This window comes from Polyodon spathula, chromosome 12 (genome assembly GCF_017654505.1).
Source record: "Polyodon spathula isolate WHYD16114869_AA chromosome 12, ASM1765450v1, whole genome shotgun sequence".
In the NCBI taxonomy this organism is placed as follows: Eukaryota; Metazoa; Chordata; class Actinopteri; order Acipenseriformes; family Polyodontidae; genus Polyodon; species Polyodon spathula.
In genome coordinates this window covers 38278388-38564988 of record NC_054545.1, presented here as the reverse complement: position 1 = coordinate 38564988, position 286601 = coordinate 38278388, and the positions used below count along the sequence as shown (strand labels likewise).

Genomic DNA, 286601 nt, shown 5'->3' with positions numbered 1-286601 from the left:
GTACAGCTGACCCAGTCTCTTATATTACAGAAGTGTCTTTTCGTGAGCACTGGGTGGGTGGGCAGGAGGACCAGGAAGCTTCATTTTTATCTGGTTGTACTCTACAGTGCGACATATTTTGCAAAATAAGATGCACTTGAATGTTCTGTAATCTGGTGGTGTGATTGTCTGAGAGTGGCTTCTTCATATATAATACACCTTAAAAATGTTCAGTCCCTTTGCAGCAAGTATTAGTAACATACACCCCCCGCCAGGGGAAGAATAACAGCTGTCAGCATCATGAGAAAGATCCCCACGACCCATTGCTCTTACACACTGCGTACGTGCAAACATTAGAGCAGGCAACTTCCATTGTATACTGATACCTGCCTCAATGATTTGTGGTAAGGAATGTACAACAGAGATAAAGGCATGTTCGTTACAGATATCTTTAAATATCTGTGCTATCTTTTAATATTTCAAGGTATCTTCATACTGTGCTCTGCTACAGTGTGCCATTCTTCCCAACTCCATAGCTGGAGGCGTCAATAAATACGGGTCTGTCAGGTCTCTCAGACAGACAGACAGACAGACGAACCGTAGAGATGAACAGAGAGATGGAAACAAAAAACTCCCATACCTTTACAGTGAGAACTACAGCTCTCCATTCTCCAGCAATGCCACGCCGCCTCTTTATAACAGCAAGCACCAAATAAAACATAAAACCACAGTTTCAATAAAGTGAGAGCGCCTGTCTTTTAGATGACTACTCCTCTTGGTAGAGCTGGTTTCGCAGGAGGCTTTCACAGGCAAAGAGGCGATGCAATTTAACATTAGGAAATGGCGCCTTGTTCATTGTGGAAGATCTCTGACCTACCTCTTGCAGAGCTCTAGGAGCACCCTATTTGTTTAGATGCAGATGTAAGTTCAGCTTTCAGGGGCAATGCAGCAGTGACCTTGGGTACACTTTCCCAAACCGCATGAACCTGGCATTAACACAGAGGTCCCACTGTAGCACTCTGTGACTCGATGGAGGAAAGGGATTCCTGGCTCTCCAGGAGACTTTTAATGAGCTTCTGCTTCAGTGCATAACACCTTCCATGAGGAATAAAGAAACAAGCAACTAGACACCAGCCCAGGAACCAGTGCTCAAGTTATGCAAGTATTGCCAAAGCATTTACAGAACAAAAAGAAATATATATAGGAAAATAGAACATAGATATTTACAAAAAGAGAACAAAAAATTACAATATTATGAGACATGGTTATTTACATTTTAAATTTATGTTTTGTCCCTCATTTTGTGGCAATTAGTTATAAATTTTAACTGTTTCTCTATTCTCTCCCCGGATTTTTTTAATTGGGATTCCAGGTCTAAGTGGTGGAAGCCAGGAACCCTGCTGATGAATTTGGGGTAGTAAATATTTCTGGCTTTGTTGTATTTGCTGCAGTCTAGAGTGAAGTGTTTCTCTGTCTCTACCTCTCCACAATCGCACTGGTCACTGTATTTTGTAATGTGGTGCTTAGCCTGTATTTTGTATTGTGGTGCTCAGCCTGTATTTTGTATTGTGGTGCTCAGCCTGTATTTTGTATTGTGGTACTCAGCCTGTATTTTGTAATGTGGTGCTCAGCCTGTATTTTGTATTGTGGTGCTCAGCCTGTATTTTGTATTGTGGTGCTTAGCCTGTATTTTGTATTCAGCTAGGAAATAACTTCTGTTTAGCATTCTGTAGTATTCTAGTTTATTTATTTATTGTTTTTATTTGGTCTGTCCAATAGTTTAATATAATTTAGTTTTTGGGAAGAGACTTTTCCTGAGCCGAGCTAGGTGTGTTTTGTCCTGGCTGGTGCGAAGATCTGTGGCATCAGTATGGTTCTGTTTACAGAGCTTCAGGACCAGCTGGATGGAGAGGTCTCTCTCTGGGCACTGCTCTTGTTGTTTCAGCTGGATGGAGGGGTCTCTCTCTGGGCACTGCTCTTGTTGTTTCAGCTGGATGGAGAGGTCTCTCTCTGGGTACTGCTCTTGTTGTTTCAGCTGGATGGAGGGGTCTCTCTCTGGGCACTGCTCTTGTTGTTTCAGCTGGATGGAGGGGTCTCTCTCTGGGCACTGCTCTTGTTGTTTCAGCTGGATGGAGAGGTCTCTCTCTGGGCACTGCTCTTGTTGTTTCAGCTGGATGGAGGGGTCTCTCTCTGGGCACTGCTCTTGTTGTTTCAGCTGGATGGGGGGTCTCTCTCTGGGCACTGCTCTTGGCTGGATGGGGGGTCTCTCTCTGGGCACTGCTCTTGTTGTTTCAGCTGGATGGAGGGGTCTCTCTCTGGGCACTGCTCTTGTTGTTTCAGCTGGATGGAGGGGTCTCTCTCTGGGCACTGCTCTTGTTGTTTCAGCTGGATGGAGGGGTCTCTCTCTGGGCACTGCTCTTGTTGTTTCAGCTGGATGGAGGGGTCTCTCTCTGGGCACTGCTCTTGTTGTTTCAGCTGGATGGAGGGGTCTCTCTCTGGGCACTGCTCTTGTTGTTTCAGCTGGATGGAGGGGTCTCTCTCTGGGCACTGCTCTTGTTGTTTCAGCTGGATGGAGGGGTCTCTCTCTGGGCACTGCTCTTGTTGTTTCAGCTGGATGGAGGGGTCTCTCTGGGCACTGCTCTTGTTGTTTCAGCTGGATGGAGGGGTCTCTCTCTGGGCACTGCTCTTGTTTTAGGGATTTGTGGTGGTAGCTGTCAGGGTCACTCTGTTTTAAATGCACCCAGTAGCAGAGGGCTCATTTCTGAATTTTAAGGAATAGTAGGAATCACCCAAGCTCTGCTCGGCAGCCATTGTTTAATGCATTTCTGTGGAGGTTCAGTATACTTTTACAAAATTCCAGGTGGAGGTTTTGAACTGGACCCTTTTCACTTTGTGAGCTGTATGCTGGACAGGATTCAGCACCACAGTCAGTGGACAGCTCCCGAATCCACTGATCTGCAGTGATACACTGGGCTCCATACACAGTGTTTAGCTTATTTAAAGAATGCATTTAAAGAAAGTCTGTTTAATGGTTGGATCACCCCATGTGATGTCTGCTACACTGCTATCAGACTACAAGAGAGTCAGCAGGTGTATTAGGACAGACACATCAACACAAAAATCTTGGGTCTGATATTGATGACTTATAAGTGAAACATGTCATCTGAATAGAATAACCTGGTTACACAGCTCAAACAAGCATTACCTCTGAATAGAATAACCTGGTTACACAGCTCAAACAAGCATTACCTCTGAATAGAATAACCTGGTTACACAGCTCAAACAAGCATTACCTTTGAATAGAATAACCTGGTTACACAGCTCAAACAAGCATTACCTTTGAATAGAATAACCTGGTTACACAGCTCAAACAAGCATTACCTCTGAATAGAATAACCTGGTTACACAGCTCAAACAAGTTTGGTACATTAAGGTATTGCTTACAAGTACCAAGACCTGTGAATATTTATTCAAATTGATGTTGGCCTTATTTATTAGGACTTTAGGACTATTGAACATGATTAGTTATTGCATTTAAAATCTAAAGATACTCGTTTTGAAACATGAACAGATTTATTTTCCTTTCACAAAACAAATTGCTCTAAAGTCTTGCATGCTGTGCAGGAAAGAAATAGCAAGTGAAATACCAAATGACAGGAAGCCAATTCCCTTGGCACCTCCTCGCACTTTGGGATGGACAAGCTGGCTAAGGAATTAATATGTTTCATTTTTTTATTACTAAAATGCAAATTGAAAATCAACACCTGCAGGTTGCAATCTAGTCCAAGAAGAGCCCCCAAAACAGCCACTGATTTCAAATGCCTGCAAATACTCCAGCTGCTCCTGTTACAGGTACACTCCCTCTGGATTTCATTATCAGCATAAACAGTGTTGTATTGCTTGCTCATAATATCTTCCTATTAGATATTCAACTTTAATGTTATTTGCATACATTCCCTTACAGCAGTAAATCTCTATGGTATTTCTGCAGTTTCCCATGCTTTTCCCATGGTTACACTTTGCATTTTCTATAGTTTACTATGGTTTGTCATGTTTTTAATATGCTTTACCAAATGTCTCTGGCGTTTACAATACTTACCCATGCTTTGCCATGCTTTCACTGTGCTTTATTACACTTTGCTGTGTTTTGACTATGGTAAAGCATTTTTGACTCTTTGGGGGGGTGGATTAGGGTTAGGGTTAGGGTTAGATTGGAGGGTTGGGGGGGGGGGGGGGGGGGGGGGGGTTAGAAGATGGTTTTATTTTCCAGCTCTGTGAAAGCTTGCTCTTATATAATGGCTGTCTGTGATGACTCTCTTGTTGCACGTAGTTTGTATCTGGATAAGCCCTGCTGCTGCTGTTGCTGTTGCTGCTGCTGCTGCAAAAAAGTCTTCTGTAACATCTCTGCAATGCAAAACAATCTCTTTTGGAAACAAACAAATGAGCGCAACTCAGTGAAGCAATATGTCATTTACAGAATACATGCAGCATACCTTCTCAAGGGAGCGTGTGCTAGTGGAGGGATGGTAGCTCTTTGTTAGATTAGAATTTATAACTCATGGGGGTCTAGTTTAATGATCTAAACAGTGGTAGACCGAAATGCAGACTCCTGTAGACTCAATATTAATATGAATCCCATAAGGATGATTTACTGACCCCTTTCTTAACACCAGTAAAGACAATACAAATCCAGTGGAACAAGGTCCTCAGAAGAGATTTGCACACCTCAGAGCAACAGTATTAAGAGCAGTCTGCTCTACAGATAACTAAAATAGATCCCAGTTATGACATATAGTTCTGTAGCTCACAATGTCATGTCAACTCACGGCATAAGATTTTGCAGGAGTATTCAAATTAATTCAGTAGTTGCTTCTTTTCTAACAGTTAGCGGTTTCCTTTAGGAAACATATTTTTTAAATCCAACCATAAACCCAATCAGATCTCAGGAGCTGCTTGGCAGGGCACTGCATGAGAGCAGTGCTGTGGAGCAGAGGCCAGAGGGATGACAGCCGAAGCTGCCATCAGGGTCAAGTTCAGAACATTCTTGTCACATCCAGCTGCTGTAATATTCTACAAGGCTCCCATCCACCCAGACATGGAGAACAATACCCCTGCCTGGCATGCTTCTCAAAATATCCATCCATCATCGTGCATTTCATTACAATATGCAGTTAGAAGATAAAACCTCAAGTGAGGTACAAATCAATTGCTTGTTTTAGTGCTTACTCAGGCAAAAGCATTGTATTGTTTTGAAATACATGAGTACTAATCTTAACCATACTTCGATTTAAATTTAAGTTGATATTCATGACCTCTACTCTATACAATATGTGATGGACTACACAAAAAAATATATTTCCATGCCATCAGAAATTTATACATACCTGAACTGTGTTTAGTGTGAAAGATATAAACCTCACACTAAAATACTGTTTCTTCTGATCAGAGATGAGACAGTAAAATAATTATTAGAGCAGCTTTAACACGCCACAGGTAAGCTGACACAATGTAACAGATGATGTCACCTTGTCCAATGATTTGTTAAAATGAAAGGCATAGGCTACTCTGCTCAGCACACAATGCAGTGCTGTGTCTAGTGCCTTCTCAAAACACACATTGCAGTGCTGTGTCTAGTGCCTGCTTAACACACACAATGCAGTGCTGTGTCTAGTGCCTGCTCAACACACACAATGCAGTGCTGTGCCTAGTGCCTGCTCAACACACACAATGCAGTGCTGTGTCTAGTGCCTGCTCAACACACACAATGCAGTGCTGTGTCTAGTGCCTGCTCAACACACACAATGCAGTGCTGTGTCTAGTGCCTACTCAACACACACAATGCAGTGCTGTGTCTAGTGCCTGCTCAACACACACAATGCAGTGCTGTGCCTAGTGCCTGCTCAACACACACAATGCAGTGCTGTGTCTAGTGCCTGCTCAACACACACAATGCAGTGCTGTGTCTAGTGCCTGCTCAACACACACAATGCAGTGCTGTGTCTAGTGCCTGCTCAACACACACAATGCAGTGCTGTGTCTAGTGCCTGCTCAACACACACAATGCAGTGCTGTGTCTAGTGCCTGCTCAACACACACAATGCAGTGCTGTGTCTAGTGCCTTCTCAACAGACAAAATGCATTCTTTTGAAATTCCTGGATTCCTCTGAGAATCAAAGAAGGATTGTTTCACACAATCCGTTAATTTAGCAAAATAGCACTAATACTTCAGAAAGGCAAAAGTGTTAAATTCTTCTGTTTTATAAATGCATATTTTATAACGTTCATTCAAGCTAATGTACATATATGGCTTCCATGGCATGCATTTTGAATGGCATATCTCTCTCTCTATATATATACACACACACACACACATAGTGCCTATAGAAAGTCTACACCCCCTTGAACTGTGTTCACATTTTGTTGTGTCAGTGTCTCAGAGTTTCATACATTTAAATGAGGATTTTTTTCCACTTATCTACACACCATACTCCACACTGGTAAGTGGAAAAAAGTTTTTATTGAGAATATATATATATATATATATATATATATATATATATATATATATATATATATATATATATATATATATATATATATTAAAAATACAAAACTGAAAGATCATATTTGGTTAAGTCTCCACCCCCCTGAGTTAATACTTGGTGGAAGCAGCTTTGGCAGCAATTATAGCTGTGAGTCTGTTGGGATAGGTCTCTACCAACTTTGCACACCTAGATTTGACAATATTTGACCCTTCTTCTTTACAAAACTGTTCAAGCTCTGTCAAGTTCATTGGGGAGGATTGATGGATAGCGATCTTCAAGTCATGCCACAAATTTTCGATTGGATTTAGGTCGGGGCTCTGACTGGGCCACTCAAGGACATTTACCTTTTTGTTCCTTAGCCACTCCAGTGTGGCTTTGGCTGTGTGTTTTGGGTCATTGTCATGCTGAAAGGTGAACTTCCGTCCCAGTTTCAGCTTTCTTGCAGAGGCAGCAGGTTTTCCTCAAGGACTTCTCTATACTTTGCTCCATTCATTTTCCCTTCTATCCTGACAAGTGCCACAGTTTATATCTTTGTAAACAATTGCTGACTCCACTCCCATTTGTCTTACTTCTGTTCAATGATAGGGGTTTCCAGTCTATCAACCACTAGAAAACACATTCATACATAATTTAAACATAATGATTAAAAACAACTTAACTATAAGACACACACACATAATGTAAAAATTACAATTAATAACAATATATAATACTTTTTTAGTCAAACAATGTTGACAATTTGTTAATTAGAGAGTTAAGAGATTTAGTTTCAGCGCCAACCCCAGATCTCAATGGAATAGTCTGTTTTCATGCAGTCTCTGGATTTGATGTTGAGAAGCTGGGAGACGCTGTTTCTTGTCAACCAGACATCTGACAGTGTTGACAACCTCCTCCTGTCTCACATGGTAAATAGTCTTAAAGGGAGGCGTGATTCAGCACATCCCAGCTCCTGCTTCACGGCACTCATAACCCTCTCCAGCCCCTCACGTCGCTCTTTCTCCAGGCTTCCCAGACACCATTCCTATTTGTTTTAACTGTGGAAACAAAGTAGTCATACAGTTGCAACAGTACTGCACCCTCCACCCGGCTCCTCTTCGACGGCGCTCTGCAGGTGCGGATACGGCGTTTTCCTATCGCCTAGGCAACCTGGATTCAGCTGATCCTCATTAAACACTCTCTCTGGAGCATTTCGCTTGTTTTTTTTTTTTTTTTTTTTTTTCTTATCTTTCACACTAGACAGACTACAGAACGCGAAAGCAAAGGCTAAGGTGAATCCTGGAAAAAACGAAACGTGTCTAATTTCAATATGCCAGTGAGACGGGGCCACGTAGCGCCGCAGAATACTTACCTGGACACCATCATCCGGAAATTTGAGGGGCAAAGTAAGCACTTTTTATTAGTTTCGAGATGTTGCGCTCTTTACTTTACCTGCATACAGCATAAAACTGGTCATTTCCAGCTAGCAGGTGCACCGCCGTTGAGTAAGTGAGAGTGTGTTTATCAGGTTAACAGTCAATAGAAATTAATCGATCTGCAAGGTGGTATTATTATTATTATTATTATTATTATTATTATTATTAACAACAACAATAATAGTATCAGTAATATTAATAACCATTATAAGAATAAGGATTAGAATTAGAAACTTGCATTTAATGTGCTTTGATGTGTTATTTTGTGTTGATAGTTTTATCAATCAGTCAATCAATATTTATTTTTTATAGCACTTTTCATAGTGGACCACCATCACAAAGCACTGTACAAGATAACAAAGAACAATGCATAATACATTGTGTTTTTTATGAAGTTCATAACTAAAGTTCGGGAGGTGGGTCAGACACCAATCTCTGTGTCACCAAATTGAATCATTCAATTTACACATTAGATAATTAAGGTTGTTAGCACTATAAACGCCCTCTTCACTTACCTCTTAGTTGCGTTCCGATTTCATCATCTAATTTTTTTTTTCACCATTTTTGAAACTGTGGTTAAATATAGCAGCCTAGGCACTGGTGAGGTTATGTTCGGTCTAGACCCCGCTGTCAGCCAGATTGATGCACAGCAGAGCATTGAGCCGGCAGATCAGCGACACGAGGAAACACATATACAGCTCACCTCGACCCGTATGTAACATTGGGGTGCTTGTGCTTTCTTTGCAGAATGTGTGTGCACATTAATCAAGTATTTTCTTATTGTGCTAGCAGTGCAGTTGTTTTAACGCCTCTTTGAAGCCCTCTACTGGTTGTTAACAACTTTAAACATAAAATTGAAAAGCCCCTTGATAGAGGTGCCTTCCCTGCTAAACCAGCCTCTAAAGAACCCTGACAGCTTGTACAGTTCAAGCATTTAGCAGGAATCAGGGCCCCTTGCACTGCCATTCCCACTCAGCAGAAACATGCAGGGAAGAGAGAGCTTTAAAAACGTACTTGTCTTATGAAGATTTAAGAGCAGGATTAAAAGCAGATTTAAATGCAGTCCTAAATTCCGGTAGTGCTATTCACACCAGCTGGTCTGCTTGCACGGTGTGGCTGTCGTAGAAATCTTATGACAAAGCAGAGAATGTGGATGTAGAGCGTCTATTCCTTTAATAACCCTAAGTAATAATAATAAAGGAGCTGAATCTGGTGTTTAAACAGACAGTGACCTGCTGTTCTATAATCCTCCTATAAACAGCGGGTTTGGACATTCTATATTGGAATCCACCACTGCGTGGGTCATTAAACAGATTAACACACACACACACACACACACACACACACACACATACACATACACATATATATATATATATATATATATATATATATATATATATATATATATATATATATATATATATATTTATACACACACACACAGAGGGGTGAAATTCTGCCAGTACTCAGTACCGGGACTTATTTTGATGCCGGTACTCACCGGGTACCAGGACTTATTTTATCTGCTTTTCATCCAACGTGGATGCATTCCATCCACTCATGCAGTCTACTAGCGCAGCGTTTCTCAAATGCACTTTCATTCAGCACAGGTCATGCTGCTTACATTCTGTTTCCTCCTACTGCTTCTGTTTCTGTTAGCTGCTATTGGCCACCGTTAACATCAATATAATCACTGCATGTTGATTGGCCGAGCTTTCATTCTGATTAGATTTCATTTTGGCATCAGTCACAAATCCTGCCCATTTCGCTTTGTGTCAGTGCTCATTGGTTGTTCAACGAGAGAAGACTTGAAAGTGAGACGTGAAAACAGCGGTATGGAGTAATTTTGATTATTATGAAGTAATAATTATTTTCTTTGTTGCGGTGGAGAAACTGTCTGACATATTCAAACACAACATTGCTGCACATGAATTTGAAGGCAAAAAGCCACATCGGTGTTCTCCACAAATTACATACTTGATAAATATTAAAAATAATTATCATAACATGTTTTGCCTTGCACTGATTTACCACATTGCCAGAATTTGCATAAAAGTTTCTAAAATGGAAAGTGATGTGTGGGAGAGCAGGGATTAACATTAAAAAAACAGGATCAAGAAAGTGCAGCTTCAGATTTTGGTGAGCGAGTCAGAATCGGGACACAGATGGAGGTGTGCTTCACGCTTTTCAAACACAGGCCCAACTTGAAATATATATATACAGGTATATACATACATATATACAGGTAGTGGACAAAATAATGGAAACACCAATTTTAAAGTCACTTAATAAGGTGTTGGGCTACCATGTACGACCAGTATGGCCTGTATGCGCCATGGCATAGAGTCTACCAGCCTCTGGAATTCTGCAGGAGGGATGCGGCACCATTTTTCCACAAGAAAGTCAATCAACTCACGCCTGGTTGATGGAGGTGGAAAACGCTGTCTCAAGTGTCGTTCCAGAATATCCCATAAATGTTTCATTGGGTCTGGTGACTGAGAAGTCCGTGACATATGGATAACATCAGTGTCCTGCTCATCAAACCATTGGGTGACCACACGTGCTCTGTGGATGGGGGTATTGTCATCCTGGAAGAATATGGTTGAACAGCCCGGTCTGCTCGAGGAGCAGGTCCACACAGTGAACATGGTGGAGCAGCACGGTCTGTTCGAGGAGCAGGTCCACGCGGTGAACATGGTGGAACAGCCCGGTCTGTTTGAGGAGCAGGTTCACGCGATGAACATGGTGGAACAGCCCGGTCTGCTTGAGGAGCAAGTCCACACGGTGAACATGGTGGAACAGCCCAGTCTGCTTGAGGAGCAGGTCCACGCGGTGATCATGGTGGAACAGCCCGGTCTGCTTGAGGAGCAGGTCCACGCGGTGAAGAATTTTCAAGTTTTGGTAGACAGTTCAGTGTTGGTGCACTCACAGGTGCTCAAAAGAATAATGAAAATAAAAGGTGAAAGAAAAAGTGAAAATAAAACACAGTTATAAAACTACAAAATAAAAGTGCTGCTTATGCAGTGCCCCCACTGCCGCTATACCAGTCAGCTCGGGTCTCCGTCCTACGCTTAGCTATTCTCTATACACTGGGGTGGCCAGAGTTCCCTATATCTCTACACATGTCCCCTCGGGTACGTACTTTATTTTCTATGGTCTTCTTTCTGTAGGCTGGCTGTCTTCCTCAGCCGTGCTTGCCTATTTTGGTCGCTCACTCCAATGACTGGCATTCCTGCCTGGTCTGTGTTTACACTGGCCTTCTCCGCCAGCGTCTCTGTGTATTCTCAATCTTGGCCACCCGAATACATAACCAAGCACGGTACTTATGGGCCAAACAATCCCCCAAGGGCCGCCTCTCAGCCACTCAGAGAGTGGGAAAGCCAACACACCCTCTTCCTCACCTCTCCGTGTCTTCGCCACGAATGTCAGGTGGATTTTACGAGGCTGCTGCCCTCGTCCTGCAGTACCACGCATGTGCCAGACAGACCTCCCCTGTTACAATCCCATACACAGTGAAAGAAAGAAAGGTACAGCTACTGATCTTTACCAAATGTTTCACATACAGGATGACACTCTGGAAGACGGGGGGGGGAAAGCTAGACCTACTGTGTTTCCCAGACTTGTACACTCATGGAATTCATGGGGTGCGTGCTGAACGGACGCCTCGTTTGAATCCAACAGAGATTGTCAAAACTCGGCTTCAGTCATGCCATGCGCAACTTAGACTGAATCAGCAATATATCTTTCACCTGCAGCGTCTGGCCAATCTGTGCCAGATTAATAGAGGACCTGGACTGACCTGGGACAATACATAAAGGAGGTGAACGGACCAGGGTTTGCAAACATGTCCATCAGTGAACTTGTTCTTTCTGATGTCACACGCAGCTTTTAGAGAAAGGCCTTCTCCAAAACATGCAGCACAGGTTTAGTACATTATGTTTGTTTAAATAATTGATTTATTTAATATAGTGTTGACAAGGCAGTTCACAGCTTCACTGTGTAATGATAAAATGTTGTTTGCCTCCACTAACAAGGTGGCAGCAGTAACTTTAGTGGTTATTTGCATTATGATTAACAGGTCACTTATGATCTTTGCATCATCCTTTCGGTTCACAGCCACAGCCAGCCTCCCGCAAGTCACATTTGCTAAAATGTGGAAAAGTCCAAGGGGGCTGAATACTTTTGAGAGCCACTGTATATTAGGGCTGTCTAATGATTAAAAACATGAATTGCGATTAATCTCGCAATTAAAAATTGTAATTTTAGTTAACCTTGGTGTAACAGGGAGAGATCTGTGCTGACTCTGCTGGCGTGTTCACGGGCTGCAGGAAGAGGGCAGCAGTCGTCCAACAACCGCCTGTGAGTCATGGCAGTGACACGGGGAGGTGGGAAAGTGGGTGTGTGGACTTTCCCCCTCTCTGAATGGCTGAGAGGCGCGTCCTGGGAGATTGTTAGCCCTATAAATTAACGCTCCGTTGTTTCCTCAGGTCTGCCCACTTAGACGCAACGAGAGTGCGGAAGCTCTGATCCAGGACCGGGAATCAGGCGAAACAAAGAGTTTCATAGGGAGACAGAGAGAGCGGGGAACCCTTGGGCAGACCCCGGTGTATTGTGAAAGAACAGGCTAGTTAGCCTACAGAGTAGAACGGTGATCCGGGTCGTGCGGGTAGCGGCGACCGGGATAACGCTGCCGAGTGCAGCACCTTTTATTTGTAGTTTTATTACTGTTTTATTTTCCCTTGTTCTTTTCGCCTTCTGTTTTCATTATTATTTCTTTGAGCACCTGCGAGTGCACTTGCTGTTCACGTACCAGCTGTGGTATTTCCGTGGTGCTGTCTATCATCGTTGATAGGCAGCCCACGGTCAACAGTGCCCTCTGCTGGAAAAAGCAAGAACTGTTTGCAAATAAAACTGGGCACCTGTGTGGTGTTTTCAAGTACACCTGTCTGTCTCCTAGTCAGTGAATAACCACACCCCTTCCACACTTGGTTTTAATTGCATATTTTATTCAATTACTACATCCATCTCATTCAAGTTTGTTTTATTGCTGATTCTATTATTATTTGTATTGTTTTAAAATTCTTATTATTACCTATAAGGCCGTACATGGTCTTGGACCTTTTTATCTTCAAGATCTGTGACCTAGAAGATCTAGTTATAATGCCTCTCATCTTTGAAACTTGCTCCTGATTCATATCAGGGATGCTAGCACAACTGAGTCTTTCAAATCCTGTTTGAAAACGTATTTGTTTGGGTCTGTTTATTTGTAGCTGGACTATATATTAGATACAGGCATTTTTATATTTCTTCTGCATGAAGAGCGCTATATAAGTGTAAATATTATTATTATTATTATTATTATTATTATTATTATTATTATTATTATTATTATTATTATTATCCAAAAAAACAACCCAGCATAAAATAACCTGTTATCCTGTTTCTGGATTAATAGTGTTTATTTATTTACACAGAGTTATATACAGAAAAACTCCAGCATTTGCTGTTAAATTGTCTGAATCAGCTACTAAATGGAGTTTATTACTCACTTTATTTCATTTCATATTATATTGTATATTTTCTTATCTGTTTCCTTTAAAAAGGTAACCTTTACAGATGTTCTTCATTGCCGTTTAAAAAAAAAAGTATTCTCTTTCATTAATAACTTAAAATTGCCAAATAAAATAAAGAATTCATTGAGTAATGGTTATATTGTCCTTAATTGTAAATACTATTATAGTGTTATACTTGTAGTACTTTGCTCCATAATGCAGTTCCGTGACTAACTTTCTGTTCAAACTCTGACTACACTGATTGTGTTACATGCAATCCAGTATATTAAAATGATGCTGCAGAGAATGAATTATGGTATGTGAAGATATACATATACAATGGTTTGCAGAAATATTCATCTCCCTGCAAAGTTTTCACATTTTGTTGGCACCTGAGCGTTCTCCACGACGCTTTCAAATTAGACTTTACATGTAGAATCTACACAAACTACTATAGAATATAAATAAGTAAGATTTACAGAGAAAAACAGATTAATCTCAGTTGCACAAGTATTCAACCCCTTTGCTACTGCAGCCCTAAATCAGCTCAGGTGCACATGATTTGTTTGTAAGGTCACACAATTAGTGAAATGGTTGGCCTGTGTTTACTCAAAGTGGTTTAACGTGTAGATAATTTCCCTCAGGTATATAAAGATTTTCAAGCTGCAGCTCACAAAGTGATCCAATAAAGCAACCATGAAGACCAAGGAGCTTTCGAAACAAGTCAGGGATAAAGTGGTAGAGAGGCACAGAGCACACGATCTGAAGCTGCACCATTCACTTTTCACTGCGGAACTGTCTTTGCACTACGAGCACGTAATTCATGCACTGTAGGAATTGTGTCTGTGTTTGTGATTTGTGTGTGTACCACTTCCATCCGTATTGTTTACAGGTTTTGCCATAAGGCTGTGGACATTACAATCATTAATAAACACCCTTGCACCTGTGAATCATTGTCCGTGTGATTAATCCGCTCTGCACTGCACTCACCTGCACGTATTCACCACCTTGCCACAGTGCTGCAGTTATTTTAGCTCAAGTTTTCTTATCTCACTATTACAGGTACAGGGGACACAGTTATTATGGGCTGTCACAGATTCAGTTCGAGAGCATGGAAGAGCTATGATGTACTGATTGCATGAAGGAGCCAGCTGTCCCACATGAACTGTACTAATGAATGAAGCTGTATCCCTTTAAGCTGTCTGCTCCTTCTCGATTGGGTCGATTGTTAACAGTGACCTGCAGGCACATTTCCCTATGCAGGTAGCCGGGTACTAGAGAAAGGATCATTACAAATTCAAATGCACTGCAGTCTGTTCACTAAATGCTCTCTACTGAGTCTTTTCAATGTCCTGTAGAACAATGAAATCACTTAATTTGCAGTGCTTTTCAATGGCGTTGTTTTATTCTGATCCTTGCTCTGTGCTGTAATTACACAGCTCGGTGAATGAGGGCCCCATACATTATACAGTATTGCTGGTGTCTCGATTTGGACTGTACTCTCGCAGCCAGCAGTAAGCCATAGCATGGAGTTAGGGAGCACTGTGCTTTGAGAACCACTACTGCAGTAAACCAGAAGGGCAGACTAGTACAGGCATGTGAAATCACATCTGAATATGGTGAAGCACGTATAACCTGTGGTGCATCACATTCTCAGGGCCAGAGAATCGCAATCTACTCCTTCACTTGGTTTGTGAAATTGAACTTGAAGGACCGTGAGAGACGCAGTAACCACTGTTGAATAAACCTGTGTATAAAGAATATTCGTGAGTTTTGTTTGTTTATGTCTGTTAGTAATTGTCTGTTTTTGTAAACCACCAGACGGCTAACATGACCCCGGAGCTGGATCAACACTTCACCATAGTCACTATAATAAATTGTTATCAGTCACCACGAGCACTGCTGCACGCACCCGGACTGGTGACCGTGGCTAGTATTACTGTGGGGTAGATAACATATGTTTATTATTTGGGCAGCAATCCCTGTCTTTTGTTCTTCGTGCTTTACACATTGGTGTGTATAGCTGGAGCCTATTGTTTGGTCACCAGACTGGGATTTACAAAAATCAAACGGCCCTTTTCTAAACTGGATTACAATTGTCTGCCTGTGATTATTCCTGCACTGCATCACCTCTGCACCAGTTCACAATCAGCAACCACTTTGCTTTCTGATAAGCCACAAGTCTGCTTTCTGATAAAGTAACACAATCCACAAAAACAGAGTACAAGAAGAGAATCTTCCAGAATATTAGAACTCAATTGAAAGTGATTGTAGAACTTGTCAAATAGAGATCCATTCTGTGAGTAATCTTCATCACCAGTATGGTCCTTTCTATTCAGCACAGTGTACTTATCGCTGTTTCATTAAGGTTGTATATTTCTGAATGCGGGCTTGATTGAATTAAATTAAGTGTACTGTAGAAACTTGCCATACAGTGTACTACAGATAAACGCGGGAGGACTGATTGCTGATCAGGTGACCCGTGCAGGGAAGGGGAGTGGGTATCTGTATCTTTCTTTCCTAACTGCCTGTCTCTCGCTCCCTCGACAGACCGCAAGTTCCTGATTGCCAATGCCCAGATGAAGAACTGCGCTATAATCTACTGCAATGACGGCTTCTGCGAGATGTTCGAGTACTCGCGGGCAGAGATCATGCAGCAGTCCTGCACCTGCAAGTTCCTGGCGGGGCCGGGCACACTGAAGACTGCGATGGCAGAGCTGGCACAGGCCCTCCTGGGATCCGAGGAGAGGAGGGTAGAGGTGCTCTACTACACCAAGGGAGGTATGAGAGAACAGAGACACAGGCACAGAGACATAAAGATACTTAAAGATACAGGGACAGAGATATGGGACAGAGACACAGGCACAGAGACACAGGCACAGTGACATGGGACAGAGATGCAAGCACAGAGGTACAGGCACAGAGACACAGAGACACACAGACACACACACACAGAGACACACAGACACAGATACACACAGGCACAGAGATACACAAGCACAGACACATAGATACACAAGCATACACCCAAGCACAGAGACACACAGGCTTAGAGATACACAGGGACAGAGACAATGTTCCCTTGCTGCTATAACATTGGAAAAACATTTTGGAATTGGTTTTAGCCCCCTTAGCAATGTTCATTTCTATCTCTCTCTTGGCCTTTCTAACTTCCTTTTTGACTTGCGTTTGCAGTTCCAAGTACACTTTCTGTGTACTTTGTTTTTGGTCCCTTTTAAATGCTCTGTAAAGTGCCTTTTTTCACTGAATATTTTTTAAAATTGATCTATTAAACCATTTTGGCAATTTTGTTTTAGATTTAGATTTGTCTAGTTTTGGGATCTAATTATTTTGCACCTCTAGTGCTACTTTTTTTAAATACAGCCATCCTTTTTCTGTGGGTGTTTTCTCTATTTTACTCCAATCTACTTCTGTTAGTCTCTGTTTCACACCTTCATAGTTTGCCTTTCTAAAATTGTAAACCTTAGCTTTAGTCATTACTTTGTGGGTTTTAAAAATCACTTCAAATGAGATCATGTTGTGGTCTGAGTTTGCCAATGGTTCTCTGACCTCTGTTTTAGTTATTCTGTCTTAGTTATTTGAAAAGACTAAATCAAGGCATGCCTCCCATCTAGTTGGTGCCTTGACAAATTGCATTAGGAAGCATCATTTGTCATTTCCACCATTTCAATTTCATCCGTCGTGCTCCCCACCGGGTTTTCTCGTACAAGCACAGAGACACAAGCACAGAGACACAAAAACAGATAAAGAGACACACTAGCAGACACACAGGCAAAGAGACACACAGGCACACAGGCACAGAGATACAAGACCAGTGCTTTACAAAAGAGAACAATGAAACATTCTAATCAGGCAATAAGAGAAGGCAAAGATAGATACCCATGAGCTACTGTGCTGAAAGAATTAGAGTAGTGCAGGATGCAGCAATAATATTGTTAGGTAAACAAATGGTTCACTAGTTCCATCTCATTCAGTGATGTCTCACTGAAACAATAAGCTGTCCATCAGGTCTGAGCTTTTTTTAGAAAGGAAAATGAAAGCTGCCCATGCTGTGCTGTGCCCTGTCCACGGCTGAGCTGTGTGAGCTGGTATCATGTTTCCAGTGTGGGGAGGTGATGGATTAGCTGAAGGCACCTTCCCTCTCCCTCTCATGCTCACTCACAGCCTGACTACCCCCCCCCCAGAGCCCTGGAGAAAGCACTGGTGCACATCGGGGTCCTGGGATCCAGCCCTACAGTGCTGCCAGTCAGTCAGGCACAGCAGGAGCAGCCCTGTGGAGAGCGGGCTATTTGGTTTCACCCCTTGTCATGTCTGAGTGGCACATGTCTCTCCCTGGGCAGTCTTACAGTCTGTGCTCAAAGTGTTTTACACAAGGTAACACATTGAGCCTTTATTCAGGCGTTTCTGCCACTGAAAGACACTTTACAGTACAGGTATAACAAGCTTGTTGGTTCATTGATGAACTAGACATCATGGCAATAGGGACCTGTCTCTTGGCTGACACTAACAGATTATTGGAAATTGTTTATCCCAGGCTCTTCTCAGCTTTCAGTCTAGTGAAGAACACACACTGCTCCATGAATTACTCACAGTATTAGCCCTCATATTTAGCTGCAGTGTTGGAACATTAGCTGCAGTACAATTATGTTAGATTCATTTGTTTAACATATTTCAGCAGAAAATGCTTGGAGAGAAAGCAAAGAACTTTTAAGCTGCAGTTTGAACTGAACCTCCATATCCCAGAAAAAAAAAAAAAAAACGCTTCTGAAAAAAAAACTATAAATGCCATTTACAATCATGTCTTTTGGGAATGAAAGCTTGACACGGGTGTAAGACAGTGTGGTCCAATAGTTAAAATCCAGGGCTTGTAACCAGAAGATCACTGGTTCAAATCCCTGACTCGTTGTGTGACCCTGAGCAAGTCACTTAACCTCCTTGTGCTCCCTCCTGTGGATGAGATGTTAAATCAATGTCCTATTGTAAGTGACTCTGCATATAATGCACAGTTCACAGTCTACCTCTGTTAAGCACTTTTGTGATGGTGGTCCACTATGAAAGGTGCTACTGTATATAGAGATTATTATAGACAGATTGGTATTCATAGGGATCACATGCCATGCTGTGGCAGTGTGGCCGGACGAGAGCCATGCCAAGGCACTTGGTTGTATATGTGGGGAGTATTGGGTGGCAGGGACGGAGTTCAGATCCTTCCTGCAAACACACATCGGAATGTGGCTGGAGCCATGAATTGAATAAATGTTTAAATAATTAATTAAGGCTCCAGCCACAGGTGTATAAATAAGGTAATCATGTGATTAATTTAAGTGATTTTACATTAGTCTTTCTATTTTTAAGCATTCCTTTGATAACTTGCATGATGTACTGTATACAGTGATATTAAGGTTACCACGGTATTTTTTTTAACGGTTGTTATACCGTGCAAATTTTATGCCGTCCCATCCCTATGTTTGCGTGAGTGGAGGGGGGGGGGGGGGGGGGGGTCTTGGGGGGGGGGGGGTCTCATCCTAACCATGTTGTGTGTGCGTGAGTGCTAGTGTGTCTGTGTGTGTGTCTGTCTTGTGTGTGTGTGACTCTCTTGTGTGTGTGTGTGTGTGTGTGTGACTCTCTTGTGTGTGTGTGTTCATTTCTCTCTGCTGTCCTAACCGTACTGTCTGTGCTCCTCTGTGTGCGTCTCCTATGTGTGTGTGTGTTCATTTCTCTCTGCTGTCCTAACCGTACTGTCTGTGCTCCTCTGTGTGCGTCTCCTGTGTGTGTGTGTGTGTTCATTTCTCTCTGCTGTCCTAACTGTACTGTCTGTGTTTCAGGAGCCTGCCTGCCCTGCTTGGTCGATGTGGTTCCTGTGAAGAACGAGGAGGGGGCCGTCATCATGTTCATCCTGAACTTTGAGGTGCTGCGAGGGAGATCTGCCAGTAAGGGGCGCCTGAAGCACAAACTGGATCAGAGCTGGACCCGAGCAGGTCAGTACAGGGAGGAGCTGGGAGGAGATCCCTGGATCCCAGCAGGTCAGTACAGGGAGGAGCTGGGAGGAGATCCCTGGATCCCAGCAGGTCAGTACAGGGAGGAGCTGGGAGGAGATCCCTGGATCCCAGCAGGTCAGTACTGGGAGGTACCGGGAGGAGATCCCTGGATCCCAGCAGGTCAGTACAGGGAGGAGTCAGGAGGAGATCCCTGGATCCCAGCAGCTCAGTACAGGGAGGAGCCGGGAGGAGATCCCTGGATCCCAGCAGGTCAGTACAGGGAGGAGCTGGGAGGAGATCCCTGGATTCCAGCAGGTCAGTACAGGGAGGTGCTGGGAGGAGATCCCTGGATCCCAGCAGGTCAGTACTGGGAGGTACCGGGAGGAGATCCCTGGATCCCAGCAGGTCAATACAGGGAGGAGTCGGGAGGAGATCCCTGGATCCCATCAGCTCAGTACAGGGAGGTACCGGGAGGAGATCCCTGGATCCCAGCTGCTCAGTACAGGGAGGAGCCAGGAGGAGATCCCTGGATCCCAGCAGTTCAGTAGAGGGAGGAGCCGGGAGGAGCTCCTTGAATCCCAGCAGGTCAGTACAGGGAGGAGCCGGGTAAAAATAACATTAAGTGGATAGATTGGAGAAACTGGGGGAAAGCCAGTGGCACATTGATGTTGATGATGACAAAAGCACTGCAATGAAGATATTTTTTAAGTAATTGTATGTCACGTCATCACAGGATCCTATCAATAGCAACTACACTTATAAACTGTTAAGAGCATTGTCCTATGCACAAAGATGTCATTCAAATTCAAAGCATTCAGTTCATTAATGTACTCTACCCCTCACCCCTCCTCTTCCCTCCACTATCTCCCCTCGCCTCTCCCCCCTGCCTCTCCCCTCCTCAGGACAGAACAGACGTCTGAGGCTGAAGCTGCCGTCTCTGAGAGCCATCGCTCTGCAGCGCACCTCCCTCTCCACGGAGCAGTTTGATGGAGTCATGGTCGACTATTTAGAGGTGAGCTCTCAACCCCCCTGCCTCCTCAACGCCACAGCCCCAGGCTTTCTGAACGGTTAGCTCAGTGCCTGTCAGTACATACAGAGGAGCAGCTGTGCTGTGTGAAGAGGTGGGGGTGATGCAGTCATGGGCTCTTCCCGAAATCTTAGTGTCCAGGCATAATGCTGTCCAGTCTTTCTTGTGAAATTTAGAGTGATCATATAGCTCTAGGTTCACCAGGACAGTTTGGGACACTGTTGCCTTTCACCTGTCTCCCCTAACCCACAGCATTCTCTTCACACCTCCCCCTTACAGCATCTCTGCTCTCCCCTAACCCCAACCCTCAGCATTCTCTTTACACCTCCCCCTTACAGCATCTCTGCTCTCCCCTAACCCCAACCCTCAGCATTCTCTTCACACCTCCCCCTTACAGCATCTCTGCTCTCCCCTAACCCCAACCCTCAGCATTCTCTTCACACCTCCCTCTCACAGTGTCTCTGCTCTCCCCTAACCCTAACTCCCACCATTCTCTTCACACCTCCCCCTTACAGCATCTCTGCTCTCCCCTAACCCTAACCCTAGCATTCTCTTCACACCTCCCTCTCACAGTGTCTCTGCTCTCCCCTAACCCTAACCCCACCATTCTCTTCACACCTCCCCCTACAGCATCTCTGCTCTCCCCTAACCCCAACCCCCACCATTCTCTTCACACCTCCCCCTTACAGCATCTCTGCTCTCCCCTAACCCCAACCCTCAGCATTCTTTTCACACCTCCCCCTCACAGCATCTCTGCTCTCCCCTAACCCCAACCCTCAGCATTCTTTTCACACCTCCCCTTACAGCATCTCTGCTCTCCCCTAACCCCAACCCTCAGCATTCTCTTCACACCTCCCCCTTACAGCATCTCTGCTCTCCCCTAACCCTAACCCCCACCATTCTCTTCACACCTCCCCTTACAGCATCTCTGCTCTCCCCTAACCCCAACCCCCAGCATTCTCTTCACACCTCCCCCTTACAGCATCTCTGCTCTCCCCTAACCCCAACCCTCAGCATTCTCTTCACACCTCCCCCTTACAGCATCTCTGCTCTCCCCTAACCCCAACCCCCACCATTCTCTTCACACCTCCCCCTTACAGCATCTCTGCTCTCCCCTAACCCTAACCCCCACCATTCTCTTCACACCTCCCCCTTACAGCATCTCTGCTCTCCCCTAACCCCAACCCTCAGCATTCTTTTCACACCTCCCCCTCACAGCATCTCTGCTCTCCCCTAACCCCAACCCTCAGCATTCTTTTCACACCTCCCCTCACAGCATCTCTGTTCTCCCCTAACCCTAACTCTCAGCATTCTCTTCACACCTCCCCCTCACACCACCTCTGCTATTCCCTAATCCTAACCATTCCTCCCCCAGCCCTGCAATGAGGAGGTGCCCTTGAAGGAGTTCCGGATCCCCTCGAAGGAGAGCTGCACTGAGACGGAGGCTCTGATTGAACAGGACCGGCAGCCGGATCCAGCGAGCCACTCCTCCCCCAAGTGCTCACACAATCGCCTGGACCCAGCCACACCCTTCAACACGGGCAGCCTGTCCCGAACACGCTCCCGGGACAGCGTGCGGCGCCTGCGCCGGGCCTCCTCGCTCGACAACATTGATGCCATGAGGGGAGACTGTGTCCCAAACACAGGTGAGGGGCAGACTGACACCCAGGAACACAGAGAGAGACTGAGAGACTGACATAGACACTAACACAGAGCCACAGAGAGACTGACACCCAGGAACACAAAGAGAGACTGAGAGACTGACATAGACACTGACACAGAGCCACAGAGAGACTGACACCCAGGAACACAGAGAGAGACTGAGAGACTGACATAGACACTGACACAGAACCACAGAGAGACTGACACCTAGGTACACAGAGAGAGACAGAGACAAATAGAGACACTGACACAGACACACTGACAACCAGGGACACAGAGGGAAACTGAGAGACACATACAGACACTGACACTCAGAGACAGAGAGACAGAGAGACTGACACAAAGACACTGACACACGGGCACAGAGAGAGACACAGGACTGATACCCAGGGATACAGAGACACACAGAGGAAGACAGAGGCAGAGGCACACAGGCACACAGAGGCAGACAGAGGCACACAGGCACACAGAGGAAGACAGAGGCAGACAGAGGAAGACAGAAGCACACAGAGGCAGACAGAGGCACATAGGAACACAGGCATCATCCTTTACACTGCCAGACTGCCATCCTCTAATTCAGTGGTGCCCAATTAGGTTTTGGAGGGCAATTACACTCTAAGGGTTAAGAGGTAAAATAAACTAATTGCTTGCTCTGAACTTAAATGAACATTACATTGGTCAATTAAACAATTTAAACCATGGCCCTCCTATGCTGGAGAGCTAGTGAGTGAGCCAGGTTTCAAAGTCAATAATCCGCTCCCCCTTCTGGTTTTGCCCCTCCCAGGCGCTCCGAATGACTTCAGGCCCAGCTTGCTGAACTCCACCTCGGACTCTGACCTCATGCGCTACCGCACCATCCACAAGATCCCCCATATCACTTTGAACTTCAGGGACCCGGGCACGGAGAAGCTGCGCCCAGCCTCGGCGGCAGAGATCGAGATCATCGCTGCCAGCAAGCTGAAAGACCGAACGCAGAACGTCACAGAGAAGGTCACACAGGTGAGCTCTGCAGAGTACTGCTGTATTTCACTGAAATGTCACTGTATGCTGTGAGACCACCACTACAAAGCACCCAAATTGGAAGCCAGCAGGTTACAAACACAGAGCCATTCCATTTCAGATGACACTGTCATCGTTTCCCTGTATAGTCCATGTGCATGGCTGTTGTGACTGTTGTGTTGTGAATCTTTTCACAATTAATCCCTCTGGAAAAGTCGATTGCCAGTGCTTCTGTTGTGTGACTCTGCCACTCTGTCTAGTAAGTTCAGTTCTATGGACAGTATGAAATGACCAAGCACTGAAGTAATGGTACGAGATTGAGCCAACTGTCAGTGAGTGTTGTACTGTATGAGAGACGAGTGCACAGTGGACTGAGAGAGCCTGTGAGCTTCCTTGGATAGGACATCTCTCAGCTAGGTCTTTTGACAATAGAGCCCAGCTTTGCTAATGGTAACGGGAAGCACCTTGGTTATGCATTCTTTTAAGAGGCTGGTCATTTCAAATAGTGCGCAAGACCTTGCCTTATCTAAGCTGCAGTGTGCTGTGTGAGGTGCTATAGCTGCTGGCATGTTGGCTGCTGTACCCTCCAAATGGAAAAAAACAACTAATCAATGGAGGCCAATCGAACTGTTTTGAGCTGTAATTAAACTCCACTTGATCTGCTGATCTGTCACAGGCTCACGTCAGCAGCATAAACACACGCCTCCTTTTCCATTGACAGCATGTTTAATATGCACAGAGAAGTGTCTGGATTAACCCTGCATACCCTGTCATAGAGAAGTGCCTGGATTAACCCTGCATACCCTGTCATAGAGAAGTGCCTGGATTAACCCTGCATACCCTGTCATAGAGAAGTGCCTGGATTAACCCTGCATACTCTGTCATAGAGAAGTGCCTGGATTAACCCTGTGTATCCTGTCATAGAGAAGTGCCTGGATTAACCCTGCATACCCTGTCATAGAGAAGTGCCTGGATTAACCCTGCATACCCTGTCATAGAGAAGTGCCTGGATTAACCCTGCATACCCTGTCATAGAGAAGTGCCTGGATTAACCCTGCGTACCCTGTCATAGAGAAGTGCCTGGATTAACCCTGCATACCCTGTCATAGAGAAGTGTCTGGATTAACCCTGCGTACCCTGTCATAGAGAAGTGCCTGGATTAACCCTGCGTACCCTGTCATAGAGAAGTGCCTGGATTAACCCTGCATACCCTGTCATAGAGAAGTGCCTGGATTAACCCTGCATACCCTGTCATAGAGAAGTGCCTGGATTAACCCTGCGTACCCTGTCATAGAGAAGTGTCTGGATTAACCCTGCGTACCCTACTACAGTAGATGCCTCTTGAATAAAAGGCAATACAATGAGTGCGTTAGATTTATTTCAGATGTTATTTCTCTATTAGTTTCCTTTGTCTCATTTAACTAATATGAACATGACCATTCATGCCACCCAGTATATTTCAAGCAGTGTTTGCGGCAACATTTCAATATATGTCCTAGAGCTATTTCTTTGTAAACTGTTTGTAAATCGATATGGGTGGGACACTCTGCCTTTGACACAAGCTCTGTGATTAGGCACAGTTTGCATTCGGCAGCAATCCTTATCCTCAATCAAACGCTGGTTAATGCAGCCGTAGCACAGACTGACGTTATAACAAAGCATGCACCAGTCACACCAAAGCCATGCTTTTACTGTCTCACATGACCTTGCAAACCTCGATGATTTAGCTATAAAAAAAATGAAGAATTAAGAATTCTGCTTAGTTCAATTTCGACGAGATGGTCGGGACTCTTGATGGACGACGCAGTCTTTTGTTATTTTGTTTCTTGTGTCAATGGCAAAGCAGATCTCAGAAGATTAAAACTAGCCAAATATGACTCCTGGAGCTGTGTTTTTTATACTGTTTTAGACAAAGGAATCTGTTGGTTTACCCATGGCACGTCCTTATTGGTTAGGCTGTGTCTGGGGCAGGCATTCTGTTCCCGCCCCCTTTTCCTATGGCATTAGAAAAAAAAAAAAAACTCTACTGCTTCACCCTGGTGGACTTCATGCATTGAAGCTGTTCTCTCAATTAAGTTGCTCAGTCCCCTAGGAAATCAAATTGGATTCAATCATATTATTTATTTTCCTTTGTCCCTGCATCGCCTGTCGTGTCGCCTGGGGTGTGAAAGATACTTACTAGAAGTATAGGTTCTATTCATTTTGTCACATCTTTATTAGTTAAAAAGGAAATTAGAGATCTGAAATAAATGTCTGCTAAGTAAGGCTGCATGACTTCCATCCTGAATCCATGGAGACTCTCAGCAGTCGGGATGTGAAGACTTTCACCTGGGGTCAGGACTCCCGTTCTAGACCGATCTGCCAAGTGAGTGAAAGTAATTTGCAGCCGGTAGCCGGAGGTGATCTCTGTGAAATGAGTTCTGTGGAATCTAAGTCTTTTCAAATAGAGAGCTGGCCGCGTTGATCACATTAATGACAACAACGTCTGGAGTGGGGGCTGAGCTCAGAGATCCTGCCCACTGATATAAGACTGTAGTGAAGGCACTGCTACACTAGTAACCTTCCCAAGCAATGTTTAATAACAGTGCGGTGGCACCCCGATAGCAAATCAATGCTAGCGCTGGGGCAGCTGCATTGGTAGGAGTGTGCAGAGCTGGGGCAGCTGCATTGGTAGGAGTGTGCAGAGCTGGGGCAGCTGCATTGGTAGGCTTGTGCAGCGCTGGGGCAGCTGCATTGGTAGGAGTGTGCAGCGCTGAGGCTCTGTCGCTGCATCATGGCATCATGTCAGTACTGCTGCAGTCCTGTGTGGAACACATTTCAAATCCATTGTGAGGTTCACATTGCTGATACTGCTGTGCTTTGCTAATGTGACTGTTTTATAATAGGATCACAATAGCCCTGTTCAAACCTTCACTGGAGAGGGATATGCTAAAGACACAACAGCTGATGCATTCCCAAGCCGTGCGTCTCAAACTGGTTTCACATACAGGAGTGACGGGACAAGCCTGCGCCCCAGGCAGACGGCAAATTCATTTACAGGAGCACTGCTCTGAGAGGCTCGAATGTAGCTCTCAGTACCTCGACATCATCACAGTCAAACATTTATAATCTTCATTTCTAGCAGTAGCAGAGTGCACCGTTACACAATCAGCATTCCTCTGGGGTCACTGGGTTGGCGGCTCAGGCAGGATGCCTGCTTTGTGTCATGGCGGGGGGTGGTCTGTGAGCTCCCAAAGTTTAGGACTGAAGATACATTCAGTGGCATGTATGAAGTTCCAGTGCTGTCCACTAGATGTCAGCCTTTCCTTGGTGTGGTTGATCTGCTCCACCACCCCCTTGCTGCGGACAGGCTTCTCAGAGGCTTACACTATTCCCAGTCACATTCATTGAAGTGAACAGCAACAGTGAACTGCCTCCCGCTGGACCTTTGTGACTCATACATGTCTACTGGGGCAGACGCACTCCACATTGCCGCTGCCTGCAGACCCATGTCCCATTTAGAAGCCGCTGTATTTGGAATCTGCGCAGTACAGTTTTATCGTGAGGCCTTTATTCTTTGTTGAAATAAAAATAAAAAAGAAATCTCCAAATGAATTTATATTTTCCTGATATTTTTTTTTTTCCAAGCTAAAAGGGAATTGAATTTATCTGTGATTTTTTTTCTTTGTTTTTATTAAAGGTTAGAGACTCACATGTTGGTTTTCATAATTTGAATAGATCACTGGTGTTCTCATGTATCAGGTTATTTATTAGGCTGGAGGTAGTTCCAGATGTTAAGCTGTGGTTAGTAATGGATCTCAGGCTGTCACAGTTTCTTACCGATTCTTTGGGGTGTGTCTCCTCTGGTGGTCTCTGTGAGCAAGCGGGCAAGATCCCACCTCACAGTTCACTTTTTGCTTTCTGTCTTGAAAGCGAGTAGTGAGTGAGAATGCAATGCTAGGTCCTTCATAGCTTGCTGCTCAGTATTGATTATTCAGCAGTGAGAGGAGCTCTGGCTGGTGGAAGGTCAGGCAGGCAGTCAGCGAGTCCTGGTTAGTCCTGATACGCGTGCTGCTGTCAAGCGTGTCCCACCCCTTGTGCTCACACTGACCTTGGCAGGGCTGGCTAATGGGGCTAGAGGACAGAGTAAATGGAGTACGCTTCCTCATAGACTCTGTGAATCACACAAACAGGCAGAACTTCATTTCACACCTCGATCAGGGAGCATGCTCTAAATTAGGAGACTGACTTTTTCTTTCTGAAATGACATTAACGATTAGAGACACACACAATTTCAAATAGATCCAGACAGGACACAGATAGGAATCTCTTAGAGGCTCAGTTTTCTCTCATTTTGTCTCCCTTCTCCATCTGTCTCCCTCCCCTATCCCTCTCCCTCCTTCCCCACTCCCTCTCCTCTATATCCCCTCTCCCACCCCTTTCCCTGTGCCTCTCCATCCCTACCCCCTTCCTCCCCTCTCTCTCCCTCTCCTTGTGTCCCTCTCCCTCTGTCTGTCTGCTATGCTCAGAACTGGAGAGGACAGGCCCTTCTCTGTAATCACATGATCACACCCTGTTTTTAATAGAATTGAAATCCACCAGAATATTCTGCTTTGTTTACACATTCCTCCTTGTTGACACATCCTGATAGCATTGTATATTGCTTTCTTTGGCAGTCCCAGTGGTATTCTGCAACACACTCTCTACTGTATAATACATAGATAGCAGACGGCATTGCAAGTCAGAGGTTGACTGCAGACTCATCTTCTCTCTTTTAAAATCATTCCTGTTGATCCTATTGATTTAGCGCCCACGTAAGGATTCCTCATAATAGGTCAATAAAATAGGTCAGAAGATGGCTGGCTTTTTTAATGTTAGTTTAATGCTACTCATCTGCAGAGCTGAATACCCTACAGAAGATTATTGTCTATGCTGTCACTCACAGGACACACATAATACCGAACGGTGTGCCCTCCCTCGCACCACACACATACTGGACAGGCTTGGTTCTGTCCTTCCCTGCAGAGTCCACATACTGTACATCCCATATTAATAGAGACAACATTACATCAGCACAATGGATGCCTGGCTGTGTGCAGGCTTTATATAATAATCTGCTGGCTGTGCCAGTGTGGCCCCAGTTCTTATTTTTATGCTGCTGATGCTGATGCTGGGGTGGTATCCTCTTGTTCGCAGTGTATCTGGATGAGGGAATGCAATAACAGCAGCAGTGGACAGGGACTTCACTGTCACGCTGTATAATTCCTTGGTTCCTTTCTCAGCTTGCTTCAGTCGCTGTCTCTGTGGTTTGATCTCAGATAGGTGCTGTCTAAATGTAGACACTTTTTTCAGTCACAGATTTGTCTTTCAGACTGATCGTTATGCTCACTGCGGCTCTCTATAGAACTGCTGCAACTGGAACCCTACTGTAGGAAGCCTTCAATCCCTGTGCATTATAACCATGGTTAGAAAACGGGAGTCTTCTGAATGTATTGTCACTAATGTTGCCAGTGCCTACCGTACCATCTGAAGGGTAAGACCGGAGACAGGGGCAGTGCCACTGCCCCCATGCGTCATACCACTTATTCATTTTAGGAAAGGTACACGCATATAAAATGTGTAATCTGTGTATCTGCTTCTAATGTATAATTTCCCAGCCTGTGCTACTAATCCCACAATCCAGCAGCTCAAGATTCCACATATTAGGAGCAGGAAAAGGTCACGCACTTCAGGAAGTATTTCTTCAGGACAGTGAAGGACGAGCAACTCACAGATACGTGTGTCATTGGTACACAATTGTCTTGTTTTAATCTCTTTTCATGTCATGCATTTTGATTTTTCAGTGATATTTGTTTGGTGCTAGTGCTCCTGGTGGCAGTGGGATCTCAGGGGGAGTCTGCAGTCTAAATCCCTTATCCTCTCCGGACTGACTGATCTGCAGCTGTTTTTGTTGCTCGGCTGCTTCTTCTAGTTTTTGTGCTTTAGAAATTACATTCACACTGTTCAGATCAGTCTGACAGCTCTGAAGGATAGCATGTGCAATGTATTCCTCAGTACAGATCCTTCCCAATCTCCAGTGCAGACGACACTGGAACCGCTGTTGCTCGACTGGGTTCAGACTAACTGGGTGTCTCTGTGTCTGTCTCTGGATCAAGGTCTTGCTGGCTTCAAGATTATATCTGATGGCATTATCGTGGCTCATTAATTGAAAAATGCACATGCATGCAGTCATTGTTCAGTGATGTATAACTATGTTTAAAATACAGTCATGTATAACTATGTTTAAAAACGAATCTTGATAGAATGTGTGTGCGTGTGCACGTGTTTGTCAGTGTATGTGTGTGTCGGAGCGCGTGTGTGAGTTTGTCAGTGTATGCATGTGTTGGTGTGTGTTTGTCAGTGTGTGGGTGTGTGTGTATGTGTTTGTCAGTGTATGCATGTGTTGGTGTGTGTTTGTCAGTGTGTATGTGTGTCCTGGTGTGTCTACTTGTGTTTGTCAGTGTGTGGGTGTGTGTGTATGTGTTTGTCAGTGCGTGCGTGTGTTGGTGTGTGTGTTTTGGAATTTTCACATCCTAGACTTGTATTTCATGTATTATGCATTGTTTTTTTACTGTATCTTGTAAAGCACTTTGTGATGGTGGTCCACTATGAAAAGAGCTATATAAAACAAAGATGGATTGATTGATTGTGTGTGTGTGTCACTGTGTGTGTGTGTGCTTGTCAGTTTGTTCAGGGGGAGCAGAGTGGGCAGTCTGTGTTGGTCAGTTTGTTCAGGGGGAGCAGAGTGGGCGGTCTGTGTTGGTCAGTTTGTTCAGGGGGGAGCAGAAAGTGGGCGGTCTGTGTTGGCTGCTCCCTCTTCTCCCTCTCTTACTGTTCTCTAACTCTCTCACACAATACCACACCACCATGAGCCTCAAACTAAAGCTCAAACCTGTGAGTATTCCAAATCTTCCTCTTTCACTGTTTATTTTTTATTGTATTGTTTTGCTTTCATGAAAACCTGTTTCTGTATTAGTTTTGATTATCTTGAAGAATGATGTTGTGTTACAGTAGCTGATGTTGCTAACTCTCTCTTGTCGATGCAGTTTTGTAAAAAGTTCTGGCAAGTGTATGAGTTTATAATTTCTAACTTCTGCCTGGAATGCATTTTATTTCCAAACACTGATGGTCAGGTATGATTGGTTTCCATTGGGTAAATATGTAGGGAACTCGGGATTGTCATCCCTGTAATTCCAGAGTAGCATGGCTGTGTTACGGGGACCCCCCCCCCCCCACATTCCTCTCTGAAACGAGGGGCTCTCTGGAATGTTTAACTGCTTCACCTCCAGACTGTGCAGGCCAGACTCTCCTTGTGAAGCAGTCGGCTCTCTGTCTCTCTGCTCTCTCTCTGTGCTGTGTCTCTCTGTTTTTCTGCTATCTGTCTGTCTGTCTCTGCCTCTTCTCTGTCTGTCTGTCTGTCTCTGTCACTCTGCTCTGTCTCTTTCTCTGTCTTTCTGTCCGTCGCTCTGCTCTGTCTCTTCTCTTTGTCTCTCTTCTCTCTGTCTCTGTGTCTGTCTGTCTCTCTTTTCTCTGCTCTCCTGTCTCTCTGCTGTGTTTCTTGTCTGAAGTCGCTGTTGGGGACTGATCTGAAATCTGTCAAGGGACAGTCTATTACATGATGACATCACAAGCTGTCAGTAATGGCAAGGAAGTTCAGGCACACTTGGAGCTGTGCTGGGTAGGGCTGGGTTGTGGACAGAGTGTTTGTGAAGAGACATGAGAATATAAGGGATTACCTGCCATTAAAGTCATCTCTAAGGAATTGGCTTGCTGTCTTCCATCAGACTGTGTCTTGTTTTATGATTGACAGGAAGGTACATGGTATTTTTGCACGTTAACTTTACAGGCTTCCCCTGTACTTTTACTGCAGATTTACTGTGGATAATCACGTTTTTACCATGTTTTACAATGTTTACTGCATATTTACTGTGGTTAATCATGTTTTACCATGTTTTACAATTTGTATCTGTCCTTTGCCATGCTGTCACCTTGCTTTGGGTCTGCTATTGTACACCACAGTACATTTCTAAAATGAAATGATTGACTGTGTCTGTCTCGGGCTTAATAGCTAGTGTCGCAGAATATTTACATTTCATTAAATGGCAACCTGTCATTACAAGCCAGTGCTCATTCTCAGAGTGTCGTTAATTAAAGGATGCTAGTTGGGTTCGAAATCCAATTAAATCAATGGCATCACTCTTAGCAACAACTGTTACTATGGACTGCTACATGAGAGCTGACTGGATGGGCATGCACTGCAGTCAGGACAGGAGGGGAGGGGCTTCATAGAGAGGAGGGGCTTCATAGAGAGGAGGGGATTCATAGAGAGGAGGGATTCATAGAGAGGAGGGATTCACAGAGAGGTGCTTCATAGAGAGGAGGGGCTTCATAGAGAGGAGGGGATTCATAGAGAGGAGGGGATTCATAGAGAGAAGGGGATTCGAGAGGTTGAGGTGGTGGGGTGCACTCTGGATGGGGAGAGGCTGAGGTGGTGAGGTGCAGTCTGGATGGGGAGAGGCTGAGGTGGGGTGCATTCTGGATGAGGAGATGCGGAGGTGGTGGGGTGCAGTCTGGACAGGGAGGCTGAGGTGGTGGGGTGCAGTATGGACAGGGAGGCTGAGGTGATGGGGTGCAGTATGGACAGGGAGTCTGAGGTGTTAGGGTGCAGTCTGGACTGAGGTGGTGGGGTGCAGTCTGGACAGGGAGGCTGAGGTGGTGGGGTGCAGTCTGGACGGGGAGGCTGAGGTGGTGGGGTGCAGTCTGGATGGGGAGAGGCTGAGGTGGGGTGCATTCTGGATGAGGAGATGCGGAGGTGGTGAGGTGCAGTGTGGATGGGGAGAGGCTGAGGTGGTGGGGTGCTGTGTGGATGGGGAGAGGCTGAGGTGGGGTGCATTCTGGATGGGGAGAGGCGGAGGTGGTGGGGTGCAGTGTGGATGGGGAGAGGCTGAGGTGGTGGGGTGCAGTGTGGATGGGGAGAGGCTGAGGTGGTGGGGTGCAGTGTGGATGGGGAGAGGCGGAGGTGGTGAGGTGCAGTGTGGATGGGGAGAGGCTGAGGTGGTGGGGTGCAGTGTGGATGGGGAGAGGCTGAGGTGGTGGGGTGCAGTGTGGATGGGGAGAGGCTGAGGTGGTGGGGTGCAGTGTGGATGGGGAGAGGCTGAGGTGGTGGGGTGCTGTGTGGATGGGGAGAGGCTGAGGTGGGGTGCATTCTGGATGAGGAGAGGCGGAGGTGGTGAGGTGCAGTGTGGATGGGGAGAGGCTGAGGTGGTGGGGTGCTGTGTGGATGGGGAGAGGCTGAGGTGGGGGGTGCATAGAAAGATGGGGAGAGGCTGAGGTGGTGGGGTGCTGTGTGGATGGGGAGAGGCTGAGGTGGGGTGCATTCTGGAGGAACTGATTTAATGGGGAGAGCGCTGTCATTACAGTGTGGATGGGGAGAGGCTGAGATGGGGAGCATAGAAAGTTACACACATGTGGGGAGAATATTTTACCAATCAGAACTGATTTAATAATGCGCTGTCATTAACCCGTTCCAGCCCAGAACCTAATTTTTATCACCAAAAAACTCCCGGAACACTGTGTTCCGAAGCTGCACATAGTATGGAAAGTATATACATAATACAACTAAGTGGGAACAACATAACACTGCTGAAAAAAATAACCGAACCGACCTTTAACTGCCCATTCCATGCATAAACAGCCGCAATAAACAGCTTGATTAATAAAGCTATCTAGAAGATGCACAGGTGACGAACAATACAGCTGACACACAATACAGTGAGCCACATACTTACAAAAACTGACCAAATTTTAACCGACCTTTCCCATTCCATGCAAATTCAAGAATGGGTATTCAGCCAAGGGGATATTCGCTGATTTTTACTGTCTCTATACAAATTACACTTTTGAGCCTTGATAGAAACACCTGCAGACAGCCACTGATTATTACTTTAATACTGTAGTGGATCGGAACACTGCATTTGCCTACAAATTCAGTGACCATAGAGAATATCATGTTATTGACCAGATCTTGTTTTTACTGATTAAGCACTGGAAGCAAATTTCATCTATGTCTTATACTCTTAGGAAAACAAAATTGAGCAAAAAGGGTTCTATGTCTTAGATGTGGAACCGTCTATCTGGTGCTGTTTGAAACCACTTGTAAGATTCTGTATTTATACTTTCTAATAACCAGTTTAGTAGTTCATGCAGTATGCTGAGAATTCTGTATTCATGTCTCCAAAATGTCATGACTTCTGTAAACTGCTGAATGTGCTTAGCGTTGACAGCCATTGAAGCTTGTGTTGATACGTTTGTAGTACACTGGATGTTGTTGTAGACTGAATTATGAGAAGATAGGGGTTAGAGAACATCAGCTTGCTCCTGGGATCAACCAACAATAGCCCACAACTTGCCCAAAACATCTCCTCTTGTTAAATTAGTAAATGTGCCGAATTGTCATGGACTCGGCTAAGAAAGGTGGCTCAGTGGTTAAAGACAAAGGCTTCATGCTATGTGGTTCCCGGTTCAAATCCCAACTCAACTTTATTTTTTTGTGCTCCATCCTTGAGACGTAAAACTGAGGTCCTATTGTAAGTGACTGTGATGCATAATTCACCCCTTATAGTCTCTGTAAGTCGCTTTGGATAAAAGTGTCTGCTAAAATGACAAATTAATAATAATGAAAAATGTACAGACAAAACTGCTTGACACAGAGACTGCTATGGCTTAGTATTGTTTGATACTGAACTGGAAGTTAAATAATAAAGGTTTTGTTGATTGATGGGCTACACCTGCGTTAAGTGTCTGATTATTACTAATACCTTCCGGGAATATTCTAAAACATATTCGTGAAGTTTAAAAATCTTATTCAAAATTCCAAACAAATGTGCATACAAATACAAACAAATCCACCCTGTTCCAATACCAGGCAATACTGAGAAGTAGCTGCCCTAGCTTAAAGGAAGGGTTAGTTAGGGTTAGTTGTGAAACTATAATGCAAAATAATTCATTTATAATAATAATAATAATAATAATAATAATAATAATAATAATAATAATAAAAAAGCCCACAGCCAGTTGTACCATAAAAGTGAGTGCCTCTTTCAATGACGTATCCACGATGAGGCTTGTTTCACGCATACCTTGGAGAACATTGTGTAAAACCTGCATGTGCACAGTTATAATAAAGCAGACTGATTAGACATTATTGTATCCAGTATGTGTGGTTTACTTACATGGATAAATTGGAACCACTTTCACCACAAGAAGCACTGGATATTTAAAGAAATCCTAGAAAAGAAAAACATCTCGACTGTCCCAGCTTCTAAACCAAAAAACGGACAGCTGTTTGTCTACAGTTATGAAGGCCAAAAGGATAGGAAAGATGATGGAGGTGAGACCAGTACAAATGGGTCCACAAAGGAAGACATATATTGTCAAGGGGGCATCCTCTGGTGAGACCTATTTTCAAAGACTGATTGATTCAGATCAAGTAATATTTCACAGATATGGATATGAAGTTATTGATGGAAGTGTCGACAAAGTGACTGTTCATTATTTGGGACAAGACGAAACACCTGAACCATGTGTGCCCCATGGGAATATGAGGAAATAGCCCCTGAGATCTCATGCTCGTACAATGCCAGCAGTGCTGTCCGAAGCTGCAGAAAGGAAACATTTGTGCCCGACTAGAATTTACCAGCGAAAAATAGCAGCATCTGATGCTTCCTCTACCCATATGAGAGTGATGCTGTCCAAAAATATGCAGCAGATAAAAAATAAATTAAAGCATGAAAAACAGAAAGGGAGTATCAGTCACGATGATTTATATAGTGTGTATGTGCTTCACTATGCCCTGGAAGGATTTGTCTGTCAGTGTCCCCTAGTCCCTGAAATCGCTGTAACTTTGGCTCTTTCAGAAGTTATCAGTATTTCTGAGGAGGTGACAAAGTTGAATCCAAGTACACTTCTTTCATGTGACACAGCGTTTCAGCTTGGTGACTTTTACGTGTTCCCCTTAATATTTCAATGCGCCTTTTTTGTGGAAAATCCCTGTGGCAGTTATGATTCATGACAAGCGCACAACACATGCCCATGAGACGTTCTTTTCATTTCTAGCAAAACTTGTGCCCCAGATCAGCAACAGGTCCACAGTAATAGTAACCGACAGAGAAGCAGCTGTTGTAAAAGCGATTGAAAATGCTATTCCGAGTTGTACACAAGTGGTTTGCTGGACCCATATTATAAGACGTTGAATTCTGGGTTTCAGCTCATGAAGGAGGGACATATGACAGGAAAGTTTACAGCAACAATGTTCTGTGGTTGCTAGACTGTGAGAGTGAAGAGGAATTTCTGGAGTTGTTGGAAAAACTAAAGGTAGAACGGAGTGCATCCTTTCTCAATTACTTTGATCAGAAACTCAGAAAGGACATCCTGACAAAGACCGGCAGTTGGAAGAAAAAGGGACAAAAATAAAACCAGCTGAATTACAACAAGCGTATTGGAAAGCATGAATGCCGTGCTAAAGAGGCTAAGCTGAAGGAAGTGAACATGGATGAAATGGTGTTGGCTTTCTACTTCCTACAAACATTTTACCTGAAAGATGTTTTGGGAGGATGGTGTGACAAAGGAAATTATCATCTCTCACCCGAGCATGCCGACAGAAAACTAAATCCTGATTCTATAGAATTCCCAGCTGATTGCGTGCCTGTAGAGGAGATTGTGGGCTTCATAAAACAGGGGCAGTGTAATGCAAAACATGCACTTGGATGAAAAGGAGATGATCACAAATCAAAGACCATGGAAGGTCTAGCTGATTTATTGTGAAACAAAACAAGCACACCCAGCTGCTTCCTAATCAGAGGATTGCACGAAAAAGAGTATGTGGTGAAATTATTCCCATTTAAAACGTGTTCTTGCAACTGTTCTCGAACGTACGTTCTACCACACACTGGCAGCACAGAAGTCAATAGGTAAAAAGCAACCTGCGAAAAAGGTTGTGTACTCTCTAAAAAAACTCAAGATGAATGAAAGATCAGGCAAATCCGGGAGAAAAAAAATACAACAAAAGGATAAACTGCAGACATCAGCAGCCTTTGATTCCCTTCTGATGTGTGACCCCAAAATTGATGCTGCACAGAAAGACATCAAATCAGTGGAAACGCATGATAAGTGGTCGAGTCCACATAAACTTCTTCCTGAAGAAACAAGTGCATCCTCCTTTGCACTGGACGAGTTTGATCCAGGAGCACCGCAGTTATCAAGCTCTCCTAAAACTGCAAACATAGTAATACAAGTTCCATGGGAATCCCTAACAGATTATCCACGCATGAAGAGTACGCGAGTACAGAACATTTATATTAATGTTGAAGACATGAAGTCTCTCTTGGACAACAACTGGCTAGTGACACTGTCATTGAGAGCTTCTTGCTTACTAGGGCTTCCCTAAAGAACGTCACTGAAACAGACGTTGATATAAGTGTTAATAATTTGCTCGATTGAGGATACACTTCAAGTGTCCACGAGTTTGGCATAAAATAAGACATTACGGAAAAAGACCTCTGGATCATCCCCACAAATGTACACAATTGTCTTTGGATACTGATCCTTGTTTTTATGAAGTGGAAGATGATTCTCTACATTCACACACTGCAAACATTAATAGATGGCTTCAAAGATTGATTGGCCTGAGTGGATCATTCATGTGCCACATGACATACCAGCTCAGCTTGATTTGTCCAACTGTGGAATTTTTGTATGCCTGTTTGCACATATTTTGTGTAGCAGATCGCTGGTGCCATTCCCTGTCAACATGGTTCCTGTACGGCAGTCGATCGCTACAGAATTAATCAGAGAAAGAAAGTTTCTCCCACAATCTAGTTTTTAATGCAGAAAAAACATCGCAGGTGAAAGAGGGAAGTGAAGCAGCAAGTCAGGAGTGATTTCAATACGCCCATTTCCAGAAACGCCCCCAAGGGGACATTGTCCCCTGTGGAATTCTTATGTACAGCATTATATTACACTTCAATATGGTCTTTATGATTCATGGGAAACCTGTGTAAAAAACCCAAGGAGGTCACCATGACTGTGCCAGGGAGTATGTCAGGACTGGTACCATCTGTCTTGCCTTGAGCTGACTCTTCCCCCTGGTGGTCAATACAAATGTCCAAAGTGTTGTCAATAATATACCAGAATAGCCCAATTCCAAGCATGCCCTTTTTCTGCATGCATAACATTGAATTGAATTGAATTATTCATGGATTGTATTATAGTTATGCATGTGTTTGTTTGTTTGTTTATTCATATATTCTGTTAATTGTATTTATTTATTTATGCATATGACACAATGTAAAAACAAATTTCTTTTTTTGAAGAAGGGGTAAAGCATCAAGGTTTCTGTAATTGAAGTCATCTCGTGTAATATCAAAATTTAAACTGTTTTGGTTTGTATGTTCATTTTTTGTTACATATTGTAAACTACATAATTGTGTGTTTGCTTGCTTGTACATTGTAATTGCATTGTATCCATTTTATATCAAATATATGTACATATATGAATATGTTAAATACAGATAAAGACATTTTTCTCATTGTAGGAAGAACCAAAAAGTTGTGCAAACTTTTACTTTATTACCTCCTTCCCTGCAAAGTAGAAAGGCGGCCTCACTATATTCCACTATAAAGAAAACAGAAAAACAATGTAAAAAATATGGTTCTACTAAAATAAAATAAATGTATATATATATAGTGAAAATCATATAAAAATTAAATAAATACAGTTTTATTACCAGGAATGGGAACTTAAAGGTGGGTTCGGTTGTTTTTTTCATCAGTGTTATGTTGTTCCCTCCTAGTTGTATTGTGTGTATCGTTTTCATACTCTGTGCAGGTTTGGAACCCAGTGCTCTGGCCGGTTTTGTTTTTACAGCTGTTTATTGCAGGAAAAAAAGAACATGCCCACTCCTTATATTTGGCAGAAATACTGTAGCAAAGCAGGGCAGTTCGGTGCAGTTTCAATGATAAACATAAATAATACATGTTACAAAAATTTAGTTATTTAATCGATTATCCAGTATTTATCTTGATGTGTATAACGAGGAATGGAATCGATTGAAAAATCGATTTTCAATTTAATCGTAGCAGTCCTACTCTGAATGTGTGAGTGCCCTCTGGTGGAGGCTGACTGTCTCTTCTCTCCCAGGTGCTGTCGCTAGGTGCTGATGTGCTCCCGGAGTACAAGCTGCAGGCTCCCCGGATCCACAAGTGGACCATCCTGCACTACAGCCCCTTCAAAGCGGTGTGGGACTGGCTGATCCTGCTGCTGGTGATCTACACAGCGGTGTTCACGCCCTACTCGGCAGCCTTCCTTCTGAACGAGCAGGAGGAGGAGCTGCGCCGGCGCTGTGGCTACACCTGCAACCCGCTCAACGTGGTGGACCTCATCGTGGACATCATGTTCATCATCGACATCCTCATCAACTTCCGCACCACCTACGTGAATATCCACGACGAGGTGGTGAGCCAGCCCGGCCGCATCGCCGTGCACTACTTCAAGGGCTGGTTCCTGATCGACATCGTGGCAGCCATCCCCTTCGACCTGCTCATCTTCCGTTCCGGCTCTGACGAGGTGCACTGCTGTCTGCCTGCCTGTCTGCTTGCCTGCCTGCCTGCCTGCCTGCCTGCCTGCCTGCCTGCCTGCCTGTCTACCTGTCTGCCTGTTTGCCTGCCTGTCTATCTGTCTACCTGTCTGCCTGTCTGACTATCTGCCTGCCAGCCTGTCTGCCTTCCCGTCTATCTGTCTGCCTGTCTGCCTGTGATGTGGGTTACCCAATTCTAACAAAGGGTAACAATAAGACAGGTTCTGCACACAAAACCTACAGCAGATATATATATATATATATATATATATATATATATATATATATATATATATATATATATATATATATAGCACTTTGAATACAAAGAATAGAGACAGTGTATTGGGAAGGTACAGGACAGGGCAGATTTAGGAGAGTTGCATTCCAGGTTGATATGCCTGTTCTGTGAATGTAGCAGTACATGCACTATAAAGCAGGGATGGATAAACTGCAAAACTGAGGGAGAAAAGTAACAAAAAACATTTTTTGAGGATTTTTTTTTTGTTTTTTTTTTAGAAGTAGAGAAAAAGATGAATAATAACACCTGCTTTGAGTGTAGTGCTTGAGAAGCCCTATTTATTTAGGAAACGTAGGACATGAAAGCCCCAGAAGTGATGCAGTAAGAGGGAGTGCGGGCTGGGATGAGTGGGAAAGGGATTGAGATCAGGATTGAGATCAGGAGTCAGACCCTCATTCTGAAAGGGTTGAAAGGGTTCCTGCCGGGTTACACCTACTGAAGCGCTACTGCTGTGCAGCTACAAATACACCAAGATACTGAGCTCAGCGCTGTGTAATCCATGTGGGCACCACTATCTCCAATCTGCTAACCTTGTGTTCACCATCTATTGATATTCCTTCTTGCAGAGATTCCTTTGAAAAGATGAGTTGAGGATAGGATCAGATGAGAAGCTAGCTGGTTTCATTTTGTGCAGATCAATGGAATGTGGATTTGCCTGTTTTGTATCAGCTGTGATATACAGAGACAAGGGCACACAGGCAGTCAGGGAGGCAGATAAGAGCCTCTCCTCTCAGAGCTGCCTCAATGTTATCAGCCTCCCCTGACTGACAGAACCCCACACAGCACATAACGTTCAGCTCAGGACTCAGACTCTGTTGTCATAAACAAAAAGGATTTCTGAGAACAAGCATGCAAACACACCTTCCCACTGCATAGCACCCTTTCTGTCTTTACATTGTCAGTTAGCTACACATGAGCACATGGCCTCTAAGAGAGGCATAATGATTGCAATTATAACTCCTTTATTAACACTTACACGTTCTCAATATACTTTAAAAACCTGCCCCTTCTGTCCCCCAAGACCACCACTCTGATTGGCCTTCTGAAGACGGCTCGGCTGCTGCGATTGGTGCGTGTGGCGCGGAAGCTGGACCGCTACTCCGAGTACGGTGCGGCAGTGCTCTTCCTCCTCATGTGCACCTTCGCCCTCATCGCGCACTGGCTGGCCTGCATCTGGTACGCCATCGGCAACGTGGAGCGCCCTTACATGGTGCACAAGATTGGCTGGCTGGACGGGCTGGCCGATCAGATCGGCAAACCTTACAACGACAGCAACGCCTCCTCCGGCCCCTCCATCAAGGACAAGTACGTGACGGCGCTCTACTTCACCTTCAGCAGCCTGACCAGCGTGGGCTTCGGGAACGTCTCACCCAACACCAACTCTGAGAAGATCTTCTCCATCTGCGTCATGCTTATCGGCTGTAAGTTTGGGATTCATTATGAGCGGCATGGAGAAGATATGCTGGGGGTGGCAGTCTTAAGCATACCACATTGTTTAGATCTATCTAGAGATGCAGTCATCTACAATCTCTCAGAGTATCAGAATCTAAGTTGTGTATTACATGGTAAAATCATACTGAAAGTGATCATGTGTCTTTGTGTGCTGTCAGCGTCTCTGTGTGCTGTTGGTGTCTTTGCATACTGTAGTGTGTCACTATAAATTGTCAGTGTTAATTGACAGTGCAAACCCCCTGACAGACTGCTTCTCCCCCCAGCCCTGATGTACGCCAGCATCTTTGGTAATGTCTCTGCCATTATCCAGCGGCTATACTCGGGCACGGCGCGCTACCACACTCAGATGCTGCGGGTGAAGGAGTTCATCCGCTTCCACCAGATCCCCAGCTCCCTGCGGCAAAGACTGGAGGAGTACTTCCAGCATGCCTGGTCCTATACCAACGGCATCGACATGAACGCGGTGAGTCCCGGGTTCAGCGAGGACACAGCATTGGCACAGCATGGTGTCATGAAACAGAGGTCACAGCTCAAGGTCACAGCCCAGACAGGCAGGTACCAAGAGCACAGAATGCTGGCATGGAGGTGATCAGCCACAGCAGAAACACAAACCTCACATGTTAAAAACCCAGAAGAACCAGACTAGCGGCTGGGTGTGAGTGAGAGAGCCAGGACTAGCAGCTGGGTGTGACTGTGAGAGAGCCAGGAATAGCGGCTGGTTGTGAAGGTGAGAGAGTCAGGACTAGCGGCTGGGTGTGACTATGAGAGAGTCAGGACTAGCGTCTGGGTGTGACTGTGAGAGAGCCAGGACTAGCGGCTGGGTGTGACTGTGAGAGAGTCAGGACTAGCGGCTGGGTGTGACTGTGAGAGAGTCAGGACTAGCGGCTGGGTGTGACTGTGAGAGAGCCAGGACTAGCGGCTGGGTGTGACTGTGAGAGAGTCAGGACTAGCGTCTGGGTGTGACTATGAGAGAGTCAGGACTAGCGTCTGGGTGTGACTGTGAGAGAGCCAGGACTAGCGGTTGGGTGTGACTGTGAGAGAGTCAGGACTAGCGGCTGGGTGTGACTGTGAGAGAGTCAGGACTAGCGTCTGGGTGTGACTGTGAGAGAGTCAGGACTAGCGGTTGGGTGTGACTGTGAGAGAGCCTGGACTAGCGTCTGGGTGTGACTGTGAGAGAGTCAGGACTAGCGGTTGGGTGTGACTGTGAGAGAGCCTGGACTAGCGGCTGGGTGTGACTGTGAGAGAGTCAGGACTAGTGGCTGGGTGACTGTGAGAGAGCCTGGAACAAGGAGGATGAACAGCAGAAGAGCAGCACAGGCGCAGCAGCAGGGTTCCTGGGTCTGGTTTAGAATCTGGTTTTCAACAGCGTGGAGGTGAAATTTTGTCCCAGGTCGATAGATCACATGACTCAGGAGGGCAGATGTGTGTGTGTGTGTGTGTGTGTGTTTGTGACATACAGAGAGTGTTAATAATATAAACAGAGGCAGATCTCTGCACCACTTCCCTTTCACTTGATTTCAATCCTGCAGTTGTTTTTTCCCTGAGGGGTGATTTATTGACACTTTTATCACAGAATACAAAAACAAAAACGATGGAAAGGCCTGTGTTACAGCAGGTCTGTCAGGGTTATGACCTGGAATATGAAAACTATTAGCCAGCATTTCTTACATCTGTATGTTTATTGTTTAATATTTTTGCAATATATTTTTTTATTATTATTTTGTACTAATGTACTGCAATTGTTGAATTGACTGGGGTGTATCTGAGTCCATGTCAGTGTTGGGACAGAACCACATGTCTCACAGCTCTCAGGTCCAAACACAGGATACTTTCCAATACAGTCCACAAAATAGCCACAACACTGCCAGGGCACTTATTCTTGTGTGCGGACCTTGGCGTGAGACATTGTGCTGGGTAATATATAGCTCTGACCAAAAGTTTAGCATTATCCTATAGAGTTAACTAGAATCGTGCTTCATAAAGTCAAATGAAACCTGCTGAATAATGTTATGTTAAACTACAAAGCAGCATGTAATTCAATAAGTTGCTTATGCTTAATGAAAAAACAGAAAAAAAAAAAAAAAAAGTGACATTTCGATATCTAACATGAAATACTGTGCTACTATTATGGCTTCCAGTAGACTAATTTAGTAGTTTCTTTGATTATACGATGTTAAATAAAAAATTCTAAATTATGTTCATATAGGTTTTTTAAATTATGTCTCGATATTAAAATTCTAGGTGATGCAACACTTTTGGCCATCGCTGTAACGTGAAATGCTGGTTTTATGGACATGAAATACACAATTAAAAAACAACAGCAACAATACAGTTCAGTCCATAAACAATGCAGTTACTCGCCTGATGGTGGAAAACACTGTGTTCAAGAGCTCTGGATCATTACAATCGATGCAGCAGCCAGGCTGGATGCAATGTTAAGATAATGTGTAAAAGTGTGATAGCACAAAAGACATTGACAGAGACTTGTCTCTGATTATATTTTAATACTGTTGTGTATTGAGCTGAGGTCTTTGAACCAGCCCAGTAATGCTTCTCTATTAGCCGGCTAGCAGGCAGTGAAGTGGACAGAGGGCTCTGGAGCTAACCAGTGATGGTCTGGAAGATTAGACCTGTCTCAATGCATTTATACAATTTCATTATTTGCCTAGTCGTGCAGCAGATTGCCAATATCAAATAAAAACAGAATCATGGAAAGACTGCTTCCTAGAAACAATTTTTAACCACTAGACCACACTGCCTCCCTCCTAGTCCCTCATCTCTAACCCCTAGACCACGCTGCCTCCCTCCCAACTTCTTAGCTCTAACCACTAGACCACACTGCCTCCCTCCCAGTTCCTCAGCTCTAACCACTAGACCACACTGCCTCCTTCCCAGTCCCTCAGATCTAACCCCTAGACCACACTCTCATCTTTTTCAGCATTTAATTTCACCAAAGTAGTGAAGAATTGTACCCTTTCTGCAACCTTGCTTGCCTCCAGAAGTTACAGCTGACTGCTATGTCTGTGAAGCAGCACACAGAGACAGGATTTGGGGTCTCTTTGCTTCTTGGCTGCTTGGCAGTCAAGAGGAGCCTGTTTTGGTTACATATCATTTTACAGGAAAGTAAAATGTAAGTGTGCTTGTTCAAATTTAAAGATGTAAATACTGACCTTCTCAACACCATGTATCTGATCTCCAATCTTACAGTGAAATAAAAATACTGTTAAAAGTACAGCTAATGGAAAACCAAATAGCCCAGGCTGTCAATTCCATGTGAAGGAGTCTCATCACAGCTGCAGGGGCACAGCGTCCAACAGCAATCAGCCCGCTCAATATCATGGGTAACTGATGTGCAAATGGAGCAGGGGCAGGAATTTCAATATGATATACCTCGGGACAAATCAGAACCCCAAACACATCTCCCTGAGGTTTGTGCAGCATGTGTTTGCAGACAGGTGCTGTGAAGCAGTGAGTGGGGCTCCCCCAGTGTACCCTCCCATACAGAACAAAAATATATATTTTTAATATATAATAAGAAATGCATGAATCTTATATTTGCAGTGTTTCATTCAATGCCATGCTTGGCTAGTTAATTATATTGATATTTTGTTTTGAACAGTTTAGTTGCTTTTTTCTGTCTCTTTGTCCGTGTGTCTTCCTGTCTGACCCAATGGGTCTGCCTGTCTCTGTCTGTCCCACTATCCCAGTGATTGGACTCTCTGTGCCTCTCCATCCCAGTGGCTGACGGTCTGTCTGTCCCTCTTTGTGTCCGCAGGTGTTGAAGGGTTTCCCTGAGTGTCTGCAGGCTGATATCTGTCTGCATCTGAACCGCACGCTGCTGCAGAACTGCAAGGTGTTCCGTGGGGCGAGTAAGGGCTGCCTGCGGGCGCTGGCCATGCGCTTCAAAACCACCCACGCCCCGCCAGGGGACACATTGGTACACTACGGAGACGTGCTGACGGCCCTGTACTTCATTTCGCGCGGGTCCATCGAGATCCTGAGAGACAAAGTGGTGGTGGCCATCCTGGGTGAGGGGCGGGACCATTCTTCTCTACCACCAATGAGAACAAGGCTTTCCTCTTCCTCGAAACTATAACTGACAGTGTGAACAGATAGCAATACAAGTGCATTTCACTGCAGTAACAATCAGACAGGTGGGATATAAACCCCCCATTCTCCCCCCTTCCCTCCAGGAAAGAACGACACCTTTGGGGAGCCCATCAGCCTGTACGCACGCCCTGGCAAGTCGAACTCAGACGTGCACGCGCTCACCTACTGTGACCTGCACAAGATCCACAGAGACGACCTGCTGGAGGTGCTGGACATGTACCCTGACTTCTCAGACAACTTCTGGAGCAGCCTGGAGATCACCTTCAACCTGAGAGATGTGAGTGGGGATCAGGGGGGGAGGGGCTGATTGAGAGTTTTCATTGCCATTGTTATATTTACAAAAGACAATGGGTGCGAAAAATTGGGCAGGTTACATTCACAGAAGAAATGTGAAAGCACTTTGTAATGGACAAGTTCGAGAGTTTTTCAGGCCATTAATACATGAGAGAAGTCCCAGGTGCACATCACTAGATGGTGCTGCAAGCTAGAAAATAGCACAGCAGCACCTCATAGAAAGTAAAGTGAATCTTGTGCTGCGTCTGCATTGCGGTTTGCAAGACGTGGTCTGGATGGAGCAGGAATGACATGGACAGAGACGGCTGTGTTACTGAAGTTCTCTTGTATCAGGCAGATCGAGTTACCCACTCACTGCCCAGTGAAGATTCGGACTGCGGGGACCGCCGGCCGCGACGCAGGAGAAACTCTCTGCACAGGCGCAACCAGCCCGGTGAGTGAGCTGCTAGTCTGCCAGGACTGAGGGATCTGTATGCATGCCCAGAGAATGTCTTGGGCAGCGGTGGCACCAGGTTCTCCACGGTGAGAGAGATGAGGGGGATAGGCAAACATTTGAGGGGGCTACACTCCACTTTTTGTGGGCACGTATAGTGTCAGTGTTTGGCTGTGTCTTGCAAAACTTCAGTATTAGGATGGTGGATTAATCTGATGCAGATTAATGCCTGATGATAATAATAATAATAATAATAATAATAATAATAATAATAATAATAATAATAATAATAATAATAGACATCTTTATCCAACACAATTAACAAGGGTTACAGTGCAGTATAAAGTAAGAGCTGTTGTAACAGGGCAGAGGCTGGGCGCAAACCGACAACCCCACACACCTCAAGCGAGCGTCTAAACCACAATGCCAAAGAGCTTGGCAGGATCTGTAACATCAGTGTATCACACAAAATTGCTTGTTACACTGTAATAAGTCATGAAGTGGATAGCATCTGTAACATATATAGGTTACATTTAAATGTTTAAGCAAGGGGTAGAAGTTGAAATGATTAGAAACATTAATTAACATTGTTAACAACTGAAAATTAAACTAAATATAACGTTTAAAAGTAAACCAATAAGAGCTGCTAAATGTGTTTTTTAATAGAAACTAGTAGGAACTTTTGAACGTACTGAAATGGAATCAACACAAGCGTTTGTGAGACAGCATTTCCTGGAGGGAATGTTTAGTAGCAATGCAGTTCCCCTTTCAGCACGGAAGTGAGTAGCTTGTTGTTGGTGCTCACACAGCAAACACCAAGTCTGTGAGTTCACATTGAATATCTACTGCATTGTAAGGTCCCTGATTAAACTCATGTTGTTCAAGATGATACCTGGAACGGTTTTCGATTGTTGAAACCCACATGAAGTCTCTGAAAAGTCTTACACAACTTTAAGTCACGTCAATAATTCAGAAATTTGAGATCTCCCTTTTAAATTTTTCAGTGGCGGGGGTGCTCAGGTAAAGTTTGGGGTGGCTTCCGCTGGTCTTAGGGGACAAGTAACGTGCTATCAACACGCAACTGACACTTTCTGATATTGTGCATGACACAAAATACAGAGAGTCTGCTCTCTCTTCCCTTGACTGCTTAGTGGAAGAGCTCAGTGTCTCAGTTAAAGGTTTACTCTCAGGAGTCATGACATACAATGCTAATCAAATATTCCCCTTTATTTTATTTCTAATTTTTGTGTTGTCCTTTTTATACAGATGTTTTAAACTGCTCTGTGTATGGCACTCAATGGATGTAACTCTGTTGTTCTTTAGGCCACCTATCAGAAGAGCAGTTTTCTTTCTCCCTGTGCTATCGTTGTGATGTGCACCTGGGCTACAGTGATGACATCCTCTGCTGTAGATTTCCAGAGGCTAAGGACTGTTTTTCGAATTTCCAAGCTATTGTTCATTTATTATCCTCCTTCCAGATGGGATGGACAGGGAGGACTCACACTTGGACCAGTCCTGCCCTCAGCTGCCCAACCACCGGGGGGCAGTGCCAAGGCAGCCCTGGGACGAGCTGTGCAGCAGCCCTTACTCCGCGTCCAGCGAGGATGAAATAAAGCTGCTAGGGCAGAGCAAAGGGGAGCTGTACCCACCAAGGGGAGATAATCAAGACTACCACCCCACTATGGCCAACTTGCTGACCCCCAGCAGCAACCTTGCACTGGGGCAGGGGCCCCCATACACAGGTATGAGGGATGGGACAGGGGGACACCTCTACACAGGTATGAGGAACGGGACAGGGGGCCACCTCTACACAGGTATGAGGAACGGGACAGGGGGACACCACTACACAGGTATGAGGGACGGGACAGGGGGACACCACTACACAGGTATGTGGGATGGTACAGAGGGACAGGGGACACCTCTATACAGATACAGATTGACAGGGGATACCTCTACACAGATAGAGGGACAGGGGACACCTTTACACAGATACAGAGGGACAGGGAAAGAAGCCTGTACTTCTTTCCAGAACTTGAAGAAAATGTTTAATTGATCTCATTGTAGATTTCAGTTCTGAATCTCTCTGCCCCCAGCAGCCCCCCTCAACATGCCCAGCCTCTTCACCTACTGGCCAGAGAGGCAGCCCAGTCAGTACTCAGAGAGCCAGCGGCGCTCCTCCTCGGTCCAGGCTGCGTACCGGCCGCTGACCTGCGCAGAGAACCATCTCAGCAAGCTGGAGTCCTGCCTGGAGCTGCTCCAAACACAGCTCAACAGGTGAGTGGAGCAGGAAAGAAGACAGTGAAGTAGCACACACCCTAGAGTATAGAGGACTATAGGGGACCTGTGAACTAGGACACACCCTAGAGAATAGAGGACCTGTGAACCAGCACACACCCTACAGTATAGAGGACTATAGGGGACCTGTGAACCAGCAAACACCCTACAGTATAGAGGACTATAGGGGACCTGTGAACTAGCACACACCCTACAGTATAGAGGACTATAGGGGACCTGTGAACTAGCACACACCCTACAGTATAGAGGACCTGTGAACTAGCACACACCCTAGAGAATAGAGGACCTGTGAACCAGCACACACCCTACAGTATAGAGGACTATAGGGGACCTGTGAACCAGCAAACACCCTACAGTATAGAGGACTATAGGGGACCTGTGAACTAGCACACACCCTACAGTATAGAGGACTATAGGGGACCTGTGAACTAGCACACACCCTACAGTATAGAGGACCTGTGAACTAGCACACACCCTACAGTATAGAGGACCTGTGAACTAGTACACACCCTACAGTATAGAGGACTATGGATCTGAGAAACAGCAGATTCAGTGCAGATAAAATAGATGTGAGAGTCCGTAGTATCTGCACAGAAGGTGGATCCTGTTGTTGGCTGTGAGTCAGCAGTAACAGTCCTCCCTCTCTCCTCCCTCTCTCTCGTCCCGTCCCCAGGCTGGAGTCTCGGATGACGACCGATATCAACGTGATCCTGCAGCTGCTCCAGAGGCAGATGGCTCTGGTCCCTCCTGCCTACAGCGATGTCTCCCCCAACACCCACCCACCTGCTCTGTACTGCCCCGGGGCCAAATTCATGCACACCACACAGCCTGTTGCACCTGTGCAGGTGGACAGCCTCGCCTCCCCCTTACAGGTAGCCTAAAGGATAATTACATTTTAACATCCTATTGTGTTTGTTCTGCATAACTCTCTGCTGTAGTTTCTGGGTTGATTATTATTTGACAGGCTCACTAACTATAAACATTCTGTAAAGACTCTTCAGGACTGGGAAGCATACCCTTGTTACACAGGCTTCAGTGCACAATGCTTCATCTAGGAGTTTTAAAGCACAGTGACGCACAAATAGTGATCAAGAATATAGAATTCTACAGAATACAGAAAAAAAGATACTAAATAAAAATATTAGGAATATGCACATGGTACAGCTCTGCACCCACAAGTGAGCTGATGTTACATGTCGTCAGTTGTGTCAAAACCCTGTTGAATGTGTATTGAGTATGTGGCTTCCAGGACGCTCTTGTAATATCACAGCTTATTGTTATCCAGCAGTGTCTCTTTGCACCTCACAGAGCCCCGACTCGGACAAGTTCAGCCTCAAGTCTCGGGACTCCCTGACCAGCGGGATCCAGCTGACCACCGTGGCCTCTGACGAGATGATGCCCACCTACCCTGAGCCGGAACAGGCAGCCCCTGGGCTGGGCTCCTCAAGGCCCCTGGTGATGATGGGCCCCTCCAGACTCTACAGCAGCTTCCGCTTCCCCTCCCTCCCAGAGCACCTAGAAACCTCCGCAGGGCTGGCTGAGATCCAGAGGCACGTATCTGACCCCCTCCTGCCAGGCAGTTAGAGCCAAACCACCCCCACCCACCTCTCTCACTGCCCACCCCAGGAACTTCACTTTGAGAGACCCAGCAGATCATGGGACTGGTGCCTCAGAGCTGCTTCCCCAAGGAGGACATCACCATGCTTCCCAAGACTGCTGCTGGAAGGGAGCGACCCCACCTAACTGGCTAGTTACCCTGCTGTAGACCTCCTATGGGGCCGTGCTGTTGATCCTCCTCACTCCCAGGGGGCGCTGTTGATGCACAGTAGAGATTTAGGGGGTCCCCAGGTGGTATGTGAAACTGCCCTGACCCACAGGAAGTGCCCTGTTTCTACAGACCCCTCCAAGCATTTATACATGTGCAGGATACAGACTGTTTCACTTTTTTGTTTTCTTTTCATGATCATCAACAATGTTCTCTTGAACTGTAAACCATTCTGCCTCAGCATATTGTCTGTCTATGAATATGATCATGTAAAGGATAATCTGCTAGTGGTTTGAAAGCTGTTTCCATAGATTACAATGGCTTTAGTACTGACGTGAGTCCTCTGCTAACTGACTTGAGGATGTTATGGTTCCACCCCTTTTTAAAGTATGCAGTTGTAGTGTGCCGTCTGCAGTGCAGACACTCAGGAGCACAGGGGGCTCTTTTCACCTGCTGTTCTGTGCAGCAAACAATCTTCCTGCAGCACAGAGCTCGGGGGGGTGGGGGGGGTTGGAGTGACACCTCACTGCTGATGCAAAGCTGTGCCCCGATTCTGAGGTCTTGGAATTGTCCTGATCCACTGTGGCACCGCAAGTCCAAAACAGCAACAACTGTGAGTTAGTCAAAACCCAACAAGATGTCCAGTGTACTGTATTACCAATGTATACGGGGAAAACAAATCTGAATAATTTAAGCACATGTCACTGTGGACACCTTAATAACCTCTACAGAGTTCAGAAGTGAACAATCACCCAGCACTTTTAGACCCTTTGAGTGTCATCTTAAAAGCTTTGCTGGCAGATTATTATTAAATTCATAGGGATTAATGAACCTGGAGAATACTGGAAATTTGCTGAACCCATGTTGAAGTGGCTACCAAGTTTTTAAATTCTGAAGCTTGCAATAAAAGTGCCCTCTTGTAAGAAGTTTAATCGTGAGCTGCAGCGTGAGATGCTGTGTAATGGGAGTGAGATGGTGTTTAACAGGAGTGAGACAGTGTTTAATCAGGATCTGCAGAGTGAGACAGTGTTTAATCAGGAGCTTCAGAGTGAGGCAGTGTTTAATCAGGATCTGCAGAGTGAGATGCTGTTTAATCAGGAGCTGAAGAGTGCAATGCTGTTTAATGAGGAGCTGCAGAGTGAGACAGTGTTTAATCAGGAGCTGCAGAGTGAGACAGTGTTTATTCAGGAGCTGCAGAGTGAGATGCTGTTTAATCATGAGCTGCAGTGAGGTGCTGTTTAATGAGGAGCTGAAGAGAGAGACAGTGTTTAGTCAGGAGCTGCAGAATGAGATGGTGTTTAACAGGAGTGAGATGGTGTTTAATCGTGAGCTGCAGTGTGAGATGCTGTTTAATCAGGAGCTGCAGAGTGTGATGCTGTTTAATCAGGAGCTGCAGAGTGAGATGCTGTTTAATCAGGAGCTGCAGAGTGAGACAGTGTTTAATCAGGAGCTGCAGAGTGAGATGCTGTTTAATCAGGAGCTGCAGAGTGAGATGGTGTTTAATCAGGAGCTGCAGAGTGAAATGCTGTTTAATCAGGAACTGTAGAGTGAGACAGTGTTTAATCAGGAGCTGCAGAGTGAGATGCTGTTTAATCAGGAGCTGCAGAGTGAGATGCTGTTTAATCAGGAGCTGCAGAGTGAGACAGTGTTTAATCAGGAGCTGCAGAGTGAGATGCTGTTTAATCAGGAGCTGCAGAGTGAGATGCTGTTTAATCAGGAGCTGCAGAGTGAGATGCTGTTTAATCAGGAGCTGCAGAGTGAGACAGTGTTTAATCAGGAGCTGCAGAGTGTGATGCTGTTTAAGCAGGAGCTGCAGAGTGAGACAGTGTTTAATCAGGAGCTGCAGAGTGAGATGCTGTTTAATCTGCAGAGTGAGCTGCAGAGTGAGATGCTGTTTAATCAGGAGCTGCAGAGTGAGATGCTGTTTAATCAGGAGCTGCAGAGTGAATCAGGAGCTGCAGAGTGAGACAGTTTAGTAGGAGCTGCAGAATGATCAGGAGCTGCAGAGTGAGATGCTGTTTAATCAGGAGCTGCAGAGTGAGATGCTGTTTAATCAGGAGCTGCAGAGTGAGATGCTGTTTAATCAGGAGCTGCAGAGTGAGATGCTGTTTAATCAGGAGCTGCAGAGTGAGATGCTGTTTAATCAGGAGCTGCAGAGTGAGATGCTGTTTAATCAGGAGCTGCAGAGTGAGATGTTTAATCAGGAGCTGAGAGTGAGATGCTGTTTAATCAGGAGCTGCAGAGTGTGATGCTGTTTAATCGTGAGCTGCAGAGTGAGTTGCTGTTGGAGCTCTTCGTTCCGGTCAGAGCTCAAGCAGTGGAGGCAGCTCTGTGGTGTAGATGAAGCCCTCCTTCAGATGAGAGCGAGATGCTGTCCACCCTGTTCTCAGTAAAGTATTACGTTGTTCAGAGGTATTTATAATTTTATAACATGCGAGCCCATTTAAAAAAAAAAAAAAAGTGCGAGCCCACTTTAATCGTGAGCTGCAGAGTGAGGTGCTGTTTAATGGGAGTGAGATGCTGTTTAATCAGGAGCTGCAGAGTGAGATGCTGTTTAATCAGGAGCTGAGAGTGTGATGCTGTTTAATCGTGAGCTGCAGAGTGAGTTGCTGTTGGAGCTCTTCGTTCCGGTCAAAAAAAAAAAAAAAAAAAGTGATTAAAGTTGCCATGGCACTATTATCACATCATAGGGAGCCCTTCACTCTAAGCCTGTCCCCCCTATGCACTCATTTGACTGTATGAGACAGCAACAGGTCAAGGCCAGACAGCCATACACACACATTGTGTGCCTGTTGTATGCATGTTCTGCATGTCTTTGTGTCATTATATGGATTCAGTAAACACCATTGACTGAGGCGTCATCCTGTTGTCACAGCACTGCAAACAGAGTCCTGTCTTTGCAAGGTTTCAGTCAGTAGAGCCGGGGCACGTCTGTCTGTAGTACCACTGCGTGTGTCGGATCTGTTACCTATAATCATGAGCCAAAGAGAGCGTTCGACACAAAGACAAGCAGCGTTCCTACACAGTATCTTCAGACTGGCGCTCACCCCTACGCTGGTCTGCTGTCACACTGTTCCACTGAAGAGTTCCGAACTGGGAATTATTTTTACTCAGAAAGTGTTATTGAAAGGCAAAGCGGCAGTTTCGTGTTGTATCGGGATGTTTTTTGTTGTTTCACTGCAGTTTTGTGTTGTATCGGGATGTTTTGTGTTGTTTCACTGCAGTTTTGTGCTGTATCGGGATGTTTTGTGTTGTTTCACTGCAGTATCGTGTTGTATCGGGATGTTTTGTGTTGTTTCACTGCAGTTTCGTGTTGTATCGGGATGTTTTGTGTTGTTTCACTGCAGTTTTGTGTTGTATCGGGATGTTTTGTTGTTTTTTTGTTTCTGCTGTCAGCTCTTTGCAGTGTGCTGTGTTAGATGGTGTATCAATGAAGTGTAGAATGTAGCCCTATTTACTGTAAAGTGTCCTTCATGTGAACCAGCTGTTTCAAAGTGAATACATTTTCAGGGGGACCTCAATATTTGCCTTCTCTATGAAGAAGTTACTGTAACGTAAAGATGTGGCTGAAGTCACTTCCCCTTGAAAGAGCAGGGTGGTGCAGGGCTGAGGTATTGCAGTTAGTTCTCCTTGTTTTTTAGAATCACTTGTTACATCCTGTATGGCTTTAGAATCATGTCTCTTCGCTGGTACACAAGAATGCACTCATTAATGTTATTCTGATTGTACACTCTCAATGTTATACTACAACAGTAAGATCTGTTATTTTCTCAAAATGACGTGGTGCTGTAGTTTGTTAAAACATTTAACGTATGAAATTAAATAAATACAAAATAAATAAATACTTTGTTTAGCTGATAGTAAATAGAATTGGGACATGATCGGTCTTATTGCTTAAAACACAAACATGTACCACAGGATATTATTTAAGAGCAGAGATGAGTTGTCTATTTTTTCAACCGGATAAATAAAATATGTGTAGCAAAAAAAAAAAAAAAAAGTGTTTTAATACCAAAACGTGTTATTGGATTTATAGCTACACGTCACGACATTGCACAAGTAAGCTTCCAATGATTATTACACATGTGGAGTTTGTTATAGAAAAAAAAAAAAAGATTTCTTCACTTACCTAAGAAAATTTAATTTAATTTAAACAAAACTACACTGATAATAAGTAGGCTATCCTGCTGCAGTTGCGGGTCTGTGCTAATTTGAATTGAGACATCGGTCGTGTTCTTACAGCGCATATTTCCACAGTTCGGCACAGAATAGGAGATGCACTGTAGACATCACTCACACATAAATCTGTGCAGATTCTGCATAGCCCAGCACAGATTTGAAATGTTACTGCCGGAGGCTGGCTGCAGCTGTGAACCAAAGGGACGATGCAAAGATCACGAGTGACCTGCTAATCGGAATGCAGATAACCACTAAAACGTTAGTTTACCTACCGTAAACCTGGTTCCCTGAAAGAGAAGATGGCCACCAAACATTGTTTATGGGATATACTTCTGCCTATTGGTAGGGGTCACTGAGCTCTTACTATCAAAGCTGCCGATAGGCCCCCTTCCCTCGATGACCTCCTCGGTCCCACCTACTGAGGGGATATAATCATCACACAGGGAAGAATCTTTCTCTTCACGATGAAACCGTAAGGACGATCAATGGACCTCGCGGTTGGTGGTCATCTTCTCTTTCAGGGAACCAGGTTTAGGGTAGGTGAACTAACGTTCCCTTTCAATTCGAAGATGGCCACCAAAACATTGTTTATGGGAAAACGAATAGCACAGCCGTCACGAGGGAGAGAAGAACGGCAGCAGACGAGGGATGCCTTAGCCCTGCCTGACCAAAGGTCAGCGGTGCGAACGTGCAACCTCAAGGACCCTTGTGCCCACTGAAGGCAATGAGACATCTATCACATTAAGGTGATAGAACATGGAAAAAGTATGCGGGGTAGCCCAGCTAGCCGAATCACAAATCTGTGAGGCAACTCTAAAGAGGGCCCATGGCGTAGCCACACCTCTCGTGGGATGTGCAGCTTTCTGCCCAGGTGGGGGTAAGCCAGTACCATCATACACAGCTGAGACTGTGTCCGCAATCCAATGCGACAGTTGCTGCTTCGAAAGGGGCTGTCCCAGGGTCCGTGTCCCGTGGCAGACGAATGACGCAGAGCTCTCGTCCTATCCACATAACATCTCAATGCCCGAACCGGGCAGAAGAAATTCAACTTCTTCTCCTCCTCTGAAGCAAACAGTGAATGAAAGGACTCCAGTTCCACAGACTGATTCATGTGGAAGGCTGTAACAACCTTGGGGAGGAAAGCAGGGTTTGCACGCAGTGACACTCTGCTATCATCATCCTAAATACACAAGCAGGAGAGAGCACAGACAGCGCCTGCAGCTCAAGACTCCATTCTAGGAGAGTAGCCATCCTAGGAGGGTGCAACCGCCGATCGCCTTGGAGAAACCGGGTAGCCAGAAATGGGGGCATGGCAAGGAAAAATAACCACTAGGTAAACCTTCAGTGTGGAAGGTGATCTACCAGCCTCAAGCAGATCTTGCAGACTGCAAGATGACAGGCATGGGACAAAAGATTGGGTCATGACCGTTAGTACGGCACCAATCCTGGAGATATTTCCACTGATAGGCATACAGCGACCTAGTGGAATGCACCTTGGCATTCTGCACGGTACCCACAACCACGTGCAACAGCCCTAAGACTGACCATCGGTCCCTTTCAGGGGCCAGACCCATAGCTGGAGCCTGCCCGGCTCCGGGTGCCAAAGCGTGCCTCTCGCCTGACTGAGGAGATCCAGGCGAAGCGGGATCTCCCATGGCTGGCCGTTCAATAGCTGGCACAGGGTCGAGAACCCACCTGGGGGCCACTAGGAGAACTGATGCCTTCTCTGACTGGTTCTTTTCGAGAAAGACCAGAAGTAATGGCAGAGGCGGGAACGCGTAAAGGAGCGCTCTGGGCCATACGTGGGCTAGGGCGTCGACGCCAACTGGACCACCTAAGCGGTGGAGGGAGTACCACAGGGGGCAATGTGTCGTCTCCACCGAGGCGAAGAGATTGACCTGCGCCCTACGGAATTATTCCCAAATGCGCTCCACCACCTGAGGGTAGAGCCTCCACTCCGACGGATGTGGACCCTCCCTCGAGAGGAGGTCTGCCGCCACCAGATCGTCCACTCCCAAGACATGCGTCGCCCGAAGGGACAACCCACGAGGACCGCAGGCCACCCTGGTAGTTTACATACGCCAGCACTGATGTATTGTCCGTGAGGATCAACACATGTTTGTTGTGCACCACAGGTAGGAAGCGCTGGAGAGCAAGGAAAAGCGCCTGCAGCTCCAGCATATTGATATGCAGGGACGTCCAGCGGCCCAACCAGGACCCGCTGACTCCTCTGCCTTCACCCCAACCTGAGTTTTAGGCATCCGTTGTCACTACCCAGCAAATCAGGAGTGTGTATTGGTTGCTATGGGGCGGGACAAGAAGAGGAGAGAGAACGGTAGTTGAGTGTGATGCAATTGTTTTTTCTTAACTAAAAATATTACTGTACCTCTGAATATCAGTTTGATTCTGTTAAAACTAAAATATCTCCTACTCGGTTATATATATATATATATAATGTAATACAAATTTTGTTTGTAATACAAATATATCATTTGTATTGGATCCCCAACTCCAGAAATGTGAAGTTTCTATATTATTGTAGCATTTTTGGTTCTTTTTGTGACAGAAATGACACTGCAACCGTGAGTAGATTAAGGCTGAAACTGTTTATTTATGTACAATTATTAATTAAATAAAGCAGGGAACCTGGGAGTTGAAAATGAAAATAAATGATTACAATAGCTGTTTCCTTTTCCTCTACACATTCCTGCTCTATCTCTCCATCTGTCCACAAACAACCTTCTCTCTCACTCTTATTCTCCTGAATTTTTCTGGTCTTTTCCCGGCACTCCCTTATATGCCCTTGCTTCCCCCTCCCACTCTCCACGTCCTTCGGGTCAAACGGGCACCTCAATTCCCCTACACACACATCCACGCAACCCCTGCAGGCACACGCACACACACGTTGCGACCATCCAGGTTAAAAACACATACCTAGTACACGTATTCATTTGGACCAATCAGGATACATAAAATACTACGCGTTCTAAATAAATGTAAATTACCCATTTTCTACATAGCAGCTGGTCAACTTACAGGCATGTAGCGTAATTACAAGAGTAGCCAATTAATAATTATGCCCAGAACACACTGCCCGATGCGACCGGCGCATCTCATTGTAGGAGGTTGCGTCTCAAAAAAGTCTTTGTGAGCGGGCATCACACACTCCCCGATGAAATCGCAGCAAGGGACGCACAATTTATGATTTTTTCTGATGTTTGACCTGCTCTGGGTGCATTAAGCACATCAACAATGGGGCAAATCATCAACAATATGCATAAAATAAGGCAATGTGATCATGAAAACGACATGACTGGAGACATGCATACGTTATCTCTCTCTCTCGCTGTTAAAGTACATGTAATGGAGTGTCCATTGTTTTCAATCTGTGCTGAAATGGCTATATAAAGGGTTACTAACTGCAACCTGGCATTTAAAACGGTTACGTTCTGCAGCGGCATCCATTTTGTGTTTCATTTCTGTTTTTTTCTGAGAATCAGCAGCAGTTTACTGGAGACTTGCTGCTGTTAGGACACACCTTATTCTGCTCGTCTGTAAAATGGTTAAATAATATGTAAAATTTGATTTATTAAACTGATAAAGAGTTTAAAATGATGTATTAATTTAACATACACGTTCGTAATTATATAGAATGCACAAAATAGAGTTTCAAGTTTATTTTAAGTTTTCTTATTTAGTCGGCTCACGAGGTGTATTAAAAACGTGGACTTGGAAGATCTCCTGGATCAAGTTTGCAACATCTTCAGCTGGAGTATCCGTGGATACACCTGCAGTCTTGATATCTTGTCTTTCTAGATCTTATCTCCTTTCAGTACAGTTCTGTATTTTTTGTGGAATTTAACTTTTGATGGGGAAAACCAACATGAGTCAAAGCAATGATAAGCAATTGATTTTGGGAAATGATATAAATGGGATGCAAGGGCTTGCTGATTCAAGGTTCTACAGCCCTGGAGTTGGGCTGGGCCGAGGTGTACTTGGGTTGCCGAGTACAGTTTGAGGATGAGAGTCCCAGTATACAGACAGAGCCTAGAGATGTAGGCAGGTTGAGGGGACTACTGCACACTCCCAGAGCCAATAGAGGAAAAGTATGTACAGGGAGTCTCCAGGAGGAAGTTTCTCCCAGTTGTAGTATTGCCACATCCACTCCCAACCCCAGAGAGGGAAGTCCTTCCAATTTAATGGGGCAGATTAGTATTTTAGTGCAACAAATGGCCCAACAACTAGCTGAAACATCTCCCAGTTGAACCCCAGTAGTACTGATAAACATTCAGGTGTACTTAAGCAAGACACCACAGATAGTTCCAATGATAAGTCAAAAGACCACCTAATTGATCTCAAACAACTCAGGTTAGTCACCCATTCAGATGTGAAGGAGCCACCCAGGTTCAGAGGGGATGGTTCAGATAAGCTTACTGTTAGAGAATGGAAAGAAACTATGAAAAATTACATCAAAAAGAGGAAATACAGTGTTGAAGAGCAGGCTGAGGAAACTTTGCTCAAATTGATGAGCAGACCTAAAGATGTTGCGAAGATTGGCATTCGCAGTTACAGTGTTGACATAAAGCAAGACCCAGATGCCATCTACAATCTGCTGAGACAGCACTTTAGCACATCACCTTGCTCTCCAATCTCCCTAGCTGATTTTTACACTACTCTACCGAGGGACCAGGAAAGTGCATGTGAATATTGGCTCAGGTTAAACAAGGCTGCAGAGGGCAGCCACTGAGTGTTTAGAGGAGCAGGATAAGAAACTGGAAGATCCAAATTCACAGGCAGCAGCAATGTCAGTGGAGACCCAGCAACCCAGAATTTCAAACTTGTTAGCACTGGAAAGGGTCATTGATATATTGGTGAAGGCACTGTTACAATTCTCTCGACAAGCCCAACGGAGCTGGCCAAACAGGTAGAGTGCAAGACAGCCTAACAGGATTATGGGAGGTGCTATGTTACTGTGTGAAGTATGTAAAGATGGAACTCACTCCACGTATTCACACTGCATGAGAAACAGGTTGTGTTTTCAGTGTCACTCAGCAGACTATGTCAGGCATGATTGCACTGAGCAAAGGCCGTCAACGTCCCAAAACGCAGCTCAGTCGGGAAACTAATGGATCTGTGCTTGGAGGCGGGCAGTACAGATCTGGGAAGTGTTCCTCCTGATAAAATTGTAGCAGATCGTGAGTCTTTGTACACAATATTCCAAAGTAAAGTATCCTCACACAAAACTGTGGTTTTTCAACAGACACAAAGAGTAATGACTAGCGACAATTTATTTTACACAACCGTTCTAGTTGAAAATCAAGTGCATCTAAAGGGCCATGATTGATAGTGGATCAATAGCATGCACCTTGAGGAAGCAGCAGAAGCACTTTTATTGAAAAGCACTCCGTATGTGAGAAAGGCTACAGCTGAAGATGTTCTTGTGGGTGGTGGGGGCCATGAGGTTTCTCCCAAGGGCATGTATAAACAAAGTGGAAATTTAAGGATGTAAAATGCTAATTCCAGCCCTTATTGTATCAGGCCAGGTAGACAACTTCATCCTAGGGAGTAATGCTATCAAGAATCTGTTGCACCAGTTTAAGACAACTGCAGGTTATTGGAGGCTAGTGACATCAGCTGCGAGTGGTACAGATAATGAACATAATCATTTCCTCTCCTTGCTCTCTTGCCTAGAGAGATGGAGAGGAGATCTGCTCCCAGACATAGTAGGCACAGTTAAGCTCAAAAGTTATGTTACCCTGCAGCCCCACTGGGAGCACTTAGTTTGGGGAAAATTGCTTGGTTCAGCATCCATCTCAGTAGGCAGCACTGTCATCATTCAGCCTACACTGTCCAAGTCCAAACCATGGAATGTTATGGTAGGTAGAATTACTACTCCACTGTGGGGTGATGGGTGGGTCCCTATGAAGGTAGTTAACCCCAGCAACAAACCAATTGTGCTTAAGAGGAATGCTAAACTTGCCGATGTGTCACTTTGCATTACAGTTGAGGATTTTGATGTGAGTAACCCATGTGACCCCAGTATCTGTCAGAATGGAAGGTGCATTAGCACAGAGGGTAAATGCTCTACCCCTCTCCAGGTGGATGGTCAATGTGTCACAAGTGCTAGGTCAAATACCGAAATAAAGAGGGCTTTAGACATCGTGGGTCTAGAAGACATAGACTTAGATTCAGATCTAAATCACTGAACCCTCAGGTAAGGAAAAAAACCCTACTCACCAGAAATAGGGGGAAACCTTAGGGAATCTATGGCATAGTGTTACCCTTCCTCTGGGTTCAAAAATAATGATTCCAATAATCCAGTTAGCCACATAACATTTTTTGTGCCGATAAGTCTGAGACATTCTTTCGAATGTAGAGTTCGTATGCACCGGAAGTCCATCTCCTCCTAGCCTTGATTAGGTGAGGAGCGATGTTCCTGGAAGCAGCAGAAGTTGCGGTGCCGATCCTGAATGAATGTCCGGAGTAGTCATTGGGAGAAAACCCAGCCCGAAGGAGACACTGACGAAGGTGGTCACAGAACCAGTTCCTGGACAAGACTATCCCCTCTGGGGTGAAAAACAAGGGATCCTGGTTGCTGGCCATCGGATGCAGTGACAGATAGCTGAAAAGAGCAGAAACAGGACAACAATGTGTTTTTGATAAATAAACATGCACACCTTTCTTTTCTCGGTCTGATTTTGAATGTTTTAAAATGTAAGGAGTACGTGACCTGGGATTGACAATGGAGATCTCCTATGCAGAGGTCCGAGGATGGGTCGTGATTGTGCCACGTCGTAGGAATTCACCGAAGGCTGAAGTGAACATTGCTTCCAGGAGGGCATCTTTGTATGGAGAAAAGCAGCCTGAACATAGAGTGTTGATCATGGATTCCAGGACTTCTTTTGTGATAGGCAACTTGGAATATGAAGGTTTGGAAGCAGTTTGTTGAATCCCATGGAGCAGCATTTGTATCCGAGGAAGAGGAGATGTGGGAGAGATAGTGATTCCGAGCAAGCGAGAGTGAAACTCTAGTCCTGACAAGTATCTGTGTATGGTGGAAAGGGAGAGATTGTGATTTAAAAAACAATAAGTAATGAATTCTATGATGGACGATTCGGAAGTAAGGCATGAGTGTGACATGGAGCAATATTTGGTGTAAGACTCACTCTGTGTTATAAGTAGCTCTGGTTTTTTGTGAGACTGATTGTTTCATGAGATTGACTGCGGATTTATATACCTGGATGTTGGGAGACGCTTGATTTTGTACAGTATGAGGTCCTTGAACTCTGGACATGGATGCGGTAGGGGGTCTCCTGAAAACAGTGCGTGGAATTTCTGGAAATTAAAAGAGAGGGAGTCAGCAATTATATTTTTTGAACCCAGGACATGATTTGTTTGGATTCTAAAGTTCCCCAGCACTGAAGCCCAGGTGTGTTCTCATAAGTTTCATGATTGTAGGGGAAGATGATGATGATTAATGATGATGGCTACTGTAGAGAGGTTGTCGCAATTAGATGTTTTTACCTTTTTTGATGCTAGTTTTAAAAGAAACAAAGGAACATCCTTATGGAATGATCCTTGAAGCAAAATTAAGATGAACCTGTAGAGAGAGGAGTTCGCGTTTAGTATAGGATTTTCTGCCCTGAAAGGATTTTAAGACATCTGAAATTTAATTTAACTTGTCTTGGGGGAGATGTGCTTCCGTTTTCTTGGAGTCCAGTTCAGTCCTGAGGAATTCCAGGCAGGTGGTAGGTCCCAAGGTTTTCTCCTCTGATAGAGGAACTCTGAGTTTGGAAAATGCATTTCTTAAAATACTAATAGAACAAGCTGATCCTTAAAGTCCACTAATAGAAAGTCGTCTAGTAAATTGAGCACGAATAGCAATTTGAAATTATTTAGTAGAATCCAACACAATGCTTCAGACAGTGAATTGAAGATGTGAGGACTGCAAGACCTTATTGTGGGCTCCCCTCCCCAAACGTTAATTTAACCGTTATTTATAAACAATAAAGCACATCAAATCAAGTGTTCAATTCTGAACTATATTTAATTGTCAGAATGTTAGAATGTATGAAACAGTACGTAATAATGTTTTCTACTCATCTGATTTATTTTGTGTACATATTTACATCCAACACTACACTATTTTTTAATCATAAACAAACCGGTTTAATCACTAACCCTACCAACATTCCCCAATTCTACGATCACAGAAATGATTATAGAATTCATCATTCTGCAAAGACATTTGCAGAAATTGCCTCACATAGGAAACCGTTGTTTTATTATTATTATTTTTAAATGAGAAGTACATGTTGATTTGCTGTAGTTTATTTTGGTGCCAGCAGCACCACCCAACAGCTACTGACTAAACTACAGGATGAATCGAGTACACAGAATATAACTGCAGGTGTCTGTGCTGAATAGTACCCCCAAAACCTTCCATGAAGACGTGCCTCATACCAGCCTCCGGGGGGAAAAAAGTTATGATAATTAAGACAATAGCGATACCTGTTGAAATGAGGGAGGATACAATCCGAATTACTGGCACCGCACGCTGGCAGCTACACTGATACAAATGTGTAACATCTGCAAATATAAATGCGAAGGATATTATCACTGTTAAAAAAAAAAAACCACAACAAACAAACACACACCACCACAAATAGCTGGGCTCTCAGGAACTGAAACTCGGCTTCCAGAGAGTCGTCGAATCCATAGTGCCAAGTGAACATACCAAACAAAGAAACGACAGGGGTTTGTGGGCAGATAGATCTATTTAACTGGTTAAATTGGCAATGTATGAGATTGATGGATGGACTCTCCTTTTTGGAAAGACAACAAGTTTCCAAAGACTCTGAAACTAGGGAGGAAATTCACATTTCAGCAGGAAAATAACCCAAAGTACAAAGCGAAAGCCACACTGGAGTGGGGTAGAACAGTTTTTACACAAACACATCATGTGTAAATTTTTTAAGCGATGTACATTCGCCTAGCAAATTGGTCAAAAATTAGTCTGTACGTCTTCCAAAAAAAAAAAAAAAAATTACACAAGCTACTTATTTCCTACGTTGGTGGACAGTCATTTTACATTGTTGGCTTGTCATGACTATGTATTTGCTTTTTTTCATAATGGAAATTGGCACAGTAGCCAATAATTTTCGGTGTATAATTTAGACTAAAATACAAATTTAAAATAACGAATACTTCAAATATGGCGGCAAGAGATTTTCTTCTGCAAAGCTACTTTATTAAAAACATTAAGATTTTCAGGTATTATCATTGTCAATTTTTTGTCATTGTACTGTAAGGTGATCGTGCATAACAGCTACACATCTGCACAAAAAAAGCTATTCCTTTTGTTGTGATATCGCAAAAATATGTATCCAGGTGCTTGTGAGAAATATTGGGGGTTCATGTATAGAGGCTGTACAACTATTAAGTGCTCCCGGCTGTAATATTTTCTGCCTGGTTGTACAGAATTCCTGGGGAGAATCCTGAGCACTATTCCCATTAGACCGGCTGTGCTTCTCACAGCAATAGCCCCGGTGTCCTTAGAGGTCAGGCTCTCAATTCTAATGGAGAGCTCTGTAGCTGGGAATCTCTTTATTACCCAGAGGTACGTTTCCTGACACAGTGGCTTGCGAAAGTATTGACCCCCCTTGGCATTTTTCCTATTTTGTTGCCTTACAACCTGGAATTAAAATTGATTTTTGGGGGGTTTGTATCATTTGATTTACAGAACATGACTACCACGTTGAAAATGCAAAATATTTTTTACTGTGAAACAAACAAGAAATAAGACAAAAAAACAGAAAACTTGAGCGTGCATAAGTATTCACCCCCCCAAAGTCAATACTTTGTAGAGTCACCTTTTGCAGCAATTACAGCTGCAAGTCTCTTGGGGTATGTATCTATAAGCTTGGCACATCTAGCTACTGGGATTTTTGCCCATTCTTCAAGGCAAAACTGCTCCAGCTCCTTCAAGTTGGATGGGTTCCGCTGGTGTACAGCAATCTTTAAGTCATACCACAGATTCTCAATTGGATTGAGGTCTGGGTTTTGACTAGGCCGTTCCAAGACATTTAAATGTTTCCTCTTAAACCACTCGAGTGTTGCTTTAGCAGTATGCTTAGGGTCGTTGTCCTGCTGGAAGGTGAACCTCCGTCCCAGTCTCAAATCTCTGGAAGACTGAAACAGGTTTCCCTCAAGAATTTCCCTGTAATTAGCGCCATTCATCATTCCTTCAATTCTGACCAGTTTCCCAGTCCCTGCCGATGAAAAACATCCCCACAGCATGATGCTGCCACCACCATGCTTCACTGTGGGGATGGTGTTCTCGGGGTGATGAGAGGTGTTGGGTTTGCGCCAGACATAGCGTTTTCCTTGATGGCCAAAAAGCTCAATTTTAGTCTCATCTGACCAGAGTACCTTCTTCCATATGTTTGGGGAGTCTCCCACATGCCTTTTGGTGAACACCAAACGTGTTTGCTTATTTTTTTCTTTAAACAGTGGCTTTTTTCTGGCCACTCTTCCGTAAAGCCTAGCTCTGTGGAGTGTACGGCTTAAAGTGGTCCTATGGACAGATACCCCAATCTCCGCTGTGGAGCTTTGCAGCTCCTTCAGGGTTATCTTTGGTCTCTTTGTTGCCTCTCTGATTAATGCCCTCCTTGCCTGGTCCGTGAGTTTTGGTGGGCGGCCCTCTCTTGCTAGGTTTGTTGTGGTGCCATATTCTTTCCATTTTTTAATAATAGCTTTAATGGTGCTCTGTGGGATGTTCGAAGTTTCTGATATTTTTTTATAACCCAACCCTGATCTGTACTTCTCCACAACTTTGTCCCTGACCTGTTTGGAGAGCTCCTTGGTCTTCATGGTGCCGCTTGCTTGGTGGTGCCCCTTGCTTAGTGGTGTTGCAGACTCTGGGGCCTTTCAGAACAGGTGTATATATACTGAGATCATGTGACAGATCATGTGACACTTAGATTGCACACAGGTGGACTTTATTTAACTAATTATGTGACTTCTGAAGGTAATTGGTTGCACCAGATCTTATTTATCCTATATATTATAACAGCAAGAGAACATTCAAGGAGGTGGTAAAATGTCTAAGATACAAATGGCAAAATCATAGACGGAGAAAAAAATAGCAAATATATTAAAGGATTACTTTTCAAGTTTTTACAAAGGAGAATACAGACATGCCCCACATGTCGACCTGCTCCCATCCAGTATTAAATAACTTTAGCAAAACCGAGGCAGAAGTGTTAAAGGGACTAGGAGCTCTTAAAATAAACAAATCCCCTGGGCCGGATGAGATCCTCCCAATAGTACTCAAAGAAATGAAAGAAGTTATTTACAAACCGCCAACCAAGACCATGCAACAGTCTCTTGAGACAGGGGTTGTACAGACAGACTGAGGAATCGCAAACGTAATACCGATCCACAAAAAGGGAGACAAAAGTGAACTAGGTAACTTCAAACCAATAAGCCTGACTTCTACTGTATATAAACTATAATAAGATCCAAAATACAAAATTACCTATATGGTAACAGTATCCTGGGAGACAGTCATCATGGTTTTAGGAAAGGGAGATAGTGTCTAACTAACCTGCTTTATTTTTGAGGATTCAACATTGACAATGGATAATTGCAAAGCATGAGACATGGTGCATTTTGATTACCAGAAAGCTTTTGACAAAGTCTTGCATAAAAGATTAATTCTCAAACTGAACACAGTAGGGATTCAAGGAAATGCATGGACATGGATTTGGGAGTGGTTAACATCTAGAAAACAAAGTACTGATTAGAGGAGAAACCTCAAAATGGAGCAAGGTAACTAGTGGAGTACCACAGGGATCAGTATTAGTTCCTCTAATCTACATTAATGACTTAGATTCTAGTATATTTAGCAAACTTGTTAAATTTGCAGACAACATAAGAATAAAAGAGGAGTGGCAAACACTGTTGCAGCAGCAAAGGTCATTCAAAATGATCAAGACAGCATTCAGAACCGGGCAGACACATGGCAAATGACATTTAATAGATAAAAGTGTAAGATACGCAGGCAATAAAAAATATGTGCATTACAAATATTATATGGGGCATACTGAAATTGGGAAGAAGGAGGAAGGCCTAGGAGTTTATGTTGACTCAGAAATGTCTTCATCTAGACAATTTGGGGAAGCTATAAAAAAAGCCAATGCTCTGATATATTATGAAAAGTGTTTAATTTAAATCAAGGGAAGTAATGTTAAAACTTTGCAATGCATTAGTAAGTGCGGTTTAAAAGGCATGGCATATGCAGACAGGCTAAAAGAATTGAATCTATTCAGTCTTGAACACAGACTATGCAGCGATTGGATTCAAAATTCTAAAATGTATTGACCAAAAGGACTTTTTTGACCTGAGAAAAGAAACAAGGATCAGGGGTCACAAATGGAGACTACATAAAGGGGAATTCAGAACAGAAAATAGGAGACACTTTATTTACTCAGAGATTGTGGGAGTCTGGAACCAACTCCCCAGTAATGTTGTTGAGACACCCTGGGATCCTTCAAGAAGCTTCTTGATGAGATTCTGGGAACAATAAGCTACTAACAACCAAACAAGCAAGATGGGCTGAATGGCCTCCTCACGTTTGTAAACTTTATGTTCTTATTAATGCACAGAAATAAAAGAAAAAATCTAAATAAAACTCCCACGTGGACTACTATTTCTTCAGTTAAAAATCAGATGGCTAAAAAAAACAAAACACACTTTAGAACACCGTGTAACAATTTTTTTTTATTTTTGTTCCTGGGTAGTAAGTGTTATTTCCTAATTGATTATGCCTTAAAAGTACAGAAAATGGCTATTATTCCCCACAAACTTTGCTTTTGTGACCAGGACAGTGATATTTCAAAATACCACTATTTCCAATACTGTAAATACAGTATAATCGTAAATCTCGAAAAACTACTCACTTCTAAATCTTTTGTAGTCATTTTTGTATTACTTTAGTATAAATACATGTTAATTTGGATTCATATGTTGTTTTTTTCTGACTTTATGTGAACGAAAGACACACATTTGCCCGTTTTCCCATTGGAAATGGTGATATTTTGAAATATCACTGTCATGGTCACAAAAGCAAAGTTCGTGGGGAATAATACCATTCTCTATACTTTTGAGGCATAAGCAGTTAGGAAATAACACTACCCAGGAACAAAAATTGTGTTACATAGTGTAATTACACACAACAAAAAAGGGTTGCACATTACCTCTTTCTATGAACCACACAGGTCTCTCCACACTGGCAGCCTATTGCTTTCACAGACTGCAGTTTAGTGGTTTGGCTAGTTTGCTGACCACTAATGACTGACAGTTACTGAAACGCATTTCCTTTTAGAAACGTGGACAATCATAATGAAACACACACAAGTATAGTTGTAAGAAAAAGTTTATTGGTTGTTGTAAATAGACAGCTACTGTATTACAATGTTTGAAACACACTGCTTCAGAAAAAAACACAATAGACAATAGAAATAAAGGAGAGTCAGTAGTGCAGAAGCAGGTGAGAAACCAGAATTTGGAACAATGTACCCACATAAAGGTCCACAGAGGAACAGCAATGTACCCAGAGAGCAGGTCCATAGTGGAACAGCAATGTACCCAGAGAGCAGGTCCACAATGGAACAGCAATGTACCCAGAGAGCAGGTCCACAGTGGAACAGCAGTATACCCACATAGCAGGTCTACAGTGGAACAACAATGTACCAGAGAGCACGTCCACAGTGGAACAGCAATGTATCCACAGAGCAGGTCCACAGTGGAACAGCAATGTATCCAGACAATAGATCCACAGTGGAACTCAAAACTGTTGAAGGCAGTTTCTCCATTGTGACACCACAAATTGCTATGGTGTCTGGCTATGGTTACAGCTGTGAAGAATTCCTAATAAAGGAATACACATTTTTCTTGGACAATCAGATGTCACTACAGGGAAGCTTGAACTTGCATTTCATTGAAGGAGGACAAAAAAAGCTATTTCTTATGATCTTTAACACTACGTCTCCTCACAAGATAACGAGATGCTCCTTGTAAAAACTGTCTGTAGGCCACGGTTTTCTGAGCAGATGTAAAACATGACCTTTTTAATTTACAATTTTGGGGGGGTATTTTCTGTTTTGTTTTTGTCTAATTCTAAATACATGCTGTATAAGATTTAGAATGCTCATGAATAAAACAAATAATAATGAATAAATCAATTCAAACCCTTCTTCTGTTCAGTACCTGGTACTGTCCTTGACCGCCTGGCAACACACACACATACACTAACAACGAACCCCCTAAAATAGAGACGGCTTACTAGTGCTTTAATAAAAGGATTCAGTAATATGCACAACTCTACTCTATCTACTATAATGTAGTCTAGATAAAAAGGTAGATGTGAGAGGTTAAATATGAAAACAAAAACAAAGTAAAATGACTATTAATATTGCTATCAAGATATCATCAAAATATAGAAAGATGCATAATAAGTTTCTACTACAAACATGCTAAAAAAAAGCAACATTTCATATGCAGCACAAGGAAAGGAGAAACAGAAGCAGGAACACATACAATGAGTCCCAGTTATAAACACAGGTGTGGCTCAAAAAGGAATTCCTCGACTTGAGCACCAAGATGGAATCAATTGGGGTCTGCCCCCAGTCTCACCCAGTATAGAATGTATCATGTTCTGCAGTCTAGCTTTCATTTAATTGTCATCACTCTTTTGGGACTACATTAAGTCAATAGCTGTTGCTCATTGGTGCTTGCTACTCATCCAGAGTGCACTTGGATCAGTTCAACCTCCCCCTGAATAAGGTCAACCCAAAACCAGGGCAAGTGACCTTGACAACTCCTGCATTCCAATCAGATGACTGGGCCAGTTTGTGTGACTGCAGCGGAAAGGGTCGACGAACCTTCAGTCCTGGTGCAAACCTGCATGCTAGCACACTCAAAAAATAAGTAAAGGGAAGTGGCTTGATAAAAAAAAAAAAAAAGTGTTATCTGCCCAGCCAATAAATATAAACTTTAAAGAATCTGTTTTTTTGTTAACAATTCTCTCAGCAACAATGAAAAAAAAAGGTATTACTGAATAAATGTGTTAAACTCAAAAACTATAGCCCTTCAAATGCTTGAGTTATCAGGTCAATCATAAAACGGCAAAAAGAGTGATGAACACTAGAGAAGGCTTGTTTGACTGAGCCGAACCTGGTACAGTGCAGGGACAGCTCAGATTGCAGCCACGGCCGTCTTAGACAACATCTCCATACAGAACAAGGATCTTTACATGGAGTCCCACAACAACTTCATACATCACAGATAAAATGATCGTCAACTTTAAAAGTTACATCGCCTTATATTATAACCTTTAACAACCTTTGTTCTGATAATTTAAGTTTAAACAGAGATTTTGTTTAAGTAAAACGCTGTTTAAAAGTGTTTGTTTCCATTTGTGATACTTCACAGGCAATCAGCATGTTAGCTGCTTTTACCGAAATCCTCTAACGTCATAATCAAAGTCCCTGGGATTAAATGGACAGAACTTAATAACAGGACCCACTGCAAAGCAAGCCTCTGGATTTGCCTTAGATCCAAAACGTCTGTCCCACAGGTTCTCCACTAACATACATACAGCCAATAACTAGTCAGCCAATGTCAGTTAAAGCAGTCAAAGGCAGCGTTACACAACACAACAGCTGCATTGCTCCAATATCAGCAGTAAGGCTACGCAGGGATCTTCAAAAGAACGGATCCCCTCCACTCTTACCATGGAATTTATAGAAAACCTAAAGTTTTGCCTTTAATATATGCAGATAAACATTATTTAAAATACATATACACTGCTTCAGCACTACTTAAAAGGAGTCATATTCCTAGCTGAAGGTACTTATTTAAATCTACTGTGTCTCCTTGATCTTCATAACCACACCCCTTCACTCATTCTCTAGTATGTCTGGACTTAACCCTCCTTTTTGCTTATTTGACCCCCCCCCCCCAAAAAAAAAAAAGATATACGGTTCTTTATTCTACCGACACAGAGGGCTTTAATATTTCTTTTTATTTACCAATTGTGAAAGAGAAGAGTATAGTGCAAGAACCCGTGAGAAGCAGCGATGTGGATTGTGACATTTGAACACCCCCTCTCCAACCCCTCTTCTCTCACCTTGCTCCCCTCTCCCTCAAACCCTCTCCCACCTTCCTCAACCTCCCTCTCCCTCAACCCCCTCTCCCTCCTCCCTGGTGCCAGTCACTAGCATCAGACGCGGAGGATCTCCAAGCAGCTGTTGTAGCAGATTGATATCCAGTCTGGCTGTGTGGAGGCCCACTGCACGTTGTTGATCTCTCCCTCTGCTGTGTATGCCAGGATTGGATCCTCGATGGCACGGGGCATCTGCTGGATATCCCAGATCAGGGCTTGGTGGTCATCCGCTGCAATGAGGGAAACCCTCAACAACCGTGTTCTGGGAGCTTCTTTTGAGCTCTTCTATCATTGTCTAACTGACCTCAAAATGTATGGTCTTCCATTAGTAATCTCATACAGTCTCAATATAATATTGAATTCAATCTGACTCAAAGACCAACACACTGTTAAGATATTATTGAGCTCCCTACAGACTCACAGATCCTATTGTGAAGTATATCATTGTGTTACCTGCAGTACAGATGTGACAGGAGGAGTGAGGAGCCCAGGCGATGCCATTGACACATGCTCGGTGATTGTTTAACCTGGCGACAGGTGTGCAGGGGACCCGCACGTCCAGTATCACCACCTGCAACACAAACAGGACCAGTCACACCCAGCACAGAGGCAAAATCTCCAGCAGAAACAACTACAGCATGGAAGCAAGCCACAAGCCTGCAGCATTCAGCCTGTTTAGTTACAGGTTAAATTTCTTATTAACTATATAAATTGTGTAGGTAGTTACCAGATAAGTTAAACATGGTACAGTAATAACTGGTTTTGTGGGTGCCTTTTAATTTGTTTAGCTTCTTTACCTATAATAGTATGAACAGTCATTTCTAGACATTTTATAGTAGGTATATGCTTATTTCTATGAAGTTCTACTTTCTAAAGTATCCATGGCTAACGTACGAAAGAACACAGTAAACACTGCATTGTTAAAGAAGAAAGTGGAACACTGTAGCTTCAGCCAGGTTAGATGCAACAGTCTGTGTCCACATCATTAAAGCCAGTCACCTCCATGCCATCCATGGCCATTGTGGCCAGATAGTTGGGGTCCTGCTTGTTCCAGCAGAGCCGTAGCAAGGGGTGGTGCTGGGGGTCCTCGTAGATAATGGTACTGTGCTCCAGGTGCCGCAGGTCAAACATCCTCACTGAGCCATCAGCCCCCACTGAGGCAAACATGTCCCGGCCGCCACCTGCCCGGCTGAACGCAATATCATACACCTGGCGAGAAAGTGGGGAATGAGAGTACAGGGGGATGAGGAGAATCACGAAGAGATCTGAAGTCTACTCACAAAGCACGTGAGCATAACCATTGTGTAACTTATAGAACAGAGAGACGCTGAATGCTGGCCAATGCTACAGGGGCCACATACACCAATACTGCAGGAATCCACACGCTCCGAACACACACTGCGGGTGCATTGAGACTACTGTAATGAGAAAACAGTGAACCACATAAACAATGTTTGTCTTTTTATGGTTAACTGTATGAGCCACATCCATGCACTGTAGCAGTAGTGCTGTGAATTGTTCTACAGAGCCAATGGCTTCGAGGCCAAGGTGTGGAGCAGTGTGCTGGGCAGCGTGAGCCCTACCTCCTTGTCATGAGCGATCAGCTGTGTCTTGACGTGCCCCGATACCAGATTGACTCTCCCCAGCACCTGCCCAGTCTCCAGGCCCCAGATAGTGCAGGTTGTATCTATGCTGGAAGTGCCTGCAGCAATGGAAAAGAAAAGCACTGAAATGGAATACATAGATAACTAGAACTGAAGCAACACATACATTTATTGCAGACAGTTGTGGTACTGTTCAGAATAAGATTTGCCAAACTACAAAATTATAAAATATCAGTGGCAGATGTTCAAAACTGAGTTCCGCAGCAGAAGATGCACAAATACAGCAAATCAAAAACATTTTCAAAAAGTTAAGATTTGTTCACCCCCATTCCCTGAAAGGTGTCTGTCACAGTTCCACTTATTACCAACCTGCACTACATCAGGGGAATGAGAATGGGTAAATGATCATGCTAGAGCAAAAGGCTCATCAATCTGAATAAATGTTTTCATTACAAAAGAAAGCAGGAGTAGTCCATCTGCTTACCCAGTAGGTTGGGGTCCACCTCATTCCAGTCAAAGGAGGTGAGTGGGGCACAGAAATCAGAGTTCTTGTTGTTGTTTAACAGGCACTCGAGGCGGGTCTCTGTGTCACTCACCTGGGGGGGGGGGGGGGGAAGTCATTGAGGAACCAGAGAACAAGCAATGGGCAATGTTAGGGAAACTTAAGAAAAAAAAAAAAAAGCTGTCATGTCAGTAAAAAAAAATGAACAATGAGCTGTATTTAGTTGAGACTAAATCATGTGAATTATGAGAAATGTGTTTCTGTAGATAAATGTTTTCACCTTCTTCATTGCAGTGATCAGTGATCAGGACTACAAGCAGCTCAAAGTCCAGCCTACTTACCCAGGGAAGGAACTGTCAGATCCAGTAACAGACAGACAGTGAGTGTATGTGCTTTATCCACTCTGCCAACCTCTCACTCCCCTCAGTGCTTCTCTACTCACCCTCCAGATGCGGAGGTAGTCTCCACTGGTGGCCAGCAGGTCTGGGTAGACCCCCTTGGTGTCAGGAATCCACATGAGTTTGGTGGTGGGGTAGGGGTGGTCAAAGGTGTTCTTGCAGATAAACTCAGAGCTCTCCTCCTCCAGGCCGACCAGCTGCACCTGAAAGTAGAGAAAAACAAATACATGCCGATCAAAGAGCCAGTGGAACAGCAATCAATACAAGCAGCTCACCGAGCCAGTGGAACAGCAATCAATACAAGCAGCTCACCGAGCCAGTGGAACAGCAATCAATACAAGCAGCTCACCGAGCCAGTGGAACAGCAATCAATACAAGCAGCTCACCGAGCCAGTGGAACAGCAATCAATACAAACAGCTCACCGAGCCAGTGGAACAGCAATCAATACAAAGAGCTCACCGAGCCAGTGGAACAGCAATCAATACAAAGAGCTCACCGAGCCAGTGGAACAGCAATCAATACAAAGAGCTCACCGAGCCAGTGGAACAGCAATCAATACAAAGAGCTCACCGAGCCAGTGGAACAGCAATCAATACAAAGAGCTCACCGAGCCAGTGGAACAGCAATCAATACAAAGAGCTCACCGAGCCAGTGGAACAGCAATCAATACAAAGAGCTCACCGAGCCAGTGGAACAGCAATCAATACAAACAGCTCACCGAGCCAGTGGAACAGCAATCAATACAAACAGCTCACCGAGCCAGTGGAACAGCAATCAATACAAGCAGCTCAGTGGAACAGCAATCAATACAAACAGCTCACCGAGCCAGTGGAACAGCAATCAATACAAGCAGGTCACTGAGCCAGTGGAACAGAACCATCTCAATGGAAGCTGTAGTTCTAAACTCTTTTGTAACACTGAGCCACAGATATTCTACCATGGAGTGTTTTTATTGACAAAATGTTGAGAAAAAAGAAAATCTCAAAGCAGACATTTAAATTTTGGTATAAAAAATAATTTTACTATGTTTTTGTATTGGTACACACATCAAACTTTTGTTTAATGATAAACAGACATAATACATTTTCTGACATCCACATGGGTAAAACTTTTTTTAAACTTTTTTTTACCAAATTGTCATTTTGACTTGATTTCCACCTCCTACACAATATTTTTACACTCTAAACGCAAGCCGCTTTTAGATGGACCTTATCTCAATTGAATCCATATTGAGAACAGTATGAAATATTGTATCTATGGGGTAAAGATTTTGACAGATTACTACTTTTGAGTCCTGTGGGTATAGGGGTGTGCAGAAACTCACAATTGCATTTAAGTACTTATTGTCAGGTATCCAATAAATATATTCATGAATGTGTTGTTCTCAAAACAAGAAAAGCTGTCGATGACATCTGTCCTGCAGTATGACTTTTCATTGTCAGTTTACAGCCTCAGTACATCAGTAAGAACGTGAGGAAATGTAATATTCTAAGCAGCTGTGTGACAGGGATGGCTGTAGTGGTGATGTCAGGCCAGAATGCAGGAACAATAACAAAGGCAGTACTGAGGCGCAATGGTGCTTGCACCGTTTATTTAAAACAACAAAAATAAAATAAAAGGTTTAACAAAAAAAACACACTTGCTCACAGAGAAAAAATAAAGCAGTTATACAAAACGAAATCTCCAACACAAAGTAAACTAACCAATACAGATCAAGCTGGGCAAACGCTGTCACTGTTCCTAGAATGGTTGGTTTTAAATTTCCTTTCTCCTCTCGCTCTCCCGTACTTTCCTGTGTACTCCCACCCAGACTGCAGACAGCTGCTGGCTTTTATGCAGGTGACCATCTCCCAAATAGCAACAAATTAATCACTTAATTCGGGAGAGGGCCATCTTCTACACAAGGTTTTTAAATTGTGGATGGGGCTTCCCATCCACGCTGCCAAACAAAACACCCACAGCTCTTTGCCATCACATCTAATAAAACATTAACAAAACTCACAGCTTTCGCCATCATTTAAAAACACAAATCCAATAAATAATAATAATAATAACAACAACAACATTTGGTGCCGTTTACATGTATTCCCTTTGTGCGTTTCTGACTGTAATCTGTATTATTCTTGGTGCAAGTAAGAAGTCATATCTGTATATATCTTTCAGTGCTTTTCTCGATACCCAATAGCACACTTTATTAAAATGAGGATCTATGCTGGTACCTGTGATTCCTTTTCATTGTTCATAATATTGACAAGCTCATTTTGCAAACCTAAATCTCAGCCACACCTTAATCTCTGCTGCACTTAGATCTGAAACTTATTTGCTTTCTGTTGCAGATAATACTTTGCATTTCTGCCATGAAAATAAGCAGATAAGTAAATGAATAAATACAACTACCGATGTGTGTTTCTATATGAAGCAGCAGGATGTCTCGTTTCAGGGAGTTGCTCGGGTATGGTACAGTGGTTTGATGTGTGTTTCTATATGAAGCAGCAGGATTCCTCGTTTCAGGGAGTTGCTCGGGTATGGTACAGTGGTTTGATGTGTGTTTCTATATGAAGCAGCAGGATGTCTCGTTTCAGGGAGTTGCTCGGGTATGGTACAGTGGTTTGATGTGTGTTTCTATATGAAGCAGCAGGATGCCTCGTTTCAGGGAGTTGCTCGGGTATGGTACAGTGGTATGATGTGTGTTTCTATATGAAGCAGCAGGATGTCTCGTCTCTGGGAGTTGCTCGGGTATGGTACAGTGGTATGATGTGTGTTTCTATATGAAGCGGCAGGGTGCCTCGTTTCAGGGAGTTGCTCGGGTATGGTACAGTGGTTTGATGTGTGTTTCTATATGAAGCAGCAGGATGTCCTCGTTCTGGGGAGTTGCTGGGGTATGGTAGTGGTATTTGATGTGTGTTTCTATATGAAGCAGCAGGATGTCTCGTCTCTGGGAGTTGCTCGGGTATGGTACAGTGGTATGATGTGTGTTTCTATATGAAGCAGCAGGATGCCTCGTTTCAGGGAGTTGCTCGGGTATGGTACAGTGGTTTGATGTGTGTTTCTATATGAAGCAGCAGGATGCCTCGTTTCAGGGAGTTGCTCGGGTATGGTACAGTGGTTTGATGTGTGTTTCTATATGAAGCAGCAGGATGCCTCGTTTCAGGGAGTTGCTCGGGTATGGTACAGTGGTATGATGTGTGTTTCTATATGAAGCAGCAGGATGCCTCGTTTCAGGGAGTTGCTCGGGTATGGTACAGTGGTTTGATGTGTGTTTCTATATGAAGCAGCAGGATGCCTCGTTTCAGGGAGTTGCTCGGGTATGGTACAGTGGTTTGATGTGTGTTTCTATATGAAGCAGCAGGATGCCTCGTTTCAGGGAGTTGCTCGGGTATGGTACAGTGGTTTGATGTGTGTTTCTATATGAAGCAGCAGGATGTCTCGTTTCAGGGAGTTGCTCGGGTATGGTACAGTGGTATGATGTGTGTTTCTATATGAAGCAGCAGGATGTCTCGTCTCTGGGAGTTGCTCGGGTATGGTACAGTGGTATGATGTGTGTTTCTATATGAAGCAGCAGGATGCCTCGTTTCAGGGAGTTGCTCGGGTATGGTACAGTGGTTTGATGTGTGTTTCTATATGAAGCAGCAGGATGCCTCGTTTCAGGGAGTTGCTCGGGTATGGTACAGTGGTTTGATGTGTGTTTCTATATGAAGCAGCAGGATGTCTCGTTTCAGGGAGTTGCTCGGGTATGGTACAGTGGTTTGATGTGTGTTTCTATATGAAGCGGCAGGGTGCCTCGTTTCAGGGAGTTGCTCGGGTATGGTACAGTGGTTTGATGTGTGTTTCTATATGAAGCAGCAGGGTGCCTCGTTTCAGGGAGTTGCTGTGTGTTTCTATATGTATGGTACAGTGGTTTGATGTGTGTTTCTATATGAAGCGGCAGCAGGTGCCTCGTTTCAGGGAGTTGCTCGGGTATGGTACAGTGGTATGATGTGTGTTTCTATATGAAGCGGCAGGGTGCCTCGTTTCAGGGAGTTGCTCGGGTATGGTACAGTGGTATGATGTGTGTTTCTATATGAAGCAGCAGGGTGCCTCGTTTCAGGGAGTTGCTCGGGTATGGTACAGTGGTATGATGTGTGTTTCTATATGAAGCAGCAGGATGCCTCGTTTCAGGGAGTTGCTCGGGTATGGTACAGTGGTTTGATGTGTGTTTCTATATGAAGCAGCAGGATGCCTCGTTTCAGGGAGTTGCTCGGGTATGGTACAGTGGTTTGATGTGTGTTTCTATATGAAGCAGCAGGATGCCTCGTCTCAGGGAGTTGCTCGGGTATGGTACAGTGGTTTGATGTGTGTTTCTATATGAAGCAGCAGGATGCCTCGTTTCAGGGAGTTGCTCGGATATGGTACAGTGGTATGATGTGTGTTTCTATATGAAGCGGCAGGGTGCCTCGTTTCAGGGAGTTGCTCGGGTACAGCATGTTTTTTACGATCCACCCACCTTGTTGTTATATTCCTCCACGAAGCTTCCCAGGGCTAGTCGAAAACGTTTATCCGGCCGTACGCTCCAGTTCATTGCGTACACCGTCCATGGAGCCTCGTATTTATAGATCTCCTTTCGCTTGCCGTGGAGAGACATGTTGATGTATTGCAGTAGCTAAATGTATCCGAAGAACTGCAAAGAAAACGGTCAAAAGCCACTCGATCCCCCTGCCACACAGTACCGCCGTGTCTGTGTGTGCCCCCCTTTCTCTGAACCGGGACACGAAAACAGAACAAGCACGGTCGAGCTAGCTTCCTATCGACGCAAACAAAATAAAAATGGACCGGTCTGTTTCCCGGCAGGACTACGAGAATGCCCCTATGCTATTGTAATAATACTATATTGACGATGAAAGACAGTCTGATCGCGGTTCCCCGGTAAGGTAGCCACGACTCCCCTTGAAGAGAAACACTTCACAAAGAAACGCAACGACGAGACTCCTCGGTCTCGACTGGGTTTTCCTGAGCGTTAAGTTTCTGTTAAATTCCGCTTTTGGTTTTGGAATTTAAGGTAAAATCTGTTTTAATTAAATTAAAAATAAAAAAAAAACATAATCTCGAAGACCCATTCGGTACAAAACAACACCGAACTCTACATGGACTGTAGAAACCCAAACCGTAGTCTGTGTCGAGCTTAAGCATTGGAAGAGGCAAGTGTCAATCAGAAAAGAGGGCGGGGTATAATAAAATAAAACGAATGTGCACACGCGATTTGGCAGAAGGCGGGTCAATGACTACCAAGACAGACAAGCCTCACGCCAAACAAAGGTAATTGATTCGTTGAGACGCTCAGTTAAAAATATTCTGATACCAGAGAAAGGGCGGTACATGGGGGGGTCAAGTATTATTAGGGAAACTGGTTGGGTGTAGACTTTGTCACTCAGATGACGGAACTGGTCTAACAGAGACGAAGGCAATCTTTGAAGACAGTGAAGAGGGTCTAAATGCAATATCTTTCTCTTCCACCAATATTAATTTTAAAATGAATTGGATTAAAAAAAAAAATAATAATTAAAAAGTTGTGTGACAAGGGTTCCATCTGGTTTATGATCCCCACCTTAATTTTTTTTAAAAATGTGGTGGTTTAGAATTTCTGTTAAAGTTAGATTTTGATATTATAAAACTTCCCCTGAACTTATCTGATTTTCATGCACAGGCACTGGTTTCATGGAAAATCTTTAACAAACATAACTTTTCACCCCGCAAATACATTCCTTCATTACTTACAAACGTCATTCCTTGTATCTTGAAAATTCGGCTAATAAAGGCATTATATTTTAAATATATTTATTCAATAGAGATGGCATTGTTAAGTTATACTCAGTTTTTAAAAACATATAACTATCCCTTTACAACTAAATATTATGAAAATGTTTTTGATGCCATACCTTCAACCTTACGGACTTTATTACGACACAATTTACTTTATAATTCTATAAGCTATAATGCCTTACCTTCTTTAATTTTTGATGGTAAGGATTTTCTAGGTAATTGTAATAATACAGTTATCTGTAATCGTTGCTTGCCACAATATCACATTTCGAAATCTAAAATGTATTGGGAAGACTTTGGGACCTCTAAACCGATACTTTATAGATTTGCTATTAATAATAAAGTAAATAAAAAAAAAAAATCATTTTTAAATAGTCCTTAGATATTATCCCTGTAATAAATATATCTTTAAATGTAATCCTTGGTTTCCAGTACCTGTGCATTCTATGGTCAAGAAGAGGGAGGTATATGTCATTTATTTGTAATCTGTGATTACACGAAGTCTTTTTGGACTCTTGTTTCATTGTTTATTTTAAGGAAAACCATTTTGACTCTTTTGACATACAGAATATTATCTTTGGTTATGGAGAAACTATCAGTAAGCTATCCAGTTTTGTTAACTGTATTATTCTATTGGGAAAGTTTCATATTCATAAATCAAAATTCACAAACAATAACCCTTCCTTCAGACTTTTCAAACAAGACCTAGACAACTTTGTTCTTTAAATCCGAAAATTACTTACACCCGATCTTTGTTATAATTTAAACACGTTTGCATGTTCTGTTGCTCTTGTTCTGTTTAATTGTTGTATATTGGAACAAATGTTTGTTTGTTTTTTCTCTTGCAATAAAAGAAAAATATATCTTTGATGACATTGATTGATCGTAACAAAAGAACAAAAACAAGCAAAAAATGATAAAACTTATCACAATGGATAGGGGTTGAATTACATATTGAAAGAAAGTCTGTTGTTCTGTACAAATATCCAGCAGATGGCAGTAAACAGAGAACGTGTACGTCATGAATAGTTAACCAACGTCCTAATCTGACGCAACCTCCGCTGTGTGATTCTGTACCCGTGCGAAGGGCAGCGTAGTAATTCCTAATTCGGTTAAACCTTTCAGCTCCCAAACAAAACCAAAAGCAAGGTCCACAGAAAACAGGTAAGAGGCGTTTTTATAACTGCTAACTCTCATCTAAAATACCGGTTTGCATTCAAACAAGCCAGTCAGAGAGTAACTGACGTAGAACTGGACAGGTCAGCCAGAAAGGGGAAATTAATCACACTGCGCCTCTGTAACTTCTGGCAATGTAACCGGCTATTGTTATTGCATGAGTAATTTGGCTTTGTAAATTTTATTTGTACACCATGTTTCGTAAAGTTTATGTATGTTTATGTAAGTAATATACAATGTACAGTGTGTTTTGTAATATTAATGACACGATAATGCGATTAGAGAGTAAATCGGGTCCTTGTGTTTGTGCATTTATATGAGATATTAGCACTAGTATGATATTTTTAGTTATAAATATATACTATATTGAAGGAGAGCTGCTGTTTTCTTTCCAGTTCATCAAAGACACGATGTGTACGCCTGATTTGCACATTGCATTTGTTCAATGATGTACTTGGGAAAAATGTAATTATCTGAGGGTTGGATTTTGCTGAGGGAAGCTTGACTCAGCGTGTAGGAGTCCTTTACTGCGCAAGCGCAATGTTTGTGTGCGCATGCGTGTGTCGCTTAACTCCCCAACCCCCAAACTGTATCGGAGCAGGCGTGTCTCGGTGCTCAGCATGTCAAAGTATAACCCTATAGGGACAGGTTTACTCCACATTGCTGGAATTAAAGTTCGTGTCTAACCCACAAGGTGGGCAGGGGTAGTATGATGTATTTAATATTAAGGCTACATTTATAAGAAACTACGTTTTTGCTTCTGCCCGTATATATTGTGAGAGATTTAAAAGGTAATTTCAAACATAGCTTAGATTGCACAAGGTAGTAAAATGAGACGAGTTCATTTTAAAAAGAGAATCTGTAGATCATTCAATCAATATTTTATATAGTGTCTTTCATAGTGGACCACAATCAGAAAGCACAAAGATCTTCACAACCTGTTACAGGTTTGACAAAGGCAGCCATGAGATCACAAATGGACAGAGCCTCAGAGGTGCACTTGGTGTCGTGTCTCCCAGTCAGTCCCAGCACAGCTCCCCAGTCTGAGTAGGATTGAAGGCTTGGTCTTGATAAGAGAGACAGATTTGAGGATTAGGTCAATTAAATCAGCGTTACATCTGCCAGGGGGAGTGCTGATAGAAATGTACACTCTTAAAAGATGACCCACCCCCTTCCATACCATTTATAGGTAGCCCCCCACCCACCCCCCCCATTCACTGTTTAAAAGTGGACCCTCCTATAGGTAGTTTTCCTCAGGTGTGTTCACTGAATGGGACTGCACTGTTTCACATTGTGAGGAGGCACCACCATTTTTTTGTCAACCAGGACAAGCAGGATTAAGAAAGATTGCACAATCCGAAATGCATTGGAAATAACTGTAATGTAGATTCACTAACAATGCACAATCTGGATGCGTTGGAATTAACTATAATGCAGATTCACTAGCATTGCACAATCTAGATGTGGGGGAAATAACTAAGGAACAATGGACTAAATTCAAATGGGAGAACAAGCACTTAGCAAATTTTAATTATAAATCAAGCATGTGTTCAAATAATAATTCTACTCTGCATGGACTTTATATTGTGCTAAGAACTCTAGTCTGTGATGACTTTGTACAGTGTAGCTTCTGCCTTATGCCCTGACAGATTCAATAACTGGCTCATTTAGTATTTTCCTATGTTGCTGTGTCCTATAACTTGTCATCAAGAGGGTGCATCACTTGTGGTAACCTCAGAATTCCCCTGCAGTCAAAAATATGTGGCAGTGCAGGTCTAAATTGAAAATCTAACCCTCTCTCTAATGCAAGTGTCTCTCAGTAAATGAATGTTGCTCGGTATGAATCTTCTCATTTTACTGAGTTCTCGTGCAGCTTCAGGGAGATGCATGTTCTAATTCAGTCCAGTCTCACCAGTCTATTTCAATTAATTGCAGGTGAAGTTCCTTCACGTCTATCATTGTTTTCATTGATGTCTAAGGAATTGCGTAGCAGTGGGACAGGCTGACTCTTTCTCTTTCTCTATCAGCTGCCATGCGGAGCTTGTTCATGTTCCCCCTGCTCCTGCTCCTGCTCTCTGGCGCCTCTGCGCGCTTCGATGACTTTGACGAAGGTGACGATCTGGTGGAGTTTGACGATAACGACTTTGCCGAGTTCGAGGATGTGAGCGAGGACCTGCCCACCGAGCCTCCAGCACGAACCGTCACCACAGAGGACGATGAGGACGAGGCCACTGTGGAGGTGGAGGACAACCAGGAGGACTTTGAGGACTCTGAGACACCGGTAAGGGGGACAGGGAGAGAGGGGGGAGGCTGAAGGGGGACCATCCGTAGCAGTCGATGGTGAGAATGATTTATAAACGTTTTTGATGATTAATTTTTTTTACAATGATTTTTACCTCTGTCTCTTCTACTTTCCAGGATGAAGACATCTATAAGTACGATGCAGAGGAGTTTGAAGGTTTTGAGAAATCAAACCCTTCATTCAATGACCCCATCAACATCCTCACGGTGGGTACTCCCAGCACTCCTCCAAATATTCAAAAGCCTGTTTGACCAAATATTTTAAACGAATGTTCCTGCTTTAATTTTACTACACACCTTGTCATGTTTTAAATCAACTTTACAAGGGATGTCCTCATTAGAACTCTTCTTCATGTTGGTTCTTCAGAGCTGTCTTTGTTGGACAGCCTCCATTTCAAAGGAAACCCTTAACTCTGCCCTTCCTGCCCCACAAGACAAGCCCACCATGTGTTTGCAGAGTTTGGGGCTGTACAGAGAGGTAGAGATGGACAGTCTGATTATTCAAATTGAGCTCTCCTCAGCAAACCAATGAGGGTCAGTAGTGTTTATTGCACTTATTTACTATTTCAGTTGAAACAATTGAAGAAACAACCGTACAAAGACACTGAGATGTACTGACCTATCCAGAGGTGTGGCAGAAACCCTTTGGATGACACTGTTTCTCTGTGTTCCAGGTGGATGACGCTGTGTGTCTGTGTTTCAGGTGGATGACGCTGTGTGTCTGTGTTCCAGGTGGATGACGCTGTGTGTCTGTGTTCCAGGTGGATGACGCTGTGTGTCTGTGTTCCAGGTGGATGACGCTGTGTGTCTGTGTTTCAGGTGGATGACGCTGTGTCTCTGTGTTTCAGGTGGATGACGCTGTGTCTCTGTGTTTCAGGTGGATGACGCTGTGTCTCTGTGTTTCAGGTGGATGACGCTGTGTCTCTGTGTTTCAGGTGGATGACGCTGTGTCTCTGTGTTTCAGGTGGACGACGCTGTGTGTTTGACTGGCTGTGTGTCTGTATTCTAGGTGGATGACGCTGTGTTCCAGGTGGATGTTGTTGTGTGTCTGTGTTCCGGGTGGGTGACACTGTGTGTTTGACTGGCTGTTTGTCTGTATTCCAGGTGCCCTCTCATCTGCAGAACAGCTGGGAGAGCTACTACATGGAGATCCTGATGGTGACCGGGCTGCTGGCTTACATCATGAACTACATCATTGGCAAGAACAAGAACAGCCGGCTGGCCCAGGCCTGGTACAACTCGCACAAGGAGCTGCTGGAGAGCAACTTCGCTCTCGTGGGTGAGGAAGAGCTGCTTCTACATGGGGCAGGGCTAACACTGTAGGGGCTGGGCAGGGCAATGAAGCAGGGCAATGAAGCAGGGCAGGGCATGTGTGGAGTGAAATACCTGTCAAAAATGCTTGTGTGTGTATAAAAAAAATTGTGTACATGTAAAATGCATTTGTACACTTGCAAAAGATTGTGTAGTCGTAAAATAAATTAGTTTAAATTTTGTGAAGCTGTGCTCAGCTGTAGCTACACTAACAGGCAAAGCTGTAAGCTGGAGTTTATCTGTTATCGGTAGAAAACTTAATAAAAATGGAAACGCTGCTGATGTTTCTAACAATGTGGTAATAGATTATATGCACACATACAGCTTGACTTTTAAAAGGGGCAAAATAAGAGGAAGGCCTGGATCTACAAGTGATTTAAAACATGATTTGGTCACTGAAGAAGTAGTAAATATAATTTATATAAAACACATTGTGTATCCACTTTTACAGCCTTTCAAATATTGAAATAGTTATTAGGTTTCATTAATCTGGTTTTAAAAATCATTAAAAAAACTAGTAGTTCTTACTTTGCCCCTGTTGAAAATCATGCTAATACTGTACACATGTAAGCACCCAGAGACACACATACCTGATTTAATACAAGCAATTCATAGAGCGCAGGTTGCATGAAGATATAGATCATATGTGATGATCCTAACACACTTAATAACTTAAATACAATAATTACAGTTTGAGACACTGAAACTGTCTCTAAGTTTAAATCACAAAATAAATATGCTGTATGTGTATGATTTAATATAAAATAATACCTTTTTTGTTGCATATTTCAAAATATATGGTCTGCTGCATGTCAATATATAAAACAAAAAAAATGTAAATAATATTTTTAAATTAATAATTGTAATACATTGCACGGTATTGTACAGTACTGCAAATACGATTCAAGTAGTCTGTTGACAAATAGTCTTGCTGTTCCTCGGTTATTTATGTCTGTTTTATGTACGTTACTCCTAGCCATTTACTTTATCAAATATAAGCAGTTAATAGACAAAGAGAAAAAAGAATGCACAGACTGAATTAGAGGCTACAGTTGTCTTTCTTTTTTTTTATTAGGTATTTCCAGATGACTTAAAACGTTAGTATGTGATTACACTGTTGAATAAGTCTGTTTCATTAGTGTCCTCCTCACTCGCTGTATCTAACCCTATAGATCCAATGTTCGCGGAAGAAAATTGGAACTCGGGGAGCTAATGAAATACCGGAATTAATAATAACCCTTTTTTTTAATAGGCTATTCAGGTCAAGTTTTTAAATAAGGTTCATACCTTCTGTAGATCCTATTTCCATCAGCGTTCAACAAAACACATCAACGTTCGCAAAGTACCAGCTAGCTTGGGAAAATGTGGCTTCCACTTGCAAGATTTTGTTTCATCAAACATGCCACGGACATTGTTAATCAGAAACCAGAACTGCTACACATCATATTCCACATGTAAAGTGTGTATATTGAGATTTCTTTCCTCCGATTTTTTTATCGATGTTTCAATTAAAAACAATTTTGTACCGATTTTATCCTTCTTTAATATGTGTAAAATAAACTCTGGAAATTGTTTTTAAAGATAAAAACCGAAAACGCAGAACGCTACTCAAAATAATGCAACTTTTTAAACAACAGTAAATAATTAGCACTTTACAAAAACGATGTCAGCTTGATCAATGCACCAGTTCAAATGCAATGTGCACGCTAGTGATGTGTGTTTAGCTGCCGTTATTTTCCTTATTTGTTTTCCTTTGTAACACATATTCGAGTAATACGTGTTGCATGCACAGTTACTTAAAAACAACAGAGATACATATAAACTAGTAATGTACATTTATAATAAAAGATGGAACAGTACATATCCAGCTGAGAATGTGCAGTGCAACTGAAATACAGCTCTTCTGCACTTACTGTAAGTGACAGCCAGCGCATGTGTTTAAATACTCGTAGATCGCTGCTTGAGCTTTGCATACAAGTTTTTTTGAGAGTGTGAAATAACTGTCAAATGAGTTGTACATTTGGATCCAATTTTATATTTTACGAACTTAATATTTCTACAATTATATGGAATGCTTTTTGTAGGGACACGTCCCACCATGGAGCCCCCTGTTTAGAGATGTTCTGAAGCCAGGCTGCGGGGGCGGAGGTGCTCTGGGGACCTGTTTCGCTCTACAGTAACAGTGTGTGCATCTGTGTTGCAGGGGATGATGGAACGAGCAAGGAAGCGCTGAGCACTGGGAAGCTGAACCAGGAGAATGAACACATTTACAACCTGTGGTGCTCTGGGCGGGTGTGCTGTGAGGGCATGCTCCTCCAGCTCAAGGTATTACATCTACAACCTGTGCTGTGAGGCATGCTCCTCCAGCTCAAGGTATTGTATCTAAAACCTGTGCTGTGAGGCATGCTCCTCCAGCTCAAGGTATCACATCTAAAACCTGTGCTGTGAGGCGTGCTCCTCCAGCTCAAGGTATCACATATACAACCTGTGCTGTGAGGCATGCTCCTCCAGCTCAAGGTATTGCATCTAAAACCTGTGCTGTGAGGCATGCTCCTCCAGCTCAAGGTATCACATCTAAAACCTGTGCTGTGAGGCATGCTCCTCCAGCTCAAGGTATCACATCTACAACCTGTGCTGTGAGGCACGCTCCTCCAGCTCAAGGTATCACATCTAAAACCTGTGCTGTGAGGCATGCTCCTCCAGCTCAAGGTATCACATCTAAAACCTGTGCTGTGAGGCATGCTCCTCCAGCTCAAGGTATCACATCTACAACCTGTGCTGTGAGGCATGCTCCTCCAGCTCAAGGTATCACATCTACAACCTGTGCTGTGAGGCATGCTCCTCCAGCTCAAGGGATCACATCTAAAACCTGTGCTGTGAGGGCATGCTCCTCCAGCTCAAGGTATCACATCTAAAACCTGTGCTGTGAGGCATGCTCCTCCAGCTCAAGGTATCACATATACAACCTGTGCTGTGAGGCATGCTCCTCCAGCTCAAGGTATCACATCTACAACCTGTGCTGTGAGGCATGCTCCTCCAGCTCAAGGTATCGCATCTAAAACCTGTGCTGTGAGGCACGCTCCTCCAGCTCAAGGTATCACATCTAAAACCTGTGCTGTGAGGGCATGCTCCTCCAGCTCAAGGTATCACATCTAAAACCTGTGCTGTGAGGCATGCTCCTCCAGCTCAAGGTATCACATCTACAACCTGTGCTGTGAGGCATGCTCCTCCAGCTCAAGGTATCACATATACAACCTGTGCTGTGAGGCATGCTCCTCCAGCTCAAGGTATCACATCTAAAACCTGTGCTGTGAGGCATGCTCCTCCAGCTCAAGGTATCACATCTAAAACCTGTGCTGTGAGGCATGCTCCTCCAGCTCAAGGTATCACATATACAACCTGTGCTGTGAGGCATGCTCCTCCAGCTCAAGGTGTCACATCTACAACCTGTGCTGTGAGGCATGCTCCTCCAGCTCAAGGGATCACATCTAAAACCTGTGCTGTGAGGGCATGCTCCTCCAGCTCAAGGTATCACATCTAAAACCTGTGCTGTGAGGGCATGCTCCTCCAGCTCAAGGTATCACATCTAAAACCTGTGCTGTGAGGCATGCTCCTCCAGCTCAAGGTATCACATATACAACCTGTGATGTGAGGCATGCTCCTCCAGCTCAAGGTATCACATATACAACCTGTGCTGTGAGGCATGCTCCTCCAGCTCAAGGTATCACATCTACAAGCTGTGGTGCTGTGAGATGCTCCTCCATCTCACTGCTTTGCCAGGGCAGGACCCTCAAATCTCACAGCAGACCTGGCTGGTTAAGAATCCATTTGCTGGAATCTAGAGAATTGAAAGCCCAGAGGAGATGAAGTGGAGGATTAAAAATGAAGCAGTAACTCGGAGAAAAGAAACTCAAACTGTGATATTGGCATGCATGATAAATGAAGTACATTCAGAGTTGGGTCAGGAAAGCATTAGGTGTGTGTTCAGTGTACAGTAGTACCACATTGAATTACCTCTCTGAACTGTGTGTTGCAGTTTCTGAAGCGCCAGGACTTGCTGAATGTACTTGCCAGAATGATGAAGCCAGCATGTGATCAAGTGGTACGTACCTCTGACTGGAATTGATGATCTATTATTGATATTGATTGGTTTCTCAGACCCTGGTGTAAGAACAATTGCTAAAGTATGGCTGGCTTAATTAGGAAAGGAAAGGGGTTAAATGAATTAGATGAAAAAAAGGAGATAATAACAACAAAGCAAGTTTATTTTACAGAAAGTCCACAACTGTACTGTAGATCCTGTTCCTTTTATAGGCAGATTTCCAGTAGTTTTCCACAGAATCATGATCAGAACCCCAGCTCACTAGGCATCACACCATGGGTCTTGTTACCTCACATGTCCCATACATTGTTATTTATTAGGACTTCGTACCATTACATTCTGTGTATTCTACTGAGAAGCTTTGTAACCTCAAGGCCATACATCCTTAGCACATAAACTCCCTAAAAGTTCTCAGATTTCAGTTTCACATACAGATGCAATATTTCTGGTTAGCTTGTCTTAAATGACAAGTTGGTTCCATAAGGTAATGTTAATTTGTCAATGAGATGTTGCTACACTGGTGAGGACTAATCTTGGAATAGACAGTGTGATTTTAGGTAAATATCCCAAAAATAGTGTTGATCGTGGTCATTGAAACAAGACATGGGGAAGGTTGCAGAATGCGGTTCCAATTAACTGTAATTTTTCCTTCTTTTCCTAGCAAATCAAAGTAACACTGAATGATGAAGATATGGACACGTTTGTGTTCGCTGTTGGTACGAAGAAGGCAATGGCCCGGATGCAGAAGGAGATGCAGGACCTGGTAGGTGGAGTGAGGGAGGGACAGAAAACACTTTCCCAGAAACCTGTGTGTGTGTCTGTGTCTGTGTCTGTTATAAATGTACATATCCTCTGTATCAGCCAGTCTTCACCTGGAATGCTGCACTTAAACTCATAAAGTCAAATATTACATACACACAGTTGTAGTCAAAATATAATTTCTAGAAATTTCGCAAAAACAAAGAATTGTAGGAAAAATCTTTTGTAGCAAAAGTTTGGCCTTTGTGGATGAGGAAAAAGTTACAAGAATGTCTACAATTGTTTATTTCAGCAGTTTGTTTGCAAAACTCCAAAATGTTAATTCAAAAGTATTCATACCCTTTGATACTATGATAATAGTATCTACAAGGTGCTAGAAATTTCAATATGATAATGCAGAACCTAATTCTAGAAAATGCTGGATTGTAGGTGCAGAAAATGATTTATTGTGAAAAAAGGTCATTAAAAACAATTCATTTAATTTCTAAAACATATTGTGAAATTTTTAACTCATAGAAAAACAGACATATTTCACCCGTAGGTTTCCTCAGTGTTTTCAGTTGACAAAAGGCAGCATTTCCATATTTTTGTCATTTTAATATCAACCCTAACTGATGCAATAACAAAGCATTTTGCAAAGAAATTCCTTCCTGTTTGAGAATATATTTATAGCTAGAAAGCCTGTCTATTCTAGTGTAGAGCACAAAAAGCAAAACTGGCTATATTTGTAAAGTTGATTATATATAATACACATGATTAGTTTTTCTTCACCTAGTCACACAGTGTTTGTGTTTAGAAAATAAACATCAAGACTTGTGTATTATCTGTTGCCTGTAGGCATTTCATTTGATGTTTCATTAAGTTTTTTACAATGCAGGTAGTTCTGTAGGTAGTTTATACATGTGTAATTGTGATATTCATAAGAGTAGGTAAAGATAAACCCCTATATTCTGATGCTTAAAGAATATTGCAACCAGGTTTCATCACAATCAGAGTAGTTGTTCTCTGGATTCAGTTCCCGGTGTTTTACAATCAAGTCCTGAGGACACATTAACAGTCCAGTTTTTTTATCCAACCAGCACATAATAATTTATTTTAAAATCTGCACTGCTTTGAGTCCCATTTAAAACACTTGCATGTTCTTGGACCTAAACAGGGAATTCTTCATTGTACTGCGTGCACCACCAGTCTATTTACAGAACTCATTTATCTGTTGACATTCCATCACAGTTAGGTTTTTAGAAATTTTAAATTTACTGCTTTGTTTTATATCTTGAGCTAATAATATGTATTGTCTGTGTACCTGCTGTATGGGTATGTATTGAACTTTGCTGTGTTTTTGTTACTGTGTTTTGTATTGTACAGTGCTTTGAGATGCTCTGCATTTAGGTGTGATATAAATTAAAGGATGTTGTTGTTGTTATTATTACTGTACAGTATTTCATGATTCATACTAATGATTACCTACATCTTTAAAGTGTCTGAAATGAACATCAGAAATTGTGAAACTTCAAAGGATGTGACAGAGCCACAGATCGGATGTATAGGAAAACAGTATTTTTAAATGGAGAAAAGTTGCAAAATGTTTTTATATTTTATATTATTTCTTTTTATATTATTTCTCTATTATTTATTTAGCCAACAAAAAGGCTGTCGTTAATCACAACTATTGTTCGCCTCTTCAAAAAAAAAAAAAAATTAAGTTTTTTACAAATTTTTGACAAAAATTCACTGTTCAACTAGTAAATGTATTCTGAAATTATGAATTAATTTTCTATTAAACAAGCATGTGGCCACTCTGCCACTACACTATATGTTTTTATTATTAGCAATTAAATAGTAAGAGAGGTACCTCACACTGCTGCCCCAGGAAGTGCTGTCCTGTCTTGGGCAAACCTCTCCTGAGGACTCGGCGGTAGCTGTCCACATTCCTTTTTCATCAGATTATTTATTTTTTCGCAAGAATGAAAGAACCTCACGAAAGTAGATCCCCCCTCATAACAAAATAAATTCAATTCTAAATTATTTTTCGCCAGAGTACTTCTATTTTTACCAGAACAGATTCTTTTTTCGTGAGATTTTTTTTATTTTTCATGAGTCGAGTGGTGAAAAAATATTTAAAAAGATAAAATAACACATTTCCCACTCACAAAATGAAAAGACAATGTTATGGTCAATCTTATGGAGTCCCAATGACATATACTAGAGATATAGGATTTTCAGGCAGTTTCAGGTTTTCTTTTTTTAAAACTGAAAACAAAATGCCCGCCTCACGAACAAAGATTTTTTTCTGATGAAAGATGATTAGACCCTCGCAAAAAATATTTTGTCGTGACACAGTCCTCTTTTGAGATCAAACCTCTAACTGCAAGAGCTCTACTGAGCATACTCGGAACCAAAATTTAAAACCCATATAACTCAGGAACAGATTTTGTTTTTCACCAATCCAGAAAAAGGCACTATTCTAGGCCAATCCCCTGGTACCCTACAATTGTCGAACAAAAATTCCAAACCGTTTTGGAGCTGCAGCGTGTAAAATGTGTAAATAGTATGTTTGATATGATTTGCCTATGAAATTTAAACATGAAATGGAATGAAGCAAGGTGAGAGTGGTCTCCTGTAACAGCCACCCCTAATCCATCTGAGCATGTCCCTGTCTGGCTGTTCTCTCCCCAGAGTGAGTTCTGCAGTGACAAGCCCAAATCAGGGGCGAAGTATGGGCTTCCAGAGTCTCTGGCGATCTTGTCTGAGTTGGGAGAGGCAACTGAGGGAGTTATGGACAACAAGGTGAGGCTAAAACACAGTAAAGGCAGGGGGGGGTGGTACAAACAGCTAATATAATACAATTACAGTTTATCTGTTTTTTTTAACAGCTACCAAATTCATTGTTATCTTTCAGATGGTGCATTTCCTCATCAACCATGCCGACAAAATCGAGTCTATCCATTTCTCGGACCAGTTCTCCGGTCCAAAAATTATGCAAGAGTACGTGAGTTTGCTCTCTGTCCTCAGCTCAGTATAGCCAGACCTGCTTCAGACTGTGGCACCTGCAGAGATTGTGGGTGCTGCATCTCAGGGTCTAGAACTTTCACCTTTGGGACTGCACATTTCTGACAGTGGAGGCATTTGCTCCTAATGTCACACTTGCACACTTATCTAGTGCACTGGCCACCCGACTGCAGCGCTCTTGATATCACACTGGTGCACAATACAGTCCTTTCCACACACTGAAGGGAGGTGTTTGATATGGTGCACAATACAGTCCTCTCCACACACTGAAGGGAGGTGTTTGATATGGTGCACAATACAGTCCTGTCCACACACTGAAGGGAGGTGTTTGATATGGTGCACAATACAGTCCTCTCCACACACTGAAGGGAGGTGTTTGATATGGTGCACAATACAGTCCTCTCCACACACTGAAGGGAGGTGTTTGATATGGTGCACAATACAGTCCTCTCCACACACTGAAGGGAGGTGTTTGATATGGTGCACAATACAGTCCTGTCCACACACTGAAGGGAGGTGTTTGATATGGTGCACAATACAGTCCTCTCCACACACTGAAGGGAGGTGTTTGATATGGTGCACAATACAGTCCTCTCCACACACTGAAGGGAGGTGTTTGATATGGTGCACAATACAGTCCTCTCCACACACTGAAGGGAGGTGTTTGATATGGTGCACAATACAGTCCTCGCTACACAGTGAAAGGGAGGTGATTTGATCTTGTGAACAATACAGTTCTCTTTACACACTGAAGGGGAGGTGTTTGATCTGGTGCACAATGCAGTCCTCTCTACACACTGAAGGGGAGATGTTGCTCTTGTGCTCAATGCAGTCCTCTCTACACACTGAAGGGGAGATGTTTAATCTCTAAAGGATGGTGTGCCAACTGTCTTTGTACTTGATTTTCTTTTTCCTTTTCAAAGGGAGGGTCAGCCTTTAAAGCTGCCAGAAACTAAGAAGACTCTTTTGTTTACATTTAACGGTAAGACATTGATTAGTGAAGCTCATATTTCAGATCTGTGGGATCAGTGTATACAGGCTGTGCATTTTACACAACATTTTTACAGATATGTAGTTACTGTTTGTGTTTCACAATCTGGGGAAGAACTATACGTCTCTCTGTGTCACACATATCATGAAGTGCTGATTCCATTGTGATGAAACTTGGTTCAGACATTCTTAAGCATAAGTGATAAGGAGGGGGGGGGGGGGGGTGTAGTCACCTGGATTAAATCATCTGGTTATTTGCATTAGATTTTTATTCAGATATGATGGACGTCAAATGTTTGTGTAAAATGTGTATTGCTTTTCAACAGTATAGTATTTACTAGGCTTTTATATAAATATGTCTGTTGGAGGCCCTGACTCCATCCAGCTGCTTACCCGTGTGTGTGTGTGTGTGTGTGTTTGCTGCTCCAGTGCCTGGGATGGGTAACACTTCCCCCAAGGACATGGAAGCCTTGCTGCCCCTGATGAACATGGTCATCTTCAGCATCGACAAGGTCAAGAAGCTGCACCTCAACAGAGAGGTAAGACTCGCAGGCTCAGACACACTGCAGTAAACAGCCTTGTAGGTAAGACTCGCAGGCTCAGACACACTGCAGTAAACAGACTCCTTACAGAGAGGTGAGACTCGCAGGCTCAGACACACTGCAGTAAACAGACTCCTTACAGAGAGGTAAGACTCGCAGGCTCAGACACACTGCAGTAAACAGACTCCTTACAGAGAGGTAAGACTCGCAGGCTCAGACACACTGCAGTAAACAGACTCCTTACAGAGAGGTGGGCTCGCAGGCTCAGACACACTGCAGTAAACAGCCTTGTAGGTAAGACTCGCAGGCTCAGACACACTGCAGTAAACAGACTCCTTACAGAGAGGTGGGCTCGCAGGCTCAGACACACTGCAGTAAACAGACTCCTTACAGAGAGGTGGGCTCGCAGGCTCAGACACACTGCAGTAAACAGACTCCTTACAGAGAGGTGGGCTCGCAGGCTCAGACACACTGCAGTAAACAGACTCCTTACAGAGAGGTAAGACTCGCAGGCTCAGACACACTGCAGTAAACAGACTCCTTACAGAGAGGTAAGACTCGCAGGCTCAGACACACTGCAGTAAACAGACTCCTTACAGAGAGGTGGGCTCGCAGGCTCAGACACACTGCAGTAAACAGACTCCTTACAGAGAGGTAAGACTCGCAGGCTCAGACACACTGCAGTAAACAGACTCCTTACAGAGAGGTAAGACTCGCAGGCTCAGACACACTGCAGTAAACAGACTCCTTACAGAGAGGTAAGACTCGCAGGCTCAGACACACTGCAGTAAACAGACTCCTTACAGAGAGGTAAGACTCGCAGGCTCAGACACACTGCAGTAAACAGACTCCTTACAGAGAGGTGGGCTCGCAGGCTCAGACACACTGCAGTAAACGGCTTGCTTGCTACCTGCCTTGATTTGTACGCCACACTTTAGCCTCTAACCAAGCATTCTGTTGGTCTTTTAAAACTGATTTCACTAGAGACTCAGGCAGCGTTTTAAATAGTGTGTAGTGGATGGTAGATGAAAGTGTGTCTGGGGTGTTGTCACATCTGGCTGTGGGCTGGTTGGGACCTGGGAGAATGCTCTGTGGTGGAAGAGCTGGCCAGTCTAGGCTGACTGTCCCTCTTAATTTGGTCCAGGGAAAGCAGAAGGCTGAGAAGAACAGGGCTCGAGTGGAGGAGAACTTCCTGAAGCAAACCCACGGTCAGAGACAAGAGGCAGCACAGTCCCGCCGCGAAGAGAAGAAGAGAGCTGAGAAAGAGAGGATCATGAGCGAGGAGGACCCTGAGAGACAGCGCCGCCTAGAGGTAGGGTAAAATGCTTCAGTGGAAAGGAGCAGGACCATGACTTTCTATGAAAGCTGGAGTGTACATGAGCTGTGATCAATCCTGTGCTTACTTCCTTCTGTCAGTAGGGGCACTGTGCTGTCCTGAGACCTGATATCTTTTTTTATTCTCACGGCGGGGGCATGACGACATTGTCTTAAAAAAATAAAAAAAATGTACAAGACAAAACACAATCAGTAACTTTTTGTAATAATCAACTATTGATTCTTCATAGCAGATGTTACTAAGTGTATCTGAACGTGCAGGAACATAGAGACATCTGTCTGTACTTACAACTTACATTTGTCCATCTGCATGTCTTTCTGTCCTGCAGGAGGCAGCACAGCGCAGGGAACAGAAGAAGATTGAAAAGAAACAGATGAAGATGAAGCAGATTAAAGTGAAGGCCATGTAGCCCGAGCCAGCTGCACGTCGCTGGGACTGCCTCCACTTCCATTGAAAACGGTGGAGCCTCTGCAACTGGCCTCACTAACCCTGCTCCCCATGAGCCTTTCCAGTTAACCATGCCTGATGACTTGCTCTGTGCACAATGCTTCAGTTCAGTGTGAAGATTTACATTTTGAACCCAATATGAACAAGACTAGATTTAGTAGTACATGAGTGTGATACTTCTATGGGCTCTCTCTATAGTTCCTGTAATATCAATGTGTGCTTTCATCTACACAAGCTCCTATTATCCACTCTGTTTCGTGCAGCTCCTGCTGTTGACAGCTGTCATGTGGGAGTGGGGTGGAATACTTTACTGTTTCAGAAGTTTGGAATGGAGTCCTGGGACAACTCCACTATAGGGTATCTCTCTCTCTCTCTCTCTTGCGCTCTCTCTCCACTCTGTATCACACTTCAGTGTCTGTACATTGCAGGTAATGTTTCACAGGTAAGAGTGGGGATTACTTTGATAAACTGGGGAGGGTTGGTATAAGATTTCCAAAGCTGTATTTCCATTTTGTTTTTAATTTGTTATGCATTCTGGACAGGATGTGTATATAGAACTATGTTGGTTCTCAAGCAATAGTGACCTTTGGTTTTATGGAACCCACATGTTAAGCTATTTGTGTACCTGCTTAAAACTTAAATAAAACACTTGTATGTTTGTACATGTGTGCATGTATATTGATTTCAGGGGAGGTGTGTGCTAATAATAACATTGGAAGCTGCTGTTTATGCATTGTGATTTAGCTGCCTGTTCATTTCTATCTTGGTTGGATTGACTCTGTGCATTTTAAATACTCAAGCTTACTTAATTCCTGGATGATGGATAGTTGCAGTCTGTGTAGACAGTACAAAGGGCAGTGAAGAATGTAAGCCATTTCAAAACCTGTGATTTTTGCTGTCTAATTTATACAGAAGTTAATGAACATGAGTCTGTGTGTAGAAGTGTAAGCGCTGTGTGGGATTCCTAGGGTTCTCTTCCAGAGGGGCAGACTCTCGGCTTCATGCGCTCTTTCTATGATTCAGCCAAAAAGATGATTTGTAGTCCTTGTAATAAAGTAATGTTAATGAATCTGTAGGCACATTGGAAATGCAAAAGCTGTAACTAATGTAAAGTAATTGTAATAGTTGGAATTTGAATTAAAGTTTTTTTTTTTTTTTCTTTTCTGAATAGATTGCTGTTTGTTATGATTTTAAGTAGACACTACAAATATAACCCTCACTATACTCGGCACATTGCACATGGATTCTCCAGAACAAAAAAAAAACAGTCCAAAACATACTTCCATTGCACAAAGTATCCAGAATCCGAAAAGTTCTGACCAGATTGCAGGGATTGCAGGGCACCTTCGTCTTGAACAGCCTTCTGCCAGCCAGTCCCAGGCCTACCTGGACTGTTTTAGGTTTGATCACTTTGTAAGTGAGGAGGAAGGAGAGTCTTGTAGGTGATTGTTTGAAGCACAGGAACTGGTCACATTACACTAAACCTGTAGTACATATCTCTCCACAGTGGAAATGGCTGATAGTCTATACTTTGCAGCTCTGTACAGTCCCCACTCTTCACAAGCTGCAACTGCAAAAAACACAAGTTAGAGAGAGACTCAGGGATGCTCAGACAAGGGGATACAATTCACAATAAATCGCAAAAGCAAGAGCATTACACCTGCCAGTGGAATAAGCAAGACAGGTGCAATTCAAAAACCCTATTTGCTCTGCACAAACAGCATCTGCAAAAGCATAACAGAGAACAGTGAGTAAGGGATGCTGAGAGACAAGGAGGTGATAAACAGTAAATGGGAGTCAAAAAGAGTTATATTAAGAAATAAAGCTTAAGAATAAATGCAATACTTGATTCTGGGGCCGCTGCCAGACCAGTATACAATATTTGAAACAATTCCAAGGTGTAGAATAACAGTAATTTGTGGTTATAAGAATAAACAGCTCTATTTGGTGTATGAAAGCTTTTGTGGCAACTGCATCTGGTTATTTTGAGTAAATGGACAAACAACTGATTTTAAACTGACTCAAGAATGTTTACTTATTGCAGCTTCCAACTCACTTTAAAGCACAGTGTCTATTACAAATCTCTGCCTCTCCCCGACCTTGAACCTTAGCAATAATAAGCATGGTAATAACTCTACACTACCTGATAACTGGCAAGCACAAGCACATTGATTGCACTATTTGTGTAATGGCTATGCATACAACATAACAGCATCCATATAAGACATGCGTTTCTGCTTATAAAATACACTACAAAATCTTCCATGTCATCACATATAATTTATTATTATTATTATTATTATTATTATTATTATTATTATTATTATTATTATTAATAATATATATATATATATATATATTATATATAATAATAATCTTGTTGACTACTGAGTTTAGGTAGGGGATAATAATGCATAATTATGTCTACGTTGTCACTGGGACAAAAGCAAGCTTAATCACAGGGTAGATGGTTGGGTGTTTGTGTGGAAAGTCACATACACTCAACCTATTCTACTTTCACAGCTACAGTTCCCTAAAACTGCAACATTTGGCAGTTTGCGGTTACTTCTCCTTTTTACTAGACAGCTAGACAATTCTTTATATAGTAATTGTTTTGCTAAAGCCTATATGGTAGAAAAAACAACAGGTCTTGGAAAAGTAACTTGTACTTTTTCATTATGCAAGTAGCTAATACTCTGCCATGTGCCATTTTCTACTACACACCCTTGTCCCGGTCTTATTCAGTTCCTCCTGTATGTGGTGCAAAGCTGTCATTAATTGTTTGTGGTGTACTGTCTCCAGCCAGGCAAGATCCTGGTTGATGAGGATACTTGCATTCATGTTGGGGGTAGGGTAGATTGTTAGATGGCCAATTTGTACAATGCCTTTGTCTTTAGAACACATACTCAACAGCATTTTGCAAGTTTCTACCCTATTCCCGATTATCATGCTACCGGCAGAGGTCGCCACACACTAAGTACCATTTCTAGTTTGTGCACATTTTCACATACATTTAAATAGAATACTTTTGCAGTAAACATAATATTAGAGGAGTTAGTACTACCTAAGTGATCACACACAATATTTACACCAAATTCAATACATTCTGCATTTCGAAGATGTACAGTGTTACCACATACGGTGTTCCCCACCCATGCTACATCTGGAACATAAAAACTCCAACACTTTCGACCCTAATGGCCTTGCCTGCCGGCTCTATCCCCACCATGTATGATACAGTTATTGTAAAACATAGTCCTTTACATCATTCAGTATTAGTTACAATGTTATCCTTCAGAAGGGTTACCACTGGGTATCCGTTCTTCTCTCCAAGCAATGTGTCCCAGCTTGCCACACCCATGGCAATTGCCTGCAAAGCGCACAGCACACACAGAGGCTTTGTCTGGTCCCCCCCCCCCCCCCCCCCCCCCCCCCCCCCCCCTTTCTCATTTAGCCTGTTTTATTTTGTCCCTGCCCAATTCATAATATCGTCATATATCTCCCCTGGATTAACTCCAACCTCTAATGCTTTTTGCAAATGCGGACCGAGACAGCTCAAAACTGTCTACACAAATACCTGGTCCTCCTCTTTTGGCCCCGGGAGTCCAGAATAATCCTTGTATGCTTCCTATTTACGTATCTCATATTCCTGTGCTGATTCTCCCTCTTTCTGTCTAACCCCCGTTATTCAAGGCCAGTCAATACGAGTGTTTCTTTTATCATTTGTGACCGAGTTGTCGGTCCAGGATTCAGGTAAGAGTTGGCCCAGCTCCCCCACTACACCCTCCTTTACCAGCCTCCCCCCTGGCTCTGCTGCCCGCTCTACCTACTTTACCACCTTCATTATCACCATCACTTTCTTGGTTCTTATCCCAATCATCCCAATCATCCCAATCTGTGTATCTGGCTGCTTCTGCCTCTAATAGATCCCAATCAACATCATCATCTTTCAAAGCCTTCCTACTTCCAATGCCTGCTACTCTATACACTTTCCTTGCCATTTTTTTTAGCTTTAGACAAAAACTCCAGTTGCTCTCTCAACAACGTATTTTCATGCTTTAAAAATGTTCATCCAATGCACTCTCCAGTGCCCCTTGGACATGCAGCAATATGCTACATAAAATTACAATTCCCTTGTCACTCCTATCTTTATTCTGTTTATTCCACCATTCACACTGTTGACTTGGGACCCACTTCAGATCCCAGCCACCTTTGGTCATTTTTTCATACAATTTAGCATTTTTTTCACTCACATACTCAGTTATTCCACTTATACCTTTTCCATTTTGCCACGGACGCACAGGATTAAGGGGGGAGGTAGCCTTTAAGGCCACAAAGGGGGGGGGGGTGGTGACTGGGTACACCCCGTCCCTGTATTATTATTTGTATTTATGACGGCGGAAAAGCTGTGTTTTTATTGTTTGTTTTTTAATTAAGGCTCCAGCCACAGCTTAAAAGAACCTGCTCCAGGCTGATCGAGGCTTTTTTGGAGCCAGAGATATATATTACATACAGTGCTTTATATTATTGTTTTGTTTTATTATTATTTTTACTTGTTTAGTTGTAATTTATATAGTTTTCAGCGAAAGCTAAACATGGTACGTGGAGAGAGACAGCGGGAGTGATGAAGATTTCAAAGTTGGTTCGGAGGATTTCAATACCAGCGACAGTGATGCTGACTGATCACTCGGCGATGATGATGAAGCGGATGTGGAGCCAAGAACAGCAAGGGACTGGATGTTTATTACTGATCCCTACGATGATGCCAGTCCTCAATCATTTGATTTTGCACCTGTTTACACAGATGTGCACCCCGGCATGGAACTTGAGAGTTTGCGTTCTCCATTGGACTGCTTTTTGGCTTTTGTTCCTGAAAAGCTAATCACTTACCTTTGTGACTGTACAAACAAAAGAGCATGCAGCTACTTTACAGGTAAGCCAGCTGCAAACAGGAAATACTATCAAAACACAGTACTGGGTACGGCAATAAAGCAGGCGTCTGCGGCAGCCAGATCCATCACAATGCCTGCGCAAAGTAGCTGTGTACACGCATTTGTGACTATCCCTCCAACACAAGGGAAGCAGAGACTGCAAAAAAGGTGCAGGGTCTGCTACGAAAATGAAAACAAAAGACACAAGAAAAATGTGCAGTGGTTGCAAAGGCAACCCCAGGTTCTGTTGTATTGAACATTTCAATAAATGTATTCTGTGTTGCATGTGGAGTGTGGAGGGTGGAGGGTGGATAGATATTGCTGTTTCTCTATTATTTTAACTTTTTGTAGTGTTGTGACAGGACCGCATCAGAGCCAAAACTGCACTTCAAAATTACATATAAGAAAATAAATTTAAAAAATGTTTAAAAAAATAAAAAAAGGTGCAATAACACAAGTTTGTTTTATTTACATAAATATTTATTAGTTCATAAATGCATCGTTATATATGAAACTGTACATATGATATAGCAAATATCCATTATTAATATCAGCAGAACTGATTTGAATCCAACTGCTCCACAGTGTTTGAAAAAAGTCCCACCTACCAATGCACAGATAAAGATAATCAGATAAATTCTAACATTACATTGCATACTCATGAAAAAAAGCCTGAGAAAACTACAAGATGAATGCTTAATATAGGAAGTATTCAATTTCCCCTATTAGATATCAATTATGCTGCAGTTATGCTTAAGCAATAAATTGCTTCAGATACATTTATGAAACCGTTCCCTTTTCCAGGTATATCAACACTGGACTGTGCTGGATGTTTAGTTAAACACAAACCCTAGAGCTAGGGAAGCAGCTCCAGCTATCATGAGCATGTTTACTCCTAGGGGAATAAATCCATTTCCAGGAGCTGCTTCACAAACTACTTGTAAATTATTCAAAAAAGGCCAGATCGTCAACAAAGTCTTTATCACACGCAGTTTTGGTGGCACATCCCTTCAGCGTTACCATAGGACTAGCTGAAAGAATACAAAAGCACTGAATTATTGACTAACAAAACACTCAATTCCAATGAGCAATGGCAAGCCACAAGCATGAAGTGATTCGCACGACAGCACCCACAAATACACCAGTGATGTTTATTGCACAAAAACATCCAGAATCCTAGCACCTAAAAGCATTATAAAGCAGGCCAGGGTTGTTGTGAGCTAATGGTGAAGACACAAATCTTTATCTGCTTGCCTTGTGGGTGAATCAGTTATACAGGAACGCACAGTGGCATGTGTAATGACACACAACAAAAACACATCACTGTAGTTCAGCAAATTCATCTTGAATGAAAGTGAAATGAGTTTTGTAGTTCAGCCAAAGCATCTTTACAAAAGCAAGTTTCTGTCTTCCCCTTTTCTGTCTATGAAGATTTTTTATTGTAAAGTACAGCATTAGTGAAGCACGATATTTTCTGGACCGTTCGTGACCTTTTGTGTTTCCAAACATGTAGTTGTAACATTTGGTAAAAAACATTTAGTCTATCAGATAAGCTTTTCGTACCCTTTTTGACGGTTTACTGACTAGGAAAATTTCACGAGGGTTAAAGTTTCCCGTTTGGCAAGCAACGCAAACCGTCGTCGACCACTTGAGGTCAGTTTTTTTGCGAAAACCCCTATTTTCCTTTTGGTAACAAAATTTAGAAGTGTTATTTTTCGAGTCGAGTAAAATTAACTTCATGAGAGTTGTGTCTTCTCTTTCTGTGCTAATGGACCACGATTATAGCGTCTTGTGACACTAAGGACTAGACACAAGTCTGTCAACTGGTACCACAGGGGCACATGGTGATGACCGTGTACTTCTGTCCCAGAAGGGTAAGGTCAGTTACCCCCTGAGTTGAACTTTTTTGTTGTGTCCTTTAAAGTCCTTAATTTCTCCGGTCCTAAATGTTAGTCCAGGAATAGGAACAGAGAATTATCCTCACTCTTAAAGGAGGAAAAAACCTCCCCGTTTTGGAGGATGCTATATCCTACACTAATTGTGTGAAAAACGTTCTTTTTGCAAAGAAGAGGTGTAAATTACACAATTTTCTATTTCCATAAGAGTAACACCTCTATTGTGTGTGTGTGTCGAGTCATCCACAGGAGAATAGGAGTACTCTTATCTCATGAAGGAGAAAATTCTGGTTACCCCAAAGGGGGTCCTTGAACCCAGGCTACACTCGAGAAGCGACGGTCGGGGACCTCCTGGCTCGGGTTTGGTGAGCCGCAAACGGGGGCGTCCGTGCGTCGCCAGGCACGTCTCGCTACTGCTCTTCATCAGGGATGCCGAAAGGGAGTCCCTTTTACGGCTTTCCCTCATTTAAAATGTGCATAATTAAGTGTGTGATCAGGTCAAAATTCACAATAGACCAGTCATCTACGACGAATAATCTTTAAGACTATTAGAAATTTGTTATAAACAATAATAGTTGCTAAAACAACGATTGGTGGGAACCAATTCTGAAATTACGTTTAATGCAAAACCTTTTAACTGTGACCGTACGGCGAAACACTGTGAAAAACGTTTTGCAAAGGTACCAATGTCTTACTCATCCTTACGTGTTACCAATGCGTAAAGTCAGAGGGACATCTCCAGTATATGTCATAACATAAGTGAATACCCCTATGTTATAACGATTGCAGATCTAATTTATCTAGATTATCTGCGAGACGCTCTAAATATAGACTGATTGAATACACATTGTACCGTGGTTTGACAATATTATACAGATTGAATTAGTCAAGTGTTTTCTTGAAAGAACACTCACCTGGAAGTGGACACTATACAGGATATGCACAGAAAATTTTACTTTTACTTGGCAAGCGTTTTAAGCTGCTCGCTAAAATGTCGACCTTTACCGCTGGACCGAATTTTAAAAAATTAGACAGCGATTTTTAAAAATTTGCCTGGTTATTAAACGTAAGGTACCAGCAGTTTACTTTTCTCCAAGGACATTCCAGTAGTCGTAAGTATGAAAAGAGTAGGTTACTGATAACCATATCCTACTGTCATAAAAAAACAAAAAACTCATGTCATCGAATGACTATAATGATATATGAAATTTTTTTTTGTATTTTGTGTAATAATGATCAAATAAAGTAAATAAGTCTACATCAACGCTGATTAAAACGCTTTTCATTGATGGCTTTCGAGAATTTGGTGCGCAACAAGTCACTACACAAAAGAGCTTTCATTCACATATTGAAACAAGTGGCTTTCGAACTTTAAGTGGACAACATTGGTTATTAAAGTCGAATAATTTTGGCTGGGAATAATTGGTTGAAAACCGACCCTTGATTACCCAATATTATTTAGCTGTAGATGACATAAATGAATCGACAACTAAGACATTGATACATGATTGAATTTGTGTCTTGTTTTTTACCATTAAAGAACGCCGGTTGTAAATGGTAATTCGTCTCACGGCACACAACGTGGGACTACAATTTGAGTTCAGAGTGAACTTTGCAGTTAGTACCCTTATGTTAAAGCTTGGGAGTCATTTGAAACGTGAGTTATCGACCGGCGTCCAAACTTCGAACCCTGTAAACAAATGTTTAAATATGCCGTTTTTTGGACATTTGTTTACAATTTTATACGACATAAAAAAAATGAGAAGTTAAAAAAAAAAAAAATGTACGTGTCAATTATTTGACATTGTACTATCTTTACTGTAATAATTTATGCAGTCATTTAAAACTTCTTGAAAAAATATATATTATAAAAATGTAAACAAGTGTACGTTTTTCACTTTACTGGAAAAAGGAACACTGAATACCGTTGGTACTTTATTTATTATATTTTCGTGATATTTAATTTTACGTCTGGTCACTTTGTTATTAAATAAGAAATGCAGAGTGTAAAACACGACTTTCGGTCATGAATCTACTCTCACACAATTGCTGAAGACTTGTACTTGCTGTTCGGGAGTGTAAAGACTGTGAACAGGTCTCCGTCAATTGACAGTCCAGAGTTTTGTTTGTCGAAAAAAAAACAGGTTTTATTTACAGCGTGTTAAATGACTGTCTTGGTCATGACAGAATATTAGTAACGTCCTGGTCATCGTCGAACAAACGTTTACCAAACCGTCGAGCGGCTTGTTTGCAAATGGTTTGCATGCTATGCCCTTTTACACCCACAATAATAGACTGAAGGTTTTTAAACTATTAGTTTAAAAGCATAACCCTAATCGTATTTGTTAATTAAATGAATAATCAATAATATTTTAACCGAACAAAAATTGGCTCAAATTTTCTGTTTGAGTTTAAGACTTTTTCTAAAACTTCGTACGAAACCGTTTACGTGCTTGTTTGGCAAATGCTCGAACTTTGTACGAGACAATTTTGGTGTTTCAAAAGTTTATAGATAAATCCTGAACGTGCGTATCTTTGGAATTTCATTCTTCAATGTCTTTTTTTTTTTGTGAAACCTTTTATTCGTTTTCTTTTCGTGCAGGAATAAAGCACAAGAGATCTTTACAAATCTATAGGCGTCAGTAAAAAGAACTTGACTGAGGTGATATATAATTTATAAATAATAATAATAATAATTAATTAAAGAATCGTCTCCAGGGAATAGGTCCATTGAATGTTGACAATGTACATGTAGTGTCTAACATTTTCAAACTAACGACCTGTCAATTTTGTAAACACTAGCTAAAACATTTGGTGCTATAAGTCATGTCAAGTAACAGACAGTGATCCAGATTTTATATCTGTCGATAGGTAGAAATTGTTTGAGCTTTTCAAGCGGAGAAACTCGAACTTTTGAAACCCGAGTTTTCATGTTTTGTTGAGGGTCAAAAAAGTACAAAACAAGGTTTTTATAAAATTTCGATCCCAATAGATGGAAAAGGTCGCCCTATAGAAAGCTAGGTCATTTTATCAGTGCTTCTGTCAGCTGAAATCTAGCCAAGTCTCTAACTTCGCCAGCTTTGGTCTGAGCAGTGAACAAACTTGAAACAGTAACTTGCTTTTTCCCAGTCTCACCAGAATCGCTCTGCACTAACTACAGCCGTTTTCTTTTCAGGTGTTTCTCCCTTTTAAGATGTCTTGACACAAGTGTCCTTTCTATTGTGGTCTACTGCTTCGTTACACACTGAACAAAATAATATATCATCTGATGAGTGAAATGTGGGATGTTGATGCACGTCTACAGCCATATGGCAGTTTAAAAAGGTGGGTTTTTTTTGTTTTGTTTGTTTTTTTCAGTGTTTCACTTCCCTTTAACCAGAGCTTAGCGGCAGGAAGCATATAGTAAAAATGAAGTGCACCCAGAAATAATATTTCATAACAAGTAAGCATTCTTTTATAGGACTAAATGTTTAAAAATGTGTAATTATTACATTATGTAGGGTTTTCGCACAAACCCTCCCTAAAAATAAAAAATGTCGTGTTTTGTCGTGATTTATCGTGCCGGGTACGAATCACGGCCCTGCTAATAGTAAAGTGTCCCGCTTCGATCCGGTGGACGACGTTACAAATCTTGTATTGGAATCATTGTTTATCTTGTATATTCCGTCTCCGAGGCAGGACGCATTCCGGGATGCGTTCATATTGAGAAGACCCCCAAAAGCATAGTAACTCTTCTGGACTGTTTGTCGTACCCCTCAGTGGGGAGACTCTACTGGGAGTATGTTTCTCCCCAGTAGCAGACACTCTACTGGGCTGAAGCTTCTTCGAGGGCTTGGTCTTTCTTTTGTGACTCACAGAGAACCCTCTCTATGAGGTAAATGAAGCAACGCTTAACAACGGGTTGGAGAAAGTGGAAATCACTAACTCCCCCAATGGATGGACCCCCGGCTCCCCCTACCTGGGGGCGAGGGGTGACTTCTACAAATGACTCTAAGAGAACCGCCAATGCATATAGAAAAGAAAAAAAAGAAAAACATTTAACACAAAAAGAAAGAAAACGCTTAACGTGACACAGGGGTTAGTAACTGTACCCTACTGACTATGTGAAGAATGTGAAGGTGAAGGAAGCAGGAGTGTCCTCACATATAACTATACACGTAACATATTGTACCATAGGATCGCTAACAGCACAATCGTGTTAGACAAATGAGAACTGTGTTACTCTACTGAAACACAATTTGGATTACTGTGGCGCAAATGAGAACTTTAACGCGTTGAACACTTGAAATTGTTAACTTGTGGTGAACACCTTTGCACCAATTGGGAAACGTGAGTTATATCAGGTCGCAAAACAGTCCAATGCGCAGCCACAGGCTGTTTTAAAAGTTGTTTTTTTTTCCAACAAAAAAAAAGGGGCGTCATTTTGTCAAATTTTTCGTGACGTATAGTTTTCTATGAGTCAGTACGTAGCAAGTCGGTTCGGGGTGGGGGGAACTAGTGATACTTTTTCACATACCTCTTCATAGTTGTGCATACTGATAAATCCTCTCCTGATCACTTGTTTTATCACCAAACTCCTCAATAATGCGATCCAAGTCATTATTTTATTACTATAACATCTCAAAAAGCTCTGCAAATATCTGTGATATTCTTTGAGCGCTGGATGCGGAAGCAGCTATCTTCTTTGTTTATGTCTGTGTTATCTCTGTGGTGCAAGGGACTATGTGTATTGCTCAGATCCGCCCCTTTTTTTTTTTTTCGGCTTCATCGGCTCCTATCGGTCTCACTCGGCCATTGAAAGGTTTTCTCGGCTTTTTCTGGAGAAAAAACGACTAGAGACCTGTGCTTTACGTCTTTTTGATGATGTCGGACAGGGTCCAACATCGGACTGGAAAGGGAAAATTGTTGATTGTGGAATCGCCTGCTTCACCTAATTAGTCTTATAAAATAGGTCGTTATTTTGACGCTGAGTGCTGCCGTACTGAACACCCACATTACGTGGTTAAAAACGTCAGCCAAAAAAGGTGAAATATTCCACCCGTAAATTTGGAGAATCTGTCTATCAAAGGGATAACTTGTCCGTGGGGTTGGATGAGTCTTAACAGTGACGCGGTGATTTTGCACACGAGACCCAAAAAATAAAACGTGAAAACCTGAAACGTGAAAATTCGGGTTTTATTTTGCACTTTGGTAAACTGAAATTTTGACGTAGACGTTAACCCCTATAGTCCAGACGTTTGACGTTAACTGCATCGCAATTTGGCTAAAATTTGTGGTATGCATGACATTGTTACGTGGTTCTCAACAGTTATAGGTGCCATAACCTAATCTTGGTTTGCACCAAGGAGTGGTTTCTCTTGTCATTCTTAAAATGTACAAATTTCAAAACGATAACGTGTAAAAAAGAGACCATATGGCTTCCTGTATCCTTTATGCACTCCCATTTTAGATGTAGACTGGAGGAAAAAGGAAAATATCTTGTAACAAGGAAATACATTTGTATTTTTCTTTAATAAAACATTACAAGTAAAAATATAAGTTTTACAAAATTTGTAAATTTCATTGACACACATAATGTTTACAAATTTAATAAAATGTGTACAAAAAAAAAAGGTTTTAGAATGGAATCATAGCATCGAGCTAATGCAGTCAGTAACCTTAAACATTGTAAATAAGTTTTCAAAACTTCTTTTTTTGAAAAACAAGTCAAGTTTTGTTGTCATTATTATAATATTTATTTTAAATATAAAACTTTATATTTTTATTAAAAGTAAAAATAATTGTAACAAAAATGCATTTACTAAAAACAAAAAAAAATTTACGTAAATAGTGACTAAATTTCTTAGACACAGTGAAAGCACTGATTTAAAGAGAATGGTCGAGCACTTTCGTCATGTTCCGATTCTGTTACGGTAAACTGTGAACAGAGTAAATACTGTTTTATCACGTGAAGTATGACATGATTTTGATGGGCTATGATTTGAAATAGTGTTCATACGTAAATAAATACTTCCCGATAATTCCTTTAACAAGATAGTTTATTTTACAACCGATGTAAGTTAGGAAGGCGGGGCTTGAACGTTCAATTGTCAAAAGATGAGTTTCATTTTCCATCGACACGAACTCAAAACAAAAGACTATTTTGTTTTGAATGAAAATTCTCCTTTAAGTTTCATTAAATTTTGATCAGTTTGTTCCAATTCAAAGGTCGTAATTTAACAAGCATTAAGATTGTTCACGTCGACATGTGTTATACACGCATGTATTTTCTTTTACGATGCAGTACCCAGTGTGAAACACTGGCTCGAGGTCACAAAACCCGTAAAGCTGAAGGTGAATGTCATTTTTCCACTTTGTCTTTTTGAAAAAGAAACTATCAAATCTTTGATAGGTCAGAGACACTAATAAACTTGGCACTTTTACTTATTGACCTCTCTTAAAGAAAGGAGTTGGGTGTCAATGAACCCACAGTAACTTGGGTCCAGTAATACTCCTGGTCATTATGCAAATGACATAAGTTAAATTTACTGTATATTTTAAGTGATAAAATAAATAAACAACATTTGGCCGCACCGGCGTTAACTTCGCAATTTTTTATGGGGGGGTGTTTATTATTATTTAATAATAAATTCCAAAATCGAAAGGAATAGCTTCCCTTAAAAATGTGTTTATATCAGTACATTAGAAATGAAAGTCTTTACTTTCACCCGTTTGGCAGTCGTCCGAGTCAGTTCTGTTGCGAATGTAACCAATGGTTACTCCGTGTGTGAGCTGACACTCGACTTGGTGATAATGAGGATAAAGAGGTACCACGATTACTGCTAATATCTGAAATATTTGCTATTCACGGGTATATCTTTTTTGTTCATAGTAGCCATGATGAGGTATAACAGGGTTGGGATCGGTACTATACCAATGTTAGACGTCGACCAAAAATAAGCCAGAACGTTGAGGATAGGGAGGAGTTCGGTACCAGATGAACTCTTTTGAGACGGTTTCCTTAGCTAAACTGGCAAAAACTCCTAAAAGTAATTAAGGGGAAACGTTTTCAGGAGTTTTACCCGAAATTCAACTCTGAGAGAAAAAAGTGTCGAGGACTTCTCTACTGGGTAATGACTGTCAGGAGGCGACCCATTAAGAGACTGGAAATCCTACCCGTGAAAAGTCTGACCTTTAATATGTTTTCTTTTCACCTCTTTTTATGGAAAAAGTTACTTTGTCTTTATACCTTTTTGGTGTATAGAAATTGGTGAATTAGAGGATACCTGTATGTTGCATGTAGTACTTGCAAGGTACCCTGAGGTGAAAGATCCATGGGACCTTTTTTTCACCATTTCATGGAAAGCCTGCAAAAGTGGTAAAGTACCTTGTCGGACGTTTCCTTACCCCTTACCTCACGAAAGTCGAACCCGCTGTCTCACAATCACTGTTTCAGCTTGTCTGTCTGTCCAGGGGATGACGAACTTCTAGGAGATTGACGAACTCGCCAACAAACACCGCTCGGATAGTAGGGGACGACATGGATAGAGGAAATCCCCCCCCCCCCCCACCCTCCCTCTGTGGAGGACCCGTCCCGGCAGCTTGCCTGGGGGTAGGGAGACCCGGCTACCCCGGGGGGACAGAAAGGTACCCGGACCTGGAAAGGAAAAAGATCTAGACAGGTCCTCTCCGTAGAACCGCTGGATGCCCGCGGGACCTGGAGGAAAATGAGAGAGGGTTAAGAGAAAGGCATATAGATTAGAGCCTCGCTGAGGCTAAAGCGCACAAGCTGCGAAAGAATAGGTGTGGCCGGGGGTCCCCTCTGACCTACGAGGAACCTGGGCGGCGGAGCCAGGCCCGGCCGGGGGAGTGAGACTCACTTCCCCCCCAGAGGGAGCCCTGTGCGGACAATGCGGTGAAGGAAGAAAAGAAGAGGAGGAGGAGGGAGGAGGAGGACCAACACAAAATGAAAGACAAGAGCAGGAAATAGTGCACAACTTAAATAGGGAAGAAAGAGAGATTGACAGATGGTACAGCCAGAGGGGATCCCTGGCGCTGCACAAACCCCGCCCAGAAACCGGCGAGAGCACAATGCCAGTTATTGGGAGCAGCTGGGGGGACAGCTGCCGAGTCATCCCCCGCCCGAAAGCGGATATACCGAAAATGCGTCCGCTTCCCCTCCCCCAGCCGAATATCATCAGTAAGGACAGGACGGCGTGGTTTCGGGTTAACTGGCTGAGAAAGAGAGAGAGGAAAGCAGGTGAGTGCCTTTTACGGTCTCCCCTGAACTACGCCATAAAGCTACATTAATAAAAAAAGCTTGCAGTGACCAGGACCCTTTCCTGCAACAAACAAGCCATGGCATGGGAGCTACAACATTTTATGATCGTTGTATAGGTTCAAAATGTATGATGAAATTGCTCAAAAATTGTGTATTGTACAAACAGTACAGAGCGTGCAGTGAGTAAAACATACTATAGATCGCATATGGTTTTACCAAAACATACGCCTCCAGTCACTGCAGGTAGAACACATATCATTTTCTTTTTACTTTCAATTTGTTCTTTGTATATTTTGGTTATAGAACAACGTGGTTGTTAAAGTAGAAACCTATTTTGAAGCGAAATTCAACAATCTATATAGTTTTCAACCTTCCTTGTAAGTTAAAAAGAAACAATGTGGGGGAAATAGTTTGTTTACAACAATTATCTTTGGATAACTTCGATTTAAGTTAATTAATCAAAAGTTGGAGGAACATGAGCATGGAGGCAGGGCCCTCTTTCGCTGGGCCTGTGATTGGCCAGAAGGTGGGGGCAAGCCAAATAAAACCCTACTAATTCTAGTACACTCTGGTTGGCGACTCGTCCCTCCAGGTCCCGGAGAAAGCACCCGGAAGGACTGACCAGTTGTGTGAAGGTCGGATGTGGCAACAAGACATGGAGACCAACCGAACTAAAAACATCCAGGTATCGTCTTCGGGACTGGTCAACACACTTCGCCTACACCGTTGTCTGTCCCTTTCCTTGATTTGTGATTCTTTTCCCTTAATTTTTAGACTTCTGTAAGTTCGACCTACCGTGCAGGGTCTGCTGTGAACCTTAGACACGCCCAAAGGACAATAAGTCCAGAGCGTCAGGTCTCGAATTATGCCAATACCGCTCTACCTGCTGCGTTGGACGACGCAAACTTTGTTTGAAACAAAATAAAAATAGATCAGTAGTCATCCCTAGGGGCCCTATCGATAGCATTAAGTCTTTCTAATTCAGAAAAACCACCCTAGGGAAGAAAAATCCTCCCACTCCTGGACCGGGGACTGTCTTTTGAGGAGGGTGAGGACATGGACCCTGACAGACCAATTACACCTAAACAGTTTTGTTGGACACTGACAAAATGGGTTGTTAATGTGGATTGTGTCTATTTCGGTCTGTGACTATTTCGCACAAGTGGGAATTAAGTCACATAAAGCCAGAAGCAGATAAAGCGTGTCACCTTATTCTCGGTGGGGGAAAATGTAAGTATATTCAGGTATATACCTTACATCTAAATACATTATAATTTTTTTATATGGAAATGTAGATGTACACATGTTTTAAAAAATATCTTAATTAATTTTTTGTGTACAAAAATATAAGTTATGTCATGTCAAAATTCAAAAAAATGAGATAAATACAGTACCTCGAAGAAAAATATGTCTATTTACACATGGAGCATACAGAAACTTCCCTGTTTTGTGAAGTGTTGTTTTTCACAATTTCTTAGAATAAAAGTATTGATAACTATTTTTAAAGGTTGGGTACATTTTGTGTAACCCATGTACAAACACATACAATACATTCTGTCTGTTAATGTAAAGTCATACATGAATGAATCCGATGATTGAAAATCACTAACTTTAGTGTGACAAACAAAGTATTTCAAATAAGTATTTCTGCTGACGACGGTCTTCTCTCGTGTCAAATCTGCTGCTGATAATCTGCTGCTGATAATCTGCTGCTGATAATCTGCTGCTGATAATCTGCTGCTGATAATCTGCTGCTGATAATCTGCTGCTGATAATCTGCTGCTGATAATCTGCTGCTGATAATCTGCTGCTGATAATCTGCTGCTGATAATCTGCTGCTGACAATCTGCTGCTGATAATCTGCTGCTGACAATCTGCTGCTGACAATCTGCTGCTGATAATCTGCTGCTGACAATCTGCTGCTGACAATCTGCTGCTGATAATCTGCTGCTGATAATCTGCTGCTGACAATCTGCTGACTCTGCTGCTGATAATCTGCTGCTGACAATCTCCTGCTGACAATCTGCTGCTGATAATCTGCTGCTGACAATCTCCTGCTGACAATCTGCTGCTGATAATCTGCTGCTGACAATCTCCTGCTGACAATCTGCTGCTGATAATCTGCTGCTGATAATCTGCTGCTGATAATCTGCTGCTGACAATCTCCTGCTGACAATCTGCTGCTGATAATCTGCTGCTGATAATCTGCTGAAATTAAAATGCTGAATGTCAGGCTGCATCCATTTGTTTTATTTTTACATTGCCGCTAATTAACATTATCTTGTTTTTTTTTTTAACTTTATTTCCTATAATTTAAATACAGAACTGCTGTATATAAAACACATATTTAATATATTATAATACATGTGTGATATTAAATCTAAAAATGTATTTAATATTATTAAAATATGGATCGGAGATTTTCTGTAACCTGACCTTGGTTTAAATCACAGCAATGCCTACCCGAAATGTTTGTATTCAAACTTAATCACCAATCCAAATCAATCGGTCTGAAAAAAATGCAGTATGTATTTGCTTGTGTAATTTCTTCATCCAGCAGGAAGAGGTATAGTAAAAGTGTTCAAAACGTATTGTTCGGGTTACTGTTTAATTCTTTCATATTTTGTTTAAACAGTGAAGAGGTGCTGTGACGGTGTGCGTGTGTGTGTGTGTGTGTGTTGTTTTCCCGTGTGAATGTTGGTGTTGATTGTTCACGCTTGGAATATAGGGGTGTGTATTAATTTGGGGGTGTTTATTAATATGGGGGTGGTTTATTGTATTGTTGTTTTGTTGTGCCAAATAAAAGCCTAAAACCTCCCGTTTTGCCACCAGGTCTGTCACAGGTGCATTTACAGTTTACCTGTGCATATGATGACAAATGAATGAGGACACCTGTAGAAGCAGTTTAAAACAGGACTACAGTAGCCTGAAAGAATAAAACGTTTAGGTGATGCTGTATCATCGCTGCAGTTAAAATAAGCAGCAGCAAAATCGGTCAGTACTGAGTACAAAAACAGAGCTGTAAAACATTGTCCACATTAAAGCAGATGCTGTAGTTCAGAGTGTTTCTCTGCTGTTGAAAAAATAAATATGGGAACAGAGACGGATGTGAACCAGCTTACCACGTAAGATTTATTTTATTTTTTTATTATTTTTTTTTTTTAGTGTAGGCTATTCAGGCCATCAAACAACTCGCTGAAATTCAGGATAGGCTAGACCCTCGATATCATAACTGCCGTTCTGAAGGTGTGCATTTTTAGATTTTAAGCTGGCATAGGGCAGGGTGCAAAGATAATTGCCAGGCCGCAAGGCAAGTTTGATTTACAGCCGCATTTTCTGGCACTGCACCGATGTAGTGGAATGTGATATATTATTTATTTTTCTTTTGTGTGTAATTTTGTTTCAATTTTTATTCCTTTTTTATTTTGCTGATTTTATTTGGTTTATTTTTAAATCTCTGATAATGTGGTAAGGCTCCATTTTAAACCTTACAAAAACGTTTGGATCTCCACAGCAACGGCAGTGCTAACAGATTTTCACTTGCATTGACCATTTTGTCTCTTTAAAGCAGCAACTGTGAGACTTGACATGTTTTTCGTAGAAAGAGGCCAGCCATGTCAAACAGGATTTTCCATCTTTCAACTTTCTCCGTATCTCCTGACCCCTGTCCGCCCTGCAATAAGAGAATTTATTATTCTAAATTTTAATAATAATAATAATAATAATATAATAATAATAATAATAATAATAATAATAATAATAATAATATTGTGCAGCTTGTTCTACTCGCAGAAGAAAAGACAAGAATTAATTAAATATATACAGTATATTATCCAGAACAGTTGAAATACAAATAGAGAAACCAGAAAAAATCTTGGCTTCAGTTTATCATTGACTGGAAACTGTCTACTCCCATATAATAAATCTGAAGAACTTGTTCCGCAAGTTGCCACCTGTTTTGGTTTTGCCTGCATTGTTCCCTTTTTAACACTTTCCGGTACATTAAAAGTCACTGTACTTCCTGGACTTGCAGTTTCTCAACCGGATCCTGAAACATAGAAGGTTCCAAATGCTGACTCAATGTCTCATACTCCATTCTGTCCAGCCGAGCGACTGGTTCACCACGGTGGAGTTGCGAGATGTGTATTTTCACATCCCCATATGTCCACAGCACAGGAAGTATCTCTGCTTCGCCTTTCAAGGCAGCGTTTACGAGTTTTCCATGCTGCCATTCGGCCTCTCCCTAGCTCCCCGGCTGCAAGGGGTCAGAGTGATGAACTACCTTGATGACTGCATGATCTGTTCCCAGTTGCAGGAGGGAGCGGTGGCTCACACGACGCTGGTGATGGAGCATCTAGTGAGACTTTCCAGAAAATGATAGAAAATGTCAGGTTGCTGTTTTGCTTTGTATTGCAAACGAGCAGAAATTGCTTTTTCAATCACTGAAGAATTGAGCCAATTTCCAGGCTGTAATGCTTGCATGTCATTACTTTGCGGAATTCCCTGATAGTTAATTTCGATTTCAGGCAGGTCCCATGGAAAGCGATTCACTTTGTTGCTTGGCTTTGGTGTGGAATGTTTAACAACTGGATTTTCATCTTCATCACTGAAGTCAAAGTGCCCAGTTTCTTCTCCAAAGAAGCTTGTATGTGATGCACGTTCAGCTATTTCACTGAAATGTAGTGTTTCACATTGTACTTGCTTAATTTCCTGTGATGGAGTTAAGCAAGCAGAATGTAATGCATTTCCTATGCTGTGCTTTGAGTTTAGGATTATGCATTGTGTCGTCACATTGTTTTCTCTTCATTTCACACTTTGAAGAGTCTGGCGCTGGTTCCACATCATAATTATAGTCATCTTTCCTGGACTTCTTTTCCCAGACTGGTTTGCTCTTCCACGTTTTCTTTTGCACAGCACTGAGAGTGAATATGTGCACTTATCTTCAGCTTCTCTGTAACCAATTGCCATCTGAGCAGCAAAAATGTGGTAGCATTTATCAGTACTTGGACAAGAGCACGTAGAAAAGCTTTACTGCATGAAAATGTGTTGAAAATGTGTGCTTTTTACTATGAAAGTGCTACTTTGTGCACAGAGTGAAACATTTCCAGAATCTACACAGTATCTGGCCACAAGCGTTTGTGACATTCGGTACTGTTGTCTTTTCTCCACTCATGCCACTTGTGTTGCAGTACTACCTTTAATCAGTTTAATGATTGTTTCCAGAGGATAAAACACTATCCTCTGAAAACAATCATTGAACAGATTAAGACTCTCGGCCAGGTGTTGAAAAAAAAAAAAAAAAAAGTTCATAGTTTCCAAGCCCACAGTTTGCACATCTTAACTCATGGATGTAATACATCTGCATGTAGAACATTGCCAGTACCATGCTGTCAACAGGCATGGTTTTCCAATCAGTTTGCTTCTTTATCACTTCATGCATGCTTTCACTGATATTGTTTGTTGAAGTCGTGTTGTTCTGGAAGGCAGCAAACCTCTCTGTAACAAATTTAGCAGCATGCTGTGCAATAGGATCCTTGATTTGTGGGTCAAAATATTCTTGAAATGGAATGCTCCATTCCAGACAAAAATGGTCATAGAGCTCTTGAAAAGAGTCATATGAAGAGCTATTGGTGAGTTGTTTTACATAATCTTTTAAAACTTTTGTGTCATTGTGGCAAAGTGCCCGCCCCTATGTGTATTATGTGTTGTATGTTGTGTGTTAATGTTGGTGTATAGTCATTGGTACACGGGATATAAACGGGTCTGTGTAACAAGAGTGTTTAAAATGTATATTTGTATTTAGACACAAGGATTGCACAGCACTTCACGTGCAAGTAAAAGGTAATAATATGTGAGCACGGGGAATTGCACTTTATTAATTCACGTGCAGTTGTACCGAGACTCCAATTGAATGATTGATTAGCAATCGAGTCTCGGTACAGCTGCATAAAAGCAGCATGTTTTCACTCATTCAGGGTTGTGTGTTCAGTGAGTGGAGAACGAGATTGGAGACGAAGGTAATAGTAATGATAATAGTAGTTAAAAATATCTGCTCACCGTGTTTTGTCTGTATAGTCCGTTTGGTTTGTCTTTTTGTTATGGCGAAAGTGCCGTGTCCTCTGTTTTTGTTTGTTACAGCCTTTTTATTTACTGTTCTGCTCTTTCATTAAATGCTGATCGCAAGCAAGCGCTCAGCTTCCCCAAAACTCCATCTCTTTGTTTATTTCCTGGTTCCTGTTTCTGGTCTGATGTCCCCCACTCCAGCCGTCTTTGTGACACTCACCCTTTAACCCTCCATGCTGTTTGATCCAATTGTCTACATCTGAAATGATGTGATTAGAGCAGAAGAGGTGTGGGAGGTTTGGGTAACCTTGCTGAATGGAATCCACAATTCCTCTTTCTCTGTCACTCACAAAAGGAATGGCATGTATTTTGTCACCATTCAACAGGTTCAAAATATACCTCAGAAAGTTCTGATGATAGGTTTTGAACTTTCTTTCATGTAACAGGAAGGAAACTGGAAACACTGGATCTCCAATCAAAGATACATTACGAGTTATAAAGGGTGATATGTGGAAATCATCAAGCATAAATGTTGTATCATATGACCTCAGCTGAGATCGAGCAAAATCATTGCTGCTGATGTCAATGAGGACCTGAGCATTGTTTATGAGAGTAGGGCGCCTAAATGAAACCAAAAGATCTGGGGAGAGTGTTATGTTCCACACATAAACTTTCAGATGCACTCAAGTTCAAACAAGCTGAATATTTCGTCATTGTGGTGTCAGAGCCTGCGTTGGACTGTGTACTGAGAACTTTTTGATATATTTTAAGAGGCTCCCCCTTTGATTTTGCTGCATCCTTAATATGCATCAGGGTAGACTTCATGGTAGGGATGAATGGTTTTTCAGAGTGTTTTTGTAAACTGTGTGGTGATGGTTTGTACAAAGCCTCATTTCCCAAGTAGTGTATGACATACATTTATCTGTTTTGTGATTGATGAAAGCCCCTCCATAGTAAATGAATAGTAAAGCATAGGTAAGCATTGTAAATCCCAGAAAGGTATGGAAAAGCATATTAAAAACAACAGAGCAAAACACGGTAAATGTTATGTATAACCATGGGAAAAGCATGAACACAACATGAACATGCAAAATGACTGTGTTCCAGGTACTGGTTGTATAAAAACACTATAAAATGAAGTTTGCCTTGATTGAAGTGTGTCACTACTTCAAGAACATCCCAAGGTTGAGTTGATCCCAGAGTGAATATTTTTCTTAAGTGTCAGTGTTTTAATTTCATAATCTCAAATGGTTTTAGTTAGTGTCAATTTAAGTATGTTGGTAAATACTTTTTTTTTTTTTGCTAATGTGCCCTATTTCTTAAAACTGCAATTTAAAGACATCATTATAGAGACTCCAATGATTAACAAATGTTTACCAGCACCAATTTCACAAAGAACTGTGGCTAAGCAGTTCCTTAACCAGGGAAAAGATCATCTAGGTTCGTATTTACCTTGCAATTAGTACTGTGGGTAAAGTCCTTCCAACCTCTTAAAATGATTAACTTTGTTAATTTTTCCTCCAATAAAACTGTGCAACCAGAGGCAGGTTCAGAGACAAGCCGTGTTGCTGAATCTTCTTTCATAAAATGGTCAACACATTTGAAGACGCAGAGTCAAAGGTAATTAATGTTACTGTGCCATGCCAGCATTCTAAACAGTCTTTGTTTATGGTAGGTTTGAACTGAACCCTATGAAAAGAGAAAATGTAAAGCCTAGTGTAGGGGCAGTCAAACTACCTTATTATCACATTGAAGCCTCAGTTGCCAGCTCTCAGGGTTTAGCCTTCACGTTGAGATTATCTGTACTTTCTTTGTCACTACCCAGCACGCTATTTGTAATACTGTACTAATACAGGAAGGTGTGCTGTATGGTGCACCTCCTGGCTGTGAGGAGAGGAATCCAAAGGAAACATTTTCAATTTTGTGATGCGGTGGTTCTACTGAATTTTTTATGATATTCATTATCACAAATGGAAATGTGTGCTTAAACTACTGTTACTACATACTTTAGAGCACAGTCAGAAAGCAGATGTCCTGCCATGCAATGTTTTGAATATGCTGGTGTAGATTGGAAGTAAATGTTATTGCAGGGTATGCAGTTGGGGTGGTTATACATTCACATGTATGTCGTGCTTAAACACCTGGGATGAAACTTGCTAACAAGATTATTTAGTTATTGAAAGGATTAGATTGTGGGGATATGCGGGGTGTCTGTCTATATTTTTGTCCATCTGTATTTCACATATGTTTGCTGTCTGGAAAAATGTTTTTTAAATTGTGATCAAATTTGGTATTGGCATGGCTAAACAAAAGTTATTAGGAGGATCAGATGGTGGAAGGGATATAGGGAGGTGTGTCTATCTGGACATCCATCCATCGTCACACCTGCATGGTCTTAAATACCATGGATCCCAATTAAATGAATGATTCATTGCACATTATTATTCTATAGTATTCTGGATGTACTGCTGATATATGGTGTGGTCATCATCTTACTTTGAATACTGTTGCTATACCATTGACTGATTAACATTCCTTCAGTGGGAACCGTGGCAGAGCAGCTACATTAGCGCTAACGAAGAAAATGAAAGATTTGATCATACAACATGCTCTCATCAACCTCCCCTTCAGTTCTGATGAAAAATACAATGTAACAGCATATCAGCATTGTGATCAAAGACAGCGACGCAAGAGCATATCAGCATTGTAATCAAAGACAGTGATGCAAGAGCATATCAGCATTGTAATCAAAGACAGTGACGCAACAGCATATCAGCATTGTGATCAAAGATAGTATGTGGCTTGTTAAGGGTCAGCCCAAGCAACAACGCTTCTGAAACCTACTGAAGTACAATCCCTAGACATGCTGTTCTGTTCCAAACAGTGGGACTAATCAAGTATAATCCCAGACACACTGTTCTAGTTATACTTGTTCCTTTTCTCTTTCTAAAGTCAGGACAGCTAATCCGTTTCCCTGACACAAAAACTCATAACCAAACAAATCTGTTTCTCTGTATTAGAGTGTACTGCTGGTCACCCCTACACCGCTCCACCTTCAGTCAGGTCTTCCTCCACACCCGTGACCCAGCCTTCATCTTATGTTTTTATCTGTTCTCCTCTCTGTTTTGGTTTCTTTTTCTTTTTCTTTTTCTTGCTTCCAAAGCTCTCTTACACAACCCTCACGAGCCTACCATTCAGAGCCTCTTTATCCAGGTGTTCGTCGTTGGTTAACCAATCACCATCACGTCATTAATTATTCAATCCCACCCCACTGCTCTGACTAGGTGAGAACCAGAGACCTCTGCTCGTCAATCTAATATTGCAGGGAATAATGCTCTTGTCATTCTCAGACTGACATACTGATTTTGTAGTACTTTACCGCAGAGGTCTTGTGGAATACAGCAGGTGTTGAAGCGTGCGATCTGATTGGCTGGGAGATCCGAAGGAATCTGTTATCTCACAGCTCAACATAAAACACAATTCATCTGTTCACTACCAGGAATATAATTATTTCTGGAATCAGCTGATCAGTCATGTGAAGAGACACACAGCTTGTGTGAAAGTGGGCTGCAATGTCCTATGAGTGGAATTTGTCAGGGAGCATTCTAACTAGAGCCTATAGATATTACACTGTCGCCTTTAACATTGTTTTGTTCTCATTCAGACACCTCTTTCAAACATCTTTGAAGTTACTGCTGTAATCTATTAACATGTAATGAGATTCAGCCAACCACAGAACAGTACTTGTTCTCAAGACATGAAATCCATTACATATTATTCTCACTATAAAAACATGTGCATTACTGTATGCTTCTACAGAGAAAGCTGTTGTATAACATGCTCATGTGCTTGACCCTCGTTCACATTCCAGGTCTCCATTGGTTTGTTCATTAATAATACATTCTGACTCAGTTGGACTCTGTTCCTTTAACATCACCTGTAATAGTCCCTTATATTGCGTTAATATAGCTTTAATGTTTTAGCTCCTGGTTTTTTTATAGGGGGGGGGGGGGGGGGGGGGGGGGGGGGGGGTGTAAGAACACCAGTCACACTCCCTCTGACATTTCAGAGCAATTATGGGAGGGGGAGGAGAGGGCAGGGGAGGGGAAGGTGAGGTGTAGAACACCAGTAACACCTCTGACATTTCTAGTGACTTTCACTGATAATAAGGCAATTAGGACTTTAATAACATGATAATTCACAGGTGTGTGCCTTTTAGAAGTCGTTTTTTTAATTGATATTAAAATATCAGCAGAAAAAAACACTATAAGCTATTACTATGTTTAAAAAAAAAACCATTAATACCAACGGGAAAGTTAATACAAAACCATCAATTTCATTTATCTCTAACATAAATGAAGCATATACCATAAAAACGATGTATTTACAGCTAATGCTTTCATACAGTACATGCAGGTCATTGTTAAGTGACTGTGAAGATGGATCTCCACACACCCTGATAAAAATGTACCTTGGTATCTTTTGCCTGGTAATCTTTCCCTGTGCTTTTCTCATGCCTATACAACGCATGTACCATTGTTACCATGGTTCCCAGTGCTTTGTAATATGCTTTTTTACTGCTGTACTGATGTACCAAGGCTGTAAATGGACAATGACTGGCTTGGAACATCAGTACAGCAGTAAAAATATCAGCACCCCAGACAACAGGACAATATTCTTCCAGTCGGCTTGTCAACCCCTCGACGCGGAAGTGAATTACCATTGATTGGAGCTCAATTGTAAGCGTGAGGGAGAATGGCTTTTCTTGATTTGAAATCAGCATGTTAACAAATGTATTTATTGAATGCCTGCCGAAAAACACTTCTGAAAGACAATTCCGAGCACAGGTAATGCATTTCTGCATACCCTACTGTCTATACAATGTCAACATGAGATCTCTACATATTACCTCTGTTACAAAACCTCTTCACAATACTTAATCTATAGTTTTCTTACAGATGTTTTTCACCCTTCACAAAACAGTACACATTTTATAGTGGGTCGGAAGGCTTTATGATCCCCACTGTTTGACACTAAACTTGGGATCAGAATTTTGCTAACATTAATACTTGCTTCATAGTAGATGGGGACTGTGGCAGAGCAAAGCTCTGCCCTTTTTAAATTGGCAGGGATGGGGTTAATTTCCCCTACCTGCCTGGGTTTATTATGTTCAGGTGGCTGGGGTTGATTAGCTTAATTAACGATCGATCAGCGCCCAGCCACCTGACATAAAAGGAGGCCTCTGCTTCTCAGTTGGAAGAGGGGAGCTGAGGAAACAGGTTGGTGGTTTGTGTGTATGTTTGAAAGTTTGAATCCAGTGAAGGTATTGCCCAGCCTGGAAATTGTTATTTTTGCTTTTTGTTTTGCTTTATTTGTGTTTAAATCCCCTTATTTTGGCCCTTGTGCCCTTTCATTTTTGTGTTTATTTATAATAAAATAGTTATTTTTTTGAACTACAGACTGTCTCTGGGCCTCTATCCACTCGCCAGCCTGCCACAGGGACCAATGCAAAGTTTCTGGTTGAACAGGCGACGTTATGAATGCAGAAGACATGTAGACAGGAAGATCTGCTGTAGAACATATTTAAAATGAGAATAACTACCCAAAACTGATTTATGACCAAGGATCGGTTAATACAAATATCAAAATAATTACCATTATGTTAAACATGTTGCAGGAATACATACAATAAAGCAGAATGGTGGGGAAAGCAATGCATTTTGTTTTAAACTCTACAGCCTGTTCAGCAACGCTGTAGATATGCTTATGTATGGCATGTGCTGTTACAGCAAGTGCGATTGTAACTTTTCCTTCATTGTTTTATTTGGGCATGCTTACTGCTGCTGTTCCAACCTGCTATTGTCTGGCATGTTTCCTTTTAGAATGAACTGCCGATTGTCAATGGAAAGCTGCAGCAGCCACAAGAAAACTCTGGATCTGACATGATGTACAAGATTGAAGATGTCCCTCCATGGTACCTTTGTATTCTGCTTGGTTTTCAGGTAAAGATATGAATTGTATAAACAGATCAGTTATCTCTGTTAATATAACCTGATACTCATCTTCAACACATATTGGGTCGTATAAATCTTTGTATTCAGCTCGGTTTTCAGGTAAAGATATGAATTGTATGAAAAGATCAGTTATCTGTTACTATAGCCTGATACTCTTGGTACCCCTTCACCAAACTCAGACCTTGGCTTGCTCACTTCATATGTTTGGATCCCAATAGTTATGGTTGAATCTCCATGCAGTCCCACAGCTCTCCTGGTAAGGCAGTGCTGTGTGGAGGGAGTTGCCAATCTTGGCTGGGGTCCCATAGGAAGCATTCCATTGTTCTCTTCACTACTGCAGGCTAGAGAACAAGCGTTTACACCAAACAACAAAACGTGCCTGCGAAGCTGTCCGAAGAGCTGGAAATTAAAAAATAAGACAATTGTATATCCCTTCACTGTAAAGTCCTGAAGTGATCTGTCATTGAATCAAATTGCTGGAATCCTGTTCTAGGTTTTGGATAGCAGCTGGGTATCCAGGCGGGAAAGCAGTAAGTGTGTGTGCACATTCCCAACTCCTGCTGGCACCAGAGGCAGTAGTTGTACGTTTAACGCGGTTGTATTTTTGTCAGCATTACCTGACATGTTTCAGCGGCACTATTGCAGTCCCATTCCTGCTAGCTGAATCGCTCTGCGTTGGGAAGGACCAGTACACCGTGAGCCAGCTCGTAGGGACCATTTTTACTTGTGTGGGGATAACAACACTCATACAGACCACATTTGGAGTCAGGTATGGAGCTATTTTTTATTCATTAATTTCATCATTAGGAAGTTTTGTATAGTTCCTACCTATGACCTCAAATACGGTATATTTCAACTACAAGCAATGAGCAAGAAATTAAATATTGTGAAACTACATGTGTCCACAATTGCTTTAACTAACTCTGCCTTGCAATTCCATTCAATACATAGGTCTCAATTGTGCAGCTTTGAAAGAAACATGTTATCAACTTTATACTATACTGTTTTTGAGATGATTACACTTTTTTTCAGGCTTCCTTTGTTTCAGGCCAGTGCATTTGCTTTTCTTGTTCCTGCTCGAGCTATTCTTGCTCTAGAGAAGTGGAAATGTCCCGATGAAGGTACAGTGAAGGCTGCTGGGTAAAATCACTGGCTCATTTAATCAACCGCATGCTGTAATCAAGTTTGCTTTCACCCAATATAAAATCCACTGATTTACTGGATCAGTATAGACCTCCTCTCTACCCATGTGTATTTGCTTGAAGCAGTGCCCCCTGTGTTCACACTGAAAGAGGTCTGCCTTATCCCTTCAAACACAACAAACTGCTGCGGCTCCCTGAATAAGGACGTTTATACTTAAACAGAATGATATGCTGCTGACAGTGAGGCTGTATCCACCAATTCACTTTTTGATTGAATGTACATCATTTCTCCATTGAACTCAACACTATACCTGATTGCTGAATAAACCTGGGAATGAAAAGCGTTTTGTTGACTCAATAATTGAATCAATCCCTTTATGTGGATGAAATGAAGGAGTAAAACTGATATCACATTTGAATGTGCATGATAATGGGGTGATAGCCAAGGCTACGGAAAGCATATCCCTCAAATGCCTTGTTGTTCTTTTTGTTTATTTGCATAAAACCCAGTCATCTGACATGACAATTAAGTTTGATAGACATATTTGGGCAGTCAAGACTGCCTTGAGGAAAAAGTTGCACTTGATTTGAAACATTTTGAAATAGTGCCAGGCATGGGGAGAGTCATGTAAATCAATGTGACTGTACCAGCAATGGTGCAGGCCATGGGGAGAGTATACTAACAGTGTGAACAACAAAGAGATACAGAAAATACAAAAATGTAATACAGTGGGAAAAACACAGCTAAAAGTGGTCCCACTAAAGGGAGGTTCAGATGCAGGAACCTTCTCCCATACACCGACACTGTTGTGGAATTTTAACATAAATGAAATACTATTTTTGGATTTCAAAAAAGCCCGGGTCCACAAATGCTGGTAAAGCCCAGCCAGCAGTGTGTCTCCAGAGGAGCGTGTGGCAGAACGCTATCCCTGTTATAAGACCCAACAGGAGATTGAATCCATCACTGCTGATTACAAAACCAAACAGGAGATTGAATCCATCACTGCTGATTACAAAACCAAACAGGAGACTGAATCCATCACCACTGATTACAAAACCAAACAGGAGACTGAATCCATCACCACTGATTACAAAACCAAACAGGAGACTGAATCCATCACCGCCAATGCTTCAACTGTTCACATCTTATAAACCATGTAAGATGCCAACTTTATGAAAACTCTTTGCTACCAGCACCCTACATTGTTACCTTTGAAGTCATATAGCTGCGATATTGTGGTCATCTCGTACTGTTTTGTTTCTGGATGAAAATACTAACATCTTTGCTAAATGTTCCTCATACTAGCACACATACAAGTATGTCAGCAAATAGAAGAAATCTATTTTTACATTTAACATAAACAAGATTGTACCTCTTTGTAGAAGTCATTTTACAAAGCTGACTAATGTCATTTGAGGTATTGACTTCATATGGCTGCCATAATGAGATTGTGTGACTTTTAGTATTATACATTATATAGACACTGTCTTCATTTCTGATACGTAGTTTTTTTCTGTCCTTATCAATGATACAGATCACATTTTTGCAGTGTCTTTTAGCTGTCATGATTCCATCAGTCAGCTTTGATTACACTGTGTAACAATTTTTTTTTTTTGTTCCTGGGTAGTAAGTGTTATTTCCTAATTGCTTATGCCTCAAAAGTATAGAAAATGGCTATTATTCCCCACAAACTTTGCTTTTGTGACCAGGACAGTGATATTTCAAAATATCACTATTTCCAATGGGAAAACGGGCAGATGTGTGACTTTTCGTTCACATAAAGTCAGAAAAAAACAACATATGAATCCAAATTAACATATATTTATACTAAAGTAATACAAAAATGACTACAAAAGATTTAGAAGTGAGAAGTTTTTCGAGATTTACGTTTATACTGTATTTTGAAATATCACTGTCCTGGTCACAAAAGCAAAGTTTGTGGGGAATAATAGCCATTTTCTATACTTTTGAGGCATAAGCAATTAGGAAATAACACTTACTACCCAGGAACAAAAATTGTGTTACATAATGTATTGCTGTCATGTAGTTAATGAATTGTGGACACATTTGTTTTAACTTCTGACCATGTTTCAGAAATCATGCTAAAAACAGGGTAAGGTCTAATTAACTGATATAGTAAACTTTTGCAAGTGTGTTGCCAGTTATTTATTTATTTATTTATTTTTAAATAATAATAATAATTATAACCAGTGTTTCTATGTTATTCTCTGAATCCACCTAGTGGGCATAAATACATATTACACTTGGACAGAGTGTTTCGAAATACCCATATACTGCCTATTGCATTTGTCTATTACACATGCATTATACAATAGTAAACCTTCATATTTATAAAGCCCTCCGCGCATAAGTGGTGTTTGAAGGATCACTGTCTTACTTATTCTGTGAAGTGCTAATAGGCAGTACGAACAGTAGAACATGTAAAAGCCATGGTTAGCACTCTTTTCATTGAATATTTGTTTTTAAAGTTTAACTGCACTTTTCTTTTTTTCTAGATGTGATTTATGGAAATTGGACTTTTCCCTTGAACACATCCCACATATGGCAACCAAGGATACGAGAAGTACACATTCAAACCCTACTGTTCCAACTCTAAATCAAAAGTGACCAATCTTAGTCTGCGTTCACTGTACAAACTTTAATGTTGCTGTTTGCTGGCATGTATTGAAGCACAGAGGGGGATAACTGACAGTTCAAGTGTGTGTATTATGTACTTTATTCATAGACACTGCTACACTTGTCAGAGCAGCTACAGTAGGTCTACAAGTATGTTTAGCAAATGAAACAACATACAAACCTCAGGGCAATGCTGTGAAAAATGTTCTTGTCCTTGTGATCGTGTCCAGTATGATTGAAGTGTTGATTGGTGTTCCCTCATTGCAGATTCAGGGTGCGATCATCGTGTCCAGTGTGATTGAAGTGCTGATTGGTCTGGTGGGGCTGCCAGGCATGCTGCTGAGCTACATCGGGCCTCTCACAGTCACACCTACCATCTCCCTGATCGGCCTGTCAGTATTCCAGGCAGCGGGGGACCGGGCTGGATCTCACTGGGGCCTGTCACTGCTGTAAGGTTCCCTGCTGTTAAAATCCTTGGAGCTCACAGAAAACTTAAATCAATTATTACCTGTCATGAAATTCAATTCACTATATTTGTTTCAAATGTGTAGTTTTGAAAGAAACACATGTACAGTGTGTAAAGAGAGTTCTCAGCTTGCTTGCCTTGCCTTACAGGAAATCTCTTACACTACTTGCACTTCCTTGGTCATTTCCCCTCAACAGTCTTCTGGTTCAAGCATCTTACTGGCTGTAAAGCATGTCAGACATTGGGGGAAGCAGCTGCCCATTGAAAGGGTGGGAACATTTCTATTTACCAGCTGAATCAACGATGAAAGATGAAAGCAAGGCCGAAAATTTTTAACTTGCTGTAGGTGTAGCACCAGAGATCATGTTTTAGAATGCATTTCTCTTTCAAGTACACATCTGAGCCCTTCAGATTCATGTTACCTCTTCTCAGCACTAGCAACATTGGCACAGATTGGTTCGTGCTGAGGCATGGCCTGCTCTGGACATTAAAACTTTTTTTTTTTTTTTTTTTTCCAGATCCATTTTCTTGATCGTGTTGTTTGCTCAGTACCTGAGGAATGCAAAGTGTCCTGTGCCTGTCTATAGGTGGGGGAAAGGATGCACTATTGTTAAAATACAAATATTCAAAATGTTTCCGGTAAGGTTATCTTTTAACTTTGTATTTTATTATGTTTGTTATTCATGAAACTGTTTAAGACTGCTGGCGGTTTCTTTTACCATCTAAAAGGAATAACTTTACTTAATCAAAAAGACTTCAAATAACTCAATAACTTTACTTAATCAATCAAAAAGTCTTCAAATAACTCCTGATTTAATGCTTTCTGAGTAAGGCCCTGTGGCAGAGCAGAGCTCTACCCTGTCCTGTATAGATTGGCAGGGATGGGGTTAAATTCCCCTACCTGCCTGGGTTTATTGTGTTCAGGTGGCTGGGGTTGATTGGAATAATTAACGATCAATCAATACCCAGCCACCTGACATAAAAGGAGGCCTCAGCTTCCCATTAGGGAGCTGAGGAAGCTAGCCAATGGTTGTGCGTGCGTTCGTGCGTTTTTTTTTTAATATTCTGATCCAGTGAAGGCATTGCCCAGCCTAGAAATCTTTATTTTTGTAAGTTTTGCTTTGTGTTTTTGTTATTTGCGCTTAAATACCTTTGTTTTGGCCCTTGTGTCCTTTTATTTTGTGATTTGTTATTAAAAGTATTAATTTTTTGAACTGCAGTCTGTCTCTGGGCCGCCATACACTCTCCAGCCTGTCACAGGCCCTTATAATATTTAGAAGCTTAGGCTACAATTCAGAGGAGGGATTATTGAATGATTGCTCTCAATTTATATTTATATATATATATATATATATATATATATATATATATATATAATATATATATATATATATATATTAAAATAAAAGTTTGGGGGTTTGGGTCTATTTTTTAATTTTATTCCTGTACTTAAGTGGAGTTGACAGATCTGCTCCGTCTTTGGTTTTTGGGTGAAGGGCATGGCTTCATCACAGTCCATCCTGCTGACCTGGCATCGTTAGATCACTTTCTATTCCAGAGAGCCTGGCTTCTTTTTCTCCCCTTAACAGATAGTCCATGATCACCACTCTCACCATACCCAAACAAGCAGTCATGATCACTACTCTCACCATAACCATGTCTGCATCTGCATGGGTGAGCAGGGCTTTCCATCGGGCCACTCTCCTGCTGTATCTGCCAGACCCAGTGCTTTCTGCTCTGTGCATCTGCATGGGTGAGCAGGGGTTTCTGTCAGGCCACTCTTCTGCTGTAGCCCAGCCTGTGCAGAACCTGTTGTAATACATGTTGGCTCAGTTTGTGGAGCTAGCTTTGTCATTGGTTGGAATGGACCTGCCAAGCAGCTCCATGTGCACGGTTTGTGACTGTCGATAGGTGGCCAGGGACACTTTTCAGTGGTCAGACTTTTCTGACAGTAAGTCACTCTAACATTCTGCACACACCCATTTGAAAGTCCAAGATCTCTGGCAATCTGCTTCACACTTCATCACCTTTCAGAATGCCCAATTACACGACCTCATGTAAAGGCTAAATATTTCCTGGCTGTTTAGAATGGGATCCCAAGCTAAGCTGCTGTCATTGGTTCATTGGGAGCCTTCAGGAGCTACCTGAATAAAAGTTTCAATTGGACAACCATGCACCAGTCGCCCAAACAGCTTGCTCTCATTTGCACTTTTCTTATATTATTTATGTGTTTTTATGTGAGAAATTCCCATCTTGTGTGATATGCTACACTGAAAGTTGTATTTGTTTCATGAGGTACATTACTTTTCTTTCCTTTCTAGATTATCATGGCCATCATGGTGGTTTGGCTGATTTGCTATATTCTAACTCTGACTGATGTTCTACCGACTGACCAGGACCATTATGGGTATAAAGCTCGGACAGACGCTCGGGGGGAGATCTTGTCTCGGGCACCGTGGTTCAGGTTACCTTATCCCTGTGAGATGTATTAGTATTATTTTTTATTGATAATGGGTTTTGATTTACTGCTTCCCATATTAACTGCAATTATATCTTCTTGTAATACAATTGTCCAAATCTAAAATATCCCCTCCCCAGCACATTGAAAAATGAACTTGTAACCATCATTTTTAATAATAAAATGGATTAGACAAATTAGTGCTGTGATTGGCTGAACAAGATCACATGACCGTGCAGTAATAATTGTCTTACCACAGGGCTATGACATCAAACACCTACTCACTTACCTGATCGATTAATATGACTATGCCTCAATAACAATAATTAAACATGAATGACTTTCCACAAGTTAATTTTAACCTTATAGGAGTCATTTGAACAGTTTCTTAATGAGAGTGAAGCAGAACCACCACCCTCCAAATTCAGAAACAGATTAAAACACAGTTCTAATCTCTCCTGCTCTCTCTGCTGACACAGCCGTTGGGCTTTTAAACAAGGTCTGCTTCGACATACAATTCTATTTTGCTCGACACGGACAGGAGGGACTGCGCAACCTGACACAGAAGTCGTTTGTCATCAATACAGATGACCCTGTTGTTTAATGCGCAAACAGAAAACCATAAAAATGTCACTGAGGTCAACTGTGAAAGTGCTCATGGTACATGTTTGTCCAGCCTGGTGATTCTATGTGCCCTGTCAACAGTTTTAAAAAAAATATTTGTGTTAATTACCATGGAAACATGATGTCTTGCATTCAGAGCAAGATGGACTTTCAGTACGTTACACAAACCACTCAAACTGCTCAAACTTTCAGTAGGTTACACAAACCACTCTAATGCTGGTTACAGTCCAGGGAAATAATTTCGGTTACTGGTCATTGGCCTGAAAACAGCTTCCAAAATTATTGGTCAGCTTCTCTTAAACAGCATAGAACCTGGAGTAGGAGTTTCAAAAAGACGCCTCCTCCATTCACAGTCTCACACCAAGAAGGCCCTCCCTCTATGTCGGCCCCAAGTGGCAATGCAGTGGCTGGCTGTTCCGTGAATCCTCCCTTAGATGTGGGAAATCAGCATGCTTTCAATTCCAATTGCTATTTAATCCTGAAATGTTACTATAAATGGCAATGTTCAAGTAATGTTTATGTCAAATAAGAAAAGTAAAAAACATATGTCACAATGAACCAGTCCTCAGGGACTATTTTTTCTCATTTTTTCCTTAAAGCTAGTTTGCTGGGCTTGTGAATGGCGCATCCAGTAAAAGCACTCCGCGTGGAGTTCAGGATGCTCCTTATAGCCTGGAGATCGCGGGTTAGAATCCAGGCTATGTCATTGCCGACCGTGACCAGGAGCTACTAGGGCGGCGCACAATTGGCAGAGTGCCGCCCGGCTAGGGAGGGCTTAGGTCGGCAGGGCAATCCACGGTTCACCATGCACCAGCAACTCCTTTGGCTGATAGGGTGCCTGCAGGTCTGCTGTGGAGCTATTCAGATCTGTGTTGTCCTCTGGCACTATAGGTGTGATGGCTTCACTGTGGATCTACAGTACGAAAAAAGATGGCTAGACAGGTACACGTTTCAGTGGACGCATGTGTCAGCCGCCATTCCTTGAGTCGCTGGGGGGTTGCAGCGGTGAATTGGGATTAATAAAATTCAATTGGTGATTCCAAATTGGGGAGAAAACATTGTTCATTTCTTTATGTAGCATAATCAGCAATAATATCAGTAAAATCACGTGACAGAAATATAATGAATCTTGGTTGTAAATCTCCCTCCCAACCTGTCAGGGTGCTAAGCAGCAAAAGTAGGGTTCTTTGGACAGGCTTTCCTGACACTTCTTTCCCAGGGTCGGGAAGTCGGTCAGTCTGGAAGAAGATGAGACTCTGTTGCAAGAACGTATTGACCTGGAAGCAGCTGCAGATTGCAGAGACAGCTGCACTCGTTTACCAAGAGGTCATGCGTGATAGCATAAAAGGGGACGGAGAATCGCAATCTACTCCTTCACTTGTTTTTTTTTAAAGAGACTGGAAGGATCATGAGAGACCCAGTGAAAGCTGAAAAAGAGTATTTGTGAGTGTTTTGTTTGTTTGTCGCTGTTAGTAATTGTCTTTGTTTGTGAACCACCAGATGGCTAACATGTATCAGGAGCTGTCACCTTGGGCCAGCACAAAATAAATTGTTATCACCCACCACGAGCACTACTGCACGCACCCACACTGGTGACCGTGTCTAGTGAAATGACCTGTAAGACAGAAAGGGTTAGAGTTAGGGTCAAGGGATTTCTTGAACTGAAAGTGGACACTTTATATTAACCCACACATGTTCTTTTCCTCAGGTCAGTGGGGCATACCAACAGTGACAGCTGCTGGAGTTCTGGGGATGTTCAGTGCAACGCTATCTGGAATAATTGAATCCATAGGCGATTATTACGCTTGTGCAAGACTGGCAGGCGCGCCACCCCCACCCATTCATGCAATTAACAGGTATCCACAATTCTGTGCATTGTCACGTTGTTTCTGAGGGGTGTCTAGTCTCGCTACTCAAGCGACTGTCTGGAGATCCAAGGAAGACTGGCACTAGTTGAATGTTTCTAGCTGGTCGTGTCACATGACTGAAGTATGATTTAACCTTAACTCTTACACTGTAGGCATGGGATTCCCCAAAGACACCTTAACACCTACACTGTGTGTATGGGATTCCCCAAGATGCCTCAACTCTTACACAGTGCATGAGATTCCCCAAGACACCTCAGCTCTGATACTTTGTGTGGGATTCTCCAAGATAACCAACAGCATACAAACAAAAACATATGGAAATGATATTCCAGGAACATTCTTTATGAGTTGACAATATGAAAATAATAGCTTGGTGCTTGTCTACAGCTCATTTTTTGTAGCACTGTACTTGACACTTATGTTGGCAACCTGGCTGAAAAAAAAAAGAGGCAAGCTGAGAAAAATATTATTACGTGTATGATTGTGATGTATTGTTTTACATTCTATTCAGGGGTATTTTTACTGAAGGCATCTCCTGTATAATAGCTGGTCTGATGGGGACAGGGAATGGTTCCACCTCATCAAGCCCAAATATCGGGGTTCTTGGTATAACAAAGGTATGTACTATTGACTAACTGACCAGGGATGACGGGGATGTTCACTCCAACATGTTTCACATTGAAATGTATGGTAATGCATGCACAGGGTAAGCCTGCCCCATACTCCACAGTCCATAAGCATGTTCCACATTGAAATGTATTGTAATGCATGCACAGGGCAAGCTCACACCATACTCTACAGTCCATAAGCATGGATGCTGCATGCTGATTGGCTGTTGAGAATTTTTACAGTGCTGTTAAATAGCACAATTCAATTAATACATTTTCAGTGCACTGCATATTAAACTCTCAATAAATATACACATTGTTGTGATATCTTTTTAAAAGTTTTTAAAAAAGAGTGACATTCCTTTCCTCCCATTTAATCTTTTCAGAGGCATGACAGTAGACAAGTGGGCTCGAATTACAAGAACCAAAAAATATAACAAGACATACAACAATCTAACAAGTCAACAACTTAATGAAATCAAAATAAAGTAAAATACTTGGGCAGCTGGTGTTTTTATTGATTGGATGAAACAAAGAAATCATCATCGACTTAAAAACTGTTTGTCTTGCAAATGTTAAATAGTCTGTTAGGAGAATTCTATGCTTCAGTGCGTAATTTGGCTGGTCAAAAGTGCTAAATTTCTGCGTTGTTATTAGCCTCCATGCTGGTCTCAATCACGCCGTAAACAGTGCTGACAGAAACCGCAGTGATAGCCTGTTAATGACTAAGCATTTAAAAATGCCAATCATGTGTTCTTGTATTACAGGGCCGTAGCCAGCCATGAAAAATCACAAGGCACTTGCCCATTTACCCCCCACCCCCACCCCTGCATTGTGTCGCTGTAGTCTACAATAACAGTAACAGATTTTGAAGAACACAGAGGCTCTAAATATCAGCAGGACTTTTAATGTATGCAAATAACGAGGGATGAAATCCATTTTGTTTTGCGACAAAGCAACGCGTTAAAGAGCCTAAATAAATAATTATTAGTATGATTTTAACCAAGGCCCATGCCTCGGGTGCCTCATAGCTGGCTACAGGCTTGGATTCGCTTCTCCAGGTCAGCGGTAGTAATGTGCGGCTAGTGAACTTTGTCCGTGCCTCGTTTTCTGCATATTTTCATTATTAAAAAAAGTACATGACTGGCATTTTTAAATGCTTGTTTACTAACAAGGCTAAGATTGCGAGTTACGTCAGATCTGTTTACGAAGTGATTAAGACCAGCTCAGAGGCTTCATTCATTAAATAGAAAGTTGAAAACCTCCAATTTAATGTCTACAACAAATAGAACCTCGTTTGAGGGACTCTTTTTTTCTCCAAAGCGAAAGGATATATAATATATATGTTTTTCTAAATAATGTTTTCTTTTTTTAATTGTATCAGTTTTATAAGCGGGATAACACACGACAGGGCTTGTGTGTTGTGTTGGCTTTGCTTTGTGCCTCCAACCCAACCACAGCAGTACGTTAATGCACAACCCCACAAACTGCTCCCTATCTTTCCAGGCTTCAGAAGACTGACATGGTAAACTTGATATGGTTTCCATTTTCCAAGTTGAAAGACTTTATCATTTACATTATTTATTTTCTCCACTATCCTGTATGGCCCTTGCCATTGAGCCAAAAACATATGGACATGGGAGGGTAATAACACAATAACTTTGTATCCCACAGTAAACTTCCTTAATCAGGCCCTTATTTACCTTTCTCATCTTGTCTTTCATTTTTTATAATGTGCTCTACCACATTTTCCCTGGTAATTGGTTTCTCCTCCCAAATCTCTCTAAATATATCGAGTATGCCCCTTGGCAAAAGCCTGGGAACCTCTCTAACTGAAAACACGAGGTAGGGGAGGAGACTATCCCAGTCTCTCCTGTCCTCCTGTATCACCTTTTTCAACATTTTGCTTCAGGGTTTTACATGCTTCCCTGTACACTTCCCTCCAGGGAGCCTCTGGAATTTACCCTGGGACCTTTGTTTTTGACTATGAGTTTTCCTTGTTTTACCTGGAGCTCCCACTATCTCCTCTTCAAAAGGGAATTCCTCAGACAATACCTCGCCCTGGTCCCTAGAGTGGTTCAGTATGGAGCAGGGTTCATGCTTGTTTTCTGTTTCAGGTGGGCAGCAGGCGAGTGGTTCAGTATGGAGCAGGGATCATGCTTGTTTTAGGGACAGTGGGAAAGTTCACTGCACTGTTTGCATCATTACCAGATCCTATTCTTGGGGGGATGTTCTGCACCTTATTTGGTAGGTAGTTCCTCATCTGTGTTTATGCTAAAGTCCAGTTGTACACACTTGAAAATATTTAACTTAATGTGAAAATTGGTACTCTAGTGATATGTGGGGAAAAAAGTCATTCTCTAGTTGATTGTGTGAAAAAATGATCAAAACTTCTGGAATATGTTGAAAATATTTTGCTGCAATCTGGGATACAACAAAGGTAAAGTAATGCTTATCTGCAGGAAATTCTATCATGCTTTAGTACCCTTTAAAACATGATAGTCTAGCATTGTAGAGGATATTAATGCATGATATTCTGACTGTAGATGGTTTTCTCTACAATATCAGAATAGCATGCTTTAATACCCTCTACAGTCAGAATAGCATGCTTTAATACTATCTACAGTCAGAATAGCATGCTTTAATACCCTCTACAGTCAGAATAGCATGCTTTAATACCCTCTACAGTCAGAATAGCATGCTTTAATTCCCTATACAGTCAGAATAGCATGCTTTAATATTCTCTACAGTCAGAATAGCATGCTTTAATATTCTCTACATTCAGAATAGCATGCTTTAATACCCTCTACAGTCAGAATAGCATGCTTTAATACCCTCTACAGTCAGAATAGCATGCTTTAATACCCTCTACAGTCAGAATAGCATGCTTTAATACCCTCTACAGTCAGAATAGCATGCTTTAATACCCTCTACAGTCAGAATAGCATGCTTTAATATTCTCTACAGTCAGAATAGCATGCTTTAATACCCTCTACAGTCAGAATAGCATGCTTTAATACCCTCTACAGTCAGAATAGCATGCTTTAATACCCTCTACATTCAGAATAGCATGCTTTAATACCCTCTACAGTCAGAATAGCATGCTTTAATACCCTCTACAGTCACAATAGCATGCTTTAATACCCTCTACAGTCACAATAGCATGCTTTAATACTCTCTACAGTCAGAATAGCATGCTTTAATAACCCCTAGTCAGAATAGCATGCTTTAATACCCTCTACAGTCAGAATAGCATGCTTTAATACCCTCTACAGTCAGAATAGCATGCTTTAATACTCTCTAGTCAGAATAGCATGCTTTAATACTCTCTACAGTCAGAATAGCATGCTTTAATACCCTCTACAGTCAGAATAGCATGCTTTAATACCCTCTACAGTCAGAATAGCATGCTTTAATACCCTCTACAGTCAGAATAGCATGCTTTAATACCCTCTACAGTCAGAATAGCATGCTTTAATACCCTCTACAGTCAGAATAGCATGCTTTAATACCCTCTACAGTCAGAATAGCATGCTTTAATACTCTCTAGTCAGAATAGCATGCTTTAATACCCTCTACAGTCAGAATAGCATGCTTTAATACCCTCTACAGTCAGAATAGCATGCTTTAATACCCTCTACAGTCAGAATAGCATGCTTTAATACCCTCTACAGTCAGAATAGCATGCTTTAATACCCTCTACAGTCAGAATAGCATGCTTTAATACCCTCTACAGTCAGAATAGCATGCTTTAATACCCTCTACAGTCAGAATAGCATGCTTTAATACCCTCTACAGTCAGAATAGCATGCTTTAATACCCTCTACAGTCAGAATAGCATGCTTTAATACCCTCTACAGTCAGAATAGCATGCTTTAATACTCTCTAGTCAGAATAGCATGCTTTAATACCCTCTACAGTCAGAATAGCATGCTTTAATACCCTCTACAGTCAGAATAGCATGCTTTAATACCCTCTACAGTCAGAATAGCATGCTTTAATATTCTCTACATTCAGAATAGCATGCTTTAATACCCTCTACAGTCAGAATAGCATGCTTTAATACCCTCTACAGTCAGAATAGCATGCTTTAATACCCTCTACAGTCAGAATAGCATGCTTTAATACTCTCTAGTCAGAATAGCATGCTTTAATACCCTCTACAGTCAGAATAGCATGCTTTAATACCCTCTACAGTCAGAATAGCATGCTTTAATACCCTCTACAGTCAGAATAGCATGCTTTAATACCCTCTACAGTCAGAATAGCATGCTTTAATACCCTCTACAGTCAGAACAGCATGCTTTAATACTCTCTACAGTCAGAATAGCATGCTTTAATACCCCCTACAGTCAGAATAACATGCTTTAATACTCTCTACAGTCAGAATAGCATACTTTAATACTCTCTACAGTCAGAATAGCATGCTGTAATACCATATACAATGTCAGAATATCATGCTGTAATACCATTTACAATGTCAGGATGTTTATTTTCTTTCCTGTTTAATGTCCACTGTTACAGAGATGCAGACATCTCAGCTGCACACCCTAGACAAACCTTTGCCTCAGTCCTCTTGTACTTTTCATATTCTCATTGAGTTTTATGTTATATTATCATTCAGGAATGATAACTGCAGTTGGACTCTCCAATTTACAGTTTGTGGACTTGAACTCCTCCCGGAATCTGTTTGTATTGGGCTTTTCAATGTTCTTTGGCTTGACTCTGCCAAATTACTTGGATACCCACCCAAAGTCCATTAACACAGGTATGAACAAGTCTACATTCAATTACATTGTCTGATAGAAATGTATGGGAGACAGTGGCTTTGCTCTTATAAACTTTTAGTATAGTAAAAGCACAGCAAAATTTAATAAAGCAAAGTGAAAGTATGTGAAAGCATAGGTACGCATTGCAAAGCTAGAGGTATGGTAAAGCATATTAAAAACATGGTAAACTATAGTAAATGCATAGAATAACCTTGGGAAAAGTATAGGAAAAAAGGTAAATTACAGTGCAAAAGTTATTTCATAAGGGTGGCTGCACTAGCTTCCCTCACAGTAATCTATTAGAGGAGTGTGTGGATTACACTAATGCTACACTAGCTTCCAGTAATGTGTTAGAGTGTGTGGATTACGCTAATATCCTCTGATATATGTTCATTGTATTTAATTTCTTATCTGTTAAGAAGAATGAATTTAAATTAAAAATGTTTGCTTAAATTATCTGCAGGTGTACTGGAAATTGACCAAATACTTACTGTCTTGATGACGACTGAAATGTTTGTCGGAGGCTGCCTTGCCTTTATCTTAGACAATACCATACCAGGTATAGTTGTTTGATTCATTTTTTATGTACTTATTAGATTTGTCAATAATGTAAAACAAGATGTAATTACTGTGAAAAAGGGGATCACCACAAATAAACCATGAATAAGAGCAGAACAACTGGGGATATTTGTTCTTCATTTAACCCCACAAACAGTTTTCTGCAAAGGTGATTGCCAAGAGTGGTACCATGCTGACCATACATAATGTACAGCAGAAGCTATCATATCTAATCCTGTAAGATACAAAGCCCTCTATTAATACAGAGCCTGTCATAGCTAATCCTGTAAGATACAAAGCCCTCTATTAATACAGAGCCTGTCATAGCTAATCCTGTAAGATACAAAGCCCTCTATTAATACAGAGCTTGTAATAGCCGATCCTGTATGATACAAAGCCCTCTATTAACGGATACACCTCTGGTATGTGTTATTTACAGAGGCTGCTATCTGCTGACCAGTACTGATGGAAACAACAATGCACATTTTACGATGGGTCTAAAACAGTAAATTCAGTTCTAGCAGGACAAAATGGATTCAGTTGCAGATAAAAAAAAGAAGACATTTAGGATTTCAATTTTACTTTTTACATGCTGACACTTCACATAAAATAAACTGCCCAGTCTAACCATATTGTAAAAGAAAGCAAGGGAGGAAAGCCAGGTTGTGTTTGTGCGCTCTACAAATCCAGGTTGTGTTTGTGTGCTCTACAAAGCCAGGTTGTGTTTGTGTGCTCTACTAAACCAGGTTGTGTTTGTGTGCTCTACAAAGCCAGGTTGTGTTTGTGTGCTCTACAAATCCAGGTTGTGTTTGTGTGCTCTACAAAGCCAAGTTGTGTTTGTGTGCTCTACAAAGCCAGGTTGTGTTTGTGTGCTCTATAAAGCCAGGTTGTGTTTGCGTGCTCTACAAAGCCAGGTTGTGTTTGCGTGCGCTCTTTTGTTGTTGTGTTTTTTTTTTAAAGCCATTTCTGTCTCAGGTTAACACCCATTTAAAGTGAAAAAAAAGAAACCTCTCAAATTACTTTGAATAGTTTACATGCAGTCCCGTACTTTGGTCTTTAGACACGTTAATGTACCTGACATTGTTAATTTATAATGCCCCAATGTTAATAATGCAACTACAATGCAGTATGACATCTCTCTCTGAGATGCAGTATTTTCACATATTTTCATGGACATCTGGAGCCAATTAAATCGAATATGACAGGTTCTACTGTATTTAGGGCTTGTCAGTCACCATTACAGAAACTCATTTTGCAGGTTACAATTACGAACAAATACGTTTCAATGCATTTCACCTGGAGTGACATCAAGACAGAGGTAAGTACAGTGTAATAACATTTGGTGGTGAGAAATCAATGAAATCATTCCTATATCTCTGAAGATGGAACGATTGTTTATTGAAAGATACCAAGACATGCACAAGGGGATTCTTAGTGTTCCTCCTCAATGTCATTATAACTGCTGCAGGTTAGTAATGATCTTCTCGTGAATCCCAGGTACCAAGAAAGAGCGAGGTCTGCTGGAGTGGAAGGAGGGGGCCCACGCTAACAGTGACATGACTATGAGTCTGCAGACCTACGACTTCCCAGTGGGGATGAGCTGTGTGAAGAGAACTAAGTGCTTGAGATTCATTCCAATCTGTCCAGCGTTCAGAGGATTCAGGCAGAAGCAGAATGTGGAATCGAGGGACACAACGGAGGAGAGCGTTGCCAGCACAAAAGTGTAACATGGATAGTTTCTTCACACAAGCTCCAGCACTAGAACACTGTCATTGCCTGTTTAATTGAACTATCATTTATAGTAATGTATCCTTCTTATGAAATATTCAAGCAAAATGTGTAAATGTCAAAGCACCAATTTACTTTTAACAAGGCAAAATCTGTAATAGTAAATGTTAAAACTAGAATTTGGTAACTTAAAGGAATGCTAACCAAGTTTTTAAAAGCCATTGTCTTCTACAGTATTGTATTAGCATTAGCAGCATTGTCATGAGAACAGAAGAACATTTATGAACAAGAGGCCAGCATTCAGCCAATCAGAGCTCAACCAGTTCCTTACAGCTGATTGATCTTACAACGTTGTCAAGTTGAGTGTTAAAGGATCCCAGTGAATCAGCACCAGCAACATGACTAGGTAGCCCATTTCATCCCCTCACCACACTCTGTGTGAAAAAGTGTCTCCTTCAGCAACATGACTAAGTAGCCCATTTCATCCCCTCACTACTCTGTGTGAAGAAGTGTCTCCTTCAGTAACATCGCTAGGTAGCCCATTTCATCCCCTCACCACTCTCTGTGTGAAGAAGTGTCTCCTTCAGCAACATGACTAAGTAGCCCATTTCATCCCCTCACTACTCTGTATGAAGAAGTGTCTCCTTCAGTAACATCGCTAGGTAGCCCATTTCATCCCCTCACCAATCTCTGTGTGAAGAAGTGTCTCCTTCAGCAACATGACTAGGTAACCCATTCCATCCCCTCACCACTCCGTATGAAGAAGTCTCTCCTTCCCTCTGCCCTAAGTCTATCCATTAATTTCTAAACTGTCCTCTAGTCCAGGTTTCTGTGCTGTGGTCCTCCTCTTTTTGTGTAGAAGATTTTTTGGTGTTTTGCTTGCTTTGTATATTTATATTCAGTTTTTTTTTTTAAATACAATACTAGATAAAAAATGATATAATTATATTCAGTGCTTTAAGTCACATGATCTGATTTCAGCTAGACCAGTGGTTCTCAGCCTCCCCGACGACCCATTGCTGTAGTGTCCCAGGTCTGTGACTCCGCCCCCTATCAGCACAAGAACAGGTGTACAAAAATAAAAACAAGGCAATGTGTTTTACTGAACTATTTTAAAAAATAAACTGAGAAAGAGATGAACCAGTTTAAAAATGGGTGACTACAAATTACATGTTGTAGAACTGCAGAAACAAGATATTGAACTGCGCAGTGAGTCAGTGGGAAGGCTGTGCTGGTTTATGTTTCACCAGCTCTTGAATTGTTGGTGCAGTTTTTGCGAGTGCACATCAAAGGTCATCTTCAGGGGCTAATTGGCTCTGATGCCTCTTTGAAAAGACACTTCAATACACTTCCACTATGATGGGGCCACGTCACAAAGGAGACAAATACTGCCAGTCTGTATCCTAACACAGTGGCTACTCTCAGAAGTAAGTCAACTCAAACAATGTCTCCTCCTCCCTCAGCTGGATTCTAACTTGGTTTAAATGTGTTTGGGACTTTAGCAGTCATGGTAGGATTTTAAGTGGGTGGGTATTTATCTTCATAGTTGTGGCTGTTAAACCCAGACCCCTAACACCATATACATGAGCAGTCAGAAAGTACTGCTGTGCTCCAGAAACCTGCTCTGGGTTGATTCAGTTTTAGTAGTTGTACTCATTCTGCCAGTAGCTAAAAGGCCCAGGAGGATGGTGACTGGTAACTGTAGCATGTTCTGCCATTTTACCTCTGATTCTAATGTATGTATTACACTATATAACACAATTTTTGTTCCTTGGTAGTAAGTGTTATTTCCTAATTGCTTATGCCTCAAAAGTATAGAAAATGGCTATTATTCCCCACAAACTTTGCTTTTGTGACCAGGACAGTGATATTTCAAAATATCACTATTTCCAATGGGAAACGGGCAAATGTGTGTCTTTTCGTTCACATAAAGTCAGAAAAAAACAACATATGAATCCAAATTAACATGTATTTATACTAAAGTAATACAAAAATCAACAGCATTTTGTATTACAATTTTGGCAGGTATGCAAATGTAATATTTACAAAAATGACTACAAAAGATTTAGAAGTGAAAAGTTTTTCGAGATTTACGATTATACTGTAAATACAGTATAATCGTAAATCTCGAAAAACTACTCACTTCTAAATCTTTTGTAGTCATTTTTGTAAATATTACATTTGCATACCTGCCAAAATTGTAATACAAAATGCTGTTGATTTTTAGCAGATACTGAGAAGTGAGTGTAGTGGAAATTCCATAGACCCAGCTAAAAAACCTGCAGGACTGTAAAGGGCTTGTAATTCCATAGACCCAGCTGAATAACCTATAGGGCTGTAAAGGGCTTGTTATTCCATAGACCCAGCTAAAAAACCTGTAGGACTGTAAAGGGCTTGTAATGCCTCAGGTCCTAAAGCCACAGAGTTAGCAGGTATGTATTAATTCACAGTGGGTGTGGACACATTGGCTTCATCTAGTCAAAGTGAAAATAAAGTCAACGGCATAAAATGAATGTGCTAATAAGATTGACAGTAAAACCCCAAGCGTGAAATTGTTGAAATAATAGTTTGAAGCCTTGTTATTAACCATTTATGGAGTAGAATTAGGACACGAAGTTTTCAGTTTAACTGAAAATAACTGCAAAAACACCGCCGAAGACCTATTTAGAAAATTCTTTTAAATGTTTTTTATAAACTGACAAAACTGGGTTTTGGTCCTATATTTGTAATAATGTCAATCATTCAGTACTCTTTTTATATACAGAAAACGTCTTTCAGAATTCGGGCAGTGTGCAGACATTGCTATTGGCCATCTGCAATTTTTGTATTCATGTCTGCCTTCTAATTGTTTGTATAAAGTTACTGAAGGGTCTTTACTGAATAAGCTTTATTGACAAATCAGACAGAGAGTGGGTTTAGAGGTTGGAACAACGTGTACAACGTATGAGCTGCAGTCATATAACTGGAAGAGTGGAATCCATCTGCATCCAGCTCAGTAACTGATATAGGAGTTATTTTTTCACCATATCTGAACCCCAACATTACAGTGATAGATACGAAGGCGGTATAGGGCATATACAAAATACTTCTCACAATTCTCGGATTCAAAATGCACCCACAGTTCTAAATTGCCTAAATCCTAAATGTGGACATCCTCACTTCAACACTGTAAATTAACGTTTGTATGTGTATTAGTAAAACTTACATGCAATTTATTAATTATCGAAACTGAAAATTGATGCATTTGAGTGGTTTATTTTTAATAACCGAAATTAACTGCTTTTGCCAAATAATAATAAAAAACTTAAAAACATGCCCTAAGTACAACATATAGTAGTGCATCCCAAACAGATATTACAAATGAACAGCTCACAATTTAATTCCACAGTGTGCACGACTGGATTTCATTGTAATTCCACAGTGAACATGACTGGATTTCACTGTAATTCCACAGTGAACATGACTGGATTTCATTGTAATTCCACAGTGAACACGACTGGATTTCATTGTAATTCCACAGTGAACTCGACTGGATTTCATTGTAATTCCACAGTGTGCATGACTGGATTTCATTGTAATTCCACAGTGAACACGACTGGATTTCATTGTAATTCCACAGTGAACTCGATTGGATTTCATTGTAATTCCACAGTGTACACGACTGGATTTCATTGTAATTCCACAGTGAACACGACTGGACTTCATTGTAATTCCACAGTGACCTCGACTGGATTTCATTGTAATTCTACAGTGTACACGACTGGACTTCATCAGCCACTAACATTTGAACATCATTTGGTGCATGCTTGTGTGATAAAGTTGTCATTTGACAGTTGTCATTTTGAAAATTTGGTAAGGAGAATCACATTCTGTGTGTAATTATTTAAATAGCTGAATTGAAGCCATTATAAGCTGAAATACAAAGGAAAAGCAGATGTATACTTTTGAGAATTAAAACTTTACATTTACTCACAATCCACTTACTGTACTAAGCTTTGAAAAGAACCTCAGTCAAGGATCATATTCCACTCCTAAAAGAGAGTATTGGTAACTGGAGGCATAATAAAATCTTTCTCTCTCTCATATGCATCATAACATTCTCCTAACAGTGAACTCGCGATTATGAATGTATAAATGACAGTTCAAACACAGTTTTGAGTAGAAGTTTCCTTTTTATCCCTCAGTAAAGCTGGCTACATGTGCTGGCTGTTACTGGATAGGCAATGGAACACTGGCACTATTCCCCGGTGAACCGGAAGGAGCCTTCTGATAAAAGGATGGTTGTGTTGGGTTGGAGCTTGCTGCCATTCCTGTAGGAATATAATACATGCTTTCCAGACAGCTGGGTTCAGCAGGCTGGGTGTTCTGCAAGGCTTGGTTAGCTGTGCCGCTAAGCTGCAGGTGATTCTGGGGTAAATTCTGATTGTGCAGATCAGGGTGCCTCAAGGGTGAAGCTGCATGGGGAGGCATTGGCAGACCTGCGTAAGGCACATAGGGAGATCCATATATTCCTGGGTTCACGAAAGAAGAATAAAGAGAGGTGGGTGGCTGATACACACTGCTTTGTGCTAAACATTGCTGAGGTATCAGCACCTCCACGTATTGTCCCGTTTCTGGATCATAAAGCATTTTACGCTGAGGCTGAACAGGAACTTCAATGTAAAAATATTTTCCAGTCTCTGGATCATACAGAACTTTTCTTCGGCTCTGATGATACTGAAAACAAGGCATGCTGGTATTCGCAATGTTTTCAGCAAATGAAAGACCTTCATTTCCTCTCTCTGTTGCATACGACGAAGGGAACCCTACAGGGCTACACATGAACTGTGGCCGGGCTTCCTGAACCATCTTCGGGGAAGCAACCTGCCTATATGGTGGGATCCCACACAGTTTATCAGGAGAAGTTTCTTTTTTAAATGGTTTGTCATCAAAGGTTTGCTCGGGTTGAAAGTTTGAATTTGCTAAAGAGCCTGGCTGAAAAGAGAAAGGGTTTAAAGGGCTCTTCTGCTGAACCTGTGGAGGAATTGTTACACAATTTAGAGGTTCAGAGTTCAGGGCTTGCAGCTGAGGCCTCTTTGTTGGTTGGCTTTCAGTCAGCAAAGCTTCATTTAGATCCTGCACTTCAGCAGGTGGTACTCCTGAGGGAGCAAGCGGAGGAGGTGTTTGTGGTGGTGGGCTTATGTATCCATCTGAAGAACACTTTTTAAAGGACATAGTGGGATTTTCAGATGGTGCTTGTCCTGGTGATACTTGTGTTCTAACAAACTGCCTGGAGCTTTGCTTCTCTTCGTATTCTGATGGGTCATCTGAAGTAATATTATGATCTGCACAGCCTGGAGCGTGCCCTTTCAACTTATAATCATTTGTAGACTGCTGGTGTTTAACTTGAGGCTGTAGATCTTTAACAATGATATCAGTTGCGTTCTTTGTCTCTGAATTGAGCTCTGTAGCTGAAGCTGGATTCATGTTTATTGACAGGGAATTGTTAGTTTGTGCTGAGTTCTCTTCCTTGACTTTGTCTTCGGAGGTGCAGGTTTGCAATGGTACCTCAAGTGTGTTGACATGCTTTGGGGGGGAGTGAATTGGTTCACTATCAAATAATCCTATATCGGCTTGAAAACCTTTCTCTTTGATGATCATTGAAACTGAATGGCTGTTTTTTGATGGGAGACATTGTGGATTTGGTTCGTCCCCCTCCCTGTTTGGCAGTGAGGTTTCGCTTCCTTTTTCTAGTTGATCTACTGTACTGTATACCTCCATGGGTCGCACGCTCTCAGAGTAGATTTGGGAGTTTCGAGATGTATCTGAAAGATTGCGGTTTGGTGGCATCATGGATTCCTCCTTTAAATCCTTCTTTGTGATACTGTTAGATTCACTTTCTTCAAAATCACATGTTTTTGGTACTGCAATAGAAGCATATTCCCTGTTTTGACAAGGAAGTAGCTTTTGAGTAGTGCTTTTAAACACCTGTTTATCAACAATTAGCTGTTGGCCTTTATCCACCATGCTGTCCTGTCTGCTTATTGTCTTGCACTCTGGTGGAGGAGAGATGGGATCCAGCATGCTGTCCTGCCTGCTTATTGCCTTGCACTCTGTCGGAGCAGATGTGGGATCCAGCATGATGTCCTGTCTGTTTATTGCCTTGCACTCTGTCGGAGCAGATGTGGGATCCAGCATGCTGTCCTGTCTGCTTATTGCCTTGCACTCTGATGGAGGAGAGGTGGGATCCAGCATGCTGTCCTGTCTGCTTACTGCCTTGCACTCTGATGGAGGAGATGTGGGATCCAGCATGCTGTCCTGTCTGCTTATTGCTTTGCACTCTGGTGGAGGAGATGTGGGATCCAGCATGCTGTCCTGTCTGCTTATTGCCTTGCACTCTGATGGAGGAGATGTGGGATCCAGCATGCTGTCCTGTCTGCTTATTGCCTTGCACTCTACCAGTAATGGCAGAGGAGATGTGGGATCCAGTATGATGTCCTGTCTGCTTATTGCCTTGCACTCTGATGGAGGAGATGTGGGATCCAGCATGCTGTCCTGTCTGCTTATTGCCTTGCACTCTGATGGAGGAGATGTGGGATCCAGCATGCTGTCCTGTCTGCTTATTGCCTTGCACTCTGGTGGAGGAGATGTGGGATCCAGCATGCTGTCCTGTCTGCTTATTGCCTTGCACTCTGGTAGAGGAGATGTGGGATCCAGCATGCTGTCCTGTCTGCTTATTGCCTTGCACTCTGGTAGAGGAGATGTGGGATCCAGCATGCTGTCCTGTCTGCTTATTGCCTTGTACGCTATCAGTAATGGCAGAGGATATGTGGGATTCAGCATGCTGTCCTGTCTGCTTATTGCCTTGCACTCTACCAGTAATGGCAGAGGAGATGTGGGATCCAGCATGATGTCCTGTCTGCTTATTGCCTTGCACTCTGGTGGAGGAGATGTGGGATCCAGCATTATGTCCTGTCTGCTTATTCCCTTGCACTCTGATGGAGGAGATGTGGGATCCAGCATGATGTCCTGTCTGCTTATTGCCTTGCACTCTACCAGTAATGGCAGAGGAGATGTGGGATCCAGCATGATGTCCTGTCTGCTTATTGCCTTGCACTCTGATGGAGGAGATGTGGGATCCAGCATGCTATCCTGTCTGCTTATTGCCTTGCACTCTGATGGAGGAGATGTGGGATCCAGCATGCTGTCCTGTCTGCCTATTGCCTTGCACTCTACCAATAATGGCAGAGGAGATGTGGGATCCAGCATGATGTCCTGTCTGCTTATTGCCTTGCACTCTGATGGAGGAGATGTGGGATCCAGCATGCTGTCCTGTCTGCTTATTGCCTTGCACTCTGGTGGAGGAGATGTGGGATCCAGCATGCTGTCCTGTCTGCTTATTGCCTTGCACTCTGGTAGAGGAGATGTGGGATCCAGCATGCTGTCCTGTCTGTTTATTGCCTTGCACTCTGATGGAGGAGATGTGGGATCCAGCATGCTGTCCTGTCTGCTTATTGCCTTGCACTCTGGTAGAGGAGATGTGGGATCCAGCATGCTGTCCTGTCTGTTTATTGCCTTGCACTCTGGTAGAGGAGATGTGGGATCCAGCATGCTGTCCTGTCTGCTTATTGCCTTGCACTCTACTAGCAGTGGTGGAGGAGATGTAGGTGGTTCCAGAGTTTGTTCTGGATCTGCAGGCTTTGGAGAAATAATAGCTGATGCCTTAAAGGATAAACTGTAGGTATGTTTGACAAGCTTTCTGATGTCTGTAACCTTATGCATTGGCGCTTTTGGTTTGTTCTTTAAATTGCTATCTTTAACCTCTAGCTGGGACAGTTGCTCAGATCGCTGTTGATCCATACATGTAGTGGCTCTACTTTTAAACAGCAGTTCTGAGTTTTGTTTTGCAGAGCTCTTGCCTTCAGTATTGGGAGATAAAAGTCTTGCAATGCTAAAAGTATGATTCTTCTTTTCAGTCCTATTCCTGGGTCTCAAAGTTATCTCTGGTGTTTTTGATGTAAACACATTTCTTATAAAGTGCTGAGTGTCGTCTGTTTTTGCTTCATGAGCATCATTCTTTGGAGATTCATATGCTGACCAAACAGAAGCTGGCTCTGCTGGTGCGCTTTCCAAAGAATCTTTAGCAACATAACTTTCTGAATCCCCCAACTTTTTTTCATGGCTAGTGCATGCTATTGGTTTTGCTACATTGTTAAGATAATTATTATCTCCATATAATTTCTTATTGCTCCATGGTATTCCTATTCTAGACTTGTTACCCTGTTCACTGGTAATGATGGCTGCGTCAGAATCTCTTGTTAAACTCTTTTCATAGTTTTGAAAACCATACTTCCCATGCTTCTCTTGTGTTTTTGAATTTAAACCGGTGTGCTTTATTATTAGTTTGCTTACCTTATTTGCTTTGCTTGAATCAAATTTGCTTTGCATGAGAGAATCCATCTGTAAGTGTTCTGAAGAAAAGCTGCCATCTGATGTCACCCCAGAGCCGTAATACAGGTTTCCTCGGGATGAAGTGTTAGAATATTTGAATTCTTTGTCACACACTGAGGAAGGACTTCGCAGGGACGACGGCTCTGCGTCTTGAACATCCCCACATACCAGCTGCAGTTTATGTTCCTGTTGCATTTTTTTAGATAAAACATTTTTTATAAGACTGGATGCAACTTTAGCTTTGCTAGATGTTTCATCCAAAGACACTGATTTATGTAGTTTCTGTTTTTTACTATTTTCATCCAACACCTCTGCAGGTTTATTTGATTCATCCTGGAGAACCGCAGGAGTGCTGTGTTGACGAATGAATATATCCTGAGCACATCTTTCAAAAGGTCTGGACGTAGGCTGGCATTCAGCAAGAACCCTTGATGGAGAAACCTTCCCCTCCTGTCTTTTGAGTTGAATTTGCCGTTTCGGGACAGTCCTTTTGCTGCAGCTCGTGTTTAATTGATCTTGGTTTTCCAGAGCAACATCCACACACTCAAAACTCCCCATCTCAAATCTGTCAACAAGATCTTTGTTTTCAGGTAAATCTGCATCATTAATTCCAGACCCACAAAAATCATCATAAGCTGGCCAAGCATTTACTCCATGACTCCTTTCTGTCGACAGCTGTGACACATTGGTTGAAGATCTGTTGTAACTTGAGTTATAGATGGCAAGATAATCATCTTGAGGGTATGATAAACTTTTAAAGGCCAAATCTGTGAGACACTTGACTTCATTGTCAACTTCATCGAATTCACTTCCCATGCTTGAGGTTTCACTGGTACAATCTGCTCCTCCGTGCCTGTTGGTTTCTGAAAAGGTGCTTCTTTTGTGGGCTGTCGAGTTCTGTTTCTTGGCGTCCCAGAGCTTTTCTTCCTGGGTTGTGGAGCTGAAACGGCACGCTGAGTCACTGCACCCTGTCATTCCCGGCTGCTCTTCTCTGGCTGGAAGCTGTGTGCTGCTGTGCTCAGGAATGTTCCTATTCTTGGAGGAGAGTGACAGCTGAGCCTGCCTCTCTGTGCCAATGCCACTTCTGTCTCTCCCACTCACTGTTGGATCCTTTACACAGTGTCTGACAAACCTTGAATTACTCAGGTTTAGATCAGTTGAGACCACATTTAGATGAGGTTTATCCCTCATCGCTATGAAAAGATCTTGCTGGTCACCATCTTTATTAGTATTAAAACTCTGCTCACTCTTCTTCCATGAACCTGAATTAGAAGTCATTTCAGAGTACTGTTCATTATCCTGGTTACTGTAAGTGAGCTGCCCAGTGTTTTCATCAGTGTTTCTGTTTTTTGAAGCCTTGTAGAATAAGTGCTCTGTTTTATAAGCAGATTGTGAGAAATCATTTTCGTAGCTGGCTGCGGGTTCTGCATCTGTTTGTTCGGGAGAGAGGTCCTCTTTGGTGAATTCAAAGGTTTCGCTGCAGTTGCTGAAATGTTCGGATGTTTCTGAACAAAAGGCAGTATGATACGACCCTGAAGAATCGTCAGCCTTACATTCAGCAGATTCAAAATTGATGAAAGGATTTGTGTTGGAATATATCTGGATTTCACTGCTGTCCCCAAAAATATCATCCAATGATGTACTTCCTGTAATATCAGTCTGATTGTTTATGATTACGCTGTCAGTGATTGCACTTGAAAAGAAAGCAATCGTAGTGCCATCATTATTTTGAATATTAAGGTCATCCCCTGTTCTTCTCAGAGAGGGAATGCTTGTACTTGAAGACGACATTTTTCCATGTAAAGAAGCAATCGTATCAACAGAACGTTTCACACTGGCATCATTGTACCCAACACTTTCATTTGCTTATTTTTTCATTCCAGGTGTAACAGAGTTTCAATGATCCTCAGCCTAAATTACCAAAAAAAGAAAAGTTGATGTAAGTAACACATATGCATATCAGTATTCCAACATCGTAGTAATGTGTTTTCCTGCTACAACACTTAATCATGTTAAAATTCTATACAGTGTAATTACTAGTTAGATGCTGTCTAGAATACTGTGTCAAGCTTTGGTCACCTCACTGCACAAAATACACGGTTGCTTGAGAAGGTACAAAGAATGGCAATGATCCCAGGACTTAATGGCATGAGCTGTGAGCAAAAGTTAAAAGAAATACATTTCTTCAGCCTAGAAAAAAAAAGCAAGGGGAAGTTTGGGGAAGTTTAGTAAAATCTTAAATGGATTAGACAAAGTTAACCCACATCGCTGCTTTAAATTTAGCATAATAGGGTATAAATGGAAGCTGAGTAATAGAATAGATCAGAAGCAGTGTTTTATACAGAGTAATACATGCATGTAATAGCCTACCAAGTAGTAGGACCTAACACACCAGGAGCATTTAAAAAACAATGTGATTGTGTCCGGTTAAATTTGATCCCCATAGCAGGGAAATGGTGTGCCAAGAAGGGATGGGGCTTGATGGGCCAAAATTATTTTATTGTTCTTAGTTTTACATGTGCTTGCTTTGCAAATACATCAAATCTCCCTTCTAAAATCCATTAGCACACTTATGTTACACGTGTTAGAACCTAACCTAGCCTTCAGTGCTGCACAAGGAGAGCTATTTAAGTTACAGGATTAAAATATATATATACATATATATATATATATATATATATAGCATATATAGGATATATATTTTAAAGCAATCTTTCACAGTGGACATCTTATATATATATATATATATATATATATATATATATATATATATATATATATATATAAATTATATTATATATTATCTGTTGCTGTTAATATGACTTTGATATAAAGTAGAAATTCACAAGTCAGCTATTGTTAAAATGTTTATGTGTTCGATAGGACATCCTACCACATGTAGAAACATACACTAGTCTTAAAGTCTTCATCTGAATTATTTTTATTTATTTGTTTTTGTTAATTAAAAATGTACTTCTCAGACAGCAAAATGGCTTCATCTGAGCAAGTGTAAAGAAATCTGGAAAATGAGCAGAAACTGGGAGGCAAGATTGAAGCCTTGGCTAGTACAGCTGTAATCAGGCATACGTCTACAGTCCTCCCTTTCTTTCAGAGTCAAAGGTGCATTGCTTCCTCAAACTGTACACAGCACAAAAAGACAAAGGTCCATCTGCTAAATATAACAGACAATACTGGTGACAACACTTTGTATTGCAGAAGCTGTACAATTCGAATTAACACCAGCAGTGCATTTGTCACGTACGTGACAAACATAAATGTTAGAACTAAAGTTTAATGTCTCAAGGTATACAATCTCTTATGTTTTCCAAAAAGAGCAACTGACATCTTTTTAATAAATATTTGGCACATTGAGGGGCAATGGCACTGGTTCCTGGAAGCAGGGGAGCTGGCAGACGCCATATGAGTTTCCCCTAACATTCCAGGGCCTCTCAGACACAGACTAATTGACTAATGTTCACTGGTTGCTATATTGAGACCACCAAACTTATGTAACCTCCAGAGACGAAAGTCTAGTAGATTCACTCTGTGTGTCACCCTGCCACCCAGGACAGACCTGTTAACTGCCTTCACAGCTTTGTATTTTGTTGTCTGTTTCCTAAAGGTTTCAAATGTGGAAAAGCACTTCCTGGCTGTCACATTTCTATGTGGATTCTACACGTTGGAGGGTAGTGTATGTATTCTTCTATTTTGTTAATTAATTACACTAAATTAATGTTATAATTTAGAAAATAAATCACTTCGCAACAGTAAGTACATTGCAAGATGAACCACACATACCATAAAAAAAAAAAAAAAAAAAAGGTTTTGCTTTTATAGATTTTTTGGAAGAAATAGTTTAGGCTTAAAATGTGAATTGTAATAAACAATAGCGTAAGTCTTTCAGAATTTCAAGAAGCCAACATTTACATTTCATGATACCGGATACTGAGAAAAACATCTGGACTAGCAGAAAATAACAACAGAAAATATAAATTGAATTGTCACTTATTTACAAAATGTTTCATATATATTCAAAACATAGCGAATCTGTACCACACAAAAGATTGTGTGAAGTTGGAACGTTTCTTTAGTAAGCATATGTAATGAGGGTTTAAGGTTAAGGATAATATTACCTTAAGGGAATTGGTGCAGGCTGAAAACCCAGTGCAGTCAGGCAGCGGTGGATTCACAGTCTTGCTGCAGGTTTGAATATTAATGTCCAATTCATTCAAATGGAAGGAAGAATTCCTCTAGCATTAAAAAATACACAATTGTGTCTTTCTGACTGATACACAATTATCTGTTCTATTTCCCTACAAAAAAAGCAGATCAAGTGACATACACATATTATACTTTAATTTAAAACTCTCTTCTGACAGATGATTGCGCTTGTAGACTTTATTGCACATTATAGTTAGTACCCTTTCCATTCAGATAAGCAGAATGCAGTTTATAGCAGCAGCAGGTGCGAAACATCCAAGTGGAATTGGATACTCCAAGCCAGCATAGTCACAGGGCCAGCTAAATTTAAACTGCTCTATCACAAGAGATATATACTGGTTGACCACTCTGAAAGGATTAACCGCCAGACAGCAGAGCAATGACGGTGAAAGTATCCAAAATGTTAGGTATGCAACCTGGCTTGACCCCTATAGGGGACTGGGGATTGACATGACCCCTATAGGGGACTGTGGATTGCACTGGCCATTGGTCGCCCTGGGATAGCTAGCACACAGTCAACAGTGCAGGAGAGAATGTCTTGGTTCATTGTACGCATTATAAAGCATGAGTGCCCTGGTTTTGAATGTCTGCTGGTGTTTAGGCTTTCCTCTCTTCAGTCTACAGTCTGTGCTGCTCCTCTAGCGGGCCCATCAGCAGGGTCAGTCCAAGGTCCATGATACAGCCATGTGTGCTTCAAGTGAAACACACCTACTGGCTTTCTACAAGTAGCAGGTTTCACATAACTGGGTTTCTCAATACTAGCAGTAACTGCATGTATACATACAGGTAAGTTGGCATAGGGCCTTTGTCCCCTATATCAGGTAATGCCTGCATGCAAACAGCGTACTGTGTATTTGATCAGGTTACTCTCCAACACTATTCTCCAACAGGGATAGAGTTTATGCACATGCACCCTTATACGTTTCCCATAGTAAAATCATAGCAACGAGTAGTAAAGCACAGTGAAAGCACTGTAAATCATCATATGCAAGCGTTGTAAAGTACAAAAAGGTATACAAAAGCATATTTAAAAAAAAGTATGCAAATCACGATAAACTATGGTAAATACACAGTATAACCACTGGAAAAGCATGGGTAACACAACACATTTACCGGGGTAAACTTTTATAAGGGCAGTACGAATAAAGGGGCAGAAATCATCACAGGTTTTGTTGCAGTTTAAAACACTGGAATGTGTTTGGCTAACCAAGTTATGTACCACACTAAGGAATTTCCAGCTCAGCATCCCCAGTTCTCATACACCTTAAAAAACATAAAACAACTAAAACAAACATTTACAACAAGCTGCTACAAGATACGTTCCAGACTGGTAGCTGTATTGTTAATGTATCCTTCCTCTGAAAACAGTGCTATGGTGTACTTCAATTCAAATGTTAAATAAAAACTTCCATACACATACTGTATGTGTATCGGTAGTTATTACTCTCACAGTACCCAATGCCTGTGTGCTGTATCTTCTATTTCTCTTTTATTAGATTAAAAAAATACAAGACAGGATACACTGGCACCAGCATGTAATACAAACAAGAAAAAAACAAAACATTGAATCAATTATTCATTCATTTCTGATATATTTCAAAGGTTTTTTCATCTCTAATGGCATTAAGACAGTGAAAGATGTTACAAGTCTCTTAATATGACATGTTTAGAATGATAGCAGGTTCGCACAATACAAAAACAATGACTAAGAAATAAAGGTGAAATGTTTCAGATTAGTGTAAGGTTAGGGTGTAAGGTATTTGTGCTTGATGTGTATCAAATGGGGTTATTTTTTGAAGCTGCTAATTTGCAGTGAGTGTAAATGATCTTATTAGGGGATTACCTTTCAAGCTGGAAGAACCCATGCATGTCTTCCCTCCACGTAGTGGAGCAGCATTTTAACAAGACCCTCATTGCTTTGCCCTTGGTCTGCTATCAACATTTTCTTTTCATTTCGACTGAATCTCATCTCCCATGTCTCCAGTTTCTACTGGCTACAGCAATCTTCCCAATGCTAATTGGACACAAGGAGTGATGCTTGGCATGACTCTCTCCACTATATACAATCAAACATAAACAACGGTACAATCACAGATCAAATACAAGTGGTTATAATGAAACCAGTGCCAGAGGAATCTACCAGAGGTAGACTTAAGACAGAGGGAAGGAGAGTAGTGAGGGACCTAGTCACGTTGTCTTTGCTGAATCACTGGGACCTCTTACAAGTAAGTTGAGTGTTAAAGGACATCAAAAACTGTTTTACAATTACACTTTTAATCAATTTAAATGAGTACAAGTTTGCCTTAAACATGTAATTAGCAAGGCTTTAAAAAAAAGATACATACCTCTAATTTTCATAACTTTCACGCAAGTCTTTATTTTTGCTGTAGATTTTGTTTTTCCCTTACTCTCCTGTTACATGACTGGTTTATATATTCAGCTGCATGACTGAAAGGCACTGTTGGTACCCTATGAAAGGGAAACAGAAGGAGCTCCAGTCTGAATACAAGACGTGTGGACAGTAATATTTCTAGCTATTATACAGACGCGTCATATCAAGAGGAGCCGCTGGTCCAGTGCCCCGCTGTTCTCTGTTTCTTCTGCAGTGCTGCTGCAATGTAAGCTTCCTGCTTCCTCTGGATCTCAACATCAGTCAGCTGGAGTCTGAAGAAATGGAACATAACAAATACACTGGAATCACAATTCACACAAACAGCAGACAGCATCTTTACTGAAGCAAGTTCATACACATGAGTATACCAGTCTATTCAAATCTGACCACTGGTGGGATACAAAAAGTGAGGACAGACAGATAGGCAAACCGACAAGACTTTTGTAAACAGATGTATAGTGCCGCGCCTGTCTGTCCCAAGCTTGAAGCCTATACAACGTCTTCTTTACTCCTGGGATATTTTTCTACTTTAAGGTGTTGCATATTGTAATGTCTTGCTGTAAAATAAAGGCACACATGCACAGGGGCAATGCCCCCCTGCCCCTGCTGCTATGCTGTCTCTGCCTGCGTTCTGAGCAATACAATGGCTTTTACTACTTTATGAAAACAAACAAATATCCAAACACTATTTAAACTGAGCAAATATCCAAACATGAATTCCTTCTCCGAACTCTGGAAAGCACACAGTATTTAAGTGATATGTGTGTGTCGGTATTCGTTCTCCAGACTGGAAAGCACACAGTATTTAAGTGATGTGTGTGGGTGTGTGTGTGTGTGTGTGTATTCGTTCGCCTGACTCTTGAAAGCACACAGTATTTAAGTGATATGTGTGTGGGGGTATTCATTCTCCAAGATAAATATAAATATTATATATACATATATACAAGATCAATATTAGTGTTCTGTTTTGACAGATGCATTTCTTTGCATCTCTGCATTGCTCTTACTGAACTAACTCAAGCCCCTTGAGGACCTGCACCTTAAATTAATGTGAGTATAATTAGCAGATTAGAAATGTATGCAAAACTACTATTGTTTCATTATTTCAAGGCGTTTGTATTTTTATTTTAATTCACTTGAAAGAGAAAGCATAGTCATTTTCAATTCATTTTTTTCCTTGTGCTTCACTTTTGTTTGCTACAACATGCTTTGTTTTTGCAATGGTTAAACACAATGTTTGGCTCTGCTAACACAGACACATACAGCAGTTATACAATTCTGTAGCTATGGTAGGGAATCACTTGGATTACCAAAAAGCTCCTTCTGTATAAACCAAGTGAAGATCTCTAAAACCAGCAGCATGTCTAATCATTATAGTTGTGAAAAAAATCGTAACTAAAACATAACAAAAAACGGGTAATAGAGTGGAATAACTTTTGGTGCTACTATCGACTCCATACCTGATAGAATAACGTATACATATTAACAGCTCAGAAAGACCTACTATTGACTCCAAACATAATAAAATATATATTAATAACTTACTTCAAGGTTGTTTTCTGCTTTGCAAGTTGGTTGTGAAGCTGCTTGATTTGGTTCTCTTTCTTAATTAAAATATCCTCATGCTTTTGAACTGTGGACTCAATTTCTGAAAGAGGATTATTACATCACAAAGTTAAGCACAGCGTTTCCCAAGTCAGTATGCCACACCCCCAATTGGTTCTTTAGGTAAAGTAACACAGTATCACTGACAAGTTGTCATTTGACATTTAATGATGCAAGTAACAAACAAAAGCTCAAATGATGGCACACAAAGAAAAAAACGTGTCTATGTGTCACACATTATAAAGTAGTAGAAGCTATAACAGCATTTTCAAAAATGAATGTTTCATCGGAATTCAATGAACGTTTCCATAAAATTGGTAGAAAAATTCAATACAAAAAACGTAGTTAAAAAATGTTATGGTTAAGCTTGATTCCACTAGAGTCAGCAAATACCAGCCCACCCATAACTCAGCTGCATCCAGGTTAGGTCTTCAGCAGAGCCACTGAGATGTGACGGACAGGGGAGCATTCAATGATAAGGGGAGCAGTGACAATGGCAGAGGAAAAGTTCCACTAAACAATTATCATTACTGAAAATAACATTTCTAAACTGTAAAAAAAAACCTGTAAATACTGAAATGAACATAATGTTAAGTGTGGTGGCTCATAAGACTAATTTAAAGAGTTAATGGCACAATTTCCTATCTGGCTGTATCGGGTGGAGATGTGGGATGAGAATTATCTTACATGTGTTTTGACCGACACATTAATGGTTAAAAAACGGTTTAACATGAAAACGAAGTTGAAACCATAAATCATGCCGCTATAATGTTTAAGTAAAGGAAGAGCGTTTATAGCAACCATTAGGTGTTTTATTAAGTTTAAACTAACTAAGTTTGAACTAACAGTTTAAAAGAAACAAGTGAAGACAGAGTTTAAATGTTGTTAAGCAAGCAGCAGTGAGACTGTGTGTAAGAACGACAGGCAGAGTTTCATTCATAACTTCAAATGCTCTGTATGAATACGGACAACCAGTTTCAAAGAGAACTTACCATTGCATTTGCTTTTCAATTTGTCATTTTTTGTAGATTCCTTCAATGCTTTATTTTTAATACAGGCAAGCCTAGATAAAACATATAAATGTTACAAGAAAGAAAATAAATACATAAATAATGATATATTGCTGCATAAAATTATAAACAAATACCAATACTATTGTTTACACAGTGAAGCATTTCGTTTTTCATTGGGGTTTTAGAAATTATTTTAAATAAACTCCTTCTTTAGCAGTTTCAGAATTCAATGTTGTCATATCACATGTACTAATCTGTTCAAATATTTTCACATGCTGGTGCATCTAAAGGGAAATAACACACATTTGGGGAGTTGGAATGTCCATTCATTTACCCAGCAAGAGGTGGAAAACTACTTAAATGACAGCCTGGGAAAATAAAAACCTTACACTTTTTCAAAAGACTTCTTTTCTCTTTCCATCTGGTTTGTTAGGATGTCTATTTCTCCAAGGGCAAACTGCAGCTTTTCAGATTCCTGGTTGAGGAGTGCTTGAGTTTTAGCATGCTGGAGTCTCTCATTCTACAGTGGAAGACAACTGTTAAGATATACATATGTGGATGTTGAAAAAAGGCTGAATAAAACATAAAATTGTAAACATGTAAATAATGGTTAAGGGAACACTAAACATGTTGTAATCATTAAAACTTTCATTTATAGCAATAATTTCTGGGCTGCTGCAAGAACAGACATAGGCCTAGCGGCTGTGCAATTACAATGCCGAGAAAAAGCTTGTGAACCCCAATGATAAATTATGGAAACTCCACAGTTTTACCATGATAGCCTTCTTGAATCAAAACCAGTCTTTTCTTAAACATCCAATAGGGTTTATATTAACCAATTCCATATCTTTTGAAACAAAATGATGTATGAATTGGACAAACAATGAGTAATTAAGATTCAAGGTATGTGAAAAAGTAAGTGAACCCCTGGTTTTATCAGCTCAATTAAGAGGATAATTAGAATCAGGTGTTTAAATAATTAGGTAGATCTTCAGGGGTGAGTTTGGGAGGCCCCACCCTATATAAAGATCAGAAACTTTGTGAGTTTGGTCTTCACCGTGCAGGTGTGTGGAAACATGTCAATACACAATCAAAAGAAATACCTGAGGACCTCAGAAAAACAGTTATTGATGTTCATCAGTCTAGAAAGGGATACAAAATCATTCCTAAGGATCTGGGGCTCCACCAATCCACTATCAGACAGATGGAGAAAGTTTAAGACCACAGTCACTCTACCCAGGAGCGGATGTTCAACCAAAATCTCTCCAAGAACAAACCGGAAAATCATCAAGGAAGTCACAAAGAACCCCAGAGTAACATCCAAAGATCTGCAGGCCACTCTCGCCTTGGTTAATGTGAGTGTTCATGACTCAACTATCAGAAAAAGACTGAACAAGAATGGTGTTCATGGAAGGATAATCAGGAGGAAACCACTACTCTCTAAAAAGAACATTGCTGCCCGTTTGAAGTTCGCCAAAGAGCACACAGATGATCCACAAGACTTCTGGAACAATGTTCTCTGGACAGACGAGTCAAAGGTAGAACTTTTTGGCCTCAATGAGAAAAGTTATGTTTGGTGAAAACCAAACACTGCGTTCAAAGAGAAAAACCTCATCCCAACTGTCAAGCATGGTGGTGGGAGTGTGATGGTTTGGGGCTGCTTTGCTGCCTCAGGACCTGGACGGCTTGCCATCATTGACACAACCATGAATTCTGCATTGTATCAGAAGATTCTAGAGGAGAATGTCAGGCCATCCGTCCGTGAGCTGAAGCTGAACCAGAAGTGGGTCATGCAGCAAGACAATGATCCTAAACATACAAGCAGATCTACAAAAGAATGGCTGCAGAAGAAATTCAGCGTTTTTGAACGGTCTAGTCAAAGTCCGGACCTAAACCCCATCGAAATGTTGTGGCAGGACCTGAAGCGAGCTGTCGCTGCAAGGAAGCCCTCAAATGTCACCGTATTGAATCAGTTCTGTATGGAGGAATGGGCCAAAATTCCTCAAAACCGATGTGAGAGACTGGTCAACAGTTACAGGAAACGATTAATTGAACTCATTGCTGCTCAAGCGGGTGCCACCAGTTACTGAATCTAAAGCCTCACATACTTTTTCACACATGGATATTGAACGTTGAATCATTTGTGGATAAATATTGAAAAACTATCATGTTTTTGTGTCATGTGTTTAATCAGGTTATCTTTATCTATTATAAGGACTTAGATTATGACCTAATAACATTTTAGGATCGAAATATGTGAAAATCCTAAGGGGTTCACAAACTTTTTCTCAGCACTGTATTTTGCACTGTGGCCTACGTAAGTTTAAGAGCAATGCAAAGTACTCAACACGCGCAAATTACGAGCTGCAATCCTGATAATGAGGGTCAAAATGAGCACTTCTTGTGCTTCAGGGTATTTAGCGGATGCACTTACAGCCCAGAGGTGAGGCGAGTTAGGAGTACAGAGAGCAGTAGGCGATACGGCTGCAACAAAGTGTACATTGACCTTCAACGGTTCAGAACATATTACCCAAGGAAGGTTCGAACCTTCGATGGTACCCATTTGCATAATTTAATGGTGACGTCACCATAGCTACTTGTTTATATTTGATTGAAAATCCTATTATTTTACAGGTAATCCATGTAAAGGGAATAAAACATTAACATCTAGTTTAAAAATACATTATATAGAAAAGTAATCATGTTTTTATAATTAAACAAAAATACTTGTTTATTTACACATAATTAAAGATGTTTGAGATACACACAGTAAGCTTGCATTGCACAACTGCAGCGGACTTGGGCAAAACAAAGCTTTACTTAACAGTCACCGTTCCAAGCAGGTTATCAGTCACATTTTACTACTACTAAGACGATAACGCCTTACCATTGCATCCTCCTGTATCCCAAACAAAAGCGACCCTGGGTTTAGATATGATCCCTGCCCAATTCCATGCTCTTTTCTTCATTTGAATATATTTTAATATATTTTAAATTGATTAATGATAGCAAAGTGCTAATCTGATATCATGGATGAATGGAGTTGCCCTTGCCCAGGAGTGAATGGGTGTTCAGGGATGGAGGTGCCCTTGCCCAGGACTGAATGGGTGTTCAGAGATGGATGGAGCTGCCCTTGCCCAGGAGTGAATGGGTGTTTAGGGATGAAAGGAGGTGCCGTTGCTCATACAACATCTTGGTGCGGACAGGAAGAGAGTTTTGAATCGGCAAGCAGGGATGCAGTTTCTTTAAATAAATTACCATTAAAAAGTCTACTTCATTTTTCATATAGGAACGGAGCCCTACTGAATGATGGCAATGCGTATTTGGTAAGGTTTACTGGAATTACTTTGTTTGCACCATGTACTTTAAAACTAAAATTCAGAAAGCACCCACCTCAAGGTCATTTACAACCTCTTCATATTGTTCTTTTGGTATCAATTCCTGTTCTTTGGTGATCATCTGTAAAACAGTAGTTTTATATAAACAAAACACAATCCTAACATTTGGGAAAGAATTCTGGACTGGGAAATCCCTGTAGTGGTGGTATTGCTGCTAATGTAATACTTAACATTTTGCAGAACGTAATTGCATAATTATACAACTGGGTTCAAATTAAGAAATACATCATTGTGGTTGAATATCCAGGGTTTTTATTTTCCACTTGCAGTGCTGTGAATGTTATTTTTACAATATTTTGATAACCATATGAAGTGTTGCATAAGTCCGGTTTGGCTATTGTTTTATAAGTGTTAACTTCAAGAGACTACGTGGCCAAACATTGTGTTTGGCAATATCGGCAAGTTGCACATTAGCATAAAAAAAGGGTTGCTTTTCTTTGTACCAATGTCTAGTAAGATGAGGTGGGGCTATTGCAGCCCATAGGTTGATTAAAGTCTCCCTTCTGACTGCCTAAGGCACCAATCATGAAATCAATTGTTGGACTGTCAATAGTGAAGGGTTAGGATTGGTCAGAGTCACATAAACAGCTCTTCCTTGTATCTGAATCAGGACAGATCTCGTGGACTTCAGTGCATTTGTATTGTCATTGTTCGGTTACACCATGCTCTTCCCTTTGGTACTAACAATGTATCACAGTTAACCATAGCCTTATGGGATGGAGTTGCATTTTGTTTACAACAACATCTTCTCACATTTCTACAGCACCTTTCATCACAGGCAGTGGTGCAGTGGAGCAGGAACACATACCGGTACTGTGTTTCTATAGACACCACCTTGACTTAAGAATCATTACCGATTTATTGTGAAAATTCTTATATGGCGCCCCACTGGTCTAATTTCGATGCCTGGACCGCAATGAAGCAAACTACTTTCCTTGGGGAAACCAAATTAGTCTTTCCATTGACTAGGCACCAAGAACAAAAAGAAAAACACACCAGTCTGATTCCCTGCATGCAATTTTTGATGGTACACTCCGAATTGGACTCTAACCTGTGCGTATTTTAAATGTTCAAGAATCGCACACATCTCTGGCACAATTGTCTGATTGTCCGTCATCATTGTGATGTAATGAAGAGAACGTTATGAACTTCTGTTACAAACTACAGTACTACTTTAAGAAGGCTAACAATTTGTTTTAGTAAAAACGCTGACGAAGACAACAGAAGTGCATCCTATGACTGTGCCATAAACAGGGGTTTAAAGCTGTTTTATGCATCTGTCAGAGCAGACCTGGGGTTAGGAATGAATGATTTACCTTGCTTTTAAGATTTAATATATATTACAAAAACATAAAGAAGTGCTACACATTTACCTAAAATACAAAAAAAAAACAACACACAAAAAAAACACTGCTTTGTACCTGCTTTGCTTTTCCCCTCACAACTGACAGTACCAGAAGCGCTATTATTATTTCAATATCAATATTTTTATTTTATTTCAATGATCAAATAGAAACTGAGGGAAAAAAAGAAGCTGGTTTTCCCTTTTTAAAAAAGCTAGTTTTTAGAAATAGAACCATCAAAATAGTCTAAAACTAAAATGTAATACAATTTGGAATAATGTTAAATAAATACAACTGTTTGGGGTCACTTGCGGTGTGTTTGTGTGTAATAAACACGCTTACCGATCACAGGCAGTCAGAGTGTGCAATACAATAAACACACTTATCGATCACAGACAGTATGTGTGCAATACAATAAACACACTTATCGATCACAGACAGTAAGTGTGTGCAATACAATAAACATGCTTAACGATCACAGACAGTATATGTGCAATACAATAAACACGCTTACCGATCACACAGTATGTGTGCAATACAATAAACACGCTTAACGATCACACAGTATGTGTGCAATACAATAAACACGCTTGCCGATCACGGACACACACACTGTGCCTGTTCTTACAACGTGTTATACTGTTAACCCAAATACGTATTTACTATAACGCGGTGATGCTAAACAAATTGTATTGGGACATTAACATGTATTAATAATAGAAGAGGGATCAAACGCATAACGCGTCAAAACTATTTAAAAATTGTGTGTAAATATGTAACAAAAAAATCTAAACACAAAACAGGAAAGAAGGGTATCCCTAAACAGACGCAGGTGACGCGGCTCTTTCAACAAGAATGCTATCCTGGCTTGAAGAACCAAGGAAATAAACGACATTCAGGTTTGTTTGTTTTTTTCAATGAAAATCTCACATACCGTCTTCTTGAATGTGGCCAGGACACGTTGTTGAGTCTGAATTATATCTCGTAATTGATTGTGCACCAGATTATTAGCTTGGAGCTCACCCCCCAGCATTATTACAGATCGGTTCAGATACAGCAACACAAACGTTACGCTAGCAACAATAACAGTTCTGTGACGCTAGCAACAATAAGATGACTACTTCCGCTTTTCAAAACGGCTCAGCGCAGGCAAGGGTGTCACAATAAAAGTCCCGTATTCAGCACAAAAAAATAAAATTTATATACACATAGAAAGGGGGGTGGAATGTTATGCAGACACACTGGGGGGTGCAGAAAATAAAGTTACTTTATATTTACGTCAGTAAGTTTTAACGGAAGTTGCTGCTGTTGCTTATTGTTGCTAGCTTCACATTGCTGGCTATAGTAGTGGTTTCTAGTCTAGACTTGAAGACATTGACTGAAGGGGCTGCTCTAATTGTGGTGGGCAAATTTGTTTCATAATTTTCAGGATTAGCTGTTTGGTACTCTGCAATCAGGACTAATTTAGTACAGATCTGCAGTATTTGCAAGACCGCTTTTCAGTTCTTTTGATGCGGACTAAATCACTGGTACGCTGCAACCGACCCTACGGAGTTTTAGACAAACAAACTTAATACAGCCCCTTTCTAGTGGATAATGTTAGGTACTGCAAGCAGCTCACTGTCTCCATCCAGTGGATATTGCCAGGTGCACCTGGAAAGCTGACTGTCCCCCCTCTAGTGAATACTGCGAGGTACTGCAAGTAAACTCACAGCCCCCACCCCAGTGGATACTGCCAAGTACTGCAGTGTAAGGAAAAAACTCCACTAACGTGTAAAGCTTATAAAATAAGGTCTCGTTGCTTGTAGTGACAGACTACAAACACAGCAGCGAGCTCCGGTCTCAGTAGGAGGACCGGACACGGTTGCATCATCCTTCATACATAAGAGAGTTTGCCTTCTCATGCACAAGACAATTTCCATATCCGAACAATCAGTTTAATTCATTTCCACATGTGTAGCTATCAGAAATGTGTTATTATTAAGTAGAGAATATGCAGATAAGAATATATACCGTTTTTATTATGTGTCAATGATTTCTTTTCTGTGATTTTTAAAATTTTATTCAATAGCCAGATGGATGTTTTCCAATTTGCTCCTGTTTCTCAAGGTTGTGATTTCACTGTCATTTAAAGCTGTCTCATAATGAGCCTTGTTTTCTTGTGAGCGTTTGAATTGGGAAGGGTGTGTGTTGCGATGTCGCGGGGCGTCCTCGTTTCTTACTGTTCTCTAAGAACAGCACTGCTTGGTGTGATCAGATAGATATGCTTGAGGTTAAACAATAAAGGCATTGATGCTAGTAGGGTTTATGTGTGTTATTGTGGTATCTACTGCATTACAGTCAAGAGGAGAATGGAAAATATACTGACCGACACCTTTAGTTGTACCATCTCATATTAGTTATTCGTTTAAAATGTGTATGTAATGCTGTATGGGTGAGTTTACTTGAGGAAGCCGTGTCAACATTAAACTCCAAACCAGTACGCTGATTCATTATTGTAGAATAATCGACAAAATCAAACGGTTTACTTATGGTCTTCATTACGGCTCTGCAGTTTCATCTAAACACTATCAGCTAAGACGCCATGCCAACTACTCTTTGGACGTCACTGTATTGCGTACCAATGCGGTCATGTGATGGCGGAGTTTACACTATAAAATGTTTTCTTCTTGAAAAGTTTGGGGTAGGAAAGCGTCCCTTGAAAGCTGAGCGGCCGAACCTGTGACGAACGAGCACGTTTTCTCTATTCAGAGTGACTGCTGCATGTATAACGTGTTGTTTTAGTGTGTGTGTGTGTGTGTGTGTGTGTGTGTGTGTGTGTGTGTGTATATATATATATATATATATATATATATATATATATATATATATATATATATATATATAGCAATACGTAACTGATTGTAAAAATGTACACGGAGTGGCAGCATTGGTAACCATACAACAATGTTTCTTAGATCAATGTGTGTCAACAGAGTGTTTGAAATTGCTCATTGTGTGTGTGCAGACACATTTGTTTGCTTCAGTGTTCTCAATGGCATGGTGCAGGGTGTTGAAAGTGGGTTACAAGTACCACTGTATGCTCAGTTTCAAACAATCAGTTCCAGGGTGGCGTGTGTCTTTGTCAGGTTATAATTATCTTTTGTTTTTAAATATTATAGTATAAAATCTTTCCAGGTCTTAATATATATTATATATATATTATATATATATATATATATATATATAGATATATAATATATATATATATATATATATATATATATATATATATAGATAGATAGATAGATAGATAGATAGATAGATAGATATACACACACACACACACACACACAAAAACACAATGCAACACTCAATGCCATTGCACATAAACTACATCTTTATTATTATTTTTTAATTCATGACTTGTATTCTGATGGAATGGGAGTAGGTATAGATAAATAAAGTGCTGCAGTACATTCAGAGGCTTTTATTTTGTCAAGAAGCTACATATACCTCTCCTTTGTTTGTTTTCCTGTTTAGGAGGAGCGACCAAGCTGAGGATCCATACTTCACAAATTCCCATTCTATTTCCTTCTATCATGGGTTCTGATGTGTGTGCATTGAACTGTACGTCTTGTGAACTATATTTGGTGGTTAATGCGCTTCAATTTAAGGAAGCTTTTATTTGTAAGAAGTTTGCTGAGCTAGACAAACAAACAGAGATTCTCAGAAGCATAAATAAACATGAGCAGTTTATTGATACTAGTTTTAACAAAATCAACACCACCTGGCTAGTTTTGGGTACTGAGGGTCAAGCTGACAGTCTCTGATTTGAACTTTTTAAAAGTGCCTGCTCCATGCAACAGCTCAGTAAAACAGCATGGTAGCAGAAGCGTATGTATACAGGGACACAAGATGGTAAATTCAGGCGAAAGACACAAAGTGAGTGAGGAAGGTAGGAGGAGGAGGAGGAGGAAGATACCAAGTAGTCAAAATACAGAGGAGATTAAACTATCAAACAGATTCCAAGCACTGAGCAACGCTGACAATGTGTTCTATGGAAACGGGTGAGGTTCTGTTGGTAGGTGATTCAATTATAAGTCATGTTATCAGTGATTTTATCCATAAAGACCCTATGAGCAAAACTGTTTCCTGCCTCCCTGGAGCAAAAATTAAGGATGTCAAAGCAAATGAGCAAATTGTCAAATAATTGGAAAAAAGAGTTTGTTGTCATTGTACACGTTGGTACAATTGATGCAAGAACTAGAACATCAGAGGTTCTAAAAGAGGACTTCAGATCATTAACAAAACAACTGAAAAAGTTAGGCTGCAGAATCCTTTTGTCAGGTCTATTATCTGTTATTGGTGGTGCGGATGAAATATTCAGCAGAATTAGGGCCTCAAATACTTGGCTGGCTGACTGGTGTGTGCAAGACTGTTTGGGTTTCATTAATAACTGAGGCTGCTTTTTGAGAAGAAATAGAACAGTGGACTTTACCTTAACAGATCAGGGGCAAACAGACTAGCTGCTAATATTGAAAACAACCTTGCAAAGTATTTAAAGTAGATACTGGGGTGGGGGGAATCTAAAGATATATCTACAATTGAGGTTAAAGTAAATAGTCATCACTGCCACCCATTGAGAAATCACAGAGGCTTATGTTACAGTAATCTTATTCAAATGACATTATCCCCGCTCAATCACTTGCACTGGAATGGACCGATGTATATCTGGTCTTAATTCATATCAGGTCTCTGTCTAATAAGGCTTCGTTAATTAGTGAATTTGTTCAGGATTACAGCATTGATATTCTCTCATGAGTTGAAACTTGGATCGAATGACAGTGTTTCCCTGAGTGAGGCTTCCCCAGCGCTTTTTTCCAGACAGCTCGCTCTACTGGTGTGGAGGTGGACTTGCTGCTGTTTTTCACAGTGAATAGAATTAAACAGGTTATTGTCACAGGTTATTCATCTTCTGAAGTGTTAACAGCAACTTTAAATAGCACATTACCTGTTAAAATTGTAATTATCTATCCACCACCGGTCAAACCCGCTATTTTTTCCCAAATTTAGTGACCTGCTATCCTCATTGACAGTCCATTGTGACAGGATTCTCTTAGTGAGTGATTTTAACCTTCATGTGGACATAGAATTTGATTCTACTTCCTTGGAATTCTTGAGGCTATTGGACTCCTTAGATTATATCCTGCATGTAAAAGGTCCTACACACAATCGTGATCATACTCTTGACCTGGTCATTTTCCGTGGTTAGCTGTTAAAAATGTAATAGATCTCACTATTTCTGACCATCTTGCTATTGTTTTTGAGGTTAGTTTGCCAGTATCTACCAAAACCATGAATGTACATTTAAAACCCAGGAAAGTATTTCCTTAACTGCTGTGAAGTTTTCTGATGTCTTGAGTTACCACTCCGTGTTCTCATCAGCAGATGAGCTGGTTAATGCCTACAACACCTCCTTGACTTGTATCTTAGATACTGTAGAGCCAGTTAAAACTCAGAGAGTGTCTTTTAAAAAAAAAAAGCTCACCGTGATTTAATGATGCTTCTTGTAAACTGAAATAGAAATTAGAACGGAGATGGCAGAAATTGAAACGGCATGTTCATTACATCATTTGGAAGGACCACCTGGTTAAATATTGGAAGGCTCTGGCTTTGGCCAGATTATCATGTTATTCTAATTTAATTGAAACAAATAAAAATAGCTAAATTAATCATTCCCCTAATAATCACATCTTTGATATAGACTCTTCTTTTAGCTGCAATGACTTCTTAAACTATTAAAAAAAAAAAAAAAAATAGAAATTAGAAACCAGATTCCACAAATACCTTCTGTTAAGAGGATTGAAGTACAATATTACCAACTAGAGGTGTTGAGGCTACTATGTTTTTTTTTTTTAATTACCCTACAAGAGCTGACAACGCTGGTCCAGCACATTATCATGGAGTGAATTTCCACTGCTATATGGATGAGACCTAGCTGTGCTTGTCTTTAAAGCCAGGAAATACTTCTGATGGGGTATTATTTGCTGCTTGCCTTGCAGATTTCAAGTGCTGGATGTCTCAGATTTGTTTAATGTTGAATTCGGATAAAACAGAGGTTATGCTTGAGGGCACTCAGAATCAGCTAAGTAACGTGGGATTGCAGGAATGTGACCCGAGCAGTCTCTCATCAAAACTTAAACTCTCAGATCAGAGGATGCAGGGCTGCTGGTTATTCTTAGGGTCAATAAAACTAACACGGGAGGGCAGGCTTTTTCTTTTAGAGCACCTAAACGATGGAATGCTCTGCCTTTGTTCATCAGGGAAGTTGGCGCAGTCAGTGTTTAAGTTAAGACTGAAAATACATTTTTATTAACGTCACAGGGTTTAATGTAACTTGCTACTCTAAACTCTTTAAACTTTAACTGTTATTTGAATATGTTTTTATTTGTGGGAGATAGTATGTTTAGAAAGGATTTTTATTCAAATGTATTGTTTTTTGTTATGTACTGTCAGTGCTTTGTGATACTTTGGTATGAAAAGTACTATATAAATGTAACACATATAAACAGATATAGGTTTAAAAAAAAAAAAAAAAAAAAAAAAAAGCTGCAGTACATTCAGAGGTATTTATTTTGTCAAGAGGCTACATCTTCTCCTATCACACAAGAGTAAAGTGTTTGGTATTGCAATGTGGGACAAAATGTATTTCTAACATGTTTCTGTATTGATCCAACAGCATCATAAACAGCAGGCTATCAAGAATGCATAGGGGAATATGTGCAGTATTAAGTTTTTAAATGCAATTCTCTAATCCAACAAAAAAGTGTATTACCAGCATTATCCTTAGAAGATAACTTTATTGCCATGTAAAAAAAAAATATATAAGAAAAAAAAAACACGAGATAGGGTTATTACAATATTTCTAAATATAGTGTGGAACAATTTAGACAAGTAAGACAATATTTTATAAATCAAGTGAAATAACCTTTCACAACATAATGTATATTTCAGCTGCAATTACTAGAGAAGTAAAATACGACACAGCAGAGTCAGATGTAACAGAGAGCTTTCCTAGGCGGACGCTCATTCAGCTAGGAGGCAGTTTATTCCTGACCCCGCTGATGATGAATGTGGATCAGGATATACTTTGGAGTGCTACCGAAACAGAATGACGGTTAAAAGGTTGTTCTGCCTACAGCAATACAAGTTCTTTAGCCTTGAAAAATGGAGTAGAATTACAAGTATAATGGGAGAGGGATGTTGGGGAGGAGCAATCAGTGCATAAATGAATTCATGCCTTTCTCTTTATAGAACATTTGCATTCCCCCCCAGAAGAACCCAATGGGAAATCTAGTCTGATTGATGGGCATTTATAAAGCAGAATATTTGGTGTGATCGGGTTATTTCATTAGTTCAGCTCTGGAGATGTTTTCATGGTTTAAGGTGTCATGCAGCTAGAAAAAGTAACAAAAAAACAGGTTTCAAAGTAACAAGTGCATGGATGGTTACATATTCTAGGTTTATTGAACCAAACATTTCCAAAAAAATATAACATAAAAATTGTACATGATGCTTATTAAATACTAGGTCACATGTTTGTAGTCTGTCCTGTTAAAAAGTGCATTCAAATGCATAGCACTACATCACTCCCACTTTTCAAAAACGGGGCTGGGAAACAAAGCCAACAAAGTGGGGTTACAGTTAACATGTTGCAACATTCATACACACACACACACACACACACACACACACACACTACTGGGAAAAAATGATCAGCCAGATTATTCTCCTAGGAAAATGTGAAATGTATAATCAAATGTTCAACCAATAAAAGTCATATTGGGTTCAAGCTGTACATGTTTTGACTTTCTAAGCAGACAGAGGATCAAACATAGTGAGAACTCCTGTGCCGTGGATTCAGTCAATGTATTGTGCCAGCCAGCGGAAGCCCTCGCCATAGCCCTGTCTCTTCAGCACACTGCACATGAACACTTCTAGTGGTCTTGTATTGAGCTCCTTCAGGGGGACATTGCCCTGCAAATAAAGACACACAGTCAAACTGGCTCCAACAAAGACCTCCCTTAAGCTACTCCAAATCTATTCTCTTGATTTTTAAAGGGAAACAAGAATTTCATGTGACAAACTGAAAGACAGTCTTGTCAAAAGGCTGTCGGCAGGGTTGAGAGTAAACAGCATGGCAGAATGCTACAGACGAGCGTTTGGTTCAATAGACACTGAAATAAAGAGCGCTTGCCTTGCCCGTTGTCTGTCCGTATAATCCAAACAGCTCTCGTAGCTTCTCTTCGCTGATGGCTTCGGGTCTGTCAATCTTGTTCCCAAGGACCAGGATAGGCACGTTTCCAACAGTCTCATCTGTTACAAGTGCCTGGACAGAAAGCAGAGTGTGTGAATGATGGTTACACAGTGTAACGTGAAAGCGGAGTGTGTGGATGATGGTTACACAGTGTAACGTGAAAGCAGAGTGTGTGGATGATGGTTACACAGTGTAATGTGAAAGCAGAGTGTGTGGATGATGGTTACACAGTGTAACGTGAAAGCGGAGTGTGTGGATGATGGTTACACAGTGTGTGGATGATGGTTACAAGTGTGAAAGCGGAGTGTGTGGATGATGGTTACACAGTGTAACGTGAAAGCAGAGTGTGTGGATGATGGTTACACAGTGTAATGTGAAAGCAGAGTGTGTGGATGATGGTTACACAGTGTAATGTGAAAGCAGAGTGTGTGGATGATGGTTACATAAGAACATAAGAAAGTTTACAAACGAGAGGAGGCCATTCGGCCCATCTTGCTCGTTTGGTTGTTAGTAGCGTATTGATCCCAGAATCTCATCAAGCAGCTCCTTGAAGGATCCCAGGGTGTCAGCTTCAACAACATTACTGGGGAGTTGATTCCAGACCCTCACAATTCTCTGAGTAAAAAAGTGCCTCCTATTTTCTGTTCTGAATGCCCCTTTGTCTAATCTCCATTTGTGACCCCTGGTCCTTGTTTCTTTTTTCAGGCTGAAAAAGTCCCTTGGGTCGACACTGTCAATACCTTTTAGAATTCTGAATGCTTGAATTAGGTCGCCACGTAGTCTTCTTTGTTCAAGATTGAACAGATTCAATTCTTTTAGCTTGTCTGCATATGACATGCCTTTTAAGCCCGGAATAATTCTGGTCGCTCTTCTTTGCACTCTTTCTAGAGCAGCAATATCTTTTTTATAGCGAGGTGACCAGAACTGCACACAATATTCAAGATGAGGTCTTACTAGTGCATTGTACAGTTTTAACATTTGTTCCCTTGATTTAAATTCAACCCTTTTCACAATGTATCCAAGCATCTTGTTAGCCTTTTTTATAGCTTCCCCACATTGCCTAGATGAAGACATTTCTGAGTCAACAAAAACTCCTAGGTCTTTTTCATAGATTCCTTCTCCAATTTCAGTATCTCCCATATGATATTTATAATGTACCTTTTTATTTCCTGCGTGCAGTACCTTACACTTTTCTCTATTAAATGTCATTTGCCATGTGTCTGCCCAGTTCTGAATCTTGTCTAGATCATTTTGAATGACCTTTGCTGCTACAACAGTGTTTGCCACTCCTCCTACTTTTGTGTCGTCTGCAAATTTAACAAGTTTGCTTACTATACCAGAATCTAAATCATTAAATGTAGATTAGGAATAGCAGAGGACCTAATACTGATCACAGTGTAATGTGAAAGCAGAGCGTGCGAATGATGGTTACACAGTGCAATGTGAAAGCAGAGTGTGTAGATCATGGTTACACAGTGTAATGTGAAAGCAGAGTGTGTGGATGATGGTTACACAGTGTAATGTGAAAGCAGAGTGTGTGAATGATGGTTACACAGTAGCAATGTGAAAGCAGAGTGTGTGAATAATGATTACACAGTAGCAATGTGAAAGCAGAGTGTGTGAATGATGATTACACAGTGTAATGTGAAAGCAGAGTGTGTGAATGATGGTTACACAGTAGCAATGTGAAAGCAGAGTGTGTGAATAATGATTACACAGTAGCAATGTGAAAGCAGAGTGTGTGGATGATGGTTACACAGTGTAATGTGAAAGCAGAGTGTGTGAATGATGGTTACACAGTAGCAATGTGAAAGCAGAGTGTGTGAATGATGATTACACAGTGTAATGTGAAAGCAGTGTGTGTGAATGATGATTACACAGTGTAATGTGAAAGCAGAGTGTGTGAATGATGGTTACACAGTAGCAATGTGAAAGCAGAGTGTGTGAATAATGATTACACAGTAGCAATGTGAAAGCAGAGTGTGTGAATGATGGTTACACAGTGTAATGTGAAAGCAGAGTGTGTGAATGATGGTTACACAGTGTAATGTGAAAGCAGAGTGTGTGAATGATGGTTACACAGTAGCAATGTGAAAGCAGAGTGTGTGAATGATGATTACACAGTGTAATGTGAAAGCAGAGTGTGTGAATGATGATTACACAGTGTAATGTGAAAGCAGTGTGTGTGAATGATGGTTACACAGTGTAATGTGAAAGCAGAGTGTGTGAATGATGGTTACACAGTAGCAATGTGAAAGCAGAGTGTGTGAATGATGATTACACAGTGTAATGTGAAAGCAGTGTGTGTGAATGATGGTTACACAGTGTAATGTGAAAGCAGTGTGTGTGAATGATGGTTACACAGTGTAATGTGAAAGCAGAGTGTGTGAATGATGGTTACACAGTAGCAATGTGAAAGCAGAGTGTGTGAATGATGATTACACAGTAGCAATGTGAAAGCAGTGTGTGTGAATGATGGTTACACAGTGTAATGTGAAAGCAGAGTGTGTGAATGATGGTTACACAGTAGCAATGTGAAAGCAGAGTGTGTGAATGATGATTACACAGTGTAATGTGAAAGCAGAGTGTGTGAATGATGGTTACACAGTAGCAATGTGAAAGCAGAGTGTGTGAATAATGATTACACAGTAGCAATGTGAAAGCAGAGTGTGTGAATGATGGTTACACAGTGTAATGTGAAAGCAGAGTGTGTGAATGATGATTACACAGTGTAATGTGAAAGCAGAGTGTGTGGATGATGGTTACACAGTAGCAATGTGAAAGCAGAGTGTGTGAATGATGATTACACAGTGTAATGTGAAAGCAGAGTGTGTGAATGATGATTACACAGTGTAATGTGAAAGCAGTGTGTGTGAATGATGGTTACACAGTGTAATGTGAAAGCAGAGTGTGTGAATGATGGTTACACAGTAGCAATGTGAAAGCAGAGTGTGTGAATGATGATTACACAGTGTAATGTGAAAGCAGTGTGTGTGGATGATGGTTACACAGTGTAATGTGAAAGCAGTGTGTGTGAATGATGGTTACACAGTGTAATGTGAAAGCAGTGTGTGTGAATGATGGTTACACAGTGTAATGTGAAAGTAGAGTATGTGAATGATGGTTACGCAGTAGCAATGTGGTGGTGCAGGCATTTTGAGAAGTTCCTTTTCTGTGCTGAATTGCATGGAAAGACTCACGTCAAGTTCTGTTTTGGACTCAGCCAGTCTGGGTAAGTCTGCGCAGTCCACTAGGAAGACAATACCGTTAATGGCAGGGAGGTAGTTTTTCCAAACTCTACGAGCTAAAGTGGGGAAAAGAATGAAGTCATATATAAGAATGTGACTTGCAGGAAAGCGTACAAGCAATCTTCATTAATGTGAAACACACCAAGATTACTGTACAATATACAGTAGATTCAATGGCACAGCTACTAAGTTTAACAAACCTACATGACATTTAGTCTTTTAGACAAAGCAAGCTACCAGCCCCTGGAGGACAATGTTGGACCCAAGTTTGCATTTCTTACATCCCCAATAAAGGTGGGTTGATTTTGCACCTGCCCAGTTTAGGACTGTCAGAAAGCTTTATGTTGTTCTCTTTTCTATTTGTATTCATGGGCAGGTCTCTCCAATGGTTAGATGTTTTCTAAAGCTTGCATTAGTAGTACCTTGAGCGTGGCCACCCAGATCAAAGGTGGTGAACGTCATGCCAGCAATCGTCAGCTCTTCAGAGGCTGGAGGGCAGAACAAAATAGAAAAATCAGCAAGAAAACCATGACAAGCAGCTCCGAGATCACACTAAACTGTGAAATAATAAGAAACGGACTGAGATTATCCAACACAAACGTTAAGTTAAAACAGAACACGTCACTGTCTGAGTGCAAGAACATTAGAACAATTACACAGCACTTCACACTCACAGTGTTTACCAATTCCAAACACATGGCACACTTACTTGGATGTAAAGTTGGCACATGCTGACCCAATCTGTCATCTTTAAGCATATGCAATAACGTTGTTTTACCAGCATTGTCCAATCCAAGAAATACTAATTTGCCTGACTTCTTGTACAGTCCTGAAATGTAACAAGGTATCATGGTTAAAATTCTGGAACAGTAAAAATAAAATAAAAAAGAACTAGACATGTGGACTCCAGTAAGCGGGTCTATACTATCCTCTGAATATACCCCTAGACCTGTGGACTCCAGTAAACAGGGTCTACATTATCCTCTGAATATACCCCTAGACCTGTGGACTCTAGTAAGCGGGTGTATTAACAGTAGACAAACCTGTCAAATCTGGGATCAAGTTTTTGCTGGCAGCGGACCCTACCCCTACCTGTGCAAAGATGAAACTCGCCCAGTTGGTCAGAGACTGGGTGACAATGTGGTACTTAGGCTGATGTAACCATGCTTGGGAAAAGGGATGTTACCAATTACATTTTTTTCATTTCACTGTAATTAGCAAAACAGTTGAAGAAAAAAATTAATAAAAAAAACAGCCTGGTTGGAACAGTTAAAGCGAGAAGCAAGTTTCCACCATCTGCGCAAAACATAGTACTCCATGAAAGCAATCAGTGGTGTCCAGTTGCTGTATTTTACAATGTACTGGACATGGCAGCCATCAATTACTTTGTTTTGTACAATGAATTTTCTTTTTTTATAAATAATTATTTAGATTTTACAATTGTGTATGTAGGCCTACGTATAACCAGTTTACAGCTGCTTACACAACATTTTCTTTTTAAATGTTTTTTATTAGTTTTCATTTTTTGAAGTCATGCACAGTAAGCTAATGAGGAAAAGAAAAGCCTTGTTATTTTTGTAAATAATTACTTTGTTTTTACAATTTTGTATGTACATATATCAGTTTATACCTGTGTACAAAATATCTTTTGAAATTATTTTATTAGTTTTTCATTTTTTTTTGTATTACATGCACCAATATAGAAAATAAAGCCTTATGTTTATTTTTTTAATTTAGATACTGTGCTTCTGTTATGCAAATGTTAGCTATTATGTTCAAAAATAAAACTTTTGAGTTGTATCTGATAGTTTGTTTCATTTTCATATTGAAGCTGTTTAAAATGTACTGTCAAAATGACTACCATTGGCGGTTCTAGGAAGTGGCATAAACCTGGCAGTTCTAGGGTTAAATGCCACTCTTGGGCTACATGTATTTGCTTTTATTTGTAATTATTTTTACAGAATGTCCTTGACTGCTTAAATGTGACTAGTGTTACAGGACGGAGTGAGTTATTCAGGCAGCTTTCAAATTAAAACACACCTCAATGTATGGTGGCTCTCTTCTTCTGGGTTATCTATAGTATGAAAACAAGACCAGCGGAGAACATCATGCTGTCAGTATAGTTGGCAGCTTATTCTCAGCAACCCCAGTCGTCTGGGAGCAAAGCCTATGAAATCAATGGCATTCCAGGACACTGCCAGCTTACTGCCTTACACAAGACAGGCAGATGGAGAACCAACACTTTCAAATGACAGGTGCAACCCAGAGAACTGGAGATTCATTTGCTCCAGGACAGTGGTTAACACTGCGTTCCACTGGGTACCATCAAAATAACTACCACCACATCTACAGCAAAATAAAAACAGTGCATCAGGCTTCACTAAGCACTAGCCCACTGTACCTCATTTACATTTACAGAGATCTCTTACCAAGAAACTGCAGTACACTACTGAAACCACTGTAAATCCAATCAAATATGAAGGACATATCCGGATATTGAAAAGCCTGGAAAGAAAAGAAATGGAAAGTGTGATGAATAGAGTTTGTGACCCGGTAGGAACAGGACTCCAGAGAGCCCGGAGAACTAGCACCTTGGGCTGCTCTGGATTCTCCCCTCAGTTATGAACAAGTACATTTTATTCATTACTAGAAGCTCCGATTGCTGATGAGGTATTTTAATGGCAGTCAGGGGATGTCAAAAGACTGGTATTGTAGATTACTGAGGTTCTGCAACAAAACCAAACCATGTTGTATTACTAGTTATAGAAATGCTGCTGTGACAAGAGGACAGATAATTGTACAAAGAAATAACTCCTTCAGACACAGGAGGACATTTTAACATCAACATGCAATACAAATGGCAAATCTGTGCATGAAAATATTTTGTCATTGTGCTTGTCTCCTCATTCACAGAATACAGTTCCAACATTTACAAGGGTGTCAAAACAAACAGTATTACTTTACCTCAGCTGCTGTACCATGCATTTGTATTGTACTCTCCATTTTTCAACAGTGTGCGTTGTTTGATTTTTTGTTTTTACTCACATATGCATTAAACAAGATGTAAATATTTCTCAAGTGTTACTCAAGAGTGTTGAGCAGGAGCCACGCTCAAGGAGCAAGGTGTATCTCAATCATGCTCTCCTCTGCAACCTTGCTGCTTTTCAATTATTCCACATATTGCACCGAAACACACCAAATGGGATCGAACAAAGACACAGCAAGGGGTCCTGCAAATGTTACAACACAAACACACAACGGGTCCTGCAAATGTTACAACACAAACACACAACGGGTCCTGCAAATGTTACAACACAAACACACAACGGGTCCTGCAAATGTTACAACACAAACACACAACAATGGGTCCTGGAAAAGTTAGAACACAATCATTATGTATAGCAGAGGAATGGAACTCCTAATGATAAAATAGATCCATTAAAATGGCCTTGCTCTGAAATCCACTTGTCCCTGATTGAATCAAGAGTCTAATTTAAGAGGCATTTGGAGAGGAGGACTATAACAACTTCACTAAACCCCAGCCTTATAACTAAATCAAGAGAAAAAAAGCCATTAAATACCTTATAGTCCTCCTCTCCCAATGCCTCTAAAATTAGACTATAGATTCAATCAGGGCAAGTGGATTTCAGGGCAATCCCATCTTAATGGATCTATTTTATCATTAGAAGGAGTTCCATTCCTCTGCTGCACATCAAAACTCTCTAATGAGAGGTGCAGCTTTTTAAAGGAAGCTCCAAAAGGCATGGCAGCTCTGAATTCAGAGAGGATGTTGTAACCAAACCTCACAGGCTGACCTATAGTTCCAGTTACACAACAGTACTACTTGTTAGGCATACTGAAAGCAAAGGTCAAGAACATGCAAATACAACACACGTCAGCAACTATATTTACGACTCCAACAAATGACTGGCTGGAAGATGAAATGAGTGAAGGATCCGATTCAGCAGCCAATACACAAGAGTTAATGCCATGACGTGGCTGGACAGTTGCACAGATTGAAGTAAATAACCAGATTCAGTATACTTCTACTGTAGTTAGTATCTGCCACTCGCATCCACTTAAAACAACTTCATAGAACAAACCACAGCATCTCCAAATCCCCCCTTTAACACCCTAACAAAGGATCGGTAGTCAGAATATTGTAACAGGTAGAGTTAAAAACAGACCTGCTCAATGCCTCGGACACACACGTATTTAACTAAGTGCAGCATCGCTAATACCAAACGTACAATAGTACCAGCTGGACCGGGGTCTATTCACAACTTTAATTAAAAGAAAAATAATGCTACTGCCAAATTATCGCTGCTATCGTTTAAAAAGGTTTAGAATATTAAATAATCTGGTACTAATGCTATCACTAGCAGAAGCAGCGGGCAGTGTCCAGCTGGGTTTGTAAACGAGTGGGTCAGCGCCGTCAATTTGCCAAGTCACCACCACTCAAAACAGAAGAAGAGTAGATGCAGGATAACCTCGCGGCTATCATGTTTCACATAGAGACACACGTACATGACAATACCCACGGGAGTTATTAACTGATTTAAAAATTACATCGTAAAGAAAACAGTGTTGTTTAGCAAACTAAACAGCAACAAACTCGCACACCTGATGCTGGGATGTGTTACCGTTGGTGTCTGTTAATGTTAAGCAAGACCTCGCACATATCCGGTTAAGCACAGTCTAACACCGCACACCCGAATCTACCACTGTAACCCTTACAATGCACCCCTCATCCTTAGAGAAGCGATTAGTCCTTCAAACCGCTTCATTACAGCTCGCATAGTAACTGTCAGCTCCATTCACTCATGAGACCAGTGCCGGGGGTACCTGTCTGTGTGAACAGCAATACTACTAGACAGGAAAACAAGCCGACCCACTCAATAAAGATACGCACCTACGACCCGAATATCAAAGATGAAAACGCTTCGTTGTAGTCAATGAAGTGAAATGTGTGCCTCCGTTCCTCCAGTGTGCCCGTCCCTCTCCCGTTACCGCTCTCTCTGTGTTTGGTTATAGAGCCACGACACACAGCAATGGCCGACCAGCTGCTCCCAGAGTGATAGAGCCACATCCGATCTGTGTTGCGCACTAAAGCTTCCACAATGAAACAACACACGCAAAGTGTTACTGCACGTTTGCGCGCTGTTGTTTGTGTATGGTGAACAGTGTGTGTTGTTCTTTTACGAGCAGTTGTTACATTTTCTCTGGAACTTTTCTAAATCTGACTATAGAGTTAATTTTAATAGCTCCTACGTAAACACACGTTTTGTGTTAAAAGCTCTGACAACACTGGCCGCTTTTCACTGTAGTATAAATCACATGCCATGTGAGGATTTGGGCCCACTAAAGCTAGTAACAAGCACGACAGCTCGCATTAAGGTTACTACCAGATATGGTGTTATATTCTAGTCATCAAGAGGTTTCTAGGGATACGGAACGCAAAACAACAACAGTTTGTTTTCAGTACATATTCAGTTGGTTGTACACAGGAACTGCCACGTGTACCGAGTGCGCATGTGCGGGGTTTTTTGGGACTCTGACCCAGGCTTCCTGTTTGAAGAGTTTGAGAGATTGATCTCGCCCGGGCCTGCACCCTGGACTGGCTGGGTTTGGCTCCAGCATGCCGCAGTAACTCGATCAAACCGCGGATCTGCCCTCGCCCACAAGTAAAGGGCTGCGCTCACAGTCTCTTGCGACTTTCCTGAAGGTCCTGGTTTTGTTTGTTGTTGACAAGGCTGTGGAAATTGATCCGGGTGTTCCTTTCAAAATGTCCAATACTGCCGCTGGATACAACTCGCAGAACGGGGCAGGGAAGCAGTCGAGTCGCAATGGTGAGTGCGGCGCTTCCACCTGTATGATCGGTTTATGTGAAGATTGAGTGCATGTGTGATTCTACTCGATTTTAAAACCAGTTGATGGTTAGTGATTGTCGCGATATTTCCTAATGTCGATGTACGGTAGTTAAAGTAGACATTGACTCCAGTAAATACGAAGTAAGCGGCCCCGTGTGCAGGTAAAATGTGGTGAAGTTTAAAACCCAGTTCTAGGGGTTTAAATGGGAATCACGTGATGCACAGAATGGTTGCATTCACTCGCGTAGTATTGTGCAACTAGTTTGGTGATGTCATTGTAATACACTGAGGTGGGACAGGAATTGCATGAGTCTGTGACAGAGAATGTTATCGACTGTTTCCCCCCAGTTGTGCAGCAGACAGCAGATGAAATCGCTCACTTACCGTTTATCTCAGTAACGGTGATAACCTGCGCGGCTGTTCTTGAGGGCAGTGCGGATCTTAGCACTGGTGGTATATGTATTAAAATACATTACAATCTACTCGTTTTAGTTGCATGTAGTAAAATGTCTTTACTAAAGATAGTTCAGCTTTCTTAAGTCTGGTGCCTGTTTACTGTGGGCGGCTGTTTGTCGAAAACCTTGTACCGATAATACAACATCAAATTCACTTGAGTCGAGAGATCGTGTAAACGAATCTAAATGAATCCAGTTTCTCCTCCTTTTAGATCTACATCATTCGTTTTTGTAGTGATTGTCAGCGTTTAAGATATGTTTTAGTTGAAGTGAAATGGTTGTACAAGTTAGTAGCTCGGCTGTGAATGTGTAGTTGAAGCTGAGCGGTTCTATGAAGCCAGCGCTTGCTGTACATGTGGCATCTCTGGATCGTCCTTCCGATTCCACCAGACTGAATACTGTGGCCCTCTGGGTTTCAAACGTGTTCACATCCTGCTCATATTTGAAGTTTATGTTGTAGAAGAGAAACGCTCCTGTACCGCCAATGCTGTTCTAGGAGTCACGGGTTACATGCCGTTACAAAGTCCTTTATGAATAGGAGTCGTGTTAGGATTACATACCGTTACAAAGTCCTTTGTGAATTCCCAGTGTTTTAGATAATACAGAGTACTTTCTAATTTAGTTTTGTTGTTTGTTTGTTTGTCTTTCCTGGAAATGTGTTTAATGTAGCCATGGTGGCAGCTTTCCGTTTGTAATTGTCCAGCTGAAGACAGTGTGTCAGTGGGACTGCCCTGCAACCCCTGTCTCCTGAGCCTAGTGTTTTGAGGGAGCCACAAAGCCTGCCCTTTTTGTATCCCATGTTAGTGGGTTGGAGATTAGCAGGGCTGTAATAAGGTTATTGGAGTGTAGTTTGCCCCAGTATAGTTCACATGTGTGTCTGGTTCATTTCCAGTAAAACCACACATGACCGAAGTTGAGCTGTTTCACCGGCACAGACTGATGAACACAGCCCATATTCTACCTGGCTTGTCTTTGGCTTGATCTTCTGTCAAGCAGTTGTACTGTAATTATTTGCAGTATAATTTGTGTTAAGATCCATGTTTTCCAGTGTGTGAGTAGGCTATACTTTAGCCGTGTGTACTGTGCATGGTTCTTGATTGTGTGTGTGTGTTTCACTGTATTATAGGCAGGGTTGTTTGGCACAGTACATGGCTGTGTGTCTGGCACAGTACATGGAGTGTTATTGTTCATGTCAAGCATTTTTAAATTGTTAAATAACTGTTCATTCCTTACAGTAGGGGATATCCTAGTGTAAAATAATTCTAAAGGCAGGTTGATTTAGCTCTGGGCATTCTGCCAAGGAGGCTAAGATTCCTATTCACGTGGCATACTGAACATGATCTGCTGAACCCTCCCTTAGTCCTATATTGGAGATTGCCCTTCACATTGAGCAGATTGCCCTTCACATTGAGCAGTCCCTTTAAAATGTAAATGATGAGGTTATAGGAGGAATGCAAGCAACAAGTGTGAGGTTCAAATGATGACAAGAGGATGTAACAGGTGTGCTTTCAGTGAGAGATCTATGCATGCATATACTGTGGACTGTACTGACTGATGGAGCTGTGATCATGCATGTGCTCTAGGTGTAGACTGTATTGACTGATGGATCTGTGATAATGTATGTGCTCTGGGAAACAATAGAAACACTTTTCCATCATGACAGCTAGATGATTTGTGCTTTGTGTCTTTCAGGCCCTATACAGAATCCGGTAATGATGCAGGCCCCAGGGCAGAGTTACAATACAGCAGCCCAGACGATGCATCCACAACACATGCCAGCCAAAGCTCCTTTAGAGCAACCTGCCGGACAATATCACTACGGCTGTTATCAGAGCGCTCCTCCTGTGAGTGTGTATCAGGGACCTGGTCAGAGCACTCCTCCTGTGAGTGTGTATCAGGGACCTGGTCAGAGTGCTCCTCCTGTGAGCATGTATCGGGGACCTGGTCACAGCGCTCCTCCTGTGAGCACGTATCAGGGACCTGGTCAGAGCGCTCCTCCTGTGAGCATGTATCAGGGAACTGGTCAAACCAGCATGACCAGGCCTCCCACGAGACCCCTTCAGCCACATCAAGCAGGATCTGCCGGGATAGCAGCCCCAGCTCAGAGCTCCACACCTCCACCTGTGGTTTCTAATAGCTTTTATCCAGGCTCCCAGATCCCCCCTCATTCACACTGGCCTTATGGCACACCCCCTCCCTTGAACCAGCCTCCAGTGGGCTCCCAGGCAAACCATGTGACATCAGCACCAAGCCAGCCCTCTGCAATGCAGTATGGGATCCAGAACAGCCCCCCACAGGGACCCCCTGCTCCTCTGAACAGCTCCGTGCAGCCAGGCCTGCCCTCTGGGTATGGGATCCAGAACAGCCCCCTGCAGGGACCCCCTGCTCCTCTGAACAGCTCTGTGCAGCCAGGCCCGCCCTCTGGGTATGGGATCCAGAACAGCCCCCCGCAGGGACCCCCTGCTCCTCTGAACAGCTCCGTGCAGCCAGGCCCGCCCTCTGGGTATGGGATCCAGAACAGCCCCCTGCAGAGACCCCCTGCTCCTCTGAACAACTCTGTGCTGCCAGGTAAGGAGAGAACCTCTTGATGGCACATGTTCCTCAACACAGTCATCGAGAGAGAATTATTGTGTGAAGAACATTTAGTTAGAAACACAGACATGTTCACTGATTAGTCTCGTATCCTATAAGAACAGAAGAAGATTTACACTGAGAAGAGGCCAGTCAACACATCACAGTTCATCTGGTTCCTAATAGCTGATTGATCTCAGAACCTTGTCAAGTCGGGTCTTACAGGATCCCAGTGATTCTGCCTCAATATGACTAGGTAACCCATTCCACACCCTTGCCACTCTCGGTGTCTACTTCCCTCTTGCCATGGTCAGTCTTCATTTTGAGAGGTAATGTAGAATTGTAAGCCTTCTAATACAATGCTGATGACAGTTTGAGATAATAGGCTTGGTTTTAATATCATTACACTTGTCATTATCATTGTCTATGCTTAAAGTTTCTGTATAAAGCAGGTTTGCAACACATCTGCACTTGGTTCAACATTTAGCTTCACATTTCTTAGCAAGTCAGTCTCTTTAATTAACTTTGATAATACAAAAGAAGAGCTGTGTTGTACTGGATGTTTAGAGCTGGTGATGTATAGGGGTCAGCAGTGTAATCCTTTTCTGGATCATTAAAAAAATACGTACAATGGCAAATACATGACCAGCTTAACCTGTTTTACTTCTTGCATTGGAGCAAATCAGGGCGATCAATTCCAATAAAGGCAGTCACTGCTCTGGGTTGTAAAGCACTCTGATTTAGCAGGCTGGTGTTGGAAGTGAACTTGAACCTTTGATCATTTGCATGACAGGTGAGGCAAAGCGTGCTGTACTGGCAGGATAGCAGCTGATTGCAAGTCATGATAATGTGTCCTGCAGAAAGAGTACCAAGCGAGCTGTAGAAAAGTAAAGGAATCCATATTTACTGACATTTCATTATATTGTCATTTTCTCAGTTTAGCAAATATCTTGCAGCCATTTACTGTGCCTACCAATGCTGACTAGTGTAGGCTGGGCTTGTCTGCAGCTAAACTCACTGCAAGATAATGTGTGATGTTGTTCCTGCTGGTTTTAGGGAGAGTCTTGTCTTTTTTTTCTGAGAAGGGAACAGTTTATTTGCTTTTTTGATTCATACAGGTACAGCCTGTGAATCGACACTAGATCCAGCTGTAATTTCAGATTATTCCAGCCTTGTTGATTTTGATATTGATTTATTATAGATCAGTTTCTTCAGCACTGGCCCCTGTTCTTTTATCAATCCACCTTGTATACAGTGTGATTCACTGCTTCCAACACTTGCTTAAAGTCTCATAGCTGTCAGGTGACATGGAGCAGTGCTGCAAGAGAAGGATGCGACTCACTCCACTTACCTTCTTCAGCAGGGCCGGCCCCCCCTCCTATCAATCCACCTTCATCGCAAACATACCAGCCTGGCAGGCAGCCTTTCGGGCCTCCTCTGAGACCAGCAGCGCCTCCTACTGGACAGTTAAACAATGCAGCCACTCCCCCGCCTCCTGCTGCTGTTAAACAAGAAGGTAAGAGGGAGGGCAGGAGTGTCACTGTAAAGAATGCAGGCTAGAAACCAGGGCCCCAGCATAACCTTCTCCTTTCAGCTGACTGGCATTGAGGATAGCTCTGTTTGTTTATCCATGTGGTTTAAAGAGGCTTACAAGCCTGGGGATCCTGTTCAAAGAAAGCATGCACTGTGCAGTAGAAACCCCTTTGCAATGGCACTTCCCTTCTCTGTAATGTCAAGCATTGGATCGAGCGTGGCTTGGGATGAATGCCCCTCATCACCCCTTCATATGAATGTTTAGATGTGAAGTGTTCGAGTCATTAGGGGAGTATAATAATGTGCCACCATTGTTCATCAAGATCCAAGGTGCAGGTTCTGCTTCCTAGCACTCCCCTCCAAGCCATGCTGGCCTCAATGAGTCTCTATGTTTTCAGTACCAGGAGCAGAAAGGGCGCAGATCCACAACAGCTTTGATGCTTTGGAAAATGGAGGCAGAAACGCTGGTAAGAGATGCAAGCTTCTTCAAGTAGTAATGGCTGGCCTTGTACAAGATTCCTTACTATAATTTTGTATGATTATTTTGACTACCTACATGAGGCCTGAACTCTGCAGCTCTATAGGGGAGAAACAATAAGTAAATCATCAGAATGTCTTGAGCCATTACCATGCACTGCAAGTCTTGTTTTCCAGGGTTGTAAAGAATTGTGGGTCGTGCTGACAGATTTGTGCTTTGGTTTGAGCAGCACAGCATCCTCCACAGATGGGCAGGGCAGTTGGCCTGTCGTATCCCTCATTACCTCCTGGCTACCAGAACGTGACTGCCCCCCCCTGTGCACCGGGAATGCAGCCTCCAGGCCAGCCTTACCCTGCAGGAGCCCAGTCCTTTCAGCAGGTACGAGCAGCCCTGAGTGTTTTTAGTGCTTGGTGTTTGTTCGTAGCGACTCATGTTGCGCATGGGCGGAAGTGTTCACGCAGTGTCTGCTGTTCTTGTTTAGGGTCCGCTGGGTCCAGCTCAGCTTGGCCATGCTCTGGGAGGGATGAATCTGCAACAGAGCAAGCCTCCTGAAGCTCTGAGAACCATCAACCTGCTCCAGGAGAGGAACCTCCTGCCCTGGGGTCCTGTCACCCCCCCTGTGCCCTGCCTGCCCCAGGACCTGCAGCGGCTCAACTGCAGTCCTGAGTGAGTCTGAGGTTCAAAAGATATGCCAAGAGGCTGGAACAATTCTGCTTTCAGAAAGTCAGTATTGAGATGTATACATAGGAGAGGCTGGTGAGTCCTGCCTTCACTGCACAATATAGAATATCTGTGAAATCAACTATAGAGGGCCAGGGGGAGGATAGTGAGTCAACACACACCTTCATTTGCATGCAACTCATTTCTTATCTGCATGCTCTGTCCTCCAGCTGTTGATGAGATGTAGTTTAATCTCCCTACAACTGAGGTCTACAGCATTTCAATTTCAACCCTTCTATGGTATTTAGGTTGACTGGCTGTGTTTGTTTACTATTATTCTCATTTTTTTTTCTCAAGGGTCTTTCGATGCACTCTGACCAACATCCCTCAAACTCAGTCTTTGCTAAACAAAGCTAAGCTTCCCTTGGGGTTACTCCTCCACCCATTCAAAGACATGTCGGTAAGAGCCTTGCATTTCTTCTGATGTTTTTGGTTTGAGTTATAGGTCATGAAGAGTCATGTAATTACATTGTAGTAAGCTGGTAATTACCAGTGGCTCCTGCTCACACGCTAACAACTGTGTCATTGCATAGGAGTGGCCAACATCTTATACCTGATGTCATTGCAGGGAACAAGCCTCTTACTGCAGGACTGAGCTCACACTTACTGCAGTTCAGAGATGTTGAACCTGTTTCTGCAATGAGAATGCAGGGCTCCATGGGCCCCTTTGATGTAACTTGATATAATCATCAGACATAACGTTTCTAGGTTATTAGGATCTTTAGGATCACAGGCTTCAGGTTATTCTCCTCCCTTGCTTTGGGTCTGAAATGAATAATCAAGGAGCTGCTCCTCAGTATTGTTCTGGACTCTTAGTGCTTTAGAGATTGAGTTGCACTGCCTTGCATTGAATTAAAATCATGGGTCCCATTGCAGCAGCTGCCGGTGGTTACCTCCAGCACCATCGTGAGGTGTCGATCCTGCAGAACCTACATCAACCCCTTCGTCACGTTCCTCGACCAGAGGAGATGGAAGTGCAATCTGTGCTACCGAGTCAATGAGGGTAGGGCTTCAGCTTCCCAGCTGGTTAATTGTCTTTTAAAATGAACCATTTTCACATCCACACTCTGTATGTAACGCTGCACATCCACACTCTGTATGTAACGCTGCACATACACACTGAGAGTTCAGAACTGCAGTAGTAATATCATTTGTACTGCAATTGGCTGTTAATCCTCCCTTGTATTTACATTCAGTTCCAGAAGAATTTATGTATAACCCTGTAAGCAGATCGTATGGAGAACCACATAAAAGGCCAGAAGTTCAAAATCCCACAATTGAGTTCATTGCACCTTCAGAATATATGGTAGGCTTGATTTCTTATTTAATTGGTTAGAAAGCAAATCAGAATTGTGCTATTTGGTAAATGTGTCTGCAGCTAAAGAGAATGTACAGTTTCTGTGTGAAGTTAGACAGACACCAACAGGAATCCTTTTAAAAGTCTCGTTTGTACAGTAAAATGCACTTGCTGGTTTGTGCCAGAGAGGATGGGCTTCATTTAAATAACAGACTGGTGCAAGATTCCCAACACCTAAGGTCCTCCGTGTTGTTAAATGTTTAAATGGTGTGTCCAGTAAATTGTACATTGATTTGGATTGTCCACATTTCTAGTACTATAGGATGCCAGTGTGTGTGCAGATTGCAGAACACCTCCCACCCCTGACCCTGCACTTTCTCTTTGTTGTGTAGCTGCGGCCGCCCCAGCCTGCAGTCTACCTCTTCGTACTTGATGTGTCCCACAATGCAGTAGAGACTGGATACTTGGACACGGTGTGCCAGTCACTCCTGGACAGTCTCAGCTTGTAAGTGCAGAAACATCCACACAGCTTGCTGCTCAGATCAGAAGGATTTGGTGCAGGATTGCTTCTGTTGTATGGCTTGTATGTAAAAGGGCATTGGGGCTGCTGTCATGCAGCTCTTTAAATCATTCAGGACTTTACAGACAGCTGGACCTCACTTATTTGCTGTGCTACCTAAAGTGTGACAAAACTCACGGAACTGCTAGGTATTTGCAGGTATGTTGAAATGTTATGAATGTGAGTGGTGTAAGTGAATGTAAATGTCTTGAAGGTGCATGCAAGAAGATTTCACATCCCTGAGCTTCAGATAGCCTACCACGATGCTACATCTCTACATAATGTTAGAAAGCTCAATACACCTGAATTATTAGTGTGTGTGTGTGTGTCTGTATATGTATATATATATATATATATATATATATATATATATATATATATATATATATATATATAGCGCATTTTTTTTTTTTTTTTTTGTTGTATTTTTTTTTTTTTTAAGACTGCCAGGAGACACCAGGACGAAGATAGGCTTCATTACATTTGACAGCAGAGTCCATTTCTATAACCTTCAGGAGGGCCTGTCTCAGCCTCAGATGCTGGTTGTCTCAGACATTGAAGGTGTGTAGAATACTCATGACTTGGGACTCCTATGATCTGATTCTATTGCATAGTGTGTGCAGTACCAGCACTGTAGTCATTGAGTCCCTTCATCTGAAAGCAATTAAAAGCATGCAAAAATGTGATCGACCCAGCACTGGTATTTCCAGAAACAAGTTATTTTTCTTTTCCAGATATCTTCATTCCAACACCAGACAGCCTGTTGGTAAACCTCAACGAATGCAAGGAGGTGAGAAACCAGGCGCTGTAGCAACATGTCAGGAAAAGAGTCCAGTCATGTCTTAAAGCAAGGCAACTCTGAGAGCTTCTTTCAGTGTGCAAACCTGCTTTTTTGTCTTTGTTTTTGACCCCCTAACAGCTGGTCCAGGACTTGCTGAAAGGCTTGCCTCAGATGTTTACCAGTACCCTGGAGACGCAGTGTGCGCTGGGGCCCGCTCTGCTGGCTGCCTTCAAGCTGCTTTCCCCCACTGGAGGCCGGGTCTCTGTCTTCCAGACACAGCTGCCTTCTGTAGGGGTTGGGGCGCTGAAGTCCAGAGAAGATCCCAACCAGAGGGCTTCTGCAAAGGTAACAGCTGCTCTAATCGCTGCACTTGTAGCATTCCAGAGGGCTTCAGCAAAGGAATCAGCTGCTCTAATCACTGCACTGAAAGGAAGCTGCTGCTGTCGTCACTGCACTCATAGCATTCCAGAGGGCTTCTGCAAAGGAATCTGCTGCTGTCATCACTGCACTCATAGCATTCCAGAGGGCTTCTGCAAAGGAATCAGCTGCTGTCATCACTGCACTCATAGCATTCCAGAGGGCTTCTGCAAAGGAATCAGCTGCTCTAATCACTGCTGCTCTTATATTTCCATCAGCACTTGACTACACTGAAAATAATGTTTATATGATGCAGAAAGCAACAGATTTGTTAAAGACCTTGTTTGCATGTGTGGTTTTGATCTCACACCAGGGAACATTCAGATCATTGTGGCCGACCTGTGGCTCTTGAACGTTGCTGTTTACTGTATTCACTGGCTGGTGATTTCATAGACCTGGTTATGGAGGCCTTGAATTCTACGGGGGAAGGGTGTTTTGCAGTGAAATGTACCCCCTTTTATTAAACTACATTTAATGTAAGAAGTTGATATAGTTTCTCTGTTCCCTGTGTTGTCATTCTCCAGGATATTCCGCATCTGACTCCTGCCACTGATTTCTACAAGAAGCTGGCCCTGGACTGTTCTGGGCAGCAGATTGCTGTGGATCTTTTCCTGCTTAGTGGACAATACTGTGATTTAGCTTCATTAGGTAAGAAGTGTTTTCACTGTCCTTGAAGCATCATCAATTGGTGCTTCTTCCAAGAACACATTTGGACGTTCAGATACCACGTTAGCTGGTATAAAAGCATGCAAATGGGGGTCTGTAGAACCAGCAGGCTATGCGCAACTTGTACAGTAATAACACAGTACCCATTACACATCCCGTTCCAGTTAGGCTATTACAATATGCACTGTTTGTAAAGACCCTCTCCTATATGTTGGTAGATTGCAATACCAATGTACTTGTATTGTTGTGCATGAATTGTCCCTTTGTGTGTCACTGCAGCCTGCATATCCAAGTATTCTGCAGGCGGAGTCCACTACTACCCTTCATATCACCACCTGCACAACCCTGCCCAGGTGGAGCAGCTCCAGAGAGACCTGAAGCGCTACTTCAGCAGAAAGATTGGCTTTGAGTCGGTCATGAGGGTCCGCTGCACCAAAGGTGACTTCTAGGAGCTCATCTGCTCTTCTTCCAACAGTTGGCTTTCTGTTGTCCAGGATGCATCGGATAAGATTAGACAGTGTTTCATGATGTTATCAGTGGGAACGAGGGAATACAAGAGGGGCCTGTGCTTCACAGTTCTGTCATTCAGAACGATTCAACTCAGTAATGCTGAGCTGTGAAATATTAAGAGAAACATACCTAGAGCTGGAGTAGCAGTTGTACTTGATCTTGTTAATCTCAGTTACAAGTGTGAGTGTCACAGTCTGGGCTTTTCCTTTTGTTCTGTGTCTTTCTGGTATTCCCTTTAACTTGCCACATGGTAATGTAGGACAGAAGCACTTTTATGATGCATGTATCACATTTTTTAAAAGATTCCACATTCTAGCTGGTACACTAAACAACATGTGCTTGTTTTTCTCTCCTGTAGGTCTTTCTATACATACCTTCCATGGAAACTTCTTTGTCCGTTCGACGGACCTGCTCTCGCTGCCCAACATCAACCCAGACTCGGGGTTTGCTGTTCAGATGTCGATTGAGGAGAATCTCTTAGACATGCCGGTGGTTTCTTTCCAGGCTGCTCTTCTCTACACTTCCAGCAAAGGTAACAGACAGATGGTGTGTTGGGTTGGGGGTTGGGGTTTGGGTTAAAGTTAGTGTTTAGGGTTTGGGTTGGGTTATAGTTAGTGGTTGGGGGTTGGGTTGGGATAGGGGTTAGGAGTTGGGGGTTGGGGTTTGGGTTAGGATTTAGTGGTTGGGTTGTGTTGGGGTTGGTATTCCCTGCACTACAAGTGTCATTGATGTTCTGTTTGCAGGGGAGCGTCGCATACGAGTCCACACTCTGTGTTTACCAGTCGTGAACTCCATGGCTGACATCTTTGCTGGAGCGGACGTGCAGGCCATTACAGGGCTGCTGGCCAGCATGGGTGAGTGAAGCAGGGCTGCTCTGTCCTGTCATCAATAGGGGCTGTATTGTCTGTGTTTCAAACAAATCCATGCTTTTAATATGACTTTGCGAAGGGGCCTCATTGGAGCGTTTGCACGGTTCTGCTTATCTGTTAAACTTTGTGTTGTCTGCTGTGTTCTCAGCCCCGCTCTAATGAAAGTTAAATGATTCTCCTTGTTTTCATTCCTGCGTGACTCTGTGTGTCTCTCTTGCCAGCGGTTGACCGCTCTGTCACAGCCAGTTTGAGTGATGCCCGCGATGCTCTGGTGAATGCTGCGATTGACACTCTGCGTGCCTATCGCTCTGGCGGGCTGAGTGTGCAGCAGCCTGGCCTTGTCGCCCCTGCCTGCCTGCGCCTCCTTCCTCTTTATGTGGTGGCCCTGCTCAAGCAGGTAGGTCCTGACAGGTGCTTTCAATGAACACACACACACACATACACACACACTGCTCTGTGAGACGCGAGCCCCTCTTTGATGCATCTCCGCCTCTCTCTGTCTCTGCAGAAAGCCTTCCGCACTGGAATGAGCACCAGGCTGGATGAGCGTGTGTTTGCGATGTGTCAGCTGAAGTACCAGCCCCTGGCTTACCTGATGCTCATGATCCATCCTGCTCTGTACAGAGTAGACAATCTTACAGACGAGGTAAACTACTGGCTCTGTCATTGACACACTGCAGGCTAAAAGCAAGCCACAAGCTGATCACATCCCCAGCACAATCATGTCATCAATAAAGCGGAGCTTTGTTTTTTTTTGTTTTTTTTGCAGGGTGCGATTAGCATCACTGACAGAACAATCCCTCAGCCCGCGACTCTGCAGCTGTCTGTGGAGAAGCTGAGCAGGGATGGATCCTTCCTGATGGACTCTGGCTCGGTACGCAACTCCAGCACTCTTCCCACCACAGTGGCTCATTTGCTGTGACCTTGTCGCTCTGCTCAGGTGGAAGACACTCTTTTTAGAGAGAACTTTGTTCCACCAAACCCAGAAGTGTGTCTTTTCTGAGCTCTAAACCTGACATGCAATCTCTGATACAGTGTGTGTTACATTTAACACTTCAACTTTCACCCCAGTGTGAGCACTTCAGCTTGTGCAGGTTTCTAAATGATCACAATATCCCAGTAATGTGAAGAGTAATTGACATGTTGTGTTCATTGTTCGTGCAACAATGAATGCTGAAACAGTTTTACTGTGCATCTCACACGACTGTGGCACTTCCCAGCATGGCGTGATGGAGGCAGCAGTCACACACCTGCAACAGTCCACCAGTTCAGCCTGTCTGAAATATGAAAATGTCCTTTCTTACAGGTTCTGTATCTGTGGGTTGGAAGAAACTGTGCACCCAACTTTATTACCCAGGTGCTAGGTGTCCCTGACTATACAGCAATACCTCAGACTATGGTAAGCAACACAAACAATGCATGATATACCTGAATGCAGAAATACCCATTGTCCGATGCTGGTGGTAAATGTTTATTTGTTGTTGGTTTCAACCAGACTCGACTCCCAGAACTAGACACGGCTGAGTCGACGAGAACAAGAGCCTTCATTTCTTGGTTAAGAGAACAAAGACCTTTTTACCCAATCTTGCATGTAATCAGGTAAGCTATGATGCACTCCCAGTGTGCTGATGTAATCAGGGAAGCCATGATGCACTCCCAGTGTGCTGATGTAATCAGGGAAGCCATGATGCACTCCCAGTGTGCTGATGTAATCAGGGAAGCCATGATGCACTCCCACTGTGCTGATGGTTTAATAATGTATCTGAATAAACAGTTTTTGTTTTTTTTATTCCTACCTATGAATTCTAATAGACAAATCTTTGTTGACACAAGTCCACAAACTCCACTGCAAATTGAAACTTGTTGGTGCTCTGGTTTGTTCTTTAGCGAAGGTAAAAGTTTCCAAACAGTCAGTAATGTGCCTTGTCTTGGGCTGGGCTGTGCTGTCTGATTCACACTAACTTCCATACCTCCTGTCTGCAGGGAGGAAAGTCCCCTCAAGGCAAGCTTTATGCAGCACATGGTCGAGGACAGGACAGAATCTGCTCTGTCGTACTACGAGTTTCTGCTCCATTTGCAGCAGCAAGTTAACAAATAAAGTGGTTTGCCAAGCTGTGGGATGTGGCTAGTCTGAGAGGAGAACCAAGGAGAGGGTGTGTGAGCAGCGGCGCCTCTATTCAAGGATTCATCAGCAATGACTTTTTACAAAGTGTTTTTCATCACTGGGCCACAAGATTGAAGCACATTAAAAAATACTAACTTTAACATTTTCCATTATGGGTTGAAATGCATTTTTTTTTAAATACATTTTTAGGGTTTAATTATGTAAGTTGTCTATAATTTTCTTTTAGCTCAGATGAAACAGAATCACTAAAGTTATTCTTTCAATTAAGACTGGCTTGTGAATGAGGGAAGGTAATGGAGTTTGTTGAAAGAACATTTCTGCTGGTTTATAAAATCTCTATGTATTGGTTTTTAATATTCTGTCTTCATTGGCTTCCAGAAGAGATCTGTTGTCAAGTCTTAAACTCATGAATGCTTCACACATGAAAGATGTTGGAATCCTGAATGTCCTAGGGGATAAAGAGCAGTATTTTGTGGCTCAGATTTACAGACTCTTCTTTTTCTTATACATTGAACTAGTACAAACACATAATGGTGGATAATCAGGACCGAAACTGTAGTAAAATCTTTAATGTAGTGAAGTCATCACATGTTTGTAATTCAGTCTCCTCTGAGATGCGTGCAAAGAGCACAGAGTCTGTCTGTTTCATTGAGACCGTTTATTGATTTGATTTTGTCTGGTTTCATTCTCAAAATTGTTTTTTTTTCCTCTTAATATTAAAGCAGTCCTCTGTTTAACTTGCAGGCAGTATGAGAAATGTTTTTTAATGAAATAGCAGAAGGATTTGAAGGCAGATCCAGTAGAATCAGGCCATTGTTGCTGACACACACACACACACAAACACACACGTGTGAATGTTCATGACAGCAAATCTTCACGATTGAAGCAATTGTAAATTAAATGGATTAATAACTTCAAGTATGTGTATAATAATAAGTGGGGGGTACATCCTTACACATTTGTAATTGCTGCACTAGAGTCTGTGCAAGTCCTTAGTTCCTGCTGGTAATCAGCCCTGTTACTGAAGCGATTCTATTGACAGGGTGCCATGTATTGTACTGTATCTCCTCTCCAGTGCAGCACAGTGTTCTCGCGCATTGATTTTGTCTCTCGTTTTCTATGCTGTTGAAATGCTGTTGTCCTTGCCCATATGTACAATCCATTTCTTGTTCTGAGCACACCATGCAAGGCTTTCTGTCCTGAAGATCCGGGCAAGTGTAGCTGGTGTTGCTCTACAGCCCACTCCCAGCCTATCCTGATACTGGCTTTCCCATCAGTAATAGTAAGCAGAGTTCAGGTTGATGATCCTGGACCCCCTGATGGGGCTCCAGGATTGGAAGAGCTTGTGGACTGTACTAGTAAATGATGGGTCGTTTTGGGGTTAATTTACTTTATTTTAATCCTAGATCTTTCATTTGGGGACAGGATAATTTTTTTTTTTTTTATTTATTTAAAAATCATCAGTATTCTTTGCAGAGAGATTCAATAGCAGGTAAAGGCTTCAGAAATAACACTGCTGATAGCGTAAATATTGTACTGAAGTAATGTACCTAGTTAAATGCAAGAACAAGACAAACTAAAACACTGAGTCCCCCTTGTGGTTCAGCGTAGTAAGTGTTGTTAATGTCACCAGTGAGGGGCGCATTATTGTTTTGGGTTTTACATTTATTAAATTTCTTTTTTTTTTTGTAATTATCCTTGTTTTCTGTCTTAGGTATTGCATGTTTTGATTTTTAGTTTTGATTTGTTCACAGTTTAAAAATAATATAGAATTTAAGTAAAGACACTTTAAACCTTTGTTTTAACCATTTAACAAATTTAAAAAGCAGAACGAATGCTTCCCATCCCCTGGACCATTGTGTGTGGCTTGAATTGTACTCCGTGACCATTCTCTGTATATTGTAAACACAAAACAGAGAGCCCTTCTGTAAAGTAGTGTACAATTCTGTAACCAAATTAAAGTCTAGTTCTCTATGAAGATTGTCTTGTTGTGTTGATTGTGCAGTTTTGGATGCCTGTGTGCTTGCTGTTAAGTGGATGTACACCATGGGGTGGGGTAATACATGCAAACAAAGACATCGAGATTATCAGTAAGGTTTTAATCTGAATATTTATCAAACCAATCAGAACAGCTGCCTGTGAACTGAATTTGCTTCTCTGTTTTCTACCTGTTCCATTGATGTGGTATCAGTGGGTTCCTAGTCCTGCCCACATGCCCTTGCTGTGGATCTGCTCAGTGGGTGTCTGGAAGTTGTTCAGTGAAGTGGTGGGAGCACCATTGAAACACCTGAGGATCTTGGGACTGGCAGGGGACAGGTTAATCAGTCAAACAACCAGACTTGCAGCCACTTCACTGGGGAGCGAAGTGCTTATAGGAGTCCACTTGGAGATACCTGGACTGTGTGGGAGGTTTCACCCCAGTCAAGGATGAAAAGAATAACATAAACCAGAAGAGTGCAATGCTAATGAGAGGACAGAAGATGCTTGGTAAAGCCTGACTTGCTACTTTTAACATTGTGGGAGTTGTGACTATTAAGAGAATCAGGTACGACAGTGTCTGTTCATCGAGGCGTTCTCTCCTCAGTCCTCAGTGTGATTATTGAAGTCTCTTCTTCAGTCTTCAGCGCTGCACCCGCAGAGTTGTCTGTTCTTGTACATGTTTTATAAATCCTGTATGCTGTTTCACAAAAACATACAGAAAGAATTGGTTATTTGAGGACACAAAAAGAATATCTAGACTCAAATACATACTTGTACTGCTGTTCACTTAACACAGAGGGACATGGGACTGGGTGACTTCTAGACTAACACACACAACTTCTTTCAGAGTGCTGCTCCTCTATTCTGCATTCACGCTGACTGTGTGGTGGAGATACAGCTGCGTGCTTGCACTGGAGCCTCATGATAGGTCCACTCTCTTATTACCACACAACACAATAATGAATACTTCATAAAAATTGAACAAGACAATTTGGGGGAAATTTACGTTGGTAGATAACCTATATAAATATTGAAATGTTATGTATACTATAGACTTACTAACAGTTATCGGTGTTCCAAAAAGCAAGTAAGCGGCTGTATAAATGATTGGGTAGTAACCCATTTCACCAAGCTTCTTCCCTGAGACAGACCCTTGAATCATTGTGGAACAGAGGTTGCTGTTTTGCACTCCTGGTTCCAATGAGATAGTTCAACATCTGAAAATAAACCAGAAGAATTAATAAAGCACTGGGGCTTGTCCAGGTCTCCAGTCCTTTGCCATTTCCACTGGGAATTACTGGGAACATCGCGTATATACGCATCCCTGGTATTGTCCAGACCAGTGTGCAGCTAAGAGAACACCTCCCCTGGGCAGTGCTGAGGGGGTCTATCATGCAGTAGCCAATACAATTGCTACTTCATTCAAGGCTTGATCACCTACAGTATATTATGAGTATTTTACTGCACCAGTAGGTGTTTCACGTAATCCATAGTGATTTCCCCAGCATTGTTGCCACTAATACATTCCAGCATCACTGTGATTCCTATGCAGTCAGACAGCATGCTCTAGCAGTGATGGAGTGTTTCCTATTAGTCCAGCACAATCTGGTGTCCCTTGGGGAAAGCACTGCTCAGTCCTAGCTCACAATGCATGGGGATGGGGCTGGAAGCTTGTTGAAAGGCATTGCGTTGAACTGGGAGTTACTGCTGCAGAAATCCGATGACATGCCGGTCTTGACAAAACGAATCCCTACCCATATCCAATACAAGGGGAATAGACTCTGGTGACTATGACTGCAGTATCCAGAGCCCACATGCTCTTGTACATGAAGACTAAGAAGCCGCTAGCAAGGATGAGGAGAATGTTCCCAAGAACGGAGCTGACCTGCAAAGAAGCACTCTGTTACTCCTTGTTAAACAGGTTGCATTGAACTCTACACATTATTCCATTCAGAGCCCAAGCTGTTTCTGTTTAATCTCTTCTTTGTGTTGGTCCTTCTCTTGCTCACACAGTGCATTGTTGGGGTGACTCTGCACTTTTAACCAAGCAGAAGTATGTCCAATCCCCTTAGCTTGTCAGTGTTTTTAGCCTTGGCTGGCCTCCTGTGGTTAATGAACATCCCAATAGAAACAGGAACTGCAACCAGGACCAGAGCAAGTCCTGTAAATCAGCGGGACAGCATTAAAACAGCTCACATCATCCCACATCATCCCACATTCTAGCTCTTATCAGTCTGGGGTTCACAGCTAATTGCACTTCCCCAATTCAAATGCACCTTTTCATAGCGCATAGGGGCTGCTTACCTCATAGAAGCTGTTCAAAGTTAACAATGAACAATCACTGGTGTAAAACTTGATCACAATTGCTTTGTGTTCTTATCTGTTCTCTGTTTAAAGCTGCTGTAAGGGTGCACAGCAGTTGTGGCTAATGCCTTTCTTCACTGGTAATGTTTTGAATGTATCCCAGTGAACCTGCAATGCTGCATGCAGGTGGTTCATTCCCATAAACCCCCCATGTTAATGGAAACAGTCTGGCTAATGCCCAAGTACCAGTTCAATCACAGAGCTTGTCATATGGAAGCTGAATGCCAGCGGTGGAGACCCATGTGTTAGTGTAGATGTACAGGCACAGTGGCATCATTCCCAGTGCCAGCAGTGTGGAGCAAGTGGGCACTGCCATGCTGTAAGACATCATACAACTTGTAAGGATTTGGAAACTCAGAGTGCAGCTGTGACCTTGGAAGGATGAGAAAATCTTTCTAGAAAGCTGTTTTGAAGCTATGTACAAACCATAATCAAACCAATTAAAACTGGTTTAAAATCCACTTACGTTTGTTAAAAGTTACACGTTATAACTTTAGGTAAAGTGTCTCAGAATGCTTAATAACACACTGTAAGAATGTATCACTAGGTTTTTTCCTGTTAGGTTGCACAAGATCTTATTGTTTCATCAGCCATCTGTTCTTTTCTGCTCATGCTTTCCATTAAAATGGTAAAGAAATAATTGAAACTGTCTGTAAACATTGTGTGATTTTCCTGTGATTACTGTAAGCTCTGAATCAACACAGGGTTAATGAAGTCTTAAAGTCAAGCTGTACATAGCTGGTTTGCAATCACCAGCCTTGTTGTTCGCCCTTGTAAAGCGTGGTTATAGTGCTTTGCTGCCTGTGAGAATTTAACAAAACTCTTAAATGTTACTTCTTGTTATCTGGGTTTCTGCTGACCATGGTGAAGTGAAGAAGAAATGCAAATGTTAACGGTTAATGTGCTTTGTCTCACACTATGCCTCATGCTAGGGAAATAAGACCAAATTTGGTCAAGCAAATTACGTAAGCTGGCTGAGTATTTGTGCTGTACGGAGTCATCTGTTAGCTCCACGCAGCTCAGAAACATCTACGCTGAGGCTGGCTCAGAAACATTTACACTGAGGCTGGCTCAGAAGCATCTACACTGAGGCTGGCTCAGAAACTACATCTCTGTGCCATGCCAGCTGAGAAATAAAACAACTTCTCTGAAGCCATGAAAGCTGAGCTCAGCTCAGAAGTAAATCGTCTACACTGATGCAGCTCATAACAACATCGACTGAGGCCTGTGTGTGAGATCACTGAAGCATCACATTTGATTTGCTTTGTTCCTGTTAACATTTTGATTCCTGAATAAACTCTTTTTGATTGACTTTACCTGAAGAAGATTCATTATTTTTTACAAAGAAATCGAACTCATACAGCTCATCATTGTGCAGTCCTGAACTAGGGTTAGAGCAGCTCCATTGGGTGGGACAGCCATCCAATCTGCTGCTGTTGTGTCTGTTTCAAAAGAGACCCTTCGAAGGGTGCAATACAACCCATACAACTCTTCTATAGTGCCTTCCTGAACACGCATCTCAAAGTGCTTTGCATGAGCTAATCAACAATTATTAACTTCACTGTGACAGGGTGAAGGGCCTGCAGGATGTCTGCATTGCGTTCGGTTATATAAGCTTCTGCTGGCCAGCACAGTAGAATTCGGGTTGGCGCCGTATTCTGCTGGCAATATAGCTGTCTGAATGTTTTGTTAGTTGGAGCTCCGCCTAGTGGGATTTTAGCGCAGTGCACCTAATGCGTTTGGCAGGCTTAGTGCGGTCATAAAAGAGCGACTAGGAGAAGGAACGTTGTCCATTGTACAGTAGTAGCACGCCAACTCATGATACAGCTATTGCCTTACTCGGCGAACAGTTCTTTGGAAAATCTGATTGTTTTTTTTTTTGGTCAGTTTTTATGAATGGAGACTGCAGACCTAAGCGCGCAGAAGGGCTCTGGAGAAAAGTGCGGCATGTCCGCAAAAAGGAGAGCTGAGCTTCGAAGGAGGAAACTGCTGGTGAATTCGGAGGACAGAATGAAGCGCATCATGGGGTTCAGTAAAACAAGCGACGCGGATGTCAGTAATGGTGAGGTGGGGTTTAAACAACGTCATGTAAAGCAGATGGTAATTCTAGGTGTTAGGGATAAATACCAGGGTTTGACGTGGTTAGATGTGTGCAGATCATGTCTGTAAGGATTAATAATGACCTGGAGCGATTACAAAGTACAGATTAAAACCACATTAGCTGCACAAATCGTTTCATTTTGCCTTGTAGCAGCATAGGGATACCGACAAGAACAATGCGACTGTTTACTTTAGGATAAGGGCGTGTCGTTGTGGTCGTTTAAATTTAATTTACACCCACGCGATATTCGTGTGTAATGTATAGCAAATTCCAGTAAGTAGTGTTTCAGCATAAAGACTCATTGCAGGCCAGCTAGGGGTTATGTGAGTCAGTTTCTGCAGCTGTAATGTACGCGATCAAAGGTTAAGAGTCACATTAATTGAAGATGTTTTGCTATACCTGACCTGTGCGTGTTCATACTGCTGGTCATCACTGCAAACAGGGCAGTGCAATTGGAGCTGTCACAGACTGTTTACAGTACAGAGTATTGCCCTTACATGTGCACGAGAAGCTTGGGCTGCCTTACAAACTGACACAAAACTGTCCTAAGAATAATAAATGGCATGAATGCTTCATGTGTGGTTTACTTTCAGCAGACATGCTCATAACTTCCACAGTTCCCCTGGAGCCTGTGAGGGCTGAGCCGCTGTTGCTCCCCACTTCCACGAGAGTTCCTGTGTTCCCCAGCGAAGCAGATCTGGGGGGAGACAGCAGCAGGGAGCTCCGGCAAAGACCCCGGGGGGAGGGCCTCTCGGACGGTGCCCCTCGCTCCCCGAGCCAGGGGCACCAGCAGTGCCTGTCCCGCTTTGACGAGGCCATGAAGCTGCGCAGCCAGCTGGTCAGTGAGGAGCCCGGGCAGGAGGGCGGCTCAGGGGCCGACGAGCTGGACGTCTTCCATGTGTTCAGACTGGCTGGAAGTGTGCTGCTGGCACTCGCTGTCAGAGCCTTTGTGTGCAAGTATCTGGTAAGTGTGTTCAGACTGGCCGGGAGTGTGCTGCTGGCACAACCTTTGTATGCAAGTTTCTGGTAAGTGTGTTCAGGGGAGCTTCATTTAGTTCAAGGGCAGAAGTACCAGTAGATGTTCATTTTCTGATTCAGCTATTTCACACTGGTATATAGATAATGATCTATCAAATGCCTGGTTTTTAATGACATGCTTGTGCCATTGATATTCTAGCAGTGGAGCTGATCCAGTCACTATTGGTACTAACCCAGTTTGCCCACCAGGCTGGCAGTCCCAGCCACGCCAGTGTGTAACAGTGCCAGGGTGCTAGGAATGAACGTCAGACAGTGTTGTGATGGAACTTCTCTCCTTTCTGTTTCACAGTCCATATTTGCTCCATTTCTGACTCTTGAGTTGGCGTACATGGGCCTGTACAAATATTTTCCAAAGGTGAGTCTTGTCCATGTTAACAATTGATTTATCTCATTGATTTAGTTCATTTTTATTTGAGATGCTTGACTGCTAAAAGTTGTAAATGTACAGCCAGCTTTCCAAGGAGAAGTAGATTACAAAAATACATGTCCAATACAAGACTTAACAAGGATTTTGTTCATGAAAGATTAGGTTAAAGGGATAATATATACTATTCACATGAGATTGAAGAGGATCACATGAGTGCTGTGAGCAGGGCAGGCGGCGAGGCTGATTTATTCTAACTGCCTGTCTTTCAGGGTGAGAAGAAGACGAAAAGGACTGTGCTCACCGCGGCCTTGCTGCTGTCGGGCATCCCTGCGGAAGTGATCAGGCGCTCCATGGAAACCTACAGCAGGATGGGAGACGTGTTCACTGATCTCAGTGTCTACTTCTTCACCTTCATCCTCTGCCACGAAGTCCTGAGCCTCCTGGGCTCAGAAAGCACTTGATCTGCCTTGTCTCTCCTGTGGAGCACGGAGCACACCCTTTTGAGCTGTCTGCTCCACCCTGGGGTGTTAAAGGGGTTTCTTTCACAGGAATGACAGGCTTTCTAGTTGTGTGCTCAATCCCAATTCGCTCTGAACCCCAGTAGCAGCTGATCCCTTCCTGCACAAGCTTGTGTCCTGGAAGGCTGGACTAGTCAGTGTTACTCATTTGTTTGTATTTCTGCAGGAAGTTGTCCTTTAATTAAATGTTTTCAATGGTCCAGTCTCTGCAGTGTTTTCATGTTTGAATGAGTCTCTCTGGAAACTCAAAGGTGGGATGGTCTGGCTTCATTTCACTTGTTTGTTATTTGGGTTCAGTTTTTTCCTTGGAGACTGATACACCTGTGTACATGCATGGTGTAGCGTTCTAGAGCAATATAGTGCAGCAATCAGAAGATGAGAGGCATCACTGGCTTATCTGAAACTGATTGTCATCGATTTCAACAAAACAGCCACCCCCCCCCCCCCCCCCCCCCCCCCCCCCCCCCCCCCACCCCCCCACCCCACGCACGCACCCCCCCACCCACGCACACGTAGTGCGTGCGTGCGTCAGTGACACGTGTACAGGGCACGGGAGTACTAGCTACAGGGGCTGGGTTCGTTAACTCTGACACAGACAATAGGGAGTGGAGCAGGTGAAGAGTCATTAGATTGTCAGAGTGATTGATGGAGAGAATGTACAATTCTTGCTGAGTTTGAAGGTACAGTGTAAGGTGAGGTTCATGGAGGGTCCACTCTGGCCCATTGCCATTGGGCTCTAAATGCTTGCTGTTACACTTCTGCAGAGGGGGGGCGATGTTGCTCCTTCATGTCAGTCTTTAAGTTGCTCAGGAAAGCAGTTTGGTGTAGAGAGCTCTAGATATGTAATCCTTTTAACCCTTACAGTGTAACTCCTTGTGTTGCTGGCATGTAATAAAATTGTCCAAGCCTAATGCTGACTGTACAATACATGATTTCAGTGTAAGTGCACTATAGGTATTTTATTGTAAGCTTTTAAACATTTCTGTGTTGTAGTCTGCGAAGTGTCTTCTGTATCTTTTTTACCCCAATTTGTATCCAATGAATCTCTGTAATAAAACCAGCACTTAAAACCTTTTACAACTGAATTTTATTGAACTGTTAAACAGACACGTTTTCTTTAAGCTCTCACTTGGAAGTGCCCTGAATCAAACCACACTAATCTCTTCTGGATGTGCCTGGGAGGCTGGATAGAGTCTCCTAGGTTAACCTGCATTCACTTCTGCTGGCCAGTGTATTCTTCCATGGACAGCAGTGCACATCGCAACACTGCAAACAGCACTGTCTGGAGGAGTACCATTTTCTTTAGGGTGACTCAGAGTTTTTAAAAACATGTCAGTGACATTCATCCTTGCTGTTAATACAAAATGATAGCAATCAGTACAACAGATCAGTGAATCAGCATGACGTGTGACCTGCCTGTACAACATGAGCACACACACTGATGCACATGCATGCATGCATAGATGCACACACTGATGCACATGCATGCATGCATAGATGCACACACTGATGCACACGCATGCATGCACGCATACACACACACTGATGCACACGCATGCACGCACACACACTGATGGGTACGCACAGATGCACCTACACACACATACACACACTGACGCACACACGTTCTTTCACCAGTTATCCACATATTGGAATACTCTCAAGAGCTTACAGTAAAGAATGCTGTTGACAGGTTTGTAAGTAAAGTGAAATATACAAACTAAATTTAAACTGTATTATTTCCTCAGGAATTACTGGATTGTCAGTTTTTTTTACGGTATTTTCTCTTTCTGTGTGTGTGTGTGTGTGTGTGTGTGTGTTTGTATGCTGTATGAGCAGAAATGTTTGTTTGTGCTAGACCGGTTCTTGTTCATTTTATCACTTGACCACGTCCATCGAGCTAAATTGCGATTTCTACCTCCGACCGCTAGAGGCTCAAGCAGAGAAACTGGGCTGTAATAACAATGGGACGGTCTTAGCTTGGATGAGGCATTCTCGTTGCCCCGCCAGGAAGTTTGTGTGTGCACAAGTAAATTAGACGTGCAGTAACACCACATTTGGGAGTGAGATTACTGTAAATGAGGCTGTCCGATTCTTTTTTTAATTAACACGAGTATGGGGAGAGAGTCCAGGTAAGGATAATGCATGTGTTTATTTTATCGGTACTGGTACGTTTTTTTTTTTTTTTTTTTTTTTTTTTTTTTTTTGGGGGGGGGGGGGAGGGTGCAAAACTTTACAGTAGGCCCTCATGGCCACTTTAACAAAGCGTGCATGCTCCACTAAGATGATTTAGTATCGCAGAGTCAGCACCATTGATGAAAACTGATCCATACAAGGGAACCCTATTACTGGAAGAGCCATTCTCACAACAGCGTCACAAATCTGAGCTGTGGACGCCTGGAAAGCGCTTACTTCCAGTAAGGACGTCCAACCAGAAAGTGGCAGAGAAAGCCTGCATAGGACTGACGATCAGATGCTTTATCTAGTTAACAAATATTAGATATTATATATATATATATATATATATATATATATATATATATATATATATATATATATATATACATACATATACCCATACCCCACATACAAGACAACGAAATCCAAGACACTGTTATGAAGTGTACCCTAACCGTGCGCAATATTGGTCTTACCAGAGCCTCAGTGTGGGATATTCTAAAACACTCAATGTGAAAAACGCTTAACGTCTCTTAATGTACTAAAGCATGCAGCTACAAAGTCCATATTTGGTACAATATTAGCCCACAAAGAGTACCATATATGATATAAATTATATGATGTCCAACAGAGGAAACTATCCATATAGTTAAAAGCAGTCATCGCAAAAGGAAGCATGTAAAAGACACGTTAAGACTCTTACGTATTACATGTATAGCGCTTAACGTGCCCCCACTATCCAAATCTTTTGCTATTAACTCCAAACTCGACACAATGTTTCTCGTCCAACAGAGGGAGCTATCCACATATTTAGTGAAAACACTTTGTAAAACACCTTGTGTCAATAGGTAAGCGTACATTTAACAGGGTAAAGCTTGTATTAAAGGGAACTCTGCTCAAAAGGTAATATTGTGTCAAGTTTGGAGTTAATAGCGATAGATTTGGATACATTAAACCACGTTAAGCGTGTTTATAATGTGAAAATTACGCTTAAAGTGGGTTTTATATATTTCCTCTTCATGTACGTTGTATAATGTATATAATATATGGTACTCTTTATGGACTAATATTGTGCCAAATTTGAACTTTGTAGCTGCATTCTTTAGTACATTGAGCGACTTTAAGCGTTTTAGAATGTCCCCTCAGTTTATACAAAAATAAAAACAAATAATCGAAAGCATGCTTCACATCAAAAACACTGTGCATAACCGTACTGGTAATGATTTAATCTGTGAAACAGTTATCAAAATACTATGACTTTTCTAAGGCGTTAGAGTGTGTTTGCATTGATGTGTGAAGTAGTTGTGTATTGCTCCTGCAGAAAATGAAGAAAAAGCAGTTGAAAACCCCAGCATTGAGGTAATTACTGCTGCATTCTTATGTGTGACCCCATACCTCAGGCAGACTACAGGGAATGGTAACCTTGTGCATGCCTGTGTCTGGTGAAATGACCAGCAGTGGCGTATCCAAATCGCTTGGTTTGGTTTACATGTATTATTGTAGTCTATAGCTGAATGACTTACGATCTGCAATAAGAAAAAATATAACCTAATTACAGGGATGGAAATAAGAGACCGGCATTGCTGTAATTGCTTGAGCCATCCAAGGTTTCACTTCTGAGATTGTTCTAATGGCTTACCCAGTGAGGCTCAGCTGTGACTAATTAAACTCACAGCAAATCGTGGAATGGTTCAAATTCAATACAGTTCTTATGGGTGGCATACACATGGTGTGTGCTTCTGACTTTGTAGTGTGCTTCAAGATGTTACAGCTGCGAATGTTACTATATGAAATGGAGTTATCTTGTTTTTTTTAGCTGTTACCAACATGTGCTATTATGACACCATGCTACAATGTAGTTGTGTGTGTGTGTGTGTGCCAGTCCTTGTTCTTACCCCTAGATTGAGTGAGTGGGTGAATGAGGGGGCTGCCCTGTTTCACGTGCTGGTTCAGTAAGCCTTGTGCTCGCTGCCTGGCTCAGTATCCCCTGTGCTCGCTTGCTTGCCTGGCTCAGTATCCCCTGTGCTCGCTTGCTTGCCTGGCTCAGTATCCCCTGTGCTCGCTTGCTTGCCTGGCTCAGTATCCCCTGTCCTCGCTTGCTTGCCTGGTTCAGTATCCCCTGTGCTTGCTTGCCTGGTTCAGTATCCCCTGTAATTGCTTGCCTGGCTCAGTATCCCCTGTGCTCATTTGCTTGCCTGGCTCAGTATCCCCTGTGCTTGCTTGCCTGGTTCAGTATCCCCTGTGCTTGCTTGCCTGGTTCAGTATCCCCTGTCCTCGCTTGCTTGCCTGGCTCAGTATCCCCTGTGCTCGCTGCCTGGTTCAGTATCCCAGTCTCGCCCCCTGGTTCAGTATCCCCTGTGCTCGCTTGCTTGCCTGGTTCAGTATCCCCTGTGCTCACTGCCTGGTTCAGTATCCCCTGTGCTCGCTTGCTTGCCTGGCTCAGTATCCCCTGTCCTCGCTTGCTTGCCTGGTTCAGTATCCCCTGTGCTTGCTTGCCTGGTTCAGTATCCCCTGTGCTCGCTTGCTTGCTTGGTTCAGTATCCCCTGTGCTTGCTTGCCTGGTTCAGTATCCCCTGTGCTCGCTTGCTTGCCTGTTTCAGTATCCCCTGTGCTCGCTTGCTTGCCTGGTTCAGTATCCCCTGTCCTTGCTTGCTTGCCTGGTTCAGTATCCCCTGTGCTTGCTTGCCTGGTTCAGTATCCCCTGTGCTTGCTTGCCTGGTTCAGTATCCCCTGTGCTTGCTTGCCTGGTTCAGTATCCCCTGTGCTTGCTTGCCTGGCTCAGTATCCCCTGTGCTTGCTTGCCTGGCTCAGTATCCCCTGTGCTCGCTTGCTTGCCTGGCTCAGTATCCCCTGTGCTCGCTTGCTTGCCTGGCTCAGTATCCCCTGTGCTCGCTTGCTTGCCTGGCTCAGTATCCCCTGTGCTCGCTTGCTTGCCTGGCTCAGTATCCCCTGTGCTCGCTTGCTTGCCTGGCTCAGTATCCCCTGTGCTCGCTTGCTTGCCTGGCTCAGTATCCCCTGTGCTCGCTTGCTTGCCTGGCTCAGTATCCCCTGTCCTCGCTTGCTTGCCTGGCTCAGTATCCCCTGTCCTCGCTTGCTTGCCTGGTTCAGTATCCCCTGTGCTTGCTTGCTTGCCTGGTTCAGTATCCCCTGTGCTTGCTTGCTTGCCTGGTTCAGTATCCCCTGTGCTCGCTTGCTTGCCTGGTTCAGTATCCCCTGTGCTCGCTTGCTTGCCTGGCTCAGTATCCCCTGTGCTCGCTTGCTTGCCTGGTTCAGTATCCCCTGTGCTTGCTTGCCTGGTTCAGTATCCCCTGTGCTCGCTTGCTTGCCTGGTTCAGTATCCCCTGTCCTCGCTTGCTTGCCTGGTTCAGTATCCCCTGTGCTCGCTTGCTTGCCTGGTTCAGTATCCCCTGTGCTCGCTTGCTTGCCTGGTTCAGTATCCCCTGTGCTCGCTTGCTTGCCTGGTTCAGTATCCCCTGTCCTCGCTTGCTTGCCTGGCTCAGTATCCCCTGTGCTCGCTGCCTGGTTCAGTATCCCAGGCTCGCCCCCTGGTTCAGTATCCCCTGAACCAGGCAAGCAAGCGAGCACAGGGGATACTGAACCAGGGGGCGAGCCTGGGATACTGAACCAGGCAGCGAGCACAGGGGATACTGAGCCAGGCAAGCAAGCGAGGACAGGGGATACTGAACCAGGCAAGCAAGCGAGCACAGGGGATACTGAACCAGGGGGCGAGCCTGGGATACTGAACCAGGCAGCGAGCACAGGGGATACTGAGCCAGGCAAGCAAGCGAGCACAGGGGATACTGAGCCAGGCAAGCAAGCGAGCACAGGGGATACTGAACCAGGCAAGCAAGCGAGCACAGGGGATACTGAGCCAGGCTCGCTTGCTTGCCTGGCTCAGTATCCCAGGCTCGCCCCCTGGTTCAGTATCCCCTGTGCTTGCTTGCCTGGTTCAGTATCCCCTGTGCTCGCTTGCTTGCCTGGCTCAGTATCCCCTGTGCTCGCTTGCTTGCCTGGCTCAGTATCCCCTGTGCTCGCTTGCTTGCCTGGTTCAGTATACCCTGTGCTCACTGCCTGGTTCAGTATCCCCTGTGCTCACTTGCAGACACTACCGAAAGCGCTCTGCCTCGAGGGGCCGGTCCGGGAGCCGCTCTCCAGAGAAGCGTGTGAAGCGTGATGAGCGGGTCCGCTCCAGGAGCAGAGAGCGAGAGCGCAGGAGAGAAAGGACTCACAGCAGAGAGAGGAGGAGATCCCGGTCCAGGGAGAGGAAGCGAGTCAGGTGAGAGTGCTGTTCAAGGCGTGTTTATGTTTTACATTATCGTTGTATGCTATGTACTGAGACTCTTCCTCTTCCTCCTAGACGTTCTCGCAGCCGGGAGAGGAGGCGCTCCCGCAGTCGGGACCGCAGAGGTCGGAGGTCACGCTCCACCAGCCCCAGCAAGAGCAGGAAGACTGATGACGGGTACGGGATTGAGGCTTCACAGAACCCTCGCTTTCTTTATTATTTTAGCAGGAGACATGCTGCGTTACATCACTGTGCTGGAGTTCCCATCAGACCACCAGGATTTAAAGGCAGTGTTTATGGTAGCTCCGATGGCTTGTGCCAGTGATGAAGACACAAGCTAAAACATTCGCCTGCTGAACAGACTCTTCTAAAGTCCTGCGAGGGCTTTATTTCTATATGCCTGCCTTGTGCAATAAACGCATAGTATTAATGTCTGGTATTACTCTCTCTCCTGCTTGACTGCAGATCAAAATCCAAGGAGAAAAATGACAGCACAGAGCCCTCTGCTGAAAAAAAGAAAATAAAAGAGGAAAAAGAGGAAGAAAAGGATGAAGCTGTAAGTTCATATCTTGCTTTTAAACATTTACATTTTGCCTTTACTATAAAAGTTAGACCATTTTACTAATTGTAGACATCTGTGCAGTGTGCGTTAGAATTGCCGTTTGTATTGGAATAGAGTTTTGTGTTGTGCTCATTAAGGTGTCTGAAGTTAGGACAAAGGATGCGACGACAGAACGGCAGCCTGATGAGGTGAGCAAATGCAAACATGTTCTTCTTTAAATCTTCCAAATGTCCCCTCCACTGCCACTGTGTCAGAGCACTGTTTACTATACCAGCTTCACACTTCATACAGAGCTGGTGATAGGTACGTGGTGCTTCACTGTGTCTGGGTCCCATTGTAATGGCGTTATATGCAGCCACAGGTCTGATGTATTAAACCAAACATTGCATTTTCAGATCAAGTTATAATACAGTAAAAGTGATGCTTTGAATTCGAAAGGCAATGAGACTCGTATCTGAATTTAGCACGACGACACAGTTGGGACGGTGGCTTGTTTGGCTGTGTGTCAGAGCAGCTGCTGTGTTAAAGCAGTGGTACTCTGTCTGTGACAATTTGTTATTAAATTGAACAGTCCAGAGCCTTGTTTCAGCAGGGGTTCAATGAAATAATAAAGAACCTGACTGAAAGCATGTCCTGCATTTCAATGGACTGAAAGCATGTCCTGCATTGCAATGGACTGAAAGCATGTCCTGCATTGCAATGGACTGAAAGCATGTCCTGCATTGCAATGGACTGAAAGCATTTTCTACTGTTCAAAACAGAACTTTGACCAGAATAAGCTGGAGGAGGAGATGAGGAAAAGGAAAGAGCGAGTGGAGAAATGGAGAGAAGAGCAGCGGAAGAAAGCAATGGAAAACATCGGGGAGCTGAAGAGGGAGCTGGAGGAGATGAAGCAGGGAAAGAAGTGGAGCCTTGAGGATGACGAGGGTAAAGCAGAGAGCTAATCTCAAACAGGGCTTGCAGACAGCTAGTAATCCAAAACACTTACAGCACATCTCATAACCATTACAGTTAAAACTTGATTTATAATGTAAAAGGGCTTTGGTATTAAGGCTGTGACGAGGGTGCAGGGTGCACAGATTCTCTCTGTTTGATACAGTAGTATTGCGGATCAGACCAGGTCTGCTTTGGGATTAAGGCTGTGACGAGGGTGCAGGGTGCACAGATTCTCTGTTTGATACAGTAGTATTGCAGATCAGACCAGGTCTGCTTTGGGATTAAGGCTGTGACGAGGGTGCAGGGTGCACAGATTCTCTCTGTTTGATACAGTAGTATTGCAGATCAGACCAGGTCTGCTTTGGGATTAAGGCTGTGACGAGGGTGCAGGGTGCACAGATTCTCTCTTTGATACAGTAGTATTGCAGATCAGACCAGGTCTGCTTTGGGATTAAGGCTGTGACGAGGGTGCAGGGTGCACAGATTCTCTCTTTGATACAGTAGTATTGCAGATCAGACCAGGTCTGCTTTGGGATTAAGGCTGTGACGAGGGTGCAGGGTGCACAGATTCTCTCTGTTTGATACAGTAGTATTGCGGATCAGACCAGGTCTGCTTTGGGATTAAGGCTGTGACGAGGGTGCAGGGTGCACAGATTCTCTCAGTAGTTTGATACAGTAGTATTGCAGTAGTCAGACCAGGTCTGCTTTGGGATTAAGGCTGTGACGAGGGTGCAGGGTGCACAGATTCTCTGTTTGATACAGTAGTATTGCAGATCAGACCAGGTCTGCTTTGGGATTAAGGTTGTGATGAGGGTGCAGGGTGCACAGATTCTCTGTTTGATACAGTAGTATTGCGGATCAGACCAGGTCTGCTTTGGGATTAAGGTTGTGACGAGGGTGCAGGGTGCACAGATTCTCTGTTTGATACAGTAGTATTGCAGATCAGACCAGGTCTGCTTTGGGATTAAGGTTGTGACGAGGGTGCAGGGTGCACAGATTCTCTCTGTTTGATACAGTAGTATTGCAGATCAGACCAGGTCTGCTTTGGGATTAAGGCTGTGACGAGGGTGCAGGGTGCACAGATTCTCTCTGTTTGATACAGTAGTATTGCAGATCAGACCAGGTCTGCTTTGGGATTAAGGTTGTGACGAGGGTGCAGGGTGCACAGATTCTCTCTTTGATACAGTAGTATTGCAGATCAGACCAGGTCTGCTTTGGGATTAAGGTTGTGACGAGGGTGCAGGGTGCACAGATTCTCTCAGTTTGATACAGTAGTATTGCAGATCAGACCAGGTCTGCTTTGGGATTAAGGTTGTGACGAGGGTGCAGGGTGCACAGATTCTCTGTTTGATACAGTAGTATTGCAGATCAGACCAGGTCTGCTTTGGGATTAAGGTTGATTAAGGCTGTGACGAGGGTGCAGGGTGCACAGATTCTCTCTGTTTGATACAGTAGTATTGCAGATCAGACCAGGTCTGCTTTGGGATTAAGGCTGTGACGAGGGTGCAGGGTGCACAGATTCTCTCTGTTTGATACAGTAGTATTGCAGATCAGACCAGGTCTGCTTTGAGATTAAGGCTGTGACGAGGGTGCAGGGTGCACAGATTCTCTCTGTTTGATACAGTAGTCCTCCTCCCTGTTTAGATGATGACGAGGATGGGGTGGCAGTGGCTCAAGAGGCAGAAGCAGAGAAAGAGGCAGAGGAAGAAGTAGAGGCAGAGGCAGAAAGCATGGAGGATGTGGATGATGAGCAAGACACGCTAGACGCCTACATGGAGGAGGTGAAGGAGGAGGTGAAGAAATTCAACATGGGCAGCATGAAAGGTGCAAATGACAAGGTAAGAAGCTGCGACAGTTCAGAAGGAGAAACCCCGTGAAGTTTAATGACCAGCAGGCTATTCAAGCCATGTGTCTCAGAGGTATCTGTGATGTTGGATAACAAGTTTATTTTCATTTGCTAAGGTACTGTATTGCAGAAGCAGCATCCCGAAGCTCATTCTTAGATCTGACACTCATTTAAATAATTTCATTATCTGTGTATTGTGTGTGTGTGGAGGATTCTTTAACTATGTTTTTGTTTTTTGTTTTTTCCCCAATTGATTTAATTTACACAGAAGAGTGGTACAACAGTAACCAAAGTGTTGACTGTATTAACGACCAAAAAAGCATCTTGTGACTCCGAGAAGAAGAAAGGGGAGCTGATGGAAAACGACCAGGATGCAATGGAGGCAAGTGAGCTTTAATCCAGATGTCAGCTTTTTAAAATGCAAAGGATTTTGCACATACCTCAAGCAATTCTTCTGTCTTCCTAAAAATGTAAAAAACAGTTCTCCAAACCATGTCTCTTCTTAAGGTTGACAGAGTGTCAATGTGTTGTGTATATATATATATATATATATATATATATATATATATATATATATATATATATATATATTATTCCATATTAGATAAAGGTATTGGCCATATGTGGTACACACACATTCAGTGTGTGTGTGTGTTGTAAATATGTGAACCACTGGGGCGGTGGTATACAGAGCATTCAGGAAAAACACGTGGCTCGTGAAAACAAATAGGTGACCATTATCATAAGGGCAGCTAATAAGAGTTCTCATTTTGAATGGTCCAGTACTCCTCAGAAGAGGAAGAGGTTGATCTTCAGACTGCACTCACTGGGTATCAGTCGAAACAGAGGAAGCTGCTGGAACCTGTGGACCATCAGAAGATCGAGTATGAGCCATACCGCAAGAACTTCTATGTCGAGGTTCCTGAGCTGACTAGAATGACTCCAGAAGGTGAGTCTTGAACAGCGTGTTGCGTATTCCTGAGCTGGCTAGAATGAGTCTGGAAGGTGAGTCGTCTTCTCATATCAAACACTTAACTCATTGGCATGCAGTCTTAAAGGTGCAGGTGAACATATTTACTATTGACCATACAATAGTAATAGAACAGCATGGATGTAATACAGATTGGCTGGTTAGTGTGTTTAACAAAACCACAGCGCAGGTACTATGAAAAGATATGGATGTTTCGTCATACAAGTGCCTTCAGCAGAATCCATTGAGACAAGCTCAAGGTGAAGAATTCAAATCAGTAGCTCAAACCAGATGTCAGAATGGTGCTAAACATTGGCTTACAGTTCCTGTTCTAAGGGTTGTTCGAGTAAGAACTAAGAATGTCATTTTTGCTTGAGGAGGATTTTTAAATTGATATCTGCTTTGCTTTCTGTCTGCAGAAGTGCATATCTACCGGTTGGAATTGGAAGGGATTTCAGTGAAGGGTAAAGGCTGCCCCAAACCAATCAAGACCTGGGTGCAATGTGGCATCTCTATGAAGATTTTAAGTGCTCTTAAAAAGTAAGAGAAAAAAGTATTTGGTATACGTCCAGTTTGTAAATACTCAAATTCTCCTATTTATCCGTAAGCTCCCGCAGGAAAAAGAAACCAGCAAAATTGGTTGAAGTCTTCAAAACTTTTTGACTTTGAATTGTTGGGTGTGACACTTTTTTTTTTTTTTTTTTTTTTTTTTTAAATGTTATATTGTTTTACTCCTAGACAAAACTATGAAAAACCTACACCGATCCAAGCCCAGGCTATTCCTGCCATCATGTGTGGGAGGGATCTGATTGGGATTGCTAAAACTGGCAGTGGCAAGACTATCGCCTTTCTGCTGCCCATGTTCCGGCACATCATGGACCAGAGACCTTTGGAGGAAGCTGAGGGTCCGATTGGTGAGTGTGTGGCGTAGCGGGCAAGATCATGAGCACTGGAATACGTCTGTGTATTGAAGTAGAAATCGCAATGATTTTGTTAGTCTCAGAAGGCAATGTATTCATAGAGGCAGTTGTATTATTTCCAGTGATGATTTATTGTTTAAGTGGACTTTTGTAATGTATTGTTTGTAACCAGCTGCTCTGGTTGATTTTCCTTCTGTCTTCTGTTTGTTAGCGGTCATCATGACCCCGACTCGAGAATTGGCCCTTCAGATAACTAAAGAATGCAAGAAGTGCTCAAAGCCTCTGGGTCTCCGGGTGGTCTGTGTGTACGGAGGCACAGGAATCAGTGAACAGGTGTGTAGATAGATAGTGTTCCAAGCCTCTGGGTCTCAGGGTGCTCTTCAATAAACCTGCCTCACAGTCCAATTCTATTTGTTTCAGATTGCAGAACTAAAGAGAGGAGCTGAGATCATTGTATGCACGCCCGGGCGCATGATAGACATGTTGGGAGCCAATAATGGTGAGGAAATGCTTGCGTGTTCTAGTAGCACATACTGGATTAGTGTTAGAGAATAAGGAGTTACTGTGAAATGTTTCCTATGCAGACGTGGAAAGGGCTGATGTGTGTTGTGCAGCACTGTTGAGGCCTCGTGTCTCAAGAGGGGTTCTCTGATTTGAGCACAGGTTACATGTGTTTGCGGTCTCTGACGTCTTGTTAATATTTCAAAGATGGCTTTCTCTTGGAGGTACCATTCACTCCGTGTGCCATCTGTCCATTTAAGTCTTGTGCTCTAGCTGCAGTAAGACCATGTGACCTTCAGCACATGAAGCAGCGGTCTGTATGTTATGTTTTGTTTTTGATCTAAAGTGCTGTACATATATATATTTGTATATATAAAAGTGTGACAAAACACTACACATTGTCAACACAATGAAAATGGCTGCTTCTGTTTGTGTCCTCGCTGTGGCAGTGTGGGCTCATGATTGTGTGTGTTTGTGTCCTTGCGGTGCAGGCTCATGATTGTGTGTGTTTGTGTCCTCGCGGTGCAGGCTCATGATTGTGTGTGTTTGTGTCCTCGCGGTGCAGGCTCATGATTGTGTGTGTTTGTGTCCTCGCGGTGCAGGCTCATGATTGTGTGTGTTTGTGTCCTCGCGGTGCAGGCTCATGATTGTGTGTGTTTGTGTCCTCGCGGTGCAGGCTCATGATTGTGTGTGTTTGTTTCCTCGCTGTGGCAGTGCAGGCTCATGCTGATGCTCTTGTTTCTCTTTCACTGTTTTGTAGGTCGAGTCACAAACCTGCGTAGAGTCACCTACGTTGTGGTAGATGAAGCTGACAGGATGTTTGACATGGGTTTTGAACCGCAGGTGAGACTCTGCAGATTTAAAACCAAGCTGATTCCAGATTTACCTGCCTGCTGTACTTTGTCAGTTTTCTTTTGATTTGAAGTCTGTTGAATGTTTCTTGCTGGCCTTGTCTGGTGGAACTGGCTGCAGTTCTAACCGTCACCAGTCTCTGCAGAGTGGAAGGACTGAGGCTGACCTCACTCGTGTGCTTTTCTGGTCTTTCAGGTCATGCGCATTGTTGACAACATCCGTCCAGACCGGCAGACAGTGATGTTCTCAGCCACATTCCCCAGAGCCATGGAGGCCCTCGCTCGGAGGATATTATCCAAACCTGTGGAGGTGCAGGTGGGAGGCAGAAGCATTGTGTGCTCGGATGTGGAGCAGCATGTGGTATGTTTGTAAAAGCACTCCCTGAGTAATATTGCACAGCATCCGTGTTTTACTGGTTCAGTCTTGAACATTGGGCTGCTTATTCATACTGCTGGATTGTCTGGGACTGTGGGATGCAAAGGCTTTGTTTTTAACAATGTAACTCTTCAGTACAGCAGGGTAGAGGAATGTTTCACTTTGTTCAGTGCTGCTGTGTAACGTGGACGCTCTCCTCTTCAGATTGTCCTTGAGGAAGAGAACAAGTTCCTGAAGCTGCTGGAGCTGCTGGGTCACTACCAGGAGAAGGGCTCTGTTATAATATTTGTAGACAAACAGGAGCACGCGGATGGGCTGTTGAAGGAGCTGATGAAGGCCTCGTACCCTTGCATGTCCCTTCACGGAGGTAAGGTGGCTACATTTTTCTACCTAGGAAGGGATTCCTCCTCCTGTTTTACATTGTTGCACTTTTTAAGATCCATTTCAAAATCAGCTGTGGCAAAAGAAGTACACAAGTTATTTAACCAGATAACACTTTCTTTTTAAAAAAAAAAAAAAACTTGTCAGGCATCGACCAGTATGACCGAGATAGCATTATAAATGACTTTAAGAATGGAGCCTGTCGACTGCTTGTGGCAACCTCGGTCGCTGCCAGAGGGCTGGATGTGAAGCACCTGATCTTGGTGATCAACTACAACTGCCCCAATCACTATGAGGATTATGTGCACCGAGCCGGCCGCACTGGGAGAGCAGGGAATAAAGTGAGTCTCTAACTTCTGTCTTCACACATACTGGCTTGGGGATCTGCAGTTGACCACCTGTACACTTTTTGTAAGAGAAGTTTAAGCCTTGTTGTTAACTTGCCTGTTTTCCCAATCGTGCTAAAGGCATTGTGTAATTTTGCATTGCATTCCAGGGGTTTGTCTACACCTTTATTACGGAGGACCAAGCTCGCTACACTGTGGATATTATAAAGGCTCTGGAGCTGTCAGGAGCCGCTGTTCCTCCAGAACTGGAGCAGCTATGGAACAACTTCAAGGATCAACAGAAAGCTGTAAGTAGGAAAAGCTCTTTCTTTCTGAAATGCTGGATCTGATTATTCTTTGCTGTCTGCCCTCTGATCGGGCAGACTGTTCCGAGACTCTGTTTTTGTAGGGGCTTCAGTTCCGTTTCCTCTGAATTTCACAGGAGGGAAAAAGCATCAAGAGCAGCAGCGGCTTCTCTGGGAAAGGCTTCAAGTTTGATGAGACAGAGCACGCTCTGGCCAACGAGAGGAAGAAGCTGCAGAAAGCTGCGCTGGGGCTGCAGGACTCTGATGACGAGGATGGTGCTTTAGATGTGAGTGCGTGTGTATATATATATATATATATATATATATATATATATATATATATATAATATATATATATATATATATATATATATATATATATATATATATATATATATATACCACAGAGGGCCAGCTAGAGCAGGGGCTGTCCAGAACTGGAAAAAAGCTCAGAAGATCCACTGGCGCACTAGAAAAGAATTTGGGATTACAATTCAGTGAGCGTTATGATACAATCTTTGTGTTGGAACTCTGGTTCCTGGTCCATGGGAACCTGTAATGCTGGATTTGCACCTACAGCATTTTTAGAACTTTTCTGGTAACCAAAAGAAACCTGCTTTATATTTGCATACTGGATAAATAACTTCTAAAATGGTCTTCTATGGTTCCAGGTGATTTATCAGTAAACCAATGAATTCATCTAGAGTGGAAGTATACCAAGGTTCCCAAGTTTAAATATTTTTTAAAGCTTTCACAATTTGCAAATGAAGAAAAGTTTTGTAAGGGTTACGAAGCTGCTGTGTCTGTGTGTTCCTCCAGATTGATGAGCAGATCGAGAGTATGTTCAACTCTAAGAAGAGAGTGAAGGACATGGCCGCACCAGGGGGTGGTGGAGGAGGGGGAGCCAACGCTGCTGCTGGAGGCGGGGTGGGGCCCAGCATGCTGGTGCCCTCTGCTGGCAACGCTGAGAAACTGGAGATCGCCAAGAAACTGGCACTGAAGATCAACGCACAGAAGAATCTGGGTTCGGAAGCACTGGTGAGTAGCAGGGAGACATTTCCATTGGGATTGCTCCATTTCATTACTGCACTAGTTTTGCTTAAAATTTGCTGAGTGGCAGGAGTGTTTCCTTACAAAACCAGGGGCTTCTGTAACAGACTGTGGAACTCCACTTGGAATTCCTCATGGGTAGCTGCAGATTTATGTGTGCTGTCTCTGCTGTACAAACCCTATTTCTTGGAATCCTTAGGATGTGATGCAGCAAGCAACAAACGCAGTTTTGCGTGGAGGCACCATTCAGCCACAGTCTGTCTCTGCAAAGACCATCGCGGAGCAGCTGGCTGAGAAGATCAACGCCAAGTTGAACTACATCCCTGTGGAGAAGCAGGAGGAGGAGAAACAGGAAAGCGTGCAGAACGAGACACTGAAGAGATACGAGGAGGAGCTGGAGATCAACGACTTCCCCCAGGTCAGCTTTAGCTTCGCTCCACTCTGGGATTCCACATTGTGGGTTTTATGTATCGGGATTCCTACAGCGAAGAGGTGTCTAGGTATTCCTCGCGTAATATCCTCTTCACTTCTGTGGAATTGTGCTTGCATTTTTTTCTTGGAATATTAAGTGTGATTTTCACATTTCTTGGTTTGAATGTAGAGTGTATTTACACGTGTTCTACTGTGTGTATATGTCTGTCTGTCTGTCCTGGGTGTGTCTGTCTCTGTATGGGATGAAAAGCAGGATCACAGAGGGTCTGTTTTGCTGTTTTTGCAGACTGCCCGCTGGAAGGTCACCTCCAAAGAGGCATTGCAGAGGATCGGCGAGTATTCGGAGGCTGCTATTACCATCCGAGGGACTTACTTCCCACCAGGCAAGGAGCCGAAGGAAGGAGAGCGCAAGATCTATCTGGCCATCGAAAGTGAGTGAGCAACACAATTTGTCATGCTGTATTGGAGGACCTGTATCTGAGAGCATTGACAAGATAAGCTGGAGGGGAGTTGGGATCCAACCAGGGGAACAGGCCCATGTTTTGCTGCAGCACAGGCTGATCGCTGTGACACTGAATCATCCCATAATGACACCTGACAGTAGTGTTACTCTTCACCCTAGGTGCGAACGAGCTGGCCGTGCAGAAAGCTAAAGCAGAGATCTCCAGGCTTATTAAAGAAGAGCTCATCAGACTGGTAAGGAAGAAGGCACTGCTGTTGATGTGCTTGTTGAAATGGTCGAAGAAGATTCTGTATCCTGTTTCTGTAGTGAAGATAGAAATGGCTTTCGCTGCAGTTCTGTGAGTCAGTTTGGGACACATTTTAAGCCTTGTTGTACTGTATCTGGAGGCTGATGTATTTCAACAGAAGCTCTCTGCTCATTTTTTATATATACTCTTTCTTTATTTAGCAGAGTCATACATGGTTTGAATTTTAAATGATTAATTATGTATTTTGCAAACCTGACAAGACTATTCCATTCTTTCTGTTTTCTTTCAGCAAAACTCTTACCAGCCGACCAGCAAGGGAAGATACAAGGTTTTGTAGGAGCTCAGGAACATGAATGGACGAGCGTTGCATTTCTGTCTTGTGTTTTTATGTGAATGGACTGCACATTTCTTTTCTGTGTGTTTTTACAGGAGCTGTAGATTCATGTTCGTGCTTGTAATACCAGGATCCTGTCCAGGAGAGTTTATACATGTGTGTTTATTGGTTCTCACTTCGGCTCAATCTGTTTGAGTTGTTGTAAATTCCACCTTTTTTCATTATTTAAAATACATCACTTGAAGTGCATAGCAGTGGAGGAATAGCTGTCATAGATCCTGTGGTTTGGTTTCTTACAGTAATTCATTTATTGGATTAAAACATACAATTGGACTTGTCCCTTAAATTAGAATGGAATTTCAGATCAGAGGGTTTTTTTTGTTTTGTTTAAATAGAAAACTGTCAATCTGATTAAGAGTACTGTGCTGAATTGGTGCACTTCTGTAAGACAAGAGCATTGAAATTGGTATGTTGTATGTCTTGCGCATATTGTAGACCTGAAAGAGATTTGGGTACGCTGATGGTCATATTTGTGTTTAAGTTGGCGTTCCTCATGTGCTGACTTCAGTCCGTTTTTGTATGTCGGACGTTTGACTTGCCCTTATGTCGAAACTCTTTTTAAAACATACTGTAGTATAAGACCTCTTTTAGAGTTAAAAAAAAAAAAAAAAAAAAAAAAAAAAAAAACTAATAACACTATGTAATACAATTTTTGTTCCTGGGTAGTAAGTGTTATTTCCTAATTGCTTATGCCTCAAAAGTATAGAAAATGGCTATTATTCCCCACAAACTTTGCTTTTGTGACCAGGACAGTGATATTTCAAAATATCACTATTTCCAATGGGAAAACGGGCAAATGTTTGTCTTTTCGTTCACATAAAGTCAGTAAAAAACAACATATGAATCCAAATTAACATGTATTTATACTAAAGTAATACAAAAATGACTACAAAAGATTTAGAAGTGAGAAGTTGTTCGAGATTTACGATTATACTTTTTGCTGACTTTATGTGAACGAAAAACACACATTTGCCCGTTTTCCCATTGGAAATAGTGATATTTTGAAATATCACTGTCCTGGTCACAAAAGCAAAGTTTGTGGGGAATAATAGCCATTTTCTATACTTTTGAGGCATAAGCAATTAGGAAATAACACTTACTACCCAGGAACAAAAAAAAAAAAAAAAAATAAAATTGTTACACGGTGTAATGACACAATGGGATGTGTATATATAGCTGTAGTTTCTATGACAATTAAAGTGAAACTAAGTAGAACCATCTTCATTCATCTTCACTCTTGGCATTCAGTGTTTCGTGAAGTTTTACATTCAGATGTCACTTGGTTGAGGTTTAAATTCAGATGTTATACATAAATGTAATAAAGTGAGTCTGCTTATCTCTTTTTTTTTTTTTTTTTTTTTTTAACTGTGCTGTCCCTTTTTGTTTTTTTGTTTTGTATTAATTATTTGTTATGTCTCCAAGATACGGATTTTAATAAAGGCTGAATTCATAGTATGTGTCAGCAAGTTCCCCCATGTGTTGGAATCTGCGCTTGGGCATAGCTGTGTGACTGGACTTCATTATCAGTAATATAAAAGCCTGTCCCTCTACAAGTTGAACATCTCTTGGTCATCTCTGACAGTGTCCAGACATGCACTGCAAACCAGTGGAAAAAGAAATGTCTGGGATTGGAGACTGGGCTGTTCAAGCACAAAGGCACTGGGCTATAGAACCACAGACACCTTGAGAAAAGGGATACCTGTCACAAAGTGGCTGAAAAGGACCCCATGCAGAAACATTTCTCATGTGAAGGTCTTGATTTGAGAATTTGACACCTTTGTTTTTGTTGTGTATGTGTGCAATAATTTGACAAACAATGTAACATGTACTAAGTAATCTGTTAGCTTTTATAACTGATCCATCTGCTACAGCAAGCAGTGTTTCCATCATACAGGGACTGGGCTATTCACGAGGAAGTGGTACCAAAAGAAAATGTATAAATTACAGAAAAAACAATCTGATGGGGAGCAAAAAATACAAATCTAAAACAACATCACATGGTGGCCTTTTTCATCTTTCCATAACTTCAAAAACAGCCCACGAGGTCAAACTCAAGAGGCCAATTCAATAAGACTAATGTTTGGATGGGTGTAATGATGACGTGCGAAGATGCAGAATGGCACTGTTGAGCTGGTGAGTGTTGGTCAGTGATGATGCAGAATGGCACTTTTGGACTGTTGAGTGGTGGTCAGTGATGATGCAGAATGGCTCTTTTGGACTGTTGAGTGGTGGTCAGTGATGATGCAGAATGGCTCTTTTGGACTGTTGAGTGGTGGTCAGTGATGATGCAGAATGGCTCTTTTGGACTGTTGAGTGGTGGTCAGTGATGATGCAGAATGGCTCTTTTGGACTGTTGAGTGGTGGTCAGTGATGATGCAGAATGGCACTTGAGCTGGTGAGTGATGATGTGTGAAGGTGCAGAATGCCACTGGTGAGTGATGGTAAGTGATGATGCAGAATGGCACTGTTGAGCTAGTGAGTTATGGTCGATGATGACGTGCGCCAGGTGCAATGTTTCATCAGGTTTTGGATGATAAGATGTTACACGTACAACGGGAAGTGTGGTTACACGCGTATATGTGTGAAAGGGAGGGGATAAGTTTTTTTCTTTCTTTCTAATCATACCGTAATCGTATACTGCAGTATCTAAAGCAAATAATCAAAGACTGCTTGTTTTCTTTTTTTTTTAAATTAGCGTAAACAACATTCGGGCTGCAGCGGTCGCGAGCTCATTCAGCTTGTAGTGTTTATTTGCTCTGCTGTTGCTGCAATTCCCAACTGGAACAGCGCGCATGCGCAGTATCTCCCTTTGCTTTATTAATTTTTAACGAAAATGGCTGCCTTTCTCATCTAACCCCTCTGCAACAGCTAAATAAAATCCGATGAAAAGAGCATAATTTCAGACTTCAGCAACGGAAATTTAAAAAAATATCGACATGCCTGTCGACTGGTCGTCACGCACAGATACAAAATGACTATATTTGCGATTTAAAGAATGGAAGATCTTTCGTTTTTGTATTTAACCCTTTGCATTCCATGATCTGCAAACAAACAAGGTACAGTTTTGTTTTTTTTTCTACAGTGTTCTGAATGATGACTGAGTATTGATTTTTAAAATATGCTCTGTAATATAGCAATGCATCATATCAAACTGCAATATATCCGGCTTCGGTATATCGGAACGCACCGTTTTTGTAAGGAAATGTACGTGTAGTGTTATTAACCAGAAACAAAGACCTTTTGTTTGAATACATCCAGTATGTCTGTTAAGCAGCTGTATCTGGTGAACAATGTCGCAATAAAAAGGTTACCAAAATACACGATTGCCTATTTTGTCCACTGATGTAAATATTACTGTACTACCACACTACAGAAGGCCTGAAAATGTATTCTGCTTGTTCCAGAAACAAGTGAGCAAAAAAAAAAAAAAAAAAAAAAAAACAGGCCGGACACAACAGACGAAGTAATTAATAAAACATAGACTCTACATTTCTATATTATATAAAAAAAAAAAAAAAAAACTGTTAAATGAGCAGCATTGTCTTGATAATACAAACTCCGATTTCTGTTATTTCTTGCCTTTGAAAGTTGTCTATGAAGATTTTACAGAGTAAGTGGTTATTCGTGGTTATATGTACACTGTAAAAAATGGCCGCAAATTCAACGGTAAAATTATGGTGAACAGTGAAGTTAAATTGCCTTCTCTTATAAAATGGCAATTTACCTTAAATATAACAGAAAATTACCTTCATACTAAAAACAAGAAAAGATGTTTATTTTTAAAGAACATTTCTTTAAAAAAAAACGTAGCATTGGCCCTACCGTAGATATTACATCTAATTATGTTAAAACTGGAATCCCAGAAGTCATTGCAGGGCTGATTGCAAATAGTGGTGTTTTAACAGTGTTGTTTGTGTTATTGTGTGTTAAATGTGGTGTGCAGTTGCACAATTAAATGTAAATTTACATGTCATGTGTGTGCCCTCACCATTTTATGGGTTTTGGTCATATTTTGTGTGGTCACCATCTTGTGGTAGGTCAGATCTTGGAGTGAGCTACCCCTCTATTGGTTTGATTTATATGGGCGTTTTCTGCCGAGTTCAATGCTGGTAGTGTCATAGCCCATGAGTTAAGTCGGAGGTGTGATTATTGCTGTGTGTAGCTGCAGCTTAATAACGCATATGAACTATTTTTGTTCTAAGAGTTCATTTGCTATACTTTAGCAATTGTTTGTTTTTACGCTCATTTAGTCTTTATGTATGGTTTTTAATTTCTCAAGATTACGCTAATGTATATGAAAACAAGAAGTATTGTGATACCCTTTTATACGGAATATTACTGGCAACCCAGGTGTATGTAGGCTTCATGGTCTTTATCGTGATGGGAGTCTGACTGCATTTAGTGTAAATTGTCATGCTGTATGTCTGGCCACACGCCCTGTATTCTTAAACACGTTATTCTACTGGATTGTGGTTTTGTTGTACAGAAAATATCCCACTCCCTGGAATAAATACAAAAGTAGATGCACGCAGTGTCCTCTGCATTGTGAACTTCATGTTGAGGGTGGCGCCGTGTGCAAGTCATTGGGACTTGTTGCAATTGTGTGACTGTGGTTTAAGAAATCTTCTGTTCATGCCGTGTTACTGTAAAATATCAGTGAAACCGGCTACATATTGCTTTTCTTTTTATTTTAGTAGCAGAAAGTTATATAAGGGTTCACATTGCCAAAGCAATGTCAACTAAATCCAACTATCATTATGCATTGTTGGTGAGTATGGTTTATGTATTTATAATTTGTATTATTATGATGATAGGGTATTTTAAAGCATTTTTATATTTGAAACCTAGTATGTAGCTCATTTTAAATGCAAGCTGTTATTTTATTTTTTTGTACCAAAGTCATCAAGCCAGTCTATGAAAAAGGTGCATTATTAGACTCTGCAGAATGAACTGCACAGTGAAAGTGCTCCAGTGCAGCTCCATTGCAGAGCGAGCCTCTCAAATGCTGCTCAAGCCTGTATTGACACACAGTGTCCTGATTTTCTCTTCACACAGAGAATGATGCGCCAGGTTGCCAGCAACGCCAGTGATTATTGCATGAACAGCAGAGCATCCTGCCTGGCGGAGGAGGGCCGACACCCGGGCAGTCAGTTCGATCTCTGCACCTCGCAGTCCAGCAAGTTCTACCCCCCTCCACCCCCTCCTCTGCCCCTGCCCCTGGCCCTGACATCCCCGCCGCACAGCACCCACAAAGCCATGCCCTGTCCGCGGCAGGAAACAAACTCCCAGACAGGAGGGGGTAAAAACACGGAGAAGCCTGAGGACTCGAAGAAGAAGAAAAGCCTTGGAAGATCGGGCAGGAGAGGCAGACCTTCTGGGACCACCAAACTGGCTGGCTACAGAACCAGCACCGGCCGGCCCCTGGGCACCACAAAGGCAGCCGGGTTCAAGACCAGTCCTGGGAGGCCCCTGGGCACCACTAAGGCAGCCGGGTACAAGGTTAGCCCGGGCAGACCGCCAGGCAGCATCAAGACTCTGTCGCGTCTCTCCAAACTGGGGTACGCATCCTGCAGCTCTGCAGCCTTCCCCTATTCAATGATGCACAAGAGAGCTTTATGTGAACCCGCTGGCAAAGAGAAACAGCCCAACGAGTAATGCTGCACTCTCCTATTTATTACTGCATTGCTTGTGTGGAGTGCATGTGCAGAGTGCTGTGGAACAACAGCATGTTGGAATAGTTCAGTAGTCTACTGCAGGAGGAGACGGGTCCTCAGCGTGCTTGTGATTGATATACACAGGGACTTGTCCTGAGCAAACAGGCAAGATGAGAGTGTTAGTTTACTCATGACAAGCCTCTCTACTGCTGTGTGTGTGTGTGTGTGTGTGTGTGTATGTATGTGTGTGTGTATGTATATATATATATATATATATATATATATATATATATATATATATATATATATATATATATATATATATATATGTCACAGTTCATGTAACACATTGGGTAGTTTATCATATATATATCACATAATTATACAGTATATATATTGTGGGGGAACCAGGTCACACAAGTGACAACTAGAACAAAACAATACACTACGGTTCTGAGTCAATATAGACCTCAGGTACATGGTTTTGGTACCATGTGTCTGTAACCATCACAAACAAATTGAGGTCTGATTGTATATAACAACGTTCGGACTACGGCATTCTCATGCAGTCACGAGCTACCTCCTATCTTGTTCACGAGTACTAACAAGTGCTCATGGGATAAAAGGCTTTTCATTTTGAGTTCTCTGGCCTTGCAGATACTTGATGCCTGGGAGTAAATTTCACGGGATGCTGGTTAAAGCAACGTATTGAATTGAGAATGTACAGAAAGAGTCCTTGAGGGTATTTGTTTTCATGGATCCAGAGGAAAGACTCGAGCACAAGGGCAGTCTGTTCAGTGCAGCACATTGATTGCTTGGTTTCTAAAGAGCAGAATTCCACACGGGCACCAATCGGGAAATCTGCTTTGAGGAGTGAAAACCCTTTAGAGAAATGTTAAGGCAGGCGACCTTGTTTCAGTTCTATACCCCAATGTAAGCGACGTGAAATAAAATGTTATTTAAGACAAAACGTTGCACATTTTTAGTGTTTTAATGTTACTGTTATAAAGTGCACGTGTGTGTGTGTGTGTGTGTGTGTGTGTGTGTGTATATATATATATATATATATATATATATATATATATATATATATATATATATATTATATATATGGTTATATGAATATATATCAATATATAGTATAGAAAGTCTACACCCCCTTGAACTTTTTTCACATTTTGTTGTGTCAGTGCCTCAGAGTTTTTCATGCATTTAAATGAGAATTTTTTCCCACTTATCTACACACCATACTCCACACTGTTAAGGGGAAAAAAGTTTTTATTGAGAAAAAAATAATATATTAAAACTGAAAGATGATAATTGGATAAGGCTCCACTTTCTTGCAGAGGGCAGCAGGTTTTCCTCAAGGACTTCTCTGTACTTTGCTCCATTCATTTTCCCTTCTATCCTGACAAGTGCCCCAGTCCCTGCCGATGAGAAACATCCCCATAACATGATGTGCCTTTGGGTGATGCGCCAACACACTGCAGTGTTGAGTTTGCGGCAAACATAACACTTTGCATTTAGGTCAGTTCAATTTTAGTTTCGTCAGACCACAAAACTTTTTGCCACATGTCTACAGAATCTCCTGTGTGTTTTTTTGTATACTTCAAACAGGATTCTAGATGGGCCTCCCTAAACAGTATCCTTTTTGCTTGGTTATCCAGTTTGGAGGGACGGCCCGACGGGTCTTGGTGGTGCCATACACCTTCCATGTCTTAATAATCGTCTTGACCGTGCTCCAAGGGATATTCAAGGCCTTTGATATTTTTTGTACCCATCTCCTGATCTGTGCCTTTCAACAAGGTTGAACACGGAGTTCTTTTGAAAGCGCCTTCTTTTGAAGGTGCTTATGGTTGAGTCTTTGCTTTTAAATGCACTACCCAGCAGAGGGAACCTACAGGAACTGTTGAATTTATCCTAAAATCGTGTGAATCACTACAGCTTAAAGCAGGTGAAGGCCACTTAACTTGGAGTGTGATTTTGAAGGCGATTGACTACACCTGAGCTAACTTAGGGTTGCTATTACAAGGGGGGTGGACACTTATCCAACCAAGCTATTTCAGTTTTTATTTTTATTTAATTTTCTGCAAATTTCTAGAATATTTCTTTTTCACTTGGAAGTTTTGAGGTAGGATGTGTAGATAAATGAAAAACTATTTTAATTCCAGGCTATAAGGCAACCAAAGGTGAAAAATTTGAAAGGGGGTATAGACTTTCTCTACGACTGTATATGAGAGAGAGAGAGAGAGAGAGAGAGAGAGAGAGAGAGAGATTTTGTTTTATGTATTTATTTAAATTTATAGAAATTGAATTGGAGCCAACCATCTTAGCCCCATTACTGAAATACATACTTGTGTAATTTCTCCAGTATTTTCCTTCTAGTATGTGTGTAACATTTGGAACGTGTGGAGCGTTCTGTTCATCACGGATGTGTGTGTGTGTGTCTCTCTCTCTCGCTCTCTATATAGATATGCTGTACACATGATATACCTATACCAAGGTACCTACTTGATGTTCTGTTTTTTTTTTATCAGGTGTCAACATGCAGCCCCACAGTTCAGTAGCGGATCATAGCGGAACTTCACCTTAGCTTCTGTGTCAACAAAAGCCTTTAACTAAAATGAAATGCTGAGACTACACCTAACCACGTCCAGTATCCATGCTGGTCATCCTAGACACCACATGGTCCACGGTTGCTTGTTTCATTGTTCTCATCAGAATTCTCTGTAAGAGTGGGGAGGAAAGCATATTAGTATTTCATTTATTTGTTTTATCCTGTGGCATAGAAGTATTGTGAAGAACATGGTGTCCTTCCCACCATTGCATTGTGACACTGTGTCCAGCACCTGGGACATGTACATCGTGGTCTCATCACATTTACTTTGTCTTTTAAACTCTTTTAAACTCTTTTCAGTCTTGTGTCAGTGTTGGCTTCTCAATTCCTAACGCTGGATACAAACAGGAAGACTGACTACTGTGTAGAAAGAAACAGATCCACAAAGAAACCCTCTGTGATCATCCTCGTGTTTCAAGGAGAAGCACATTCTAAACAAAAATGCATAAAGAAACCCTCTGTGATCATCCACGTGTTTCAAGGAGAAGCACATTCTAAACAAATCCACAAAGAAACCCTCTGTGATCATCCACATGTTTAAAGGAGAAGCACATTCTAAACAAATCCACAAAGAAACCCTCTGTGATCATCCATGTGTTTCAAGGAGAAGCACCTTTTAAACAAATCCACAAAGAAACCCTCTGTGATCACCCATGTCTTTCAAGGAGAAGCCCGTTTCTGCAGTTTAGTTTGGCCCAGAACCAAAGAATCTGCTTGAACTGATCGGCCCTCACCCTGTAATATCAGGCCATTAGTGATGCAAGTAAACTGTACAGAGATGAAGCGTGAGGGCTCCTCAGTGCACTTCAATGACAGCTCCAGGAAGCAGCATCTATGTAACCCTGTGACAGAGCACTTACACCAATGCACCTGGACTGTCCTTTTGTACACTCAAACGACGGGGGCGCAGCGCCAGCAATGCTCCACTGTTGGTTTGGTTTTTGACATGTCACTTTTTTAATGGAAAAACAGATTTTACCAAATCAGAACTAATAAATATTAGGCTTAAAAAAGGAGAAAAGAATTTGCTGCAGCTGTTAATGAGTGAACACCACATAACCACAGCTGTCTCTTACATTGTATGTTGCACATCTGTATTCTGCATCTTTGTAGTGCTTACAGTATATGTAGCAATTGATCATATTTGATACAGTGTGTATATAACTTTGGTATATATATGTATATATATATATATATATATATATATATATATATATATATATATATATATATATATATATATATATATATAATTTTGTAAACTTTATATCAGCACCTGACTTTACAGATGTAAACCATAAAGAAAGGTTCTATTGATGAGCTACACATTGCATAGAGAACACCTTGTGCAGTATTCATTTCATCTGTCAAGTTCACATTTTTGCATAGTTTTCCTGCAGCCTTGAAAAGGGCCCTTTTCTTTTAGAGTTTTTGGTTTTTATTAATTTTTTATATTGAGTGTAAGGCCCCTTACATATGTTATGTAAAAGCATATTTGTTAAGTCTATATCTTTGAAAATATGTGTAATGATGTATGCTTATTAGAGCAATGTATGTTAGAAATATAAAGTGTGTTTGTGAATTAAACATTGGATTTTGGTTCAAGTAAATCAGCATGTTCTGTAAAAAAAAAAAAAAAAAAAACAACAAACGAGACTTTATTTATGTCCACCATTCTGACAGAAAGGCATTTTCTGCCTAAGTGGTTTCTGAGTGCAGTGTTTCCAAGGCTTCTGTGTTTGTCTTGTTTATCTTTGTGGATCTGTAGCAGATGGAAACTTTTGAAAGGAAATTTAACAAGACTTTTCAATTGAGCATTTGCATCCATAATGCCCCTGTTTCCAAAAGAAAAAGCATGGCAAAGCTTTACAGTTAAATTATTCTGCACTTTGGACTCTTATCAAAACTGAATAGCAGATGATTTACATTAATAGTAATATCAGATAATCTTGGTAATATGTGGAAGCGCTTCAGTATCCTGTTAGACCCCCTCAGTCTAGTCACACAGTTCAGACTGAGCCTAATGACAGCTCTAGACAATGTTTGGTGTCTTTTCAGATAGATATATTTTTGCATGGTGGTAGCAAATCCCCCACAGTGTAATTGTAAGGTCCCCCTCAGTCTAGTCATGCAGTGTGCTGGTCTGGTTTCACAGTGTAATTGTAAGAAGGTCCCCCTCAGTTTAATCACTGCAGTGTGTTGGTCTGGTTTCACAGTGTAATTGTAAGAAGGTCCCCCTCAGTCTAGTCACTGCAGTGTGTTGGTCTGGTTTCACAGTGTAATTGTAAGAAGGTCCCCCTCAGTCTAGTCATGCAGTGTGCTGGTCTGGTTTCACAGTGTAATTGTAAGAAGGTCCCCCTCAGTTTAATCACTGCAGTGTGCTGGTCTGGTTTCACAGTATAATTGTAAGAAGGTCCCCCTCAGTCTAGTCATGCAGTGTGCTGGTCTGGTTTCACAGTGTAATTGTAAGAAGGTCCCCCTCAGTCTAGTCATGCAGTGTGTTGGTCTGGTTTCACAGTGTAATTGTAAGAAGGTCCCCCTCAGTTTAATCACTGCAGTGTGTTGGTCTGGTTTCACAGTGTAATTGTAAGAAGGTCCCCCTCAGTCTAGTCATGCAGTGTGTTGGTCTGGTTTCACAGTGTAATTGTAAGAAGGTCCCCCTCAGTCTAGTCATGCAGTGTGTTGGTCTGGTTTCACAGTGTAATTGTAAGAAGGTCCCCCTCAGTCTAGTCATGCAGTGTGCTGGTCTGGTTTCACAGTGTAATTGTAAGAAGGTCCCCCTCAGTCTAGTCATGCAGTGTGCTGGTCTGGTTTCACAGTGTAATTGTAAGAAGGTCCCCCTCAGTCTAGTCATGCAGTGTGCTGGTCTGGTTTCACAGTGTAATTGTAAGAAGGTCCCCCTCAGTCTAGTCATGCAGTGTGCTGGTCTGGTTTCACAGTGTAATTGTAAGAAGGTCCCCCTCAGTCTAGTCATGCAGTGTGCTGGTCTGGTTTCACAGTGTAATTGTAAGAAGGTCCCCCTCAGTCTAGTCATGCAGTGTGCTGGTCTGGTTTCACAGTGTAATTGTAAGAAGGTCCCCCTCAGTCTAGTCATGCAGTGTGCTGGTCTGGTTTCACAGTGTAATTGTAAGAAGGTCCCCCTCAGTCTAGTCATGCAGTGTGCTGGTCTGGTTTCACAGTGTAATTGTAAGAAGGTCCCCCTCAGTCTAGTCATGCAGTGTGCTGGTCTGGTTTCACAGTGTAATTGTAAGAAGGTCCCCCTCAGTTTAATCACTGCAGTGTGCTGGTCTGGTTTCACAGTGTAATTGTAAGAAGGTCCCCCTCAGTCTAGTCATGCAGTGTGTTGGTCTGGTTTCACAGTGTAATTGTAAGAAGGTCCCCCTCAGTCTAGTCATGCAGTGTGCTGGTCTGGTTTCACAGTGTAATTGTAAGAAGGTCCCCCTCAGTCTAGTCATGCAGTGTGCTGGTCTGGTTTCACAGTGTAATTGTAAGAAGGTCCCCCTCAGTCTAGTCATGCAGTGTGCTGGTCTGGTTTCACAGTGTAATTGTAAGAAGGTCCCCCTCAGTCTAGTCATGCAGTGTGCTGGTCTGGTTTCACAGTGTAATTGTAAGAAGGTCCCCCTCAGTCTAGTCATGCAGTGTGTTGGTCTGGTTTCACAGTGTAATTGTAAGAAGGTCCCCCTCAGTTTAATCACTGCAGTGTGCTGGTCTGGTTTCACAGTGTAATTGTAAGAAGGTCCCCCTCAGTCTAGTCACTGCAGTGTGTAAGAGCAATAAAATATTGGGGGGTCTAGTCATGTATTGCTGGTTGGTTTCACAGTGTAATTGTAAGAAGGTCCCCCTCAGTCTAGTCATGCAGTGTGCTGGTCTGGTTTCACAGTGTAATTGTAAGAAGGTCCCCCTCAGTCTAGTCATGCAGTGTGCTGGTCTGGTTTCACAGTGTAATTGTAAGAAGGTCCCCCTCAGTTTAATCACTGCAGTGTGCTGGTCTGGTTTCACAGTGTAATTGTAAGAAGGTCCCCCTCAGTTTAATCACTGCAGTGTGTTGGTCTGGTTTCACAGTGTAATTGTAAGAAGGTCCCCCTCAGTCTAGTCATGCAGTGTGCTGGTCTGGTTTCACAGTGTAATTGTAAGAAGGTCCCCCTCAGTCTAGTCATGCAGTGTGCTGGTCTGGTTTCACAGTGTAATTGTAAGAAGGTCCCCCTCAGTTTAATCACTGCAGTGTGCTGGTCTGGTTTCACAGTGTAATTGTAAGAAGGTCCCCCTCAGTCTAGTCATGCAGTGTGTTGGTCTGGTTTCACAGTGTAATTGTAAGAAGGTCCCCCTCAGTCTAGTCATGCAGTGTGTTGGTCTGGTTTCACAGTGTAATTGTAAGAAGGTCCCCCTCAGTCTAGTCATGCAGTGTGCTGGTCTGGTTTCACAGTGTAATTGTAAGAAGGTCCCCCTCAGTCTAGTCATGCAGTGTGCTGGTCTGGTTTCACAGTGTAATTGTAAGAAGGTCCCCCTCAGTCTAGTCATGCAGTGTGCTGGTCTGGTTTCACAGTGTAATTGTAAGAAGGTCCCCCTCAGTCTAGTCATGCAGTGTGTTGGTCTGGTTTCACAGTGTAATTGTAAGAAGGTCCCCCTCAGTCTAGTCATGCAGTGTGCTGGTCTGGTTTCACAGTGTAATTGTAAGAAGGTCCCCCTCAGTCTAGTCATGCAGTGTGCTGGTCTGGTTTCACAGTGTAATTGTAAGAAGGTCCCCCTCAGTTTAATCACTGCAGTGTGCTGGTCTGGTTTCACAGTGTAATTGTAAGAAGGTCCCCCTCAGTCTAGTCATGCAGTGTGTTGGTCTGGTTTCACAGTGTAATTGTAAGAAGGTCCCCCTCAGTTTAATCACTGCAGTGTGCTGGTCTGGTTTCACAGTGTAATTGTAAGAAGGTCCCCCTCAGTCTAGTCATGCAGTGTGCTGGTCTGGTTTCACAGTGTAATTGTAAGAAGGTCCCCCTCAGTCTAGTCATGCAGTGTGCTGGTCTGGTTTCACAGTGTAATTGTAAGAAGGTCCCCCTCAGTTTAATCACTGCAGTGTGTTGGTCTGGTTTCACAGTGTAATTGTAAGAAGGTCCCCCTCAGTCTAGTCACTGCAGTGAGTAAGAGCAATAAAATATTGGGGGGTTTAGATTCTTTGTATTACCTTGCCCCCCCTTCCTATTACAAAGCTTCTTTAAAGAAGTGAGTCCATTGTCTTTATTAGCAGTCCTGTTGCAGATCCTTGTGGTTCTCTAATTGGGCAGATGCTAATGCTTTAGATGCAGTATCACAGGTAAACTGCTTTTAATCTGTGCTGTAGTTGAAATGTTTTAAAAAAAAACAATTTAAAAACGTCTTTGCCCTTTTAGAATGACCTTGTCTTGCAGATCTCCACGGTATGTTTTGCAGAGCTAACAGCATTGCTTGGTTACAGCTACAAGGTGTATACATTGTATATATATGTTAAGTAAAAAAAGGGCATGGTGTGCACACAGCAGTGAGGACCGGAAACACCCACACAGTCCCATTCTGCCCTTGAAACCAAACGGTCGGTTTTAAAATAGCAAGCAATTGAGACTCGTGGAAAAAGACATGTTGATATATTTTATAAACAGGGCAGCCAACAGTCTTTATAAGCATTTGGGAATCAAGGCTTTTTGTATTGTATTTGCATTTAGGCTCTCATTTATAAACCAAAGGCGACATGTCTATGCTGAAGATGGATTTTACCAGTGCACAAATAACCAAATACATAAATACCGGTACTTCTAAAAATAAATTGTCTGTAAGCTTTGTGTCTGAAATCCCCCAGCTGCAGTCTACCTTGTGTGTTCATCACATGGAGGTATGACACAGGCCCGGTTTTTGGGATGGAACCTCGTAACAGTCTCGCATTTTGATTGGTCCATGTTTGTCACATGAATATGTCGTTACCAGAGTGGAAATGCTTGCAGGCATTTTTAACATTACGATCAGAGAGAAAGAGAGCAAGAGCTCTGTTTTCCACAACCTTTCAATTAAAATATAATGTGGTATTTTGTTGTACTAATATAACAAACTATCGGTTATTACTTTATATGAATTATCATGTTATGCACGAATGTAAGAATTTTTTTTTTTCTGTAGCGGTGTACTGTTTTCTTTCAAATAGCATATATCTATAATTGTTTGCGCGGTGTTTTTTAATATCAAATATATACACTATTGCAGTTTTGTTACAGGATACATTAGCTTATCTCTAGTGTAATCACAGTTTTAAGTATAGGCTGCCCCTGTTTTAATTTACATCCCAAATTCTGGGCCGCTTTGCTTAATGTCCCAAATTCTGTGCCTATTTGGTTTGCGAATACGTCCCAAATTCTGGGCTGTTATAATTTTCAGATAACATCCCAAATTCTGGGCTGCTCTAGTTTTTAGATAACGTTATTTGCACAACCTTCGAACGGTAGTTGTAGGTGCTCTGGGTCGAGAGATGAAAATGTGTTTTTTTAACACTGCCATAGACATGAATGGGGCTGAACAGCCTGATTTTTTTTTTTTTTGTTTGTTTTTGTGCAAAGAATTGCTACAAAACTGGGCATGTTACATTCAGTCTCGTCCCCTGAGTCTAGAACTATTTGAATAGTGGTTCTAGGTGCTTCTGTTCCAGAAATATGCTCTAAAAGTGATGGCTAGGTGTGCGTGCAGGGGTTGCTTAGTGGTGTGTAGTGTGCAGGGGTTGCATGGTCGGTGATACCTGCTTAGAAACGTGGCTGTCAGCTGAGTCCCAAAAACTGGGCTGAATTCGAAAATTATCTAAAAACCAGAGCGGCCCAGAATTTGTGACGTTATCTGAAAAGCAAATCGGCCCAGAATTTTGGACATAAAAGAAAACAGGGGCAGCCTATATTTAAAACTGTAATCACATTAGTTGTAAACTGATGTATCTTGTAACAAAACGGCAATAATTAAAATACGTCATATTTTAATCGAAAGGTTGTGGAAAGCAGATATCTCACTCTTTTTCTCTCTGATCATAATGTTAAAAATGCCTGCAAGCTTTTCCACTCGTGTGAGGACATATTCATGTGACAGACATGGACAAATAAAAACGCTAGACTTATGCGGTTCCATCCCAAAAACCGGGCCTGTGCCATACTTTATTAACTGTTCACATTCTCTGAAACACTGGAGTTTTAGAAATTCTGGCACTTCTTTTTGCGTGATCAACGAATTAAACCGAAATAAGGACAAATACAGCGCAGTTGCCGCTACAGTGCTGTCTGTAGCAATGACCCGGAAATAGAAGCAGCACAGGTTAGACTCAGTTGTGCTTTTCTCCGAAGCACTCTGCTCCGGTAGGTGTTGAAATGTAATGAAGACGTAAATCGTTTTCAGTGGTTTATTTTATTTATATACAGTAGCTGTGATGAACTTGGCAGTGGGGACAAGGGTGTTTTGTACATTGTTTGTTACGCTTTACGTTTTTGCATCACGTCAGATCTTCGCTGGTGGTTCAGGTAAGTGTTGCTGTTGTAAACACATGGTTTATCTGTACTCTTTCGGTGTTCCATGCCGCAGTAAATTACACAGTTATTGGCTACTTTGGCCAATATTTTGTAATCGGATTAAAGCGATGTTGTAACGATACAAGTAGCACACATATTTTGATCTGTAAACTAAAGGATGATAATAATAATAATAATAATAATAATAATAATAATAATAATAAACGTACAAAACGAATACAACAGGTCTGTTTCATATCAAGTCGTTTTGCCCAAACCCAGTCTTATGTCTTGAAAATCGAAGTCTGACTTTTTTGTGGATCGTTTGGTTGCCCGCGCTGACATTTGTATTTTGTTTTGTGCTTTGCACCCGTCTTATTTCCAGCGGAGAATGGGGGTCCTGCAGAATTTCCTTCACCAGAGGAATCCCATTTAGATTCCCGGCCGGAAAACCTTCCCAAATTTGTGGATGCAGACGACGGGGAGCCTTTATTTAAAGCCCAGGGCGCTGTGCAGTTTAAGACTGCGGAGATTGCAGATGCAATGCTTAGGACAGAGAATGCAGAGCATGCAGCCTCCTCTCAGTTGGGGGTGCTTACGCTAATCCCAGGAGATGCAGAGGCTGAATCTGATGCCAGAGATGCTACTACCTGCAAGGCTCACGAAACCCTGGCTTCTTTAGCACAGTCTTTTAATGAGGAGAGTTCGGAAGAGACTGAAGTTGTTAGGCTGGGAATCGTGCACGCAGAAGAAAACAACGCAACTGAAACACCAAAGACGCCTAAAGTGAACTGTGCAGAGAGAAATGTAACCGTGCTGGACAGCCTCACTGTGCAAATTCTAAATGCTTCACAGGTAGGAAGCAACAATAATAAAACACTACACTTTGCAGCAGGTGTGCCCTGCAGCTGGCAACCCCCCCCCCCCCCCCCAAAAAAAAAAAAAACAAAAAACAAAAAACAAACATTGTCATAAAGCAAATGTAGGTTGTATTCAATTGAAATACACGTTTGTTTCCCTGTAGGATCTGATGGAGTTTCTAAATGCCAATGGCAGCGAGTGCTCCCTGGTATTGTTCTACACCACATGGTGTCACTTCTCAGCTTCCCTGGGTCCTCATTTCAACGCCCTGCCACGTGTGTTTCCAAGTATGCACTTCCTAGCACTGGATGCCTCCCAGCACAGCAGGTAACATTACACACCACTGCATGTGCACTGCACCTCCCAGCACAGCTGGTAACATTACACACCACTGCATGTGCACTGCAGCCTCCCAGCACAGCAGGTAACATTACACACCACTGCATGTGCACTGCACCTCCCAGCACAGCTGGTAACATTACACACCACTGCATGTGCACTGCACCTCCCAGCACAGCTGGTAACATTACACACCACTGCATGTGCACTGCACCTCCCAGCACAGCAGGTAACATTACACACCACTGCATGTGCACTGCACCTCCCAGCACAGCAGGTAACATTACACACCACTGCATGTGCACTGCATCCCAGCACAGCAGGTGCATGTGCACTGCACCTCCCAGCACAGCAGGTCATTACACACCACTGCATGTGCACTGCACCTCCCAGCACAGCAGGTAACATTACACACCACTGCATGTGCACTGCACCTCCCAGCACAGCAGGTAACATTACACACCACTGCATGTGCACTGCACCTCCCAGCACAGCAGGTAACATTACACACCACTGCATGTGCACTGCACTGCACCTCCCAGCACAGCTGGTAACATTACACACCACTGCATGTGCACTGCAGCCTCCCAGCACAGCAGGTAACATTACACACCACTGCATGTGCACTGCACCTCCCAGCACAGCAGGTAACATTACACACCACTGCATGTGCACTGCACCTCCCAGCACAGCAGGTAACATTACACACCACTGCATGTGCACTGCACCTCCCAGCACAGCAGGTAACATTAAACATCATTGCATGTGCACACCTCCCAGCACAGCTGGTAACATTACACACCACTGCATGTGCACTGCACCTCCCAGCACAGCTGGTAACATTACACACCACTGCATGTGCACTGCACCTCCCAGCACAGCAGGTAACATTACACACCACTGCATGTGCACTGCACCTCCCAGCACAGCAGGTAACATTACACACCACTGCATGTGCACTGCATGCACAGCAGGTAACATTACACACCACTGCATGTGCACTGCACCTCCCAGCACAGCAGGTAACATTACATTGTGCACTGCACAGCACAGCAGGTAACATTACACACCACTGCATGTGCACTGCACCTCCCAGCACAGCAGGTAACATTACACACCACTGCATGTGCACTGCACCTCCCAGCACAGCAGGTAACATTACACACCACTGGTGCAACATTACACACCACTGCATGTGCACTGCACCTCCCAGCACAGCAGGCAGGTAACATTACACACCATTGCATGTGCACTGCATTACACACCACTGCATGTGCACTGCACCTCCCAGCACAGCAGGTAACATTACACATCATTGCATGTGAACTGCTAGCATGTGTGCTGTACCAAACATTTATACCCTTTGTATATTTAGTCTCTCCACTAGGTTTGGCACAGTTGCTGTTCCCAACATCCTCCTGTTTCAAGGGGTGAAACCAATGGCCAGGTTTAACCAGACGGTGCGGACCCTGGGAACTCTGAAGGCATTCATCGTGAACCAGACTGGTTTGTACAATAGAACAGTATTATAAAATAGATAGGATTGAGAGCAAACACATCCATTGTCACCCATTACCCCTTAGCAGCTGTCTACTGTAATATAGATGTATTTATTCCAAGTACACAACAAAACAACTTGGCTATACTTTTTATACTTGAGGACAGAAGCTTCAGGAGGCTCAGAGCTAGAAGTTTGGGAGTCCTGTTGTGTATTCCTAACTGTGCAATACAAGTTGTATGATCGTTAAACGGGCCACAATTCAGCAGTAGGTACAATCCACGTGTAATGATAGCTGCAATGAGCAGATCTCTGAATTGTACTATCCATGTGTAATGAGAGGTGCAATGAGCAGATCAGATCTGTGTAATGAATGCAATGTACTATATCCATGTGTAATGAGAGGTGCAATGAGCAGATCTCTGAATCGTACTATCCATGTGTAATGAGAGGTGCAATGAGCAGATCAATGAGAGGTGCAATGATCTATGAATCGGAATGTAATTAATGAGAGGTGCAATGAACAGATCTATGAATCGTACTATCCATGTGTAATGAGAGGTGCAATGAACAGATCCATGTGTAATGAGAGGTGCAATGAGCAGATCTCTGAATCGTACTATCCATGTGTAATGAGAGGTGCAATGAGCAGATCTCTGAATCGTACTATCCATGTGTAATGAGAGGTGCAATGAGCAGATCTCTGAATCGTACTATCCATGTGTAATGAGAGGTGCAATGAGCAGATCTCTGAATCGTACTATCCATGTGTAATGAGAGGTGCAATGAACAGATCTATGAATCGTGCTATCCATGTGTAATGAGAGGTGCAATGAACAGATCTATGAATCGTACTATCCATGTGTAATGAGAGGTGCAATGAACAGATCTATGAATCGTACTATCCATGTGTAATGAGAGGTGCAATGAGCAGATCTCTGAATCGTACTATCCATGTGTAGTGAGAGGTGCAATGAGCAGATCTATGAATCGTACTATCCATGTGTAATGAGAGGTGCAATGAGCAGATCTCTGAATCGTACTATCCATGTGTAGTGAGAGGTGCAATGAGCAGATCTATGAATCGTACTATCCATGTGTAGTGAGAGGTGCAATGAGCAGATCTATGAATCGTACTATCCATGTGTAATGAGAGGTGCAATGAGCAGATCTCTGAATCGTACTATCCATGTGTAATGAGAGGTGCAATGAGCAGATCTCTGAATCGTACTATCCATGTGTAATGAGGTGCAATAAGCAGATCTCTGAATCACACTTTCCACATGCAATGAATCGTACTATCCATGTGCAATGAGCAGATCTCTGAATCGTACTATCCATGTGCAATGAGCAGATCTCTGAATCTAGCAACTTGGACCTGTTTGCTGCTGGGAGTTTCCAATGTGTCTCGTTTGTACTTGCAGGAGTAGAAGGCAAGGCTGAGGAGGAAGTAACCGAGCAAGACCTGTCCGGGCCCCTACCCAGCATCCCTGTCAGGAGCATCGACTGGCTTCTAGTCTTCTCCATCATGTTTATTACAGGCTTTCTGATTTACGCATTACTGCGCACTGACAGCGTCCGTTGGCTGATGCCTGGGCAGGAGCATGAACACCAGGACTGAAACAAGACCGGCTGTTAAACTGGATGCACTGTGCAGCGCTTTCATTAATGAGCCAGCTGAGGAAGGCAAAGTCGACCCCAATAAAATGTGTTACACTTCAGTCAAATCATACCTAATAAGCCTGCTGCTTTTTCATGGTGTGTTTAATGTGTTGGGTGCATGTACACAAATAAATGTTGTTTTAAAGGTGTCTTTGTTTGTAGTCTCGTAACATGGCAGTTTACTTCCTTCTTAAATACAGGAATCAATCAGAATTGCACAAAAAGGTTATGTCATACAGTATAGAAATAGCCACAGGGTTTGGAATTGGTGAGTATTTGTCTTCTCCAAGACCGCATACCACAGGATCTCTGTGTCTTGAGGTGGGGGTTGGTTTTGTTTCCAGCACCTTAAAACCAGTGCTAAGAAAACGTTTCTTAAATATAGAAAGAACACACTGAAGATGCTGATTTGCAGAAAAAACGCAACACATGTAACAGTACAGAGTGAAAAACGCACACCATAATTCAACTGTATCAGAGTAGCAAATCAACTTGGATTTGATTGATTTAAATGAGTACAACAGAAACATACTAACTTTTACAATCAAATGATAACAACCTCACACAGTGTCAATGATGTAAGTAAATAGAATCGAACTGCTTACGCGCATTTTTAGTCGCTAAGTTTATTGTATTTTTAATGGTTAACATGCAATAAACTACTGGGAAATATTGGCAACGTTTACTGTATGTCTGGTTGACTTTATATCGCATGACGAAATATTTTGAATACAGCATGGCACTTAAAGAAATAGATTGAAACCGTTTCAACAGGCAGTCTGGAAGGCAGCCGCGTGGGTCCTATTTAATCGTTAACTAGTGCTTTGCAGAGAACTCACTAGAAATGTATTGGTTAATGTTTACAAGCAGAAGCAGCGCTGCAGGCTTGAACTCCGCATTCCTAAAACATTTCAACACAGCCCCGGCCACACAATCTTCGAAAATGGTAAGTGTGGCTGTTTTGTTTTACTGTGATATTTCTAATCAGAATACCCATCCATTACAGTAGTATTGATCATACAATTAAACTAGAAGAAAAGTTACAAAATACACCTGAACTGCTGCAACACATAACGCTAGTAAGTTTTTTTTTTCTGCATTTGTAAAGTCTTATTTAAAACGTGTACGTGATTGTAAAATGCACTCGCTGGCGACACCGGTAAAGCGCAGGTAAGTCACAATGCTGTAACTACGTCACCAAGGCTGCCAGCCATCGTCTAAGTTTGATTATATTTTTGTTATTTATGGTAGCACCACCTCCTCTGTCACAGTCGTTTCGTTCTGACCTTCACTTTCATTTTTTTTCGGCCTGGAATAAACTGCATGCTCACAGAATCTCTTTCCCTGCTGTGAGAGTCCAGGATTACTGTAAACCTGGAGAGGTAGGCGTGAATGTAACAACATCCTATTAACACGTAAACGCAGAAACACGTGGTGAATTTTTCTACAATAGCGTAAACACAATACATATTGCACTCTGTATACATGGGAATCTTTTTGTTTTTCAACCACACACTATTGCGAACAATATTTTTCTTATGCACCGTGGTGTCCCGGTGTTTATTGAAATAGATCGCTGAAACGGAAAGTCTGGACACATTCTGAGACATAGAGGATAGCAGTCTCTGTAGGATGGGTTCATTGTTATTTTGAGACGGGCTGATCGATATTCCTACGTGCTTGAAAAAGGCAAATCCTGTGGACAGGTCTGAAGGCGATGCACACACACTACGCAGCTAATGGATCTCTGAAGAGCTGCAGCTGGTTTAAACACAGCTATCCTGTTGAAGCTCTAGAAGTCTAAAAACAAACATCCAAACACCACAAATGCACCCATTCCCAGCAGACCGGCTTTCCTTAAATCCTTTAAAATCTGTGGAGTTTAGTGTGGCCCAGTTCATGTAAAAAAAAAAAAAATCTGATTGGCATTCTGTAATTATTATTTTTTTTGTTATGTGCACCACTCATACAGTGTATCTTCCTATTGTGTGCATGTCCATTTTTGCTCCAGCGAATTATGTTTTTCTCACTCTGTACTGTTTAATTTCAGTCTCTTTCATTACCATGGGGCTGAAGATGTGGGATACTGTTTGAGAGTGTATTACATTAGACTGTATTGACACTGATAATACAGTCTCCTGTGTTGATCACGTGCTGCACACAGTCCCACACTGATGATACAGTCTCCTGTGTTGATCACGTGCTGCACACAGTCCCACACTGATGATACAGTCTCCTGTGTTGATCACGTGCTGCACACAGTCCCACACTGATAATACAGTCTCCTGTGTTGATCACGTGCTGCACACAGTACAGTCTCCTGTGTTGATCACGTGCTGCACACAGTCCCACACTGATAATACAGTCTCCTGTGTTGATCACGTGCTGCATACAGTCCCACATTGATGATAGTCTGCTGTGTTGATCACATGCTGCACACACAGTCCCACGTGGACAATGAAAGAGTGGAGGTTTGAATACCATTCCTCACAGCTCTGTAGAGTGGAAACTTACAGTCTGGGCGCTGGGCAGCTCATCTGCATAAATGTGTTTCTCTACCTTCCAGCAAACGCCAAACAAGTTTTAAACCAACATTTAAAGACAAGGTGATATACAAAAGGGATTATCCATGACCCTGCAGGCTAGACGCCAGCTACAAATATATATATATATATATATATATATATATATATATATATATATATATATATATATATATATATATATAAATTCCTCGCAGATCATTGGTTTCAGTGCTATAGTGTTTGTTGAATAACTTCCAGTACTGATTTGGTGTTTACTGCAAGTTTAAAATACTCTCATTGTTTCTGGGTAGATGGCTTTGTTACTGGCCATTACATTTCTACTAATTGGATGGATCAAATATTCTTAAATATCATTAAATATGCTGCTGTTCATGGAAACAGCTTGCTTTGCGCTGCTTGGGTCTGATGCCACCTTGTGGAGTGACTTGTTATGTGCAGGAATGGGAAAGCTTTCAATTTGCAAAGCACAATTTTAACATGGCAGTGCAAAGTATATTTTTTGTTCCAGTTCTATTTTTTTAGTTAAACCTGTCCTTCATCAACTGCATTTTTAAACTTCTGCACTGCAATCTGAAATCAGCATGTCTCACATTGACACCAGCACATAGGGTAAATGGGTAACCCGGAGACACAAAGAAACCATGATGTGGTCTGTCAATGAACCAGTGACATTTCATGCAGCTGAAAGGTCCTATACATCTTACACATATTGGTCTATATGTTTGTTTTTTTTTCTTCTTTCTGGGGTTGGTGAGAGCTAACTATCCAGGATGGCTGCACAGGGTTCTGTCAAAATAATGACAGCCTGCAGTTCCCTACAGCAGCAGCAGGGGGCGCAGTGGTAACTGCAGTCTGCAGTTATTTAGTAAAAACCACTGCCTTGTGTTCATTGCTCACAAAGACCTGTAATTTGAAAACGTGAAGCCTATACAAATGAATTGTGGATGAGTGGAATGGACATTGATAGGCGAGCATGTGTTAGCTATATCATAGGGTGCAAAGGGGTCTGTTTTTCACTCTGCTCAGCTCTTACCATTATTGTGTTATTTCTCTAGGCTTCAGATTCGCATTGGCTGTCTCCCGCTGAGAGAGAGCAGTTTCTGCTGGAACTCAAAGCCACGGGCTGGGCGGAGGTGGAAGACAGAGATGCCCTTTACAAGGAGCTGAGTTTTAAGAGCTTCAACCAGGTACTGTGGTGCACAATTGCATCCTGATTCACTCCTGAGATTCCAGGAAGAATCAGACGAGTGCATTACACATAAACCCAGATAGACCCAGGCTTCACATTGTGCTGCATGGCTCAGATATGACAGTACATTTCATTCAGCCACCTCTGGAATATCTGCCCTATAGAGTTCCCACGACACCTGGACATCCACAAGCAGCATAAACCCCAACCAGATGTGTGTGGAATTTACAAGGAACACCTGTGGTTTCAGCTCTGTATACACAAACTAGGATTCTGCCTTCCACCGCCATTTGCCAGGTTTATAATGATATGTAAGATGCCCGTGATTGCTTTGTCTAACTCCTTCGTGGCCCTGTTGATCTTTTCAGTACGTACCTTGCATTACAGAGTCAAAGCAGAGGCCAGAGTTGCAGCACACACCCAGCTGCTGTTACATTTGATTTGTTTCCGAGAGGTCAGGAAAGAGCGGGCTGGCTGAATTCACATGGGAAACGGCCGCATTTGTGGCACTCACGTGTGGGTCTTCTCTGGCTCGGCAGCCTAATTAGTTACAGGTGTAGCCTGATTCAGCAGGGTTTGACCTTGGACTAACCAGGGCACCACTTCACTGGAGTGAATGAGGTTTGAGTGGAAGAGAGACTGCGTCTTTCAGTACATATTACTGTCTGTGTGCAATGGTCTAATGTATTAATTGCAGCTCTTTCTCTCAGAAAAGCAAACATGCATATTCAAAGAGTATCCCATTATCATGTGCTATGAAATAGATTGCTTCCTGTTCACATCACTAGAAGCACATTCAAATACGGAGTTACTCATTTCTGAAAACTGCTGTTGCTGAAAAATATGTGCTTAATGGTAAGAATTTAGATATCCTTTTTTAAAATTGATAAGCAAAGTGAATACCCGCAATTATTAGAATTGTATTATAAACCAATTACTCTTATCGATGCAAACAAACAGTCCACAGAGAAACTTCATGAATTAATCTTGTCTACGCAGACTAAAGCATGCTGTTGTATAACAGAATATAAAAACATGTTTTATTTTGAAATGTGTATTTTATTATATATATATATATATATATATATATATATATATATATATATATATATATATATATATATATATATTAATTAATTAAATCCAGTGTCGTTATCTGTCCATACCATTTTGAATTTGTATTTTTCTTCTAGATTTACAGATGCAAACGGCTGCTTCATCTAAATAAATTGGCTTCTTTTAGGTCAAAGTCTCATGGCCACTTCTCGGACATCCGCTAGTCCTGTGGTTAGTTGTTTTAGCCGTGCTGTTCTCTGCTTTTACACTTCCACATGTTTGATGTTGTGCGCTCAACTCTGACCTTTCACATGGGCTCCTCTCACAGTCAAACCCTCCTCTTACTCCCTCCTGTCAAAGCAGGTTAGCATGAGAAAGTGCAGAGGCTAGTTCGGCTGCAATTTGGGTTTCGATCAGAATGATTTCTTTTACAAACAATCAAATTAGCTAACCTGTTACATCTGCTTCAGAAACCACTAACAAGCGAGCAATCGCTGATCGCAGTTGGACATTCCATTTGACAAGCTCACATTTTTCCAATTTTAAACTTGTTTTGTGTGTTCGCTCTTTTTTTTTGTTTTAGTTTGGAAACATGTTTTTTTTGCGGTGTCTTTACTGCGGGGGCTGGATGATTTCTATTTGCAAGTTATCTCTGAAGTGATGGGCTCTTGCAGGAATTTGTACTAAGAGTCACAAATCCCCTTCAGGAAAACAAGACATGCAATTCCCTTGACATACACTTGGTGGAGCTGGTAATGTAGCGATGGCATTTCACATGGCCAGGAGACGTTTAAAGCTGTCTCTAGGATTAGAAGTAAAAAGTGTAGTTTTGAGGGTTTTTTTTTTTTTTTTACCTGTCTGTACCTAATTACAGACAAAACCAGTAGGAACTGCTATGGGCAAAGTGAACTGTGTTGCCTAATTGAAACCATTTTATGGAGTATATTGAAATTCTTTTCTCTACAACATTTCAAATTGGTTTTGAATATTGAAATCCTTTTAGTGGAGCAGATATCGCTGATTTGCATCAACTGTTTCATGGCAGGACATATGTTTCTAATGTAAAAATGTATGCATACTTAAAACAGACACTCACTTTTAACCAGTTCAGTTGTGCGGGCTATTTATTTTTTTCAATACCTTTTTTCATTACTTTCTTCGTTCACTTGAAGGGGATGAGTTGTACTATAATTGTAATGACTGCGATTCCACAGCATTCTTTTCTACACAGTGCTTTCTCCAAAGAACAGGCTGCATGTAGTGTTGTGAGCAGATGGCAGTCACACTTGGTTATTTCCACCTTCTTCTCTGTCTTTTGGGTGAGACGTAAAACCGAGGTCCTATTGGAAGTGACTTTGCAGCAGCAGCAGTTGTGATGCATAGTTCACCCCCAAGTCTCTGTAAGTTGCTTTGGATGAAAGCGTCTGCTAAATGACTAAAAATGAATAAAGTTCCAGCAGCTGCTTCACGTTGCTGAATGGCTGAGGCATCAGAGATGGCTTTGTTTGCTTTCTTCAAAATCCCCATTTTCGGCTGATTTGTAAGTTGTCAGCATCTGTCTATAAGCAATGGGTTACATGAAAGGCCCCTGTCAGTGTGCAGGTAGTAATGAGCGAATAGCAGCATTACACAGTCCCCATGAAAGCAGTCCTGAATGTCAGGGAATGGGTTGCTTATTTATTCTGTGAAGGAGAGAGGAGCACTTTCTCCAAATCCCCCAAAACGCACTGTTTCTAACTTTTCCCTTGCCTTGTCGTGAGGGAACCCATCAAACAGACATCTGGATGAAAGGACTTGATCGTCTCCTCGGATTTGTGCAGCTTACAGTTAGCAAAAAAAAGACAAAGCGGAGAGAAGAAACAGTCAGAGTTCCCTCCAGTGATCTCAGCCTGAATGGGACAGCTTTACAGAGGCCATTAGAGAATGGCTGTGACTCTGTAATCCCTGAACACCCCCTCCCGTCTGCATGCTGCAACCCGCAATTTCACAAGAGGGACTCCAAGCTGAAGTGCATTATCATCTATTGAGAACTCGCTAGAATATTTCAGAGTTTATATCTGGATCATACGTGCCATGTTAGAGAACCAGCAAGCAGACACCAGGGCCCTGTAGATCTGTGTGGAATAGGATTGTATCAGTGTTGTGCACACTGGAGCTCCCCTGAGCACAGTGCAATAGGACTGTATCAACCTCGTGAACACGGGAGCTCCAATGAGCACAGTGCAATAGGACTGTATCAACCTCTTTGCACACTGGAGCTCCCCTGAGCACTGAGTACAGTGGAATAGGACTGTATCAACCTTGTGCACACTAGAGCTCCCCTGAGCACAGTGCAGTAGGACTGTATCAACCACGTGCACACTGGAGCTCCCTTGAGCACAGTGCAATAGGACTGTAGAGAGCTCCCCTTGCACTGAGCACAGGGGCAAGTCTAAAAATACCATCCTGGGGAAGGTTGACTTCCTGTCTGGGGGAGGAAAGGTTAAACCCAAATGGTTGGGAGCAATTGGTGTGGGGGCTGGAGTTATTGTAGGTGCACAGTTTAGCTGTTGAGTCTCACAGATCAGTGTTTGGGAGGGGACGGCCCCCTGACACAGACAGGGAGATTTGTGGGTTAAACCTCGTCAATGCAGTGTCAGCCGTCTCCTCCTTCTCCCAATGTATCGGTGCATTTACAGAATGCAGTCCAGTGATAGAACTGCCAGCGTATGTGTTTAAAATAGAGGAGATCTGCTTCCATTGCTTTGTCTCAGTGCATTACCAGGGTTACAAAAACAAATAAAAAGCATGTGACTCTTGGGCTACCCTTTCTTACGTCAGTATTAAGGAATCTAGGATTTGTGCTAAACAGGGCCTGGGAAACCTGTTTCCTATCCTTACAAAAGTGTGTTTGAAGGGGTTGTGTTCAGAGATGTGTATTTGAGGGGGTTGTGAAGTTGAGTTGGGGTCTGTGTTCAGAGATGTGTGTTTGAGGGGGCTGTGCAGTTGGTATATCTCTATGCAGGTGGCCTTGGATCAGACTCCGTGCCGCATAGTGGAAAGCCAAGCCTAAATACCAGGCACACGTGTTTGAGAGTTTATTTTACCACAATGTGGGAATGCCACTCTGATGTGGAGTTGTCTTGTTCAGTGTTTTATGACAGTCATATGTTAATAACCAGCAATACCCCTTCAGCAGTCAGAAGGGAAACACTTGTTTTGGCTGATCAGGTGTTTGTGATTAGTGGCGGGTCTGTGTAATGTTACAGAGGCCTGACAGGATCTGAATTACTGTGCTTGTATAACAGTGTGTCCCACGCAGAGGAGCAACAATTACTCTAACAGGGAGAATCTGTGTTTTCATAGCTGGGACTTGATTTTATATATATATATATATATATCTGTAATATAATATTAGTTTATTAATTTTATTTCATGAGAGTATTTTATAATTTCAAAGGTACTTGCCCTGAAGTCTCTGAATGTTCTGTTAGGCATTACAATAAAAACATGCAATATATATTTACAAGTCCTAGCTGACATGAATTGCAACCAGTCATGTAAATAAGCATTTTCACTGTTTGCTTTAATACCAGGTAGGGTTAAGTGATTAGCGTGTAGATGCTGACAATTGAATGTGCAACATCACCCCCACAATGAGAAGTGATGGAATCAACCCTAGATGCCTGCTGGTGTTCGGTGCAGCGCAGAGACCTGACATGTGTCATCACACACAGCTCCAGTAAAGTGGCTTCTAATTGCAATAACTTTGCATCAAATTAAAATTCCTCATCAATTACCTGGGCGTGTGGATGGGGTCTGTCTGGTGCTGCACTCTGACTGCTTGGTTTTTGCATGGTGTGTATCTCGGTGTGTGTGTGTGTGATTCACTAGAATTGTCATTATTTTTAATCAAGGTTGAAGAAAAGCAGACCCACTCTAAAATTGGTGTCTGGGTCTCATTGCAGGAATACAGCAATTACTTGGTCAAGAGAAGGCTTCTTTTTGTAACCAGTTGGATCAAGTCACTGATCGTGTTACATACGAAACGTGAATCAAACATTACGTCCAATTAAAAAAGACTAACCTCATTATGACTTATTAAGGGATAAACATAATTTCCTCTTGAAGTTATTCAGTTTAATAGCGATTGAGCACAGGCATGTATTGCTACAGAAACATGTAGCTTTTAAACATTCGGAATTCATTGATTTCATTAGCAGAGGAAGTATTTAGTGGCTTAATTGAGATTGCAGTGGGGAATGGCTTTGAAATGGATGGGACTTTGCTTCCCTCGGTGGGAGATTTGTTTCAGGGATTTCACTCATCTTTGTGCAAAATTCAAATTGCTGTAATTCAGCTAAGGAATGGGCTGATTGGTAAGCGCATATTCCTGAAGATTGCAGATTCCCTGCTTGGACCATGAGCGAAGCCCTAGTGAGGAAGAGCGCACACTAGGTTCTGCCATCTCAGCAACATACGGGTCACTACTGCAATGCAACGGGCAGGTTAATATGACACAGCAACCAGGAAACCGGGGCAGGAAGAGCAGGAAGGAGCCGCGATCAAAGACTAGATCTTTGTTATTACTGTGGTTTGATGTGTTCAGTAAATCATGGGGGTACACTTTCCACTGATACAGTGATGAGACAGTGACAGCTACTGTGGTGATCAGCAGACACAAAGCAACCTAGAAGCAGGAATGATCATTTCTTTCTTATTGTTTAGGCTTTCGGATTCATGACCCGGGTGGCTTTACAGGCTGAGAAACTAAACCACCATCCCGAGTGGTTTAATGTGTACAACAAGGTAATGACATTGTCTCATGAAAACCATGCACAGCCCCTGATGGATTGGGACTCTTCAATGATTTCAGGTCTCCTGTGTAGATTGCACCCCCACATGACTGTATCTGTGTACATGTATGTCTGTGCTTGTAGACAGGGGTGTGAGTAGACTGCGTAGGTGAGTGTTGAATACAGCGAGCTTTGTGCTGGCCCGGCAGCCCCCTATATTAATGTTGAAATGATGGAGCAGCTGTCCTCCACTAGCTTCCACTGTGCTTGTTCTAGGTGAAAACACAACACCCTCTCATTCACGTAACAGTACGTGTGTCATTAAAACAGCAATACCTCACAAGGCTTTTTCTTGAGGTTTTTCTTTTAAAACTGTGGAGTTTGAAGATGGTTGGCTCACTGCACGGCTTACTGACTTCACTCTCTTCAATTCGGAGATTTCCTTTTTTGTTTTAATTAATGAAAAGAAAAAAAGTAGCTGCAGAAGTGGACAGGTTTTTTTTTTTTTTTTCCTTTTTCTCTGAGCTTTGGGGAAAAGCCAGAATGAAACCCCCAAGGTGCAAATCAGTGCAGTTTTTTTGTATTTTTTGAATGTAGAGTTGATCTGAGCCCTGGCAGAAACTGCTGCTTTAACAGATCATTTAAAACTGCTGCTATTCTAGATCATTTAAAACCGCTGCTATTCTAGATCGTTTAAAACTGCTGCTATTCTAGATCCTTAAAGCATTTTATGCATTTCAGAAGACATTATTCTAATAAATAACATTCTTCAGTTCTGTGACCTGTTTGCTTTTTGAATCGACCCTGATCTTATAATTCAAGGCTCAATGTGCTTTCTTTCCCTTTTCAGGTTCAGATAACACTGACAACACATGACTGTGGTGGACTGTCAAAAAGAGATGTGAAACTGGCTCAGTTCATTGACAAAGTGGCTCTAACCATGTAACCTGCAGTGTGTTGATGGCTCTGCAATGCTGCCACTTGGAGTCTGGTATTACTCTACATACTCCCTGAGGACACTGGATACATGTTTATAGCGACTAGAAAGTTTCAGGACGGCTCCTCTTAAAGAAGCAGTAGAGCAGCAGCCCCACCTTTAATCCAGAGACACGCCTGTGCACATGCTGTGCTGAACACTGGACACTGAATGAGAGAATCCTGGGGCTCGCAGAGGGGCGCAGTGGGGAGGTGGTCCATCACGCTTACTAGTATTCAGGGTGATAAACTGTCATTTGTAATACTAAATATACTAAATAAAAAAGCTTTTGGACAAGATTTGGGTTTCCCATTCTGTTTTTACACACGGTTATTGCTAGTGTTGATACAGTAAGTCTACAATGCGTCTGTGGATGCTTTCTTATATATCTATCTATCACACACGCACACAGTGTTTTCTGTGGCTTGTTGAACCTTCTGCTGTCCGTGTAGTGATTTAGGTTTCACAGAGATGTCATCATGTGTGTTGGGTTGTCAAGGTAACAGATGGCAGTGAAAGTTTGAAGCAGATTGTGGAGACTCTGCTCTGATGATTCATGGAGGTTTTGATGCACCTTGAAGCACAGACTCTTGAGTCATGAAGACAATACCCTTGAGAAACACTGAAGGAGTCGTTTAATTTGTTGAAGTGGTTGTTTACCTAAACTTGATTTTCTTTTATTTGAACTAAAGTCTTCTTAAAGGAGCAGGAGCTGTTGTGATAGTGGTGTCAAAGGAGGAGATCCCCCAATACTGCAGAGCCAGCTCCACTAACATTGTTTAAAAAAGACTTAAGAGCTTAAGAATAGGAACTGCATGATTGGTGAAATGATGGTTGGTTGAAGTCCTCTCCCATGCCTTGTAATACATGCAGTCGGCGAGGCTGTATTATTAGTGAATCTGCATTTGATTAGAATGGATTCTAAACTAGATTAAATACATTAAGCACAGCATTACCTCACAGCCTACTGGCCCTGTAAAATATATATGGCAACTTTACTGTTTAGTATTCATTCTGTGTGTTTATTTGCTGCAAATAGTTATTTATTATCCCATGCTGTGCATCCACATGCTGTAGTGCTGTGATAAACAGCATTGCTCACGGTGACTCTGCAGTGCTTTCTGTAGCGCTGTGATAAACAGCATTGCTCAGGGTGACTCTGCAGTGCTTTCTGTAGTGCTGTGATAAACAGCATTGCTCATGGTGACTCTGCAGTGCTTTCTGTAGTGATAAACAGCATTGCTCAGGGTGACTCTGCAGTGCTTTCTGTAGCTGTGATAAACAGCATTGCTCAGGGTGACTCTGCAGTGCTTTCTGTAGCGCTGTGATAAACAGCATTGCTCAGGGTGACTCTGCAGTGCTTTCTGTAGCGCTGTGATAAACAGCATTGCTCAGGGTGACTCTGCAGTGCTTTCTGTAGCGCTGTGATAAACAGCATTGCTCAGGGTGACTCTGCAGTGCTTTCTGTAGCGCTGTGATAAACAGCATTGCTCAGGGTGACTCTGCAGTGCTTTCTGTAGCGCTGTGATAAACAGCATTGCTCAGGGTGACTCTGCAGTGCTTTCTGTAGCGCTGTGATAAACAGCATTGCTCAGGGTGACTCTGCAGTGCTTTCTGTAGCGCTGTGATAAACAGCATTGCTCAGGGTGACTCTGCAGTGCTTTCTGTAGCTCTGTGATAAACAGCATTGCTCAGGGTGACTCTGCAGTGCTTTCTGTAGCGCTGTGATAAACAGCATTGCTCAGGGTGACTCTGCAGTGCTTTCTGTAGCTCTGTGATAAACAGCATTGCTCAGGGTGACTCTGCAGTGCTTTCTGTAGCGCTGTGATAAACAGCATTGCTCACGGTGACTCTGCAGTGCTTTCTGTAGCGCTGTGATAAACAGCATTGCTCACGGTGACTCTGCAGTGCTTTCTGTAGCGCTGTGATAAACAGCATTGCTCAGGGTGACTCTGCAGTGCTTTCTGTAGCGCTGTGATAAACAGCATTGCTCAGGGTGACTCTGCAGTGCTTTCTGTAGCTCTGTGATAAACAGCATTGCTCAGGGTGACTCTGCAGTGCTTTCTGTAGCGCTGTGATAAACAGCATTGCTCAGGGTGACTCTGCAGTGCTTTCTGTAGCGCTGTGATAAACAGCATTGCTCAGGGTGACTCTGCAGTGCTTTCTGTAGCGCTGTGATAAACAGCATTGCTCAGGGTGACTCTGCAGTGCTTTCTGTAGCGCTGTGATAAACAGCATTGCTCAGGGTGACTCTGCAGTGCTTTCTGTAGCGCTGTGATAAACAGCATTGCTCAGGGTGACTCTGCAGTGCTTTCTGTAGCTCTGTGATAAACAGCATTGCTCAGGGTGACTCTGCAGTGCTTTCTGTAGCGCTGTGATAAACAGCATTGCTCAGGGTGACTCTGCAGTGCTTTCTGTAGCTCTGTGATAAACAGCATTGCTCAGGGTGACTCTGCAGTGCTTTCTGTAGTAGTGTTGTAGATCACTGGCAGGACAATTCAATTGCTAGGCAAACGGCCAGCTCCTCAATCCACTTTAATATCTCAGGAGGAGAAATTTATAAATTAAAGAGTAATAACCTTTGTTTATTTTCTGTAGGCATAGGTGTATTTGTCTGATGTTTATTATCTGTGTCTGAAATTGACCAACAAGATGAGACTGAAATGACTATGAATAAATGCATAAGTAGAAATCTGTATGTGCTTGAAGCGACAGGAAGTGGTAACTCAAGAGACACTAAAATCATACTCAGTGGTGTAGTTTTGCTCTATAGGCTTCATTTTTATCTGGTTCACCTGATTTGAAATACCCAGTTCTAATCTGAATGCCACCTCAATACTGTAACCTTTACCGATCAGGACTGAATATTTTAGGATGCTGTATTATGATGTCACAAAGCTGCTTTATGACATCACAGTGCCAAGCGATTCCTTGTGGTAGTAGAGTTTCCTGGAGGGTGCGTATTCAAAGCCTGTGAGATCTAGAGATGGAACTGCACTCTGAGACTGAAGAGAGCAGAACCGTTCCCTTTTTTATTCCCGGGGGACACAGCCAGATAGCACTGAGGAAATTCTCGGACTGGAACACGGATGTGAGTCTGTCCACATCAAGAAAGAAAGTGTAAGGAACATACCAATAACTGCTAACTTGTATTTGTATTCTTAAGCAGTTGAATAATGTGCTCATTGTACATAACATTTTGTTTTTGTATTTATTGTAACCCATTATATTAGATGGAAAATCACAATTTGGTCTTTGTTGCTACCCTATGCTGTGAAGGGTTACATTCATTAATTCTATGGTATTGCGCCACAGCTGGGACAGCGGGTGCATTAAGTAATGGAGCTCCTCTGAGCGAGAATGTTGCACTTGATCAGATCCCCGATGGAATCTGCTCTGAGCGGGGGTAGAGATCAGAGGGATCTGTTACTGAGCTGCTCTGAACAGCTCACTTCACACAGCCAGTGCATCTCTACCTGTGTGTGTTGTTTCTGATTGCATTAACTGTAAGTGTTAGGCACACTGTGTGACTCTGTAGTTTTGTTACAGGAGAAGAGATTTTGAATTCCATAGCTATGTTACCAGAATTACCCAAAGATCCCTGTTCAATGGAGTAATCATGACAACCATTTTACTGAACGCTCTCTTTATGGCTCTGGAGACGGACTATGACCTTAAATACCGACTCTTTGGGTTCTTTGAGGTGAGTATCGAGCAGTAAAGTGGATTCACGGCACGTTCTTTTGCAACATGTTAATATATTTGTACAGAGTGCATGTGGAGGTAACCAGATCAGGCTGTTTTGTGCAGATTGTGGACCAGCTGTTCCAGGCGATCTACACCATGGAGTTCCTGATGAAGGTGTATGTTGAGTGGAAGGGCTACTGGAAGAGTGGCTACAATGTGTTTGACGCCTTCATCCTCGCCCTCTCCTTTATCCCCATGTTCATGAACACATCGGGAGCCAGTACCCGCTCTCTCAAGTCTCTGCGCATGATCCGAGCAGTCAGAACTCTGAGGATGCTGAAGACTGTGTCCTTCATCAGGGGCCTGCAGGTCATCCACAGCTTCATTGAGTAACAGTGCCAGTGTTCATTCTGCACTCGCATTGAGGCTTCATTGAGTAACAGTGCCAGTGTTCATTCTGCACTCGCATTGAGGCTTCATTGAGTAACAATGCCAGTGTTCATTCTGCACTTATATTGAGGCCTGCTTTCTGTGCTCCTCTGATAAAAAGAGCATGCCTTCCTCTGTGTGCCAGTGTTGCGCTACTTGATGATGCTATTTATAAATATTCTTTGTCTATTTTTTTAGGCTCTGACAGCAGCCTTGTTCAAGACCTTGAAGAGTGTTGTTTATGTCCTGGTCTTGCTGTTCTTGCTCATGTTTGTCTTTGCTATAATGGGGTATTATTTCTTTGGGGACCCCGAGACTGGAGATCCTGATAACTGGGGTGACCTGGGATCGGCGCTGTTCACCCTCTTCAGTTTAGTAACGGTAAGCTTTTCAGCAATGGGGCGCTTCAGTCATGTGCTCTTACAGCTTTAGCAGGAGGATGAAAGCCAACCCTATTTAGAAGCACAAGTGGTGCCAAAACCACAATGTCCTTAAGGGTGCTATGGTGGGTAATTCTGAGCAGGGGAACAGTGTTCTACTTGGCCCTTTCCATAGATTACATTTCATATGCATAAATCTCATCAAGAGTAGCATAAGACCCAAGCTATAATGGCTTTCTGTTGCTTTCATTCTCTCTCTCTCTCTCTCTCTCTCTCTCTCTCTCTCTCTCTCCTGCCTTGTTTATCTTGTGCAGGTTGATGGCTGGACAGACCTACAAAATAACCTTGATGTCTTGGGGTTTACATCCAGCCGCATTTTTACAATTGTTTTCATTCTGCTGGGATATTTCATCTTCTTCAATATGTTCATCGGAGTAGTGATTATGGAAATTCAGGTATGCCTTGACTGCGGCTTACATAAGAGTCTTGATAAAACTACTACTACTACTACTAATAATAATAATAATAATAATGGAACATTATCACTTGTTCCTTCTTTGTTACTCTGTTTATTTGTTCAATCTCTTAGCACGCCACAAAGTGTTTTGAGAAGGAGCTCCAGACAGAGCGTGAAATCACTCTCGCACAGAAGAAGCAGGAAATTATAAAGAAGCAGCAGCAGGAAGTCAGGCAGCTGATCCAGAACCAGGCGAGTGCCCCAGTCTAGACTGTAGAGAGAACAATCTCGAGCATTAACAGAGCTTTTTGTATTGCAAATGGTAAGCGTTCTGCGATAGGCACTCGCTGAAATCCACCTGGCTGTCCCATCCATTCCTGTCTCTTAGACAACCAGTGACTTGAACAAATTCAGTAAATTTGTGGAGAGGTTCAGAAAGACCCTGCGGCACAGCGATTACTTGGTTATGGATGATCTCTATACAAGCTTGTCCTTCATTGATATCTACTTGACATCTTTAGACCACCAGGACAACACTTTGCATAGGTGAGCAAGCAGTAGAATTATTGAACCACAGTGTCTAATACAGCTTCATACTGCAGGCTATTCCCTACCTTTCTAATGAAGGTTACCAGGCTGTCATTATGTGCGCAGTCTGCGAGTCTTTTATTAGCAGCTCACCTCCACCGTTTACATGGTTGATAAAAACAACCCCACTAGTATTACATGTGTATGACGTGCCTTACAGCACAGTGGGTTCAATGTGTATGACCTGCCTTACAGTACAGTGGGTTCTTATGATGGCAATAGTTTAACTAGTGACCCCTGGGTGAGGTCATTCTGTTCCAAGACTTCCCAGTTTTCACTGAATGGATGACAATGGCTTGATCCTGTTGACAGATCGGGTACAGAGTCTAGCATTAAGGCACACCAAGGCGTGCATTCATTGTTGTGGAATAACCTCACTGCCAGGTGCATTGTTGAGGTGTACAGTAAATTGACAGCGACTCTCGTACGAAAATGTCCTTTAGCGAGTTTATGAACTGGCCCATTCTGGAAGATAAATCTGCAGCACTGAAGGAAAACAAAAGCTCAGTGAAGAGGCTGGAGAACCACAGCACTGCTTGGAATCTTGTTCAGCCAATCAGCATGCTCCGTTCACACAGGCCAGTGTAGTATTTTGTTAATACTTCATTGCGGTTGTTTTACCTTTTGTGGTTACCAGTGCTGCCGAATCGTGACCCAGGCAGATCACTTTCCTTTTCATGTGAGTGTCAGTGTCTGCTCCTGATTACAGTGTACGCTGACAGCAGGGCTCAATACTCTACACACAGGTCTACCTGGGAAACAGCAGGAGAAACATTAACAGGCAGGTCAGCACTATCTGGGGACCCTGTGCAGTCTCTTGAGGTAGTAAGCGAGAGAGACCTGGAATAACCAGTTTATTGTAGGACACATTTATGATTTTGAATATTGCTCTATTGCCATTCTGACACCTGGCTGTGTTTTTTTTATTTTTTTGACAGATTGACTGAGTCAGTACAAGCGTCAGGTTACTGTATGCAAATTATTAAAGTATAATGAGTGTATATGTTTCATATTAATACAGCTTGAAATGTGACTCCTTTGCATGATTAGCTCCTCCTATTTGCATCCTGCAGCTTTGTGAACTTGAAATGTGATAGACTACTTATTAACCTTGCACGATTTGCATAGAAGGATATTGGGCTTGCAAATAAAAGCTAAGTGTTTAATCTTAAGGTATTCAAGCTGTTATTTTGCTCAGCTGTTCCACGTGACTTACAAGAGACGGCAAATTATTAGATTGAATAGCCAACAGCAATGCGCTCATGTTTGGTGATTGACGTTTCTTCCATTGCTGGCACGTACAGATTTGTGTGTGAGTTGACATACAGTACATGTGCGTCTCTAATCTACGTGTTGCGTATTTCAGACTGCAGCAGCTCTACTTTGAAACGGCTTGTACTTTAAGTCACATTTTGGAAGATGATTTGACTGAAGGAAAGACGCAGGAGGAAAGCAGAAGCACCAGACTGTGAACAGACCGGACGTTAAACTGTAGCGATTCCAGAAATTCAACAACCCTATTCTAGACTACAGTTAAAAATGAACAAACCCAGTACTGTGGCGATTCCAGAAATGAAACCCTGCTATTATAGAATACAATTAAAAATGAACAAACTCAGTAGTGTCAGCTGTCGAGTTCATAGTCTTATTCTCTTGCTTACCTACACACAGAAGGATATTTACACTGTTAAAATCACAACAAATCTTTGCTCTGAGTAGCCACGAGTCTTACAGTATGGTTCTCAAAGGAGCGTGTGTGATGACAGACATCAATCAGTGCTGCACAATTAATAACTTGGGGGTGTCTAACGAATGCGACGTAAGAACTTTGCGTGATTGTAAGGGACTGTTTCAGTCAATCACACTGAACGAAATGTTGCTTCGTGCCGGTGGGGGTTGACTTGCAGACGGCGGCAGACTTCATCATTATTGATAGTTAAGATATGCTAGGACAGCGCTTTAAGAAGATACCTCATTGATTTTGTGGTTAATGATGTCCAATTCAAACCTTGGCTCAGGCTTACATCGACTTAACGAGATCTGAGAAAAACTTCTGTTAAACTTCTGCTGCTCTCTGAAACTCGGCTGCATGATTGTTATTATTATTAATCACGATAAGTGCACTTTATGATGGCTTGCGCTATTTATATCCCTCGCAAATCATTAAACGGCCCAGTCGTATGCTGTATGATTTTGATTGCTGTAAAGCCAGCTTATTAGCATTGACTTGTTTTGTTACACGCCAGGTAAATTTATTTCCTGCTGTTCAATTCCATTGAAATGTTACATAGCCTACTAGGACTGCAGCAAAGTTGCATAGTCATGCAAATATCTCGCGCAATGAAACGACAAAACAGAAGGGTTAGTGCGTGGAAATTGTTTATTGTGTTCAGACTGGAGCACACGTTCAAATATTTTTTACTCAAACTCAAATCTATTTTGTTCACACGTGGATTTTGCTCCATTCCACTCTGTACTTTGACCACGTTTATAATATGCATTCCAGCCTTTCGTCTCGTTTTGCCAGCTCTATTTATGAAGCTGTGGACTGATCGCTCTTCCGGCATTCAGATGTGTTGTGTACTTCACTCTCAGGCACTGCAAACCAGAGGTACTGTCGTCTATTTCTCGCAGCAGGGGGCTAACGTCTTTTAGGACAGTATTGTTTGCAAGGGATTATTTATTTATTTGTAGTTTTTTTTTTTTTAAATATATTTTAGTTATTTTATTTTAGTATCAACACTATTTAATGCGGGAACCAAATATTATGCGCGTTTTAATGTAGGCGTTTTAAACCCCATTTTAAATGGTGTTTTCTGGGTTTATTCTTGACAAACCCCTCGACAGTTTATTGATTTTTTTATTCATGCTTTAACCAGGAATAACTCCACTGAGACAGTGGCCTCGTTTGCAAGGGTGTCCTGCTAAGATGTCCAGCAATAGATAGTGAAATGTCACTAAAACAAAATAATTCTAGTAAACATGATAATACATCCGTTCTCTTGTATTCCGTGTTCCAGGTATCCGCTGGTATTTTTAATTATTGATGCGGTCTGATAAGTAACTAATTCAACTTTATTAAAATAAATAAATAAATGCCAGAACTAAAAGTTATAATTGGTCTATTAGCTCTCGGCTCCAATTAGACTTGACCAAGTTAATTTGAAATATGTCTGCTTTCGGGAAAGAAAATGCGATAATGACGATTTTATAGGACCCTTTGAGAATCTGGCCACATGTATTTTATAGTTTAACACTAAAATTATTTCAGTTGTTTTATATTAGCCTAATATACCAGATTACCATTTCTAGTAGTCTTTTTTTAATTATTAAAAGCATGCGGCAGTTAAAAACATTTAAGAGCTGGTAAAATAATACCTTGTGTTTAACTTCAGCCGCGTGGGCCTATTTCATACTATAATTAAAATAAACATAAAAGTGAGTTTATAAGCTGTTCCATTCGATTTGTTTCCTGTGCGTTATGTGCAATTAATATACATTGTTTACATTTCCTGCTCATTTTTGAGATGTTATTTCCCCGACCCAGTTTGTATTGTAAATGGTTACGTTGGTTTCTAAGCTGTATTTCTTGTTTGGCAGATTGAGTTGTATTCCTTATTAACCGCCTAGATTGTTTTTTTATTCTTCTTGAGTGTGTGGATTCTGACGGGAAAACAAACAGAGCATGAATAATGGATTGTTTTTCAATGTGTTTTAATGCCCCCAAGCACACCCCCGTCAAACAGGCAGATATATCGCTATACACTAAATGCGTTTCCTTTTAAAATATATTCTATAGAATAGAATATAAAAAAAAAAAAAAACAGGGAGGAGCCCAGGCAGTAAAAACAGGGGGAAAAACAGTAAAACAACTTATTGTATTATAGATGAGTTCGTCTCAAAACGAATAATTCCCATTATCTGAGGAATTTGATGCTGCAAATCCTATTAAAATGCATATTGCAACACTTAAAAACAAACTCGCACGCACGCTGCAGAACAAAATACATCTTAAATGAATGCAGACCCTGATTTTGTTTATAGTTGTGTATTATTTAAATTATATAATATCTTATATTATCTTGATATATATATATATATATATATATATATATATATATATATATATATATTTTGCTAAATAAAACTTTATTTTACTTATTGAGTTTCACGTAGTAGAGGACGTTTTCACCAGGTCTGACAAACGCGGACTCCGCGGTTTGTTGTCTTTCAATGGCCTCTAAAACCCGTTTCTTAGTCCTAGCCAACTGAAACCCAATCTCTGTATTTAAAACAAAACAAAAAATCCACTTTCTGGCTAAGGCGGGTATGGTCGGAATCCTCCTTTTTTGTAACGTCCCCGCAGAAAAAATAAGTCGTTTATTAGAAGGGGAAGAGCAACTGAAAATGATGTTGCAGGTTTATTTGAACAGTGATAGGTGATGTTTGAGTAGACCCCATACAGCTTGTAGACTGCAGTTTAATTGTCTCTGCTTTCTTCTTGTGTTGATTCGGAGCTTGCACGTGGTTCAGTATTAGCCAGCCTAGAGTATAGGGCAAATAGCGCCAATAGGGCTGCATGCCCGGAACAAGCTAAAGCCTACAGATGTATTTATTGTGTTCCTGGTAAAATAAAATAAAAAAAACCTGTATTTGTAAACGGGAAGGAGATATAATGTAAATACAAATGACACCCCCATTGTCTTTCCCTGTAGCCTGTATTACAAGATTGCATACATATTGAAGAGAGATTAACGAACATTATAGCGGGCTGTGAGTATTTATTCGAATGGTAAGTGTGCACAATGACAAATAACCATTACATTCACCTCCCTCTGCAGCTCCTGAAGAAAACCATTAAATTCACCTCCCTCTGCAGCTCCTGCGTACAAAGTGCACTCGCAGGGATCAGTTCAAATATTGTGAACACCTGCTCACTCAAATAACACAGGCTCTTTCTAGTTACCTTTTCTTTGGAAACCAATATGCTAGACAAAAAGTATACAATTTAAGCCTTCTGTTTTTCTTTTATCTGTTAAACACAGTATCATGCATTTCCAGCACTTTCTAATATTACCAAAACACAGTAACTAAAGGTAACAGCATAAGTGTATCTAGAAATCATAGCTCGTACTTTTTTTTTACCAACAATAAAACACCCATTTCTTCTTTAATATCGCACGTGTCTTGTAATTTCCCCCAAACCAACATCAAACTCACTGAATAGTCCTCAACTTTTATCATAAACACCATAAACACACACAAACAAACACACACACGAAACGTATCGGGGGCTTAGATCTGCTTTTTCTGGTCCTAGTATAATTTTACAATTTATTTTTTATTATTATTTTTACATTTATAAAGTCTTCCACCACTAGTCCAAAAAAAAAAAAAAAAAAAAAAGAAAAAAAAAGGACATTTAAAAAACTGCGGTGCAAGTTTATAGGTAAACACGTACAACCCGCGTAATCCATTTTAAAAAATAAAAAAAAACGTTGCAACTAATGCAGTTTTCCAGTTTAGTTGTCTTTTGCGCGATGACCTGGTCCATATATTTGCCAAACGCCAGCAACCATCGCAGCCAGTCCGTCAGCTGTTATACTGGCATGCATTGAGACTGGCGCCGGGGCTCTGCAGTCCGCTGTATCCGAAAGAGGGGTGTTGTTTCGATTTCAGTCTCAGGCTGGCCAGACTGGAGTTACACGTGTCTCTGTACACGCTGTATGGTGAACCCGGCGGCGCATAGTGGCAGGCGGACGAAGACATTGCAGAGTTGATATTGTTATTCAGATTAGAGGTCGGCATGCCCGGCACTGCGCTGTGGCCCATGCCGGACGGCATAGCCATGGAGGTGATTGAGCTGGGGGCTGAGAACATGGACTGGGAGGACAGCGGGCTCATGGAGTTGAAGAAAGTGAAGTTTTTCGTGGACAGAGGAGCCGGTGTCAGGCCCTTGTTTGCCCAGTTGTTGTAGGTGTAGGTTGGGTACATGTCTTCGTAGGGCTGCATGAGCCCGCTGAACTGCGGAAGGTAGCTGTTTTTACACAAGTCCATCTGTTGGTTGCGTTCCCTCTTCCTCCACTTCGCTCGGCGGTTCTTAAACCAGACCTGTAAGGACATTTAAACAAGAACGACAACATTACAGAAATAATTCCAGCTTGAAAACCTGTACACTAAGGATCTGGTGAAATTAATGAAAACATTACAGAAATAATTCCAGCTTGAACACCTGTACACTAAAGATATGGTGAAATTAATGAAAACATTACAGAAATAATTCCAGCTCACACACATGCACACTATCGATCTGGTGAAATTAATGAAAACATTACAGAAATAATTCCAGCTCACACACATGCACACTATCGATCTGGTGAAATTAATGAAAACATTGCAGAAATAATTCCAGCTCACACACATGCACACTATCGATCTGGTTAAAAGGTGTATCTGGCAATAGAATTCGGTTTTATATATTTTCTCATAACTACAATGATTGACATATTTTTTAATAGGAATATTCATATTTTATTGAAACATAACTAATATATGTTTAATATAGTATATAATAATAATAATAATAATAATAATAATAATAATAATAATAATCTCAGAAAATATCCTCACTCGACGCAATATAACTGCAATAAACATAACATAACACAATGCAATCAAATATTTGATGACGTTTCAAGAAACCAGTAATGAAACACGTACACTAGCCTATGATAACGAATTGTAGAATTTCCGGTGCTCTTTCCGTATTATTTTGTAGACAACATTACACTCAACTTGCAAAGCATAGGTCGTAAATTATGCATTTTTTAAAAAATAAAATGCAAAGCGTTTTTTTTAATAAAATGTAATGCGTTTTGTAATTTTATTTTCCTGTGCTGTACATTTTAAAACCCATATTACTGAATGATTTGCTGTCTACCGCAAAATACCTTTATTTAGAGTACAGATTAATTTAACATTCCAATACGTTTAATGGAGTAGCATAAACTATACAGTGGATATCAAATGTGGGTTAAAACCATTTGTTAGGTGGGTACCTAGTGAGTTTATAATATTTAAAAAAATATTCATAGCTTTGCGGTAAATTTGCACTTATCTACTGCTATGGTTTTTAAACTGAAACAAACTTTCGTAATTGTAAATCTATTTGCTATAGGCTTTGTACAAGCCATTTTCATGTCCGTGCAGAAGACTTCAAAGCACTTTCAGATTCATAGTTTAGTGTCCTGTTTTAGCTGTACGTATGCATCCTCTCTACTGTTAAATGTTTTTCTCAACAAGCTACATCCATAATATATTATACATTTATTTTCTTTGACACAAAAATGTTTATATTGGCGCATTCTAGTGAATCAAATTACAGTATAATAAAAAGGAGCCATTTTCTGTGAAGGCAATAGGCTTACATTATATAATATATTCACTGGTGCTAACATACTATACTATACTGCGCAAGACGTCATTGTATGGAAGTCATACAGAACTGTATCTCAGTGCTGTACCTTAATCGATAACCATACAATGTATATAGTGAGATGCATTTTGTAACACAGCACAAGCTAATGATGAAATACACAATTGATCTGAATGGCAGATTTTTTTGGAGAAAATGTACTAAATAATCCGTATTGTTATGCCTAGCTTTCTTAGCTTTAGTGGAAAAGCACAGTGTGTCGCCTCTTACCCGAACCCTGGCCTCGGTGAGGTTGGTCCAGACCGCGATCTCCTCCCGCGTACTCATGTCGGGGTAACGGTTCCTCTGGAACGTGGACTCCAGCTCTTGAAGCTGCTGGCTGGTGAAGTGTGTCCTCTGTCTCCGCTGCTTCTTCTTCTTGTTGGGCTCCTCCACATTCCCGTCGTCACTTCTGTGTTCTGCGCTCCTATCTTTTTCTGCAAAAGGAATAATACCAAATAAATACAGCATTATTTCAATTACGTGCATTATTTATTTATTTATTTATTTATTTATTTATTTATTATTCATACTGTTTTAAATCGTGGCTATGCTTTGTTGACACCGTTTATTTAATTCTACCTTCTGATAAATGTATATTTGCTGTAAAATATATAGGCTAGCGTTTCGGTTCTTGTGCTCCTGTACTTGAAAATAATAATGTATTTTTAACTCTGGCACAATTGGGTTATAGGCCATCTGAATAACACAAATACAAAAAATATGAAGCAGTGACTAGAGTTTAGTTGAGTTCTTTGTTTTAAGTACATTTTTAACAACATTCTTAGGGAAGGCCTGGTGATGCGAATTTTACCAATCTCTTTTAATGTAACATCTATCTATCTATCTATCTATCTATCTATCTATCTATCTATCGTCTCCTAAGAAATAAATAAACACACATAACATTTTACAAAATGCATTTTTACAATTTCGCATGGCCTATATCCTGCAAGGATTGGACTTTAGAAATGACAATAACCCCAGAAGAATATTCCTTTAGTTTGACTGTGTACTCCACTGAAATGTGGTTAATTTCGTTTAAAAAAATGCAACTATTTCCTTATTCAGGTGATAATTATTCGTGGATCCGTATTTTCCTGGCATACAGTATTTTGAGTCACTATATATGTACAACACAAATAAATCACGTGATTTCTAAAGTCGCATCTGTCTGAAAGAAAATATACAATTTGACAGAAGTGTGTTTGTACCTTGGTTTGATTTCTGTCATGTTGCAGTATGTGGTTGTTTGACTGTTACGCTATACTATTTAACTTTAACAAAAACTATTGCACAAATGTCGTGTTGCACGGCTAGAGAGCGGGTTTGTTTTAGTTGTAATTTTGTACCCTGAAAGTAGAAAACTTAGCGCGCAGTAAGACTGCTCCCAAGGTCTCTGCTGGCCTATTGATTTAAAAATGCCTTCTGAATTTAAATCGCGTATAGTGGAACACAGCAAAATGATTTACCAAGAGAACAAAAAAAGCTTTCTATTAGCCAGTTCAAACAGCAGTGTAAACAAAAGGAACACACGGCACTTATAGGCTACACGGGAATTATTGTTCCATTGAAATAAGTGACACGATGTTTAGCAGCTGTTGTATTTGCCGTTTTTAATAAACCAGGTTAGCTGTTGAATTTAAAATGTACGGTGCAAAAGCACTCGGCACTGAGAAGCCACGTTCTTTATAATCTGCTGGGCCTACAATGTGCTCGGCAATTAAATATGGTTTCCTGATTAAGTTCTTCTTTGATTCACAAATGCATGTATATACAAGATACTGTCAGTTGTAACACAGATTCATTTGTGGTAAGCGCTATAGCCAAAATGCCGTCTTTTCTTGTTCCCAGAACTGCAGCTATCATAGCAGATTAGTAAACGGCAAATCCACTTCAGCGCAGACACATTTTTTACATTACTTTTACTTATTTATTTATTTTTCTGTCACATTTTTTTTATTAAAAAAAAAAGCAGCAACATTTACAGAAATAAAAAGTGCTTTCGGCAACTTCACATCTTAAAAAGGTGACGTTTTTGCTTACCTGCGATCTCAGTGTCTGACGACTCGCTGCTCGAATTCTCTACGGGCTCTCGAGCGTTGTCTGACGATCTCGGCAGGTGAAAGGTGGAGGCCATGTCGCGTGCAGGCGGGGGTCTCACGGCTTCGGGTATCCTGTCCAAATTCATCCGACCTTCAAAACAAATCAATGCTATTAACTACAGGACGATTCAACTGGGCACCCGGGGTTCCAGCAGCTTAAAGAATCCGTATGCCACCAAGTCCTGGCTCAGAAGTCATGGTTAAATGTAAGTTGTTTTTAAAACGCTGCTGCTTCGGTTCTGAGAGGTTTCCCCTAGCTCTACTACGATCACACAGAGGAAAGACAGTATGTGCGTTTCTGTTTTCACTCAAGGGAAGGAAATAACCCTGTTGGAGTTGAAGTGTCTGTCCTCGAGTTCCTCCTATTTTAAGTAGAAATCCTCCCCAACTGCTTCAAGGTCCCCACCCACATGACAAGCTCGGTCTAATCGGGCTTCAGCAACAGGAGCCTATTCGGGCGAGTCTCTATGGAGCGTAATGTCACGGTCGCTTTACGGGTTTGAAGAACTGTGCATGTTTATGAAGACTGTCTGAAGAGCTACGGGCAACTGGGGGCGCACACGCACGAACACAAAACACTCAAGAAACACACACAGTATACAACTGGATATGCGAATCGTGCTGTAATGGGGCGAGATAGAAAATAGCATTAATGTTTCTTTATATCTCAATATAGTCTATTCCTGCTAAGCTGACTTGCACCCAGTACCCACCATCAGTACTAACAGTCAGTAACAAATGCAACATGCAATCGTCACAGAGGGATTGCTGTCAGTAATTCATTCTGTAATCAGCCAGGCAAACCAACAAATACCAGCAGTAGGTTTCACTATTAATAAAATATGTATAGTTAATTTGCTCTAGCAAACAGCAACAAAACAAAAGTGGTTAGTACTCACAGGCGCATGAGTGCAACAGTTTAGTACGACAGGTAACAGCAGTCCAGGATTGCTGAACCTGCATCTTCATTGTGAATATCACCTGCCACTCGTAGATATTTCAACATGCTGGTTATTCGTAAAGTTGCACTTTTCTATGCAGAGGGGGTCAGTTGGTAATGATTAATTATTGCATGCGCACTCGTGTGTTTTTACAATTGGGTGGAGTCTGGCACGCCAGTGTAATATACGTGTGCTCCTGATCACAGGCGGGTCTTCGTGCGCTCAAGAAGGGGGACCCAGGGCTTTGGGAGAGTAGGACAGCGACTTTCTGGGGTTACTGTCACAATATACCATTTGGAGAGCAGAGATCTGTATAAAACTAATGTGAGTTCCTTCATTGCGATCTGCGGCAGGGGCGCTGGAACTATAGGATTGCTGTTCCATTGTTCCAGCGCCACTGTTCTGCGATATGTGTGCGCCACAGTTGTATTGTATTGCTTGAGCCCTGAAACCAGGAAAAGAGAACTCGAGTAAATCCTAAAGAGTGGGATTAAAACAGAAAAAAGAGAGCCGTTTTAAGCGGGGTGTGTTTTACTGCCCTTAATTGAATTTGTTTGTTTCAAGATTTGGTTGTAAATGCAGCTGCTTTTGATTGCGTAATTTAAATGCTTTATTTTTTTTATCTATCTATCTATCTATCTATCTATCTATCTATCTATCTATAGTATTTTTTCAATTATCAATACGTACTGTAACATTTTAAAATTATTTCTTGGTTTTAGTTTTTTGTAATGAAACCCTTTTTACTGTCATTTACGTCTTTTACGCCTCTGAAATTCAGTTATGTAGCGCGCAATAATTAAAAATGCACACATCTAAACAATGGTGTTGCTTTATTGCGAGGTACGACAGGAATCGACATCCAAACACAAGCAACCTATCAATCTGCAATGGAAGAATAGTCGCAATGAACTATTGAAGCACGTGCTACAACACATGCACACGAATTAAGCTCTCAGTGTTAATAATTATACCACAATTGCTGGCCTATAGCAAAAATGCGGATATCTCCTGGTCTCGCAGAACGATTTCGCTTTACAGCAATACGACTATTCTTGGTACCTGTCTATTTCTCTGATAAACACCACTGCGAGTGCGCTGTTTCGTGTTTGTTCACAGTGCATCATAACAGCTCTCATGGGGTCTTGTAGCCGACAGAGTCATTGAAACGAGATATCGGTTGGGTTAAATACTTCAAAGAGGCTCATTCGAACATTACAGTCATGTAGTAAATGTTCCATTCTTTATTAAATCAATAATGAGATGGTCCCAGTTTTGGCTACTCAATTACAATACAGTCTAATAGCTGCTTCGACGCCTTTACGGGAAGGACAGGCGCTGGCGGACTCCTCTCTCTATTGCTCTTATATACCAATGTTAGTTGTGACACACTCTGAATGGATATGTAATGAAAACCAAGAATGTCTTCAATTTAAACACTGACTGCTATAAAATAGTCGAGTGACCCGTTTTCCCTATTGAGGTCCTTTTTTAAAGATGAATGCGTGACCAGCCTATCTCTTCCATTAAATCTGTCACTATTGAAATGTTCTCCTCGCAATCCTTCATAATTTAGGGATACGGTTTCTGTAATTGCTTTGTTATTCTCATGTATCAACAACTGATCCTGGGCTACACAGAATCCACAAACCATAGCCCAAACACAACTACAAATTTGTGCACATGTTTCATCACAGTGGCCTTTCAGATTCACTCGCGGGAGGTACCTAAGTGTGGTATTGTTGTTTACTCTCATAGTCCTCGATTTCAAATTGAAGTGCCGTTACCTTTGACATTTCCTATAATATATTTAATTGACACATTTCAAGATTTTTTTTTTTTACGTTGTGTTACGTGAATAATCATCACGGGCCACCAACATTGTGGAACTTAATTTGACTTTATTACCTATATAAGCATAACGAATTAAAATTACAATTTCTGATAGCGATAAAATAAAAAAAAACACACAGTGAAACAGAATCTATAATTCTTTGAAAGCAACACGCATTAATTGTTGTATAAACACGTCCTCGTGTTTGTTTCTGAAATAAATCATTAGCCTGTTTTAATGGTTTACTAATGATTTGCAGTCGAATGACTCGCTATGTTACAAAGAAATGGAGTTCATTCTCGTATTTTTCTCTAGTGATTATGAGAAAAAAACATCATTATCAACATACAATAGTCTACTCTAACTGTACATGCACTTTAAACAATGAATGCATTCAATTAACAAAAAAAACCAAACATACAAAATGAATATTTCGATTTTTACAAAGCCTGTCTTTAACACAGGTGCGTTGAGACGTTCTTGTTTGCAAGTTTAGTTTAGCGCACGCTAGGTACGCCTTCACTCAAAGCATAGAATATCACATATTCCAGTGACTTTAAAAAATAGTATGCATGAAATACTGAAAATAGCTACAGGCTCGGTATTTCTACCAATCCGATCCTCTCCACGCTAAATATCTTTTCAGACACTTCTCATAGCAGGGCTGTTCAGTTTATCGTACAGAAGTAAACTGTGTACAATACTAAATGAAAAACACCTACAGGAAAGAGAAGCTGCAGTAAAGGGGTGGACACGGATGGGAAAGGTCTCTGAAACGGCTTCGCTCCAGAACACAGAATTGGGGGGGGGGGGGGGGGGGGGGGGGGGGGGGGGGGGGGGGGGGGTAGCAAATCGAGCCATACGAGCCAGTTTGTTTCCTGTTTCTAAAATGAAATAGTGACGCTGCTATTAGCAAACTGTTATGACAGCACAGCTCTGTTTATACCACGTCCTTAATTCTTGCAATTAATAGATTGCCGGCCCTGGGAGCGCGTTACTATGGCTTCACTGTTTCGGCGATTTACTGCGCTGAGAGAGGAAAGCCCGACTCCAATCCACTTTTCTATTGTAGGTCATTAATGAGGCTTTATGTGTTCTGGCACTCTAAAGCTGATAAATCCTCATCTGTTGCCTTTGGCTGAAGCATATTATTACCTCAACACCCCCTCCCCCCTCCGTATTTACAATAGTAAAGACTATACCAACGTTCACCCTGTATCATTCATTCATTCATCCATTCATGTATCTGTTTGTTTTCTATTGGTTACTCATTTGTTCACTGATATGATTTCTCTCGCAAGATGCTTGAGCTTGTATTGGGCTGTTTGCTAACATGCTGATCTAGCACATTGTGCAGTCCAGTGCGCGCCACCATTTATTATTATTATTATTATTATTATTATTATTATTATTATTAGCTGTAATAGATAATCGTAGTCGTGTATTTTGGTCCAGTAACCTTTGCCTTGGGGAGCGGCCAAACGTTTTCGTCTTGGGTGACATTTTTGAAGGCTATATAGTACAGCACTTTATTTATTATTTTTGAAGTGCTACCACCACAAGTCAGTTTGATGTGGGTTGTGTCATACACCTGGGGTAACGATAGCATTCTTCAGAAACCCGAGACAAGATGTCACTTGCTGAATATAACATGCAGTTAGGTCTAGCGATACGCTGCATCTAACATACACCCAAACCAGGCACAAAGAAAACGGCCTGTCCAATAAGTCGTGTAGGGATAGCTTCTCAAAGAAGCGACCCGGGTACATGCTCGGCGGATCTCTTTGAGAATAATCGCGCCAATAATACGACTACTCTCCCGTCACGATTCTTTGTATGTCAAGGAAACGCTTTAGTTGACTAGGTGATAGTGTTTGACATGTTTGACTTGTCTCTATTAATGAGGCTTATAAGAGACTGGACGCGTCATGTGGAAGACTAACAGAGCTTGTGAAATGAATTATTTATGTAAACCATTTCAATCAAGAATACACTTGTACAAAACACAGGGCCTCTCTGTGGCAACTTCAACTGTCTGGAACAGCTGTTTCGTGTTATTGTTCATGATTACGCGATTCCGTGCCCAGATTTTGTGAATTGGGCAACAAATCCACGAAACTTTAACCGAAACGCCTCTCCTCCTTCTTATGTTTAAAACGTGAGACAAATATCAGGGCACAGTTACATCTGAACAATTCAGAATGAATGCCAACTATGAAGAAGCTTAAATCCTGATCTTATTTAGGGAGACTGCTGGGTCATATACTGTACACCGCGCCCTATATAGAGACGGGGGGTTTGAGCAGAGAGCTGCACCAGCGAGTTCACTGGAGAACGGGCTCTACTTTCGAGGACTTTCTACTTTGCAACCAAGGACAGATGCTATAGGTGTTTCAGTGTTGTTATTTACTAGAGTACCACCGTGTATATTTAAACTAAAGTACGTGTGCATAATAACACGGCTGACTGGCTCATTTTTCCAACAATACACTAATTGTGGGTTAGAATAAATCACACAGACAGGCGCTGTCTCGCTCAGACCAGCATTTGGAAAAGTTTTCTGTTGCATCAGTGATATTTGTACCATCATGCGTGCCTCACATCAGTGTGGGGAATGGACCCAGATCCTGTTCTACAATCAAGCCTGATATATTATGTTACTGTAATCACAATATTGGAAAATCTTAAGATTTACTGGTAAATGTCGACCTTTATCCTAAACGGCAAATGGCCGAATTAAACTTGATAACGCTCTACTTCGGACATTTAGTAATACATTTCAAGAATAACCAAGTTCCTTTAGTGACCGGGTTTCGCGCTTTGTAAGGCTTCAGGAGTCCCGTGTAACTCCGAGTGCCACACAATGCAGCATTAAGTAAATATCCTATTCACTACTTTCTGTGGGGTTTCGTGTCAAAAACCAAGTTCAATTTTCTGTTGAAAAGACAAAAGTCCTAAATGATTTAATTTGCATTTAACAGAATCAGAGAACCTTCCAGAGAATGCAATTTTATTTTGCATGGATGTAAAATCCTTGTCCCCAAGTGTCCCTCGTAAAGAAACTTTAGAAGCTTGTCAAAAAGCACTAGATAATAGACTAGATAAATCAATACCCACAGCAGACATGCTGAACACGATCAACGTAGTTTTAGAAAACATTTAGTTACATTTGTTGATAAGAATTACAAACAAAACGATGGCACAGGAATAGAATCTAAATTAGGAATGCATTTTTGCCAGTACATTCATGAGGAAATGAGAAGAACAATCACTTAGAAAATCGTATAGGGAACCTTTAGAATATATTCGGCTTGTAGATTACATTTCTGGGGTTTGGACATATAGAGAAGAATCTCTTTTCCAGTTTCATAAAATGGTTAATGAAATACACAGCAATATTAAGGTAGACCTTCGATGGACAGTAAAATAAATATAATTTTTAGATACCATAATAAAACTTGGAGAAGGTTCACTTGAGACTGACCTCTTCTGTAACCCTATGCACCAGTATTTACACATGTCCTCTGCACATCCAATACACACTAAAAGGGCAATCCCAAAGGGGCTAGGAATAAGAATACAGAGAATATGCTCTAAAGAAAGCGACTATGTAAAAGAATGACTTGTATTAAAAACAAATCTTAAAAAAGAGGATACAAAGAAAGAATTAGAGAGACAGAGTTAAGAAAAGTGGATAAACTGAAAAGGGATGATCTACTAGATTATAAAAATAGAGATACAAAGGACAAAAGAGTCCCATTGGTAATGACTTACTCTAAACTTTTGCCTAATATTTCTAAGATAGTTTGGAAACACTTACGGATTCTACATAATTGAAAAAAGTATTTCTTAAGGCCCCAGTTGTAGCATTCAAAGGAGAAGCTAATTTAGGTGCTATTTTAGTTCATAGTAAACATAAAAGAATAATTTACAGAACAAGTTCTACAAATACTTGCACTAGTACATGTAAAGTGTGTAAATGTATGGACAAGAGTAAAAATATAATTAAACATAAGAACAACACATATCCACTAAAAACTAATACCTACTGTAAAAATAGCAATGTTGTTTATGAAATAGCCTGTGAAAAAATAATTCCAATAAATATAGAACATTTAAACAAACAAACAAACAAACAAACAAATAAATACATAAATAAATAAATAAATAAATAAATAAACAAAATTCATTCAAAAGTTATGCATGCTGATGCGCTGGGGAGGTCAAATCAAGGCTGATCCTCAGAGCCAGCATTGCATCATAATATAAATAAAGTTTATGTAAAATAATGTTAATTAGAATTAATACAGATTTAAAGATATATGTAAAACGATGTCACAATATATAGAACACCATTGCATAATGTAAGAATAAATCATGGATTTGAATATAAACAATAACAAGTAGTTGTCATGCCATCAAAAATCTATGAATAACTCCAATGTTTTGATTCAAACACAGGCTCCCTTGAGAAAAATATGTATAACATATCAAAATGTTGGGCAGCTGGCTCCGAATCTCGAGCACACCTTGTATTAACTGTTAATAATTCCAGAGCACATTTCTAACAACATAAAATATGACAACAGCCTAATCCATAGTAGTAAAAAGTAACCATAGTGAGAGCCTATATAATAAGAAAAAACATACAAGAATTGTCTTTGTTTAATATGATAATTAGAAGTGTGCTCCATTGCTTTTTATCCCAGCGCTCTGCAGTTGGAAGTGTGCTCCACTGCTTTTTGAATGACAATGCTGATTTCTCAATTCAATGAGCAAATTAAGTAAAATTGAATCATGAAAACAATGACTGTGACCATATTTAAAAAACAAATTGCAAAATAGAATTTTCAAAACAACAAATGAGAATCAATGTGTTGAACTGTAGTAAAAAAAAATAACGATAGAAATAGCAAGCGCAATGAAACAAGCAAAAAATAGCACGTGAACGTGCAATGAAACAAGCAAAAAATAGCACGTGAACGTGCAATGAAACAAGCAAAAAATAGCACGTGAACGTGCAATGAAACAAGCAAAAAATAGCACGTGAACGTGCAATGAAACAAGCAAAAAATAGCACGTGAACGTGCAATGAAACAAGCAAAAAATAGCACGTGAACGTGCAATGAAACAAGCAAAAAATAGCACGTGAACGTGCAATGAAACAAGCAAAAAATAGCACGTCAACGTGCAATGAAACAAGCAAAAAATAGCACCTGAACGTGCTATCAAACAAGCAAAAAATAGCACGTGAACGTGCAATCAAACAAGCAAAAAATAACACGTGAAGGTAAACACTAAAAGCAAGATTGATCATCATTGTTTGCATTTTGATGGCCTAAATAAAGAACATCTGTTTTTTTTTTGTTTTGTTTTGTTTTTTTTTACATTTTTTTACCGGTACGGCAGCATGCATTACTTTAATAATAAAAGTACAAATAACATAGCCTATACAGTAACTCACTGTAAATATGTTACTGTGGTTTAATGTGTAAATCCTGGGCACTCGCAGTAATGACTGCGGCAAAGTACTGGAAATATAAATGCGCGATTAACCGGCTCCAGGCTGCACAAGCAAACTCAGCTCATCTTTCCTTCACGCTAGAGTCTTTCTATAATAGGAGTTTAATGTGAGGGTTGTCTTCAAAAGCCTTTAGCTAAAGTTTTTTAAGTCGTCCCAGCTAGACAGCATTAATGTTAGCTGTAGCTTTAACAGTTTTAATAACACAGTACATTTAGGACTGGTCGGCCAGAGAGGAGACACTTCGCATTTATCAATATTTAATCGTGCGTTAATGAGGGGAGCTCAGAGATAGTCAGGACTCGGTGATAATAATGAATAAAACAACGGCCCGAGCGAGACACTTTAAGATTCACGCCCACAGAGAGAGAGAGAGCTCCATCGTAGTTTTTATTATTTAAAAAATAATCAGAGATCTGATGGCAGTCTTTGGGTGGGTGTAAAATGAATATAATACACATTTAGTATTAATTGCAGGCAGACCACTGTTACATGTGTATTCCCAACGGCAATGTAACACATACAGCTGTTTGCAGTGACACATTGTAACACATATTGCTGTTTGCAGTGACACAATGTAACACATATTGCTGTTTGCAGTGACACAATGTAACACATATTGCTGTTGCAGTGACACAATGTAACACATATTGCTGTTTGCAGTGACACAATGTAACACATATTGCTGTTTGCAGTGACACAATGTAACACATATTGCTGTTTGCAGTGACACAATGTAACACATATTGCTGTTTGCAGTGACACAATGTAACACATATTGCTGTTTGCAGTGACACAATGTAACACATATTGCTGTTTGCAGTGACACAATGTAACACATACAGCTGTTTGCAGTGACACAATGTAACACATATTGCTGTTTGCAGTGACACAATGTAACACATATTGCTGTTTGCAGTGACACAATGTAACACATATTGCTGTTTGCAGTGACACAATGTAACACATATTGCTGTTTGCAGTGACACAATGTAACACATATTGCTGTTTGCAGTGACACAATGTAACACATATTGCTGTTTGCAGTGACGGAAGGTACTATCCAAGTCCTTTCAAGCCGTACTCCTATAACGTGCCACACGCAAAACAAAGCGTTTTATTTCGGCCCATATCAAAGTACATTTCATATGCTGTTCCTACTGACACAAGCTCGATTCACAGCGACTTTTTCTCTATATGACTTTGACAATTTAAACTGTAAATGAAATGTATACAAAGTTAAACATCAAGGTTATGCGATCGATTATAAACGAATGTGCATCTTTAAGTATATTCTCAATCCGTGAATGCTTGGCTAATAATTAAATATTAGTTTTTCGTGTGTGTGTGTGTGTGTGTGTGTGTGTGTGTGTGTGTGTGTGTTGGAACTACAATAAATAAACGAATAAAATAAAAGTCATGTCTGGTCTTATATAAGCAAATCAATTTTTGAAGAGTAACAGGCTTATTAAAAAAAAAAAAAAAAAAAAAAAAAAACAGACACACACACACACATAATGTACCAACAACGCCTAATTAAATAGGCCCCACTAATGAAACACGTTGGGATTGTACAGAGCTCGTGGGACAGGTTAATTGCTAATGATTGAAATCGGTTTCTAGAGCTCTGTGTCATCAGTTTGTGCTGAGTATACAGATTCATTCTCACGCGTGTGTATCTATCTATCTATCTATCTCTCTGTCTATCTGTCTGTCTCTCTCTCTCTCTCTCTCTCTCTCTCTCTCTCTCTCTCTCTCTCTCTCTCTCTCTCTCTCTCTCTCTCTCTCTCTATATATATATATATATATATATATATATATATAATATTGGGCCCGAGGGTCGTAGCATGTCTGGTGTATTCCGTATTCCGTGCGCTACTCTTTGATCAAGTTCCTCCGGATTTCCTTACGATATTCATGTCAATTGCGTCCTGACCAATTTGGACCTATTTCAAACCAAGCGCCATGAAAGTGAATGAGTCTAATGCTTTTGTGATGTGTGTACTTTACGTGTATAGCAAATATGTTTGACTATTACGTTATACAGTTTCCAATTCATTATAATGTCCGTACATCAGCTACATCTAGATACATTTACCATAGATCATGAGCGAACTTTCTTCCACCAAATAACACTCGTTCTATTATTCTATGTGGGACTATGATCCTTGCTAGCGACATTAATACTATGACTATATTGAGATATATTGGAGCAGATATATATCTATATAATATTATATATATATATATATATATATATATATATATAATAATATATAATACACAATGTTAAATCGTGCTCTAAGTTAACCAATATCATTTTTCAATAACATGTAGAGCACAAAGCTTCCCACCGCCTCTTAAACTGCAGATGACGCATGCTTGGCATGCTTGGCTTGTGGCTTTAAAGCAGAGGTGCTCAATCGCTTACCCAGGAACCATAAAATGAAAATTAAAGCTAATTCAATGCTTCACGAATCACGAATACATTTGGGACATTCCTTACCCGGTTCCACGCCTGTCATTTAAATAAACACACATATTAAAATCCTTACAAACGACACACACGTAACATGGCCTGAGCCAACCACACAGCCTTTCGTCTTCATTTTGTTTCAATTCCTTCAGCTCTCCAAATTCTCAGAATTGACCTCAAGATCATCAAGGCAAGGGTTTAAAGAATGAACAAAATGAAAATGAAAGCGTTTAGTGTGCATTTCTTTACCCTAAAATAAAAAGAAACAAATGATGACTTTGAATGTAAACATTAAATTGTAGGTTTAAGAACCCTCATACTGACAGGTTAAAGTCTGGCTGCGCATTTTCAGAGTCAACACATTTACACGTACTTTCTATTCGCGCTGTGTAATGAGTACTTTGAGTATTTTGGGTATTTTGGGGTATTTTGGTGACACTTGTTGGCTGATGTTTTTTTCTTTTTTTTTTCTCGAACAAATTAAAGAAACACTAAGATGTGTTTAAAATGAGTTGTATAATATTTCTGGTTATAGCGTATAGGATCAATAATAATGTATAGTTTTATATATATATATATATATATATATATATATATATATATATATATATAATATATATATTATATATATATATATATATATATATATGTGTACAATTATTTAAAAAACATTTTATTGTTACGATACTACCATGCTATTATGGTGACGATAAATAATCTTATAATAATAATAATAATATTCTTATTGCTATAATAATAATAATAATAATAATAATAATAATAATAATAATAATAGTAATAATACACTTGTAATTGTTAACAATGAATTTAGTAGAGGATTTGTTACATCTGCATCTTCTAATTAAAATATTAAAAAACACACTCAGGTGGGGTACAGAACACGGATTCTGCCGTCGGATTAAAGTCAAGTGTAGAAAAAAAAACAACCAAAAAAAAAAAAAAAAAAAAAAAAAACAACGATATTTCGCCAAGAGTTTGCAAGCAACTTTTGACTAGAAAGTTTTGATCTATCTATCGGTCTCTTATCTCCGGGAACTGTTTGCTTGTCTTACTGTATGCTAACAGCAAATCGTGCAGAGTAAGCATGTACTGAGATTGTGTTTTGATCTGATCGACTCTTAAATGAAGACACAATACCGCAGCAACCTCTGATAAGGGAACCCCGTTTTCTGTGGGCTTCTATAGCTGACATTAATTGGACATTATATATTCTACAGTAGCCTATATCTATTTCTACAATTAGCTTCTCTGATGTTTTGAGGGTTATATAAAGTAAACCCCATCCGCCCATAACCACAGGATATAAAACATACACCCAGTCCCCTTATGAAGCCTAGCCTGCTGTCCTGTGTAAAGACGAAGTGTAAACAGTGCAGGCTAAAGTGCTTTATGTTATGTTACTATTTACTAAGTAAAAGGATATATTATTGGCAATAATGAGACCGACGATAGAACATTAATTATGTTGGACACAGATCTACACTTTTTTCCCCAGGTTCACCCTCTGGAATTCTATATTTTTCACATAGCTGCAGCCTTGACGAGACGCAGAGACTGTAGATTTCATACATGATGTAAATATATGTCAAAGACGCCTAAGAGCGCCCAGGCTTTAGAGCCAGCCGGACCAACGTTACCATTAGTAATTTGAAATGGATTTGCTGTCAATGTTTTGTGTGATAACCTTTTCACTGAAAACTAAATACTGTAACTGCAACGAATAACTGCATTATGTAGTGAGTTGAATTCCACATCGATGTATTTATTTAAGTAATATAATTAACTTCTATATTTAAAGTTTTTGCAGGGTCAAAAAGCTTTTATCAACGTGCGTGTGCTTTTTGCCATTATGCAAACTATATGTTTTACTAAATTAGCAAAACACATAAAACATTATGCATTGATTTCATTTTACAAAACACAGTAGCCGTGTATAATATTACTATAACAGAAGACAAGAAGAAGACACGATAGGTAAAAAAACTAAACAAAACAAAACAAAAAACAAACAAACAAAAAAACAGTAGGAAGCATTTCCATATTAAATAGCCGGTATTAAAACAGGCAGTTCCCATGTAATCGAGCGCTCTTGTCGGTTAATATCGCAATGCACCCGACCGGTTTCTACTGTCACTTTATTAAAATGCTAAACACTGCAGACTTACCGGTTTGTTTCCTACACAGTTGAATCAAAGTGCCATGCAGGCTGTGATAGATCCAGTGGCAGGCAGAAAGGCAGGGTGCTGTACTAGATTCGGTCTGTGTTGCTCTGGGTTTACTGTCCTCCAGAGGCTTCGCCAGCGCTCGGATGACGTCACGAAACCCTTCTGTCGTCCTGTCGGTGCGGTAGACAGTGGTGTTCTAGCTGTCCGCTTAGACAGAGTTCACGGTTATACAAAAAAGTGATACAAAATACAATCAAATGCTTTATTGACACGAACGGAAAGACTCGTAAAGCGTGCCGATTGATTGGTTATTATTGGCAGGTTGCACAGATAATATTTAGGTACCAGCATTTTATTTTAAATGATCCGGTCACTGGTACGAATATAAGTATTGGCTTTATATGTGACTGCTTTTAAAATACATATTTCGTTTCATCAGTTCCATATCCTAAATGATTGAACACTAGAAGTTGCCCAAATATTAGGCATAGTTTTCTTATGAAATCTAACTTTGTAGAATGATCTATTACAGAGTTTGAAAGACAGCTTGTTTATAACAACGGTTTGTTTACCGCTTTGCCTTTTCCATATACATGCATTCATTTCTATCGGATTTGAGTCCTCGGTATGTGCCTTGTTAAAAAATAAAAGGGGAGGCTGTACAATATCTTTGGTGTGATATCTTTGTTCTGCTGTTTTGAGTAAATGGCACACAGTGAGTCTAACATTCAGAAGAGTTTTCATAGGCTGTTTTTACAGCAAGATCGATCTACACATTGGAACTTTATCTTTCCCATGTAGTCTATAGCCGAGGCTGATGGTAAAACGTAAACTGCATGACTACTTTTTATAATAAGTGTGCATGGTGATCAAAAACAGCCTGAAAATCTGCATGTATGAAGACACGTGTCATGCATAAAGTAGTAGTAATAGTAATAATAATAATAATAATAATAATAATAATAATAATAATAATACAAATATTATTATTATTATTATTATTATTATTATTATTATTATTATTAATTATTTTTTTATTAATAATAATAATAATAATAATAATAATAATAATAATAATAATAATAATAATGAAACAAGCACAAGAAGTGAATACAGACCCTTCATTATGAGCTCTGTTGATGTATATTTTAATATCTCCGTATTGTGTAAAATGATATGTCGAACAGAGCAGTAACATCTCAGAATATTCTACATGGATCTGAAGGGATCACGGAGCTCAATCAAGGATTGGGGCAAGCCGTTACCCCTGTGAATTATATAGGACAGGACATTGCGTTATATGCAAAGATAATTTCAGAAATCTGTATTGCATCGTTCTTCCCACTTATATGAAGTATTTATATACTTCATACTGTTCATTTTGCTAACGCTTGCGTGTTTATTTTTTATTTTTTTTTGTGAGTCTGAGGTAGTGTAAAACGATTTTAATAATCCCCACTGATATTGTATTGCTGTAACCGTGCATTTAAAGCACCATGTATTTATTTACATGGCAGGCTCTTCATTTGTACTGTAATAATAAACCGGAGTCTATTCAAATGATCTACGCTGTGGTGACTGCGATGGATGCCGCCACATAGATCCGGATTGGTAATATTTGAATTTTTAAACGGAGGTGCACAGTATTCGATCCGAATATTTCCAACTCACGGATTGATTTACCTTAAAAACCAGAGGAACCAAGTTGGTACCTGAGACCTGAACTCTGTAAGTGTAATGCAGTGCTGCAGATACACACAGAGCCACGCTGCCTTTAGTTTATTCTGTTTGTAAGAGGTGCAGTAGAAATGTATCTGATCTATGTTAATAACACGTCTTCGGTTTCTCACGTGTGTTTGGAATTGTAATGACAGTGGTGTCAGGATGTTCATTAAAAAGAGACGCAGGTGGTTCTGTACAGGTTTTACAATAGTAAAACTGCCTTCTTGCACTTTGCCTCACAGCACAAATGACCTGACGTCGAAGCCAGAAGGTTACACAAGTCAAAATTAATTACTTTTCAAAGCCAAGCCGTTGAAAAGTGAAGTGCATTCTCTGCTTATTTAGTAGATTGCTGTTGTTGGAGTGCTGGCCCATGTGTCACTACATTACTGCTGAAGCATACACACGACTAGAGAAAGCCATTGCCAGTCTGAAGTAAAATAAGAAGATAGGTGTAGATCCTAGATATTGGGTCAGTGGGATGCTAACAAATATAAAAAGAACATTCATGAACTTAAAAAATGAACTAATCAAAACACACGAATGCAAGCTAATGGATAGAATATGATTTATAAATCCTTGTCCTTGTGTGTTTGTGAATCTGCCAGGCTCACTAAAGTAATGGTGCAGAGATGTTTATTTTGGAATATGGATTTCTACTATAGATATCTGAAGTGGAGGTGTGCCTCCAAGGCAATTTAATTTGAATGAGTGCTTCAGGTGAAACTCCCAGGCTTGTCTGATTATCAGGATTCTTTCCTCCAGTGGATCTCAGTGGAGATTAACCCTCATCCTGTCCAAGGGCAATTACACTTTGGGTACAAATGAATTCCAAATGCACTACCTCTTTGGGGAAACGCCATCATCCTTCTTCTAGAAAGCCAATGCATTAGTACCATTGCCAAACATGTATTAATTCAGGCAATACAGATCCAGGCCCATGTTATAGAACACGTGTTGAAAGTGATTTTACACACGTGTGATTAGAGAGTTCTTCCATGCTGGATTGGATCAAAGGAACTGCGCAGCGGTTTTCATCATGCAAGCAGGAGTTGTGCTTCTTTAGTTCTTTACTACACTACTGAAGCACAAACACAATCAATTGAAACACAGTAAGGGTCTGGTCATTAACATTGTTGCACTGTGAGCTTCAGGTAAGGACTGTTGCTCTTCGTTTCAGATATTATCCTGTATTTTAATATCCTAGCACTGTATATAAAAGTTATCTGTAAACTGGCACACCTGCATATCTGGCTGAGGTCTGGGAAAAGGTGAAGTGACACTCAGGAAGCCTGGGAAAGATATGCTGGCAGTGTAAGGGTTAACACCAGAGAGCAATCACATCTTCAGTATCTGGAGTAGCAATTTAGGTCCCACTCAGCAGTCTATGTGTTTTTTTATTTTTTGGGTTTTTTTTTTTTTTTTTTTTTATTTTTGTTATTTTTCTCCCAATTTGAAATGCCCAATTATTATTTAGGCTCAGCTCACCGATACCACCCCTGCGCTGCCTCGGGAGCGGCGAAGATGAACACATGCTGTCCTCTGCTTCTTTACACACTGCAAATTCACCATGCAGCCACCCAGGAGCTACAGCATAGGAGGACAATGCAGCTCCCTGGCAGCTAACAGGCAAGCCCGCAGGCGCCCAGCCAGACTACAGGGGTCGCTGGTGTGCAGTGAGCCGAGGACAAAGCCTGTATACCTGCCAGTAATAACCCAGTCTTTACTTCGCAGTCTGTTTCTGCGTGAGGGTGTGGTGGTGTCTCATCTGGTAGTTATGCCTCAAACTCCACCTTTTCTTTTTGAAATGAATATGATTGTGCTGTTTTTTTTCCAGTTGAATACAGTAAGAAGAGGAGGTTGGGTTATTATGGGAGACATTGTGAAGATGTTGGGAGTGGGGGGTCAGGGCTTTTTTGAAGAAGGCACACAACAACAGATCCAGCTTCAATTCAATAGAGCACTTTCATGGTTGTACAGCAAAAATAAATACCTGCACCTCAGATGAAGAAAACTTGACCTCCTGACCCTACACTACTGCTCAGAACCCTAACCCTGACCCTGACCCTGACCGTAACACCACTGTGCAGAGCCTTGACCCTTATCCTACACTACTGTGCACAGCCCTAACCCTGACCCTAACCCAGACCCTAACTACTGCACAGAGCACTGACCCTGACCCTAACCATAACCTTGACTCTGAACCTAACACTACTGCGCAGAGCCCTAACCCTAACCCTGATCCTGACCCTAACACTACTGTGCAGAGCCCTGAACCTAACCATGTCCATAACCCTACTGTGCACATCCCTAAGCATAACCCTGACCCAACCCTACTGTGCACAGCCCTAACCCTTGCCCTTCTGTGCACAGCCATAACTCTGACCCTGACTCTACTGTTTACAGCCCTAACCCTTACCCTGCTGTGCACAACCCTAACCCTGGCAATAACCCGGACCCTACTGTGCATATCCCTAACCCTTACCCTGACAATAATGTGAACAGCCCTAACCCTGATCCTGAACTTAACCCTAACCCTTACCCTACTGTGAACAGCTCTAACCCTGACCCTGACCCTACTGTGCACAGCACTAACCCTTACCCTGACCCTGACCCTGACCCTGACCCTAACACTACTACACAGAGCCCTAACCCCGACCCTAACACTGACACTACTAACCCTAACCCTGCGGTCATTTTAGGGACTAATATCCATTTTCAAACAGATAGAGGGTGAAACTCCTTACATCTTGTTTACTGTCCTTCCATTTAAAAAGTAGGTGTTTGTTTTAACACGATATGATTTGTTTTTCACACCAAAAACATTGTATTACCTCTGTCAGTAGGATATTATCATACTGTATAATCTATAAATCATATGTGTGTCATAGCTGGCACAGCAATCAGTATATGTAGCAGTTTTCAAATCTTGTAAGCAATATTCTTAAATATGTCATCGGAATGATAATTCCAAGTTAGAAATCAGGTGGGTCCTTCTTTTAAACCTTCAGTTTCTGTCGTGGTTTTATATTTGTTTTTGTGTGTTTTGACTTTTTGTGATCCAGCGACTCGAACTAAGCTGATATACTGCAATACTCCTTTGGGCTCACTCTTTCTGCACAATAGACTTTTCAGTGCAGCATCAGATCAATACATTGCAAAATGATTACTCTGCAGCCGCTCAGCTACAATGATGCACCCAGTGCTGTAATTACAGCTCAGCGAAGCCCTGGAGGCCCTGCTTTGTCATTGTCTCCATTCTTGTGTAAATGGGATGACTGTTTTCCACAGGTCTCATTACACTGCAGCCCTGTCCAGCCTGGTTATAGATCTCTGACCAAGACATACAGTAAACAAGGGCTGTGTCCATGTTACTGATCACCATAGACTGGGGTTTGAAGATGCATCCAGTCCTAACAGGGCTTCGGTTCCACAGGCTGTGTTTGAAGATGCATCCAGTCCTAACAGGGCTTCAGTTCCACAGGCTGGGGTTTGAAGATGCATCCAGTCCTAACAGGGCTTCAGTTCCACAGGCTGGGGTTTGAAGATGCATCCAGTCCTAACAGGGCTTCAGTTCCACAGGCTGGGGTTTGAAGATGTATCCAGTCCTAACAGGGCTTCAGTTCCACAGACTGAATCTCAGCTCTTTCCTGGATCTTAAACAGAAAGGAACACTCCTCTGGAGAGGCTCCCACAGTACTGTGTCTTTCTGTTAATCTTGACAAAGATGAATCATGCAAAAATTACAGTTAAAAAACACATATTGAAATAAACTTGACAAATATTGAAGCAGTGAGCGTTGAATAACAGCAGCATCTTACAAAAAAAACAGAAAACACGAACTGCTTAATTCAAAGAGCAGTGGGAGGTTGTCTTTAGAGGTATTGAATGGGTGGGGGTAGTAAGGGATTGTAGGTAGTTAAACAAAAGATAGAGCTGCCAAAAACAAAACCAGCTGTAAATGCCAAGACGTGTTCTAATGCTGAAAAACTGGAAATCTGAACTGTGGTGAAAAGATCTTCTGAGGTGTGCTGTGAAAAAGCAAACAGTAAAACAATTGCTTAAAGAAAATGCACAAACCAGAACGAGACGAAATACCTGCAAAGATACACAAGGAATAGTTGAATCAAGTACTAGAAACGATGTATACTAAGCCATCCGGAACACATTGTGAAAGTATTAACACACGCAATACAAAGCTGAAGGATTCCAGCTGTAAGGGCATCTGTGACACTGACCTTATCCATGGCTGTTTCTAAGGAAGCCTGTCTGAAAAGTGGAGTGGAAACCAGCCAATCAGGCTCATAGGAAAACAGTGATCAAGTGGGATTAAGTGATTATGGTTTGATTTGAAAGGATGGCGATGCTGGTCTGGTTGCAGCTCTGTGTACAGTGAATCATTGAAGTGCTGTTTCCACATCAATATCTATTGAAAGATGCAGCTGCGTGACTCCAGACCTTGCTGAAAAAGAGAATAACATACACATTATTGAAGGGAACTCAAGTTCAATTAAACCTAAGCCTTTACTATAAAGTTGCTGTTTGATCAGTAATTTAAATCATGTCATGTTTTCCTCTCCTGTTCATGTGCAGCTCATCCATGTTTAGAAGAATACCCCATTTCAGAAATGCAACATTGTCACAAGGATGGCTTGTGGATGATGCCACAGACCCAAAAGATAGAGACACTCAGCACTGTGGTATGAAATGTGCTGCTTGCGCTTTTATTCAATCAACAGAAAATAAAAGGTTAAACAAGACAAAAACACTTTGTAAAATAAAACGGCACAGTAGCCAAAACAGACAGACGAAACGAAACAGACACTAACAAATGGGACGAATGCTAAACAAACAAGTATCGTGCCGATCTAATTCAGCAGGTAAATAATTGTAATTATTATTTTAAAGCTTATTCCCAACGTTGCAGGAGGATTTATTGCATTGCATGGGAATTCCTCGTAACCCAGATGTAGGAATCTCAGCCTCACAGCCAGAGCAGTGAACAGCCAGGGCAGCGTTATCTTGATAAGCATATACAAAGGGATCTGCTCCCCATAAACCTCCTCTGCTTGTCTCTGCTAAGAACCACTTTACTGACAGGTTTGTACCTTTTGCTTTCTGGCTTCTGATAAAAATCACCGAACTCTGAGTAATAAAAGAGCTGCAATAAAAGAGAGAAGACGCTGTGGCCAGGACCAGGCAGACCCCCAGACTCTGCCTCCACTCCTGCTTCTCTGTTTCTCCTCAGGAGTCTGCTATGAATTCCGGGTTCCCTGGCATGAAGATGCATCCTGGCCAGGCTGCACACAGACAAACTGGTGTCGTGTGAACTAAAAATGAAACCTGTAGTGTGTTTGACAGAGCAGAGAAATAGCTGAAGAATAACAAATGTTCAAGGATCTGCTTCACCTTCATGTTATTTGTCTATAATTCATCTAGCCATCGAAGTGTTCCTCCATTTGAAGGCAGCACAGGAGTAGCAAACTCTATTGAAGCCACCGCTCATTTTTTACCTAGCTATGAACCTCAAAGTGTATTTTTATGTTTTTACAAAGATGATTTGACATGAAAAAACTGGAGCCTCTTGTCATAATAATTGGAGGTTAAACAGGTCTCTGATTACAACAGCCTTGTCTTGATTTTTCTTGAAGGCAGATGTCTTTCTAAGGAATTTTCCTTTCTTTCTCTGCATAAAAGTAAGGAAATCCAAAGTTTCTTTATTTGACAGGAAGCAAGTGCAGATTCATTATCATTGTGGATCATAATAAAACTGAAGCTCTCATACTTTCCATTTCATTGTGGCTGAAGCACTTTAACCCAGTAAGAACCAGAGCTTTGTTTAGACTGACGTTACACATACAGTATGAACATGTAATATCTCATGTATAACATACAGTATGAACATATAATATCTCATGTATAACATACCGTATGAACATGTAATATCTCATGTATAACATACAGTATGAACAGGGATTATCTCACTTATTGGTACAATTTAGTTGCATCTAGTTGCAGGTAAATTTTTGTTTTGATCAATTCCTTGCTTGTTTAATAATGTTCAAATTGTATTTTATTCAGTTCAGAAAATGTGCCTTGAATTTAGATAATGCCAAGGTAGTCAAATGTCTGCTGTAAGAATGAATGGCATTCTCTTCATTCAGACGCTTCAGCAAATCAATAGGTCTGTAAATGCTTGTCTGGTACTGTATTCACTTTACTCTAGTACCTTTCTCTCAGCCCTGCAATGGAAAGTACAGTACAGAACAAATACGCAGAAGTACTCTTCAAGAGGAGAATGTCTTTAGAACACAGCTAATGTTAAGTTACGCTATTCTGTTCTTTTGTCCTCGTGCAGAAGGAAAGTGTTTTTTGTTTTACTGGAAAGCCATGATCAAGGTACAGTATTGCTCAACGACTGTGTTGAATGACATATCAGGAGCATCAGTGCTCTAGCAGCAATGCAAAGCTTCTTAAAGAGAACCAGGTGAGTTAACACTAATCTTGCAGAGACCCAGGGACCCAGTGCTCTCTGAACTGTACTGCTGGACTGTGACTGCCTCCTCTCCTGTCTGTGTTAACACTGATCACACAGAGATCCAGGGACCCAGTGCTCTCTGAACTGTACTGCTGGACTGTGACTGCCTCCTCTCCTGTCTGTGTTAACACTGATCACACAGAGATCCAGGGACCCAGTGCTCTCTGAACTGTACTGCTGGACTGTGACTGCCTCCTCTCCTGTCTGTGTTAACACTGATCACACAGAGACCCAGGGACCCAGTGCTCTCTGAACTGTACTGCTGGACTGTGACTGCCTCCTCTCCTGTCTGTGTTAACACTGATCACACAGAGACCCAGGGACCCAGTGCTCTCTGAACTGTACTGCTGGACTGTGACTGCCTCCTCTCCTGTCTGTGTTAACACTGATCACACAGAGACCCAGGGACCCAGTGCTCTCTGAACTGTACTGCTGGACTGTGACTGCCTCCTCTCCTGTCTGTGTTAACACTGATCACACAGAGACCCAGGGACTCAATGCTCTCTGAACTGTATTTCTGGACTCTGACTGCCTCCTCTCCTGTCTGTGTTAACACTGATCACACAGAGACCCAGTGCTCTCTGAACTGTACTGCTGGACTGTGACTGCCTCCTCTCCTGTCTGTGTTAACACTGATCACACAGGGACCCAGCACTCTCTGAACTGTACTGCTGGACTCTGACTGCCTCCTCTCCTGTCTGTGTTAACACTGATCAGTGAAATGCATTGCTGAACTGATTTAGGCTATGCTGCAATGTTTGAAGAGAGTTTATTTTATATCCTTGCCATTGTTTTTTTTTTTTTTTGAGAGGGCTGTCTAGAAACTGTAGAATCTGACAACAGATTACAGATTCAAAGTGTCTTCATTGTTGCCCCACTTCAGAATTCATGCACTGCACTGCACTGTTTTTTGTTTTTTTCGATGATGGCTCAAGTCTGCAGCCTTGTTTAGAACTTGATGTTTTCCTAGCGGTTTTAAAGTGGACGAAATTGTAATCCAAAGCGTCCATTTTAATTTAGAGTGTCTCTCTATTCACTGAAATCCAGGACTACTTGTGAAAGGTCAAGTCCCTGGATTAGGGTGTCTCTTTATTAGTGGTTCTGGAAAAGCTCCCCCGGTGTAGTTATCGAAATGTTATTTTAATTCACTCCCGCGCATTGGCCCCTTGAGTTGCAGAGCTCTGGTCGAGAGGTCAGTAAACACAGCTGGGATTTCCTCTGAGGTTTTGACAGCAAGTCCACTTCCATCAGCTCAGCACCGGGTGAACAGAAAGGTTTTCAGAAGGAATTTCTTTAATTGTCATTGGAAAGATCTATCACATTTATAGACAGTTTTTAATAAGTCACGCCTTTGAATGTGGCCTTAGAGGAGTACGCTTGCTGTAAAATAGCTGAAATACACAAAGAGGTGATAGCTGTCAGTAGAAACCTCAGCCAATGTCACACCATTTAGAATTCAGCGTGGCTGTTAATCAGTGGACCCTCGTTGAAACACTTCTAATTAAACAGGACTAGCTGGCTTTGTCAGTGGATGATACAATGAGGGGAAGCTGAGCTCTGCAGACAGGTTTTCCAGTACCTCTGGACTTGACAGGGGGAGAGAGTGACTGACTGCTGCTCCTGTGAACGGAACCCGACGTCATGGCAGTGTGGAACGGGAAAGTGTCACTACAGAATGTGCATTGGATCATCTTCAGAATGGCTCAGTAAAGCCCCTGTGCTATTTTAAGGGCTGCTGGAGTAGGGGTAGGGGGGCAAAAAGCCCCCCTTAAGGAAGATTTGCCATAGCAATGCGTTAGTTATGTGTAACAGAAATACAAGAGCTCACAGAATTAGTGGGAATAATTGTCTATCTTAATGCATAACATTTTAGTTGCCTGGCATTTGTCTTTTGATGCAAATGACAAAAACCTTGTTCATGGGGCAAATGGCCCATCTGTAACTGCTTTGCCCCAGTCTTTGCTTTAAGGTTAAGTTTGAATATTCCATGTATTTTTCATATCTAAAGGACTAATTTTGTATTCGCATACAAGTACACACAATAACACACACATACACACAAACTGCTATGAAATAAACTTTTTTTTTATTGAGTGCTAAAGCACTTCCAAGAACAACAACAAGAACAACAACAAGAACAAAAACAATATAGAAAGAACTGATGCCTAATTATGCTCAATTAATCCTCAGTTGATGACAAATCTGTCTCGCATTCTGGACAACAAAAATAAGGCTTGCCTGAGGTTCAATTTTCATTGCCCATTTCTGGCACTGTTGGCACTGTAGCCAAGCTTCCCGTGACTTACTGTGCGCAAAGGGCTCTCCACATATTAGGCAAGGCCACTCCTGCTCTTCAGAATCTCTGCTTGTTTTCTTTGTTTTTGCTTCTTTCTTTGCCTTGCCTCTTAGGTTGTTTTGGCCATTTGATTATTTTTGTGGGAAGCTGTTTTCTTTGGTTTGTTTGTTTTCGTTGTTTTGGGCACTCGCCATTTGCTTCTTTTTCCCTTTCTTGACAGTTTCTTTCTGTTTGGTATTTTTTGTATGGTGAAGATATCATCAAGGGCGCAGACTCTGATTTTCTTTTTCTTTCCCGTGCAGCAGACAGTTTGGGGATTTTAGGGAAAGAGACCTGATAAGTTCCTCAGCTGAACCAGGTTCATTAAGCTTAGCACTGCTTCCAGATGGCATGGCAACAAGGTTCTTACTAGGTTGCTTAGATCTTGATGATGGGAAAGGAAGCCAGAGAGCCAGTCTTTGCCTGCCATTCTGGAGTCTTCATTAAAGGGATGTTTCACTCCAAAATTTTCAGCTACTTCAAATTCCAACCATCGTACAGCTAAAGCAGTCAAGCCATACAAATGCTTTTCCATATACTGGATGTGGTCATGTATTGCTATTTCAACCTCTGTTGATAATATTGGTTGGTGTTGACCTAGCTTTATTGTCCCTGGTTCTGAAACATGTCTGTCTCTATGCCGGCTCAAAGTACGAGTGGTGATGCCTAAATTCATGCTGACCCATATAAGTGGGACCCCCTCCTCTATGGCCTTTAATGCAGCAAGCAGTTGCTCACTTCCACAATTTCCCCTCAGTCTTTCTTTTGTATTTTGTAACCATTGCAGCTTGTAAATAGAAAATGTATGTGTAGCCTACTGAAAAAAATCTATGTTTTCGATGATGTGGCAAAATGCCCACAGTAGGCATTTTACCCCTTGTGCTATATGG

The 286601-nt window shown here is 41.8% G+C and overlaps 15 protein-coding genes and 1 long non-coding RNA gene across 33 annotated transcripts; 10 read left to right on the top strand and 6 right to left on the bottom strand.

Moving 5' to 3' along the window:
• The first annotated feature begins 7386 nt into the window (after positions 1-7386).
• On the top strand, positions 7387-49980 carry LOC121324776 (potassium voltage-gated channel subfamily H member 6-like). Of its 2 annotated transcripts, none has more exons than XM_041266952.1 (16): positions 7387-7906; positions 16042-16272; positions 19338-19490; positions 20393-20502; positions 21893-22163; positions 22964-23178; positions 38393-38818; positions 40151-40550; positions 40845-41044; positions 44357-44609; positions 44775-44968; positions 45319-45418; positions 46897-47160; positions 47515-47692; positions 48387-48585; positions 49022-49980. In XM_041266952.1, exons 1-16 carry the CDS (start codon positions 7831-7833, stop codon positions 49295-49297), a joined length of 3546 nt encoding a protein of 1181 aa, XP_041122886.1. In that variant the 5' UTR covers positions 7387-7830; the 3' UTR covers positions 49298-49980. The 2 variants fall into 2 exon arrangements, with proteins under 2 accessions (XP_041122886.1, XP_041122884.1); XM_041266950.1 differs by having other exon boundaries at positions 47512-47692.
• A 17099-nt stretch (positions 49981-67079) lies between these two features.
• On the bottom strand, positions 67080-77540 carry LOC121324362 (DDB1- and CUL4-associated factor 7-like). Its single transcript, XM_041266107.1, has 7 exons — positions 76874-77540; positions 72434-72592; positions 71974-72085; positions 71469-71587; positions 70885-71094; positions 70339-70456; positions 67080-70115 (listed from the first exon to the last, which is right to left on the bottom strand). The coding sequence occupies exons 1-7, from the start codon at positions 77009-77011 to the stop codon at positions 69943-69945; spliced, it is 1029 nt and encodes a 342-aa protein (XP_041122041.1). The 5' UTR covers positions 77012-77540; the 3' UTR covers positions 67080-69942.
• Positions 77541-79216: 1676 nt separating this feature from the next.
• Positions 79217-95318, top strand: ccdc47 (coiled-coil domain containing 47). Its single transcript, XM_041266334.1, has 13 exons — positions 79217-79350; positions 81390-81643; positions 81781-81870; positions 82768-82942; positions 85178-85299; positions 87011-87076; positions 87738-87839; positions 90512-90622; positions 90735-90820; positions 91768-91826; positions 92264-92373; positions 93521-93688; positions 94041-95318. The coding sequence occupies exons 2-13, from the start codon at positions 81395-81397 to the stop codon at positions 94119-94121; spliced, it is 1419 nt and encodes a 472-aa protein (XP_041122268.1). The 5' UTR covers positions 79217-79350; positions 81390-81394; the 3' UTR covers positions 94122-95318.
• A 25878-nt stretch (positions 95319-121196) lies between these two features.
• slc23a1 (solute carrier family 23 member 1) lies at positions 121197-139968 on the top strand. Its single transcript, XM_041265414.1, has 13 exons — positions 121197-121310; positions 121934-122091; positions 122355-122443; positions 124982-125051; positions 125360-125551; positions 126087-126207; positions 127890-128046; positions 130359-130506; positions 131030-131135; positions 133244-133373; positions 135751-135894; positions 136359-136454; positions 137951-139968. The coding sequence occupies exons 1-13, from the start codon at positions 121251-121253 to the stop codon at positions 138178-138180; spliced, it is 1701 nt and encodes a 566-aa protein (XP_041121348.1). The 5' UTR covers positions 121197-121250; the 3' UTR covers positions 138181-139968.
• A 500-nt stretch (positions 139969-140468) lies between these two features.
• On the bottom strand, positions 140469-148504 carry LOC121324960. Of its 6 annotated transcripts, none has more exons than XM_041267207.1 (2): positions 145091-148504; positions 140469-144607 (listed from the first exon to the last, which is right to left on the bottom strand). In XM_041267207.1, the coding sequence occupies exons 1-2, from the start codon at positions 148400-148402 to the stop codon at positions 142391-142393; spliced, it is 5529 nt and encodes a 1842-aa protein (XP_041123141.1). In that variant the 5' UTR covers positions 148403-148504; the 3' UTR covers positions 140469-142390. The 6 variants fall into 6 exon arrangements, with proteins under 6 accessions (XP_041123141.1, XP_041123137.1, XP_041123140.1 ...); XM_041267203.1 differs by having other exon boundaries at positions 140471-144589; positions 144656-148497; XM_041267206.1 differs by having other exon boundaries at positions 140471-144532; positions 144656-148497.
• A 3790-nt stretch (positions 148505-152294) lies between these two features.
• On the bottom strand, positions 152295-155862 carry LOC121323935. Its single transcript, XR_005951198.1, has 3 exons — positions 155822-155862; positions 154770-154872; positions 152295-153496 (listed from the first exon to the last, which is right to left on the bottom strand). It is a non-coding gene; the product is annotated as an uncharacterized LOC121323935 (long non-coding RNA).
• Positions 153388-161673, bottom strand: LOC121324892 (spermatogenesis-associated protein 24-like). Its single transcript, XM_041267094.1, has 6 exons — positions 161518-161673; positions 159236-159301; positions 156232-156362; positions 155822-155892; positions 154770-154872; positions 153388-153496 (listed from the first exon to the last, which is right to left on the bottom strand). The coding sequence occupies exons 1-6, from the start codon at positions 161614-161616 to the stop codon at positions 153388-153390; spliced, it is 579 nt and encodes a 192-aa protein (XP_041123028.1). The 5' UTR covers positions 161617-161673.
• Positions 161674-168070: 6397 nt separating this feature from the next.
• Positions 168071-177215, bottom strand: LOC121324664 (GTP-binding protein SAR1b). Of its 2 annotated transcripts, none has more exons than XM_041266772.1 (7): positions 177043-177215; positions 174560-174635; positions 172840-172959; positions 172553-172618; positions 172083-172186; positions 168823-168954; positions 168071-168602 (listed from the first exon to the last, which is right to left on the bottom strand). In XM_041266772.1, the coding sequence occupies exons 2-7, from the start codon at positions 174615-174617 to the stop codon at positions 168486-168488; spliced, it is 597 nt and encodes a 198-aa protein (XP_041122706.1). In that variant the 5' UTR covers positions 174618-174635; positions 177043-177215; the 3' UTR covers positions 168071-168485. The 2 variants fall into 2 exon arrangements, with proteins under 2 accessions (XP_041122706.1, XP_041122705.1); XM_041266771.1 differs by lacking the exon at positions 177043-177215 and adding an exon at positions 175095-175360.
• A 477-nt stretch (positions 177216-177692) lies between these two features.
• LOC121324662 (protein transport protein Sec24A-like) lies at positions 177693-191724 on the top strand. Of its 4 annotated transcripts, XM_041266770.1 has the most exons (24): positions 177693-177979; positions 180148-180752; positions 180909-181023; positions 182387-182542; positions 182958-183026; positions 183267-183415; positions 183519-183703; positions 184055-184157; positions 184634-184760; positions 184954-185063; positions 185447-185559; positions 186056-186174; positions 186348-186403; positions 186533-186739; positions 187336-187459; positions 187757-187915; positions 188346-188519; positions 188731-188841; positions 189078-189253; positions 189365-189502; positions 189626-189730; positions 190163-190255; positions 190352-190455; positions 190840-191724. In XM_041266770.1, exons 1-24 carry the CDS (start codon positions 177916-177918, stop codon positions 190952-190954), a joined length of 3477 nt encoding a protein of 1158 aa, XP_041122704.1. In that variant the 5' UTR covers positions 177693-177915; the 3' UTR covers positions 190955-191724. The 4 variants fall into 4 exon arrangements, with proteins under 4 accessions (XP_041122704.1, XP_041122702.1, XP_041122703.1 ...); XM_041266768.1 differs by having other exon boundaries at positions 177694-177979; positions 180148-181023; positions 182390-182542; XM_041266769.1 differs by having other exon boundaries at positions 177694-177979; positions 180148-181023; positions 184637-184760.
• Positions 191725-197089: 5365 nt separating this feature from the next.
• LOC121323833 (calcium signal-modulating cyclophilin ligand-like) lies at positions 197090-199829 on the top strand. 3 transcript variants are annotated; one of them, XM_041265104.1, is made up of 4 exons: positions 197090-197387; positions 198044-198390; positions 198754-198819; positions 199101-199829. In XM_041265104.1, the coding sequence occupies exons 1-4, from the start codon at positions 197222-197224 to the stop codon at positions 199290-199292; spliced, it is 771 nt and encodes a 256-aa protein (XP_041121038.1). In that variant the 5' UTR covers positions 197090-197221; the 3' UTR covers positions 199293-199829. The 3 variants fall into 3 exon arrangements, with proteins under 3 accessions (XP_041121038.1, XP_041121037.1, XP_041121036.1); XM_041265103.1 differs by having other exon boundaries at positions 198023-198390; XM_041265102.1 differs by having other exon boundaries at positions 198020-198390.
• Positions 199830-201336: 1507 nt separating this feature from the next.
• Positions 201337-216993, top strand: LOC121324462 (probable ATP-dependent RNA helicase DDX46). Of its 4 annotated transcripts, XM_041266379.1 has the most exons (25): positions 201337-201481; positions 202849-202886; positions 205630-205803; positions 205885-205986; positions 206275-206365; positions 206509-206559; positions 207133-207298; positions 208952-209145; positions 209422-209535; positions 209937-210102; positions 210543-210663; positions 210862-211037; positions 211255-211376; positions 211464-211542; positions 212305-212387; positions 212592-212756; positions 212976-213138; positions 213300-213493; positions 213649-213786; positions 213921-214070; positions 214603-214821; positions 215033-215251; positions 215552-215696; positions 215888-215961; positions 216265-216993. In XM_041266379.1, exons 2-25 carry the CDS (start codon positions 202852-202854, stop codon positions 216310-216312), a joined length of 3189 nt encoding a protein of 1062 aa, XP_041122313.1. In that variant the 5' UTR covers positions 201337-201481; positions 202849-202851; the 3' UTR covers positions 216313-216993. The 4 variants fall into 4 exon arrangements, with proteins under 4 accessions (XP_041122313.1, XP_041122314.1, XP_041122315.1 ...); XM_041266380.1 differs by lacking the exon at positions 202849-202886; XM_041266381.1 differs by lacking the exon at positions 206509-206559.
• A 2004-nt stretch (positions 216994-218997) lies between these two features.
• LOC121324460 (UPF0461 protein C5orf24 homolog) lies at positions 218998-226250 on the top strand. 3 transcript variants are annotated; one of them, XM_041266375.1, is made up of 3 exons: positions 218998-219425; positions 221425-222020; positions 224561-226250. In XM_041266375.1, exons 2-3 carry the CDS (start codon positions 221428-221430, stop codon positions 224598-224600), a joined length of 633 nt encoding a protein of 210 aa, XP_041122309.1. In that variant the 5' UTR covers positions 218998-219425; positions 221425-221427; the 3' UTR covers positions 224601-226250. The 3 variants fall into 3 exon arrangements, with proteins under 3 accessions (XP_041122309.1, XP_041122308.1, XP_041122310.1); XM_041266374.1 differs by lacking the exon at positions 218998-219425 and adding an exon at positions 220376-221137; XM_041266376.1 differs by lacking the exon at positions 218998-219425 and adding an exon at positions 220380-221137 and having other exon boundaries at positions 221425-221927.
• Positions 226251-231772: 5522 nt separating this feature from the next.
• LOC121323790 (thioredoxin domain-containing protein 15-like) lies at positions 231773-236643 on the top strand. Its single transcript, XM_041265005.1, has 5 exons — positions 231773-232148; positions 232522-232991; positions 233161-233324; positions 234712-234842; positions 236259-236643. Exons 1-5 carry the CDS (start codon positions 232058-232060, stop codon positions 236453-236455), a joined length of 1053 nt encoding a protein of 350 aa, XP_041120939.1. The 5' UTR covers positions 231773-232057; the 3' UTR covers positions 236456-236643.
• Positions 236644-237295: 652 nt separating this feature from the next.
• Positions 237296-247330, top strand: LOC121323852 (pterin-4-alpha-carbinolamine dehydratase 2-like). Its single transcript, XM_041265133.1, has 4 exons — positions 237296-237442; positions 240098-240229; positions 245995-246075; positions 246913-247330. Exons 1-4 carry the CDS (start codon positions 237341-237343, stop codon positions 247006-247008), a joined length of 411 nt encoding a protein of 136 aa, XP_041121067.1. The 5' UTR covers positions 237296-237340; the 3' UTR covers positions 247009-247330.
• A 2694-nt stretch (positions 247331-250024) lies between these two features.
• Positions 250025-254156, top strand: LOC121324891 (cation channel sperm-associated protein 3-like). The gene is made up of 8 exons (XM_041267093.1): positions 250025-250158; positions 250588-250741; positions 250849-251094; positions 251353-251535; positions 251849-251989; positions 252124-252243; positions 252380-252537; positions 253946-254156. The coding sequence occupies exons 1-8, from the start codon at positions 250025-250027 to the stop codon at positions 254049-254051; spliced, it is 1242 nt and encodes a 413-aa protein (XP_041123027.1). The 3' UTR covers positions 254052-254156.
• A 2620-nt stretch (positions 254157-256776) lies between these two features.
• Positions 256777-275212, bottom strand: LOC121323900 (pituitary homeobox 1-like). Its single transcript, XM_041265225.1, has 4 exons — positions 275117-275212; positions 262100-262249; positions 260285-260490; positions 256777-258690 (listed from the first exon to the last, which is right to left on the bottom strand). The coding sequence occupies exons 2-4, from the start codon at positions 262242-262244 to the stop codon at positions 258172-258174; spliced, it is 870 nt and encodes a 289-aa protein (XP_041121159.1). The 5' UTR covers positions 262245-262249; positions 275117-275212; the 3' UTR covers positions 256777-258171.
• Positions 275213-286601: the final 11389 nt, after the last annotated feature.

Bases quoted from the DNA above. Each gene is read 5' to 3' on its own strand.
- LOC121324960 (XM_041267201.1), bottom strand. From the start codon at position 148,402: ATGTCGTCTTCAAGTACAAGCATTCCCTCTCTGAGAAGAACAGGGGAT. The intron at 144,902-144,958 runs GCAATAAGCAGA...CCAGAGTGCAAG, and splicing joins CATTACTGATAGCGTACAAG to GCAATAAGCAGACAGGACAG.
- LOC121323852 (XM_041265133.1), top strand. From the start codon at position 237,341: ATGTATTGGTTAATGTTTACAAGCAGAAGCAGCGCTGCAGGCTTGAAC. The intron at 237,443-240,097 runs GTAAGTGTGGCT...TTATTTCTCTAG, and splicing joins CCACACAATCTTCGAAAATG to GCTTCAGATTCGCATTGGCT. The intron at 240,230-245,994 runs GTACTGTGGTGC...CTTATTGTTTAG, and splicing joins GTTTTAAGAGCTTCAACCAG to GCTTTCGGATTCATGACCCG.
- LOC121324462 (XM_041266379.1), top strand. From the start codon at position 202,852: ATGAAGAAAAAGCAGTTGAAAACCCCAGCATTGAG. The intron at 205,804-205,884 runs GTGAGAGTGCTG...TCTTCCTCCTAG, and splicing joins AGGGAGAGGAAGCGAGTCAG to ACGTTCTCGCAGCCGGGAGA. The intron at 209,536-209,936 runs GCAAGTGAGCTT...TGAATGGTCCAG, and splicing joins ACGACCAGGATGCAATGGAG to TACTCCTCAGAAGAGGAAGA.
- LOC121323833 (XM_041265102.1), top strand. From the start codon at position 197,222: ATGGAGACTGCAGACCTAAGCGCGCAGAAGGGCTCTGGAGAAAAGTGC. The intron at 197,388-198,019 runs GTGAGGTGGGGT...GTTTACTTTCAG, and splicing joins CGACGCGGATGTCAGTAATG to CAGACATGCTCATAACTTCC. The intron at 198,820-199,100 runs GTGAGTCTTGTC...CCTGTCTTTCAG, and splicing joins TGTACAAATATTTTCCAAAG to GGTGAGAAGAAGACGAAAAG.
- LOC121324891 (XM_041267093.1), top strand. From the start codon at position 250,025: ATGGAACTGCACTCTGAGACTGAAGAGAGCAGAACCGTTCCCTTTTTT. The intron at 250,159-250,587 runs GTAAGGAACATA...GTTTTGTTACAG, and splicing joins TCCACATCAAGAAAGAAAGT to GAGAAGAGATTTTGAATTCC. The intron at 251,990-252,123 runs GTATGCCTTGAC...TCAATCTCTTAG, and splicing joins TAGTGATTATGGAAATTCAG to CACGCCACAAAGTGTTTTGA.
- LOC121323900 (XM_041265225.1), bottom strand. From the start codon at position 262,244: ATGAATTTGGACAGGATACCCGAAGCCGTGAGACCCCCGCCTGCACGC. The intron at 260,491-262,099 runs GTAAGCAAAAAC...TTCCTTTTGCAG, and splicing joins GTCAGACACTGAGATCGCAG to AAAAAGATAGGAGCGCAGAA. The intron at 258,691-260,284 runs GTAAGAGGCGAC...ATGTCCTTACAG, and splicing joins TCACCGAGGCCAGGGTTCGG to GTCTGGTTTAAGAACCGCCG.
- LOC121324362 (XM_041266107.1), bottom strand. From the start codon at position 77,011: ATGTCTCTCCACGGCAAGCGAAAGGAGATCTATAAATACGAGGCTCCA. The intron at 70,457-70,884 runs GTGACTGGCTTT...TTTGTGTTGCAG, and splicing joins TGGCCATGGATGGCATGGAG to GTGGTGATACTGGACGTGCG. The intron at 70,116-70,338 runs GTAACACAATGA...CCCTCATTGCAG, and splicing joins CTGTCACATCTGTACTGCAG to CGGATGACCACCAAGCCCTG.
- LOC121323790 (XM_041265005.1), top strand. From the start codon at position 232,058: ATGAACTTGGCAGTGGGGACAAGGGTGTTTTGTACATTGTTTGTTACG. The intron at 232,149-232,521 runs GTAAGTGTTGCT...TCTTATTTCCAG, and splicing joins GATCTTCGCTGGTGGTTCAG to CGGAGAATGGGGGTCCTGCA. The intron at 233,325-234,711 runs GTAACATTACAC...TTGTATATTTAG, and splicing joins GATGCCTCCCAGCACAGCAG to TCTCTCCACTAGGTTTGGCA.
- LOC121324776 (XM_041266950.1), top strand. From the start codon at position 7,831: ATGCCAGTGAGACGGGGCCACGTAGCGCCGCAGAATACTTACCTGGAC. The intron at 44,969-45,318 runs GTGAGTGGGGAT...CTCTTGTATCAG, and splicing joins TCACCTTCAACCTGAGAGAT to GCAGATCGAGTTACCCACTC. The intron at 45,419-46,896 runs GTGAGTGAGCTG...TCCTCCTTCCAG, and splicing joins GCACAGGCGCAACCAGCCCG to ATGGGATGGACAGGGAGGAC.
- LOC121324460 (XM_041266374.1), top strand. From the start codon at position 221,102: ATGTCAACTAAATCCAACTATCATTATGCATTGTTG. The intron at 221,138-221,424 runs GTGAGTATGGTT...CTCTTCACACAG, and splicing joins ACTATCATTATGCATTGTTG to AGAATGATGCGCCAGGTTGC. The intron at 222,021-224,560 runs GTAATGCTGCAC...TTTTTTTATCAG, and splicing joins AAAGAGAAACAGCCCAACGA to GTGTCAACATGCAGCCCCAC.
- LOC121324892 (XM_041267094.1), bottom strand. From the start codon at position 161,616: ATGCTGGGGGGTGAGCTCCAAGCTAATAATCTGGTGCACAATCAATTA. The intron at 155,893-156,231 runs GTAAGGTTTTTA...TGTTTTATCTAG, and splicing joins AAGAAGTCTTTTGAAAAAGT to GCTTGCCTGTATTAAAAATA. The intron at 154,873-155,821 runs GTAAGTTCTCTT...ATCCTCTTTCAG, and splicing joins ATTGAAAAGCAAATGCAATG to AAATTGAGTCCACAGTTCAA.
- LOC121324662 (XM_041266767.1), top strand. From the start codon at position 177,916: ATGTCCAATACTGCCGCTGGATACAACTCGCAGAACGGGGCAGGGAAG. The intron at 177,980-180,147 runs GTGAGTGCGGCG...TGTGTCTTTCAG, and splicing joins GAAGCAGTCGAGTCGCAATG to GCCCTATACAGAATCCGGTA. The intron at 182,543-182,957 runs GTAAGAGGGAGG...CTATGTTTTCAG, and splicing joins TGCTGCTGTTAAACAAGAAG to TACCAGGAGCAGAAAGGGCG.
- LOC121324664 (XM_041266771.1), bottom strand. From the start codon at position 175,133: ATGGAGAGTACAATACAAATGCATGGTACAGCAGCTGAG. The intron at 172,187-172,552 runs GTACTACTAATG...TCCCCACTTTAG, and splicing joins TCTGGGTGGCCACGCTCAAG to CTCGTAGAGTTTGGAAAAAC. The intron at 168,955-172,082 runs GTGAGTCTTTCC...CTTTCTGTCCAG, and splicing joins AGTCCAAAACAGAACTTGAC to GCACTTGTAACAGATGAGAC.
- ccdc47 (XM_041266334.1), top strand. From the start codon at position 81,395: ATGCGGAGCTTGTTCATGTTCCCCCTGCTCCTGCTCCTGCTCTCTGGC. The intron at 82,943-85,177 runs GTGAGGAAGAGC...TCTGTGTTGCAG, and splicing joins GAGCAACTTCGCTCTCGTGG to GGGATGATGGAACGAGCAAG. The intron at 93,689-94,040 runs GTAGGGTAAAAT...TCTGTCCTGCAG, and splicing joins AGAGACAGCGCCGCCTAGAG to GAGGCAGCACAGCGCAGGGA.
- slc23a1 (XM_041265414.1), top strand. From the start codon at position 121,251: ATGATGTACAAGATTGAAGATGTCCCTCCATGGTACCTTTGTATTCTG. The intron at 131,136-133,243 runs GTATGTACTATT...TTTCTGTTTCAG, and splicing joins GGGTTCTTGGTATAACAAAG to GTGGGCAGCAGGCGAGTGGT. The intron at 135,895-136,358 runs GTATGAACAAGT...AATTATCTGCAG, and splicing joins CCCAAAGTCCATTAACACAG to GTGTACTGGAAATTGACCAA.